The following is a 285,351-nucleotide window of genomic DNA, read 5'->3' as shown; positions in this document are numbered from 1 at the left end:
TAACTCGTGTTCAGAAGATTAATATTTTCCAAAGCTCACCTATAATTTGAGCACTCACACGTTTAATAACAGATCCCTGCAAATATTTTATTTCCTAGATTGCCAAATGCAGATAGATTCTATGGGGTGAGCTGCACATCATCTATGGCATGGCATTATTGTTCTCCGTATGAAAGATTCAAGGAACTTGGACTATGTGGGTGGTCTAACCCAGCAGTGCTTAGATTTTTTTTTATTTTTTTTTTTTACTTTTCTTGCTCCCCAAGCATTTCAGGCAGTCCTAAGAACTAAGAGCAGCAGCAGCTGCAGCAGCAATGTTTAAGAGCCCCCTCACTCATAAAGGTGGATCCTGACAGCCGATCAGCTGAGCTGAGCGGAGAAGGCAGAGTGCCCCAAAGCAGGGAGTGGGGAGATCTTCATTGAAATGCCACTGTGAAGCAACACCGGTTTTGGACAAAAAATAGATTATATGAAAAATATAGCCAGCCAGAGCTCCCAAAGACCTCCGCTGCCCCTTAGGCAATGAAGTGAAATGCCAGGACTTTTCAAAGCACGCCTTGTCTGCATCACTAATGGCTATATCAGGTAAACACTTGTAGGAGGCATCTCAACCTGATTTATTAGACATTGCTCTAAAAAGCAGGGGTCTGAGGCTGAGGCAGGAGCAGGGATGCTGATCTACATGAAGGAACCATCAGAGACTGCAGAGAAGAAAGGCTCTGCAAGCTGCCAGGCGGGACGAGACCCCAGGCCAGGCTGGGCGACAGGCAATGGTTAGGGGTGGATGGGCAAAATGCGTGAGCTTGGAGGTGGAGAGAATGAAAATGGGGTGGTAGCCGAGGGGGCAGCTTGCCTGCAAGCCTGCTAACACTCACTTGGAGCTGGGCACCACACGTGTCAGCAGCAGGGCAGCGAGGAACAGGAGGAGAGGAGCGGCCTGGAGCGAGGCTGGGCTCCCTGCAGGGCTCCTCCTGCAGCTCTGGCTCTGCAAAAGTCTCCAAATTTCTCTCTACCTAAATAATTCTGACAAAATGTCTGTCACTATGGCAACAAGGGAAAACAAATTGATTCGAGAGGTGTCTGATATTCGTAATGCATAGAAATTATGGTTACCATGGCAACGTGATTTATAACTGAATTAGAATATTTAGGAAACAATTAGCAACTGAAACTTCTCGGAAGAGATGTGAGTCTCAGCATGGCTCTGAGCATCACCAGCCCTGCAGAGCCCTCTCACCTGCCTCTGTTCAAAGTACTCCAGCATTGAACTCCAAGGGATTTAAACTCGGTGGCCTTCTCGGAATGGGTGATTCAGGAATTTATCACGAGATTTGGAGGAAAACGCGAAGTGATGCAGACCCACATGACACAACCAGAGGCTCCAGCTCTGCCACCCAGGTACAACCCCGTTTGGGGTTCCTACCCACTGGTACATTCAAGCCCCACTGGTTTGGGGCAAGGAAACTTGCTTCTTCAGCTTGAGCAGCAGAATGTCATGACCTGAGGGTTACGTCGTTAAATTCACTAAAGATGGACCTACCAAAAACATTAAAAGACAAAAATGTTGCCACACTCCAGAAGCCCCTGAGCTCCAGATTTTGCAGCATCTGCTGTGGGATGCTGCCAGGGCAGGGCTCGGCCAGCTGGGTCTGGCCGGGTCTGGTACAGCCTCCACTCCCAACAAACTGATGGAGACCTACCACAAAATCCCCAGTGTTGGAACCACGGATTCACAGCGGAGCAGTAGCTACACAAGGAATGAAACACCTTCCCTGACCACGGCTGTCATGAGCAGCTGGGGTGTGGAAGGCACAGCTATACGGATTCACGCTGCGGCTTGTTTCCTTTCATTTCACATTTACCTCCCATTCCTCTCAGCAAGGCAGGTCAGCTAGCAAATAACATCTTTTTCACAATATTCCCATAACAGCCTAATGAAAAGCTTCACCCGCTGAAAGCAGGGGCCTTTACCACAACCAAAACACAGCAAAATGACCAGTGCTGCTCTTGCTTTCACAGAAAGCAGCCAGCAGAGCACTTAACAGAACCGACGGCAATAAACGCATTTAAATGCACTCCTAAAAACTGGCACAGAAAGCACTTCTGGGATTCAGGAATCTAATAATTGGAGGGCATCCACACTGTGATTAGTCACTGCTGCTAACACAGTGACAGGCCAATGCCCCATCCGAGGGAGAGGCACTGATTTTGTAAAAAAAAAAAAAAAAACAACTCCAATTTCTGACCCTCCAAAGCCCAGTTCAAGCATCCCAATTCACTTAGCACTTTGCAGGTGTAACTACAAAGAGCAGAGCCTCCCCCAGCCCCAGGAGATGCTGCAGGTGCCCTGCATCCATCGGCTCCTTTCCCAGGGAGACTTGTCAGTCCTGCCCCATGCCAGAGTGGCTCAGATGCCTCTCTTTCACCAAGGCTGTTTTTGTAGATGTTACATGGTTGGAAACAAGGATTATAAACATGGGACTGCAAGTCCCCAGCTTGAGATTAACACCTGAGTCAGAGAAAACAGGAACTGTGAGATACATTTGCAAGAGGGACACTGATGTAACCCGGCGATCACCGTGACTCCTGATCTGTGCTACTGGTCTAACCCCCAGAAGATTTCCATGGATGTACGATCAGCAGTCTTACACCATCATATCAGGTTAGATTGCAAGCAGATAACTTGTTTTTTTAGATTATTTACTGATTTTTAGGCAGTGCTATTTGAGAATAAGGGACAGACTGCCATGCAGAAAACTCTTCTGAATGCAATTATTGTAGGAAAACATGATATAAAATAAAACTAAACTGGCATGACTAAGATATAAATCCTCAGTAAGAACTTTTTATGCATCAGTAAGCAGACAGGACTCTCTTTCAAGTAATTAAGATCTCTGTTTTTATAATCTTCTATACTATCTTTTGCTTTTGTATGAAATACAAAAGACAGCTTTGGGCTTTTGGAAGTGCAGAAAACATATAGATTTATATTCATAGGAACAGCAGTAGAGCTGATAATCTGACTTCTTTAATTTCCAGTTCCTCATATCCCTAAAACTCCCCTTCATGTTAAGTTTTTCTTCCCAGATCCTGAGCAGGCTTTCCACAGCCACACAGTTTTTCAAATGAAAGTTAAATTTCTTCCTTTTCAAGAAAAACTTAACTTCACTTTAACCTTCAGAAGTTACACTTATCACTGACCAGAAGTAACCATCTGGCAATATTTAAACAGGAAAAAAGTCATTCAGTCACGACACAAACGTTTCAGTCCTATTATCAAACTGTGCATATATACACACATAATCATACCTATACGAGCAACCAGTTTATACCAAGTAACCCAGTGACGCTAGTCTGTCTGCTCAGTGAATACCCATGATCATGGGAAAATGTGTTTTTAACAGCAGCTTACCAATTGTTATGCTCTAGATGAGTATTTGAAATATGTGCTTTGCTATCTAGCTGAAGATAAGCTATGTGGTACTTGCCGAAATGATTGGACAAACCGATAAACTCTTTTGATATAAGTAGTTGTGCATACGCGTTTAGAAACCTATTTTCACATTTTTTTCTCATAGTTGTATCATTTGTTTTCTGAGTGAAGCTTATTGTTGCATGCAAAACCTATTGCTGAAGCAGTTAGAGGAGGGCTGGGTTGAATTTAAATATCACAGTGAGCAGATAAGAAACTTCTGCATTCACGAAAATTGGCAAACCCAGAGTGATCACAGATTATATTTTCCAGGAGGTTGGATTAAAATATTCTGATGCAGTTACAGCCAGCAGTTCACTTAATAGAAATTAGTAACAGCTTCTGCTCATTGCCGGATGCAAGTAAGGACAATGCTTCTTTATCAAACAGATTAAGTGAAATGACAGATGACTTCACGTGCAGTGAGATTCACCCAAAATATGCGTGGATCCAGGAATTTCTGTAGCTGTCATGTCAGAGAGACAAATGGATGCAGAAGACACGTACCAGGAATTCAGACACATGCACTGAGAAGTGCCAGGCTGCAAGAAAATATCCCTAGTCCACTGTGAATATACAAATGGGCTCCAGGCTATATAACTATGAACATTTCCTTTGTATTTGGTGCACTGCAGTTAAGATTGCATTCCCCTTCAAAACACACATCCTCAGGATGTTTCGTGTGGGAGCACCTCAATTCCCAGAAAGATGTTGCAGAAGGCTAGAAGATTAAGGAATGAAAAAGAGTGTCTCTTGGTGGTAAATATCAGCCCACTCTAACCCCGAGAACAACACAAGCACCATGATGTGGTGAATGCTGAGCAGAAATTGAGTACCAAAACCGAGACACAGGATGCCTGATCTGAGACAAAGCTGGTCCTGAAGCCACCCTGTTCTTGATCCTTGCAGACAATTAAGGCTTTGATATTGGATGAACTCTGAGTTACCTTCTACAACACACTTGCAATGAAAGGGACAGGGCGAAAAGATTGATGGATCTTCTCAAACTCCCCTGAAAGGATTACCAGATCCTCCGGCCTGAAGTCAGCCTGACGTCAGCGTGACACCTTCTTGGTCCATTGGGCTGTAAAGAGATCGATACTAAATTAAAACCCAAATTGCAAGAATTGCCCTTCGATTGCCACCTCAGTTCTCCCACGTGCAGTTTAACTACCTAACATAGTTCAACTTGTCTGCCAAGCCATTTAAAGCTTTTGAAATGGAACCAGGCAGCAAGGCTCTCCTCTCGCCGCGCATTGTTCGTGTAAAGCACCATATTGGCAGTGTCAGCCTCCACCTGAACACGAAGCTGCTGATACAAAGCGTGCTTCCCAGCCAGCTCACGCTTCCAAGACGCCTGCATGTTAACAAGCCTTCTTAGCAGACGAACCGCCTCGAGGCACGAGAGGATCTGAGCTCATGCCCATCTCGCTGTGCCGGCACCTGCTATTGCTGCTGTCCTGATAAGAGGCATGACTTGGAAGGGAACTGTGCTGCAGCTGTTTGCTGGATCTGAAACACCACTGGGGAAAAACAAGACTGGGGTCGGCCCCAAAACCAGCATAAGGTTGCCTGTGCTTCTCAGGGAACAGCAGGGGCTTCACAGGCAGCGTTTTCTTGCCAGTCCACAGTGTGTTTTCCCACGAGTTCTTGAGCATTTTCCACTGCTGAAGGACAAATTCCCTGAGTGTACAGCACTGAGAGCTCTGGCAGATTATTCTGAGATTGGCCCTAGAAAAGGGTTGGAAAGGCAGGAGGCAGAGAAGCTGGGGGCAGCAGAGGTACTCGGCAAACAGGATTGTAAAGCACATATTGCATCTTGGCATGCCCACACAATTAAAAAATATGCTGAAATGGCTGCTGAGAGGGGAATTAAAGCACAGGAGAGCAGCCTGACATCTCCCAGAGCTGTTTGGAGCTCATCAAAATGATGGACTGGATTATAAGAAGCAATCTACACCATTGCAGTCAACAAGACATGCATCTGGAGACTGTGCATTGAAAAACGACATCATCAGGGTTCCCTAATGTCAAATTATCTAAGGGTGCTTTTGCAATTTTCCTGGTGAAACCAGAGATGCAAACATCAAACTAAAAGATATAAATATATACTGGAAGTGTGCAATTGTTTCTTGCTCTGAGCATCCTCCCTTGTGTATTCCTTGCTAATCTTATTAGTAGACAAATAAACCATCTGAAGATGGTTTAAGTATTAACTAATTCATGTGTGAAAGAAGAAAATCTGTGCCCGACACCCGGATCTGGCAGAGTGAGCCACTTGCTGAACAGGAGCCCCACGAAAGGCAGGGATGCACCAAGGAAACCCGTCTGGCTGCGGGTGGCTGGTTTGAAGAGAGGCAAGCTGGAGAGGCAGGCGCAGAGACCATCTGAGAGGAGGACGTGGTGCACACTGCAGGGGGCTGGGTGCCCACCTTCCCTGCAGGGGCTGGTAGAAACCCTAGGACTCTCTGACAAGGAGACTTCCCGGTCTTCATCCTTAGACTGAGAAGAAAATAGTCGCTGGGAGCTTCCCGAGGCAGGAAGATGGGATGGTGAACTAAAGGACTCTTGGCTCAGGTTTCAGGTACTCCTGTTGGGCTTGGATCTCTGCCTCCAGTGGGGCCAAGGACACTGAGAAAGAGGGACATGCTCCTGTCACAGGATGCGCTGATCCCACTGTGAAAAGGGCAAGGGCAAGGGGGGAGGAAAGGGGACATCCTTTGGCCATGCTATTGCACTGCAGAGGAGCTGCGACTTGTACCAGCACATGTCCCACCTGGTGGGGCAGGAAGGCTTGGAGGTGCGAGAATGATCTCAAGATGAGGCAGACTTTGATGAAGAAGCCAAACTCCCTTCAGTCTACAAGGTGTGGAGGAGTTGACACACGGATTTTGCTTTCATGCCCAGATCCTCTCATACCAGGATACGCCAGACTACTTCAGGCTGGAAGATCAGAAGTAAGGAGGAAACAGATGTAGAAACTACTTTCTTGTGCCACCCAAGAGAGGAAAAGTCCCCTTCTGGTATCACAGACATCACCAAAAGACTCTTATATCCAAAGATATTATATCTTATATCCTCCTATCCAGAAGGAGTCTGGATTGAACACAGAAATAGATCCCGAAAATTCAATATTTCTTAGATCTAAGGCAGAAAAATGGGACAGCTTCATAAATATTAGCAACCACAGCCTCTTCTTCTTGCTGCAGGCCTGAGGATTAAAGTCCCCGCAAAGTGTGCATTTCTGGGTATATGTTCCTCCCCAAAGCAATAAAGTCTTCTTGAACACTCTTCAGATGACAAAAATTCTCTTTAGATGAGAGAATATATCTCTTGAAGGAGAGAGAGTTTGAAGACCATCTGCTTTGAGGAAGTCATTAAAGGAGAAAAAGAACATGGGGGAAAAACATAAACAAAAATGGGAGCTGAAACACCTAAAAAGGTTTTTAGAGCAACTCAGGTCTAGAATTAAGGCTTGAGAAGGGATTCAAGCCCTTCAAGCTGCTGGTGAAAGCACCAATCCAGCCAGATGCAGAGGAACTGAAAAAGGGAGATTTGTTCCACCCCCTCCAACATAGACACACTGCTTAGAAAGGTGGGAGATGGGTGCTCCCTGATGGGCATCGCTGGGGTAAACGTGTCTGGGTTTGGCGCATGGCTCACACAGCCCACACAGTCGTGCTGGGCAGTCACCCACAGCGGACACCACAGTGCAGCCACCTCAGATGATGCTCATCCTTATAGACGAGCTTTGCTAAGGGCTCGGTGTAGTTCGGACATCCTAAACCGGGACTTCAGTGCACTTCTTTTTGTCCAGCGGGGCTGCTCTCCGCAGGGTGTGGTTGCACCAATGATAGTATGTTCCGGGAACATCTACCAGCCCTTGAGAACATCTGCTAGCCCTTTCTTAAGGTTTATCTGGCGAAGTACAAACAGCAGAACTTCCAGCCTGAACAACTGATCCCGCACGCTTTACAGAGGCTATACACCCTTTTATTAAAATCAAGTCTCTTCTAAACCACAGAAGCCTATGTAAAGCCTTTTCCATCTGCATGAGTTTCAGTCACAGCCTACTGTTTTGCTTTGTTTTGTTTTTTTTTGGTTTTTTTTTTTTCTGATCATGTTGAGAATTACCCTCCCAGCCTGGTTGCTGAAATGGTTCAACCATTCTAGCAGTGCTGGTCAATCCCATGATGAAACGCTGTGTAAGGGTCCTGATGACCAGGGCTCATTCTGTGTGATGTGCTGAGCTCACAGCAGTTATCTCACAGACAGGGCCGAGGCATGTTTTTCTGGAAGATCTGGAGGTTTGTTTTAATCTTTAATTAGAATGAATCATGAAAAGATTTAAATTCCCCTAAGAGTAATATTCTGAAAAAGTGTAAATTTGGGACTGGACGGAGACAAATCAGATCTTTGTTTCACAAAAAATGTGTATATTATAAAACCCACAACAAACATTTATCAAACAACGCTCCAAAGGTTTCAAAACAAAATTGATCGTGACTCAGTTTTCCTACCATTTTTCTTAGGTTTACAGCTACTTGACCATATAAAACTATTTCAAGAAGTCACAAAATTATGTGGCCAAAACTCAGAAGCCAGGTTTGGTTTTGCTTCCTACCAGTTTGTTCTCTCATTTTGATAAGCATTTGATCTCACAAAGCAGCAGGATGAGCCCTTGGTACAAGTGTCTCTTTGGAAGAAGTTCTGAGTTGCTCCTTTATATCTCTAATTGTTTCCCTTCTATATTCAGTTAAATCCATATGTGGTCACATATTCATGTAAGATACTTAATTCTATTTATCCACTTTTCATCTCTCCATTATTAAGGAGAAGTCATTATCATCAGGGTCTCAGGGATTTTACAAGTATCTTAGTGAAACAATGGGTGTTATTACAACTGTCATTCCCCTGACTAATGGCAAAAAATCTGCAACATTCAGGCTGCACACGTCCAACAATGAACACGTACTTACACTGCCTCTACCCAATTATCAGAAACAAATGCTCCATCCTTGTGAACAGCGCCTCATTCTAGTCAGTTCAGCTTCACAAAGCTAGCGAAGTCCCCAGCTGGCTTGTTCCTGCCCCAGCCTCTTCTCCTCACATTATTACAAAAAACTTGTGGGTGTGCAGCAGGCTGTGATACTTATGTGCTTTTCACAGCACTGTTTCCTCTACCTTTTGTAATAGCTTCATGAGACTACCAGCCATTCATTCATTCATTTCATTAACAAAAAGACCACAAGTCTATATTACTTCTCTTTTTTCTCCTGTACATAACAATATATTTTATGCTAGGAGCACTCTGATTTAACATTAGAAACTTATGAAATGTAGTCAAAAAGCAGCTTGAGAAGAACCCTTAATTCGCTGAGTTCCTTCTTCAGTCACCTTATAAAAGCTGTTTCTGTTTTTTGTTTTTTGATTTCGCTTTAAAGAGAAGGGTGCATAGATGTATGAAGGTACTGGCAGGTTTTACAAGGTGCCTTACTGACTGCATCACACCTTCCTTAGAGCCACCAGGAAACTTTGAGCTATGATGTGCAAGGGCTGTATGTTCTGAGGGCAGAACTGGTTTTATGGACCCTGGGACATGGCTTCTTCGCCCTTCCCAGGAGGGTCCCACCTGAGGACAACTGCCAGTAAATAGCCTGCAGCCAGCCATGCCAAGGACCTGTTTACAGAAACACAGCTGCTTACTTTTGTGACCAGTAAAACACCAAGACACAGCTGCCGTCCCCACGTGGCGATGGCAGATGCGCAGCCACGCAAAGCACATCGTGTTCCTCCCAGCAAAGGGCTGGCCCTCGCGTGACACCAGTGGGACCTCAGCACCCAGAGCAGCAGGAGGAAAACACGGAGTTTAACTGCGGCACTGCTCTCTGTCTCTGTAGCAATTAGATATAAACTAAAAATGAGTAGACTTCAGAGATTAGCCATAGCAGTGTTACACACTCGGCTTTACTTGCACAGAAGGCATGCCTCCTCCTTGCCTGACTTCATGGTTTGTACATAACGAGCTCGTGCCCAGGCCATGGGGAGCTGTGCAGCGGGTCCTGAGCCACTGCCCTGCAGCCACCGAGCCTCCCCCAGGGGCTGCCCGGGCTCCAGGCAGCCGCAGAGCAGAGCACGTCTGAACAGAAATGAAAGTGCAGGCTTATCTTCCAAGGAGCTATCAGCTTCTGGCTAAGACCAGAAGGCAGAATCAAATCCCTTCACGGACTTCAGAGAGATGCAAGGAATCTGGAAATCTTATTCTTGGAGACATTTTCTTGCCTTCATGTTTATGATGGGCCTTGTTACCAGATATTTGTGCTTGCTGCTGTCATTTCACGGCAAACTCTTTAAAAGACGGGCTGGAAAGGAAAGCGAGAGAAGCAGATAATGGGATACATCGTGGATGTTTTTCTAACCTCTAAAGGTTCAAAGCCACTCTGACTCAGAGGAGATATTTCTGCCTAACATTACCTGAACCAGTTTATTTCTTCCTACTTCATTTTAGGGTTCTCCTTCATTTCCCCACTGACCAGTTCAGTTCAAATTTATTTCTACTGGAATCATAAGGAAAAGCCAAAACACTCATGGAAGAACAAGTCCCTTCTTTTCTATTGCTGGGCACATGCACATTGTGAATCCAGAGCTAGATTATTACATCTAGCAGGGAAGTTTCTGTAGCAATCATGCATTTAATTTTGATTGTGTTCTATAATCCTGTTTCTAAACTAATTTATGCTGAAAATATTTATGGTAAATAACTACAAAATGCTACATATTATTGCTATTTCCAGATTATAACTGAACTATTTACACTCCCTCCTCCAAAAAAAAAATGATGAAAATTTTTTGAATACATCTCAGGGACCACTTTACAAGTAGCTGCACAAAATCTCCGTGACAGTGTCCAAATGTTTGATACACAGAACAGAATGAGAGGTCGGTAGCGCTAACACAGGCTACAGGAAAGTGAGGCCAGGGCTCCTCCCTGCTCTCCTGGCCCCTTCCCAGGCCAGACCCATGCCCAACTGCCCCACAGCAGGGGACATTTCCTGGCTGGGGGGACAGGAGCCACCGGCACGCTGCTGCCCAGGGAATCCTCTGCGGTGTCAAAAGCCTTCGAGCTCCCAGCCCATGGGAGAGGGCAGACGTGAACCTCTCCAAGTTCCTGCCCCAAAGGCTAGGCAAGAAACCTCTCAGACTAAAAAAAGCACCTCAGCCTTGTGAATATTTCTGTGTGCAACAAAATTCTATTTTTTTGATGTTGCTCATGTCCCCAGCAGTAGTCATTGTACTGAAGTGAAGGGATACTGAATACTAATAGCAAGCAACTGTTCAGGCTAGTAATGTCACCTTTTTTTTTTTGATACCATTTATACAACGTCTAGGCCCAGAAAAGAGGGAGCAAATTATAAAAAGTGAAAAAAAAAAACTCAGGGTTTCTTTAGACTGGTGATCAGCCAGCCAGCTGTACCAACCAGGCAGTGAAATTCTCCGTGACCGCCATGAGCACCAGGCACCAGCCCCAGCAGAGCGTGTCCTCACCAGCTGCGGAAAGCGAAGCGCTGTGCCAGCCGCTCTCCCCCTGTATCACACCACCAAACACACACTGCTGTTGCACGGAGCTGCAAACCCAGGCTGCAAGATCTCATCCTGTGCTGGGAACCTGGGCACTGCTCCCTGTGCCCAGCTCAGCCCACGCTTCTCTGCAGCAGCTCCGGGCCCGGCGTTGCTTCCCCCAGGGGCAGAAGAACCACAGCCGAGGCGTCTCTGCCGGCTGCTCCTCAGAGAGGAAAGCCAAATTGCACCTCAAAGATTCAGCTGTTGGAAGCCAGCCCTGGGAGCCCACCACCCACAGCGAAGCAGTAGGAATCTGCCCCATCATCTACCCAGAGCTGTCTTCCTGCCACAAGACACCCCTCATCATCCCATGAGGTTTTGGCTGCCTGACCTGCTCTTACTTTGCCAGAGTTTCTGCATTTTAAGTTAAAGGAAACAATTCCTGTTTCAGACATATGGTATTTTTGAATATTTTGGACTGATCTTAGGCTGTGGCATCAGGGAGCCAGCCTAATGTTTTATCTATGGAACGATTAGGGTATGAAAGCACACACTGCACAAAGGAGATGTGCTCTTGTCTCATCTCCTTTTTTTTTTTTTTTTTTTTTTTAATTTTCAATTCAGAAAAGGCTTTGAAAAAGAACTCCTGGTGAAGCAAAACACCCAAGGGGCATGCAAATCTGAACTGAGATACAGCTGCTGCTGGATTTCACTCCACAGCTATCCCAGTTCTAATTTATTACAAAACTAGATGTATAGAGATTATGACAGAGAAGGCACTGCAGATAAAGATTTAAAATTCACTTGCTAAATACATGTTTAGCTATAGTGAAAATGTGATTTAGTCCTGCCAGGATAGTTACGGTCTTGAACTAACATTGACTACTAATTAGAAAAGCACTGCAGGACATTATGATAATGAGTATTTTTCCAAATCTGAGGTATTCTGGATTGTTTCTATTAGGAAAAAAAAATCAAAATAAAAATGAGGGCATCAAATGAGTCTTTGAAAACATCCCTAAACAAACTGCATTCCACCAAAGAATAAAAATAATTAAATAAATAAAATAATGAATAAATAAGAGCATTTACCTTCAATTCCCCCTCACTCCTAGCTAGCCAGTTTCTAGATTTCCCTCCAAACGTTTTCACTCACTGCTGCTGTCCCTGGTGCTTGCTCCCAGCTCACCCCATGGTGCTGTCCCATACCCCCAAGCACCCCGGGGCCCAGCAGGGCACCCCTAGTCGCCCCCCATGCTCCAAGCCCTGCAGTGCCCCTAACTCTCATCTCTCCCACCCCTGGCTGCCATACAGCTCCTCGGGGAGCTGGTAGGGGAGCACGCAGCCCCTGCCCCGAGCAGCCGGCAGGCAGCTCCCAGCCACGTACAGCCCAAACAAGTGAGCGGGGCCAGGGGCTCTGCCTCGCCTCCTCCTGCTATCTCCACAGCTCCAATTTGCAAACACTTCCCACAGACTGCATTTAAAATGTATGAAATGCCACTGCTCACGCATTTAACAATCTCAGAGTGACTTGGTGACAGATGGGATGCGTAAGACTGAATTAGATGTGTTGACCAAAAGCATTAATCGCTTTTTCCTACTAATAAATAGGGCCTGTATTCACATGTGGAAGTTATTTAAAGCTCATAGATTTCCAGCAGCATTTGCTAAGCCTGGTCTAACAATTTTCTGTGAGCAAAATATTTACGCTCCAGACTCTGTTTTGATTAGAGGCGGCGCTGCTGTTACAAAGCAGGCAGCCACGCCACGAGGCCGAGGCTCCAACATGGCGGCCCCACGCCCCGCTGGCACCCGGTACCGGTCGGAGGGGAAGGCCCACGGCCCTCAGCGAGCACATGGCTGTAGAACAAATATTTGCGGTGCTACAGAGCTGCCTCCTTTGTCATGGAAACTGTCCTGTGAATGCAGCCTGGTTTGCCTGGGCAACGAAAATAGAAGTGGTTGGCAGACCTTCCCACGTGCGACAGAAAGCTGCCACAGGCGCGACAGACAATATGGTGCCGCCTCAGCTGCGTCTGGCACGAGCCAGGAAAACACGCTGCAGCCCACGGGCAGAACGGCACCTCTCCCTCGCCGAAATGTCTGCGCCCACTTCCTCGCCACAGCCCCAGGCCCTCGCAGCCAGGGGTTGCACTCACGCTTCTGGGAGGCTGGGCAGCAAAAGCTTGTGGATGGAGAGGACGTGCAGAGAGCACGACTGCCTCCTGTTCCCAGACTGTTCCTCGCTCTGTCTGAATAAAGGTACATGCAGAAGGCTGGCAATCAGTTTAGCAGGTGCCCTCGGCGCTCTGTGCACGTTTGGGCTAGCGGCTGTGCAGCACAGCAGGAGGGGGCTGCATGTGGGGGCACTGCCTGCTGCCAACATCACCCCTCCGGCCCCATCAGCTCCCAGAGCTGAGCTCTCTCACTCCCCTCGAGCAGTTATTAGCAGCACACAGAGTTCATTTGTCTTCTGTGGTAGTGTTTGATAAGTACTTAATTGCACACAACTTTGGCAGGGCAGCATTTAGCATCGCGCTGCACTGCACAGCTCTGTGCAATACATTGCCCGTGGTCATCCATTTTCAAGCTACGAAAAAATCATCTCATCTTGACTTATTTCATACTATTTCACTAACAATGAGAAGTTATTACTGAAATAAAGCATTAACATTAAACACTTGCTGGCAGCATCTCTCCCCATTGTGTCCGTTTTCCATTCTTAGTTGAGTGAAAACTATTCAAGTTACTGTTCTTCAGCTCAAAAATGGAATTACTTTAATAAAACCCATAAGCTGGTGGTTACGTCACTTGAAGGGGAAGGAGGCACATCCTTCCTGAAGATACAGGGAAGTTCGGTGTTCTCTTTTCCACACCAAATCATGGCCATATCTCTAACAGGGAAGCATGGGCAGCTCCCCATTCTGCTTAGCACACTTGTGTGCGATGGTCAGGAAGCGCTTCTGCCTGCAGGAGCATCCACCTCACCAGCACCAGTGCCACAGGAACACCAGTAGCACCAGCAGCGACAGGGGCTCATGTCCCCAGCCCAGCACAAGGAGAGAAGCAGCAGCGGGCAATGGCGCTCCCAAAAGGTTTCAGCATAGCCCCTCTGGATGCACAAATTTGTCTGCAGGCTTCAAGCAGCAACTGCTTCCAAGTGTGTCTGGGTGACAAGCTTGAACAGGAGCATGGTGCCTTTGCAGGGCCCTGCTTCTGCCTGAGTGCACATATTTCCCCTGCTGAGAGCAAGAAACAGGGGAAACAACAGCAGGCAGAAACACTGTCTACAAGACTCCAGAGGCAGATTTGTATTTGCATGCTTAATGCCTCCAGGGAGCAGAAAACTCCATTTTCCTGAAAGCCATCATTTCCTAGAACTACAGCGGATGCCACAGGGGCTGCCTGGTGGCCGGGCACAGCGGTGGCACGTCCTGCATGGGGCAGGGCTGTCACCGGCTGCCATCGCCACCGCAGCACCCAGCCCTGGGGCAGCCCGCAACCCCGTCAGGAGCTCACAGGGTCAGCATTTGGAAACTGTCCTCCTTGTCAATCAATCTCTTGATTTCAGATTTAAAACTGCAATTGTTTGCTTTGTAAGTCAGAGTCTCCTGACTGCTCTGACAGGTTTTATCCTCCCCTGGGAACTCGCTCTGTGATCAAGTGAGTCAAATCAGTCCCTGCATCACACCGGGAGCAGAAGCCTGGGAGGGACACATGCACCGTGCATGTCACATTGCCTCTTGTGTACACGAGTGGCCGGCAGCCTGAATGAGGCTGTGAGCACAGCTGTGCCCAGCAGGATGGGCCCCAGCAGCCATCTCTCACCTCTCAGAGCATCACGGTGTGCAGGGAGAGCACACAGACATGGTGTGAAACATCCTCGAGATTAAACAAAATCTCAGAAGAGTGCAGGCGCTTTCACTGGCTTCTTGATATTAAAACGGCCCTGCGCAGCACCCCACAGACATCAGCTGGTCCCAGTAGGATCTGCCACAGAGTCCTTGAAGATAAAACTGTTAGCACAAATCTTGCAGTCACAGCTTTGGGGATTTTTGTTGGGTTGCTTTTTTTTCAATCAAAACTAAGGCAACCACTTTGAAAACTGATTTCCAGAAATGATGCAGCTTTTTGTACAGATGTCCAAAGAACTAAACCTCAAAGCATATGGTCTGAGTGAAAAACTTCACAAATCAAAACTTCAAACCCCAAAACATGTCCTTTGTTTTTGCTTAGTGTCAGAAAGTCCAAAGACATCTTCAGTCTTTGGTGGCAGAACCATTCAGCCAGAGCAGCACTGCTGAGCTTCAACATGTTCTGTGTTAGACTCACCACTGAGAAAACACCCAATGGCTGGAAAAATGACCAGAGCACATCTAGACAAATGGGGAAATCATTTCAGTTGGATTTCAATTAAATATAAATTGCAGGCACATTCATTATTTTTGTCTCATTCTTACCCAGTTAAAGTATAATTTCTTCCTGGTCTGGGAGGCTGTAATCCTGAAGAGAGGTGGAAGATTTCCTACTGCTGGCCTGGTCACTAAGTGCAGCATCCTGGCTGCCAAAGCATGTCCAGTTAAGTAATGGGTTGTGCTGGAACAAGGTCAGGATTTCCCGCTTTAAACTTCAATTTCAAAAGAAATATAAATGGATTTTCAGCTTGGTGAGCTCCAGAAGAGATGTCAGCATGGGAAAAAAAAAATAAAAACAGTTATACTTGAAAACAAATAGAGGGGCTGGATTCCAAACCTGATGGACCCAGTAGAGGGGTCCATGGAAATTTCCACGTGCCATGCTCTGTCCCCCCAGCCCCAGTGACCGTGACCCCACATGCACGGCAGGAGCTGGGGCCCCAGCCGCATCCCACCAGTGAGTCTGACCCAGGTACATGCATGCCACACACCACCCACAGCGCAGCAAGGCTTGTGTTTCCTCCTGTAAGGTTAACATTTTGTGCTGGGACCTTCTCTCACCAAGTTCCTTGTGAAGCTGAAGAGATCAAACCCTGCACCTCATCACAAAGCGCTCCTCGGGCCGCAGTGCCTTGCTAACACAGCACTTCTGTGGGAACGGGGAGAGCGGTGAGAGAAGGTGAGACTTGCTTATGAAGTAGGTAAGGGTCACCTGGAAACAGTTTTTTGTTTAATATCACTGAAGACATCAAAATCCTACTTATGTTTTCCCATTGCTAAGCTGCTCGCGTACAAATCTGTAGTTCAACTGCCGAAGCGCAGTGCTGCGTGCATACCGCCACTGTGCAGGACAGTTGGGGTTTCCTTTCATAATGTTACTGTAAGACAGGTGACTTAGGTTTCTTGGAAAGCATTTTTTTGGGAAAAAAATATTTAATCTTTTATTTTATGCAACTCCTACAACAGTATTTGCTGTTGTCTTTTGCAAGCGTGGCCATAAGAATTTTCATCTAATGATAACAGGGAGGAGAAAGCAACATGCTTAAACCAAAGGTATATTGTAGTGCAGGTGGGAAGGGACCTCTGGAGGTCTGAGGTCCACCTAGGCCAACCCTGCCACAAACAGGGCTGACTCCAGCATGTCCTGACCCCAGCCAGGCTGCCAGGAGAGCAGATGCCCCTCTCAGAGGGGCAGGAGGAGTGCATCCCCCTCCCCTCCCATCTGATGAACGCGTTGGCCCTGTGCTGCAGGTAAGGAAACCTCACTCCAGCCTACCACCAGGCCAGAGCCACCCAAGCAAGTGCTGTGGGGTCAGAGCAGGGCCATCCTTCACAAGGAGGTGCAGAAACATGCAGAGGGTGCTGCAACAAGCAGCAGGGACCTGCCAGGACTGCTACCTCTTCAATGCAGAAGTCAGCCCGAGGCTCCCTGGACACGTGGGTACATCTTCAGAGGTGATGCCCCTCAGACAGCTCCATGGTGGCTTTGTGGTTTCATGTAAAAAATGTTTACAAGACACTGTAGTCAATAATTAAAGCTTTTGCACAACTCAGAGCTGTCTCTACAGCACTCCACACACACGCTCTGACATAAGGTGGGGATGTACAACCTGCTGCCCCGTCCTTTCCCCAGCCCAGCTGCTCCTTAGCCTCCATCCCCTGGATCTGCAGATGCCCAGAACTGATTAGAAGCAAGCTGACAGTAGCAAGAAGTTCCACACGCCAATCAAATTTCTGGTCTATCTGGAGAAGCACAGTCGTCTCAGGGCAGCAAATGGGAAATACTGCACCTTCGGGAAGCAGCAAAAGGTGTGTTCAGATGGACTCGTTACCAATGATACACGGAGAATTCTCTCTCTACGTGGAAGCACATGCATATCTGTCCACAATTATAAGGACTGAAATATAGCTGCAATCTATAGCCATAAGGTGAGATTTCCATCTTTATATGACATGAAAAATGTGCCAGACACAGGTTTGCCCATAAACAAAATTGCTTTTTTCAGCTCTCCCTTTAATGTGAAATATCAATCATTTTGTGGCTTTTATTACACAGAATTTAGCTTTTGTTTTTGACAGATGGCTCGCATTCAGTCTGAAGTACAACTGTATATCATCCCCATTATATACACATCTGAATTGCAGGACACATATCAAAAAGACAGTAATAAATGGCAGTGAACACCTGGTGGAGCACGACTGTCCAGAGAGAGCCCACCCGAGTGCGCGGCTGTAAGAGGGAGAAGTGCCATCCCGCAGCAACGCACTGTGCTGGGTGCCTGTGCGGCAGTGCTCGCTGCTCGGCTGCTGGCTGCTCTCCAAGCCCAGCACACCGCCACACAGGTCACAAATATTGGGCAGGTCACGCAGGCTTAAAGCATCACAGATCCTCTCCAGCCTTTGCCATTTGTGCCGCAGCTCCCCACACACCCCCGTGCCCCTGGGAGGCACCAGCCCCGTCCCGCAGCCCCTGTGCACCTTGCACCAGCCCTCCCGGTGGTTCTGCATTTAGTCATTTGAGACAATTTACTGCAGCAGCTGTCTGTAATCTGCCGTGCTTCTGAAACCAGGAAGAAGTTATTTCATGAAAAGATACACGTTAATCAGATTTTCCGTCCCATTTGATTTGTCAGTTGCTTTTCCCTTCTTTCACCGCCCACCATGGACATCGATGTTGAGCTGCCTGGGGTGTGTCTTCCTCTGCAGCAACCCCAGGTGGTGCTTCCAACACCTGCTGGTGCTCCTCTGTACCCTTTATCCCACCTCAGAGCTTGCCCAGGCCCTGCCAAGGCAGGCCATGTAGGTCCCACTTTGCCATCTGCAGATGTGCCCGGGTCAGTCCCTGCGGGCAACACAAGCCCACACACAGATCTGCCCTTGTCACTCAACTCTCAGGCCACAGAGATGTCACATCACTTCCAGGCATGCTGGAATAGCAACCAACCTCTGTTTGGAAGGTTTGCTATTGCCCTACCCCAACAGGGAGGGAATGCTGTCATGCAGCAGCCACCGGAGAAGCACCACAGGGAGTGGGCAGAGTCCTCGTGGGTACCCGCAGCCCTCGGCTCTGTGCATGGGGCCCACAGAAATCACAGGCCCAAGGTGCACTGTCACCACGACAGGCAAAATAAGGAATGTAAATTCACCAAGCTTAGTCAAAAAAATCACCGATTTAAGAGGAGAAACAGAAATCAGAGATGCAACTGCCAGACCTACTCCTCTCATGCGCGCTCAGTAACGTGCGCCCAGGATCCTTCCTCGTGCATTGCAATACTCCAAACCTTCCTGCCCCGTTCTGCTGCTGCAGTGAGACAATCAACTCTCATCGGGTCAGAGCAATCTGCATAATCAGCCACAGAATTTGCAATTTTCCATTCACCTGCACAGAATAGTAAAGACGTCTAGGGCTATTTTTAACATAAAACATGTAGCCGACAACAAACCGGCATTTAAAACCTTTACATTCCCCATGCATCCTGAGGCAGCCGTGGTGGGGAAGGTAAGCATTTGGAACATAAATGACTACGATGAATCCATCAAGAATGATTCATCCCCTTTTCTATTTAGAAAGTTTCGTTTCTCTACAATAAAATAAAACAGCACCCATGTCAGATGTTACAAGCTGCTTGTCTGTTTGTACTAGCACAGCCATACGTGCAGGCCCTTTTCACATTTTTAACTTGCCTGCATTTTGCTATTAGCAGGACAGAATGACACCACATACAGCTAGGTAGGTCTGTTAGATTTCAGCAAGCATTTCCCACAGCGAACAGACCACGGGTATCCTCCTGAACACGTGAAAGACGCTCCCAGCAGAGATGGCTATTCGGGATGCCCACAGGAGAGCAACCCCATGAAGGGTTTTGTAACCTGGCCAAAATGAGACAGAAGTCTCCGTAATTAACAACTTGGTAAGAAAAATGAAGGATTTCAACTCCATGTGAGGAAAAAAAAAAAAAAAAAAAAAAAAAGAAAGGAAAGGAAAAGGATAATTATGCTTACTGGCATGACCTGTGGGACGTGAGAAATTCTCTCTCCCATGAAGTAACCCAAGGGCCCGTATCAGAGCCAGTGCCTGAACCCAGTCCTGTGCGGCCTCACCCCCATCAAGTTCAACTGGAGATTTAGCATCTGGCTGAAGAGCTTTTTCCAGACCCTGTAATACTAACAGAAACACTGCTTTAAGCCACTTCCTTTAGCTGTTTCTTTGGCCTCTCTTTTTAAGCATTTTTTTCATCCTCAAGGATGAAGAATTCTCTGGAAAAAGAGTTGCAAAGGAAACGTCACACCTAGTGCACGTACGGGAACGCTGGAGGACAGCAGCTGACACTGACCACACAACCGCCTCAGAGGACAGGGCATGCAATTTAATGTATAAATGCATTAAAAAAGGTAACATCACAAACCCAAGGTTTCCTCCAGACAGGAAAGCTGCACTTTCTGGAGGAGCTCTGATGCACCTTCCCAGCCCACCAGCACCAGCCTTGGCCAGTGGGACCTTCAGCAGCCCGTGATTTGGGGTGAGCCAGGCCAGCCATCTGACAGACACACAATATATCACCCTGCCCGAAGCTCTCAGGGACACCAGATTTATCAAAATAACACCAGTGACTTCAACAGCTTTTCTCTAATTCACTTCATTAGAAGAAAGTCACTACAAATCCACTTAGTGCTGCTGCAGCTTTCTAGCACGGGCTTAGTGTGCATGCAAGGGATATTTATTTCCCCCCAAATAATTTACATTATCCTCTAAACTCTTTAATTTATTTAGCAATTGTCTGAAATGTAATGCAGACAGTAATTTCCAGACTGTTCCATTCTTCGTTGTCTGAATGCACACACTGGGGTTGCTCCATCTTTGCCCTTTGGCACATTCACAGGTTTTCATAAAAAGGGAAAAACTTAAAAATACCCTAAAAGTAATTTTATGGCACTATTGCTTCCTTTCCCATACCGTTACCACTTAAAATAATAACCTCAGATTTTAGCACATGCATCATAGATACTTGGTTAAACCATGGAAAAGTTCATTAATTCCTGGTAATCGACCCATGATGTGCTTTTTACTGCCTTTTTTGAGCTGGGCGAAAAGGTTTGGGTGCTTGGGTACCAGCTTGGCATTGCCCACCTGAAGCAAACTCAGATGGAGCAGGCAGTGCCACAGGGCCACCAGCACCAGGTCACAGCCAGGTCCCTCTGCAGGGAGCCACCTCCTGCCAGCAGCAGCCCAGGGCTGCTCCTGGATGAAGCCCCAGGGCAGCAGCAGGCACAGTTCTTCAGTCTGATTTAAGGTTAAATGGGATAAACCCAGGGAGCCCTGCAAAGGGAAGTGCAGATCCATGTTTCTGCCTCTAAGCCCCAATTTTGAGAAAGCCCTGCGTGCAGAAGTGGAATTTGTGCTGCACTTGTGATCTCTCAGCTCCTGCCACGCAGAGCTTTTATCCTACCAGAGGGCTCTGCCATCACCCAGGACAGCTCTTAAAGCATCCTCCAGCTGACAGCCGCCTCCAGCACCACCTCCCCCTGCGTCTGCCTCGAGTGGGAGCAGAATGGGTGCCCCTGCCACCCAGGTGGGCGCAGCAGGACCCCAGTACCACATCCCCACCTCCCTCCTGCCAGATCCCTTGGCACAAGCAGCGAGGAGCACACAGCATGCTGCTCGCTCCATGGGGTCCTGCCAGGTGTGAGGGGCCTCTGCTCCAGCACTCCTAATCAAAACTCTGCCAGAAAGAACAAAACCCTCCCCAGGTGCTTTGTCGTCTGTCTGTGGGGTTTGTTTTGTTAAAGAAGCCCCAGACTTCTGGTCTGATGGAGGATTCAGATTTCATGATTCAGAGCGGTTTTACAGACAAATGTGTTTCTGAATCCTTAAGGAGAAAAAAAAATAGAGAACCGTGGAATGGCTGCTGTTCCCCTTCACAGGGCAGTATTTAATGACTAATTAATTTAATGACATTAAAATTTCAGCAACTTCCACAGGTACCAATGCCTCCGTGCTGGGCAGGCAGCTGGAGCTCACCCCAAGCCCAGCTGCTCCCCAGCACTTTCGGTGACACCAGCACCTTAAAAATATCCAAAATAAAATAATAAAATAATAAAATAAAAATAATCAAAAATGTCCTCTTAAAGGAGAGCCCTGCTTGAGCTGCTTCATGTCCCAGGGGTGGCAGAAGTTTGAAGTGGGGAGGAGGGGGCCTGGCCCCACGCTTGAACTGCCCATGATAAATTATTCACTAGGTTGTGCAGACTTGTGTGTGTGTGTGTGCACATTATTTCACATGTACAAAGTAGGAGACACACTGAAGTGTCCCGCTAGTTCAGGCTAGCCAAGCAGCTGGCCCAGGTTAAAGCCTTACATCCCCAGCAGGTTCTACTGGGGGCTGTGCTCGGCGGAGGAGCTGCCCTGCCTCGCTGCCAGAAAGCCGAGGGATGCAAACCTGTCTGCTCCTCGACAGCTGACGAGACAGGCTTCAAAACACTTAAAGTTCTGCAGAGAGGAACAAGGCAACGACCGTGCACTTGTCTGCATTAATAAGGGCTTCCTTCCTGGTGGATTTGGAGTGCTGTGGGTTTATTATTACATAGCACGGGATTATTACAGAGAAACAGATGTCAGCACTGCTTGCCTGAACGTGTCTTTGTTCATCTGTGCGTGTAGGAGGGTGCAGGAGCAGGCCCCTCACAGGCCGAGCACTCCCAAAGCCCTGGGTCGTGTACCCCTGGGGGTCCCTGTGGCAAAGGCTTGAGCTTCAGTGCCAGCACTGGGAGCAGCACACACATCCCCAGCAGCAGTGACCATGCGCAGCCACTTCTCACCTTCCCTGTGCTTGCTCCATCGTCCACAAGCACCGCCTCGAATTCCTGAGTCCCTCCCTTAAAGCAGACACAGGTACCAGAAACAGAACTGCTCGGTCAGCACTGGTGGGTGAGATGTTTCAGGCCAAGAAAGAAAAAATTGAACCTATGCAACAACGGAGCTGAAAACCAGAAATGGAGGGCTCAGAGAAGGCAGAGCTTGGCCAAAAAGCAGCTCGGTGCTTTCCGTTTATTGACCTACCATTTATTGATACTGGGCTGAAAACAGCCTACATCAACTAAGATATAAGTCCTTTCATATGGAGATTGATTTAGTTCCACAATAAATTTGAACAAAATGCTTCCTCTCTCTCCAGCCCTCACCTCCCCAGCTGCCAGGGAGAGGTAATTGAATTTCAGATCTACATAGTGGACATTCAGCAGAGGCTTTAGCAGAGAGAGGAAATCATTTCTGGATACAATTTTAAATGATGTGGTGTGATTTTGGGCTTAATGAGTGGAGAGGCCAATGTACATTAAGCAGAAAAAAGAAATTCTCGATTATCATTAACTTCAATGGAACAATATAGAACTGAAAAATCTATATGCAGAAGTTATTTCTGGGGGTTAAGCTGCCTGGTGCCCTTGGGCTGCCTGCAGCACCCAGCCCTGACCACTCACTCAGATCTGCACTTTCGGGCAGGAAGCATTTTTCCACATATAATTTTACCCAAAGGTCTCCCGCTGTTTTGGCGGTGCTTCCTTTCAATTGTTATTTAAATGTATTACCCACCTTTGAATCATCTCTTTCCTTAATGAAGGAGATGCATCTGCTTCCCTCTCAAACGTTCAAAGTCAATTTTTCCTGCTGCACTTTCCAAATATGTAATTTCAGCAGCTGTGGCAGGGCTCCAGCCTAAAGCCAAAATCAAACAGAAATTAAGAAGTGTCTCCAGGGACTACTGAGACAGCAGGGCTGTGACTAGACATGGGCTTTGCAGGAGGACTTTGGGCAGAGCAGGGTAAGCCAGGTTCTCCCCTGTGCAGGCTCTCAGAAGGAGCCCAGAGCCTCCCAGCAGCTCCCTGAGCTTCCAAAGCCCCCGCAGCAACCCCACTGGGTCTCACAGTTCCTGCCCCATAGAAATGCGGGGCCTGAGCCCCCACCCACCCACAGAGCCACCAGCTGGGAGCTCACCCACAGACACCCCCTAAAAAATAAAGTCAAATTTAACAGTAAGCTGGAAGTTTGATCGGAAAAGCAGCGGCTGAGCTGTACTGCAATGGCGTGCAGTAAACAAAAATCATGAGACCAAAAACCCCTGCCAAAAGCTGAGATGTCAAAGATGTTAATTTAATTGGGAGAGGGAAAAAGCAGTAGGCTGCCCTGCTCCCTGCAAGCTCTCACGGTAGTTAGCAGGTAGTGACACTAGCTGAAGGACAGCTGGAGAGGATTAGTTTGAGCATCACAGTTGCATGTCCTGTTAGAGCCCGAAACCTCAGAACCTAACGTGGCATCAGTTGGGTCTTCCTCCAGCTGGGAGGAGAGGCTCCAGTGACGCTGCCTTTCCCACGGTGTCACTGCAGTGCTGCAGGTAATGTGTGCCTCAGCCTGCTTCCACACCCTGCTCGGTTTCTCTTCCCCTATCCTTTTCTTTTTTCTCTCTTTTTTTTTTTTGTATTTACAAAGAACAGGAAAATGCAAATTCATTGCCCTGAATCCGTGACGCAAATAACAGTGCCTCACTGCTTGTAGCACAAACCTGGAACACGTCTTCTGATTCTGAGAGCTCCATGTGGTTAGTTACGGCAATTGCCCTGCTCTGGGCAGAGGCCAAATAACTGGCTGTTGTTTGAAAAATAAAGATACAGATGATTTGGGTTGGAAGGGACCTCAGAGCCCACCTGGCTCCAGCCCCTGCCATGGGCAGGCCTTGGGCACTGCCAGGGGTGGGGCAGCCACAGCTCCTGGGGCAGCCTGGGCAGGGCCTCACCTCCCACAGAGGGAATTGCTTCCTTATCCCTATTCCTTAAACCTACTGTCTTATTTTAAAGCCATTGCTTTTCATCCTGTATTCTTCTCTGAAACCTTTTCTATCTGTAGAGAAAGAGAACATGATTTTAAAACCCTGTTCTTCTCTATAAATATTTTGTAAAAGGTTTTGTTAACCTTTCCCACAGAATTAATCACCCTGAGGCTCTGCTGTCAAAGCCTGAAGCCACAGGTACCTGTCTGTCCTTGCACACGGGGACCCTGGCCTCTGCTGTGAAGACCTTTCATTTCCTGAGCCCATTTCTTTCCCAAGGTTAAGACATCGTGCCTTACCAAGGGCTCTCAAAGACAACAAGAAGAGAGAAGCAACAAACATGAAAAAGGCAATTTTACTCTCTACAGGGTAGAGACAAGTAGCATTTAGCTCCTCAGTGCCCTCATTTCAACAGGATGAGGAGAACCCGTGGATGGTTCAGGAAGCAGCTGGAGAAGAGCTTGCTGGAGAAAGTGCCCTAAAAGCATGCAGACAGAGTGAGAGCAAGAGGCAGCCCTGGGGACAAACTGTTCTGTGCTCAGAGAGGCAGGAGAGGGGCACGGGGAGCGTCAGGAGGGACGCCAGGTACGACATGTACCGGTGGGGACCATAAGCACTGCAGCGAGGCGCTGCTGCCGATCCCAGTGCCAGCCTGGCCTGCAGCAAGCTGCCCCCGGCCGAGCAGGCTGGCACTGCCAGGCTGGTGCCTGCTGCTTGTGCCCAGCCCTGCTGGGATGTTCCTTGCCCCAGGTCCCCTGTGTGGAGCTGCCCTGTGTCCATCCCTGGCATCCCCTGCCCCAGGTACACACCAGCCCAGTGCCCAGGCCCCACACAGAGCTATGCCACCACCACCATCACCCACTGACCCTGTCCCCAGTGTGGGGACATGCCCCCAGTGGGCACCACGTCCAACCTCTCCTTGAACACCCCCAGGGATGGGGACTCCCCCACCTCCCCAGGCAACCCATCCCAATGTCTGACCACTCTTTATGAAGAAATGTCTCCTAATAAACACCCCGTGAACCTTCGTGGACACATGCAAGTACATGCAGACAGGATTTGGTGTTTAAGCCTTATTAGTAAGATAATATGTTTGCTTTGATATGCAGAAAGTTTGTTAATTCTCATCATATTCATGCTATTTGCACTGTTTGGTTATTCTAAACATTTCCCTAGCTCTGTTTGCCTGAAGCCGCAGTTTTTCAGTTGATGCTAATTTATCTTGAAACTCACGGTATATGTATGTACACATCTTAAGAAACACATACATGGGGACATCACAGTGTACTAACCCAAACAGCAAGGGCTAACGTGATAAGCTGGACTGAACTGAATGTTTCGGCCACCTACCCGTAGAGCAGCTTGTTTAGGCTCAACTCTGCTGAGCTCCCGGTCTATTTTATACTCCATTTTTCTACATCACAGAACTCCTCCTGTGGGAATCTCATGTGGGAATACACCAAGGTGTATGATGTACACACACAGACGTTGGCTATTCCCAGCACTGGCTCCTGAGTCAATAAAATACCTACATTGCAAAATGGAAAATGTAGTCTTCCTCCTTAAAAGGGGGAACAACAGGAAGAAAAAAAGTCCAGGTTGCAGCTGTGCATTCATTGACCACAGGACACTCCCAGAGCAGCAGCAGGCAGGTTCTCAGCACATCTTTGTGGCCAGCCGGGCAGGACAGCCTTGGCCACCACCAGCTGACAAATTATCAAACAGTCCCCAGTGTACTCCCAGCAGCTCATTCCTTGTCCCTGTGACCTGTCACCAGGAGCACAAAACCCTCCTGCAGCACCACTGACCCACGGTGCCACTCTCCAGAGCAGATGAGCACTGCGGAAGGGCTTCACACCAGATATGTTGCGTCAAGTGCTCTTAATCAAATTCTTGTCATACTCCTCAAAAATTCCATGCTCTAATGTTCCGAGTCCACCACTGATCCGAAGGTGGTTTTTCTTCTGCTTCTGACATTTGGGGTCAGTCAGCCTGCCCTTGCTTTAACAGGAACCCTCCCCCCAACTCCTTGAGGAGCACCAGCAAGCAGCTGGGCAGGAGGAGATGCTCACTGGTGCAGGTCTGCAGGTGGGGGCCAGCTGTGGGTGCTCACCAGGAAAGGAGCTCTACAGAGCAATCACCAGGAGACCAGAGAGGCTGTGCATTTGGAGCATAACCATGTCCTTAGCAGGGTTGTTTTAAAAGCCCCCATGAGGCAGCACAGCGAAGGCAGCAGCAGGGACCTCACCCCACTGGTGCAGGCAGAGCAGGGAGCAATGCACCCTGTGCCCCAGCACTGGAGCTGGCTGCTGGTTTGAGTGGTGCTGCTGCGGGCAGGAGGGCAGTGCCCGGTGTGTTTTCATGGCACATGGCTAAATCTGCCAAAAAAGAGATATGTAAACAGCTAAATCAAAAACACATGCACTTGAAAACAATTAGGCTGGAGTGACGATAACAAGGATGCTTTTAATATTAATTTTTCTTCAAAAAATACGTTATACATCATTGCCCTTTCTTCTTCCCCACCAGACTTCTCAGTTCTAACCGATACTTCAATTTTTTAATAATGACTCAATACTCTAGCTCTAGTGCTTTTTTTTTCCTAAGTCATGTAAGCCTCTCAGCTTAGTTGTTTTTTTTAATTAAAAAAATATGATTGCAAATATCTGAGCTCAAATAGGTTAGAGACTGCAGTGACTCTCTGCAGAAATGGTGTTACCTTTCAGCAACACAGGGAATTTTTCATACCACTTTGGCTGTGATTTGAAACATTTAACCTCCTGCCATGTATTCCCCTCCCTTTTTATTAATAGAAAAGAACTCTGGGTAAAACTTTCAGAATACCTGAAAGAAATCGGTGCAGCTGGCAGGTCTCAGGTGCCAGCTGCACAACACAGCCGGGCACGTGCCCGGCCGCCAGCCCCGGTGCTCCCTTGGCCCAGGTGAAGCTCGCTCACGTGCACACACGGTGCCACTGCACCTCTGCACTGCAGCTTGTCTGAACACATTTCTCACTAAAACACCACGAGCATTTTAGTGAAGAGCACATCAAACATAAGCTAATATGAGGAAATGTGATATCATTGCGCAGGGAGGGTGAACGTGCTCCTGGACTGCAGGCAGAGTGCTCGGCCCCTCGCTGCCTTCAGAACTTTGTAATAGCTAAAAATAAAACAATCTTCTCGGTTGTGGGTCTGCTTTGCTAGACCACTCTTATAAGTGCATCCAGCAATCAAACCATCTCACATCAGGACTGTTCTTCACCTCAGCCGTTCCCTCCCTACTCCAGACACTGGGGGAAGCACCAGGGCAGCGTGTGGCACTTGGCACCGACCAAGCCCAAGCAGGGCTGGGCACTCGCAGACCAGGGCTGGAGACCACTGACCTTACTGAAATCCCCTCATTCAGCATGCTGACCACTGCCTCTGTCCTGCACTGCATTCGGTAGCATTCTGGGGGGAGGAGGAAGGAGGGGAAAAGGAAAGACCCAGCCTCCTTCCTTCTGCCCCCACAAAGCAGAAACCCGATGGTAAATCTGTCAGGTCACACCTGGGTTCAAGAAATATAGATTGAAGGCCTCGTTTAACACCAAGGTCAATGACCATTTCTCCAGCCCACCTAAATGCCATGTGGCAGTTCTACTGTCTCCTTCATGAGAGATTATTACAGCTATTTGTTTCAAATGCTGTGAACAAAAAGCATTGAAGTCTAGAAAAGTTCAGAGACAGCACATCAAGCTTAAATCAGAGGCAGCTACAAACATTTTCTGGTGCTGTGCTTTGGATGCACTGTAAATCTTCAGCAGCAGGCAGCGTGTTCTTGTGCCATCTGCTGCAGGGTCACTCCTCTACTTGCTGTCTAAAATAAGATTTCAGCTCCCGGGAACGACTTTTTTAAAAGAGAAAGAATACCCTAAAGGTCTTCTGTGGAAATTCATGTACCAGCACTTCCTCAACAGTGTAGCTTCATCCAGGACCTTTGTTATAAAACATTTGCTATTAAAGAAAGTAATACTTAAAACCAAACACTTATTACTGTGAAGTTTGAAATATTCCTGTTAGAGGAATATAATATTAAGGCTATAAAGTACTTTTGGAATTTTATAACAGCTATTATCTACATAGACTTGAGGTCAGCAGTGACCACACAGCATATGGGTAATGTCATGATACAAGTTATTCCATCTAGTCTTTGGCAGTAATAAAAAACAAAATGCATAAAATTGGCAATTTATTTCCTCATTTCCATTACAGCTAAAGTCTCTTTGAAGACAGCTGGAATTACGTTACGTAGCAAGCTGAAAGGACATGAATTTTGTATGCCTAAAAATGAGGCTGAAGAAAGTATTTCCAGATCCAAGTCCCCCAACCTGGAAAGTAAAGATGCTCTAGTGGCCCTCAGGTCCTCCCTGGGTGACTTTTTGTACAACCCAGGGCGCAGAAGCAGCCCGTTGTGACCAAAGTGTCTCTCCTTTCCATTATCAGGTACTTGTTCTTTACTCACTGAGATAAGGAACCTAAAGCCAGTTATCTCTATCCAAACTGCACCAGCAATCAGGGCAGCACAGGGAGGAGCTGGGAGAAGGAAACCCAGAATCAAACCCAGAACCCCACAGAGATGTCTCCTGGCAGATATCCCCTGCCACCTGCAGCTCTGTCAAATTGCAAAGGGCCTACTTTTCCCTTTCAACCCTCCTCATTTGTGTTAAAAGCAGCAAGAAGGAAACTCCTGGCACAAGACACGGCAGAGCTGAGCTGCAGCATGCAGAGCAGAGGGCACACCGCTCACAGCAAGGAGAGGAGAACCGTCATGGGCAGGAGACACGGGGAGCCAGGTAAGTTACACACTGCAAGCCGAGCAGTGACACTATGTGAGCTATGTCAGCAATTACTTTCATCAGCCTATATGACAAAAGCTTCCTGCAGCAGCTCGGTGGTGAGCACACTCCAGGAGGCAGGCACCACGCTCCCCACACACTGAGGGGTTTCGCATGATTTCTGGTCCCCCCCCCCAGCAGGAGAGGAAGGGGTCTGTGCTGGGGAGGGGCAGATCCACGCTCCTGCAGCTGATGCTAGACAAGCTCTCCAGTTCAGGCAGCCAAAGCCTCTCCTGCCTGACAAACTCTTCCTCCACAACAACCTCTGTAGTCACAGCACAGGGCTGGAAATGGCTTTTACCTTAAACAGCTCAGCATCCTGACCAGCAGCCGCACCCAGCAGTCCCTTGGCAGGGCAGAGAAAAGCAGCCATAATCCCCACCTGAAAGCAACTTTAAAAGGCTTTGAACACATCATTTCTGCTCTCTGAACTCTGGAAAGAGCTGCTGAACCCATATAAATCCCGAACATGTTTGGTGGGCTCTGTGATGTATATTCAGAGCCCTTGGAAACAGCAGTGGCAGCCTCCTCCCACCAGCCCTGGCTGTGAGCTGCTGGCTGCTCACGTCTCCCAGAGGGGCTGCTGAAAAGCTGGAGCCTCTGGCCTCCACCTGGAGGCTGGAGAGTTCTGCATTGTGGCCTTGTAGGAACATCCATAATTAAACACTCATTTGAGTATTTGGTCTCCTGGGAAGAGCCAGCAGTAGAAGCAGCAGTCAGGAAGCACTGAGATGCCAGCTACACCACCAAGCTCACCCGCAGTTTTAAAGCACTTCTCGCTCCAGTGCCATCGCCCAGCCAGTGCACTGGCCTCATCACACGTGAGTCAGCAGAAGCCCTCTGAAGAGCAGTCCGAGTGCCAGAGTTCACTGCACAGCTCTGAAACCTGACAGCTACTTTCCCAACTGACTTCACAGCTCAAAGAGGTCAAGTGCCACCAGGAAACTCAGTGGGCTGCAGCAAACGCACCCACACCAGCTCCAGTACTCCTTTAGTCACACCAAGAGTACTTTTATTTCCAGCCAAGTATTTTTAAAGTGTGGTGAGTAAAAAATGCTGTAAATAATATAGCATAGTTAATTATTAATAGTTCTGAAAGAGTTCTATCTATAGTCCCAGAAGTCAGCTCATTTCCCTGAATGCTGGATGATGGACTGCCAAAGCTGAACATTTGGGGATTTGCAGCACTTTGCAATGCCCTTTTGCCCATCTCCATTTCTGTGCAGTGGCACCTGACCCCACAGGACCACCAACACTGGGCACAGATTTATCCCAGCTCCACACTCACACTTTCCAGAACAGCATTGGCCACCTGGCCACATCCTTGTGTGAGCACCAGCTCCATGGGGAAGCAAGACAGTGCCGTGCCAAGTGCATTACATAAAGAAAGTGCCAATTAAAACACCAGTGATGCTGGATGCTCAGGAGGGAAAAGCTTTTCACCTCCATGCACACAGGCGTATTTTTTCCCAGGCATTTTCTGAGTCTTGAAGTTCAGAAGAACCCCCGCAGCTCTCGGTGCTGCGTGCTGGCAGTGCTCATGTCGCAGTTTTCCCCTGCCCCAGGGCCCAGAGACGAGTGAGAGTGCGGATGAGCTAGTCACCAGCCCAGCCCTGCTATCAGAAGTCTTCTTTAAAGGCTGCTCCCTCACCAGGGAGCCTCGCCCCTTCTGGGCTTGCAGCTCCAATTTGCATCAAGGCACAGGTAATAGGAAAATTATCCCAGCTGTCAGCCTGCTGGAAACACCCACTGGCAGAGTCAGGAAAAGCTGCGTTCTGTCCTACTTCTGGACCTAAAAAGCAGCAGATGAAAAACAAGAGCGAGAAAACCACGTGTGCCTGTCCCAGCTGCAGGAAGCACGCCAGGAGCAGCGTGGCAGTGCCTGGGCAGCTCAGCGGCTGCTCTGCAACAACACCTGGGGACACCAGTGCCAGCACAGCACAGCCCGCAGTCCCTTTATTTTAAAGCTATTGCGAAAACAGGTCCTAATGAAATCCTTGCAACAAAAGCAGCTGCCACGGCTATTTGCAGCCCCAGGCAAAACCCTCACCACCAGGAGCAGGCTGAGCACCATGGCAAGGAGCAGTGCCCCCTCCAAGTAGAGGTGTTTGGTTGTGTCAAGCCCTGGAGGTCTCTTACACCTAGAAGACAGGTTTCAAGAGCTCCATTGGATTGAAGCAGTAAGAATTGTACCAGCACAGAAAGCCAGCTGGGTGTTGTGCTTATGCAAACCAGCACTGTACCCCCAAAGCCCAACCCCAGGCTCCTTGCCTTGTCTCTCACCAAAGTGTTTTTCTCCCCATCAGCAATGCTCCTGGGAGCATCAGCAGTGAAGCCAACGGGGCACAAGGACCAGAAGGAGACTTATATCACCCAAGGGATCACAGCTGCCATCAAGTTATTTGTGGCACTGCAGAAAGATGGCTTTTATCATAAAAGTTTAATTGGGCTATGCAGAAAGATGCCAAAATACAAGTATGCTTTTGCAGCAAAGAGTTCATGAGAGCTGACAGAAATTTCCCAAAAAGACCAAATGCTTTTTTCTTCACCATCTTTCATTACCATGTACAAGAGCATTCAGGCTATCAGTTGGACTAACAACAAACCAAAAAACTAGAGCTTCTTAGTGAAACACACCTCAGGCAGAACAGGGTCAGGAACATAGTGACCACAGCACAAGCAGGGCTCTCACCAACCTGTACACCCAGCAGCACCATGAGGGCTGGCAGCCCTAGGGCATCAGCAGCCAAGGCGAGGCGAGGAACCAGGTCTGGAGCCCAGAGCAGCAAAAAGACAAGGCCATGCAGCTCCAGCAGAGCACAGGCACCCTACAGCAGGTCTCCAAACAGGTGTGGGGACCAGGCTGCAGCTTAAATGGAGCCCACGGGCGAGGGGGTGGTACCCCAGGTGGGGCTGATGGTGGGGCCCAGGTGGGGCAGCTCAGGATGATTGGAAGCCAGGAGCACCACACACACTGAGCTGCCCCATGCTGGGGGCTTGGGGTTGCTGTTGCTGCCGCCAGCCCCACACGCTGTGCACCAAGGCAAGCAGAAGGCTAGTGTGGGGCCTTGGGGAGCAGGTGCTGCTTTTACCCTTCACACTTTTTTTTTGGGGTCTTCCTAGGATCAAGCCCTCAACTGTCAGATGCCCTTGCCAGGGGCTCCCAGCCCTCAGGGCTGTCCCTCAGCCCCAAGGACATTGCTGCTGCCTGTCCCCTGCTCTCAGGGGACACCGTGTGTGTTGCACGCAGCATCCCCAGCCTCCACGCAGCTATACTTGGAGACCTTTACAATTCCCTCCAATATCAGAACATGCCATCACCTCCCTTGCTTTTTTAAGAAAATGAAAAAAGAAATCAGCGGCTGTTTAATTCTCCCGAGTTAGGTTACCAAGCAAACATCTCCCTTGATCTGTACCGAGCTCGCACTGCAGCCTCCCCCAGCACCCTTTATTTCCAGCCATGAACAGTAACTGTGCAGGATTCAATCACATCGTGGTAAAAGTCAGAAGTAAAGAACTTCCCCGTGGTACTTAAAGGGACCTTTTGGTGCCTGTATCACACACTTGCTGCCATCAGCTGTCCTCAGCCTGTTGCTTTTTAGAGCCTTTTCAGGCCCTCACGGGGGACGTGCTCGAGCAGGGGATCGTGTCCCCCGTGGCAGGGAACCATCTGCCGAGCTGCTGAGCCCAAAGCTCCATGCAGTCGGGGTGGGCCGGAGAGGATGGGTGCAGAAAGGCACCCAGGGGTGGCAGCCTGGCAGATGGCGAGCCTGCGGGCCCTGCGGCCTTGCGTCTCTGGCGGTTCACTCGCTGCTGTTTGCTCGGTTAGGAACTCAACACCCTCATGCCCAGGTGGTCCCTGCCAGCACCATCTCCCCGCCTCGCTGCTGTGACCACGGGGAGGCCGAAGCTGCGTGCCCAGAGGTGTGCAATGGGGCTCAGCCCCCCCTCGTACCGCCTGCCTGCCAGCGGCCCACACGGGGCCACAGCACAGCAGTCCCACCTGGAAGCCCCCAGCAGATGATGCATGTGCAGGCTAGCCTCTGTCTCTGGTCCTTTTGTCACAAATTATCTGCCTTGTGCAGGCAAAAAGAAAAAAACAACTCATACAAATGCTTAAATTCCTTAAACTGTAACCCCATTGTACAATCAGATTGGTATTTCTGAGTCTGTATATCCACCTAAAGGCTAACCCATTTTCAGGATTAAAGAGGAAAACAAAAATAACTCAGTAGCTTCCAGCTAAAATAAAAATATGCTATTCACTTCATTAATCAAAATCTAGGTCACTTGCCAAATACACACACTCTTAAGGAAAACGAATTAGATTTTTCTCTTAACAAAAGCCACTATTTGAGAAGCACATATTTATGCTTGAACACTGGCCTGCAAAGGTTTCGGTGCCATCACCCAGCTCGCTGCGTGCCTGCAGAGTGACTTCCAGCAGCATGCAGGGCTTCAGGAGGTTTCTGAGAATCCCCCAGGTGTTTTCCCAACAACACGGCAAGATCTGCACGGCTGGAGAGCACCGGGGGAAGCGGTGCGGCAAGGCGGGCTGCTGCTAGCGCCCCTCCGGCCTGTGTGTGGGCACAGCACAACGTGCAGGAAGCACAAAAGGCGAAGAAAAGCCCAGCTCAGGCTCTCTGCTTTCATCCAACAGAGTTTTTCCCTGACTTCTTCAGAGAATTTGAAAGATCAGGCTAAAAATCCTAATTAAATTCGCATTTTTCAATATGCAAGCGTGCTGCCAGAAATTGCTCAGCTAGGTCCTTCCGCAGGAGCATGGAGAGGCTTTTGAAGTTTTCAGGACTTCTCTTCCTATTTGAATTCTTAAAAGGCACTTTCTGTTCTTCATTCTTTCAGATCTAGACTCCAGACACTCAGGTTTTGCAACTTGTAAAAGTTTTTCCGGCATAGCTGACTCAGTCTTTAAAAAATAGCTATAATTCAAAAGTTTTTGTTTTTCCCTCAGCCCTTGTTTTTCTTAGCTGTCTCCTGGGCTGGCTATACTTTTTATGCAAATGTTATGTGATTATGCAAAAAGATCTAATTAGATTGATTGATATTGTCATATCAACAAAACCCAGACCTACTTTCAAATCCCCACAAAGAATGTGTACCAGGCAGGATTATCGTTTCAGGCGTTTTCTTTGGGGACCCTGTTTTGCATTTGTTATTGTTCCAGAACCTGTGGCTGCTCCTCATACTGCCCTTGCTGGAGATCGTATTTCTTTAATCAGAGTTTTCACCTGTGGTTGTTAATAAACTTGAAGTTTTCCGGCCAGCTTTGCCACTGCCGTGGTGAGGGTGGCAGTGCTGTGCCTGCACAGAGCAGCTCCGGCCATGCCAGGCCCAGCACCACAGCTGAGCGCACCCCAATTTTCACTAAAAATATGAATCCTGAGGGTGCCGTGGTGGGATCCACCCCAGCTCCTGGACTCCCTGGTGGCTCTGCCTGCAGCCAGCAGCACCATGAGCATGCCAGGCTTGTGGCTGCTGGCACAGCACCTTGAAAGTGAGGTTGTGCAGTGTGAGGGGAGGCACCGTGTGCCTCTTGTCAGGCCCTGTGCACAAAGATCTGCTCCACAGCCACAGCACCCGCTGGGGACCCACTGCCATCTTCAGCAGGCAGCACCGGCTGCCCCAGCACAGACGGGTCAAGCTCAGCCTGTGTCAGGGGATATGGGACGTGGGCATCTTTATTTCTAGGGCCGGCAGTGCCACCCGTGGTGACAGACGTTGCCTCTTCCCAACCCACAACAGAAGCCAAAGGGGTGCTAATACTGCCATAACCTCTCAGACCGGGCTGGAACCCATGGGTAGAAGGTGATGAAGTCAGCAATTACTGTTCATAGATTTCCTTGCTAATTCACACAAGTGGAAAGATAACAGAGACACTGAGTGAGTGCAGTGCTTGGTAATTACCTCGCAAGTAGAGGCACACAGTAGCTGCAGAAAAGCTTCTTAACCAAACACCAAGCACGTGTTGTGAGCCTGCTCGCAGGAGAGTACCTGCAGCTGCAATAAAACCACCAGAAATCAACAGATTTCTGTTCACCAGATTCTGCTTCCATACTTAAATACACGAAAAATAAGTGCAGAGGTGAATTTTTGTGTTGGACAAAGAAAAGAAATGCCCAGACTAGACCGTGCAGAGTAAGTCCTTTCAGCTGTGCTGTACTCAGATGCATAAGGCTGAGGGAGATTTGGCAGCCACATCACTCACTCCTGAGAGCCTCTGCAAAGAGCAGGAATTTGCCCCGTTTCAGAGCTGTGTCTAGCATGAAACTCCAGCACCAGATTCAGTGCCCGATGCCCTCTGGATGCTCAGGACAGATGAGGGACGAGGACTGGCCGGTATAACAAATGACCACATGAGGGTAGGAGAGAAAGCTCTAATTTGTGGTGAGGATAAGAGACACGGAGGCTTGTGGAGATAAGGAGAATAAATGCTACCCAGTTTGGAAAGCTGCTAGTCACCCACCTGAGGAAACGCGGAGAATAAAGATCAATATTCTATGTAAGACAAACATCAAGCCATTAGGCGAGCTGATGTTTCCCAGCACGAAGCACGAGGAAAAGCTCCCGACAGAGGAGCTGGTAAGTGCCTGGGTTGGGGGCTGCCTGGCACCGACAGAGCTCTGTGCCTGGAGGGCACAGGGGCCATGTTGGGCTCGGGGGGGCTCCCCAGGCATGGGGCTGACATACCTCCCCAGCCCCAGCCCCTGCCTATTTTGTGGTCTACCAGTATGTCCATTTTATCCCCCAGTTGATGGATTTCTAGTTTAAGTCTGGGTTTCTTATTACTTCTTAAGATGCTAGTACATTTTGTCCCATTTCTGCTATTCCAGTGCTGAAGATCATCCATCTCTTCCTCTCTTACAAGAGCTGTACTGATGCTTCCCAGTTCAGCATTACCAACACATTCCCTTGGCGTATTTCTGGGTTTTGTTCTGACATTGCTAATGAAAATATTAAATAAAATTGGTCCCTACTCTTGTCTTTCAGAAAATCCACTGGCAACTCCCTCCAGCCTACAGCTCCCACTAACACTATGTTTTTCATCTCTCCTTTAGGCAATTATTCATCTCCTTGGTCATATTATGGCTTTTCATTATTATCCATCTTCTCCAATTTAAGTCATAATATCCCATCTGGTACAGTAGCAACTGTTTTATTGCCTTAGTCCCTATGTTTAACATAAATCATCCTTATTGAAAACGAAGATAATATATATACTTTGTTTGGGGCAATGTGCAAATTACCTTTAAATTCTGTCCACCCTCCACACACAGAATCTCCACTTCTTCCTTTATTCCTTTTTATGTTAATGACTTTTTTATTTATATCAGCACTTAGTGTTTTCTATCCCTTGTGAGATGCGGCTGAGCCTGTCTCGAGGAACTTGTCATTTTTCTCTGAGTTTCCTGACCTCAGAACTGCTGGGTTTGATCACTGGCTCTTCCCTTCATTCACTGAAGATGCTGCTTATCCCTAATCCCTTTCTTGGGTAGATTTGCATTTGTTACCTTGGGACCCAATTTCACATAATTTTGGCACTGTGGACTCAAACCTTTGTTTTTTGTCCGCATTCAGATGGGTTCTTCAAGCCACCTAACTTTACTAGCAAACCCACTGAATTCTTCAGTTTGTCCCTTTGAAATTCCAAGCTCAGTCTCTCCATTAACAACATAGCTCCAGCCAACCTTTTAATTCATTCAAATATGCAGTAATTTAAAGTGAAGTGACTTACAAGTGTTCTGTTCATGGTGTTGTTTTTTTTCAAAGACACCAATTTTTATAATGCTCTTCTCCTTGCTTACCCAAACACTCAAAATATCACTATCTCCCATTGATCAGCTTACTGCAAGGTAAATAAATCATTTGACTACTATGCTCTGAAGTATTATTGACTTGCCATTATTGCTGCAACTTTTTTTGTCTTACTTATCTCTGGGAAGATAAAGTCCCTTCTACTGATTTGATTCTCCCTTAGCCATCGGAGGGTGATAAATGTGAATTCTTTCACCCACCTCCAAACCCACCCTGAGGCACAGAGCAGGTTGCTGTGTTACTCCACAGAATCACTTTATCCACTCTCATTTGAAACAATTCTTACCAATAAATGAGCTCTTGAGCTCTTGTCTTTTTTTTTTTTTTTTCTCATTTTCCTCTCTTCTTGTTTTCTTAAAATGTTTCCTTCATTATTGCATGCACCTTCCCTCCAGCCCAAGCTTCATTTTAGCTTTCCTGAAAAGTCCCTACATCAGTAACTCTCTGCTGCTGAGGATTTCTGTTCCCCTTGATTTATATTACTGCTGTAATATTTAGTGTCATATCTTTGGTTAGTTTGATTTTTTTAGTGCATTTTAGATAATTTCTGTTGTGATTCCAGCTCATTAGGAAGGATTAGGATCTTTCCTTTATTTTTCAAGACTTAACTTTTTTTTTTTTTCTTCTTCTTTTTTTACCTTATCATCCAACCATCAACCTCTTTTATTTTAGCCATTGCTGTTTGTTACTATTGCGTGATTTCCTGTGTCTCAGGATCCTGGAATCAGAGTCATACAATACCAATAAATAATATCAGAAGAGGGAATGTGAAAAAATAAAATGCTTAATGCTCCTTAAATATTTTGAAAGGAATATTCTAAATGGAGGGAGCAGAAGCTGTTAGCAATGTTCCTTTGAATTAATGCTGCTTAAATATGCCAATTTTTGCTTTGATCTTATTAATTTCAATTGCAAATGAAGCAGAGCTTTCACTCATTTTCTTTTCTTGAAAGAGATCAAAATATATCCTGTGTCCAGCAATTAAACAGTTTGTTTCTGAACTCCATAAACTTTAATGTCCCACTTGAAATGCGAGGGTAGGAAACATTAATAGGAAGTGTGTTAACCACAAATTACGCTGGGCTTCAAAATTTTGCAGCAATTCATCAATGTGATTTTGACATATTTGAAGGCTTCTGAGGAGTGAAAAGGCAGAACAATGTTGGCCCTGGCACAGAGGGAAAGAGTGGTTCGGGGCTTCCATCAAAACAGTCTGTAGGGCATGTTTCTGAAATTTGGGAAAACAACAGCACAGCAAACAGCACATGGCAATGTTTCTCTCCTCGCACGCTATTTATCTGTGCTTTAGTTGTGTCACGAGTCCTTCGTGCAGCTACAGACATCGTTAGGGAAATCCTGACACTGTAATGCCACCTGGGGACGGTGCCTTGCCCCGAGAGCTCCCAGGGGAGAGCTGTGCCCCTGCGGCACAGGGCTCACACCTGTGGCCTGCGCGGGGCTCGCTCCTTAGAAGATGACACATTGAGCCCTTTGTAGGCAGTTAAAACACAGAACTGAATGATATTCGTTCACCTTACAGATTCAAGTCCAGAAGTGAACGCTGGCTAATTTATCCCTGCTCTCCTGACAGCCTCATTCAGGGGCTGTAATTTTTCTTTCCTACCAAGCCCTGTGAGAGGCCGAGTGAAAGCTGGCCTGCCAGCAGCGTGACCCCGTGGTGTGAGCACCGTGCAGCTCCCCGCCGAGCCCCTGCTCCCACCAGCAGCACGGCGGTGATGCTCCACGCCGGGCCACGTGCCCCGCATCCAACACGGCTGTGGTGAGCTTAGCAGCACGCAGCTGGTCCCCGGTAACGTTCAGCAAGGACCGGCATTCGCTTTCTGTGTCGGCGTTTCATCTCGCCGCTGACTTTTATGGCATTCTCATAAAAGCTTAAAAGCTCATCTTGTAGTGTAATCAAGCTAAAAAGTCACGCTATCACAACAATGTGATTGCTTATGCAATATGTTAGAGGCGTTTTAAAAAAAGCATATGTTCAGTCTGCTATGGAAGAGCAACAGGATGCTGTAAAGTTGAAGCCTGTTGTTAAATCTGTCATAAACTATAATATTTTATTTAACTCCGGGTAAAACTCAGCTGACAAAAATACTTTATGGTTGCCTATTAATGTGAATAGGAGCCATGCGTCATCACTAATGCAGGAAACAAATCATGCGGGCCAACTGCTTAATAAGAAATATCTTCTGCGCTGTGCTTATCTTTGTCATCTATTGCTACAGCTTTATCTTGTGTAAAGGTGCTTCCCTTGTCTTGCTGTACGGAATACTCGATGTCGCTGCTAAGCGCATTAATTTCTGCCAAAGAGAACAGAAATACCTCCCTAGGTTTCTCCTGGTGCCAGAGTGCAGGCAGAGGGCTGAAACACATGTGTAGAGCACGGTGCAGAGCAGAGCACCAGCCTCCCACCCACTCCTCCCGAGCTACTGGGCAGCTTGACTGCCCAGCCCTGCCCTTTGCCTCGTTGTCACACAAGTGGTTTTGCAGAGGCAAAGACCTCGCAACCAAAATCCTCCTCTCCTCTTGCCCAGCTCCACGTACCACGGGAGAGGACGCATGCACCCAGCGGCGGGCAGTGCAGTGTTGGGCTCAGAAATCCTGGTGTGAATTACAGCTGGAGAGGTGAAACCCAGACCCCAACCCTAGCTCTCCCTCGTGCCCAGGAAGCGTGGGTTTGGTTCATTCCGGCAGCCCACGGTAAGTCCTTCATCTGGAGCTTGGGTTTCAGCTCACCTCCGTGGGGTGTCGTTTCATTTGCCTTGCAGGATGATTCCTAATGATAGGAGAACTCCTTACCCGTATAGATTATTGCTACTGCTATAACAAATTATGCAAAAGATACACAACTGCTGAAGATACACACGAAAGGAATTGTCGGGAGACAATCTCAACAAGTAGATGTTTGACAGCAAAATATTCAGAGCAGGAGAAGCGGTGGTTTGTGTAGCTGCCATGCCAACCATGGTCAGCTTGATGTCCCAGGGGGATGTCCCCGGTGTCACCAAGGGGAGCGGCGGTGCCCCAATTCCCCCTCCAGGCCAGGAGTCATCAGACAGTAAAACCACAGCCTGCCCTCCTCGCCTCGGGTCATTTGTCTTGGCTGAGAGATTCTGCAAGTGAACAGAGATACGCAACTTATGGCTTGCAAGGGAGAAAAAACACTTTGTGTGAGAGATCATCAATTAAACCCAATGTATCAAATAATGGGCCCTGGCAGCAAGCTGCAAGGAATTAGGAAATGCTTACTTAGGGGCCATTAGAGTCAGTACTTACATACAGGCACACTCACGTGCTGTAAACAAACACAGAAATCCACCTCCAGCAAAGGAAGGCTACATTTTCTAACCATCACATTTTACAAGAACATAAATATAAATTCCTGCACCAGCAGACCATGCTGCTGCAGAGGAAAACACCAGATTTCCCAGTGTAAATGCAACCCATAGATGTTGCTAGCAAAAACATTCAGAAATCGATGAGATTCATGCACGTCTGAAGTCCAGACAAGCAGTGAGAGGACAACTGAGTGCCTCTCGCATCTCGCCTCACAGTGCCTGGTTGGCTCAATAGTCACAGCACACATAATTTCAGTATCAGAAACAATCACAGCTTTACTCTAACCCAGAAATAAGCCAGGAGCTAAAAGAATGAGTGGTCACCTCTCGACCTCACGGCCTGATCTTTCAGCTCAAGCTGTGTAATCTGAGCACAATGATGTTCATTTATTATTCCTCATGATATGATGCATCGTGTCATACCAAAGTGTCTTCAGCAGGCTGTAACAGAGAAAAGCAGATGGAAGCCAGAGATGTTCTAATTAAGCTCGATAATAGAAATGTTAATTAAAAAACCTTGAAGAGGAAAGGACATTCTGTAATCTCCTGGTGCTCTCAAGTGATGCAAAAATGTCCAGTTGGAAGAAGCAACGTCTCGCTGGAAGCAGTCGGGCAGGAGTGGTGGGGACAGGCTTTGCTCTGAGCCCCAGCCCCAAGGGAGGGCAGGACCCACACGTCCCAGGGATGCTGTGGGGGAGGACGGACACTTCAGCCATGATGTTCCACCCAGTCTTCCAGCTCCCTTTTTAAACAATTGCAGAAATATTTTAGGGGGGACAAAAAAATACACTTTAGAGCCGATGGTTTTGGAGTGGACGCTGCCCCGAGGTGCTGCAGCCCCAGCCCAGCAGAGCCTCGGCTGCGGTCCCGTCCCTGTGCCCATCGGCCGTGCTCCCCTCAGCATCTGCCGGGCAGGGTACCTGCCTTTGTTCGAGGGAGCTTGGTTGTAGCAGCTTGTTAGCTAAACTCAAGCACAGAGCCATCTGAGAGGCATATCAATTAGCAGGGACGAGAGATATTTCAAAGGCCTTCTATAATTTATCTGTGTGCTGGATTAAAGCAGAGAGCAGAAATTAGCTGAGTCAGCAAGCCCCTTCACTACCTCGGTGCCTCCTCAGGAGGAATATCAAAACCTTCCTGGGCTGCTTTAAAATGAGTTCATCTGAAACGCAGCCTAATGACACCAAATCAACAGCAATGTACTTACCAGGAGAAGCCTTTGATTCTGTGAAAAGCTGCCGTGATAATTGTAGGTAATGACATCTGGGTGCTGCTCAGGAGCCAGCTCTGAGCCCTGCCCCTCTCCCACGGTGCCTGCAGCGGGCACAGGAGCGAGGTGTGCTCTTTCCACCTGAACATCCAGCCCTGCTTCATTGCATCATTTCATGCTGCACTGATAATGAGAAAAAGCACACTTTTTCACTAGAAAAGTGATGGGGGAGATGCTGAGGATGCCACAGCCCCAGCTAGGTGCCCAGGCACCACGGGGTTTCATGCCTCCTAGCCTGCCTTTTCCATCCTTTCTTTCCTTTCTCCCGCATCTTTCTTTGAGCCATATCAGTGCATAAGAAACTGTTCTCCTTGACCCAGGACACAGCAGAGCAGTGGAGATGATTCCTGACACTCCTCACTGCCTCCTCTGCCCCATCTGCACCCCTCCTGGGGCTGCTCAGCACCACCACTGCCCCTCCACCTGCTCACATCACTGCCCTGGCCGCCCCCTGTCCCCCACCACATCTTGCTCACGCAGGAGCACTGAGGCACCCAGCAGAGCACGTCCAGCCCCCCAGTCCCTATCCCACTGTTTGCACCTCCTCCCTCACCCTGACCCAGCACCAGAGGCTCTCCGTGGATCTCTGGAGCTCGTGCAGGCTATTGTGTAGTGGGGTAAAAACGCCCAACTTACAGTGCCCAGAGGAACACAAATAACTCTAACCATACAGCTCCCCTCAATTAATTCTCATGTAGCTTTTGAGAAAGCATCCAATCTTGATTTTATTCATTTCCAGTGCTGGACAATCCATTTCAGCTCTTGTTAAGATGTCCCAGTACTTCATGACCTGCAGTGATTTCTTGTTTCTGAGCTCAGTTTGTCTCATTTCAGCTTCAGGCACCAGATCTCATTAGACACTTATCTGCTCGGTGGAAACACTCTGTGCTGTTAGCGCTCCCACATTCATGTAGGTACTTGGGACAAGGACGAGGTTATTTCTCGGCTCTATCGAACTGGACATCCTCTCCAGGATGCAGCTTTCCTGCCTGTTAGAACTGGGAATACGTCAGTAGAGACTCACAGGATGTTTCCCAGGTCAAAGCCAACACTTCTTGTTGGCTCTCAAAGCGAGAAGCTTAGCTCATCTTCCGTACCTAGAAACATTTCTATTTTATTATGCTGGAAGAAAACTTCTCCTGTGACCTGGCAGACATTTGCACTTGATGAAGACAGCTTGTTACTGAATCCCTGGCAGACCAACACCAGCAGCACCTCCTGCAGACCGCAGCCTCCCTCACACAAAATAAAGCCATCTCCTTCCTGTGAGCTCTCGGAGAAGCTTTCGGACTGCATCCCTGGGTGAGATAAGCCCACAGGCTCTGCCAGGGCTCAGCCAGCCTGCCCTCCACACTGCAAATTTACTGTTTGCTCTGCTGTCTCTTCCTCACTTCTTTCTATTTCTTTGCCTGTTACAAACAATATTCTAGATATTTCCGCCAGCAGAGCATGCTCTGCTGCTCAGAGGCTCTTCTTCATCCAGAAGGGATCGTTTCCGTGGTTTGTACTTTCATTAAGACAACAGATGCACTTACCTGTGGCTCCACGGGTGGAAATCGTGAGCTTTAGAAGAGACCACTGGGATGAGATTCACTAAATGGAGAAAATCTGGACTTATTGGGAGCGAGCCCCCGGGCTCCAGGTGTTTACTCAAGGAGCAATTAAAAGACGTGCAGCTGTAGGCTGTTGGGTTTCTGCCACGGAGCACGAGGCCTCTGCCAAGCAGCTGGGAGGCACGAAGCAGTGCCGGGGATGCTCTGCATCCATCCCCGCAGCCCCAGCTGGACCGGGGGCAGGAGGCACCCAGCCTCGGTTAGAGGGGCACGAACCCGGCCGCTGTGTGCGTGTGGCCGCGGGCTGGCAGCGGGCAGAGGAGCCCCGTGCCCCCCTGCTCTGTCCTCCCCCCGTCAGCGTCCCAGCCAGCATCGATCCTGCCGCCTGCTTCCACATCGCCATGGCAACCGCCCAGTCTGAAATTAGCTAATAGCAGAGATAAGGCAGAGAATACTTAGGAAATTCTTATCAAGCCGTTACTGCCATTGCAGTTTGCTGCGTTTCACACTGTACAAGCATCTCCCTGTTTGCGGGGAAATTACAGGAGAATGCATTGCAAAGTGTCTGGTGCGTGCTTCGGCTGATTTCCCCGTAACAAACCTGAATGAATTAGAAAGAATACAGAGTGCTTACAGGCATGAGAAATCGAGGTTTTATTTAGGTCATTACAAAAAGCCTCTATTAACTCACCTTCAGAAGAGTGCATATTAAAACGAAAATATGTCTCTCCCTTAACTGCCTGCATCTACCCAGCGCCCAGGCCATTGTTCATGCCACACGCTATGAGCAGTGCAGTGCGTTGTTTAAAACATTTCTTGTTGTGCTCAGTCTGCTGGGCAGGTCCTTAGGAAAGCAGTGCACAGCACAAGGTGCAGCACGGCGCTGGGGGTGGCAGCCTGCAAGGGACGGGCTCGCGCTTGGCTCTCGGCCCTGCGCCCATCCCCGTGCTGGGCAGACGTCGTGACCACGGGCACCGGAGGGGCTGTGCTCTGCCCCGTCACTCTGCAGGCACAACGCTGCTGGAACTGCTTTGGGGCTATTTGCTGTGAGAAATACTGCTACTCGAAGCATCAAGTCACCAAATTTCCCTTCATGTCGCTGTTTTGGGGGGTGGCTGCCCTCTCCCAGCAGCCTGGCTGGGAGGTGGCCGGGGTCCTGCCTCCCCCGCTGTCCCGTGCCATCCAGCCCTCAGGGGCTCCTGCTCCCACCTGTGGGAAGTGAAGCCCAGCAGCCCCAAAGCAGGCAAATCTGAAATCAATTTTCTATTTACTGCTGTCTTGATTACTTTGATTTGTACTTTGCTGAGGCAATTGAGAACCGGAGGGTTTCTGCACGTTGGGAAGGGTCGGTGGGAGTCACGGGGCAGCTCAGCAGCGGCGGCACACGGCAGCGCCACGCCACCGCTGGAGCCTGCAGCCAGGCGGCTGCGGTCCTCACCATGTCCCCCTCCTAAACCACCCCTCTGCAAACACCAGGAAAACACAAGTTATTTGATGAGAGAGGAACATAAATATCTGTTCAAGCATCTCCTGTACTGAGAAGAGGCACAAACTGGTGCTCTCAATCCACTTCTGTGGAAGGCCGACGAGGTTTCCTTAAGCTCTCATGTTGCCCAAAGCAGCATCTCACGTACAGAAGCAACATCAAAAGAGGAAAAGTGCATAAATGTCAGGCACAATAAGAATAACACCGCTGGGACACCACCAGAGCTTTGCTCAGCACTTGCCATCCTGCATGCCCGGCAGCAGTGATGTGGGGGTGCTCCCCCGGGCCCGGCTGCAGCTGCAGCACCCAGGGCGCAGCCGTGCAGTGGCAGCAGGCTCACGAGAGCCTGCACGAGCGGCTCAGCTGCGAGCCCTGGGGACAGGCAACTCCAGCTGTGCTCTGCAGATGTGCTCTGCAGATGTGCCTGCCGCCAGCACCTGGCGGGACACAGCAGGGAAACGTGGGGCGGAAAGCTGACAGCACGGGCTGGGGGCAACGGCTGACCGGCGGCGCGTGGCTTCCCCGCCTGGATACGTCCTTCCACGGGGCATGGGGAATGCATGAGGCTTGCCTGCTGCAGGGAGCTGCAGCACTGGAATATTAACTCCCAGAGAGAAAAAGTACCGACAAGGTGGGTTCTGCTGTCACAGCAAAAAAAGGAGGGGAAAAAAAAAAAACCTACAGAACTGTTCAGTGCCATAGCAAGCTGAATAGAAAACAAGTTTTTTAAAGCCTGAAAGCTGTCTTTTTCACACTCCCTTTTTTTATCACAGAGAGCCTTTTTAACTCTGAAACATACAGACTAGAAATAAGAGGGACTCCGGGGTGGCATGCAGCCTCCTAACAATACAGCAACCTAGGTGACAGTGGATTGCTTTGAACACATTTTGTAAGAATTTTAGAGGGGCTGAAAAGGGGTTTTCTCTTTTTAGACTTTCTCTCACTTCTTTCCTATTTGGACTTACGTTTTAGCTCAGAAGCTTCCCTGCATCTGGCGGGATAAGCAGTGCTTGCTAAGGAAAGAAAGCAGAGGGAGAGGCTGCGTGCCCAGGCTTAGCCGCCTATGGAAAAGAAATGTTATTAAATTGTTCTCTTTCTTTTCTCTTTGTAGTCCACTGATCCTGAAAACTAAGATGACTGCTGGTGTATTGAGGCTTGTGCATCCCAGGCTGTTGTAAAGGAAATTGCCTCCTTGATCTAGGACGTGTGAGCCTGAGCAGATAAAAGGAGCTGGTGAGCGGTGGGTCAGAAAAGCCAATCCACCACCATTTACTGGGCTTCTGCAGCATTTTAAAGCTTGGCTCTGACTTAAAAGGAGATCCGTATTTAACTTCTGCAGTTAACAGCAGTGGATCTCCGTTCCCTTCCTCTAAGCTGGAAAGCAAATATTTTACCACTGTGAAATTGCAAGCAGGAGGCATGAGCGTGGACAGGGCATGAGTGCAGAAGCCCCGGTGTTCCTCCTGCCTGTAGCTGCTGCTGCACAGAGGGGTTCCCAGAGAGGTGCTCTTGGGGTTTGTCTCTTGCTGTATAATTTTCTTTGCCTTCTAAGAAGGAATGAATATATTACTTATAACTAAAAGAAAAATAGCAAGCTGGAGAGGTAGGCATCATTTATCCATCACATCTCTTTAAAACCCATTCTTTTCTCATTCGCAGTAAATAACCTGCAAAATTATATGAACATAAAATCCCATCACAATAAAAATGGCTTTTTAGAGGGTAGGTAGAGACAATTTCAGACCAACAAAAATAGAACACTGGGAAATAACTCAATAGTCAGGACATCAGACCATCCTTATCAACTTGTCGATGGAAAATCTTGATTTAGTGTTTTTTGCAGAAGCACTGTGATTTAGTTATTGAAAATTTCCTACAAATAAAGCAGTACACACTGACAAATCAGCAACTTTTGAAATATTTGCTCAGGGATTTAATTTGGAATTTGAATAACTTATGACATTTTTTATCAAATCATTGAATGACAAGTTTAAACTTCAGTTAAATATTCAGTCTTTTTCATAGGGCACTTTCACAGTGTATGGATAGCAAAGTAGATTTATTAATCAAAGAATAAAGTACATGTAGATGAAAGTAAGCACAGATAGGAGAAAGAGTACTGAACATACTTTAGCTGTACTCCAAGATAATTTTGAAAACAATTTCATGCTAAAATAACATATTGGGAAAATGTTGTTAACCTAGAGTATATGGGGTAATTGTGATGTGTTATCTTTCCTTAGGACCCCCAGTCCTTGATAGCAAATACTTGGTCAATCTCCTGTGCAAAGACTTATCTAGAACATTTAATATTTCCATTGGATCATACCGCATGCTAATTTTCATAAAGAAATAAAATTTATCTTAAAGAAAACACTTTTTTTTTCCTCTTCTTCTATAGGGAACTATTCTATAATTTATTCTTCTGAATGGCAGAAACTTTCTTCTGCTTTCCAGCCTAAACTTATTCATGGAAATTTTAAATCCACTTGTCCTTGTGCCAGCACTGTCCTTTAGGTTAAATATTGCTTTTCTCTCCCCGGGGTTTAGCCCTCAGTGCATTTCTCTGAGGCAGTCACGTCCTCCTCCGGTTCCTACTTTGCTCATCTAATTAAGCCATACTTTTAGCCTCTTATCAGGGGAGAAGTTCTTCATTTGAACTGGTTTCAGATAGTTTAGCAGTGGTTTAGCTTCTGCACCTCCACTGCAAAGCAAGCCCAGTGCACACCGATATCCATCTGCCGTCGTGCAAACAAGCAAGTAAATAAATAACTGGGGAGAGAACAAGCTGTCCTCGCTCGCAGCAAGTTCATTACTTCTGAGTGCAGATTGTGCCTCTCCAAGGCTCCTTCCCTTCACTTTTAATGAAACGAGCTGAATTCCTCTGTGTTATCTGCGGAATACATGTGTGTATAAAACAAAATAAGTACAAGGAGCCAAGCTGAGAGTCTTTAAAATAGTAATCTGTAAACATATTACTGAAGCAAGCCTTGAATAAAACCCACACCAAATCACAGAGAGAAACAAAAAAAATACTATCATAGAAAAGAAGCTGCCCCAGGCTGAAAGCCCCCACTGCCAGCCCCAGGAAAAGGGACCCAGCACCAAGGCTGCCCCCGTGCCGGGAGGTCCAGGAGGGAGGCACCGGGGACTGGAGGTGCTGGTCCTTGTGCCTGCTGTACCGAGAGGGTGCAGAACAGGGCAGTAAATAAAACAGACATGGAGAGGGCTGAGGTACTCAACAAGTTCTTCACTGCCTGTCAGGCTTGCCACATCTCTCAGGTCCCCAAACCTCCAGGTAAGGGCTCGGGGAGCAGAGTCCTTCCCACTGTAAGCGAGGAGCAGGTTCGGGACCTCCTGATGAAACCAAACAGGTACAAGTCTGTGGGGCCCAATGACATGAATCCCACAGTCCTGAGGGGGCTGATGGAGCTGCCAAGCCTCTCTCCATCCTACCTGAAGAGTCCTGGCAGTCGGGTGAAGTCCCTGTGACTGGAAAAAGGGAAATGTCGCTCCCATCTTTAGAAAGTGTGGAAAGGAGGACCCAGGAGCTACAGACCAGTGAGCCTCACCTCTGTGCCTGGGAGGGTCATGGAAAGATCGTCCTGGAAGCAATGTCAAGGCACGTGCAGGACAAGGAGGTGATCCGAGACAGCCAGCACGGCTTCACCAAGGGCACCTCATGGGAGGGCCAGGAGCCAAGGCAGGAGCCCAGCTGCTGAGATCAGCCTCTGGTCACCAGACAGCTCAACAAAACTTGTGGTTTCTATAAAGTGGATAAAAATACAGCTTAGGACTGACATAGAAGAGGTGTTTCTGCCTATGATCAGGCACTCACCCATCTCCATGGGTTCCTGGCCCAAGGGCTTTTCTGGTCCTTGGGACAGAAAGCTTTCCAAACTACCAAAGAGCCACCAGGACAGGGACACTCATGTGTGATGGTCTCAGCCCTGGGAAATAAGACCCCTGCGTGCCACTGCCTTCCGAACATGCTGCACAACTAGGAAGAGAATGAAGTAGATTTTCTCTTCATACCACAGGGATTTAAAGCAGTTGGAAAAAGGCCAAAAATAAATAAATCAGCATCCTCTGATCCTCTGAGCACAGAGAAAGGAGAGCATATCTCAGCTCCCTTGTAGCGATGATGGATTAATGGTTTTTGAGCGTGTAGGAATCAACCCTATTGCAAAATGCATCTGTCACACAACTTGCAACACCTGCCACACATTAAACACGATGTGCTAGCGTAAGGCAACATCTACCTTAAAATGAGCAACGTGAGATAATAGGAGATGTTTTTCATCAACACCCGAGTGCCTCTCACACAGGAGCTGCTGTGCCCCTGTGCCGGGAGGACTCCTTCAGGCACGGGGGCTGCGGGTGGTGATTCTCCCCCTGTGTCCTGCTCGGTGCCCAGCCAAAGGGGCAATGGGGACTGGGGGTCTCAGCACCCCGCAGGTGCCCCATGCTGTGTGCTGCGCAGTCAGACAGGCATCCTGGCACAGGCAGACAGCACATCACATCATGTATTTGGCAGTATCGAGGGGAAAAGCAGCACATCTTTAGAGGCCAAGCACTGCTGCCCCTGTAGTCCTCATGGTTTGAGGTGAAACATTGCATCTGGCATTTCCGCGCACAACTGCTTCAGCAATATCTGCCTCCTTGGCCACACAAAGCAATCAGAAACTCACCCTAAAACCGAGTTTGTCACACTCCTGCCACCTGCAGTTAATTTAGAGACCAGGGCTGGTTTCCTAATGAGAAGGGGAGTGCAGCTGCCACCACCTCACCAGCACCCAGGGGTGCTCCGGACACTGCTCAGGACATGCCGTGAGGATGGATTTGTTCGTGTCCACCCGGGGTTTTGCAGATGGAAACTGCTAGCCATCATGATTTGTATTCCTAAACAGCAGCAGGACTGAGCACATCAGAACCAGGTTCACCACTCAGAGCAGTGATTAATGAGCTCGATGCGATTCCTCCCGGCCCTGAGCTTACCTGCCCGCCGCAGCAGGAGCCAGCAGCCCGGCTCCCCGCTGCTCACTGCCCCTGTGGCAGGGAGAGACGGCCCCAAACAGCAGCAGGTTTCAGCCCCGTTAAAGCTAACAGCTGCTTGAAGGCTCGCCAGAAAAGCAGGCTCTGCATTTCACCTACACAGCATCTGAGTGCCCCCAGGGGAGTCCTGGCAGGCACTCCCTGTGCACCCCCAGGGCCCCATCTCCTTCCCACACAATGAGGGAGAGCCGTGGCGAGGTGGCAGTCCATGCCTTAGGAGCTAGTTTGGAAACACTGCTTACAAATGGCAAAACCATGTTAGTGAGCTTAAATACAAGCAGTTTATGACCGTACACAGACTGGGGCAGGTCTGGTTGCAAGCGCAGCACCCACAAGCTGCCTGGGGGCAGGGGCCCTGCTTGTCGGCACCCTGGGAGCACCAGTAGGGACGAGTGGGTCGGGATGAGCCCAGTCCCAGCCACGTCCCCCAGGCACTGCACAAGCAGTGCGGGGCAAGCAGGCCTGCAGCACGGCAGGGGCAGGAGCACGGGGTGCCCCCTGAGCACCACTGCCCAGCCTGCCCCATCACAGGAGCAGCCAGCCTCATGGCTGAGCGAAGAGCGGCTTCAGCTCGGGGTGAAGATCAATATCATAACGCCCATCAGAAGGAAAATAATGTGGTCAAAGCAGGTTTTTAACAGTGCATAATTCTGCCAGAAATTATGTAACTAAAATATATACACATTGACTGCTGTGTGTCAAGGTAAGTCCTCGCTGAAGCTGCACTGCATTTGAGGTCCAAGTCCCATGGAAAGCACAGCACATAATTGTTATTATCATACAAGAGAGGCAGGCTGCAGAGGGAGGTCATCTATTTCACTGATGCTGAAAATGTTCTATTTCTTCCAGTTATGCCAATTGATCTAATAAAATATATATTAAAAAAAAAAAAAAAAAAAAAAAAACAAAGTGAAAAAGATCTAATTAAAACAACTGTTTCGAATTGAATTCTGCAGAATGAGTAGTGGAATGGGTGCTTCGCAGTGCCCCCAGCCACCCAGCGAGTGTGTTGAGCTGAAGTTGTTGCCATAGGGAGAAAAATTCCCGTACATGGGGAATGCATAGAGAAGGCAGAAATGCAGCTCTGTCTTCAACGATGAACACAGCTCTTAGCCTGTCATGCAGGGAATTTCAAGCTCTTACCCGCAAATGAAAGCCCATTAGAGGAAGGATCAACAGCAGTAGCAGAACTTTATTTTTGTACAAAACGCCCTGCTTGGTTGCCAGCCTCGTAGCTGGGGCTGTCAGCAGGGAGCAGGCAGCACCGAAAAGCTTGGGAAACAAATGGAGAAGCCAAAACTGCCAGACCTGCTGCAGACCACTTCTTATTTACTAGGGTTAGCCTTTCTTGAGGGCATATCCATCGTTAATGAAGATTTGTCCTTCAGCTATAAGCAGGAGTCCTCTAAAGCTTCAGGGGAAAAAAAATAAAAAATAAAAAATCAGAGGACAAGACTTCAAAAGGCTCACACAGATAGAGTTCTAAGTTCCATCCAAACACAACCAAACCACGTTTTTTCCTCTCGTTTGACTCTGCTCATATCCAAAAGAGCAACCCAAAGCCTGCCTTGGGAAGGAAGAGGGCTGCAGCTGATGTCCAAGCCAGCACCGTGTGGGGCTCCGTGGGGTCGGGGCGAGGAGCTGGGACCCGGGCCGGTGCCCCCGGCCGGGCTCTGCGCCATGCAGCTTCCCGAGGGACGGGCGGCTTGGTACGCTGCTCACGCGCCTGTACTGTAATTGCAATTCTACATTGCTTGTATTTTCTAAACAAAAAAATCAGGATGACTATTAAAGCTGAAATGAGGCATTATGAGAGCTTTTAGATTTATACAGCCAATGCCTCAAAAGAAATAGAAGGCTCCATTATAATGAGAAAGAAAGAAAAACCTTCTCCAGAGCCCATTACTAAAAAAAGGAAAAGAAAACCCTCAATGTCGTCTGTTCTACAAAAAGAAAAAAAAAATCTCATTTAAGCTTTATGACAAACATGACAAAACAAGTGCAGACTTCTCAGTATCATTCATGAAACACAGCAATATATTGAAGAAACAGCCATAAGTAATGCAGTAAAATTTTGTTAATTAAACATTTAATGTAACCAAGCTCGTGAGCTGGCATGGGGTTTCTCTGCAGCTCTATTTTTAGTGCTCACTGAGCTGAGCAGCAGTTCATCTACCCACACTTGGAAATTATGGACCTGGAGTTAATTATGAATTTAGAAGTGCTACCTGTGAAATTCATTTCTATGCCGAGCAAATGGTGAGATAGGTAGATGGGGGAGAAGTGTTGCTCATGCAAGCACACAGCTTCTCTGGAGCCCGATGAAGCCCTTGGTGCCTTTGCCTCCTCCTTCCTTGTGGTGAAATGCACCGCACACCATTGGCAATTGGTCTTATTTCAAGTGGCAACCCCAGGGAAGAACAAAATAAAGTATCCTTCTCCTTATGACAGCCTTATTAGTATGTATGTTCAAATGTATCAGTCTAATGAGGCCATGCCATTACAGCAAACTGCTGTTTTGAGTATTGTTGAAGCCTCAGAATACGAGGAGAAATTTGGGGGAAAAGAAAGGCTATTAGTTAAACACAAATAGTCACAAAGTAATAGCAAAGACTGCCAAAAAATACATTGGTTTCACTAATAACTGCTGTGCAAAATGTAAAGGGGAGAATTTAAACATCCTCATATTTTATTTCGAGGCATGAATAGCTACAAGCTACTCTCTGAGCAACGCAGACCGTATAGCACTTCCACACTACAGGCAAGATCCATCACAGCCCTCAGACAGGAACATCTGAACCACACATTAAATTAGGCAAGATGAAAAAAGGCACATTATTCTAAAATGCCAAAGACACTCAGCTTCCTTTTCCCTTCAGCATTGAGCCAGTTATTGCAGATGAGGCTGCAGCTGAATTTGCCACGATGATCACAAACGGGCACCCACAGCGCAGCGCGGGGGCAGCGGGTACAGCCCTGCTTGTCCACACCCCTAGGAATATGGGGTTGGAAACGTCTGATAAAGGTATTTACATATCTGTCCCTTGTAAGCTTTTGGGATTTTTGTTTGCTTTGCTATCTGGGAAGAAAGCCTGGGGGAAGGACAGTTCGTCAGAGCAGCACTGAAGCAGCGATCCCACCAGTTTGGGTCCCACCACCAGACTTCGGGGAGACCACTGCCTTTCAGCCTGCCCCTGCCTGCCAGCTGCATTTGTATCTTCCCGCGGAGGAGGTTAATGGGTATTTATTGTCTAATTCTTGTACACAGCCATAGTTACAGTCAGTTATAACCCAGCTAAGCAAAGCATTCCTCAAAGAACCTCCCAAGTGGAAGAGAGACGGGCTGTGTCTGCCAGTCCCCCTGCGGGAGCAGCCGCTGCTTTCCCACCATCCACACTCGCTTAGGGGAGCAGAGCCCCCTCATCAGGTGCCTGTGTTAGTAATAAAATTTATTACAAAAGAATACAGCCCTAATGAGGATGACCAGCATGAACTAGTAAGCACGACCCTGTCCAGCCTTTAAAAAGCAACAAGACCTTTCCTGAAACCATCACTTTTCTGCAAAAACTTCAGTGAGGTGACCCCCAGTCTGCATTTCATCCTGCCTCTTACTCGCTCACCCTCTGCTGTTAGCAAAATGCTGCGCAGCAGAGCCAGGGGACCTGCAGCTCCAAGGGGCTGATGGAAATAAAGCTTTGAAGGCAGCTGAAGCTATCTGTGAACCTTTATCTCAGTGACTGCATCACGGCAGCACCGTGACATGTAATTTATTACTTGCCAAACACTTTGATGCGCTCTTAATAAAACATTGTGTAATGGCCTTTTATTTTTAAGGAGCTCAGAGATTCTTACAGCAGAAACCACAACCAGTCATCTTTTCAAGACCAAAACATATTCAAAAGCATTCACGCTGTGTGCTGGGTAATGTGTTTGTGCCTGATACTCCAGAAAAGCCGCCGCAGCGCCTCGTCCCCACGCCACGACGTCCTTCCTGATGCTGGTGGCAGGCACAGCTGGGTTATCTGCACCCACACGGCAGCCAGGGCAAAGCAGCTTCCACCTCGTGCTTTCAGTTCCCCAGCTCCTTCTGGATCCAAAATGTGATTTCAAAAGGATGTTTTTTCCCTTTGAAAGCCATCCCCAGCCTCTCAGGGCAGGGGGCCGGGGCAGCCCAGCTTTCTGCCACGGAACAGCACGTGGCTGCATTTGTGTGCTGGCTGTCACACAGCGCAGGGTGAGGCACTGAATGCTGCAAAAAAAACCATCATTTGGGCAGCGGAAAGCAAGAGGCGGGTGCCTTTGGCGAGGCCCCCAGCCCAGGGGCAGCGCTTTGCCTACAAGCCCCCAGCTGCCACCAGCACCGGGAGCAGAGCAGAGCCCGTGCCCGGCCGCTTGCTGTGCACTCACACAGCAGTGCCACCTGTGAGAGCGGGGCTCCTGAGCAAGGCAGGACCATCTGCAGAGCAGCAAGCTGGAAACAGCAAGGTTTTCACTGGCACATCAGTAGGAAGGCTGTAAGCACTGCGTTGTTGAAGTTTGGCAGCAGGGTTCTGGGTCATGGGATTCAGGTGCAGCTTTTCTTCCCAGCCCCTGCTGCAAGTCCTCGAGCTCTGCCCCTTGCTCAGCACCTGAGCGGCTGTGCCCAGGGCACTCGGGGCTGTACAGCACCCCGGGAGGAGCAGCAGCAGGGGCAGAGCCCTGCTGGGATGGCCTGAGTGGCTGGGACAGAGGGGGGCACTCGCTGCAGGGCCCACACAGGCAGCACTGGGTCGGGCACTCCATCCATCCATCCTTCTGAAGCTCTGCAGCAGTTTGCTGAGCTGGGAATGCTGCTCATTATACAGCAGTGCTGAGCATATGGTTTGCAGTTGTGAGCATAAGGAAATGCTGAACTAATTACTGCACAAGGAGCGGGAGCGCTCCCGGCAGCCTGCAGCCATCAGCACGGAGCTCCAGACCTCTCCTGTCCCCTTTCCTCAATGTCTGCCGTGCAGAAGGCCCAACCTGGCCCAAAAGCAGAGGCTGTGCTGGAGGGCACAGGGGGAAGAGGGCGAGGGCAGGAAGGGGGCAGGCAGGCATCGAGCACATGCTGGTGGCAGGCAGCAATCTGCAGCTCATGGGGAACTGAAATCAGTGTATGAAAAATACAGGCTGGAAGAGCTACTGTAAACCAAGGAGAGGGCTCCCACCTCGGCTTCAGGATGTGCTTTTTATTAATGCAGGCTGACATCTTCTAGAGGTGGAGGATCAATAGCAGGGCTGGGAAGAGCCCAGAAGTAGCTGCCACTGCAGAAGGTCCTTGGAGTGCAGGTCTAGCTGCACTGCCAGCCCCTGGCCACGGGCACAGCTCCATGAACCTGACCATGGCACACATCCTTTCACCTCTCCGCAGAGCGTTTTGCATGCACACCCCAAAGCCAGGTCTTACAAGCAGCAAGTCATTGTGTTGCGGGGGACACGACAGGGACAGAGGGCTCCAGCCGGGGGACACACAGCTCCCGGGGCTTCGCATGCTGCTCCTCAGGGGGGTCATGCTGCAGGACCTCCTGTGCCCAGCACACAGCCCTTCTTGGCATGGTTGGACAGCTCCTTGGAGCTCACAGTCCTTCTTCTCACTGCATCAGAGCCTTGCCCAAGCGTCCCCAGGTGCTGAGGCCTTTCCCCAACCCCGTGCCAGTACAATTGGCTGTGCTGGTTTAGGGGCCGCAGTGCCTCTGGGATCCTGCCTTCAGCCTGTGTTCAGAAATAGGAGGGGAAAAAAGTAATTCCCACCCTCACTTCTGGGCTATCTCCTGAAATGTTATGAAAAGAAAACAAAACTCCTGGCTTGCCCTGCCCCCAGCACACACAGTGATTGCTTTCTCACTTCCATCCAGAAAAGTTCAAAGGTAGCTAATGAAAGCAACGCTGCACTTTGCTAGCAATCAGTTCACAGGAGAAATTGCTGGAGCCAGACAAATTGGCCAAAGTTGGATGCCTTTCTGTCACATCTTCACGTGCCAATTACCACAAACAACTACAAAACCTTGCTCTGCAAAACAAATTGTTTGTCATTTCCCTACAAATACGGGAAGCTTTGCCTAGCAGTGAAATGAGCCACATTGACCAAGGAAACATGAAGAGATTGCTCCCATCCCTTTGAATATCCGGCGAATGTATGATGGAGAAAAAGAAAAAAGAAAAGAAAAGAAAAAAGTTGCCTCACCAAAACAGTGCTAAATTCTTATTCATTAATTTAAGTAACTGCAGCAGACCAGTAAAATATCTATTTCACCTTCTTGGCATCCTGTGAGTTAGATCCCCAGGTGGATTTACACAGACAAATGTAAGAGCTACAGACTCAAACCACTCTCCTGTGGCTCTTCCCCTCCAAGGGCACACCTTTTCCATGAGCCACAGCACCCTGCCCACATGCAGGTGTTCCCACCTTTCCCTATGCCCCAGTCTTTATTCCTTTCCAAAACAGAAATTACAGCTTGAGACCTGAAGGGAGAGAGATTTCCCCCCCCCCCCGCTCTCTCTTACCCACATCCTCTTCCAGGCTGCATCCCCTTGCTGCAGGTTTTGCCCCTGCCCTCCCAGGTAGCCCCTTCACCTGCCGCAGGAGCGCTTTCTGCACTCATTTCCCTGCAGGGCACCGTGAAGCCGCGCTGCGCTCCCCGTTCAGCAGGGCAGGGCTCCGAGGCCCTCCCCGCAGCACGCGCTTCCAGAGGGCCGTCACGCCTGCTTTCACACACAGCTTGTTACCTCTCGTCAAGGAGCATTCTCCTGAGCACCAGCAAGGAGAAGAACAAGCGCAGAATTTCTCCTCTAATCACTAGCACGTAGGTTGCTTTTTTTGTTCGCGTTGTTTGGTACAAGACCATTGGCTATTACAGCAGTTGTACTTAATGAAATGAGCAGCCCTCCGGAAACATTTAACCATTGCAATTTCAGGAAATAAAAAGGGACCTTTCAAAAAGCTATTCCGCAGGGCTAACGTCATGCCCTTCTAACCATATAAACCATTTAAACACCACCCTTCACAGTAACCTGGGAGCTTACCAGCAGAATTACCAGGTGCACCGTTCTGAAGCCCGAGTGCACATGCACTCCACCCATGCCAATGTTAGGACTCAGTTTGGGGCTCATCGGGCACACAGCTCTCGCTCTCAGCAGGAGGAGCAGCTGAGAAACAGCCCAATACTGGAGAACTGGGAGCATGCTCCAGCAGGCACCTCTCCCCACCCGTGTTAGAAGCCTGGCTCAGGTGTGCAGAGGGAATGGCAGGAGTGCTCAGAAAAGGCAGGGTGTTTTCAAATGGTGCTTGCAGGCATAGAGAGGAGTGGGGTCTGCCATCCTGTGTGTTTTGTCCCTGTGATACCCAGCTGACACGATGCAGCCTTCTTACTTTTGTAAAAATCCCAGTAAAGAGCTCCGTGACTCCCAGTGCCATGTCAACAGAAGCTGGAGTGTGCCTAGATTTCAGCTGCAAGAGGGCCCTCCAAGCAAAGGCTGCCGCACTGCCAAATAACACATTTCAGCTGCCAGGCGCAAAGCAGTAATTCTGTGGATACTTTAATCCATCCCTCCGTACTTGGTTGAGCCGGAGCTCCTTGCTTTGGCTGCCAGCAGGAGACATCCCAGCCGGGGAGCAGGGGCTCTCTGCAGCGTGCGGCCGCTCAGCCACCACCGATCAGTCCCCTCCCAGCACAGGCTGTGTCCCCTCCTCGTCCCAGACAAATGTAGGACATTTTTCAGAGGCAGAGCCAGCTCATGGTTCTCTTTGCTGTTTAGAAGCAACTTTTTATTTCATGTATGTGGCCAACTGAGCAGGAGTTTGTCTGAGCGCTCGCAGCTCCCCTGCTCACGCAGCTGCCTGCAGGAGGGCGCGGGGCACGTGCAAGCTGTGCCATGCTGGCTGTCACCCTGCCGTGCCACTCGAGGACATCTGGTGCCTCTGTTTCACAGCAGCTTGAGAGCTGAAACCTATGAAATGGGGAGCTTACTTAAGAACGATGTTTTCAAAGAAGTTTAGTTTTAAATTTTTCCAGTTATTTATAAAACGAGAGATCTGTCAATAAACAGACGGCAGTCAGTGCTGCTCTTACCTAAAGCTGCAGCCCTCCTGATATATTCCGAGGCTATTACCTCTCATTGTCTAGGCTGTGGGGTTGTCACATTTGCACAAATGTGCTTGTGCAGAGCAGAACATCCCCATCCGAAGGCAACTTCATGCAGGGGCAGGAGGCGAAGGGGCTGAGCGTGCCAAAGCACGGAGATAGCGCTGCCATCAGGAGGGGCTGGGGGAGCAGAACCAGCAGCTGCCTCGTCACCATGCCCCTGGAAACCTTCCTCAATCTGCTTTGTGAGCCACGGCACAGAAATAAAGCTGGACATACATAATAAAGGTATGAATTCTGGGTAACACAGGCCTCAGCATGTGTACCGCATTGCTCCAGCAGCAGAAGAGGAGCAGAAGCTCTTCCCCAGCATCACCCACTTGAGCGTTTCAAAGCGCGTTGCAATGACAGCCACACCAACCACTTCACGTCCTCAGAAACATAAAGCTAAGGCACCTTTTGTTTGTCTCCTAGCTAGGAGTAGACTTCACACAATAACAAACAAACCTCTCATCCTTTCCGGCTCCCCATTTCAAGACACTTTGCAACTCAGCCCTGGTTTGAGGTCAGAGTTTAGCGGGGCCGGGGGTGACCCGGCGCTGGGGAGGCCACAGAGGGCAAGCTGCGCTGCCTCCAGCTCCCTTCCAGCGGGCAATGCCATGTGCTCATCGCTCTCAGTGACGGCTGGTCAGATTATTTCCTCTTATTCTGAGTCTAGAAAGAGCCTGCAGAGCTGTTTTCTCGCCCACAGAACACTGTGTGCCTCCCAGAGTCACTGTGTGCCAAACCTCTCCATAGCCCACCAAGAAGCCAATGCCACCAGCCCCCTTCCTGCTCCTCCGAGGGCATGAGGCGGGTGGGCAGCACAGCCCCTGGGCAGCAGAGCTCAGTGCCCCTGGCTCCCCGGCCCTTTCCTCACCTGCAGCTGCTGCAGGAGCTCCTCGTGCCTCAGGCATTTCAGCCTCCCCTGCCAGTAGCAAGCTGTTCCCCCAGATCCCATTTTCACAGCACAAAACATGACGGAAGTCCAAAGCAAATTGATCCACAGCAACCTTTGCAACACTTCATTGATAAAATCCCCGAGCTGCTTTGATATCAAATTGCCGTTAGCGTGCATTTTCCTAACTCTACCTGAAACCGTGTGGGAGACTGACCTAGAGTTCTGGCGACATATCTAGATAAAAGCCTTCCTAAAGACTGATCAAAGTCATTGTGCGTACGAGATAAGGCACAGAGCAGTAAGCTGGTAACAACTAAGTCGTCTTATTAAAATATGTTTTCCAGTGACCACAACGAGAACGAGCAGACGGTGTTTCCTTCCCAAAGAAATCTGTCTGCAGGGAGCTGTCCGGAGAGCCTAACGCTGGAGGTGATGAACTTGGAGAGCCCCAGCTGACGAAGGGCTGAGCACGAGCACAGCTCCCCTGCCATTACGGTCACATCAGCTTCAGTGGCATGAGACGGGTGTGACGGGACAGCCTGGATTTCTGCCTCAAACACTTGGCTGCACAGGCTGGCAGCCAGAAAGGGGCTTCATCCCTTTGCACCTTTGCAGCTAGGCTGGCAGAAATTTGTCCAGCTCCAGGTGGAGCTGCACCTCCTGCCCCTTCAGCCAGCTGCTTGCAGTGCTTCCCCCCTGTTTTAAGTTGAAACCATTCCCCCTTGTCCTGTCATGATCTGGCTGAGCAAAAAGCTGCTCTCCATCATTTTTATAAGCCCCCTTTAAGCACTGAAAAGCTGCAGTGAGGTCACCCCGGAGCCTTCTCTTCTCCAGGGTGAACAGCCCCAGTGTGGAGTTGCATTTTAAAGTAGGATTCAGATTTCCAACACAAACTATACTTTTATGCTCACTTCTCCCTGAATCCCCCACTTCAAAAAGTAATAGCTCAGTGTTGCTGTAAATTTCCTTTAAAATCCATAAAACATAAAAAATACAAGTTCAGTGAAGGAGCCAAAAGCTCTATGTCGCCCTTTAGAAATAAAGTCAGATGTAGTTCTGCCATACCTAAGTGTACGGAATGAAGTCAAAAGGCTGCCAATACTCACGAAATTGGCTTGAAGGCATGGGTCTGAAAAAGCAACAGCAACTCTTGGGACTTTCTGTTTTCTTCCTGGAATCCAAGTCTTTAGGATTTGTATTTTAAAGCTTGATGCTACAAGCCAAGGGATTACTCTACATTTAGAACAACCTTTTAAAATGAGTGTTTCAAGGTGAAAAGCTCACATCATCATAAGAATTTGGGGGCTGGTGCTTTGGGAAGATGCTTAATGCTGCAAGCCTGCAGATAAAGATGTAAAGATGTGCTGGGGAAACCGGAGCAAGCAGGAGGAAACCCGTCAGCGTCTCCCAGCCAGCATGAGCGGGGCACGCAGCGAGGGGGTGAGCAGCAGACAGGGACCTTTCACATTGCCTGCTCACTAATAGAGCTCACTCCTGCCCTTCTGCTCTGGTTTTGGCAGGAGATGTGGCCAGCAGGTCTTTGCTTCGGGGCACATTACCAATTGCGGGCTGTGCTGACCTTCCCTTCCCTCTAGGTCCTGCCCTGCAAACCCAGGAAGGGAAGCACTGTTGTCCCCATTTATAGGTGGAAAAATTAAAAAGGAGAAGTTGAGAAGTTCTCCCAAGTGGGGCCATTTCAGGAGCCAAGCAGCCTGCAGCTCGGGTGCTGGACATCGGCAGAGCCTTTTCTGCAGCATGAACCACGCGGGCACGGGGCTGCTCGCTGCAAACCTGGCTGCCACCGCAGGGCAAACGCGCACCGTGCCCTGAGGCCTTGGGCTCGCAGACAGAGGTAATGAGCAAAACTTCAGTGACTACACAGGACTGGTTTTCTTTTTCTTACTGCTTTTCTCTTTTATGTGTTTTGTATTCCTTTTGACACCTTTCAGCTCAATATTTCCTTTGCTGTTATTTTCTGCTTCCACCTCTCTCCCCTCGCTTTTCATGTTCCAGATGATGGCTTCAGTGCGTACAGATGTGCACAGCAATAGGCAGTGCTTGAAACCTCTCACGAGTGCTTTAAGCCAGAAGGTGCAAGTCTCCTCTCTTCCTAAAGCATACCAAGAGAAAGCTGTTAACCGGGAAAAAGCGCGCTGACATGCTGATACTCTTTGTACCAGCACGGCAGCCCGAGCTACGCTGCTGTATCGCTCTGTGGGCAGCACTGCTACAAAACCAGAGGCACACGCATGGGTCGGCTGCCCCGGCAGGGCATGGGAGAGGGAACAGCTGCATGCTGGAGGGAGTTATTCACGTTGTCCTTTCTTTTCAGGCTACAGATCGTTGTTCCAGCTCCTCGCTGGCCAAGCAGATGTCAGGTCTTTGGTGCTGGGTGCCCCAGTGCTGGGTCCCCGCAGTGCGGTGCAGAAGGTGCCGCTCTTCAGGCCCTGCCACCCTGCAGGAGTGGCCGACTCTGGGATTTCCTCCAGCACTGCCTGCAGTGGGAGGTGGCCCCTGGTGTTCCTGGGGTCCCAGCGGACAGGTCAGGCTGGTGTCAGTGCCCTCTCGCTCCGCTGCCATCAGGGTCCAGCTCCCACCCCACCGCAGGAGGACCCCGGTCCCCTTCACTCCTGCGCAGTGGCACTGCTTTCCTGAGGAGCAGCGACATTTGTCTGTTGGCTTTTGTTCTTCAGCAATTTGCCTGTCCTCCTCTTGATCCAGGAACCTTCGTCTAGAGAAATAACGCTGTATGTCTGCTGAGCCTCAGTGACCATTTCTGTGGGCAAGGCCGTGCTCTGCATGTCGCTGGGGATGTCACAGGCGACCACGAGCCCCGAGGCCATCTCTGCGTCTCTGCTCTCCTGGTCACCGTCCCAGGACTGGAATGCCACCACCTGCAGCATTTCTGCACCTGCTCCAGCACACATCTCGGCGACGTTGGCCAACACTTCCCTGCCTGCCTCATGGCTGTTCTGGGACTGCTGACTTCCAGGTGGCTGAGCTGTTCCATGAATTGCCTTAATTATGGTGTCGCCTGTTTGCTCATCAGAGATGACCAGGATTTTCCCCATTTTGCTCGTCCCCACGTCTCCCTCAACAGACATGTGGTTGTAAGTCACCTGAGCGTCCTCCAGAGCAGATGTGGAACACTGGAACAGCACTTTTTCTGCTGTTTCCAGATTTTTCATCCAGTTGTCACTTGTTTGCTCACCATGACTCCTTATTTTACTTGCTATGCTGCACAACAAATTCTCTCCGCTCGGTGAAAGAATATTGTATTTCTGCTGGGCTGTATCAGTCAAGCCTATAAGGAACACGTGGCTCTGTTCATTTTCCTCCACCATAAGCTCTATTCCCTGCAGATTGCCAGTCTGCAGCTCAAGCTCCAGGAACAGTCTGCCCTCCGAGACCAGCGCAGCCCCCTGTCTGTGTTCCTCAGCTTGCTGTGATCCCTTTGGTACTGGCAGCTGGGAGCCGGGCGGTGCCTGCTGCAGTGGCTGCTGCGTGGGCTGCCCCTGGGCTGCAGCCGTTTCGACACTTTTATCGCAACTTTCATTTTCAGCCTGCTTTAACGACTGCTTCTCTGTGCTGACGATGCTCTTGGATTTGCGGGTGGGGGCCTTCAGGATCTCAGCCAGAGACTTCCTGCTCCACACAGCGCTCGTCTGCTGGCTCTTGTTTGTCACTTGTCTTTTCGTTCGCTTGCTTATCCAGGTGGCTCCCTCCTCAGCCTGGTACGTCGCGTTCCGCACTTGCTCCAGCCGCTCGCTGGAGTCGGCGCTGAGCGGGGACGGGCACCGCTGCTGCCAGGAAGCTTGGTCCCCCTCCAGCCCCTCCTGGGCACTATGGCAGGAGGCTGCCCCCAGGGACTGCCAGCTGGGCTCTCTGGAGACCCTCTGGGTGCTGTGCTGGGACTCCTGCCCTCGTGGGCTGCTGGCCTCCAGGCCGGCTCCACACTGCTCCTCAGCCCCAGGTGCCTCCGGCTGGGCAGCATCCCCCAGGAGCTCCTTCTCCTTGGTGCCACTGGTGCTGCTGCTGGCAGGCTGAACCCCTTTTTGCTCGTCCGTGCTGCCCTGTGAGCTTCGCCTCCCCTGGGCTTCTGGTGGCTCTGGCTCCGGGCTGTCCCCCGCGGGCGCTGGGCCCTGTGTGTGCTGCTGCTCCTGGCCCTGTGCCTGCTCGCTGTCGCCCTGAGGTGCCTGCCCGTCTGCTGCAGCCGTTTCAGGATGGTTATCTGAGATTTCCTGTTCAGCCCCATTTACCGGCTGGTTCCCAGTATCGATGCCACTGTCCGATTTTTGACCGAGGGGCTCCAGGCTTTCTGATGGTGCTGTGGTGCTCGGCTCTAGCCCTGCCTGCGGGTTCTCGAGGGCCTCCTCCTCGTCCGCCCCAGGGCCGGCTGAGGCCAGGCCCTCCTGGGGGTCCCCTGCAGCTGCCGGTGGGGCCGGGGGGTCCTGGCTGCTCTCCGCCTCGCCCCCCGGCACCTCCTGCTCTTCCTCCGCCGCCAGCATCCCCTCGCAGCCCAACGCAGACCCGCCGAGCCCGACTGTCCTCTGGCCCCGCTGCCTTGGCGCGTCCTCGCTCGGCGGTGACGATGGCCCTCGGGGTCAGCAGCGCACCTCATCTACCCCAGCACCGCCGGTGTCCCCCCTCTCCGGGGCTGGGGCCCGGGGTGACGGCGTGGGGCAGCCCCTCCCGGGGTCCCCCCGGGGCCGGGGGTCCCTCAGGCGCGGTGGGGGGCACGGGGCGGCCCCATGGCACCGGTGGTGGCCGCTGGTGGTGTGGGGCGGGAGGGTTCCGGGGGCACCCGCTGTGAGGTCACCAAGCGGCCCCGCCGCAGCAGGGACAGACCCCCAGGACAGTGCTGGGGGCGGCGGGGGATGGAAGGTTTTCTCCTTTATGTTTAGTTGCAAAATTAATTCAGGTGTTAAAACCCGTCAGCTCATCGCTTGGCTTGTTTGCTTTGCTCGTCTCGTTGCAGAGAAAGCCTGCTCGCAGTGTTTGGGCAGGGCAGGGATGGCTTCTCACCCGGCACCGCTCCTTAGCAGCTGTAAGCCTGTAACCAGGCTGGGGCCGGGGTTAGGGTTAAGCCTGTAAGCTGGTACAGCTGCTTAACAGCTGGCACTCTTACACACACAAAATGAAACGACAAAAAAAAGCACGCTGTGGCTGCCCGCAGAGATGTAGGTGAACCGGGTGCCTCATTTGCGCTGCACATATTGCCAAAATTCCCTCTGAACTTGCTCCGTAGCTGTTAAACGTTACTGCTCATGCAGCATATAATGTCTTCTATGGCAGCGAGACAAGAAATAAAGTAATGTGGATAAAAGAAGTACAGAAACAGATTTCCACCCAAATCTCAGCACAAACAAACCCACACTCCTGGTCTGCAGCGCACAACCAAGCTTTTATTGGTTCCAAGTCAGCACGTACACATAGAGGTGCAACAGTCACTGGTTAAAAAAAGATTTTTAGTGAATAAACAAAGCAAAACTGAATCACTGAAAAGAAAAACGCCCAAGGAAGCAAATGAAAACTTGTTTTAAGGTGCAGAAGCAAAAACTCTGGGCTGTAGCTGCTGTGCTGTGTGCCCGGCAGGAACCTGGAAAACCCACAGCTCTGCCCACGGTGACCGGCCCTGGCCTGGGGAAAGAGCACCCGTGGCAGTGCTCCCAGACACACCAAGCACCACGGTGCAAGCAGCACCACATCCTTGCTCTTTCCTGTGGATCTATAAAAAGCCCAAAGCACCACGCAGAAAAAAAAAAAAGAAAAAAAAAAAAAAAAAAAAAAAGCCCAAAGCACCACAGTTTCCCATCTGACAGTTTGCTGTAAGCCACCAAGGCTGTGGACCACCCCTATACCCAAGAAGGTCAGGAAGAACCTGTCATTAGGAGAGGAAAAGGGTCATAGTCAATATTTCTCTTCTTAATCTCACAAAATTATTTCTTTCACTCTTTGAATTTTCTTGCAACAAATTGTTTTTCTTTCCGATGCTTTAGAATCAAGATTTAGTTATGTGTGCTCATGCAGGCGTCATCTGAGAAACACCACAGGGGCACCTCGCCTCTTCTGGTAAATCAGTACCTACACCATGGGTTTACAGCTTGAATGGGAGCATATGGAAGATTAAATGCTTCCAAAAAGGCTTTTGGAGAAAAATGTGCAGTTTTCTCTTTCTTTTGCAAGCCTCTAGTACTCCATGAGGGGCTCAAACTGCTGTGGAGGATTGGTCATAGCCAATTTTTTTCCTGCTTTCAGAAAAGCCTGGGAGAACAGGAACGCTGAGTTGTTATCCAGGTGATGCAGTGAAGGAATCAGGGTAAGACAAAAAGATTGGGTGATAACACAACTAAAGACCTTATACATATGCAGATGGCAAAGCCAGAGCCTATGCAAGGCTGCCCTTCCCTCCTGCTGTGCCCAGCTCTGCAGCTCTCGGTGTGCCGTGCTGAACTGTGGGTTTGCGCTGTCTTCTCATGTATTTATCCTTTGTCTCTTGTTTCAGATTTCAGAAGCAGTCCTTTGGGGACAGAGATCATCTCCTTGTTTGACATTTTGTGGGAATGAGTTTGTGTTTGCAGAGCACTAAATCTCTGCTCCTCGGTGAGGGAGTTCTGGGAAGCGCTTTTGCTGGGGACTGCAGTCCTGGGCTTGTGTTTGCTCCCTACAGGTAATGGATTAAACCTGGAATTGGTCCATCCTCTTCTCTCTTTCTGTTTGAGTTACTACTATTGGCTGTCTCAGATTAGAGCTAGATATGTGTATATATACATATATATGGGTACAAATGCATAAAAAATAAATAATCACTTTGAGATTTTGTTCTACAAAAGCAGGCTGACCACAATATCATTTTTTCTGAACTACTTACAAAATAACTCCAAGGTAAAAGTTCTCAAAATTAATTTCCTGCTTTCAAGTTATGCCAAGAAAATAAAATTTAATGCTTGAAGTAGCCACTTGGGTTCTCTCTCCAATAAGCACAGGAGAAACACACACCTGCAAGGATTAGGCAGGGCCTTTTTGAGGGTATTGGGATGTTTTGGTTTGGTTACGTTTGGGATTTTTACCTAACACTCTATAAAGCATCTGAAAACAGTCTTAGATTTGCATGTGGAGTATCTTCATTATATTACATATTCATTATAGTACATCATATCACATCATATCATATCACATATCGTATCATATCATATCATGCCAAGATTTTGATCATTATTTTAATTTCAATTAAACAATATGAAAACCTGCAAGAGAACTTGTAAATCAGTCCTTCAAATCTTTACAATAAGCTGTACCAGCCCCAATGAGCAAAACAGATTCCTCAATATGATTGGAACTTAATTCTTGGCATAACACCGCGGTGTTAACTCTGCTCGAGGAGCCGCTGAGCCCCAGACACAGGCTCAGCACAAACGTCAGCGCAGCCCAGGGCCACAGCAGGCACCCCCGTAACACTCTGCAGCAGGAAAAGGAAGACACCGATATTTGTACTGAAACAAAAATGTAGCCAAACATCTGCTTACTGCCCGAGGCCAGTGATTGCCATAGGGGTTAGGCACCGGGTTTGTTCCAACCCGTCCATTGCTCAGAGCACACAAAAAATGGATTTTAGCAGGAGGTTTCACGTTTCCATCATTCACAGGCATGCTGTTTCCAGCAGTTTGTAACAAAAACACCAAGGAATTTCAGTCTTACTGCAATGGAATGGGCTCATGAAGTTGAAAGATATCCAAGGGTGGGTGCCCCCACCCATCTCGGGGCCGTGTTTCTGACATTTCTGGACTTTGGCCACAGAGAACATCTCCAGTGGAGCTGATGGAGCCATCACCTTGGAGCGAGAAAAATCTGCAGCCCCTGTTTCTGTGGGTAGCCCAGGATGGAAGTGACCCCTGAAGACAGGTTTCTGTGCTGCAGGATCTGCTTACGGGCACAGAGGCAGTCAGCTGCATGCCACGTTGTGTTCATGGCAGTGCTCCCTTGAGCAGGGTGCTGCAGGCACACCCAGTTCTTTGGGTGTCTGTGTGCAGACAGGTGGGTGCCTGCAAAGTGTCACCACCTGCCTTTGTGGGAAGAAGCCCGATACACGCTTTGCTACCCCACTTCCAGTTTGCTCTGGCTTCAGTGTTGTGGCTGCCTGCTGAAGCCTGCGTGCAGCAACCTCCCCGCTCCTGCACGAGTTAACATCCCGCTGCAGCGCGGTGCCACACACCCACTCCTTCTGCTTGTATCTGTCATCCAGCCGGCTCGGGCTCTGGGATGTGGGGGATGAAAAGTGGAAAAATGATGAAAAAGAGAAATCTGCACTCAAGTTGTGCTTCCCATAAACCACTGTAATTGGATTTGCAAATCCAATTACAACTGGAGTGTAGAAGGCCACGTTGGAGCTGCGCATTACGCTCGTGAAGCTGTGCACTTGCGTATGAAAAAAGTGGGCAGAAATAAGCTGACTGCTTTTACCTTGGAACAGTTTGAGAAAATACCTTCTGACCCAATTCTAACCTCAGTGAGGGCCTGAGGCTCTTCAATTAGAAATCCCCAACAGGTATCGAGCTGGGCTTTAAATAAGAGCGAGTTCTCTGTTAGAGCAATTGCACGTCTCACGTTGCAAAGGAACCAGCCCAATGCTCAAAAGGCGTTTATAATTAGAGAAGGGAATTCAGCTGAGTTACAAAATTTCACTGCTGCAATAGGTGACGTAAGACAAATTATACGGGGACACTGGATGAACCTCTGGCCAAAGAAGGAAGATAGGAAAAGTGAACAAACACAGTGAAATACATGGTTAAAAAGGGACTAAAATGAGTATGTTCGTGTTGCTATGGTAAAGCAGTCAGCACAGCTTTTCTAGAGCCAGGTCATGCCCTGAGGGCCTGTTGGGGTCCTTTCAAGGAGCCGATGTCCCTGTGCAGGAGGGTGGGCGGTGCAGCATGGTGCAGGGGGCACACCAACATTTTCCTCGGAGGGCTCTGGGCCTGTGTTAGGGCAAGAGGAAGGGCTCTGTGGGGTGGGCACCTACTGGGGGACTGCAGGCAGGGGGCAGAGAGGTGGGTGCTACACGGGAACAGCCTGAGGGGGTCTCCTGCAGGGGGGCGAGCCCTTCAGTGCCACCTGCAGTGCTCCAGGAAAGAAGCGCAGAGGTGCAGAGTGCTCCCCTCGCTGTGCTCCCCTGCGAGGCTCTGGGCAGTCCTGCTTTGCAGCCTGGAAAAGCAATGCTGTGGGGTTTGGATATGGCAGAGCAGAGGGACAGCTCTGGGCCTGGGGAGGCACAGAGCAGGAGCAGTTCTTCGTTAGATGGGGTATAGGTTATCTTGTGCAGTTATTAGGCATTAAGCCTAAAATAAAGCGTCAGGAGGAGTTAATCACATAGTACGTAATTAAGTTGTGGAATCCACTCCCCCACAGAACACTGCAGAAAGCAAATTATAGGTAATTTCAAAAGGCCTAGACAAATCCATGAAGAATAGATCCACCGACGGATATTAAACATGATATAACCACTCTTAAACTCCAAGCAGCTGCGAAGAAATGCTGGAGGAAAGATCTCCTAATTCCATTGTTGCTGTTGTAGTCTTTTCCTACACTTTTCTTGCTAGAAAATATCCCACAAAGGATATTATCTGCAGAATGGTTGTTCTCATACATGTTTCCTACAGAAACCACTGCTGCTGTCCATATGGTTATCCTTCTTTCTGAAATTCAGGCTGTGTCAACTGCACTTACCCATTAGAAATGAAAATAACTTATTTGCCTGAACTTTGATGATTTTTAGTGTATTCAACACATTTGCTTTCAAGTCTATAGAGAATCCTAGTTTTCCAACATGAGCAATTACCAGGTTTTTGAGTGAAAAATGTGACATGCAAAAAATATGAGATTTAATGACTTGTTTCCATATGAAAAAATAGATTCTGCCTGAGCCGGGCTTGGAGTTCTAGCCTTCCTCCCAGAAACCCGGTGCTTCCACAACTGGCCATGTCATGGCAGACACAATGGGAGCTTCCTCTAAACTTAAACCACCTGAGACCCAGGAGATAAGCAAAAGTGTTACAGCGGGACAAGGCTCCCTGCAGGACCTGCAGGAAACTCCACCGTGTTTGTAAGCAGAGCCTGGAGTCAGTCTGCTCCCCCAAAGGTTGCTGCGCAGGGGGAGGCTCCTGTGTGCAAAGACAATTGTTCCCGTGCAGGGGAGGTACCCGCTTAAATGCCTGGTAGAAAAAGCACTTCAGAGAGAAAACTGTAAAATGCAGAGGTTTTTATGGTACCTGATATAGAGCGTGTAGTTTATATATTCCTCGATGTATTGTAATTAGAAGGAAACATTTGGCTATATAACCTAGAGCAAAGAAAGTCACTTTCTGCAGGCGTATTTGTATTGCCAATACACGTAGGGGATTATGCGGGGCCCAAGGAAAATTGCAATGTGTTTGAAGAGATACACAGCAGAAGACAGACACTTCATTCCCTCCAGCTGCAAACCTGTAGCTGATGGCTACAGCAGAAAAAAGGACCTTGTTGTGGTCATGCTGGGGACATACGCTTGGTCCCACCAAAACAAAGAAGTGTGTTAGAGCCATGTGAGAGAGCTGCCCAGAGCAAAAGAGCTGGTGGTCGAGGGGGGTTGTGTTTATCCAGACATTCCTTGGCAGAGGTGTTAGAAGGACACATCAACAGACCTCTTCCAAGGCACTGACAGACTTTAACCTGTACGAAGGATGGCAAGGCAGAGCTACTCCGAACCAGCCGTGTCTTGAGCCGAGTGCACGTACACAGCTCCGCTGCTTCCCATGGGGTTTGCACAGCACCAGGGGTGCTCCTGTGGGTGCACTGCATGAAACCAGGAGGTTTGGGTGCCTGTCGCTGACAAATGGCTTTTGCCTGATGCATGTTGTAAGTGAGAGCAGCTCAGATACTCAGCTGTAAAGAAGGCAGGGACAGCGCGTGGCTGCCAGCTCCGGCACCCGCAGGCAGGGTGGGCAGAAGGACACATCACCTTTTAGGTGTGAATCTCTGACACGGAGCAGAAACTTGCTGCAGCGAGGAATCTGTCTGTGGCTCTGCCCCTCCTGATGCTCACCACTGAGCCAGCAGAAGCAAGCGGCCCCCAGCACGGAGCCACCAGGGCCCCATGGGGTCAGCACCACAGCGTGCCCGGAGCCACGTCCCCGCTCCCACCCTGGGGGTCACTGCCCTGGGCCACATGGGGGGAAGCCGTGCCTAGCCCTAAACTGGGACTTACATACACCCCCAGGGGAGGTTGTTCAGATCTCCGTGTTCCTGATGTATGATCTTTAAAGTGCATTCAGTACTCTCTGTTTCAGAAGCTGACAGACAAGGGTCAGGAATTCACAGCCGCAATTCAAATGTAGGCAGAAATTTGGAGAAGCGGCCCCTCGGCTGATGCCTCTCCTCGTGGTGCTGACCTGCATCGTCCTCCTGTGTCCACCTGGGGACACCAACGTTGTTTTAGGCAGCCCAGGTCCACCACCTTCTGACCATGCGCCCTGCCTGGGCTTCAATCCTCCCACAGCAGTACAATACCCGAATTTTAGGAGCAGACGGAATACAAGTAACATGCAAAGATCAGGATTATTTTTTTTTCTAATCCAAAATAATTGCTCAGTACAAAAGGAAATTCTTTCTCAACACAGTCACAACTCAAAGGAGTGGAAATCAGGTAGAGACACAGAACTTTGATTTGCACCTATATATCTGAATCTGCTAATTGTGCCCTCTGGGAGCTGAGTCTTTTGAAAATAGCATTTCTTTATACATACATGAAATAATTCCTAAATATTTCAAACATAGTCTTTATGTATAAAGTAAGCATATGTCGATCAATTATTTCTAGAATAATATACCATCTGCCATTTGACAACACGTTCCTCTGAGTGTGATGATTACTGATGGGTAGAAGTAGAAAACCATTTTCAATGAAATTTTGTTCGCTTTCAGACATTTTGTGCAATTAAGAGTCTAGAAATATAAATCTTTAAAAAAAAAAAAAAATCAAGAGATTATTTAATCCAACCCATGGCACTGAGGAAAGATCACCACTGCCAGACATTTTCTAACTTGTTCTTGCAAGCAGCCACAGGTGGACACCTGGTAGACCCCTTGCCAGCCTCTTGGCTCTGGCATTTAGGAGGCTGTATCCATTCTGAGCCATTTCTGTGGAAAATGAAATTTGCATTATTTTCCAGATTACTGTATTGAAATAATATTACAATGATAATTGTCTGGGAGATGAATGTGCATTTCATTGCATCTCTTCAAGCCCCGTCTGGGCTTTGGCATGCAACGCCTGGCTTTGCAATCTCTAGGCAAGATTTCTTTGTAGGGGGCTTTTTAGCCTGGCATAATTGCATCCATCAGTTTTCATCCTGTTCCTGTGAGGCACAGGGTGGCTGTGTAAGCCCTCTCGCCAGGCAGCACCCCCAGGCGATGGACAAGCCTCAGCGTCTGCTTGGGGAGAAACAGAGTTGTCAGTGCTGGGCAAGTGAACAACTTGAATTTTGTTCCTGAGTAATCTGATTCCCCTTTTAGGCAAAATCTAATCATTTTGTGACAGGAGAGGATTATTAAAATACAAGTGCAAGAAATGTTGAAACAAAAATTAAATTCAGAGTGAAAAGATCTGGCATTTTGATACTAGGATGAAAATAACAAAAATCACAAAATTTTGCCTCAAAACTTGAGTTATAATGCAGAAAAAACTGCCACCGTCGCTGGTGTAGAACCTGTTGGCTTTCTGGGTGGTCTTGCAATAAATCTGTTACAGCGAACACAAGCAATTTGGCAGGTACACATCTACAGCATCAATATTTAGAGTCTGCAACATGGCCACAAATCATACAGGAACATATCAACCTTTGAAAGGTGCGACATGACAAAATGAGGGCTAAATTGCATTAAGAATTTCAAGAGCAGGTAGAACATCCATTAATTATAGGCCCAAAAGATTGCTGCAAATTACTAAGATGTCAGCATAAAGTATTAGTAATTTTAGATATTTTTTAGCTCAGTTTACTTGTTTTCACAGCATGTAAATGTTCTGATTTAACACGTAATGATCTGCATACAAAAATACACGAGCAACACTTTTCTCCTGATAATGATACTTTTCACGTTTCTTACGGCCATAAGAGTGCAGCTGAAGAAAGGCTGGAATAATCACATTATATATTACAGCCATTTAGTTGTGGAAATGGAGCATGAAATAAACACTTTAGTTCATTAGCCCTAGTAAAGCAGCGCAGTGTGAGCGCGCTCTCTGTAATCACTGGTGATCCATGCCCAACCTGGTGACACACTTTGTCACCAAACCCATGAAGCAGCTCAGGAGCTCACCCTAGAAATGCAATGGGCTCTGCACACCCCTGGAAAACGGCTTTTTGGAGGAAAATTGTAGCTGAGATGCTGCATTTCATGCTGCTGTGTGCTCATGCTGCAGTGGTGTGGCAGCCATCCGTCAGCAGCGGCTGCTTGTCTCCTGCAGCCCCGGGGGGACAGGGATGGGGACAGGGTGAGGAAGGTGGTGGCTTCATGCTCTGCCTGGCTGTACCCTGGGGAGTGCTGGGGAAGGAGATGTGGCTTCCCAGGCAGCTTGAGCACCACAATACATGAACGGTTATGTCCACAAGAGAGCATTTAATGTTTTTCTGGGATTGGGAAAATGCCCTTCTTGGGTTTGAAAAACACAGCTCCCTGTTTTTAACATGGGTAGGGCAAATCTCTGTTTTGAGGTTTGCCATTTGGAAAACTGAGGCAATCCGCCTTTTCAGTCTGATTCAAAGGGCCGCTGGAGTCACCATAAAGGCCTCCGGCAGCACTGGAGCAGGTTCAGCAGCCCCAAGATGCTCAGGGAGAAGGGGTGCAAAAGCTGGTGGTGTTCAGAAGAAATCAGCTCCATATCAGGTGTAAGTTCCTCTGCCCTGAGCTTCTGAGGTCTGAAAGCGGAGCCTCACAGCGTGGTCACTCCCTGCCAGAAGGGGATGCCAGCAATTTCAGTCAAAGTCGAATTTAATGACGAGATGGGCACAAAGCAGTCTCACTTCATTAAAAGCTAATGGAGTAAAATCGGCATGTAAAAAAGCATCCAGTTTACCCCAGCTGTCTAACCCCCCACCTCCAGAAGTTTCCCCACTGCCCCCCTGGTGTCAGCAGCTGTGGGAGCTGCAGGCCGGCAGCACGGTGCCGCATTAGGAACGGGGCCGTGTAGGGTCCGACAGCCCCACAGCTCTCTCCTGATCGCTTAGGGCCATGGTGAGGAGAAGCCCGGCCCTGGCCAGCTGCTGCCACCTCTGCAGCAGCAGCAGCAGCAGCAGCAGCAGCGCCTTCCCACCCCTTGGTACTGCTCAGCAGCTCCCGGTGCCAGATGGAGGGGTGGGAGCAGTGTGCCAGCACTGATGCTTTATTTTCTTTCCACAGACCAAAGCCTTTTGTTTCATATCCACCTCTATTTGTTTTCCTTTTTTTGCCATCTCTGCCTTTCCCTCTGCCCGTGCTGCCGCAGGGGCTTTCAGAGGACCCTGTGCTCCCCCCAGCCCCAACAGGACAGTGAGCAGCAAAATGCCCAAAACAGACTTGACCAAAGAGGTAGTTTAACCCAAAAGCCTTGAAATTTTTTTTAATGTCTCATTTTAACAATAATCTGGCAACAATAAGGAAATTAAATTTTCCAAAGAGGAGCAGAAGGCTGTTGTAGGCTCTCCAGAACAAGAGAATATTTCAAAATGTGTTCAGTAAAATGTATGTGCACTGGCTGCAGCTTTCCTCTATGGCCCCATTTGCTCTTTCTTCTTTGAGGGAAAAAAAAAAAAAAAAAAAAAAAAAAAAAAAAAAAGTTTCAGTTGAAGAAAAGGAAATGCATCTCCTGTAATAATTTCATGCCATACTATGTAAAATGTAACTCCTGTTCCTGCGTTCTTTCAAAGCCTGCACCCAGTAGAGTAGCAAATGACAAAAAAAAAGTGTTTAGAGGAACTCATTTTCATGCTCTGCAGATTCTAACCTTGTCTCCAAAAGCCAAGGTTGATGCGTCCCATGCCAAATTAAATCTAAGATGTATGCAGTAATGAAAAGGGTAGCATTCCATGAAAATCTCCACTTTTCACTTAAAGAAGCCATGGTTTATTAGATATGCAAGCATTACAATGTCAGTGTAACTTTGCAAGTTAAGCTTTTTTCACAAATGCTCGAGTATCATGCTGGAAGACAGGAGCTAGCTCAAGTTTCTCAGAACTTGTTACCTGGATACTCCACTTTAAAAACAACATCACTCCAGTGAAAACAAACTATTCATCTCTTGAAAGGGATGTGTCTGCCTGCAATAAATTCTGGCAATTTTCTGAACACAACCTCTCCCTTCCTGCAGCTACAACGCTGCAGCTACTCCCGTCTGCAGCTCCTGGGGATCCCGTGGTGCTCAGCGAGCCCCTGCTTGTGAAATCCCAGAGGGGTCTCGGGCGCTGCTGCTCGGGGAGCTCTGCAAACATGCCAGCTGTGAACTGAGCCCACAGACGTGGAGTGTCGGAGACAACAGCACCCGGCGTGTCCGCAGACACCTCTTCTGCAGGCTCACACGAGGTGGGTACCTGGTGTGCCGGTGCTGCAGGAGCCCAGCCATGGATCTGTCACACCCAGCACCGGGTGCTCTGCCCCAGAGGCACAGGGAGCGAGGCCGGGGATGCTCCACGGCTGCGGACAGACAGGGATGGTGTGTGCAGGCTCGGGGCAGGACCGGTGTGACCGTGCGGTGTGTGGGACACCCACAGTGACAGCCCCAGAGCAGCAAAGTTCCCAAAACCCAGACACACAAAGCTGCTGGTGGACAACCGGCCCGGTGATTTCCCTGGACCTCAGCGGTCCTGCTCACCTCCCTCTCCTGCTGCAGCGCAAAGAAAACCACCACGCACAATAACATGGAGAGGCATCAGCAAAAATTTCCATAACCTTAAAAGCTTCTGCTTCCCAGCACAGATCTATTTGTGATATATGACCTATTTACACAAATCCCCTTGCTATTGGCAAGCTACAAATGAGAACAAGAGCTCACTGCAAATCTGCATAGGTGGAGCAGCATCCTAGTGAAAGCGGAGGAAGGTAGATCCCTAGGTCACAGGGGAGTGGGAATTAAAGATTTATTAGCAGTGAGCCCCACCTGGCCCGGACTGCTGCGAAGCAGAGGGCAGAGAAAGGAAAAGGCAAATGGCATTGGATTGTGGCTGTGAGGTGAATCTGTGCACCAAGAAACAGAGGAGAAAGGAGCGGATTCAGACTCCTTGCAAACCACAGTGAACAAGAGAGGAAGCTTAACCACAATTTCCGTTCAGAAAGAAAAACAATATTGGAAATCTTCAAGGCTTGATATTTGCGTCTGGGTCCAATACACGTTCCCTTTCTCCGTTTTCCTTAAACCTTTTATAGGAGCTTTACAAAATGTTGAGCACTGTCACATAAGGCACAAACATGCCCATAAAGCAGCCTGCAGCCCAGCAGGAGGTCGTACAGACACGTCAGGGCCATGCAAAACAAACTGCTCCCAGCCGCAGCGGGGCCTGCTCCTCAGCCGGCCCCAGGGAGCACACACAATAGAGATGTGGATCAGTTCAAGAAGTGTTTTGAGAAGAGGCTATGAGCTGCAGTGGGTCAGTGTAAATCCTCTTTGCTCCATGCCAGGCCTGCTGGCGTTTGGTTCTCTCGCTGGGCTTGTGGGAATCACATTCATCTCCTTACTTCCAGTGCAGCCAGGAGCTGCTTCTCTGCTCTGGGCCAGGCAAATTGCAAATGATACAGTATTGGATACAAAATAGTGGGCAGCATTCCAAGCTCACTTTCAATTTTAGTGTGCTTGGGGTTTGGCCGGCTCTTTGTGGGAAGGAAACACCCCAGAAGCACGGTGAGGCACCTGGGCAGACCCAGGGCTGAAGGACTGGGAGCTGCCACGAAGGCGGGCAGAGCTCAGCCCAGCCCCGTGCCCCATGCTGGTAAGCTTTCTGGTGTTATAAGTGATATATTGCTCCTGCCTGGTCAAACACCTCTTCAAGAGTACTGATATCTATCTAACCTATTGAAAAATTATTTTAATTTTCAGGAAATCTTTTTTTTTTCTTCCTCTGTGGCAACCTGGCATAGATAACAAAACAATGAACAATTCTCATTCATTTCATGCACTTCTGAACATCATGGCAACCACTGTCAGAAAATTTAATCATGTTCCTTTCATAGCGTTTATTTTGCATATTTCCTCAGACCCTCCGCGGAGCATGGCCATGGTGAGCATTACTTGCCTAAAGACATATGCAGAAGATGGCCCAGTACTTCATCAAAATTTGATACTGAAAGGACCTGCAGAAATAAAAGCTTAGAATATGAAAGGGAAACATTCATCGAACCCTTCTTGTGCTCTTCCCTGCACTTAATTTAAAGCTGGCTTGTGGTAAATAGGTCGCAGTTTGCTTTTCTCAGTTGCATAGGGAGAGGGTTTGTGCATCTCAAAAGCTGCACTTCATGTGAAACACTTAATTATCTTTAAACTAATCCCACAGATATCAGATGAGAAGGTTCCTCCTGGTTCATCCATCTCCGTTTCACTTGTCCTGATTCAGCAGATGATAACAAAGGAGCTACTACGTGCCAGTAGCACTGTCTGGTACCTGCACGGCTCGGCACCACTAATCAATTCAGCCTTGAGCAGCCTTTGGGACCAGCCCCAGGGACACACAAGTACTGGTCACAAGTCCCAGGCCACTCTTCATTCCAGTCAATTCATTTGCGTTTGACATTTCACAGCTCTCCAGCTTCATAAAATTTATTTCTGACTTGTTTCTTGTAAATCAAATTGTATGAGACTTCTGCCTTCAGATTATAAATGATCACATTAAACCAGAAGATGCTCTTGGCAAGAGCAAGTCTGAAAATGTGAATTTGTACAGTTGCTATTCTTTTCTTCCTTTTTTTTTTTTTTTTTTTTTTTTTTTTTTAACAGACATCTTTGTATATTCCTAAATAAAGCCGTTTGCACACTTCTCTAAGTACAGATTGCTAGCTCAGAGCGGGTCCGATTTCTGCAGTAAGCTCCCTGCCCAGCGGCTCCAACCTGCATTTTGCAGGCAGTGCCACCCCCTGCCCGCCCAGGCTGCCTGCGTGCGGCTCCAGGCCCATGCACGCTGGGCACACTCACTCTTTCAAGGGCTTGGCTTTTAGGCTCATTTTTACAGTGGATACAAGGATGTGGGCTGGCTCTGCCAGCACTGAGCCTGCACGATGGGCACAGCCCCATGCATTGGGACAGGTTCCTCCGGCATGTGTGACCTGAGCCCCTTTGGAAAACAGGCTTTGGGCAGGTCACTGGTTCACCGTGATAAATGCCGCGAGCAATTCATGCGAGCAGGCCCCCACATGGCTGGCTGGAGGCAGAAGAGAAGGAAACCAACAGAAACATAATTCTGATAGTAAAAATAAGTCATAGCAACTCAATGAACAGTGACAATAAGGTTTTGCTTCCTCTCTGTTTCCCTTTATTATTTTTCTCCCAGCTGGCTGTTGCACAAAGCTAAGCACTGCAAAATGAAGCAGAAATCAAATGTGCTAACTTATCTCAAATGGCCTAGGGACTCGGCAGGGGCCTCCATGTAGAGGCCAATCCACTTAGTTATGCCAGAAGGTAATTTTTCTAATGATATGAAGATGCAATATGGGAAGAGATTAGTGGCATTCAGAAGGGCTGGCTAGCGATGTCCTCCCGTGGTTAGAACAGAAAATGCTAAAATAAAACCCAGCAACTGGGGAGCTCCAGCCAAGGGCACAAGCTGGTTTTTAGGTCACGCTCAAGGAGGGAAACTCCTTCGGTCCCACAGCCAGACAAACTGCCCAGCCCTTCCCAGGAGCACCTCCAGACCCGGGGCCAGTGCTACGTGCTGCAAGCACCACCTGCCCCATCCGCTGCCCACACTGGGCCACAGCGCTGCTCTTCCCGTTAGTCAGCCTGGAAAAGCTCTGGGCGAGGTTCCCCAGCTCTGTGTGTGTACGAGCAGTTCCCAAGGTGAGGTGCCAGCGGTGCTGCCTCAATCTGCATCGTGTGGGCACAGCCACGGTGCGACCTGGCGGCCAGGGCATGGAGCTGCTGCGTCTCCTGCCAAGCTGTGACGTGTCTCTGCAGCTACACGTGTACATGAACATGTGTGTGCATTGCTTACATGATAGCACAGCAATAGAGAAACAATATTTTGGTCTTCTCTTACTTGTAGCTCACAAAACAAGACGAGTTGCCCAGACTGTGGGGCGGCTGCTGAGGGACCACCCCTGGCAACCCCGGCACGCAGCAGGGCACCCACAGACAGGGCACAGCGCACCGGGGCTGAGCTGCTGGGGTCTGGTTTCACCATTTAATTCTTCTTTCAACAAGTTTGAAGCAGAAGGGTCACTATCGAGCCTCTTGGTCAAGGACCACAACAGGGCCTCTTCTCCAGAAACACTATTTAATTATTTTCTGTGGTTGGTTCCCCCGGTAAGTGTCACCATCACCCATTTCTCATCTCAGCCCTTGGGACTCAGCAGCTGCTGTTTTCACCTTCCCTTCCCACAGAAACCAGACATTCCCCATGAAACCTTCAAAAACCTGTAATCGGCTTCAAATCCTGTGCCAATCAAACCGGTTACCTGAGGAGCCTCCAGAGAGAGGGCCTGACATCGCAAACAAGAGCTCCTTAAATATTTCAGAAACAGGAGCGGAGCAGGAGATGGATGGAGGAGAGCAGTGCGAACAGGAAAGCAGGACCCTGAGACACGCCGGGGTCACTCCGCACCCACGGTCCTGCACAGCCTCCTGCCTGCAGGCATTTGTTTGAAATTAAGCTTCGCGTGCAAGTTTATTAAAAAGTGTGCTTTATGGATTTAATTAAAGTGCTGCATATGAGACCTTGCTAATCCTGTTTGTGCTGCAACTGTATTAAAGTGCTAAAATCAATATATTTGAGTTTAAATATTTTATTATGGCAAGCTGTTAAATATTAATGATGTAACAAGTAATCAGTGTCACTGTTTCTGTCTTTTCTGTAGAAAATATGCAGAAATTAGAAAAAAAAAAAAAATCGCTCTTCAGTTTGATCCCCTGTGAGCTATTTGTTTCTCAGTTGAGGAAACAAATATCTCTGATGATTTAGGTAAGTCATGAGAGCATCTTCATGTGAGCAATGCTCCTCTTTGCACAACCACGGCAAAGCCTGGGGCTGGGCGGGAGCTTTTGGGGAGAAAGTGCCAGTTTTCTGGCACAGTCTCGGGACATTTTACTGAGCCATTTCAACAGGCTGGAGGGATGGAGGAAAGTCTGGATGCCCAGAAATAAATGTGCCTTGGAGCTGGTCGAGCCTTGCCTGCATCGTGACTTGAAATACGATCGTGCACCTTGCTGGGGCAGAAGGCTGCCCTCACCACCCTCAATTTGGGTGGCACCGGTGTGTGGCCTGCTGGAGAAGCTGTCAGCTGTCAGAGGACACTGGAAGTTTTTCACCCAAATCTTCTTCCTGAAATGCGCTATTCTTAACGATGCTTCTGCTCTGAGAATGTCAAATTACATTGCACAAAATGAATCGCAAGCGAGGTTTCGTAATTACATTTTAGAGAGATCTGAGTGTATTAATATACATGATCTTGTAAACCTGGCTCCCATGGAAAAGCAATGAAGGAACCGATTTGTTTGTGATCAAATCCTAATTCCAGACTGAGTCAGAGCTACCCGTGCCCTGCCAGCCCGTGGCTCGGGGGCTTTTGGCTAGGCCGGTGCCCCAGCCCGGGTGCACAGTGCCTGCAGCGACTGATGCCCTTGGAGAGGGAAAGCAGGAAGGAACCCTCCCCAGCGAGGAGGCAGACAGTCGGAAGGGCTGGCACAGCTTGTGGGCCCTGTGCAGCAGCTGCTTTTGAAGCACTTGTCCTGGCTGATCATCATTAGCCCCGTTTTTAAGAAGTCCATCCTGAGTCCATCCCTTCTGGCACAGACGCATTGGGCTGCACCGTGCGCCTCGTTTCTAATCTGGCTAATAGGGCTGAGATGTCATACCGACAGCAATGCCTCTGCCTCGTGGCTTTCTGCTATCAACCAGTCCTTCATTAGCAGGCACCTGGAAATATTGAGCTCCTCACACACTACGTGCTTTCCCTTGAACCAAACCTCAGCTTCCCAGGGATAAACAACGAGATTTCCCCTGCGCGCAGGATGCTCCCGGTGTCAGGGCCCATCACTTCCCAGCTCTGGGCATCTCCGGGCATCTCTGTGCTCAGTTCCCTCCTCCTGCCCCTCAGACCTCCTCACGCACCCTGCAGCCACCGCAGCCCCCAGCCCCAGCTCCCCGGGCACCCCACAGATGGGGAGTGATAGGGGAGCCCAGTGTGTCCCCACACCTTCCCACTTCACGCCTGGGCTGCCCAGCGGGGCACAGCCTTCCTGCTGGGGGGTGGTTCCTGAGAGCAGGGATATGGAAAACATTCCTGATTAATCATCTGCTTTTAAATTGCTAACGACCGAGCGCTGCGGAGGACCGTGAGTCATGCTTTCAGCGCTTCTGGGAGGATGCGTGGCCTCGTTTTTCTTGACTTGCAAACATGATAAAATTTGGTCCAATGCACCATAGCTCCCCAGTGCCCATCGCTGCACTGCAGCCCGGGGCGTCAGGGCAGTGGGAGAGCACAGCCAGCCTCGGATGGGCAGGGACAGGGTTTAACTCAGGAGGAACCTGGCCAAAGCCCTCCCCAGCACGACGTTTGGTGCTGTACTTTGGCACCCAGCAGCACTGCATGCCACAGCTCTGCCCAGCGGTGGGCACGTCCCCTGACAGCTCTGTTCACGTCCCATGCCCAAAGAGGTGAGGTTATCCATGCAGTGCTGGTCCCTGAAACACAGGCACGGCAACACAGAGCCACCCGTCCTGGGCACACGCAGCTGGGTCCCCAGGCACGGTGGGTCCCCCACAAACATCCCACTTTATGTCCTACAGGTTTTTTATAAGGAAAAAGAAGACTAGGGAAAAAGACCTTTCCAGGCTTCAGATTTCTGGGGCAAAAAAAAAATCAATTGTGTTTTAAAAGTCATTAAAATCTTCAGATGGAGAAAACTCCAGCATCTGTAATTATTACTGCTGGAAATGGTTATTTTTCCTGCTCTTGCTACAACCTTCTTTGAAATTAATAGCATCCTTCCTGCCAAATGAGGTCCTCCTCCATTACGCTAGCTTTTTAGCTACACAAACAAGCGTGCCTTGGTAATGCTTCTGGTTTTCAGCCCCGAACCGGTGCCCTCGCTCCTGGCGCCAGCAGCAGCGAGCCCTGGGGCTGGGGCCGCAGCCCGGTTCCTGCAGCACCCAGTGGGGTGAGGGAAGGGCAGGAGGCTCCCAGCCTTCCCCCGGTGCTGTCTACACAGACACGGAGCTACAAATGTTGAAAATCTCATCCACGGTGCTTGCTGTGGAAGCCCCTGGGGTGCTCAGACACGGGACGGGCACTGCAGCCTGCCCGCTGGGCGCAGGGCCCGGGGGTTGAGGTGCGACCTCCGGGGACCCCCGGGGACCCCCGGCCCCGCTCCCCCGGCCCAGGGCCGCCCCCCCCCGGTGTGTGGCAGCCCCTCCTGCCCGGCCCCAGCGCGGCCCTGGCGCTGCTGTGGAGCTCTGCTGCCACCCGCCGGCCTCACACACCGCCTCCAGCGGCCTGCGGGATCCGGGCCGGGGCGACCTGGGCACGAAGCCCCCCTGGGGACCCTGTCCCAGCCCAAAGCCGCCCTGGGGGCCGTGTCCCAACACAAAGCCCCCCTGGGGGCCGTGTCCCAGCATGAAGCACACCTCGGGGCCCTGCTGGGGCTGTGGGTGGCCGTGGGGAGCCCCCCCCTGCTCGCCCCTCGTGGCCAGCCGGCAGTGTGGGGGTTCAGGAACCGTCCCCTTCCAGCCCTGTGCCCTGAGCACTGTAGGGGCTGGGAGTGTTTCATAGCCACATTTCCCGAGGGACCATCAGCCCTTCTCAGCCTGCATAGCACCACATGGCCGTCGAGGCCTCGCGATGTGGCAGCTCTCGGCCACGGCGTTTTGGTAACGTGCAGCCGGCAGCCCCTGCACACCGGGCACCGGGGGGATGCTGAGGCCGCCCAAAAGTGCCCAGGCTGGGTCCCACTCCCCGTGCTGCTGCATCGTTTGCTGGGCAAGCCCCCCCCACGGGCTGGCTGCTGCTTCCCTGCTGCTAGGAATTGTTCAACACGCTGGGGCCTGGGACAGCTGCTGCTCCCCCCAAAGCCTGCCCCATCCCTCCGGCACGACCTGTAAGTCGCTGCTTGATCGCGCAGAGGAATCCTGCGGCTTGCATTATTATTCTGCACAATCTCAGCAGCTTTTATCCTCTAGCAATGACCTTATGATAGCAAGTTAAGCCTACAGAAATAGCATTTGTAATTAATCTATTTCCATAAGATTAGCATGTCAAATGTCACAGGGATACATGTAAGATCCCTTCAGAGCTTAAAATCCTTTTGTCCGAATTGCATTAAATTGTGACAGCCCCACCAGTGAGAGAACAGCCCTGTGGGGCCTAACAGCGGGACAGCTCCTGCAGGAGCCATCGGTGCCACCACCCCATCCGCACCGCTGCACCCTTTGAAAACAGCAGAGAAGTAACGGCAGAAGAGCTGGAGGGATCTGTCTGGGCTTTCTCCCACATGGACACACCGCGTTCAGACCAGAAGGAAAAATCCCAGTGTGATTCCAGCACAGGACACTTTCCTCATGTAATGCCCTGTGTTCTCCCGGGGGGGGTCAGAAAGCACCCCAAAGCCCCCCAGCTCTCTTCGGGTGCTCCTCACACAGCTGGGGGCTGCTGCAGGGGCTTCCACCACCACCGCAGCAGGACCTGAATGTCACGGCTCACGGGGTTTGGGGGCTGGCAGCAGCACGGGGCCGCCCCACACGGACAGCTTTCTTCTGAGTTTATGGGCTCCTGCAGGAGGGGAAGGCTCCTGTTTGCTGTGTGACCTTCTTCTCTGTCTAATGTTTTCACCTTTAGTTCAGTTCTCTGCTGAGTGAGGCTCGTTCTCTTTAAGCAAATAAGAAAACACACTCTCCAAGTTAGATTTTTTTTTTTTTACCTTTTTTGCTGCAGAATAACATGTTTTCTATCATCAGATTCACATCAAAAGTAAGCACAGAAGCAATTTGCTTGGGGAAATGTTCCCCTGTGCTGACGGAGTTGGGATTGTCAATAAAACTATTTTCTGGCATCTCGCCTCTTCAGAGTCGATATCCCTGGGCACCCGCGGGACAGTGGGGCTGCCGGAGGAGACTGACACACGCTGCGGCTGTCCTCTGAGCAGAAAGCTGGGTTCAAATCCCAAACTTGCTCACCGAGGTGACTTTGCAAAAGTCATTGAATTGTCTTACCTCTACAGAAACACCTTCAAAATACGTGTGCACTGAGATGTAAGCACAGGCACGGACACCCCCATCTCTGCTCCTGCTCACTGCTGCTGGGGCTGGATTGCTGCTCACACCCTCAGCCCTGCTCCCACACTTGTTCCTCCCCACCTTGCCACCCCTTTCCCTACCCCGCAACAAATCCTGCACAATCCCAAAGTCCTCTCTCCTGCATCCCATACCACATGCATGGCCTGGGGCAGTGACCCAGAAGCTGCTGCAGTGCCGTGCTGAGCCCCGCTGCTGGGTCCAGAAGGGCAGCAGGCTCAGAGCAGGGGGACACCGGCCTTGTTCCCCCACGGCATCCCTGGGGACCAGCACAGGGGAGAGGAGTTCTGCTCTTCCCCCTCCCCAGCATCATCAGACCCCTCCTGGGCTCTTCTGGTCTGAACTGAGCACGGGGCCAGAAGCCGGCACTGAGCCCGGTGCCTGCTGCACATCCCACACATCTCCCCACATCCCACACATCACCCTGTGTCTCACACATTGCCCTACATCCCACACATCGCCCCACAGCCCACACATCACCCCACGTCTCACACATTGCCCCACATCCCACACATCGCCCCACGTCCCAGCTCTGGCTGCTGCATCTCCGGGGAGCACAAAAGTATGTATATAATTCTTTTTTCATTTTCTCACTCTATTTCTCTTTTTCCTCTCGGAAATGCAGGGTGACACCATGGGATAAGGTCTGTCACTTGAAATTAAGCCAACGAGATCTTTTTTTATCCCGCAGTAATCTGAATGCAGATAACATGGGGCGTCCCTAGGAGGAAAGAAGCCATCAGGAGCAAGAAAGAGACAGAAAACCAGACACCCTGGCACCTCTCGGGGGAACTGTGGGCTTTTTGACTCCACAGCCTCCTGACAGCTTTTCATTAGCACAGCACTAACCAGACTTCATCATCCCCAGGTATTCGTGGTGACTGCAGCTTTGTGTTCCGTGGGGTGCCCAGGGCACCAGGCCCCATGGAAATGGTGTGACCTGTAGAGTGCATCTGCAGCCAGCCCTGCTCGCTGCACATCCAGAGTGCTTGTGTGGCCATGAAAAGCAGCTTTTGGTCAGTAAAAATCCCAGCGATGAAATCAGCGGCTGCAGTTTGGGGGGGAAACCTGCTGCTGAGTGGTTTAACCCCTGCAGCCCTGTGCTGGACTGCAGAGGATCCAGAGGCACTGGGACAAACACCACCACGGGCCAGCACAGCCAGACAGGGCAGGGACGTCGGGAACAGGGCCCTGGGACTGCAGTGCAGGCCTTGGGATCCGGCACCTGCCTGCGGTGGGAGTCCCATTCCTGAGGCTGGGGATCTGTTGGGGGGGACAGCAGCAAGCAGATGGAATCTTACAAAAACTCTGTTAAGAGAGCAAAAAAAATCAAAAGAACACAAAGTCAGCAGCCCATTTAAGCCTGTCCCAGGAACTGCTTCCCATTAATCCCAGTCTCTGCCTCCAGAAGCGCTGCCTCTGGCTGCCCCAGCCATCCTCTCTGATCCATCACCCAGGACGCCAGCTTGGCAAGCACACAGTGCCACGAGCAACCCAAAGTCCTCCGGGGCTGAAGTGATTGCAGCAAGCAACAAAACCGGGTCTGAAGCCTCTGGGCATGTTGCATTTCCAGGCGCAGGGCCTGGTGCCCCTCGCACACGCTGTGCTCCGCCAGGAACCCACCAGGCCTTCAGGAAACCAGGGTGTGCAACTGAGTTCAGTGGTGGACTTGTCACTGCTGGGTTAAAGGCTGGACGGAGTGGTCTCAGAGGCCTTTTCCAACCCGAATACTGCCATGATTCTGTGGTCTCCCCTTTGGGGCTGTCCTGCCGCCACCACAGGCCCTGTCACAGCCCCACATCCCTCACACGGGGCCTGTGGAGCCGCCTTGCTGCTCGGTGCCCAGTGGCACAGCACGACCCAGGCACGGCTTTCTCCATGCTCACCCCCACCCCCACCAAAAATAAGACACGTCTTGGCCCCCTGACCCCATTTTCAGTCGCTTCAGTCCTGCAGGAGCTGCGGGCCCGTCCCAGCACCGAGCTCCTGGTGGATGCACTGCGCCTGGCCGTGCCCACACGCTGCCCTGCGTGGGACACGGGATGGAGGGCACGGGGATAAATGCATTTTCAGCTGGCTCTGTTCTTTCTCCCACTTTGCCATGGGCCTCCTCTCACTGGGGAGAGGTCCCTGTCCTACTCTGCTGTACCTGGGAGCAGAGACAAACAGCAGCGATGGCATCAACTTCAGGCCTCACATCGCGTTACAGCCATAGCTCCCCAGCTGGGCTGGGAGAAGGAATCCAGAGGAATGGAAACTTTGGAGACAAATTTGTTGGGGACAAATCCAGCCCTTCATTCCCTGCTTCATTCCCGCTGCCGGAGCCCTGCCATCCCGCTACCCAGCTAATACCTGACCATGGCACAGTATTCGTCTTATCAAAGGCAGGACAAGTGTTTTAAATGCTGCAGTGGCAGGCCTCTTGCAAATACTCATTCTCTTCTCCTCTTCCTCTGTCCTCCCCACACTCACGTGGCGGTGCACACTGATGGGAGCAGCGCTGCCAGCAGCCCGGCACTCGCCCAGGTGTGCCCTACAGAGCCTCGTGAGCAGAAGGCGCACCCTAAAGGCCCAGCACTGGCACAGACACTGCTGCTGCTGCCCCTGGCGAGGCATCGAGGCCGGTGTTTGCTCCAGTGCCTGTGTGACCTCCACATAAATCTGGCAAACCCCAACCCTGCCTGTGCACGGCGTGCTCCCAGCGGCGCAGCACCAGCCCTGCTTTGCCCTCCCTGCTGCCACTGGGGTGCAAAAACCAAAGCAGCGGAGTTCACAGCAAACCTGGGGCCTTGCTTCTGGGTACATTCTGCTCAGCTTTCTGGAAGAGCTGAAATAAGGGGGTTTCCTTCAGCACAAACCTGGCAGGGTTTGAAAAGCAGAGACAGACACATCCCAACCCTTGCCCCCTTCCCATGGGGCTGGGGAGCAGGACCCCAGCTTCTCCCCGCAGGCTGGGTGCCATCAGTGCATGAAGCCTCCCCCTCCACTGGGATCTCACCATTTCCTTCCCTTCATCGTGTTACCTCTTTTGTGCGGAGCTCGGCCGACACTTTGATGGAAGAAAAAAAAAATGTGTTTCCTATTTGGGTACTATTCCTGAATGGAATTAGTTTAATTTGAATAACTGCAAGCCCTTTGGGAAATTCACACTAAATTTATAAAATATTATCATCTCCAGCTCTCTAAATTAATCTGCACGAGTAAGTAAAGTGCTTTTTCATTTAGGACAATTCGAGATTTAAAATAAACAGTACAGCAGAGAGAGCTTGACACATACATTGTGTGCGCGCCTGCATATCTCCAGGTATTAGCTTGGATTTACAGTATCCCCTGGGAATGAATTAACAGCAGGGATGACATATTTAGGAGATCCTTGTTCGCAGCCTCCGTGCCTTGGACCAGCAGAGATGAGATGATGCTGAAGGGCGCACTGCTGGTGCCAATAGGCCCTGGAGGGTAGCTGGACTCCGGGTTTAGCTGGGGACAGCGCCTTCAGAGACGTCTCGCCATGCACTCTGCCTGCGGGCTGGCTGTGTTTGAGGTTTCTTAAAACACTTATGTCAAAGGGGTCACAGATAGCAGGTGGGGTTTGGAAAGCACAGAGAAGTGGAAGCTATACCTCTGCCTTGCCCCATGGCCACGCAGCAGCAAACAGCTCATGATTAAAAACAAACAAACCAAAAAGATGTTTGCTTTTTTTTTTTTTTCCTCCCTGAAAGCAGCATCTGTATTTCCAATGTTCTCTGAATCCTTTTCCTCAACTGCAAATTGCTTTTTGGTTTTCTTTTGTGTACCACAGTGACACTTGCCCGTGGTGATGCCAGCAGCCGGCCCGGCCTGGCGCCTCAGCGCACCCCTCGCTCATGGGCTGACTGCAGGGCCAGCACCACGCAGCCCTCCAGAGACAGGGAGGGAAATTAAACGAGGCTTCCAGACCTCTGCCCGGCCCCTTGCTTCCTGCAGTGCAGTCGATAGGCACAGGCCAGTGGCTTCAGTTTGCATGCCCAGGAATTTTCATGTACACGTTAATGGTGCAGAACTGGGGCTTTTTGCTCTGCGCTGTTCAACAAGTGTGGGGGAAGTCGGCAACGCAAACCCAGGTCCACATCAGAATTAAATACCTGGTGCATCCCGACGTTCATAATGGGCTCAACAACTGCTCTGGAGCCTGGAGGTTTTAGGACTCAAATATGTATCCAAATTTGCAGCTCAAAGCTATTGGTATTTGAATTTCATCTCCAATTAAATAGAGCACTCAAGCATGCACTTAACTCCAACTCTCAAGTAACATCACCGTCCTTCAGCAGAGCAATATCATTTTTCTACTTCAGAATGCACAGGACTTGAATTTCTATGAGCACAGCCTTCAAACACAGCCTGCTGTGTGCCTGGGTGAGGAGGAAAAAAAAAGAAAAAGCACCACATCTTTTCCTTCCCGGGCAGAACCAGCGGGCACTGTCTGTTTCCACCCTGGTCAAATCCTGTTCCACCTCTTCTGAAGACCTAAGTCCTGGAGCAGGACTTTCTGCTCTCCTTGTCCTCCCTTGTTGACCCCACTGGGTCACCAGCTGCCGTGCACCTTCGCCCCGCCGCGAGACCCCTGCTGTATTTAGGTACAGCCAGCCAGGATGTGATTTAGCTTCAGCCACCCCGTGTTATGTTTCTAACGGAGAGGGGTGCTCGGTGGTACTCCACGTAAGCCACCTCCTGCCGTGAGATGCCCACTACAGCACGCACGAGGAGCTGTCCAGGGCACACCGAAGTTACCGACCTGCAGCCCTGAGCCCACGCAGACATCCCTGCACAGTCTCTCTGATGCTGGGTCCTGGGGTTGGCACAGGAGCTTTCTGGAGCACACCCCCCTGCCAAAGGAGGCAGAACAGGCAGGTTGTGTTCTTCTGGTGGTTACTGATCCAGCAGGGGCACTGTGCCTCCGGCTGCAGGGACAGATGGGAAACAGCAAGGCCCACCCTAAAATCCTCTTCCCAGAATTTCTGCCAGCCAGGGGCCGGGCCCCAGCAGCCCAGCCCAGGCCGCAGGGTGCCAGCCCCTCAGGAGCTGCTGCCCCTCGTGCCCAGGTGTCCTCGCTGCCCAAGGACACCACATTAGAAAGGATAAAAGCTACAATGCATCCGTAATCCCCCCAACAAAAAGTGTAAAAGCAAGCTTTTCTCCAGGTTTATTTACTAAATCGTTTCACATTCAATGAAGTAGTTACAACAGTTACAGAGCATTGTCACGATAGCAACACCAGTGAAGAACAAGGATGCAAGTCACACACTTTCCTGTAGAACTCAAATACCACCTGTGTAAACAGTAACAAACCCAGAACATCGCTGCTAAAAAAGGTGTGCACATAAAAACACTCCACATACACGAGACTACGTACATCAGGGTGTACTCCCGACCAAAGCACTCCGGTAAGTCCGAGTACGATTTGGTATTCTCTGTACAATTATTAAATCCTGCTAAAAATTACACTTATCCTTGGGTTTAAAATACAGCACAGCGCGTAAGGCAAAAAAATAGGAATTATCATCCAGTTCTTTGCGTTTCAGTTAAATATCAAGAATTTAAGGCAAGCTTGGACATTTTGCATTGTTTCATACAATGAATGGGGACTTACAGATGGTGACTTCACAAAAGTAACACGCTGCCTCCCAGTAAGAGTTAACCGTCTGCAATGCGTTTGGACAAAGTTGCCCCTTCAGAAGATTCCAGCCAGGCTTCCTGAAAGAACAGCGTTCCTGGGAGGGGAGCCTACTGGGCCAAGCAGTCAGGAAGCTTCGGATGGCTGTCTGGATTAAAAAAGCAGAAATTCAGGAACTATGTGTACACACAAACTCATGCCTGTTTTAAAGTGCTTTACAGATCGTTTTGAGTGATTAAGAAATAGAACTGGATGATAATTTGTAGTTGTGTGACATCTTATTTGAAGGTCCTTAGTTTTTAAACTGCAAGACAGACATTGCAATAAGAGTACTGTACTGGAGATGCAGATTTGAACAAGTTGTGTCTGATCTTCCCATAACCAAGCACTTCAGTGAACAGGACAACAAGCACCCAGAACAGAAAAGGAAGATGGCATGGCTTGAACTGATGCTACCCCTACTTTCATACACTGTTCGATCCATTTCTAGCTGAACAGCTCGCCTAGTAACAGCAGTATATTTCACCGGGTATTCTTCCCATGCTTAATCCCAAGGCTGCGTAAGAACAAAAACTGTTTCTGCCTGCTGTGTTAGAATTTAGCAGAAGCCCATTGCACAACTCGGGGCCAATCGCTGTGACCTAACTTCATATTGCTACTGCCTGGGTAAACCTAACAAACCGTTTTGTCATGAAGCATTCCGATTTCCCAAAATGAAAGATGGGCACGTAAACAGTGAATACCCAGTAACATCACCCTGCTTCTTTTGTTCCGATGATGTCAAAACAACTTCTCCATCTTGCACCACTTTCTGCTGACTGGAAACCTCCCTGACCAACACCGCCGCAGATGCATGGACATCTTCGTTCATGGCATCATGCTGCAGTCCGACTCTACTGGCACAGCGCGTACCGAGCGGCGTGGGAAGCCTCACACCACTTCAGGGCTTACGCCTGACTTTTAATGTTAAAAGAGAATTTCCTTACTTAATTTATCTTTTGGTGTATATTGGAAAATATGATAAGCAATGGCATCTGTGACACTGGCAGTGAGGAGTAAAACAGCACACGTAAACATTCAGCTCGTGCATTTACCTGACAGAAAGGAAGAAGCAATCTCTGCAGGCAGAAACATTTCCATCAACCACCAACCCCCAAACCGCTCCCCTGCCTCCTCACCCCCCCGACACGCAACAGGCAGTGCAGTTCCTTGTGTCCTACGAGGAGATTCACTGCAATAATTACCTCGCGCTATTATTGCTATACGGCTAGAATCCTCAGTGGGTCAGGCAAACTGCATTGAAAACTCTGAAGCTGTTCATTTTATTTGCTTTTGAAGTCCTGCTTAACGCCACCAAACTTGAAGACCACGTGCAGGATTTCCTAATTTGTGCAAACACCTGTTATCCGTGAGAAATGTGCTATGGGGAAACGCCCTCGTCTCCTCGGCTGTGTAACGTCTGAGCGTCAGCTTATGGAAGAACAAAGAACACTGCTATCTGACCGGCTACAATTAGCTTCGCAGGAACTTAAAAATAAATTAGGTATACTCAGAAAACGTCCACTTAGCATACTTATAAAGAAATGGCTTTTAAAGCAACTATTTCAAATATTATTGCACCTTCAAAAATAATACTATACGGGCTTGGAAAACAAGGGGAAACAAACATTAATTTAACACGTTAAAACAAGGGCAAAAAAGGAACTCAAGGCAAACAATTTCTTAAGTACCAGGCCTGGCATACACACGAAGACATCAAAACAAGAACTCAAGATAATTATGATTCCTAGTTAAAATCAGAAGACAAACTAAAACATGCTAAATTAGCCAAAAATTAATCGTTACTCATTCCTTTAAATAATGGTAATAACCCACAGCATCACTTCCTATTGACCCACCCACGCTTTCCCAAAGGGTAGGGCTATCACAAAGTTATCACTTCTGGAGGCTCTGGGTAACCTCAGGAACCCCCCTGGGCAGCCCCGCCACACGGACACGCGCTCAGGGCGAGTAACCGTGCCCTGTGCCACTGCAACCTGCGGGAAAGGCAAGGCCGAAGAACCCGAGGGGGGATCTCACTGTTCCTTCCATAGCTGTGCATTTGGGAGAACAGGAACAATACACAGAGATCTTCTGAAAAAAAATAACAAATGTAGAGCTCGTTCAGTACACTGTGTTATTCTTGACAGATTTCATAGGCACAAATGGATCAAGCAAATAAACAAAAACACTAGGAGAATCGAAACGAGCATGCTTTATGCATACTGCACTACGGTGAATAACAGCCTTACCGTTAAGTCCTACATTTAGCACCATTTTTATATCTGAACACGCTGAGAAAGCAATCATACATTCTGTTAGAAAAGGAAGTTACACGGAGCATGGACACGGGTGCAGGTGCACTTTGGAGAAGGATGGGACAGATCCGTTTCTGAGCAGTTACTTTACATCATGCTGTCAATGCTGCTGTGACATTTTCCGATGCATTACTGCTGCAATTTTTCCTTGCATAACAATTGAAAACACACAGCAGATCAGCAAGATTAAGTTGCTGAATCTAGTACTCATTTATCCACAAAAAAGGGAAAGTTTGAAAACAGAAGATTTCTTTATCAGATCCCAACATTTTGGGAAGAGGCAATATAAATTTGCCTTCTAAATTTAAGTAGTTTCTAATTTATCATCCCTGCCCTCCTATCAGTAAATGGGTAACAAAGGAGAGTGTACAGGCAACATACTATGGCATTTATTATTTATAAACCTTGAGATACAGAAACAAGGCAGCCCTTTAGTTACTGTTCATTAAAAAATTATGAAGCACTGGCATTTTCTTAATATGAAGACACAACCAGACAGCTATCAGCAAACATCCAGTCACACACCACACTCACACGCCTCTCACTCCAAGCACAGTAAACTTCATGTTTCTCAGTAGGCAGGAGGAAGAGAGAAAAGCTCTAGAAAGTGAAAGGGTTAGATATACAGTAAGTTTTCTAACCATATCCTAGGCATGTACAGTACACTCTCTAAAATTCACTGCCATCAACCAGATGCTATCTAAACCCAGCTGGCTGTAAGCTTTCAGTTCCTTCTGCCCGCGTCACTGGAGTAACAGAGGCCAAAAACCGGAATAAAACAAATCATTCCTCGTTTCAGTCGCAACTTCACCACATTCCTCCCATTTTCCAGCTTCTGAAAACGCAGCGTACGGTCTCCAGCAGCAGGGTTTATTTTCAAGCAGATCAAGTTCCACCTTTGCCTCAGGTCCGTGTGAAGTCCTGCTTCCCATCAAAGTGCAGTCAACCCGAAATTGCACCGACAATACATCATGCCCGCGGAGTCCAGCCAGGTGTCCGAGATGGGGTCGTACTTCTGCACAGTGTTCAGGTAGGACGACCCCGAATGACCTCCCACTACGTACAGGTAGTTGTCGATCACGGCGGCGCCAACTCCTATTGGAAAAAAAAAAAAAAAAAAAAAAAAAAGAGTAAGGTGACCATTGGGTGCATGAGGGAACGGCATTTTTGTTCCTGACTGAACCCCCCACCACCTCTTCTCAAGGCACAGCAGCCGAGTTCTCCCAGCCTCTCATTCTTTGGGCTGTCTCTAAAGAAAACGAAGAGCCCCTCTGTGCTCAGATGTTAACCTCCCTTCCGACTCTTCTCGCAGCCTTTCCAGAAGGCAAAGCAGTACTCCTCAGGCAGGCAGCGGCGAAGATGCTCTATTGAGTCTCAACATCAAAGCAGAGACAATAAAACAGCAGCCACAGGACTGCTGAAATTCACTCAATGGAAAAAAAGAGGACAGAGCAGAAACATTTCACGATGCTTCTGGTACGGCTCAGCGTTGACAAAAGGAGACTGGACTTCATGCTTACATTATGTTTTACTACTAAATACTTATTCTTTCACACAACTGATGGCGTGACCTTTGGCCCAATGCAAAGATGAAGAACAACGCTCTGCAGACAAGTCCCTGCAACCCTAACTTCCTGCAGCTTCTCCCAGGTCACCCAGAAGCTCACCCCCAGGGGCACCCCGCTACCTGCTGAGCACCGCGTGCCCCTACCTGTCCTGGGCTCCTTCATGGGCCGGCACACCGTCCACTGGTTCTGGTGCGGATCGTATCGCTCGATGCTCGAGAGGTGAGACACCCCGTTGTGCCCGCCCACCACGAAGATGAAGCCCAGCATGACGCCAACACCAAAGTTTATTCTCTTATCAGCCATCGAGGCGACCGTTTCCCAGGAGTTCTTACTTGGGTCGTAGCGCTCCATGCTGCAGATACAAAAACAACTCGTGAGGCTTGGATCCCAGTGACATCAGTTTTACTGCACGAGAAATGTACATCTGTCAGATTCACCCAGTACTGTTACAGACCAGAACAACGTAACACACAGAAAAAGTGCTTGAGCTGACGGAAAAACCTGCAGCTCTGTCGCCTTGTACTGCCCGAGGCTAGCAGGTAAAACACTGAACCCGGCAGTAACACCTCGAGTGCCTCCACAACGGAGCTCGTGCAAACTCCCCAGAAAGTGGTGCCAAAAATCACTTCAACATCCTGACCCAGCAACTGCAGCTCAGCCACTCCTCCCATGTTGTCACACCCCTGCCATGCACCTTCAGGTTACAAATTGAAAGAAAGAAAGATTTTTCAACACTGGGCTCAGAACAGAAAGCTCTTTCAGCAGACGACTGCTGCCGCGTATAAGGAAACTCATGGAAACCGAACAGATCGCAGATCTGAAGCGTACGTTTGGCTATCACAACACATCAAACCCTTCCTTGAGGCACGCCTGGAAAGTAACAGGAAAAAAAAACGTGGAGAGCAAATCCCTCAGCAAAAGCAGTAAAGGGGCTGCTGCTCAAACACTAAGGACAGAAGGGACCTTCGGGATAAAATGGAAGCTATCGGCATCGCTTTGTTCATCGCTGCAGCTGTACGGGTCAGCCACTGAGCGCTCCCTGCCCATGGCGCAGCTTCAGTGGGACAACAGAGGTGGGAAAGGGGAGAACAGACAGTCAGAAGTGCTAAAGAGAAGGAGAAAAGGTGCTCAGTTATACAGCAACCAGCTTTCTATCAATGCTAGAGCTTGTGTGAGCCTTGAGACTGTGCAGCACGCCACATTACTTGCATCACTGAACAGTCGATAAAAACAAAATTATTGAACAAACAGTAAATTACATGTAAAGAGGCAATTAATGAAATATCCATTAATTTAATAACTCTGCAGGAGCTCTCGGCAGTTCCTTTTTGACTGAGGGAGAGAAGATGCAGCACAGAGCAAGGCTACTGCAGAACCCTAGTGCTGGAAGGAGCCTTCCCCTCTGAAGGCACCAACCCAACCCAGACCTTTCCCATTGCCCCACTGCTCAGTTCTGCATTTCCCGAAGGAGGCTGCTGCATACACACGGGGCATTCATCTTTTGGGAAGCCCTGTCCTGAGCAAGGGCTCGGTTACCTTCCTTGGAGCATCACACCCCGGAGGTCCCCCGGGAACTCCTGGCGCACCTGCTCCTTGCTGCTGCTGACTCTGCTTTGTTTACCCTTGCTAGCACGTCGATAGCTCTGCACAGCACCAGGAGGGCACACGCCTAAGGGGGCAGCTTGCTCCAGGTCACCTTCCACGTGAAGAAATCCCAAGTCAACAGAAAATGTTTTTGAGACAGATTCTGTGCAGGCTGTGGCTGGGATGGGGCTCACCCTCCCCGCAGCAGCCCCCACGTGCCCCCAGTGTCCCGGCTCTCCCCAGGCGGTGCTGGCACGGCAGCAAGGCTCTGCGAGCCCCCGGGGCCGGGCTGGGCAGGGGACACAGCCAGGGGGACCTGAACCGCCCCGAGGGATGAAACGCACCCTGTGGCGTGGTGCCCAGCAGTGAGAGCTGGGGCAGGGGGCTCTCACTAACGCCTGGCCTCCTGAACAACCACTGCGCGTACCCTGCTTCCCAACACGAGGCTGAGCAGCGTTTGTTGATGGGAAGAAGAAAATAATCAGTTTTTCTCTTCTCTGCTTCTGCACAGCCTTTGCTTGTTCCCCCTGCCTTCTCTTCCTTCTTTTCCCTTTAATCGAACTAGCCGTATCTCAGCCCATGAGCCTTTCTCTTTCCAGCATACTTTCTTCTCCCTCTCTTCTGGGGGGGGGGAGGGTGTGGGGAACTGAGAGTGTGCTTGTGGTGGAGTTTAGCTGCCCAGCAGGGTAAAACCATCAGTTTCCTTCTCTACTGAGTATTTAAACTGCTATTACAGCCTGTAATTTAAAATATGAGCTGTATCCAAGTGCCGGAGCCCTGGCACAGGCTGCCCGGAGGGGCTGGGGGCTCCTCGGGGACATCTCCAGCAGCCACCTGGCCGTGGGGCTGGGCACCCTGCTGGGGGGCTGCTGGGGCTGGGCCAGAGGCACCTGGAGCTGCCTCGAGCCCCAGCCAGTCAGTGATACAAGAAACCAGACCCAAGACATACCAAGCTTCTTAAGATCTTGCCACAATCGTACCAAACAATTTAACCTGTTGACACTGTGCCTTTCAGTAATTTACAACACTTTTCATTTTCCAAGTGAAAACTGCTTGGCTAGACTTTCCCATTTTGGAAGCACTTCTTTGATTCCCAAACTGTTTACATAAAGGATATAAAATATGAAGAATGAGTGCAATTAACGATTGGTGCAATGTTGTTATCCTGTCCTATTGAATAATCCAGCCTTACACCAAGATTTTCATTTTCTCTCTTTGTTCAGCTCTCCATGCCCACAGTGTGCCCATTTGCTTCCCGGAGGAGCATATGGCCGATCTGTTCCCGTTTGTAACGAAGAGTACCAGTACCAGTACCAGTCACTTTGCATAACCGAATACCTCGGCCTACCCATACAAAGCAATGTGGAACAGGCTGATTAAAGAACACGCCGGTACCAGGAAGCGTCCCTGTGAATACCGGGGACACCAAGCATGCAGAAAATCCCACCCATTTCTACGCAGAGCTTCCGACATGAGGGGCAACAGCCCGCATCCTGCGGTGCTGTAGACGGAGGCCGAGGCACTGGCGCAGCAGCAGCAGGGTGCTGTCACACAGCTGCCCCCGAGGGCACGCAGGCACAAGTACGGCACCCCCAGGTCTGCTGCGCCGCCCAGCTGGGGCACCCACACGGTCAGGAGCTGGCTCTGCCTGCCCAGCAGCACGCACCTACACCTCCTGCCTCGTCATTCGCCCTTCTCAGGGATTCCTGAGTAGCTACAGCGCTGAGCTGGGGCACACGGATACACTTCAGCAGAGATTTCCCAGCTGAGTTACCAGGCTGGTGCTACAGAAGGCTTAATGAGGCCCGCTGTGGACTCACGCTGATTTCTCTCAGAACGGTTCTAGCCGGCTGCTGAACACGTGCTTAAAGAGTGGCTGCTGCTGCTTACCAGCTTACGGCACCAGGCTACACGTGAGAGGCACGTACCTGTTCATGTGGGCAGGCCCATAGCCCCCGATGGCGTATATCATCCCGTCCAGGACAGCCGCAGCGAAGCAGCTCCGCGTCTTGTTCATGGGGGCCACGAGCTGCCACTCCTTCACCTTGGGAATGTATTTCTCCACAGTCCGCAGGTAGGACTGCCCGTCGTAGCCCCCGAGGGCATAGAGCTCTCCCGCCAGGACGACCACTCCCAGAGTGCTGCGGCTCTCAAACATCCTCTCCAGGGACGTCCAAGTGTTCGTGTCGGGGTCCCAGCACTCCACCGAGTTCTCGTGCTTCCGATAGCTGATGCCTTGACACACGTGGGTGGCGATCCCTCCTACAACGTAGATCTTCTGGTCTAGGACACAAATTCCAAACTCGTAGCGGGGAATGCTGAGAGGTGCCAGGCCTATCCAGGAGTCATTCTGGGGAAAGTACATTTCAACACTGAAACAGAAGAGAAGAAAGATTGCATGAGCAAACTTAACTCCATGAAGCTCTGTTATGTGTAAAAAAGCAACAAGGAAGGCAGTCTGAAGTGTGTGCTCCGTATTTCTCATCCAAAGTTTGCCGTTTCTTCCAACAGCCTGAATGTAAGCTGAATCGAATGCTGCTCACTGCTCTAGAGAGCAAAAACCAAGGGCCTCGCTGAGTGAATGCTGTGTAGCCAAGTGGTGGGTAGCCACGGCACCAAGCCCAAGACCTGAGAAGATGAATTTTGAAAGTAGAGAATGAGCGGACTGAGCCAGCAGCACGAACAACGTGAAGGAAGACAACGGAGTGCTGATGCCTCAGCAGCTTTTGGAGACAGGCTGTGGGGAGGGCAAGCTAAAAATACAAACCAAAGGGTTATGGGGGTAAACTGGAAACAAGAAACACCCAACAACTCCAAACAGCCACAGAGAAGGGAGACAGAAAAGGAGAACAAGAGAGGGATAATCACGTCTGACCACAAACATGTTTAGAAAGTTTTAAGATTGGTAAATACACTTCTTACACGTGCAGAAATATCTCTTTTCAAAATCCCGTGTGTTTCCACTTTCCGATGATTAGACTCAGTTCTAAAATACGGTGGCTCCGGGCTAGCACAGGCAGAATCTAGCCCATCTACCAAAATCTTTAACAACACACAGGAAAATAAAGCCACTGGAGAGGTGAAAACCACTGACTAAGAACCCAGAAGCAGGGACCGAACAAAACCAGGCTGGCTCTTGAAAGCAGTGGCCCCGTTAAAAAAGAACAGAACTACTTAGAATGCATTTAGTACCCTTATCATGAAGCAGTGGCCAACTGTGAGCAAAAAAAAAAAAAAAACAGCCTTCTTGCAAGTACAAATGAAAATCAAAATCAGAGTAGTGGAATTACACTTTCCCACTCCCGATTTTAGCTGTGGGAAGCTCAGGGACCTAAATTATTAGGAACTATTTTTAGCCAGTCTGTGATTTTTTTTCTGTACGGCAAGAACTGCAACCTGAAGCATGAGCTGAAGCATCAGTCGGAGAGACCAATACAAGTAATACATAAATTAAAGAGAATTTTTTGTATGCATTAACACGTGGTTAACAACAGGAAGGTGCACTTTTGCTAAAATCAGACCAACAAAGTATTCCAGTCCACATCAGTATGTAATATTGACACCACCATTTAACAACCTGTGCAAGAAACAGCTGAGGAATAGCAGAGGACCCACTTTATTCATTCACTCAATTCGTTATTAAACAGTCACCCCACCCCTTAGTTCTTAAAAATATACACCTAACAATTCCCAGTCCCAACGGCCAGTTCGCTATGGACCCCCACTGACCAGAGAAATGAACTTTACGTAACTTTGACAGCGTTTCTAAATTATTAGAACGCAGGAGGAAAACCCCAGAGACGCTTCCCCATATTTTTAAGCGTGCACATACAGATGTCCAGGCACAAAACCGCCCCAGAGAAGAGCACCTCAAGTACAGTGCCAGCCCAGCATTCGGCCCCAGCCCAGCCCCGGGAGGCTGCCTTACTGCAGCGAGCGTTCTGTGCCTTCAGCATTGGAGCACTGTACGTGTGAGCACGCGCACAGCTGCAGGACCCCTCGCAGTTCACCATTTCTGAACGTGTTCCAGGAATACAACACTACAAGAAAGCCCAAGCAAGAAAGCTGTTTTCGTCTGTTACCTTCCTTCTGCCCATGTGATCAGCTTCGGCAGTGCAACAAAGCGGTGAACTGAAGGGGATGCTCATTTTGAGAAGCAGATGAAGAGCAAAGATGAGCACTTACCTTCTCTGCTAGCACAAACACGGATATTCACTCAGGAGCAGAGACTAAAAACATATTACATTATGACCAAGACCTTAATGTTGCTAAGAGTTACTTCTTAGCTTTTTTATGATTGAGTCTGTTTTAATTCCAAGGGCTTTTGAGTTAGAAGTAGCATACAGACTGAAAACAGCCACGCTTACTATGAAATTCTCAACCACCAGAATGAAAAAGGTGAGATTTTCTACCTGTGTTGGCACCGACCACAGCCCCTACCTCTGCAGACTACTCACAAAATCAAGAAGCGTGTTAAATTCATCGCTTGTCCTTGTTCAAAAAAAACCTCCTTGAGTTCTTGTAAGGCAAGCAGTGACCACAGCCCTACAAACTACAGCCCTCCAGTGCGCCTTAGTCCTGACCAGGGAGATGACAAACATGTGCGTGAGCAGCACAACGCTCAGGCTCTGCGGCAGCTTTACCCTTCCTTACCTCTCCAGGCAGGCAAAGAGCCCGGCCTTCCCTCCCACGGCACAGAGGACTTTGGGAGCACAGCGGGGCCGCGTCATCAGCATGGTCTGGTGGGAGAGCCGGTGCTCGGGCATGAAGTGGTACTTGAGGGCCTCGTTCAGCAGGTGCTTGCAGGTGTGGTCGTCGCGGATGAGGTGGTTGGCTTCGTACAGCCGCGTCAGGAACTTGACGCTGAGCAGCGGCAGGCGCACGCAGTGCAGCAGCTGCGCCAGGTACTTCTGCCGCTCCTGAACGTCGTACTTGATCCAGGACTCCAGCGCATAAAAAACCGTCTCCTCCGTCACAACATTCAAGCAGTCATTGGAAACGATTTCGTCCAGTTCAGAGTGCGAAAGCTCAAGGAATTCTTCAGTCTGACAAACTTCTTCGAAGTTCTGACAGATGTACTTGTTGGCAGCCAGGTAGAGGTCGTGGCAGCCGTAGGTCTCTGCGAACCGGGAAATCCCGATGCAGTTGCCGGGGTCGAGCTGGCTCTCGAGGAAGGCGCAGCACTCCTTCACCACCAGCTTGATTTGGAGGAGGTTTGCGGCTGGAAGGAGCGACTCCACCGTGTCCTGGGAGATGAACACGGTTCCCGTGTAGGCGTACTCCACGATGGCCTGCAGGGCTGCCTCGTCGATGCACTGGAACTCTACCTCTGAATTCTCCTTCTCGGAGAGGTTCCCCGTGAACATGGCCTTGAAATACGGGCTGATGCTGGCGAGCACCACTTTGTGGGCATGGATCTTGACATCGCCGACTCGAAGGATAATGTCACACAGCTCGTGATGCTGGCGAAGGAGGTTCAAGCCTTGCAGAAGCTGCTCAGAATGCAAGTGGGTTAAGTTGGCAAGCATGTAGGTTGGAGACGACTGGTCCATCTGTGACAAACAGGATTTTTACAGCATTACTCAGGGTTTCGCTTTCAGCACTTTCATTACTCATGGTACTTACACATGCTGCACATAACATTTAAATAATATTTTTCCTTTTATGCTTTATCTAAATTAGTATATTGCTCTCCAGTTTACTTCTCAAGTCCTTATGCTCTACGCTTTTTCATAGGTTTTAAATCCAAGGCAATCACATGTTTATTCATGGCGGATTCTATATTCATCTCTTACTAAAAAATACACAAACTTTTTTCCCCCATCTGGAACAAAATGTGTACTACCTGGCGCACAGAGTGCCTGCCAGAGTTCTACATCGGCTACTCAAGAGAACTGTGCAGAGACCGCAAGAAAAGCGGAGACAAATAAAGAATTGGCTTATCTGAGGCAAAGTTACCCAACTTCTGAACCTAGCCGTGCTCCTCGAGCCCCACACAGTGCTGCTATGGCACAGCCAGGCCCTGCCTCCCTCCCAGCTGCTGTGGCAGGTGGGGGGGGGTCGTGTTCCTCATCACCCCCTTCCCTGCCCCTTCCCCTACCAGTGCCTTGCTCTGAACCCCCAGGCTGCAGGAGGGGTGGGAGAGGTTACTGCACTCTGGAGAGGAGCGCAGAGAAGGGGGATCCTTGCCTCCCCCCACGGGTGGCTTCTGTCAAGACAAGAGCTGCCCAGCGGCGCCCGCAGAGGGCAGGGTGGGTGCCCTGGTACCACCACCTCCCCTCCTGGCCGTGTGGTGTTTGTAGGGGCAGGAGAGGGGCAGGCGTTGCCACCCTCAGCCCAGCACTTCTCCCAGAAATGAGTTCACCCCCAGCACCTGCCAGTGCTGCGGTACCCGCGGTAACTTCAGCTTGGGGACAGCACCAGCGGTGCCGCCACCCCCAGCAGCTGCAGCAGCGCCTCAGGTCCTGCTCAGCGCCTCCTGCCAGCGCACTGCCCCACGGCGGGGGGGTGTGGGGTGCCGGCACCTCGGGGGGCAGAGCTGCTGTGTGGTGCCACCACCCCGCTCCTGAGCTCAGCAGCTGGTTTCACTCTGACTGCACAGCCAGATCTCACTTCCTTTATCTCACTGGTAAGAAGTTTACTGTTTTTACAGCTCCTTAACCGGCACCTCGTTTGTACCGAGCCCCCTTGCAAAGGCCTTCACCTGGAGGCACAGAACCGGCTGCCACCGCTCAGAGCAGTGAGGGCTCCTCTGGGAGGGGAGAGCCTGGCCCCAGAGAGCTCGGCCTCCTGCAGCCCCAGCCCTGCGCTGCAGGAACCAAGCGCACACCGAGGGGGACCCCTGGGCTGTATTTCGGGAGGCACCGTCCCGGTGCCGGCGTTTCCCGACGCCGCCTCAGGCCGTGCCCAGAGCCGCCCAGCAGCCGGGGCCGCGCTGTGCGCTCAGGCTCAGCTCGCGGCTCCCTCACACTGAGGCGGCAGCACCACGGCGCCAGGCGCTGCCCCGGCCCCACCGCACGGACCCGGGGCAGCGCCGGGGCTGAGCCGAGACCCCGGGACCCCCCCGGGCCCCCCCCGGTGCCGCCCCCCCCCCCCCCCGTTACCTGCGGGCGCTGCGGGTGCCCGCGGCCTCTGGCGCCCCGTCGCGGCTCGGCCCCGCTACGTCACTTCCGCGCGCCGCCAGCCGCGGCCGGAGGGGAGGGGAGGGGAGGGGAGCTCCCACAGCGCCCCGCGCCCGGGCGGCACCACCCGTGGCATGGCGGGGGGGAGACCAGTTCCTGATCCCGATCCCGGTCCCGGTTGCCACCGCGACGTGTCCGTTATTTCGAATTGAGGCCCATCTCCCCTCCGTACGCGCGGCGGTGAGGGCGAAGAAGCGCTCCCTGCGTGTGTATGTGTGTGTGTGTGTCTGTGTGTGTACTCGTCCCCCCCCGCAGCACCATGGTCGGCTCCGCGCATGCGCGGCCCCTCAGGCAGCCCCTTGGCGACGGCGGCGTGCGGGCGGGCGGGGCGTTGCCGGGGGCGCCCCCCCCCTCCTCCCCCTTCCCCGCCGCTCCCCCATGGCCGCCGCCGCCCGCCCGCGCCATGCAGCGGCCGCCGGGCCCCGCGGGTGACGGCGCCGGGCCCGGGAACGGGCAGGGGCAGGGGCAGGGGCGGGCTCGGGCCCTGCAGGAGCTGCAGCGGCTGCTGGCGGCGGCCGAGCCGGCGGCGCTGGGCCGGGCGCTGAGGCGGGAGCGGCGCCGCCTCCTGCTGGGGCTGCTGCGGGCCGCCGGGCCCCGGCCCCTGCCCCTGCCCCTGGCCCTGCCCCCGGCCGGGCACAGCGCGGGGGCCGACACGGGCCGGCTGCTGGCGGGCAGCAGGGCTCGGAGCGCGCACGGCTGCTGCGGGCACCGCAACACCGACAGCCTGCGGGCCGCCCGCCCGGCCGCCGAGCGGGGAGGGAGCCCGAGGAGAGTGCTGAGCGCCAGCAGAGGGAGGAGCAGGCTGCCGTGGGACAGCGGCTCGGGAGGCACCATGCCCTCCGCCAAGGGCGTGCAGCAGGTGCGTACCGACAGCCCCGGGCAGCTCCGCTCGCAGGGGTGTCCGCGGGAGGGTTTGGCAGCTCTCAAAGGTGCGCTGGCTGACAGGCATCTCTGAGCTAGGGCTAACTTCTAATGTAGCCGGACTGTGACCGAAGCTGGCGCAGTTTGGCAGTGTACCTCTGGTACAGCTCGTGGTCTGCCAGGTGTGCGTGCAGCTCGCAGGCTGATTCAGCTAGGAAAAACCTCGGTGAGACAGAAACAGTGATTCTGACTGGCCCAGGTTCTGGTTTTAACACTGACCCTGTTGGCATCCACACCTGGAAGGAACCGTTGATAAATTAATTCCCTTCCAGTTGGGCAGTGGCTCTGCTCTGTGACATCTGGTTTCAATATCCCCACACATAAGAGCTGGGGTGTGTGCTGTTTCCTTTAGCTGCACGGGTTTAATTCAGCATCACTTGGTCTGCAGTGAAGGAGTTACTCTAGAATTACTCAAACTCTGTCACTGAGCAAGAGGCTCTTTAAAGAAAATTGGAAGTTGGCTCGAGTAGATTTCCTCGCTGCCATGTTTACATATTCAGAATTTAATTCTCAGTTGCTTAGTAACTTGCTGCTGTCATGGCTGAGATCACGAGCAGTGACAAACGGTGTTCCTGCGTGAAGGGCAGGCTTTCCTGAAGCCTCACAGCGCAGGGATGTGAGCTGTCATCATTGCACTGTGACAACCTGGAAGGAGTCTGTGCATTTCCTGGAGTACACCGGTACCAAAGGCAAGGCCTCCCCTGGCAGCAGCTCGCAGGGCCAGGAGGCTCCTGGGGAACAGGTCTGACCTTTTTTTAAATCTTTTGGCACACGTGCTTGTGTTTATCCATGTGAACTGGGTGGACTGCCCAATGTTTCACCCCTGGAGGGAGGAAGGGAGGGAGAGAAGGCGATTAATGTTTGGTTTGAGTTTCATTGCATACGTGAAGTCGTTAGGAACGGTGTGGGCTCGAGTTTGAGCGGGGAAGTAGCCACGTGTTTGAAGCTTCAGGCCAGGGACAGCGAGGTGGGCTGTCTGTGGGGTGACAGCCTCGATGCTGCTGCAGAGACACTTCTTAGACCCTGTGAATGTTTGTAGCTGTAGTGGGGTCTTCATGGACCTAAACCCCACCTCGTACTACTGGGGTGGAAACCAGTCCCGCTGCCAGGGAGCCGACATTTCTTTACTTTCCTCCTGGGAAAACTTTATTTGGTTGTGTAACGTCATGCAAATACCTCAGCGTAAAATTTACGCCTTCCTGTTGGGATCATCTTTAATCTTCTATCCTTGTGTGCAGTACCGAATGTCTCGCCTTGTCCATCCTTATGAACAGATGTAGAACTTGTGATGGTGCCAGCTTGTTTTGCAGAATTAGACCTGAATCGGTTTCAGCCTTTCTTTGGTGACCGCATCATTCTAAACTCAAACCAAGGAACTGCTGGGGAACTGTGCAGGTTGCTGGCCCCAGCCTGTTTTCCTCTGCGGCGTGTGGGGGCCTTAAGCCATGAGATTACCGACTCTCACTTTGCTTTCACTGCTGCCACGTAGTAGGAGGACACAAAAGTTCTTCTGCAGGGAGCAAATACAGTTTGTCATGTGCTGTATGTATTCCTTTTTAGTGAGGTGGGGTTTTTGCATCTAATGACTTTTTCGAAGACATCCTGCGCCTCTTACAGATGCTGTTTGTTCTTGTCTCTTCCCTCTGCTTTCTGCCTTGTTCTGTTTGCCTCTCACTTCCATTTTATGTTGTTTTCTTACATATTTAAGTTGGTAGAAGGCAGATCGATAGCTGTGAGGTGTCAGAATTTGAAGACTTCATCTGTTGCCCTCTGCCAGAGGAAACACGTTAGTGCTGCTTTGGCACTTACTTGAAAGACGCCTGAATACCCAGAACCCTCCAGTTATCCAGAATTCCTTTTCTGACGTGTAACTCCTCTGCACGTAGCTTTGTGCTTGCCTGCAGGTAAGTACTGACGAGAATAACGTTTGATGTCATGTCTGATAGCATTTGGAAGCTGCCACTTTTGACTTGGGCATAAAGGAAGGTGCTGCCGAAATGCCGGTAGCCTTACCAGCGTGCTCTCGAGGTGATGGTTCACCTGGTGCCAAAACGTCAGGAGTGTTGTGCCTGTAGATCTGGAAAGCAATGCAGTGCCGCAGCTGCATTTTCATTCAGTGGAAAAATTGAAAGATTTGGTTCAGTCCATACGAAAATGCGAACTGCTTCTTCCCCAGCAGGCAGTTAGAGGAGCGCCGTGCTGGCAGGCTTATGGTTTGGCAGTTACCCTTCAACAGGCTTGTGCGAGCTGTGATGTTAAAAACTTCGCAACGGATTAACAGCTGCCCACTTGCAAAGCTCTTTCAAGACATACTGGGACAAATGTGAGTGGAGCGTGGCTCAAGGAGTGGCTTTGCCTCTCTGTCCAGTCCCGTACCAGGACTGCGGGGGCTGCCGTAACCATCGTGCAGCTCCTGGATGTAAATCCCTTCACCCGTCGTGCAGCTCTCTCTCCAGCACCAGGTGTTTAGCTGGTGCTGGCAGCACCCACTGCCTCTCAGAAGTGCTGGCGGTGCTCAGATTGTCAGCTTCCAGGATTGCCTCGTACCAGGACAGCTGTGCAGGGAAGCTCTGGCTGTAGGGATGTGCTGGTCAAAGGGACAGGCGTCATTTGATGTAGCTGCTGCATCTTCCCCTCTGTGTGGAGGAAGCGAGCAGCCTTGTTTGCAGAAGAGTTCTGTGAGGGAGGCTTGATGAGGAGGTTAACCAGATGCTGTTCTTCATCGTGTGTAAGGGAGAGAAACAGAGTGGGGATTCATTGTAGTTACCTACACAGTAATTGCTTAAGCAGCCCCATTGTCAATGGGGAAAGTGCAATCTGGAGAATCTGGAGGGCCGTCTTGGTGGCCAAGGATGTAATTTAAGATGACATGAACTGTTTTCAAAACTTTATCAAGACCTAAATCTTACTGAGCGGCTCAATCTGCATTTCCTCTAATGGGAGCTTAAAGAACACCGTGGTGTCAGCACTGCGATACTTCTCTGATCGCTGCAGGTTCACGGCTTTGTTTCCCCGTCTTCACATCCCGATCATTTACCAATCTGACCCTGCTGTTAACCTGTCTGAATGGATTGTGAAACTCTCCAGGGCAGGGGACCATCACCTTATCTGGCTTTCTGATACTTTCCTGCAGTATTTGCTGGCTTCTTGACGGTGCTTGTTTATGTACGCCCGTGCCACAAAATGACGTTTGTCCCATGGCATGTGTCTCTGTGTACAAATAGGTGAGCTGTGCTTTCCCCTAAGCCACACTGGGACCGGAGAACTTGGGCAGTGTTTCCTGTACTTGAAGATTTTCCTCTTTAACTGAGAGAGATTGCAAAAGCTGTATAAATAAAGTCCTTTACCCCAGGGCATTTAATGAGCAAAGAGATAGAAAGGCAGCCCCGTGTCTCTTCGTTACTGCCTGCTTTTAGTATGGTATGTCATGCATAAAATGTGCGTACTTGTTCAAGTAAATGTAAAAAAAAAAAAATTAATTATTAATTTGGACATTCCTTTGAGATGAATTTGTTTAAAAATTAACTTTTGGAGTCATTCTGTGGCTGAAAGAATGCATGAAATTAGCTTAATCTTTAAAGCTCTTTTTCTACTTGTATTTTTAAAGTCAGGTGACGCTGCGATTGTCCAAGGCCACGTCTAGACTTTGCTGATCAGATAAGATAGGGAGTTAAAGGTGTAGGTTAATGTGTACTGGGCATGTGAGGTAGATAAAGCACACTGCCTCTGCCACTGTGTCTACACGCGGCTTCCGTGGGCGATGTTAACTGGCTCGATGGGTGAAACGCTGCCCTGCAACCTCGGAAGTGCTCTGACAGTGCATTTGTTTCATGCCCGCTGCGAGCCTGGGGGGTCAGTGATGCTAGCAGGATTCACACAGCCAGTCTGACCGCGGTGTGCTGCACACACAGCCCCTCAGGGCTTGCAGCTCTCCTGCACGGCTCCGTGCTGTGCGGGGCTGAGGTGTGAGCGCAGTGACACGGCCTGTTGGGATCGCCAGCTGAGGCACCACGAGCTGGCAGGGGTTATTTAACACCAGAGGTGCAAGAGCAGGGCTTCTCGCTGCTGAATTTGCACAAGGCTGCAGCTCTGTGCAGCATTACAAGCTGGCAGCAAGCAGCTCGGGAGCCTCAGACGCTTCAGCTGCCGGCACCTCAGCCTCGGGGAATGCCCTGGTTCTGTGCTGAGAGGGGAGGAGAGGGGAGGGGAGCCTGCTCCTGGCCTGCGGCAGAACAGCACAGCAAAATGGGATAGCTCAGGGCCACAGGGCCTTCCTGGGAGCCCTGCTGGGAGCTGTGCCGCACGGTGCCTGGCCGTGGGACGCACTTACAGAAGGTGGTGCTGCCGGGGGACACGCCAGCCCGCTGGTAAAAAGGGCACTGAGTAAAGCATTTGTGGCGGTCTGTTCAGTCTGTGAGCCTCGTGCCGTGACAGCTGCTGCCCTGTGGCTGCACAGCCTGACTGCGCGCCTTGGTGCTTCGTGTGTTGGGCGTAAGGCTGACAGCCAAATCGCTGCTCCTGCAACCCCAGCTTTTCGTTTTCCTTTCTCTCCGAGAGCAAAACCCAAGTTCATCAACTGAAGCATAATTACCTGTGTTTCTGTTTCTCAGTCCTGGCAGCTGCACACATCTGTCACAGCTGTGGCCCAGCCTGGGCCCTTCAACTCTACCCGCTTCTCAGCCCAGATTTTGGGCGGCCCCTGAGCTCCTGGTGCTCACGTTGGGCAGAGCTCATTGCTGGCACCACGCAGCTCACGTCAGCAGGCTGAAGCCTCTCTGGTTCCAGCTAAATCAATAAAGCTGTATCTGGTTTGTTTTTGTTTTTAGCACCTCTGATTTTAGCTTCTGCAGCATACACCTCCAGGAGCCCTGTGACAGCAGCAGTGGAGCACTTTGTTAGAGATGGGAAATGTTTGGCAAAACAGGGCGGTAACAAAGAGCTTAGCCCCATGGATTGTTTCCTTTGTACTTCAGAAGCGTCCTGTTCATTTCGAATTGTGAGCAGGCAGAGCCAGGCTTGGGAGGATGGATGTGATCTGTAAATCCCGTGGGTAACAGTCTCTGGGTCTGTCCAGGTGAATGTTCTCTCTCTGGAGGTGCCGGTGCGTTACGTCTGCTGCAATTCCGTGGTCTCCGGGAGCTGTAAACAATTCCAGGCTGCGGCAAGCCAGAGCCTACCCTGAGGGAAACGTTCAGGTTGTTTTCTGTGGGACTCAGCACTATCTGCTAACTGGGCTTCTGGGTGCTGGCTTTAAGAAATGGAAATTAACCCGCTGTAACAACACATGATACATTCACAAATCGTTTCCCAGCTCCTCATGCCATTCCTGGGAGGTCACACACGTGAGGTCTGGGTGGCGTTGGCAGGCCCTCTATTCCCTTTTAAACTCGAATCTTTTATAATTCCAGTTTAAGCAAATTATCAGAACAGAAACACTCTTTAGGTTTTAGGTACAAAGTGCTATTTATAAACTAAAAGCGACAGCCCTGCTGACAGCAGGAATGAAACTTGCTGCCCCAAGGGAGCGAACGCTGCGCTGGGGGGTCCTCGGCAGTGTCTGGTCGCTGCCTGCTCCTGCCTGCCCTGCAGACTGTGCTGTGTGTAATGCGGAATTACCACAGGAGAAAAGCTCCCTTGCAGTTTTTCCCTGTAAAACCTACCTGCTATCTCAATAATATATCTAAATAATATCTAAGATTCCTAAAAAATATCTGCTGCGGGTCACCGTGCCCGCAGCTGACAGCAGTGCCCTCGGGTGGGGCACCAACAGCATCCGAACGCTTTGCTGAGGTTTTACGCCGTGGTGTGAACCACCCCTGAGCTGTTCTCGTGTAGCTGCAGGTTTGGCTGTCCGCGGGGGGTTTTGCCGGAGGTGTCAGCCTCTGGGAGGTGAGCCGCGGTTTTTCTGGGGGCTGGGGGAGCATTTTGGAGAAGCACTGCTGTACACTCGTGCTCCTGTTAGTGCATCCTCTTGCTGTGATTGCCCTTGGTGTGCGTCCAGCCGTCAGGACTTGGTTCCTGTTTGCATTTCTGGCCGTGGTCTGACCGAGGCTCGTCCCTCCGGCTGGGACCCGGCTGCACTCTCCCATTGCAGGCAGGATCCAGGCCAACCCCTTCAGTGCCTCGGCTGCTGGAGCCTTCCCTCACTGCGAGCTTCCAGCTGAGCTTTTATTTCCCTCAGCATTTCACGTGCGAGTCCAACCTCAGAAACCCAACTGGAATGCTCAGGCCTGCGTGAGCACCGTGTGAGGGCGGACGGTGAGATCAAAAGTTTTCAGCTTCTGAGCGCTTCGGTGGGGCTGCCTGGCAAGGGACCAGAGACACGGAGTCGCTGTGCCAATGGCCCTGCAGTGCATTACAATAGGTCAGGGCATGCCGTTCTGTCACCAACACCGGATTTTTGCCTATTTTTTAACCACAAAGACCTCCCAGGATCAGCGCCGCTGCTGGAGCTGGGGAGCGGTGTCCCCGCGGCCGTGCACCTTGGCAGCCAGCACGGAGACAAACAGCTGGGCTTTGTGAGCTGCTCGGGGATTTAAAGAGCAGGCTGGAAATACAGCCAAATTGCTGCTTTGCTTATTTATTCACTGCTAACAGGTACCGTGTGTGAGTTATTTTTTCTGGTTGTAAGGGAGGAGGCACTATGAGAGGGAGCAGAATTAGGAATAAGTAACCTTAAAGTTTGGGTTGTGGAGTCCTGCTTTCAAGAGGAATCTCATCGGTAGGGGGTGGAGAATTGATTTCTTTGGGCTTTTATGTGAGTTTGTTGAAATTCAGAGATTTTTGTCTATGTTCCATCACCATAAAAAATCTATTTTTAGGATATTGTATGACAGAGCAAATGCTGTCATTATGTACAAACAGTTAGAGCATGCTCACAGCCACGCTGCTCGTGTCATCACCCTGACTCCTCAAGTGCTGTGCCTGGCCCTGTTTTACTTTGCCATGCTTTTATGAAACCCCATGGCAATATTAAACACATTATGAAATTAATTTTTAAGCTGAAATTGGAACAGCTGCTGCGGAGCTGACGGAGCCATTTCACTCAGGACGCGGTGACCTGGGCAGCTCCTCGGGGTCCCCCAGTGTGCCTGTAGTGCTCACAGCTGCCTGCTGCTCCTGGCAGGGCTCTGTGGGGTGCTGGGGGCCCTGCGGGGTGTGGGTGGCCCCGTGAGGTGCTGGTGGCCCTGCTGGCCCTGTCGGGAGCCCGGCTGAGCCCCTCAGGGATGGGTTCGTGGGACGCTGCAGCGCTGGCAGCTGGCGGGGCCAGGCTGCGAGCCGAGCGCTCAGGGGCTGGTCGGCAGTCACAGCTTCCTAGGGAGAGATCTTGTGCTGAGTCCCCGGTCTCAGAAACCATCTTTAGGGTGAACTGAGACCTTCAGTAAAATCTAAAAAGAGCACTTTTTTTTTTTTTTTTAAGTGAATGCAGCACGTCCATGTTAGACTGCAGCGTCCCCGTTCGCACAGAGGGAATATTGAGCGGGGCGTCAGGCTTTCCGTGACGCTGTGCTGGCTGATCCTGGATAAATATTTCCTTTTGGTTCAGATTTCTGGTCTGACCTCTGGAGCCTTGGCTGCGAAAGGGGAGAACGGAGTTAATATAGCCCAGAGATGATTTTAATTACCGATTTTAATAATTAAAGCAGAGAACAAGAAGCCTTCAAAGCTTGATCTTTTCTTTCCTAAGTACATTACTCAGTTTTCCTTTAACTATAACTGGTTCTGATTGCAGGGTGCTGATACCACTCAGTGCAGCCTTCAGACTGAACCTGAAGCGTGCTTCTTGCACAGCTCAGACAGCCCTTGCCTACTTAAAAAGTTACATAGCTTAATGGAAACCAAAAACTTTATATTTGTTAACTCTTTTTTTTCCATTTTTTTCTTGAGTGTGAGGTGTCAGCCAGTATTGGAGTGAGAGCTGGAAGCTGACCAAAGGCTTTCAAACACTTCAAGTACTGGATGGCTGGGGAAAGAAAATGTTCATCCGAATGCTTTGCATTTAAAAATGAGCTGCCTTGTGTTAGCAGAGCAGCCCTGGTGGTTCGTATGGCTGGGCCCTGGGCTCAAGGCCAACTTCGGAGTTTTATAAACAATTCTGCCAGCCTTTCTGTGCGAGTGGCCTGAATTTTTGAGCTGTTGGCTTGGCCGTGCTGCTTCGTGTTTGGTTCCATGACAGGGAGAGGCTTCACATCTTGCTTTTCTATCTTTATTAAAGGGCTAGGTGGGGCTGTTTAATGAGTGCAGACGGAATTGGACACTCTTTTTTTAAACTTAGGTAACATTTTGGGTCTAGGTGATTATTTCTCACTCTTTTTTTTTCTTCCCCATTTTATTTTGCTGTCATTGTTTCTGTGTGCTTAGTGTACATTTTTTGGTATAGACTTATGTTTGTAAATCCAGCAGGTCTGGGTGGATGTACACGGCTGTAGCTCAGACAGCCTTTGCCATCTGGGCTACGTCTGTCACTGACCTGCTTTGGCTCTGAAACGGGGCCTCAGGCCACATTTAGCCAGCAACTGAGGCTCTGGAGCTGTGTGTTTGGCCTCGGGGTGCCCGGCCTGAGCACTGGGGCTGCACGAGGTGGGCACAGGGCATCGGGGTGACCTTCGGCACATGTGTGCAGGGCAGCGGGGCTGGGCAGGCACCCGAGGCCCCTTCTGCCCGGTGGCTCTCAGTTCAGCCCCTGGTGGGGCCACAGCCCCCAGCACAGGCAGAGCGAGCGGGGGGCTCGGCTGGGGGGCGGTGGGAGCAGTTCTGTCTGTGGAGGGCAGAGCCGGACGCCTGTTCACACAGCTTTGTTTCTTTATTTTCCTTTCTCCCGCAGTTCCCTCCATCCAGTGACTTCCTTCATTCTCCAAAGCTGAGGCCCTCTCAAGGAACGCCGGGCGGTGAGGAGTTATTTTTTAGTAGAAAAAGGCCGCCGAGGAATTTGTTTCAGAACAGCGTAGATTTTAACTCTGAGCATTCTGCTGTTTGTGCCGGTAAGTACTGACAGAGATGCATGCTTGGTCTGCCACTTACAAAACGGATCTGTAAGAACCTGAGCACAAATTTATAGCTTCATGATATGGTTAACCATCTGCCGATTAGTGGGTTCGTTATTTATTTTCATTTACTCTGAAGAATTGAGTAGCAGGCACAGGGCTCTGCCTCCAGCTGCAGCAAGCTGCAGAAGCCCCGCTCGTGCTGATGAAGAAGCGCGCTGCCCCTGACAGCAGGCCTGCTGTGCACAGAGCTGTGCTAGGTTACGTGCCTCCGGCAGAGTTCATGGGCCAGCCTCTTCCGCAGGTGGCACTGCGTTATTGCACAGTGAGACCAGACAGCAGTGGTGTGGTTTTGTGACCAGACGTGCTGAGCAAGAGGGCTTGGGAGATCCCTGGAACAGAGAGCTTCCCACTCCTCTTGCAAAATGAGGAAAAAGTGTCATTTACATCAGCAACACAGTAATTCAGTCTGTTTTTTTTTCACACTGTAAAATACAATTTGAATCACAGATAAAGAAGAAATCACAAAGAGACAGAATTTTACCAACTTTTCATCAAGAATGCACTGTTGGCTAGAGTAGCACTGATCAAGAATCAGTTGACAGTGAGTGTAGGATATTAAACACCAAACCACAAACCAGACAACATGTTCAGAAGGTCATACTTACGTGTGTGGTAGGCTCTTCAGAAGACCTGAGCAGTTCATATCTAACATAGATTTACTTTTCTGTTGTTATTGTTTTGTTTTGTTTTTGATTGTGTAAACAGCTAAGGTAGAGAGCTGTCTGAGGAGTGAGCTTTGAAGGTGGTTTTAAAGGATATAAAGTGTCATGGTATTGAAACACAGCTCTGTAGAAGGCTGTAGGTGTAGTGCTACACTTAATTCATGCTTAGCAGTGATTTGTATTTTGATAGCCGAAGGCATATGAAGAGGCTGGGCAAGACCAGACCTGATTTATTCCCTTCCCTTGGCATTAGGTTATATGCCCAGCGTTGTTTGAGGAGCGCTGACGTGTGTGGAATGCAAAGTTCACTCACGTGTTCTGCAAGGGGTGGTATCACACTAAAGAAATTCTCTGTATTTTGGGGGTTTAAGGTATTGTCCTCCCTCTGTTGTCACATATTTAAAGAGGTGATTGTTCTGTGTTTGTTTGTCTGTTTGTTTGTTTGTTTGTTTGTTTGTGAGCCCCTCCAGCTCTCCGAGTTGGAGGAGCGCCCTGAAGGACAGCCAGCCATTCTTCTCATTTGTGCCTCCGAGCAGCATTATGGGGTTGCTTAGGAACTTCTCAGTTCAGAACTCAGTGACTAGTTAGGTTTTACACTGCAAGTTAGACAGTGTCTTCCTTCCCTGTTACATATTGCTGTACGTGTTTTGTTAAACACTGCATGTAAATTATTTATCTATTTTTTTGTGTCTTTCTTTTGAAAGGTGCTATGGGCTCTCACCAGCCGCATATTTCAGGGAAATGTGGAACACTTGGATGCACGCAGACACGTGGGAAGAGTGGTAGTGTGGACTCTGATTTACAGTTTTTAGGATTAAATAACGGTCAGCAGGACAAAGGTATATGGATTTTAACTGTCATAAGTCAGTGCATGTCACTTGGGAAATGTCTCTTCCGTGCTGCCTTAAGAAATAAAAACAATTATCAAAATGTTGTTCTGTCCCTACGCAAACACATTTGTGCCTTGCTCCTGTGAGGTGGTTTTCATTTGTGGTCATTTGCAACCCTTTGATACCTGACAGTGTCACTGTGCTAGATAAAACGTGGTACTGTAACAGAAACTGAACTTTTTGGGAAAATTTATATATATATAAATTCTCACTGTCATTGCTCTGATTGCCCCCGAAGCCCTCAGTTAGCTGGCACCTGCCTGGTGGGCTCTGGGCAGTTTTACTGGGCAGGTTTGCAGGGCAGTGCCACATCAGGCCATTCTTGCTGCTAGTTTCAGGAGTGTGCCGTAACCCTGCAGGTGTAGGCTGGGGTGAGTCAGGACCTGCAACATGCAGAAAAACGGCTGTTCGTAAGTAGTAATAACAGTAAAAAGACCAGGTGAGTGCTTCGTGAAGGAATAGCCTCACTGTCCGGAGGAATGGGTGGCAGAGGTACCAAACTGTGGACAAAGCTGCTCGGAGGGGTCGGGCTGTCTGGCTGCTTGGCGAGCGACAGGCTGGCAGCCTTCCTGCAGGATGTGCAGGAGCTTCATTCGCTGAGGTTACTGCTCACCGCTTACGGGCTCTGCATGCTGTGTTCTTCCAATGCCTATGGAAAGACAGGAGAAAATTTCTGTGTGCTGCTTGCCTCTAACTACAGGGCCGATCTTCTGTTCTCTTCCCCTCAGTCCTCACAAGGCTGTCAAGTACTTCGACGTACTTGCTGATTTACTCTCTGCAAACAGATTCTGTGCCAGCAGTTATTGTCACCTGAGCCTTTCTCCACCCACACCAGGCTTGGTTTTCTCGGTGTCACTGCCCTGGGACAGCCAGGGAGTGCCGGGATGCCGCAGCCTGGGGAAGCAGCAGGCACAGAAGACAGAGACCTTGGAGCTGTCTGATTTGTAAATGACATCTTTGAGCTGTAACAGTAACTAAAGGCATAATTGAATGGTCTGCGGAGTGGCGCAGATCATTAACAGGTTCCCCAAACCAAACTCACCATCACTTGCTCTCGCTCTTGGGCTGTGCTTTCCCATTCTTGTTTGTGGGGCCGTGCTCTTGGTAAGGTTGCTGGAATTGTCCAGCTTAAAATGAGCCTTTCAGAAGCTGTCAGGAGCATTGTTAAAACTTGTTCTCTTACTCATCTGCCATGGGTAAAAGCATGAGTGTATGTGGGAACAGTTCTGTTCCTGGTATTTTTGAGGTATTTGCATTTCATGGAAAAGAATTAAAACAGCCTAGTTCTAAATCTACCTTCATCTTTCCATTTTGATCTACTGATTTCCAGGAAATGTAATTTGGGGGTTTTATTTTAAAGGAAGTAACATTTATAACATCTGTGTTTATTTGTGCTCCTGTATCACTGGATTTTGAAAGCTGTGTTTGTAAATTTTATGCAATGCAGACTTGCGATACAGAGCAGCAAGCAGCAGGGCTGCGTTCTGTCATCTTGAATGATTCTTTTTTAAAAATATAATTAGTAAAACATGCCTGCAAAGCAGCTTAGGCTCAAACTTGGTTGATCAAATGCAGAAAGAAGGAAATTGATATTTTGAGGGAGGATGCAAATTGCAGCATTAAGTTAGCTGATTTGTGCATGACTGCTTGGGTAAAATGCTGACGTTCAATTCTGATTGTGCAGAGTGTATTATTGCATTATAAATTACTATTGTAACATCTGTCAAAGAGGGCAATTACCTCAAATACCACTCTCTTTTTCTTTGCTCAGTCTGTGCCAGCCTAAATTTTTCCAGCAAGACCCAGAGAAGTTTTTGCAATCAAGCAGAACACACGTTGTCCTTCCAAGGTCCTAATGCGAGCCAGGGGGCCTTCCTTCTGCCGTCCTACCCTCTGTCATCACCCAGGACCAGCCCCAAGCACGTCTCCTCGCCAGCTGACTCTCCAAAGAAGTCAGAAGATAATACCATGAACTTCTCAAACTCCTGGCCTCTCAAAAGCTTTGAAGGACTGCCGAAGCCTAGTTCTCAGAAGCACCTTCGTAGTCAAAAGTCCGGAGACAATACAGGTAGGAATGCTGCCAATATGTTGAGAATGGATTGCAGGTTTGCATGTTGAGTGACTTCCAGCAGTAGTCAGAAAGCTTACAGGTAAATTGGGACTCATGCAACACCCCGAATGTAATTAGAAACGTTTTCTACCTGCTCTAGTCTAGTCATATCACTGGAGGCTTCTTTTTAAAAGCAGCATCTTTGCATATTGGTAGTTTGAAGTACTGAAATGTTTCATTCCTTTTGTCTTTTAAGTCTGTGGGATAAAAAATATGCAACAGCTCTGCTTTTCCTATTAGGAAAACAGGAATATTCCTATTCACTGACATCATCAGTGAAAAGCTTACCATCAAACTAAAAGAAAAACAGATCCCAAAATCTAGCACTTTTAAGGAAAACCCATGCAGGAAGGCCTGCTACTTTTAATGCTCAGAATAATACGTGTCCAAGAAAATACTGCTCATTGCATTTTGCCGATTTACCTTTTTTTATGCATTTGGGAACTGATGTCTCAAATTTCTAGTACTTGGAATAGCTCTTTAAATTCTGGCTACAAGCAGCTACATCTCCAGCTAGTGGAGTCTGTGCTGATTTCATCCCAATTTACACTGACAGCTAATGGCAGAGGCTGCTGTTTGTGGTCTGATTTCTTCCGTCTTTGAAGACCTCACGTACACATCAGTTACTGAAATAGTTTTAAGCTCATTTAGTTACAAGTACTTAAATAATTTAGCTGATTAGAGCAATGTTGACAGTTTTTCAAATTATGAATGTTATAAAAATAAAGTTGGGCAGGGAATCAATATTTAGTTTGTGTGAGAAATATATTTTTGTGTGTGTGTGTGTATTTATTCATACACGTGAATACAGGTATAGATGCATACGTAAAGGGGGTTCAGTGACATCAAGTTTTAAATACAAGAAAGTACTTTTTTAATGCTCATTGTGGAACTGATGACTGCAGGCTGCAGTAGAAGCCAAAACTAAGAATTTATTGGTAAAGGAAGTGGATGTATGAACCAGGACAGCATGTCAGCTCGTGTCCAGCCTCTGCATGTCCCCAGATGTCTGTTTCCTAGGTGTCTGTTCCTCACCTCGTTAGGGGACAAGTTTGTTGTCTGACTCATATGGCTGGTTTTGTGTTCTTGTTGTTGTAAAAATTCACACACGCTCAGCTAAACTGAATATTCTTGAAATGTATTTATAGTACTAAATTCAATTAAGTGCATTAGTATGTTTTTTAACATAGCTCACCTCGTTTTCAAAGGTGTTTCCCTGTCCCACAAAGAAATGAGGCACGAAGTGTATTGTGGTCAGTGCTGTGCTCCTGCCGTCTCTCCAGAGGACTGACGCCTGCTTCTGTCTTATTCAGGGGACGATTCGCAGGAGAAACACTCCCCTCTGCAGCTGAAGCCCGCCTTGGTGAGGCACCCAGCTTCCCGCAGAGGCCTGAACGGGACCAGACCCGTGCCCCCCATACCGCGGCTCGCCAGCCCGCTGCCCGATAAGATCGAGTTAAGTGTGACAAAGTGGAAAAACGAGGAGTGTGAGGACACGTGGGTGAACGGAGTGGGCAGGAAGCTTGCAGCTGATCTTTCAGAGCTAACTCTTGATGGCGAGGAAGTGGACCAAGAAGAGGTTTGTTTAAATGTGTTTTGACACACTTTTCCAACTGATAGATTATAAACTCTTTTTTTTTTTTTTTTTTTTTTAAACAAGTGCCAGAAAATACTAAACATTTCTGAATTAAATTTTTGACACTGTGATCAGTGCAGCAGGTCTTTAGAGAGATACTGTTGAGTTCTCAGCAGACACTAACTAAAGCCCAACACCTATAGCCCACTGAAGCCCAAGTCCTGTCTTGGTTCCAGGCATCTTAATTTCACTTGTTTTCCTCCGAGCCAGATCATAACGCTTTCAGTTATTGCAGTACTGAGACAGAACTGCAGGCTTTTGCACGGCTTTTATTCTCATTACCTTGAGTTAATTTTAAATTTCACTTCAGCTTTAAATAATAATCCTTTCACCTGTTAGAACTAATAACTTCATTGCTGAAGGGTTCTTTGGACTCGCAGTTTCGTCAGCCTCCCGAGCTGGTTAAGGGGGCTGTCTTTGATACGCAGCATGTCTCAGCTCTCTTAGAATTCAGTTAATTTTTCCTGGTGTAAAATGAGAAAAACTGATGTGAAGCCGGATGAACGTGATGCCACCTGCCTCTGTGTTGCACAGCACAGACACATCTGGCATTAGGCTCAAAAGGTCCTCCTGTCAGAGGAAACCTGCTGGTAATAATTTGTGCCTGACGCATATTCAGTGGCAGTTTTCCGAGTGTGCCAGTCAAGCGGTGACTTAGTAAATACCTGAGATATTTAATACCTTCAAAACCCTTTTCCTTACATGACCCCTGAGGCTTGTTAAAGAGGCTCACCCCCGCATTTCCCTGTACTGGTCTGTTAAATAGTCTGCAGTGAGCAGAGCTGCGTGTCCCACACCGCCGTTCCCAGCCCCCTGGGCTGTCCAGTGACCCCAGTGACCCCCTCGTGTATGCAGGGAGCTGGTGCTGATCCCTGCCGCTGTGCCCAGTACTGCTAAGGCATCCTGTAGCTCCCTCTGCTGCTCGGGTGTCTGATGGTTGAAAAATACCAAATCTTGGGAAGTAAAACAATGAAAGGGATCTTTACAATGCCGCATAACATATCTGAATCTTCAGTCACCTTGCCCACTAGGGCTCATGTGCAATGAACTACTGTAGACTTGAATTGACATTCAGAACCATGCTTCTTTTTTGCTTAAAAAAGCTCTTTCCCTATGCAGTGATTAAAAACTCTTTTTTTTTAATCCCATTTAGATGCAAAGTTCACTTAGATCTCTACGAAATAGTGCAGCTAAGAAGAGGGCAAAGCTAACCAGCAGCATTTCAGATCTTGAAAGTCCCGATTCTGCTCTTAAACTCGACCTGTCTGGGGATTCCCCTTCCCATGCTTCCTCGCCAAGTGTGGGCTCCTGTAGCGAAAGCGGAGTCTACAGCCAGGAGTCTCTGACGTCTCCTATATCCACGGTTCCTCAGAGAAAGAGAATAATGTGAGTGGTACTTGTATGTTAGCTCTGCTTTGAAATTCTCACACAGTCTCTGCTGGTGTTAGTTAAATATTAACAGAGGTGAAATCTGTAATTCATTTTTTATATGAGACTGCTTTGCTTAATAGCTTGATTTTTATCTGCGAATTACTTTTCTACCTAAAAATACATTGCCTTGTCCAATAACTGGTTAATTATACTATTCTGGTTCATACTGGGTTTAATTTTAAAGAGTTCCATGGTGCAGTCACAGTAACACAGTGCAGTTGGTGAAGTCCTGGCAGTGGTAGTAAATATTTTATTAAGACTTCAGCCTGTCATAGAAGTTATGTGAACTGTAGCCTAAACAAATGAGTAAGAAGGAGAATGAGTTAAGAGGACGGATAAAGTTTGCTTGTTGCAGCCTGAACATTGAAGCAGGAACATTTTTGTTGTTGTTTTTTTTGGTTTTGTTTTTCAGTAAAAGGAAAACAGTATAGGTTTTTGTTGCTATTTCAAATCACGAACTGTTTCCATTTTATAAACTATTTTACAATGAAATGGGAAGTTTCTCAGACTTTTTTAAAGTCTGCAGTACAGATCCCCCTTTTCTGCTCTAGGATCCCATGATAAAGCTACTTGTAGCTCTGATCTTAAGATACGTTTTATTTTTGTGAATAGGATAGGAAAAGGAGGATATATAAAACAGAATTAAAAATAAATAAATAAATAAATAAACCAGAAAGATTATTGAGATGGAGGCAGACTGGAATGATTCAGAATCAGAGGGTTTTTACAGCTGTGAAGTCTCAGAACTAAACTATATATACTTAACTTCCCTATACGCATTACTGCCAAAACACAGTTTTAATTTAAAATAGCACATGATAATGCTAGAATACATAAAAAGTCAAGACTATAAAATGCTGTATGTGATGTTCTTCCAGGCAGGGTTTTAGCTAGAACACCTCTAAGTACCCGTTCTGTACAACATCCCATTCTCATTTTTCAGTCATAAGCTTAATGTTTTACAGGATTCACAGAAATGGGAGTTCTGAAGTAGTAACAAAGGTGATGTCTGGCAGGAAGAATGATTTTGTAGATGTGACAAAATATATCCCAGAAGACTTTAAAAGCCTTGGAATGTTCAGAAAATGTTCAGACAGTTTGTTTCAGCTGCTAGTTTTCCAGCACTGCAAATTGTCATTGTCTGTCCACAAAGTCGGGGTAGCTGGGCAACACAAATATAAGCTGCTTCTATGTATTTGCTTTTAAAAGTATCAGTTTAGCCACTGGTAAACTACTGTGAGCAGTGGGAGCATGATACTTGTATTAGTGGTATTTCAGAAGTATGCCAGGCTTCTGGTTGTGTGCGTTTCGGTACGGTACTAGCAGGAAGTGGAGGAGCTGCTGTTTGCCTGTGACTATTGTGTAGGTAAGCACAGTACTTAGCAGTTCAGAGTACTCGGATGAATCACTTTTAATATTCAAATGCATCATTTGAAGAAAAATGTGTGAAGATAATGCTGTAGGTAACAGCATTTTCCTGGTGAATATCTGTCTGCTGGAAACTGAGCTGAAAACTGCTCATTTCTGATAGCCAAAGGCCAGTGGCTTTGGTCACTGTTTGTCATTCTTTGCCAGATTGGATCCAGCAGTATCAGTCCCCTAGGCCAAATGATTCCTTAGCTTTTTGAATTTATGCTCACTGTAGTCCTAGTGTAAAGTTTACTTTTAAGGGTTGTCTTTATGCTGTTCTTCATAACGGACCTGCTCATCAAATTATTTCTACTGATTTCATTTTCTTTTTCTACTTAGTGTGAGCACTTGTAGAGGTATTCTGGAAATATTTTGTCTTCCAGGTACACTGGGGAGGAAAAACTGAAATCTATTGATGTTTTTGCTACAAAGTATTGCTTAGTTGGGCTCTGACTAGTGTGTAGAATTGTATTTACAAAATGTGTTTTTTTATTGTAACAGGTCAGACACCTTTCCACTGCTTGGCAGTAAATCACAGCCTGCAAGAGTATCTTCAGCAAGAAATAGAGATGCAAACATGGCAGAACATAACTCAAGCACAGGTATTTCACTGTGCTTATGAATGTGTATATCCTGCTTCAGTGATGTGACTGAATAGTCAGTTGATTTGATTTTGAGTGTTCTTATTTGTTCAATGAGCTCGCGTCCCTTAAGCACTTAAGAAAAGGTAATTACTAGACACTGTCTGGTCAAAATGAGATTATATTGTGGTACAGAAGGAAAGGAGGAGCTCAAGGTTTATTCTTTACTACGTCAAGATAAAATGTGTTAATGCAAATGCTACCTGTGAGTACATGCACTTCAAAATTCAAAATTGTATTGCCTGAAAATTCCTTGGACACCAACAGATAAGAGTGGGGAGGGTCAAAAGGTAAAAGGCAAGCAGTTAATTTTCTGGCAGGAAACTGAAGTTAAGTGATGCTGTTCCATTGCATGCTTATAGTGAACAACAGGTGACTGCAGATTCCTGTCATGGGCAGAAATCAATTGTTTACGATTATGTATGTTTAATCAATTTGGGTTCAACTAGGAGGAGATATTTCCTTAGAGAAAAGGAATGGTGGGAGCCAGCTCCACAAAGTTCTTTTCTGACATTTCTTCCCAGTGACTACCTGCAGGGCAATCTGCTCTAGGGAACCTGCTTTGGCAGGAGGGTTGGACCTGATGATCTCTTGAGGTTCTTTCCAACCCCTACAATTCTGTGATTCCGTGACTACTCTGATGCACCCTCCTTCAGCCTCAGCAGCTGTGATTTTTTCCAGGAAGCTTACAAAGCTTTGTGTGATTGAGACAGGAGGGCATCTGAATTCACAAAACATCATAATCAATGAATAATAGTCATGACTGATATTGATGATCCTTTTTCATTAATTTAAGTAATTGCTCCTCATTTTAAATAAAGTCACTCCTTTTTCTCGGGATAAATTAGAAAATAGGTTTGTCAGGTAACAGCTTACACCAGAAAGCAAACACTGCACGTACACAGTAATACATATTGTGGTTAATGATATTCATCATACGAAAGGGCTTCTGTGAGAAACTGACATTTGGTGTAAAATAATGAGCAACACAGTTATTTTGCATACTGAACCAGTTAATCAGCTGGAATAGACAGCACTGGACCACTTGTGAAGAGCTGACAGCATGCTTTACTGATAAGGTCAACATCATAATGCATGTACAGCTAACTAGTGAAGAGTCCTCTGCTTCCACTACTGGAAGATAGATGGGCTTGGTCCATCTCACAGGACAAATCTCAAAAAGCTCAATTTTTTACACTGGAACTTGGAAAATTTCTAAAAATCAGGTTGGCATTTAACTGTTCTCATCAGATGAAAGATTATTTTTTTTCCTAATACTAAACCTAAACGTACCTTGCTGTAATTTAATCTCTTAACTTCTTGATTTTATTTCAAGAATTGGATTATTTTCTTAATTCAAGCAACTACCTTTTATGTGTCAGAAGATTATTCCTTTTTTATTCCTCCCTTTTGTTTTCTGTCCTCTAGACTAACTCTTTTTTTTTTTTCTAGCTTTCCTTCTTAGTTCAAATTTAGGTCTTAGGGCACAGTCCGTAGTTCTCCTTGCTGGAAGAGCCGTACTGCCAAGGATCCCACAACATAACATTCCCTTTGGTTTCCATCCCCTAGCAGAACACAGCACTCTGTTCCAAGCCAAGTTCTTAGCTGAAGAAGGGAACAGAGGAAAGCTTTCTAAGGATTTCAGTAGGGCTCTTGGTCTCACGTGGGCACGGTCAGGTTGACACTGACAGCCACCAGGGTAAGACTTCAGGACAGATGGGCATAAGCAGGAAAATGCATCAATGCCTCCATGCCAGCCACAGCAACTCTGGCCATAGAGAGCAGGACCACACACTGGCTGTTCCTTGTGAAGGAAGGGGCCTGGAGCACTCCAGATGCTGGGATTACCGAGCTGCATCACTCATGCACTGAATGCTCAGTTTCAACTGATAATGATTGCAACATTAAAATGTGTTTCATGACTTCTAGCATATGTAAATGGAAGGATTTCTTGTGGTTTTAGTTAGTATTTTAGTATTTTCACTTAGTTCACTTATGACTTAGTTTTGCTTTCAGTAATGAATTAACTAATATTTATTGTTCATATTTAAAGACTTAAAAACAATTTTTCAGTCTTTGAGTTCGGTTTGGAACTTGGGTTTAGCTGCAATTGAAAAACTTTGCATGTAAAAGATGAACAGAGCCTGAGTATCTTTGTCAAAATGTTCATTCTGTATGCATGAAGTCTGAGAGTTTCTGAAAATGTAACTTCTTCGGAATCCTGTAATATACCAGAAGTATACTTCAAGTTTGTTTTTTAATACTTCGAGTATTAAATTTTTAATACTTCAAGTTTGTTTTTTTTTTTTAATACTTGATTTTTTTCTTTTTGCATGGCTAGTATTTGATGATAAAGGGAATTCTAATGTTAGCATAGTTGGCCAACGTCTGAACTGTGGCAATGGATGTGGAGATTATGAGGACAAGAAGCAAAAAGAAGGGTCACGAAGTATTTTTAAAAGTCAAAATATGGAACAACAAAGAAATTTTAAGCATTCAAAAGGTTTGTGAGTTTGCTGTATTACTGTTCATCAGAGCTCTTGTTTATGGCAAAAAACTGAGGTCGTGTGTAGCTTTTTTACAAAACAGCTTTTATAGAAAATGCATTTCAAGACGTTTAATGTGTTTTTCTGTACTCTAGCTTTTATACTTACTCTAATGATTTTGGTAGGTTATTTTTGGTCATCAATTAAAATCAGAATGCAAGTTAAATTAAAACTAAAAATTGAGAGAGAGTACAAACCATGAAAAAAGGGCCAAGGTATTATTTCAATATTAATACATGAAGATCTCTAAAAGTTTGTGTTTTTAAGTTGCTCTGTTGTTCATTGGTAAAATTAAGGAACTTAAGTCAATATATTTCACATTTAACTGTGTCATTTCAATAGGCAGAACATACCAGAGCTACTAGATGTATTTTGCAAATATGAGCTTGTTAGAATAGAGCAGCAGTGGTTTTGTGTTTTTTTTTTTTTTTTTGACCATCAAAACTAAAATTTGGAAGCATTAGGAGCACAATTGTTTTGCTCCCTTTTGTTCAGATCTCGCAGTGGCTAAAATAGACATCAGGTAACTATGTTTCTGTGGCAATTAAAAAATTAATTGCCAATTTTCTACTTATCAGTAGACACTGAATAATGAAGTATTTGTCTCTATAAGATCTTCTGTTTTCTCCATCACTTTTCAACATTAAATGTAGATAGATTTGTCTGTTCTCAAGGTTTTATAGAAAGGGCAGAGTGCTACTTTATGTGAAACATTTAAAGCTGAGCAGTCCAAAGTATATAATCAGATTTGTTAAACCACCCCCCTTCGTTTTTTCTTGTCATTACCTGCTTAACCAGTGACAATTGTGAAAAGAAAATTCATGCATTTTTTAAGCTGGAATCCGAATTTAGGACAGAAGGTCCTGATATGTGGTTAGGTTCCAAAGAGGATCCAGCATTTGATGCACTTTTAGTTATGGTCTAAGAGAAAATAGCTTATGAAGTCTCAAGATTGTATTCAAGAAAACACCCAAAAGACCAATTTTGACAGTCTTCAAAACTTGGAACATTCAGATGCCAATGCCAGTCTTTGTGTGAGGACAAAATAACACATTCGAGAGAAACCTTTTCACTTGATGTTATTTCTCATAAAGCATGAAGAGGAGAGCTCCAAAACCACTGAATCAGATCATTTGTAAGGTAAAGAGGCACCTGTCACAATCTTGCCTGAAATTACTTCTGGCAAATTAAAGATTGAGATGAGGGCAGAAACTGGGACTCTTGAAAGGTCTGTTATCAATGCCTGAGCTGCACACCTGCCTGGCAGAGGGCTGTCCCAGCTTCTGTGTGCCTGGTGCTTCCATGGGCTAGAGATGTAACAGCAGCTGTGGCTGTAACGTAGGGCTGTCACTAACAGAACGTTCCTCAACTGAGGTTTTTCAGTGGCCCAGTCATTTTATTTATGCACTTTCTAGAATGCAGTCAAGCTTTCCTAAACCATCTTTTCTGTTTAGAAATTTCAGATTATTCAGGTTAAATAGCAAAAGCAAATGGAGATCTTTGTTTGTCACAAATGATCACGTTTTATTTGCAATTAGTGTAGCCAATAAATATGTATATATAATATCCCATCCACTTCAGTGAAGAATCTGAGGAACCGATAGTTATATGGGAAACAACACTAAGTGCTGCTTGGAAAAAAAATATTTTAGCAAATTCTGTTTTGATTAAGTTGTGCTGAATTAATTAAGAAACAGTTCTATACTTCCAATAAGCAATAAGTGAGTTCAAACTTTTTGTTTGTTTGTTTTCCCCAGTGGAACCAGCTGATTTAAAGGATTTAACCTCCTTTTAGAAACTTTGGTTTTGTTTTTGTCATTGCAGAAATCTTTTTTACTGTATGCTTTTCAAGATTTTGTGGTTACTGATGTTTAGTGAATCCTGTTAACTTCAGTAACTTGAGAACAACCTGATTCTTAAAAATGATAAATTCAGGTATCAGTGAATGATGACATTTTAGAAGAATGAAACATGTACCAAAGGGTGAACTGCTGGATGTACAGTGGGTGATTTTTTTTCCTTTTTTTTTTTTTTTTTTTATTTTTTGCAGGGTCAACATCTGGTTTTCAACAGATGAATACCCTAGATTTCATTTCGCCAAGTGTCTTGTCTGAAGATGCGGTTGTAGTCGTTGGTAAAGGTTGGTAAAATCCTTGGTAAAAAAAAAATAATTAAAAAAAAAAATCTCCCATATCTCATATTATTAAAATGAGGGAAAATATACTTTCTGAAGAGGAAAAAAGAGAAATAGGTTCCCTAAAACATTTGAGATTGTGAACTGTCTTCAGTTTAAATGGAAGTAAAAGGGTAATGCTTGAAAGGTTTGCCTTTACTGGGTTCTGCAATTCCATTCCAACAAGAGAGAATGGAAGCAGATTATGAGGGTTAATTTTCGCTTCTAGCCTAGTGTGCACTCATGTACATGCATCCATCCTACATGGCAGAATAAGGTAAGATTACCTTTGGGGAGAAATTGGCACTAATAGGACAACAGCAATGTTTTTATTTAATGGAATTAATTTTGTTTTGCTTTAGTTTTTGCTCAGTTAGGATGAAAAAATAATTACTTTGGTAAGGGCACAACACAGTATGCTTTTCAGGTGTTTTTGGAAGTCCTTCTTCTGCTCAAACACATAGCCAGTCCATAGCATGTGCAGAGAACGGAGACGACCAGTCTGTCAAACAGGAGACCGAGCCACCCTCAGGGATCTGTAGGAGAAGCATCCAGCAGAGCAGTGCTTCTCATTTCCACGCTGAAAATGAAAAAGAGGTAAGATTTCAGGACTATTTACTGTCTCACTTCCTCTTTTAATATGTATGAATCCAGGTGAATATAATTTTGCATTCTCTATGGTATGGTAAATGAGTTCAGTTAAAATGCATTAATTCATAGCTCAGGTGACGTGCAGCAGAATACAAATCATAGAATCTATCGGGTTGGAAAAGACATCTAAACGTTTCTTGTCATTCAGAGTTATTTTTTTATTGAATTTTAAATAAAAACTGTAACGTGACTTCTTGCAGCATGTCCGTGCAGTGTGATGCCATCTGTTGATTGGTAACGCCATCGGAAATAAATCTGAGCTTGTTGGCTGGCACAGTCACTAGGGAACTTGTGTTCACATCTCAAACGGGCTATTACAAATGACACCAACTACCAATACTGTTGATACCAAGTCAAGTGAACTGCATAAAGCGTTTCTGTAATTCAGTGATATTTTAGACTATTTTTTTTTAAAAAGGATCTCTTTAAACACTGTACAGTTCCACTAATATTTTCTAGTAGCTCAGTAATTGCTCAAGGCCCATTTTCAAGGGATTAGAGGAGGGCACTTAACTGTGTTTTGGTATTCTGGATGAATGATTAGCAATTAGACATTAAAATGTTTTATCTCACTTATGGAAGCTGTTCTTCTTTGTGTAGGTACCTCTGTATCCACTGGGGATGCAATGACTGAAAAAAAAATCACTTCCTGCCTAATTCTGTAGGCTAACGATCTGAGCTAAATCTATTTTAGTGCACAGTGGTAGGCAGTAAGGCTCCCCACGTGTATGAAATGAGGCTGTAGCCACCAATGTGCTTCTCCCTGCTTTTTCTTTTGGTTCAACCTGGAAATTCTCTAGTGGCAAACTGCTGTGCCAGAAGCTTCCCACCTAACTTGAAGTCTCTGGGAGAAGGGCTGCAGGATGGAGTGGAGATGGAAAATGTCCTGTGCTCTCACTCCCAAACCTCACAGAAATGTAGGAGGAGGACCTGGCTGAGTTTTATCGTGTCTTGTTTTCTGGATGAACATTTGTAGTGTTAATCTAGCTCCATTAATAGGACTTGTAAAACGCAGTGTCTGGGATATCTGTCCCATAGAACGGTTTCATTTGTTATAACATGGAACAAGATTTGTCTAATGAAGTAGTGACATAAATTTAAAAAATGAAATGACAATCACAAGTCTGTCTGAAAGCATTTAAAATAACATTTTAACATGACTAAAGCTTTAAGTCAATGAGAAAATATTTACATTTTCTATTTGCCACTTAATATAGGAATACTTGGAGAGATCGAATTCAAAAGTATTAAATGTTGTAAAGATTTAATGGGAAACTATGGGCATCTTAAACATACAAGAGAAAAGGATCAGGTAGCACTGCTAAAGACTGTTGCTTTAAAAAGTCTGTATGCTTAAATGTGAGCTAGCCCAGACTGTATATTTGTTACTTAATTTTTTATAAAACTACACCAGGCTGCCAGAGAAATGGAAGACCTGTTCTTGTAGACCTTAATTCTCCAATTATTCAGATATTTTAGAGAAAAAAAGATTATTTCCCTTAAATCTTTAAACATGGAATGTTGCTTGTCTTTGCCAATAGGGCTACTTATCATGCAGAAAGCACATTCAGCTCTTTTCAGGATTGCTTTTAGTATTCATGTGAACAATTTTCTTTGACTCTGTAAAATGATGGCAAAAATAGAAGTTGTCCATGCCTACCTTAGAGAATACCAAGAACTGGGTAATAAGCTATTGGGTAGTTTATGCATTACATTGTATTGCATATCATAATGGGTGCATTGTTTTCTGCAGATAAAAGTGGCCTTGTCAAAATCTGTCCAGGATAAGATGCGGCAGAAGAAAAAAGAAGGAAAAGAACAAAATCACAAAGAACATCAGGAAGTCAAAGACCTTGAAGAAAAGGAAGAAAATTCTTGGGAAAGACTTAAACTAAATGAACCAGAGAAAACAACAACAGAAAGTGAGCATTAGTTTAATAAATAAACTTAAATAAAATGCTATTAAATGCTGCTGAAGTTGAAAGTGAAATTCTATGATAGTTACTAAAAAATATGACTGTTTACTGTGACATAAGGTATTGCTAGAATTAATTTTACACAAGTTTATTTTTGGTCATTTGCGTTGTAATAAATGGTGGAGAGTAAAGTACTTGTAGGAAACATTTGAAACCCTGTAATTAATAAAAATTTCAAAAAACAAACTCGGATTGAAAACACTAGGGTTATTTTCCTATTTTCTGATTTGTTGTTGTGATTTGGCCATTTCCTTTTATTTTTTAGAGTTAGATCTCTATGGGGATATACTGGCGTCATCAAGAAATGTATCGTTGTCATTAGAAAATGTTGCCTTGAATCCTTCATTAAAAAGAACATCCAGTTTGAAGAAAACTAAATGTTCACCCTTGCTAGATTCTGGTAAGCTGTTACATTAAATTAAATGTAAAGACTGTTAAAATATTTGGATACACAGAGTAGGACAGTTCCAAAATACAATCAGGTTTAATATGACTAATTTGTATGATTGATTCTTCTGAGATGATCTGGAAAATTACTACTGTGGGGGTGGATGTGAAGAGGATTTGAAATCATCACTGCCCCCTTGAAACATTTTTCATCTAAAATCTGTTAGGAAGATGTTTGCAACACAAGGGGCTTTTTTTTTTTCTTTGCTTAGACATTTAAATGATGTAATGTATTAATGACAAATTGATTCTCTTCCAACATCTTCTCTCTCCAAGAAAAACATTTCTGGGTACATTTTGTCACTCATCTGCCTTTAAAATAACGCCATAGAAATCTTTTCAAAATAGACATTTGTACTGATGATGGTCAGAAAATTCTTCAGAATTTCTCAAGTGGCTCTTTAAGTTTTACTATACTATGTCTTACTGTGCTGTACTTCAGCAAGTTGTACATCTGTTTTTACATTTAAAAAAATCACTACTAATTTGTGTTTATGACTTTGTGAAGTGGTAGTTGTATAAAAAAATATTCATATGTACCGAATGATTGAGGATGTAACTGGGAAAACAGCCTTTTTGAAAACCTGGTCACTGATAACAGCAATCGAAATACACCTCAAACTTTTTTTTTTTTATTTCTTTCCTTTGAATGAATCGCTTTCTTGAGATCATACAATTATTTGATACGTTTTGTGACTTTGCAGATGAAATTTCTCTAGGGCCACGAGGGCGCTATAAAGAGCGGACCCCATCAGTCACTCATAGTCCAGAAATAATGGATCCGTCAGAACTGCAGCCCTTTTCAAAACCAGAAACGGCACTGACAGAAGCCCTGGTACTTTTAGCTGATGATGACTGGTAAGTACAAACATCTATCTACAACCTGAACGTAATGAGTAAGGCATTTATTTTCATATCTTCCTTTTAAAAATACAGCAAAATGAAGATAACATCAAAAATGAAGAAGGGTTGCAAGTGATATATGAGAAAAGAAAATAAAGTGTTTTTTTTTAGTCTAAATCTAAATTAAGCTGTCAATGCTATAAATTGAGGCCTAATATCTAAGCTTTCAGAAACTTTTGGAATACCTGCTTGTCATTTCTTGTGAAATATACTTCACTACTTCTCTAACAGACAGAATGGGGTAACAGTGCCATTGCCTTTTGTACTTTGGGAAGGAAAGTAATCCTTTAACTGCCATACTGCAAGCTGTGGACAGAATTAATGGGAATAATTTAGAGAATATTATCTTAAAATAGTCCTACAAATACATTAGAAGGTAGACTGACTTTGAAAGAATTTCCCATGTTATGTTATTGCTTTATTTTACAACCTCACTTACTATTTGGTTCCTTAGAATTCTGTTTGTTGTTTTTCTTTGTTTGTTTTAATGAGAAATTTGAAAGTGTTTTGATTTTAAATGTTTTCTTTACATAGGGAGAAGAAGATTGAAGGTCTGAACTTTGTTAGATGTTTGTCTGCCTACCATGCAGCTATTCTGACTGTAAAACTTCATGAAACAAGTCTGGCTGTGGCTCAAGAGGTTAAATTTTACTAGCAGAACATTTACTGGCTATATGTGTTTATATGTATTTTATAGCTCTGAGATACACTAAAGTGAAATGGTATGTTCATCTGTGATCAGTTTTCCTCTGTTGGACAGTCTCAAAGGGATGACTTTGTAGTTCAGCAAAGCAGCTCTCATACTTCAGATTCCAACAGTTTATTTGATTTGCTAAGAGACTGGAAAAATTTACATCATAATTTTCAAATATTTTTGTACGTATTTTTATGCTTGCACATTGTAAATCACATTAGAAATGTATTGCTCAGTTGCTTGTAAAGTTATTTAATACTTAGAAAGGGAAACATTAAGCTTTACTTATTTCTAAATATATTTTATAAACATTATTCATTGTTTGTTTGGGTTTTTCCTGTGTGCAGGTCAAGAATTTACGCTCAGGTGTTTCTCGAGCTGCTGTGGTCTGTTTAGGGGATTTGTTCACCCACCTGAAAAAGAGCATGGATCAAGAACTAGATAATACAGTAAAAGTCCTTTTGCACAAAGCTGGTGAATCCAACACATTTATAAGGGAAGAGGTAGACAAAGCACTGAAGGCTATGGTTAATAATGTGACTCCAGCACGTGCACTTTGTTCTCTTATAAATGGAGGGCAAAGGTAATAATTACAAAGACTTTATAAAGAAATAACTTGTGAATAGATTAAATATATCAATTATAGTCATTAAAAAATCCAAATATAACAGAAAATGTAGTAAGTCAGCTGTGCAAAGCTTCTGCCCAGGACAATGTTTGTTATCATAAAAGTAAAATGTAATCCCCATGTTTGTTTCTCTACATTAACTAAGAAGTTGGCTGTCAGTTTTGGAACTTGGTATGTTTTCCAGTGGTTTTGCAAGTCTTTAGTAATTTTATTCAATGTTAATATAATATTCTTAAGAAATAGAATTAAGAAATGCTGTTTGTCTTTCTAATAAAGCTCACCTAGCATTCTCATTTGCCATTTGTTCTGCGATCAAATGCCTGTCTTCAGTCCTTCAGCACTAATTTTTCTTTAGAAACCTGATCTACAGCTTAAAATTCTCGAGCTGCAACCATCCTGGCTGATTTCATGTTCTTCTCTAGACTTGGCTGGTTAATAAGTCTTTTTTTTGTCTGCACCTCGGTTTCCTTTGCAGTGGCGGTGACCGTTTATTTTCTTGTCTGCTTCAAACACGACAAGCTTCCATTTCTGGTTCCATGGTTTGATTCTAACCTCTAGCTGACTTCATGCTATGTTAGAAGTTAAATTCTTGTCTTACACTTTACCTGTTAAGTGTGTTGCTTTGTTCTTTTTATATCCTCATTGCTTGTAACAGAAATACTTAATCAAGCCACTAGGCATTTCAGTGTACTAGCTGTATACCTACTTGTATCTGATCTCTTTTGTATCTGTCATCGCTTAGATAGGTAAGAATTTCTTGTAACCTATCCTTTCCATTAAATATTTTAGATTTTGCATTATAAATCAATCCTTAGATTTACTGTATAGCTAGAAATCCTGAGAGTGAGTCTGAATTCAGAACTGCTATCCAAAACACAGTTTGTTTCCTGTTTTGTTTCCTGGGAAGCTGGTTGTTCTGGAATGTATTGGTTCTGTCTCCTGAAAGCCAATGAAAACCATACTTCAGTTATGTGAACTTTAAACTGAAAGGCAAATACTACCAGCCTTGAGATTTAAATTATTTAAGAAACGTGCCTGCATGTAGTTACTTCTGGGAATTTAAGAGCAGCAGACAGTAATTGTGCGTTGCTTTATCTCAGAAGCCATACAAAATAGTCCAGCCATTACTTGTTTAGGCACTCCCATCACTTTTTCATAAATCCTTGGCTAAGCAATACTCATGATCATAATTGGTGAAATCTGATCTCCGTATTTTCAGTGGCAGATCCAAACACACTGACTATCCTTATGAGACCTATACAAATTTGAACCCTCCACTTTGTGTACTCAGATACGTTTTCAGATACATAAGGCATCAGAACGATCTGAACTCTGAGTCTGAATATAGCATTTGAAGCAGGGATTAATTTCTTCACAGCTAAGAAGCCTTCGGTGAAAACAGTGACTGAATCATGGAGTACAGTATGTTTTTAATGCATGACATCAGTGGATGGCCTAAATAGCACTGTGAGTTACAAATTCTCTAATACTGGCTTCAGGAAACTCTGGCCATATTAGCAGCAAAGCCCACGTGGCATGTATGGAGCTACCATCTCTAGAGGCTGTAGCAATGAATATGACAATTATCTTGCAAAGTGGAAATTTGGGAGAAAAGTGATACGTGTCCTCAGGACAGAATGGACAGGTTGTGATTGATACAGCTGCATAACTACAGAAAAGATATATGTTCTAAATTTGTCTTACACTTTTCTTCTATTCACTACAACTATTCACTTCAAGTTAGCGGGTATGCATTACCTGTTTTTTATGGTTCAGAAGACCTTTTAAAATTTACATGTTTTCTCCTAAATACATTTCAAACCTACTGTGATCATAAGTATTATGCTTGCAACCCTGAGTGGGTCTATATACTGAGTCTTCATCACCTACAAGTTGTTTTTGTCATTACCAACAAGAATAATTAAAAACGTTGTTTGCTTTTATGAGATACTGTTCCAAAGATACTGGACAACTGCTGTAAACTCACCTCAAGGAATAGATTCTTGACTCATGATCATGATTCCAGGACAAGAATTTTTAACATCATGTTTCTATGTATAAATTATGTTTAATTCAGGGTCTGACATGCGTACAACACAATTTCCTATTTTGCATGAGCAGCAGGCAGTTGTGGGGAATGGGGACTTGCATGGTTTTGTTCAGTCAAGTCTTTAGACCTCATAGTTGTTGTTTTCCTGCCCGTACACATAGTAAGAGGTAGTCTGGTACTGTTTCCCTTCTCCCAAGCTCATGAGACCTGTGGCTGCCACACAGACAGAACAGCAGGTACTGAACTCCAGCCAAAGCTAGTCTGAAACTAGGCAGCTCCGCAGCAGCTCCGAGCGTAGCACAGAGCTTAGCGTGCTAGCTGCCAAGCGACTGGGGAGCTTTTGCAGCCTCAACTGTATTCTGAGTTGTCATATTTTGCAGTTTTAATAGACCCAGATAGTCTTTGTGCAAATTGAAGCTACTTTGTGCAACCTAATCTAGTGATATCTTTATGTCTAATGAGGCCATGATAATCTATGGAACCACAGAAAAATAAAATCTTGCCAAAACGGAACACAGCCAGTCAGGAGGAATCCTGGGTGTTCGTGTCAATCCGAAAAGCTGGGGAGGCACTAGTGTGGCTTACCGAGTCAGTTCTTTTCCTTAGCTCCCTTCTTTAAACTTGTTTTTCCTTGTGAATGATGAGCCATACAGATGCCTCATTTACTGTGCAGTAAAACTGCCCCTAAATTCCAAACATGAAAATAAAATTGGAAAACTCTGGATCTGCAGAACTGCATGCTCTGAAAACATGTGGGATCAGCAGGTACTGCAGAGTTATATACACCATTAGTTTGCTGAATGAGTTTGAAAATTAATTCCAGGCCTTCTCTGATTTTCATCAATATAGGTATTTAATGACTTAATTTGACAGACTTCTGCAAGGTTTTTTGAAGTCAGTAGAATGCTGCTTTATTTAATTCTAAATTGATATAGTAGATATGGGGTTTGCTTCTGAGCACAGGGATTTGTTTTTTGTAAAGTTGGTGGAAAGGACTTGTGGTGAGCTTTCTAGAGTATTTCACAATTATTTTTAAGAAAATTAGAAAAAAAGTTCTAAAAGCAGAAAATGACCAGTTTATTAGTTCAAAGGCTGCAGTATTCTGCAGTATATCACTAGTCATGGGTTATGCTAAAGAATAAAAAAGAATACTTGTAGACAGTATTTGGTAGAGCACATAAATACTGTTACTGACCTACTGTGAGGAGCTTTTACTAAGCAGTTGTGTTCTCTTCAGCCACCTGCACGCGGCGGTGAGGAGATGCACAGCCCAGCACATGTCGGATATTGTAGAACATATGGGACCGGAGTGGATGCTGGCTGGAACCAAAGTTGTCACTGATAGGATTTTCCCTGCAATAGCCAGGTTTACACTGGATAGTTCCCAGCAAACAAGGTTAGTACAGTTGATAATTAAGATAAGCACGCTTGAGGTGGCTGAAACTTCTGCATAGCCCAGTGGGGGCCATTCAGCAGGGGCAGAGAATGGCTGTTAGGATAATGTGTGACGGGAACCACCTGAATGCCTCCTGCAGCCCTGCCCATCTTGGCAGTAGGAAGAAGGGATCAAAGGACATTCTCGTTCTGGCACCACGCACTACGTAGGCCATGCAGGGAATTCCAGCACTAGGATCCGCGCTGTCTGACTGGCAGGGCTTAAAGACAGCCGATACCTCAGCACTGGAATAGGAGGCTGTTTTCAGTCTTTAATTTGCTCAGTCGTTGATCAAGTAATGATTGTTGACCATAGTTTCTTTGTGGGAGGATGGAAGGGGTGTCTGGTTACAAACCCAGCAATCCTCCTGTGCTTCTGTATTTTGAAACTGCATGTGTCTAATTGTCCAAGAGGCTTACAGAACAAATCAGTGTTCACAGATATATACGTCACGGTCTGTTGCCCTGCAGGTATTATGGTCGAAAGATGCTTTTCAGTATGATGAATCATCCTGATTTTGATAAAACACTTGAAAAATATGTGCCAGCCAAGGATTTGCCTTACATTAAGGAATTTGTTAGCAATCTACGTCAAAAGGTATGTGGAAAGCTCTCGTTTAACAGGTGAGAAACGTAAACTTGTGCTAGTGATTGTTAAGCATGGACATTGAACCTACAGGGAATGGGAGGAGTGTGTTCAGAGGGAGACACGTAACACGTGAATACAGCACAGCAAGGTGGTGCTTGTTACCTGACCTATGCGTGCCTTTAATCGCAGAATTATAGAATCATAGAATCATTAACCCTTACAGATACACTGCGTCAGCTGCACTTTGCTGCTATACTTTGCATGCCTCTGACTTGCCTCTAAAGAGCCTCCAGCGCTGCAGAATATGCCAGCCATATTAATGAACGGTTTCATCTTTGTGCAGGGTTTGGGGGAGATGCCATTAGACACCCCCTCAGCGAAAGGAAGACGTTCTCATACTAGTATTGTTGGGCATTCAAGGTCATCATCTACTTCCAGAGATGCTCTCAGCATCACTGACAGGTAATGATCTCCCTGAGTGTTGTATCCTGTTAGTAACTGACCGCCAGGAGAACAGTCCCACAACAAGAAGAGAGTATACAAACAGGGTTAAACATTCCCGAAGAAAATGGAAAAAATAACATGTCCCAATAAACCCTATTAAATAGGATAATTGCTAATATTAAAATGGCTTTGCACATTTGGAAGTTAATTTGTTTACTGACTGCCTCTGAAACTGCACACAATACAGAAAACACTTGGGATTCATGGTAGATCCGTGTCACCATCAGCTCAGGGTGTTGCCATCCAAACTCCGTACAAACAACATGCCAAGTACTAGCTGCAGTAAAAATGGTCTGTTTGTGCACTTGCCTGGAAAGTAAGGATTTAGTTAAATCCTAACTGTGGATGATGAAGACTTTAGAGCATACTCTCTCCATCTTTTGTTTTCTGTTTTGCCTTCTGATAGGTTTTCTATTGAAGTGAACAAAGAAACAGGAAAAAAAATGAAACCAGGCCAGAAAGTCTGTACTCGAGAATCTAGAGTTCATAGGGTCTGTAACTGCCTCCAGGTTTAAGAAGGTGTACCTGTCACAAACAGAGTTCTTTCACACACCATCTGCTATTCAAAATATTAATCAGTTCCAGGCTTGATAGTGTATTTATGCTTTGGCATGTAAAACTACACACCCATTTTCTTAGATGTCCTACTTGCTGCGTTCTGCCATAGACTCTTTAATTTGGGTGCGTTTAGTGCCCTGTGATACACTGGCAGGACAAGAATTGATGCCATCTGGCCTGCTCACAGAGCTAATCGGTTTGAACTTGGAAATGCAAGAAGGATGCTTATTGCCTTTTCCATCAAAGACTTCTCCTAGTGAATTAAGAATGAGGTAGTGAATCTACCCAGACTGGTCTGTGAATACAGATGGACACGTGTGAATACTTGTGGTTACTTCTCTGAAATTCACATAGATTGGATTCATCAAGCTCTCCTTAGTCAGAAAAGCTCATTTAACAGAGTGGGAGAATTTTTCTGTCCGTTTGGTCAAGCTGCAACACTTTAAATTCTTCATCATTTAACTTCTGAAACATTTGAACTCCTGCTTAATTTATTCAGTGACACACAACAGTACCTCTCTTCCACATTACAGTCTTTCTGAAGAACTTCCAGCAACGATGAAATTCCTCCAGCATCAATTACTGGTTAAGTAATTTGTTCCTGCTTAGATCTGAAACCTCATCATTGCACTTCCATTGAATTTCAGCCTTCTACTGAAGATACTTTCTTTATGGGTGCTTACTTAGGCAGGAAAGCGATTCCACAGATTTCATAATCCTTTTCATGACTGTCTAATAAGATCAGGTGCTACAGAAAGTTTGTCTCAGAATCCTCTGTGAAGAGTTCTTAAATTTCCACCACAGCACAGCACACTGCTTAGCTGTGTGCTAAGCACTTCAAACACTGGGGTCAGTGTTTGAAGTACTTGAGAAAGAAGAATCGAACTATATTAACTTTTTTTTTCTTTTTTTTTTTGACGGGTTGATGTGTAAGGGAAGGTCAAACCTTGCTGCTGTGGTACAGAGCCATGAGGAAGCACAGGGCTGCTGCATTTCCTGGATGATACACTTCCATGCATTTGGGTGGCACTTATACTAAGACTTCAGGAACAACAATTGCTAGCAGATGATTTTTTGAAACAACAGCAACAAAAAACAAATTATGTGTAAAGTAAACCATGATCATCTGAAGATTTTCTGTTTCCTTTTGATATTTGCACTTATGTGGAAAGAGAATGTCTGAGATTAAAGACTCCTCTTTCAGCTTGGTTATGTGTTCACTGAGCAACCTGTTCCTTTTCTTTAGAGAGACTACGGAAGCCCGTGAAGTTACAAGAAAAGCAGCTCCTCGTAATTCAATAGAAAGTGAAGAGTATGTTAAAGACATTATAGGTTTATTGAATGCAAAAGACTTCCGTGATCGAATAAATGGAATTAATCAGCTGTTATCAGATACAGAGAACAATCAAGACTTCGTTGTTGCAAACATTGTGAAGGTAACTGTACAAAAACCTTTCATTTCAAAGGTTTTTAAAGTTCTGTCACAGTTTTCTGCTAAAAATCATGGTTTCCTCTTTCGATCAGAATATCTGATGAACAGGAAAACCTCGAGGAAAGGGTCAGGCGTGCTTAAAGAGGAGATATGCAGTAAGCATATCTCAGAGCTACAAAGGTAGTAAAGGAAGAAAATAGGAAGAAGGTGAAAGAGGTTCATTAGAGATAGCGCACACGGAGGTATTTTCTGCATATTGTGTGCAGTTTTTCATGCCTCTGTGGAGGAAATATCAAAATACTGGAACAGGTTACAAAGAGAGCAGGATCCCAAGATCTGAGAAACTGTAACCGAATCACAGACAGTTGCAAGTTCTGTCTGCTTCATGTATCCAGAAGGTGGGGAAGGGTCTTTAATGAGATACAACAGTTTAAACTGAGTATCTGTAAAAAGAGCCTGTCTTTAAAGAGGTTCTTTCAGAGAAAAGTACTAGGGTGAGGTCCAACAGTTGTAAATTGAGGATAGGCAGAATGAAAGCGAAAACAAGATCGTCTCTTAACAATGCAGTTTTCTATGAATACGAAATACTGCTGTGAAACTTTGCAGTATTTTAACTGCGAATGTTACTGAAATCTTGCAGATCAGATTCCTTTTGATAAGAAGTGAAGTTTAAAACTGTGAGCGTGATCTAGCAATTAACAGGAGATAGACACAGAATGAACAAATTTTAGGAGGTTCAGACTAGATCTTCTGTGTGAAGGATATCTATTTCTAATGCCTCTGAAAGGGAAAAAACAAACACACTTTAGCATGTTATTGCATATGTTGCGGTAACACTTAGGGTTAATAATATAGAGCTTATATAATAATTATGATAACTGTCACTGTGTGCTATAGAAGACAGAAATTAAACATATTTCAAAGATACTACTGGGCATTCTTTTTGCTAAATAGAACTATGTCTTGTTAAACATATTTGCCTGCACAAAATATCAGTCACACTGAAAGTTACAGATAGTGAGTATGCCTCTTACATTGCACAGAAACGACTGAAGTACAGGGAACATTGGATACACTTCAGTCGTACACAATATAAAAATAGTGAGTGCTGGCTTACTTGCTCAAAAAATAATCCCAAGTATTTGCATATCAGAGCCATCTTTTGCTAAGATGGACAACTGAATTGTAACAAAAAAGCAAGAAACATAATATCTACCTCAAGTATTAATTAATTCAGACAAATGTTGTTTGGATGCTTTTTCAGATCTTTGATGCTTTCAAGCCTCGCTTACATGACTCAAACAGTAAAGTAAATCAGGTTGCTTTGGAGACAATGTACAAGATGATTCCACTGCTGAAAGACAATTTATCTCCGGTGATCAACATGTTGGTTCCTGCAATGGTAGACAACAACCTAAACTCCAAAAATCCAGGGATTTATGCAGCTGCCACAAATGTTATTCAGGCTCTATGTCAACACTTAGGTAATTTTCTCCCTCTTAATTTTGAAGAGTTTTAATTGCATTAATTACATTTTTAATTTAAAGAGTTGTTCTTTCCAATAATTTTCATCAAATTGTTACATTGTGTAATGCATCATTGGTTTTATTCTCACACATTTTAAAGCACACAAGTCATCTTCATATTTCAATAGGGAAATGCAGCTAGCTGGACTTGTCTCAAGCACATAGGTGGGTTTGTTATATTTGCATAGCAGGTGTCTCATCATCCAGAAGCGTGTCAGACTGATGAATCTCTTGAGCAGGTCAAAGGACTAGACTCTCAGAGATGTGTGTATACCACAGCTATTTTCCATCTTCATCTCTTTTGTTAGTACTTTCAGTAAATGAAAATGCTATGTTTTACCAGACTAGGAGGAGCTAGGGCTTGTTAAGAGTATCTTTTAGGCTTTTATCCCCTTAAATAATATGTTGTGATTTTTGTAGTAAATACATCACAAGTAAGGTTCTTATTTACATTTTTCTATATTGTATTAATTTCCTGTGTGTTTAATTTTCTGTTTCCAATTCTTAATGTGTTTTGTTCTTTGAATTTAGACAACTATTTGCTTCTCCAGCCATTCTGCACAAAAGCCCAGTTTCTGCATGGAAAAGCAAAACAAGACATCACAGAAAAGCTTGCTGGTAAGGTGAAGTTTTGCTCTGCATGTTTGCTTGTTTTTCTACCATCCTAATTATGCAAATCCATTATAGGATGGTGGTGGCTGCATATCTGCCACAGTAGATTGTGAGTGTTAACAATGCAATAATTTTCAAATTTCACCCCCCTTCTAATGCAAATTGAAGCTATTACTGACAAAATAAAAGATTATATTTAGATACTCCCCCAGAAGAGGTGTAAACAGCTTAAGCTTATCAAACCAAAGAGAAAAAGGGTTGTTTTGTGGTGAATTTCATTCTCTTGGAAACTGAGCAGCTTTATATTAAATTGTGCTGTGAGTTGGGTCCCCTCGTATCTCCCTCTGCCCTGTGAGTGACCATTTGTGTCCAGGTAGAGCCAGGGGCCCAGGGCCTCCTTCGCTTACTTGCTGCAAGTCCTGTTGCCTCTCAGCACCCACTCCCCTGTACTCCTGCCAGGAAGAGTGACTGCTTTTTTCTCTTCCCTAAGGCTGTCTCCTTCCAGCTCCACAACTTTACTGCCATACCTTTTTACTTTTCATAGTTGGTTTTGTTCTCATTGCCCCAGGGGCTTGGTAACACTTCTTGGTGTTCAGTCGTAAAGGAGACAAGGTGCAAGCTGAGCTAGAGGCACCACACAGATGGCAGACTTCATGATGGTCTGCTTCCTAAGCAGGTGTCAGAAGTTTAAAGACAAATGTTTTAGAACGTGCATACATATTTTAATATTGGGGATTATTACTAGCAGTAGTGTTGGATTTCCCTTTGATGTTTTAAGGGAACAAGAGATGTCTTCATGGGCAGTAAGCTTGAACTTGGCTTACTTTGAGAGTAGTTCGCTGTGTAATAGCCATAACATTGAACTAAACATTACAGTGGAAGGTCTATTCTTGAAATGATCCTAAATGCATACTTTCAGAAAGTATTAATCACCAAACCTTTAAATTCTCTTGGTGGGATTTTTCTGAGTAGCTTGCATTACGTATTGGAACATTGGAGCATTGGAACAGGCTGCCCAGGGAAGTGGTGGAGTCACCATCCCTGGAAGTCTTCAAAAGACGTTTAGATGTAGAGCTTAGGGATATGGTTTAGTGGGGACTGTTAGCGTTAGGTTGGAGGTTGGACTCGATGACCTTGAGGTCTCTTCCAACCTAGAAATTCTGTGATTCTGTATATCAGAAAAGTCCACACGCATCCTAGCACAAAGGCAAGTACTTGCCAATTAGATAGCGAATTCATGATGTAATTGTCCAAGTAGAGAAAACGCTTCATTGAATACACATACATTTCTAGTGTGAGGTTACATTGTTCCTTAAATTCAAACACCTACTGGGTATTTCTGAGATGGAGGAGAATCGTAAAATATCAAATGCTGTGCGAGTGCATGGCGTGTTTATTTTTAGTAGAGAGTTAAACTCATCAACAGTTGTGTGAATTTTTGAGATGACTAAAGAGGTGTTTGTAGGGAAAGCCGGCCCAGTGAGGGCCATTCATTCTGCTGGCAAACGGCCAGGTTTTTGTGCCAGTGGCTCTGAGGAGACTCTGCTGTGTGACTCGGTGCTTTTAAACCTCCCTCAGAGCAGGGGGGTCGCTTCTGAACTGTGTTTTACAACAATTTCCAGCGGCTGCTGACGCGCTGTTCCTGTCACGCAGATCTGGTGGCGGAGCTGTACCCGCGGAAGCCGCAGGCCGTGGAGCAGAAGGTCCTGGCCGTGCTCTGGCACCTGCTGGGCACGGCGAGCAGCGGCGGCCCCGCACCGGGGACCGGGGGCAGCATCCGGGCGGCCACGGCCAAGCTGTCCCGGGCCCTGTTCGCGCAGATGGGCCCCGTGCTGCTGGCACGCGCCGCCGCGCAGCCCCCGCACGTCAGGAGGAGCCTGGAGGAGGTCCTGGAGCTGCCGGCCTGACGGGACGGGGCACGGACCGGGCACCGCAAGGGACACAGGCGGAGCTGCCCGCGCGGGGCCGGCGGCTTTGGCTCGGCGCGGGGCGGGCGCTGTGGCAATAAAGGGCTCGTGGCGGACACAGCGCTGAGCGTGGCGCCCCTCAGGGATGGGAAGGGAAGGGGAGGGGAGGGGGGAGGGAGCCGCCATTTGGCGGGCGGCAGGCGGCGCGCAGCGCGCAGGCGCGGTGCCGGAGGGAGCGGGGGCTCCGCGCGCAGGCGCCAGGCTCCGAAGCGCCGGCGCAGCGGCGGGCGCGGGCTCTAATGCGCAGGCGCGGGCCGCGCGCTCGTCCAGTGGCCGGCGGAGCGCGAGGAGGCCGCAGCGCGGGGACACCGCGGGAGGTGCGGGACGGGAACGGGGCCGGGACGGGACCGGGACGGGACCGGGGGTGTGGGGCCGGGGCCGGGAGCGTGGGGAGGGGGCGGGCAGCGCGGGCCTTGCACCGCGGGGCCGGGCTGGGGCCGTACGGAGCGAGGCGGGCGGCACGGCCCGGTCTGGCCCGGCCCCGGCCCAGCGCCGTGAGGGCCGCGCGGTGCGGGGGGAGGGGGGGGGGCGGGGCCGTGCCCTGCGGGGCGCTGCCGCGTGCGGGGCCCGGCCCGGCCTGCGGGGGGCAGCGGGGCCCGCGGGTACCGCCAGGCGCGGCGCAGGCGGCGGCGGTTCGGGGCCTGGCGCACGGGGCCGCCCCTGCGCTGCGTGCCCCGGCCGTTCCCGGGACAGGCCCGCCGTTAGGGGGGGGCCCCGCGCTGCTGCCCTGCCCTCGGGGCGTTCCCGAAGGCGCTCGGTTGGAGGCAAACTGCCGAAGAGACCTGGAGGTTGTGCTTGAAACGCGGAGAGTGTGTGTGTGTGTGTGTGTCCCTTTTTTTTTTTTTTTCCTCTTCCCGTTTTCCTTCCCCTAATCCGAGGACGTAGCTGGAGCTGGGGGAGGTGTTTTTTGAGCTGGAACACATCGCCCGAATCAGCCAGAAGTGGAGAATATCCATCACGTCTCAGAATAAATTTAGGTCTTAAAGCTCTTGTTTGTGTAAGGACAGTTTTGCTAGCCCTTCTCAGTTTTAGAACTACGAACAGAATCACCCAGGAAAACTGTATTGGCTTGCTTTTATACCTTGTTAGTTATTTGTTGTATTTTTTTGGGAAAACCCACAAAGATTTATGTGTGTATGTCAAAATATACGATGGGTACAAACTTCTGTTTTAGCTGTGGATGAGACTCATGAGTGAAGCAGATGTGATGAAACACAGAAGCGCATGAGGCACGTGGGAGACTCTTGAATGGTTGAGAATCAGGAAACTGGTTGAGTGTTACCTTCTGCAGTCTAATGTAGGAGTAATCCATTCACGCTCATGTTCCTATTTTAACTAGAAACTTGCCTCTGGTTGTTTAGGTAAAATCCCAATTTTTTGAATATTTTATTTTTTTCTGAATCTTCCACACTCTTATATTAGAGCAAGAGAAAGATCAATATCAATGAGCTGTTTTTAAAGTAACACAATGGCTGTTTTGTAACACAATGTGTTACAAAAGTAACACAATGGATGTTTTTAAAGTAACACATCTTAATACCCTCAGCTCTTTATTTGCAGCTTAACCAATCTACTCTCTGCCGCCATTAGAGAGGGTGGGCAGCTTTCTGATTTAAGTAACAGCTATTAGGAATAAAAGCTTCCCTCATCCCCTCCCTATAAGTAGGAACAGCTACAGCTCTCAAAGCCTTTTTCTGCTAGTGTTGCAGCTGAATTAGTGACTGCATGGGCTGATATTTCACAGCCCAGTTCTACTTGGATCTTCACTGCTGGAACGTTGAATGTTTTTATTTCTGTAGGATAGTACTGCAGGACACCTTTAACCTCAGCCATGGAGAACTCGGATAATACAGAGGAGGAGAAGACGACAACGACGACTGTAAGCAATGACAGCACAGGCAATGGCACCGAAACAGCAACAGAAGAACAGCATATGGACTTCAGTACAGAAATTATGAGTGTAACTGAGATGGAACAATCACCTGATAGTTCCCCTGATTTGAATGAAGAGAACGCACAAGAAGAGGGTGAAATTCCAAATATTGAAAGCTTACAGACAACAGATATTGAGGCTGGCTTCCCTCCAGATTTTGACAAGTTCTGGAAAGTAGTAGAGGACAATCACCAGGATTTCACAGGATGGGTATATCTCCTGCAGTACGTAGAGCAAGAGGTTAGTATGTGCCCCCTTTTTCCTTAGTCTTCCAGAAATAACCAAACAAAACCAAATTAGCTAACATATTCCAGTAACAAACCTAGAACAGTCCATCAGGCGTTGATATGTGCTGTTTTAAGACAGCAGTTATTCCAGTAAGGAATCTAGACCTGTATGTCAGGCTTTCATACATACAGTTTCAAGACAGTCACTGTTACCAGTGTTGTCAGCAGAGATCACAAAACAAGAGCAACAATTTTGAAGGCAGTGTTAAAACAGTAATTGTTTTGAAAATGTTAATAATGTGGTTTTTTTTTTTCACTTAAAAGAACTTTGTTCCAGATTCTAAAGGTGAACCTGCCTGCTAGAACTTGTTCTTTACCAGAGATAACTCTCTGCAATTAGATTTTGGTAGTAAATAATCACCTATAATGCAAACAGAAAATTCTTGCTAGCTTTTTGAAAGCTAGGCACTTGGGCACATTCACTATTACTAAAAACATGTTGATCCCACTTGAGTTTTGTATCACCCTTCTCAGCTTTTGGTGAGAATAAGCTCAATGTGACCTCCCATCTGTTGCTTTCATTTGATTCTTAACCACGTGTCCAAAAGCACGAATGGATTGTCACACAACATAGGACTGACTTGTGGGACTTAACTGCAGGATACTTGAATACAGAAGTTTTGTTGCTTCTTGAGCCCATGTAAATTCATGAAAAACAAAAATTGCACAGGGCTGTAACAGGAAAATGACTCTGTCTAAGGAAGTCTCCAAGCTGTTAACTTTGTGGCTAGGAAAAAGCTACTGAAGACACTTCATCGTTTTTGTCCTGTTTTTATGCTTCTCCTGATCTGTCTGTGAGATGGTGGAGATGTTGTACTGCGCTGCATGGCTGCGTGCTCTGCCTGCAGCTGTCGTTCCCGGACAAGATGCCAGCTAGGTGCTTGTTCTGTTCCTCGGGCTGTATGTTGGAGATAACATATTACCTTTCGCTGTGTGTTTCTTGCAGAACCACATACCGGCTGCCAGGAAAGCGTTTGACAAGTTTTTCACACATTATCCATATTGTTATGGATATTGGAAAAAGTATGCAGACCTCGAAAAGCGACACGACAACATTAAACAGTCCGATGAGGTACGTAGGTAGCTGGGCGAAGCAGTTGCCGTTGGTCCCGTTGGCCAAATAATGACTAACGCGCTGCAAGTCATTTGGCTGCCAGTACCTGCCACACGTGGTCAGGTCTGTAGGGATTTTGTTTGCACTTGTCACTTCTGTGGCATTTGTAGCTAATGTTTTCTCTCTTTGTTGGCAGGTGCGTTAAACCTCTACAGTTTGTCAAGCTTTGCAGTGCAAGCCTCTGTATTACACTGCAGCTTAACAAGTAGGGCAGGGCTTTTCTGTCACTTACATTTATTACTCATTTTCAAAGCAATATAGTTGGTTTGCTGGTCACAATTGCTACATCTTATTGCATTTTTGGTCAGACGCTGTCAATGATGCTCTAATGGGTCTGTGCCCTATGGTCTGTACCCCAAAGCCTGCCCACACAACCTGGTCAGAATGCAGGGACCGCTGCGCTTTGAAGATCAAGACTCTGCACGTGGAGATCAGAACATTGCCATGTTCTATCCAACCTCCACCCGAATGGTAATGGTAGATTATTTAAACAAAATTCCAGTAATTAGTATTTCTAAGGTTCACCGGATAACACAGTGTTGCCTCTCTCTTAGGACACCAGTGAGTATTTGAAGTACAGTTCATGTTCTCTTCATAGGTTTATCGCAGAGGGCTTCAGGCAATTCCTCTTAGTGTTGACCTTTGGATACATTATATAAACTTCTTAAAAGACACCTTGGACCCCGATGATCCTGAAACTAACAATACGATTCGAGGGTAAGTTGAAAGCAGCCTAAGTGGTCCAAGAAGCACGTGCGGATAGTTACATAACTTAAACACCTTAATCCAGCTACACTAAGGGGCTACCTAATAACGACCTATTTTAGGGAGTTCTAGGAGTTTATGGAGCTAAATGGAGTAGTGGTAGACATTACAACGTGGTACAAGTTGTGAACTTCAGACTGCACCTTAGAAATACTTTGTGAAGCTCTAGAGTGGTATGCAGTGCTGGAACAGGTTCTCCACAGAAGATTTTTAATTTAATTTCTTGGTGATTCTAGAATATCTCAGCTCATCTGCTGGTAATGGCCCTGGTTGAGTAAGAGGTTGCACTACAGTTTGAACCGAAATTAAATTTAGAAGCTTCTTTGCAGGATCTAAGTGCTAAAGACTATGTATTTTCTTCGTGTTTTGTATTTTGGCTTTTTTTCTGTTAACTTTTTTTGCTCTGTTGTAATAGTACTGGAGAAAACAAGGTAAGTGTGAACTCTGAATCTCTAGAGGTCTTGTGACAGATATCTAGAAGATACTTTGAAGAATTTAAATCATGAATTTGTGGGTTTGCAAGTAAATGAGGACATCTAGAATCTCTAAGCAAAATACCTAAATAAATAAAAACCAGAACTATTCCTTGCTCTGTCACCGCATTCAGAATCAACTGTAAATTACTTTTCAGAGCCTACGAACACGCAGTTTTAGCCGCTGGGACAGATTTCCGTTCTGACAGACTATGGGAGATGTATATAAACTGGGAAAATGAGCAGGGAAACCTGAGGGAAGTTACATCCATATATGATCGTATCCTTGGAATTCCAACACAGCTCTACAGTCATCACTTCCAAAGGTAAAGAGAAAACAAAGGAGTAGCTAATGCCATGAATTTCTCAAGCACATGCATACCTATTTCTGTAAATGCGAAAATATTTATTAAGAGCAGTTTAAAATAGTTGCTTAGCTTTATATATTCGTTTATTTACTCATGCTTTGACTAACTTTTAAGTACTGATACACATTTTCAGAATATGGCTTTTCATTAAAACACAAATTCTGCTGTGGAATAAAGGAAGGCATTGGAAGCGTCAGTGAGAAGTGGGGATGTCTTTGGAAAAAAAAGCAGAAGAGCGATTTTTAAAACTTACTTCCTCATGCAGTGCTTGTTTGTGGTTAAACATTAATTTTGTTGAAACCCAAATAGAAGTACTTGGATAAGTGTTAGATAGTAGAATTCTGTGTTAGTACAGAGAGGTTAAGAGGGATCCGGAAGCTCTAGTTAAATTATACAGCGGTCTTCCTTGTAATTTTCGCAGACCTAAGTGCTCTGTTTTCACCACTGAATTTCCTTGTCCTTTAATTTTGCTTTCAAATGTAAAGCTTCTGAATATCTGAAAAATAGTGCGAGGTTTGTTTTGTGCACGTGTTGTCACAAGTTGCATGCTCATTTTTGCTCTAGGTTGATAAAGTAATAAAGAATCCCAGTAGGGTTTATTGTGTGTTCTGGTTATGCAGAGTATTAAAACAGAAAACGTCAAATGTGTGTTGACTTGTTTCTAACTCTCTTAGGTTTAAAGACCATGTACAAAACAATTTGCCACGAGAACTTCTAACTACGGAGCAGTTTATTCAGCTGCGCAGAGAACTGGCATCTGCGAATGGCCACAGTGGGGAGGATGTGTCACCTGGAGATGATCTGCCCTCTGGTACTGAAGATATAACTGACCCTGCCAAGGTACACTTGCAGAGAGAGTTTGTTGGATTCCTTGCCCTAATCTGTGGCTAAGAGAAGTATATATTTGCAGACAATCTAGTATGTTTGTAGCAGATCTGTTCACCTAGTTTTTTGCATATCACTGCTCTTTGTCTGTAGAGCATACGCTTCCAGCATTTTCATAGGTATGAAAGAAATGGAGTTCATCATCGTTAAGATGAGACCAAAACTTCACACAGAAAACAAATTCAATTGGGTTGCGCTAAGAGCCAAGGTATCATCGGGGCAACGCCCCCCTCCCTTCCCAAGCTGTTTCGTATAGCATTTAGTGCATCTGTGCTACTTTGCCTATATTTCTGTTATCTTAAAATGCACTGTGGTATCTACCTGTTACATTTTTTTTAACAATTGTGTTTTAGCTAATCACTGAAATAGAAAACATGAGGCACAGGATCATTGAGATTCATCAAGAAATGTTCAATCACAATGAACATGAAGTCAGTAAGAGGTGGACATTTGAGGAAGGGGTAAGTTCACTTCTTTTTTCTATGTGAGGCAGCATGTGTCAGTTTTGAACAAACTGGGAATTAAGAATTTTGATTAACAGTTAGGCAGGCCTTACAGTTTAAACTGTGGTGTTTTGAACAAAGATCTAGCTTTACTTCTGTGCCATTCTTCCTATCAAAAAGCAGCTTGTGAGGTCAACTCTGTCATCTGAGGATGTAACAGTCTTCAAACAGTATTTGAAGAGAGGCAAGATGGTGTAATGTTATTTTACTGAGTAGTCTTTAAATGTACATGTATGAAACGCTATGCCAATCAGTATGCACCTGGAGTATTACAAAATCACTGGAGTTGCTACCTTCCTCCCTTCTTTAATTGAAAAGGTAGGCGTGTCCTAAAAGCAGAGTGATGTTCGTGTTTGCATGTGTATTTTTTGGTTGCACTCAAGTCTGAAATCAGTTAGTTTTGTTTTCCAGAAGTAGCCATCATAACCTGCAGCTCCCATATATAACATGTTAGAAGTAATTAAGCCAATCGTTTATTTATCAAAATACTTCCTATATAGAATTAAGCTTAATTACTTTTTAAAAGCAGCCTGAGTTTTTAATTCTCAATTTGGCAAACATGGTATTGTATAACATTTTGTTCTTGTCTTAAATTTACATCACACTCTTTGAAAAGATGATATTGAACAGCTGGGACAGATCTCAGAGGTTCTTCAATAGTCTGCGCGATCTCAGACCTGTTCTTACATTACTCACCATGCTCTGTTAGAGTAGGCAAGATACCTTATAAGCCAAAGGAACTCAAAAATACAGCACTGTAATCATTCCTAGCACAAAGTCAGACCAAAGCGATCTCCCCTTTCTTGTTACACAACAGCCTGAAGTGCTGTTGTTACCAGTTCTGCGTGTTGCAGGAACACTTTTGTACAAGATACCTGTCCTAGAAGGAAGCAAAGGATACCAAACTTGTCCCTAGAGGAGATGAGGGTCAGATATGCTGATGTGTTGTGTGAGTGTAGCTGTTATACTCACAGGATCAGTAAGCTACAGATTATTGAAGATTTGAAGAATGCTACAACTGCAGACATGCCGTAGAATAACCTGTTTTCTGATGGGTTTTCTATATTGCTCTTGGCCAGAATCTATACCTGCTCTACTAAAAGTATTTCTTCTCTATAGATACTAACATGTTGGGTCTATAAAGAGTGGAAAACAAAACTATATAAGTCTTTACAATGGACAGAAGTGAGGTCGATACACAGTTGATGTCAGGTAGCAGTGATGGAGGCCACTTAGACCTTCTTTACTATTACTTCAGTGGCACCAATGCATCTGTGAATTTATCAAGACAAGGACCTTACTGGATTCCATAGTAGAGCTCAGTAAGGAGCGTGGAGGGGATGGTGGGCTTTAGGTTTTGTGTGGCCTTGAAGGATTGAATGTTTCTGCTTAATTATAAAATTTCTCTGGAGACTTGGATGGATGTCGCTGGGGTAGAAATGTACAGGAGAGAAATTATGAGGTGAAATTAAAACTGAAGAGAAGAAAAGCAAAAGATCCCTGGAAGGATGTTTTGCTATGTTGAGTTCAAAGCAGTGTTTAAATTTTCCCTTTTGAACTCTGTCCATCAGAACTCCTCTTGTCAAGAGTAAAAATGCAATCTTGCTAGCTACTAAATAATCAGCTTAATGTAAATATTTCATCTGAAGTTCAATCCGATGCTTTGTCTTTCCTTGCCATGTTTCTCAACTAAATTTGGAACTTAATTTGTAGGATGTGCACTAGTACAATGGTAAGTACTTCGTATATTTGTATGTGGACAATAATTGTTATTTATAATGTCCTTGTTATGTTGTAACAGTAGGTTTGCAAGGGAATAATTGTCTTGTTCTTCAAGTTCTTTGAACACTTGCATTCAAAAAGCTTTATAGGCAAACAAAGCATTGGTGTAATGTAACTGTCAGCAGTTTCCCAATCAAGTGGGATTATCCCACTTGACTGACTCGAATAGGTGATGAAGAAACACTCTGAAGTCCTGCTTATTTCAGTGGCATTACTTGAATGGCTTGGGGTTGTTTTCTAACCCATCTGGTTGTATGCTTATTAGTCATACGTTGCCAACCTATCACTCTTGCAGATAAAGAGGCCTTACTTTCACGTAAAACCTCTGGAGAAAGCTCAGCTGAAAAACTGGAAAGAGTACTTAGAATTTGAGATAGAAAATGGAACTCATGAGCGAGTTGTGGTCCTCTTTGAAAGATGTGTTATTTCATGTGCCCTCTATGAGGACTTCTGGATTAAGGTAAGGGAAGTGGTTTACCACTGATCTCCTACCGACTGCATACATTGATCTAGTGACTAACCTTTTGTACTCTTGTTGAATGTTGTTCATATATAACTATATCTGTTGCATTAGGAGATGGTCTGCTTGCAACCAGATTTGACTGCTGCATATGCCAACTTCGTTGCCTCTCTACGTCCTTCCTTACAGAAACTAGTCTAGTGGTTCAATAAAGGTGCTGAATGGGTTTAAACAAAAGAATTTTATCGTTCTGTCAGGTATTTAAAGACAAATATAAGCTGTAATATTGTTCAATCTCTGCTCTGTTTTCAACTATAGTATGCCAAATACATGGAGAATCATAGTATTGAAGGAGTGAGGCATGTCTACAGCAGGGCTTGCACAATACATCTTCCCAAGAAACCAATGGTTCACATGCTGTGGGCTGCCTTTGAGGAACAGCAGGGTAAGAACAAGGTTTTTACTGGGAGGGATTCTGTTTTGAAGATGCTGTTGAATGTATCATTTTAAGGCATTTTCACTGGTGTTTTAGGCAACATCGACGAAGCAAGAAGAATCTTGAAAACATTTGAAGAATGTATTCTAGGTCTAGCTATGGTTCGCTTGCGAAGAGTAAGCTTAGAGCGCAGACATGGAAACATGGAAGAAGCTGAACACCTGCTTGAAGAAGCCATTAGGAACGCCAAGTCAGTTAGTGAATCGTCATTTTATTCCATCAAATTAGCTCGGCACCTCTTCAAAGTACAGAAGAATCTTCCAAAGGCAAGAAAAGTGCTGTCAGAAGCCATAGAAATTGACAAAGTATGTGTTTCCTCTTTGTTTTTGTTTTTAATACAGCAAACTGTTTTTTTTCTTTCTGAACCCCTTTTATAAATATGGCAACAATGATGACAGGTATTTTGACTGTATGTAATGTTCCATTGCTGCATGGAGACACCAGTCCCTCTAAACTGATGTTGCCATATTTACAGCTTTCAACTCTGGAAATTTGCAAGCTGTAAGTCTCTTTAATCAGATGCATAACTTGCTTCGTACCTTCATGTTCCCTCTTTAGAACCATAAACACTTACGGGAGTGTTTGTATCTCAAGGCAAACAAAAGTGACCATGCAGGCAGTATTCTTGAAGCATTTTGTGTAACACTCCAGCCCTAACTGTTAGCTCAACATCAGATCTGTTTTTGTAGTGTTAGCTAATTTCTGTTCTATTTGTGAAATATGTTGGTCATCTCTGACCTCATTTAAGAACAAGATGTTTATATTGGCTGTCTTAGCATATGCTTATGTTTCAGAACACATTGTAGACATGCATTCAGTGTTAAATATATGACAGATCTGCAGCTTCCGATACTTTATTTTTTCCCACAGGAAAATACAAAACTGTATCTCAACTTACTTGAAATGGAGTACAGCGGTGATCTCAAGCAAAACGAAGAAAACATTTTGAGCTGTTTTGATAAAGCTGTTAATGGTGAATTGTCTATAAAAATGAGGATTACATTTTCTCAGAGAAAAGTGGAATTTCTTGAAGACTTTGGTTCTGATGTAAACAAGTAAGATATAATCTGTGCAGTGGCCAAACTAAGGTCACCAAAAGAGGGGTTGTAAAAGTAGTAGGAAAGGGGTAGCATTAGCTGCGTCCATAAGGTGTTTTTTTTTTTTTGTCATCAGCTCTCTGAGGTGTAGGTGTTTTTCTAAACCAAAGTCCTATTTTGACTATCTTGAAGTAGAAATTTCTTTTCAGAAAGTTATCCTTTTTTTTTTCCTGAAATACCTAATGCCTTATAGGGCAAAATCCTGTTGCCTGTCACTTCTTACTTTAAAGGGGGATGCCTCTCAAAGAGAAAGTGAAGTGTTCTGCGACACAGGTGTAAAATATTTCTGTACCCTGGGTCACTGCTTCATGTTCCAAAACTATTTCTCTATGTTTAGAATTGTTAACAGTGCTGTACGCTTACATGGGAGGATCAGATATCTAAGTGAAATTTGCACTTCTATTGCTAATAGCCTTTTTTCATCTTAATATTCTCTAATGTAAAATAAGTTTTTGTTTTTGTTTACATTTTTCAGCTAATTAACTTGGAAAGTTTAACCATGAGTTAGTTTTTCTGCTTTGTATGTTTTTTGAAAAATAGTTTCAACTTACGTTGACTCTGAACACTCAAACTTGCATGGCAGCTGGGCATTGCAACTTCGGAGTCCTAAACAGTCCAAACAAAATTAAATTTTAAGCTCTCAAATAATATGAGAGGGCAGAATCTGTACAAGAAACTTTTCACTAAGAGCAATATTGATAGAAGAAGCATTTTTCAACTGATATCTTGTAAACTGTTTTATGCTGCGAATGAACTTTATATTTAGCTATTCATGTGAATTTCAGTTAGGAAATATAAGTCTTAAGCTTTCATTCGTCAATAGGTGGTTATACTTAGTACATGAATACTGTAACTCTTGTTCTGTGTTAGATACATTTGTTCTTTCCATACCCTTTGGGAAAAGGCAGTGGGTACAACTTCAGAATTGTTTTAATTCTGTCTAATACTCATTTCCAGTAGTCAAAGAAGTGCAGCTTCCTAAATATCAATACTCCTATGGATAGCATCAACACTTAGGTGAAGTAATTTAATTACTGGAAGGAGTAGTTGTATCACAGACAAGTTGTCTAAAATCTCTCTATAATGTTTGTTTATAAAGAACTGTGTGAAGCATGCTAAAAGTTGAGCAAAATGTTGGGAATTTTTAAGGTAACACTTCTGAAAAAATTTTTTACTCTGCATTGTGGAATCCCCCTTTCAAATTACTTTGTTTGTTTTCCTATCTCCATTGTGAATCACTGGAAAAAAATACAGATTAGGATTGAATTTGTTTTAGAATGTTTTAGTATTTTTACATTTTGAACTAGACTTCTTAAAATGGTTGCTTATATTTAAAACATGGAAGTGGTGAACAAAGTGCTGTTTTTTTCTTTTGTCTTCTTCAGGCTTTTGGATGCTTATGATGAACATCAAGCACTTCTAAAGGAGCAGGATTCTTTGAAAAGAAGAGCAGAGAACGGGTAGGGAGTGTGTTCACCTGAGGTTATACACCGACTTGATTGGTTCTGCAATACTGGTAGCTGCAACATGTACTCCACTGAAATGTCTGATACAAAGCATGTAAATGCTTTGGAAATATTTTGGAGAACAATCTCAGAGGCTTTTTGTTTTGTTTAGTCTATACTAGCTTAAAACCTACTGTTAGAACAAAACTTTTTAATCGCTTAAAAGTATATGCCAGGGCTATGCTATTGGCTTACATTTGGAAACATTTATTGGAAGTTAACTTTTAATTATGTATCACAGGAATAACTAAATACTGTTAAAAATAACTAAATCTCTAAGGAGATGCATGCTGTAGGTGTCTCAGTTTGAGCACCAGTATAATTTCAAAAGCAGCCTGTTGTGCTGAGCACCACATACTACCATCTTTTTCCGACTCGTATTCCATTGCTCTGTTTGGACAGGATGCCAGCTTGGAAAATATTACTTACCCTTATCCATTCTAGTATTTCTTACACAGACATTTTTCAAAGTCTAAGATACCATTTACAAGTGTATAATAACTTTGCAGGTCAGAAGAGCCAGATGAAAAAAAGATGCTCACAGATGACCCAACTATGGCATCGGCACAGATGATGGATGGGGACATGCAGGTCAATCAGGCAGCATACAACTATAACGCCTGGTATCAGGTAGGTGTATGCTTTGATTACTTCTTTTAACACATGTTCTGAATATACGCAAATTGTTGTTTTCCCAGTCACTGTTCTTTGTGGCCAAGTGCCAGCTGGCAGGGAAAGGTTGGAATACAACCCTAGCTCATTTTAGTTGCTTGCTTTTCTTTCTGTTATAGAAGTGTAAAATATTTCTCTCTTAGCATGGAGCAGTGCTAGCAGCTTGGTGGCTAGCTCTTCATGTGAAGGGAGGTGTAGGTGAAGGATATTGCTTCCAGAGGGCAATAGACATGTTCTGTGCTGCAACCTTTTGCCCAGGAAGATGACCTTGGGTTACCAACTTTTTCTAACTAGTTGTTATATCTCAGTATGGGTTGTGCTGCTAAATACCTAAACTCAGCTGAGATGGGTGCAGCTGGTTGCAGTGAGACCATGGCAACTACCTCAGTGATGGCTTCTGCTAGCTGCAGACTGATAGACTTATAGGGAATAGTGACAGGACACTTGGCTCTCCTTGCTTGTGGGGTTTGCTGTAAGAGTGGACACTTCCGTTATCTTCTGCTACTTCCCTTCTGTTGAAATGGAAATCAGGAAGAGCTGTAGGGCAGTTACCAAAGAGGGGATTTGAGGCACAGGAGGTTCACTTTGACCTGTTCTGTATTTGAAGACTTTCTAAGTGCATGCTGCTTAATGCATGCTTCTTAAGCAATTAAAAACACTGCAGGCAACAGTATCTGCTTCAGCACTGGCCTTTGCTAAAAATCTGATCATTGACTTTGCGCCTAAACCACACTTCAGTTTTACCTCAGTAACAAAACTGATTTCCAGTAGATTTTGTAAGGTGGTGCAGAGCTTGTGGGCCTTATATTGAAGAGGAACACCCTGAGTTGTTCCACACTTTGCATGCATCCTGCATCTCAATCTGATGTAAAGCCTCAAACAAAAGGCATTGAGACAGGATTGTTCTGGATGTGACACGGAGCATGTTGACACTTGTATCACCCATGTTGACACTTGTATCACCACAGCAGCTGGTCTGTTCAGAGCAATTAAAATTACAAAGGGGTGAACTTAGATGTGTCTTTCAGGAATGATAGATAGCTTAATCAGATCCCCTTCCAGGAACATGGCTGTTCTGACTTGCGTTGTTGTGTATCTTTCTCTAGTACAATTACCAGAACGCGTGGAATTATGGACAGTATTATTCTCCTTCAACTTGATCAGAAGAGTGAATGAAGCTCACTGTGCAGTTTCGGCGAAGAAAGAGTAAAATATATTTTTCTAAATTAGGGATGTTAAAGAACTGTTGTAATACTTGCTTTTTGTTCTTTTGCATGTAAAATGAGCTGATGTTCACAGGGTATGTGTGAAGCAAGATTTGTGTGCTGATAACTGATAAATGGTATCTCTGTACAATTCTAGTTTACTATAAATGCATTTTTTTTTTTTAATTCCCTGCACTAACTTATGGAGCTCTCTGGAGAATGTTTTTCAGTCTCATACTGATTCCTGGGGTGGGTTGACCTGCGCTGACTGCTAGGTGCCCACCCAGCTGTGCTTTCATTCTCCTTCCTCAGTGGGCCAGGGGGAGAAGATATGATTTAATAAGGTGTGGGTTGAGGTAAGGACAGGGAGCTTGCTCGCCAAAAAATAATTAATGAATTGCTAATTCATAACAGAGTAGGGCAATGAGAACTAAAACCAAACTAAAAACACTGTCCTGATCCCCCCTCTTCCCAGGTTCAGCTTCAATCTCCATTCTTCTGCCTTCTCCTGTGCTAAGTGGCACAGGGGGATGGTGAATAGGGCTTGCAGTCATAATGCTGCTTCTCTGCTGTGCTGCTTCTCTGCTGCTCCTTCCTCCTTGCAACCTTCCCCTGCTCAAGTGGGGGTCCCTCCCATGGGGCATGGTCCTTCACCAAGTGCTGCACCGTGATCCCTCGGGGTTGCAGCTCACCAAGAGCTTCTCCAGCACGCGCCTGTACCATGGGGTGCAGCCCTTCAGGAACAGGCTGCTCCAGCGTGGGTCCCCCAGGGGCTGCAGGTTCTGAGGCACATCCAGCTGCTCTGCCATGGGGTCCTCTGCAGGCTGCAGCAGCGTCTGCTTTGTCAGGGCACCCCCTGGGCTGCTGGGGCACCTGGAGCACCTCCTGCCCTCTCCGTCAGTAACCGTGGGGCTGCAGAGATGTTGCACATATTTTTCTCTTGTTGCTCCTGCAGCTGCTGTGTGGTGTGTTTTAGCCTTCCTTAAATGTGTTGTCACAGCAGTGCAGCTGGCACTCCTTGACGCAATTTTGGCTGGAACTGGCTTTCATCTGACTTGGAGCAACCCCTGCAGCTGCCTGCTAGCAAAATCCTGCCACCTAAGCCCAATACAATGCTACAGATTCAATCAATAAATCCAACCTTTTTCTTTTCTAAAAGCAGTTGTGATTTCTGTTAGCCCCAGTGGCTGCTATAGGAAACAAGCCGGTCTCGGCTGGCTGCCAGTTCAGGGCCAAGGCTCTCCTTTGACCTGTTCTGCTCCCCTTCCCAGGCAAATCATAACCTGCTTTCACCGTGAGATCTTTTTCTATGCCCCAGTGAGCGAATCTGAGACTACTTTGTTTGTAGTGTTGTAACAAACTCTTCAGCTTAATATGGCAGCCTTTGAAAGCTGTGATATGTATTTTCTATTCTGTGTGGGGGGTCAAAAATTAAAATGCAGTGCAAAATGATGTTGCATTCTTTTTTAAGAAGCACAAACTGTGTTTGGGATGATTTTTGTATCTAGAGTTTTTCATGTACACAATGTGAGCAAACTTTTTTTCATTTGATCAAAGTGATCATTCTCATTTTCGTAATAAAAGCAAGGAATTCAGTAGTTCTTGGAGCTTTCTTGGGTTTCCTCATTCACACTAAGAATTCCAGCCTCTGCAGGTTCTACTGCTGTCTTGTTTAAAAAAAAATCTGTACCTTTAGTATAGAATCACCTCAGGAACTTTGAGGCAGACATAGTTCTCTTTCAGGAATGGGTTAGTATCATGCCTGACACTTCAAAATATATTTAAAGGTGAAATCTAATATATATGTGTGTTTAAGAATTACGTATGGCATTACAAAGCATCACCTTCCTCTTCCCCTCTAATGTTTTAGATGAACTAATACCGTTGGTGAGTGCTGTTGTAAAACCTAACAGCTGCACAAAAGATAAAGCTGAGAGAGAAACACATTGCTTTGACTTGAGCGTGGTGTTGAGGTAAATACACTCCAGTAAAACATGACCCAGTACGAGAAGGATCGATAAAAGCAGTCACGGCAGGTCAGGATGGCGCTACTTCTCCTTCAGCAGTTTTAATGTAGTCTCATGCATCCCCATTCCCCCCAGCTAAATAGTTTTAAGGTAAGCGTACACGAAAGTAAAATCAGTTGCAAGTATAAACAATGTTTTCTTTAGTGGTATGTTACTGTACAGCAGTTGGGGGGAACAAACTTGGTTTCGATACAAGGCCACAGTTGTAGTTATACCCTGAAGTTACAAGAGCAAAACTGCAGCTGTCAGAAGCTTTCTTGCTCAGATGGATTCCCAGCAGCAAAGAAAATCTTCATTCAATATCCACCAATTCCACTTCAAAGAAAAGTTTTGCATTTGGTGGAATCCTGTTGACACAAGTTAAGGAAGCTTTAAAAAAGACAAGCACTACACAGTTATGTTTACAAAGCTTTGCTAAGTGATTTACCACCTGCTCCTTGCCAGTTTTACATTTCCCTGGCCTATGTTACCGTACTGGATTTAGTATGTAGCCACTGCTGCTGTTTAATATGAGTGCTCACAAGATGTTCAGAACCAGCTCTGCAGATACACCTGTATTAAAACGTACTGCTCATTATTCCAATTCCTCTTACGATAAACAGCTGAGTTTCACCTTAACTGCCTGAGCACTGGCTCTGTTTTTGGGACACTCACGTGTCTCCCTCTGAGAGGTTAGATTGTCTGAAGGCGTACTGCAGTGGGGAGAAAGGTGGGGGTTGTTTTAGCTGTTTAGACAACACTTCAAATTATCAGGACATAAGGTTAGGGGAAGAGAGAATAATCCTTTTCCTTATTCCTAATAAATGCCAGGAAGGGTTGGTAAAAAAGTGTTCTGTAGGACCCCTCCTTCAGTTGTTTCCCAGAACTGCTGCTTCCAGACAAGCTTTGACTGCTTTTTATTCAGTAGCAGCAGATGCTCTGCCTCTCACCCCACAACTACACTTGCCAGCATCTCCTTTTGTGCTGCAGGGGTAAGCATTCAGAAGCAGCTAGAATAAAACCAAGGCAGGAGACACTAGCAAGTTATCAACTGGTACACAGTCCCCTGCACAGGAGGTTTGCTTCCAAAGAAAGGGGCAGTTGGCTCCATCAGCTCACTGGACTTACTGTATTCCTTAACACAGCCTGCTATAAGCAGCAAGTGACTGCTTCCCCATTTTATGCCTGCCTGCAAAGCACATCATTCTGCGAGGGGTTTCCAGGTTACTTAAGACAGCAGCCAGTAGTGGATTGTGAAAGGATACTTTGCATCAGGCTGCCCTTTCTTGCCGTACGCCCACTCAGGTTCAATTTCCAGTTGAGCCTTCTCTCCTTTACTCATCGTCAAGAGAGCTTCATCCCACTGAAAACAAAACAAAGACAAACATAAAAACAAAGTCCTAAAGCACTTAAAAAAAAAAAAAAAGTATATTTTAGATGCATTTTTCACCTTGTTCCTATGAAGACCCGTGCAATATCGCATAATTTGTTTGGGCGCATTCGTCCACCCCAAGGTGTACACTGGGGCAGTTCCATTCTTTCCACGTGAGAAAACATTTACCCTGGACACCACAGCTCGGGTTCACGCTTTTATGTTGTACAGCTCCGACTGAGCCGATGAAATCAACGTGCTTGCTTCAACGTAAGCATCCAGTTACAGAGCGCATTTACCACAAAGTGGATTGGTGCTTATTTAAGGCTGACTCTTAACGCCTACTTGTATTTTCAGTGCTTGTGCCTCTCCAAGACTCACCCACGCTGCCCCAAGCTGCTGATCAGTTCAGCATCGTATCGACACTTCACAACGAACAGCTGCTACGCATTTCTTGTGACTGCCTGAGCAGTGTCTGGCACCCACACAAAACACAGGAGTGTTAAGCCACGATACTAAAGCAGAACCCAGGCAACTCCTGCAGTACTGGCCATGTGCCCAAGGCCATTCTCCCCTTCCCGGTGGTGCCCACAAGGCTGCCTTTCTATGTAGCGGCAGCACGGAGGGGCATGTGCATGACTGCATAGAAAAAAGTCGTGTAGGCACAGGATCCTTCTTGTATTCTTATCTTGTGCAGGCAGCCACCAATAAATATCACCACGAGCTCAGCAGCAGCAACGCGGTGGAGTCGAGCACCACATTTGCTTTGTGCATACGCTGGTACCTCCCTGACACAGCAGGTTTACACCAGTTTCTGTGACTTAAGATTTACACGAGCAGGCGGATACACAGAACACTGAACTCTCGGTGCTTTTAGTCTGTCTGGGTATTCCCCTCACGCAGATTCTGCCTTTGCTACCCCAACAGCCAGTGCTGGATACAGCAGAGGAATGACAACACCAAAACTGCAGCTCGGTTCGGCACACGATGGAACTACAATTTGGGGTTTCAGCATACAGTTCACTTAATGGATGAGCTGAGCTATACATGAGGAAGCATTGAGACAAATAAAAAGAGATGCTGACAAAACCCCATCTCCTGACTGACTGAAGCACACAATGCACCCAGCACAGAGCCCCGGGAACCCGATAATCTTGCCTATTGTGCAGAGCACGACACAGACAGCAAGAGGCTGTACGTGTCCTGGGAACATGCAGCTGTCAGACCACACGCCACTTAACGAGAGCAGTGACACTGCAGACGGATGGATGCATCCATAATGAATAAATATTACATCCTGCTGATGTAAAAGCTTCCAAGGTGCCTTTTTACCTCACATCAAGAGCCAACAGCTCGAAACCCGCATCGCAACCATAAACCCTGCAGTGTGAAAACTCTTTTTGGATTCTGAGGGAGTCAGTAACGATTTACTTACGCCTCTGATAACTTTTCCTACGCCAACTTTGAAACTTAAAGGCTTGGCAGCTTTTTTCTTCTTTGAACCTGAAAGAAAGTAGTATTTTCATTTGCTTTAACACCGCTCCAACACATACAACACTTCCATTGAAACTTGCTGTTATGATCACGCTTTACGTAGCTACCTATTCTGATGATATTACTTCTAGCACACTGACAGATTTTTAGGGGAAAAATTTAGTGCTGTGCACTAAAAACTTTATCAAATGATCAAGGTGCACCAGCAGCTAAAGCTGACAAGCACCTTTCAGATATGGATCCACCGAACCTATAAGAGCAATTTCTGAATGACGAGATTTCAGATGTCACAAATGGATTACTGAATCAAACAAACAAATGAAAGTCATTAGGGAACCAATTTTGCTTTCAGTGCTGTAGAAAGATTTTAAAACAGGTAGGCTGAATGACAGATGGTATGTGAATGACAGCCCTGCTGTTCCTCTCGGTGTTGAACACCGCTGCTGGAAGACAGTTTCTGGCAGTTCAGACTTCATACGCATGAATCCTCTGATCAAAAGGTCAGATAATTACTAACATCTCTGCAGTAAATATTGTGGAAGAGACTACTTCAAACCACTGTCGCTCCAGGGCCTCCACACTTGGGGGCTTATTACAGAAATACACCAATTAGCGGATATTTAGGGAAGCTAACTCATTGCTGAGTTCCGTAGATAAGGACATCCCCCTGAGCAGGACCCATCCTTCCTCAGGATTAATTTTTGGGCTTATTGAGTCCTCGCATTTCACATTATTTGTGGCCTGGAGAATGCGAAACTCGAGGCCTGGCGAGATGCAGCAGTGTCACGTTACAGCCACCAGCCCTAAAATACCGCCCGACCTCCCCTCATGGAAAATCTGAGCGCAGCGGGTGCAGGGCCGGCCTGGCAGCGAGGCGACAGCACAAGCCGTGCCTCTGGAGCCGGGCCAGGCCCACCACGGCCGCTGGACGAGCCCAGCTGCTTTCCCCTCAGTGTCTGGAGCAAAACCCCAGCGCTCCGCACGGCCTCACCCGTCTGCACGTTGGTGTCGAAGACCGTCCCGTCCTGCAGCTTCCCGGTGTACCAGCAGTGCACGGTGTCTCCCTTCTTCGGGAAGTTGGTTTTGTCGCCCTTCTTCAGCACGGACTTGGTGTACTTCGGCGGCCCCTGGGATCACGGGCACAGGGTCAGGGCTGCAGCGGGGCCCCGGCGCGGCCCCCGCCTCCCCCCGGCACCCACCTCGTCCCGGGCCTCCTCGGGCTTGGCCGCTCGCTCCTTGGCCTCCTCCGCCTTGCCCGGCCTCGACGGCTCCACCGCCGGCTCCGCGCCCTCCGTGCCCCGAAAGCGCTGCGGGGGGCGGCGGCGTCAGGGCCCCAAACGGCCCCACACGGCCCCACACGGCCCGGTACAGCCCCACATGGCCCGGTACGGTACCATATGGCCCGGTACAGCCCCAGCCCCGCTCCCGGCCCCACCTGCGTGTGGAAGAGCTGCGTGTAGGCCGCGATCAGCTGCTCCTTGTTCGCCGTCTTGGCCACGTTCTTCACCTGCCCCAGCAGCCGGTGCTCGGCCAGGAACTGCAAAGACACGGCCGTGAGCGGCGGGGCCGGGAGAACGGGAGAGGAAAGAAGGGGAGAAGGAGAAGGAAGGGGAAGGGGGGAGCCGCGTGCTGCCGGCCGCACCGCCTGCGCCGCGTGCTGCTGCAGGAACTTGATGATGTCCTTCTTGGGCAGCGCCTCGCTCCGCAGCTCCTCCGCGCTCCAGGGCTGCGCCGGCGCCGCCGCCGCCGCCATCTTCCCGCAGCGCCCGCCCCGCGCCGCCCCCGGCTCTGACTCCGGCTCCGGCTCCGGCTCCTCCGGCTGCGGCTGCGGCACCGCCCCGGGGCCGGGCCGGGGAGCGGCGGGGAGGCGGCGGCGATGAGCGGCGGGCGGCAGGGCGGGAGGCAGGCCCAGCTGCCCCGGGCATGGCGCCTGCCCCGCGGCAAGGCGGCCGAGCCCGAGCCCGAGCCCGAGCCCGGTGTGGCGGCAGCGGCGGCGGCCGGGGAGGCTGAGGCGGAGGCTGAGGAGGATGGGGAGGAAGCCGACGACCTGCTGCTGGCGGCGGCCGCGGCGGCGGCGGACCCGTCCCCAGCCCCTTTTCCAGCCCCGTTTCCATCCCCAGCCCCATTTCCAGCCCCGGCCCCGTCTCCATCCCCGCCGGCCGCTGGGTTCTGCCTGGCAGCGGGCTCGCTGTGGATCTACCCCACGAACCTGCCGGTGCGCGGCTACCAGCTCCGCATGGCCCGCGCCGCGCTGCTGGCCAACACGCTGCTCTGCCTGCCCACCGGGCTGGGCAAGACCTTCGTGGCCGCCGTCGTCATGTACAACTTCTACCGCTGGTTCCCCTCGGGCAAGGTGCTGTTCCTCGCCCCCACCAAGCCGCTGGTGGCCCAGCAGATGGAGGCCTGCGCCCGCCTGATGGGCATCCCGGCCCGCCACATGGCCGAGATGACGGGTGGGTGCTGCTGGGCTGGGGGCGGCCGGGCCGGGGGCTGGCAGGGCCCTGTAACGCCACCGCCTTCCCTTGCAGGGGGCACCCAGGCCCTGAGCCGGCGGGACCTGTGGGCCACCAAGAGGGTCTTCTTCCTCACGCCGCAGGTGATGGTGAACGACCTCTCCCGCGGGAGCTGCCCGTCCGGCGACATCAAGTGCTTGGTCATCGACGAAGCCCACAAAGCGCTCGGGAATCACGCCTACTGCCAGGTAACGCCGCAGGCCCCAGCCCTGCTCCTGATCGAAAAACCCCCAAAGTCACCAAAGTGCTCCGTAAAGTGTGGCTGGTGCTGCTGGGAGGCTTTCCTCTAGCTCCTTCGCTTTGAAAGATGAGCAGAAATCAAGCAGTGCTCTGTGCAACCAGCACATTGCTTTTAACTCAACCTGTATTAGAACTTGACAGGGTGAGATGGGAGCATTAGTACTGCCTGAACAACACTGCAACTTTTTTGTTTCCATATATTTTCTGAACTGAAGCCATAAAAACATCAGCGTGCTTTCCAGGAGTGTTCCTGTTCGCAGGTGCCCTCTGGTGCCTCCGTGCTGGGTTTGAATAGATGTGAAGTGGAGGGATGTGCTGTGTGCTGTGTCAGAGAAACGTGGGGCAGCTCACTTGGGTTACTCCACTGTTAATCTTTTTGTGAAATCAACTGAAAAATCATTCAATAATTTACCGAGGTTACTCCGCTGAGTGGGATTAGTGTAATACACTTAATGGAGATTACATGTTCATGGATGAAATCTTTATAAACTGAACACTTCCTGGCTCCTATGTGAGTTTAGACATATTCTTTTTAGGATGCTTTGTTGAGCTTTTTCTATCTCATAGGTATTTTTGTCAGCATAGTTTGTACAAGCAAATAATCTCCTTTAAGAATGTTAACATGAAACTTTCCAATTCCTAGGTTGTAAAGGAACTAAGCAAGTACACGAATCAGTTTCGGATCTTGGCCCTCAGTGCTACGCCAGGCAGTGACACAAAGGCAAGTGAAATTACTTTCGTGGCTTGGATAATACAGTTTTGGTAGAAGCTGTGGTTGATAACAGTTGGAATAGTGCAGGGTATTGAAGTCGAGGAGAATTCCAGGTAAAAACTGAATCACTTCACAGTCTGTTTTTTCAATATTCACCTTCATGTCGCTATAGACTCTATACTATTTATTTCCTGTCCTTTCTCAAAGGATTTTCTTCAAGAATACAGACCTACTTGAACCAAAAAGAGCATACTTTTAACGCAAAATGGCTTTTCTATTCTATTCAGGGTGGTTTATTGGGTAGGCATAAGTACAGCTAAGGTTTTCAGTCTAAGGCAGGAGGACATCCAAGTTCGTTTTAAGGAAAAGCTATGTTTAATTATTTTGTGGAGCTTTTCAAGATGTTATGCCTTTTGTCAAGAGAGTTGTGTAGTGCTCGTAAAGCTTATTATTAAAGAGGAGGTAAATGGAGAAAACTTTGTTAAACTCAAGTTTTCTAAGCCTCTCTTTGTGCTAATCAGCGTGGCCTAAAGTGCGTGTTACTCGTGTGGTGGTGTGTGGCAGGGGCTGTGGCTCTGTCACGGTGCCCGTGGTGTAGATTTGGTGCCGGTGCCACCCTGCTGTGTCCCGTAGCTGCTGGAGGTCCCCGCTGCTGCAGCATTGTGTGCTGGCTGCCTGGCTGTGCCCAGGTCTGCAGGGAGACTTCTGTCGCTGCAGCCCTCCTGCAGTTTTGCATCCATGAGCTCACTGCGTTGGCTCTTTATGTGCTACTTAAGATCTTTAAGTGGAGAGTCTTCAGTTTTTCATTTATAGATACCAAGTACGTTTGCCTTTGTATTATATTCAAGGGCTGTTAAAATATGTTACGTAAAACGTGTTAAAATGGTTACTTTCCTGTGACCTTCATTCCATCATTGGTGTGTTAACAAGCCTTCTTTGTGGGTTTCCAAACAGGCTGTGCAGCAGGTTATCTCCAACTTGCTCATTGCTCAGATAGAGCTATGTACTGAAGATTCTCCGGAAATTCAGCCTTATTCTCATGAGCGACAAGTGGAAAAAATTGTTGTTCCACTCGGCGAAGAACTGACCGAAGTTCAGAATGCCTACATCCAGGTGAGTTGTTTCATTTCTTTATCACAACATATACATTTAGTGACCCTGTCCGTTTATGTGTGTATGTATATACACACCCACCTTCCGATCTGAACCTCGCTGCCTAGACCAGCAGTAGCTTGTGACAGTAACACCTTCCTATGGAGTTAATTTTGCCAGTGGTGTCAACTACAGTAGCTGCTGCTTCGCTTTGCACCACGGACACCTGTTAGCTTGCAGTAGCCTGAGCAGCTCTGATGCAAAGCTTACCATTGAGTTTTCTCACCCTCCTTCAGGAGTCCTTGCAAATTGGCATGAGGCATGAACTGAGGGCTTCTCACTTTGGCTGGAATTTAGTGTTTATTGGGAGGATAAGAAGAGCCATGCTTGTGTTGTCTAGGTTATTGCCAGCCTTGTGAAAATTGTATATTGACTCAAATATTTCATCTGGTTAACAATGGCCTTTAGAGCTTTTACCCATCTGTGAGTGTGCTTCCTTCCCCTTGTGTGGGCTTGGTTGTGGTTTTTTGTTTGTTTGTTTTGGTGGGGGAGTTTGGGGGGACAGAAGCTGGCAGTGGGAAATGTAGAACATTTGCTTGTCTGTTCTTAACCAGTAGGTAACATCCAAATACAGGGCAGTAGTAGGCAAATAGTAGTATATAAGGAACCATTTTGATAAGTTCAAAATGTATGCTTGTTTTTTAGTAAGAGACATAAAAATAAATGGAGTTAGTTGCTATCTAGCTGTTGGCTGTTGAGTATGCTTTTGGTTAAAGTTTAATGATGTAGGTGAAGACCATGAAAGGCAAATTTGCATGTTTGTTTCCTAAATTAAGTTGGCTTTTTTAGATCTGCTGTTTTCAAACAAATGACACGGGATTGTGTTTAACTGAAGTTCCAGTGACAGGCTGGAAGGAACTTTAAGATAGATTTGGGAATGAATATGGATGCTCATGTTGGTCTTGGTGATTTAATTTGAGGTGTTTGGCTTCAGATGTAAGCTGCAATAAACGTGGGTTTGGCTGATCTGGGGTAACTGAGGAATACTGACAGACCTTCGCTAACTTCAATCAGTCGATGGCTGTCAGTGTGGCTTCGGTGGTTTCCATTTCCTTTCTTCGATCTGCTGTTTGCCTTTGCACTGGTGCCCTAACGAGAAGGGACCTCTGGCACGCACAGCGCTGGCCCAGGCGGCAGCAGGGTGGTGGTGGCTTTTCTGCAGCCTCCTTCCAGAGCAGCACGGGGGGCCAGTAGGCTGTGGGAGGCCAAGGGTATTTCCCAAAGGCAGCTGCAGATGGCTTCTGCCATGGGGAATGAGCTCGCCAGCAGACTGCTGACTACAGCATATAGATGCGTAGCTCCCAGCACATGGGTTTTTTGTTTAGTTGGTTCAAAGACTTATGTTTTGTGAGAGCTGTTTAAGTATTTTGGGTCTTACAGCAACCACGTCAAATTCAGGGCTTAAATGTCTTCTGTAAAATCAGAACAGCACCTTCCGACTTCTGTTGTTTCCATTCAGAGGAAAAATAGAAATGAAGAGATCACGAAACACAGAATTCTGAAGGAAACGTTAACAAATAAAAATAATTCTTTATATGATACAAAAAGTGAAACCCAAGTATACTCTTTGCACAATAAAATCATTATCTTTAATTTTGACAAACAGTAACAGTAAACAAGACAACATTTAAGTGAAAATAAAGGGCAGTGTAAAGCTGCACAACTCAGCAATGCCAGAGAAATTATATTTATGCTTATATTTGCATACATACAATAAGCAAGGTCCTGAGTATCACAACAGCTGGAATAAACTTTTTAGGCACTAATGCTTGTCTGAAAAATACACAGTATGCAGGACAATGTTTATCTGTTAAGGCTACAGCATTTAATCTTCAAAAATACGTTTGAGTTCTGTTTTATTACCTCTTTTGAATAGTAGAAATCAAATAATTCAAATTAAAAATGGAAATCCTTTAATGGCTTACAAAGCAGAGCCACAGGTGGGTAATAAAATACCTATGCCAATAGCAGGAGTTAGGTAATTACGTTTGACATAAGGTTTTCAAACTTTCCAAAATGATCTATTTCAGTAACTAACATCTCCTTGGTGTTCATGGGCGTAACTATCAGGCAAACTTTATTGTGTGAATGGAAACCTGCTGTACTTTGTGAGGGCTGGTTGCAGAAGCTGGTCGTGTTCCATGGCCATAAAGTGTATCTTCAAACTTCAGATTCATTGTTTTTTTCTCAGCAGCAGAAGCAGCCTAACACAAGTCAGAATAGGTGCTATCTGGAATTCACAGTTTTACATAAAACACTGAGCGCTTGCTGTTCAGATATCAGCACGTTCCGAGAAGTACCTTGGGTTTGTGCTTTAGTAACACGCGGGTTTCTATTACATACTCACAGGTAACTGAGCTGCAGAAGTATTTAGGTGAAGGTTCTCTATGGAAATAGACATAGCATGTAGCAAACACTTTTTCAATAGACTTTGTACATAATTTTACATTTAAAAACTGGTATTTCTGGTGAGAGAATTGAACTGCTTCCAGCAGACGTTTTATGTTTGTACTAAAATAATTTCTATAATCAGCAAAAGCAATCAAATTGCAGAAGCCTCTTTCCTTTCATGTAAAATCTTGTAAGAGTAGAAAAACTGTTTTTACTTGCCCCTATATAAAAATTGTTGGTGGGGTGAGGGCATAGGGAGAAGTGGGCAAAACAAAACCTGTCATTAACGCTGCTCTGGACCTTCTACGCAAGTCAGCTTTAGAAAAGTTTTTCTTATTTTCCATTTGTTAACTTCCACTTTAAATAGTGGCTGGCAGTTCCAGCAATGCGAGATGTTGACAATAAAAAAAAAGTCAGAGATAAAATGCCTTCTCTAGCTAGTCCCTAACGTTAGGGGTACTCAAACAGGGCACGATTCCACATATTGAAAAGCAAGTCTGATTTTTTTCCCGTGGTTGTGACCCTGTGCCTTGAACAAGCTGAGAGCAGTAAGAGATACGAGAGGCACTTTCAGCACCTCATCCTGCTGGGTAAGAGGTGCTTGGGCGTGCATTAACCTGGCGCATCAAACTGCTCCCAGCTGGGCCACCGCTGGTGCAAGCACTCATGCTGTCACCTGGCAGCTTGGGGTGCCTGCTGGGCAAACCAGGCTTGGTAGGTCTCTGGCTGGAAGGAGGACCCCAAACCCACATTCTTTTCTGAGGTTTTGCCCTGCCAGCTACCCCCAGCCTCCCAATCACTGTAATCACAGTCTGTCTGTAATCACACCTGTCTGTGCTGGGCTAGGGCAGGCTGAACACCTGGGGAAATAGGAGACTGAGGAGAAGGGGGTGAAGATGGGGCCCCCAGCACTGTCGGTTCAAAGTAAGGCTTTTCTCTCGTTATTTATTTCTCCCACTTGCATCTCCCTGGTCTCTGCAGGCAGCAGCCACCCGAGGGCACCGTGCTCACGCTGAAGTGCCATCAGCAGCTCCCAGCCGTCCCCCCAGGACCCGCTGCATGTTTCAGGTTAACATAAAGTCAGTGTTGTGCAGCACAGAGCCCTGCAGAAACAGCAGGTTTAAAGGTCTTGGGACCTGTTCGTTTATTCAGAAGTACCACATCAATCCCCTCTGCCAATTAACAACCACTGCCATAAGTGCTCAGGCAGAGGCTCTGGTTGGGTTGTGTGTTGCAACTGGAGAACACAAAAGCTCAAGTAGTTGATAAGTGACCCTGGGGATATACTCCATTAAATTTTATATAAAAAGTCATTTACTTAGATTAAGATTAAGCTCTATTATCATATCTCTAAGGGGAGACACGGAAGGGATTTCTGAGAGCAAACCTGTTTGCTAACTCGATTCTAAAGTGCGTTGGGTGCTCCCTAACTGGTGCGTAGCAAAGCCTGCGTGCTGCTCAGACCCGGGGCACTGGAGCTGTGCGGGCTGGGCTTCGAGTCCCAGTGCGCTGGGCGCTGCTTTGAGACTCGCCACATGGGTGAAGGCAAAGGAAATGAGCTGCAGCACAGAAAACTAGGAATTAGGAAGAGAAATGCTCACAGTGAGGGTGGTCAAATACTGGAACAGGGTCCAGAGGGGCTGGGGGAGCCTCGTCCCGGGAGGTGCTGAACGCCGGGCTGCACGAGGCCCTGAGCAGCCCCGTGGGCACTGGCCCCTCCAGCAGAGGGCTGGGCCAGGTGAGCATCGGGGCTGTGTAGTTCGTTTACGTGGTTCTGTGCTAAGAGAAATACTGGCAGCATTTCTAACTTGGGCAGTGTAACACTGCCATAAGAACATAAAAAGTAGTGAACAGATTGCTGAATGTTACGAACACTGCTGCCAGAGTAAAGATTTAAGATAAAGTGTTCAGAAAGCTGGAGCTGAAATGAACCGCTTTCTGTTTGGGAATGACACATTTAGTCATGGGGTTACTGCAAGTGGGTGGTTAAGGTGAGCTGTAACTTTCCTACCAAAACATCAGTGAGCCTAAGCACTGTTCTGCTGCCTTGGTCTCTTCTCAGGGTCTAAAGTACTTTGGTTGAATGCGTGGTGAGGTAATGCATTAAGCATTGAGAATCTCTGCTCCACCAGAGGTAAGAACAAAGCTAGTCAGCATTGGCCTAGTCTTGTTCCTTGGTTTAATCCTGGTGGTCTAACTCTGGTAATTATCTTCAGAAATAAAGACCCAGAAATTCTTTTTTCTCAAGCATAGTCTGCATGTGTGAATTGGTTTTAATGCATGTCCCATCGAAAGCCCCAGCAGTGCCTTTCTGTAGCTGGTGCAGCACTAAGTGCCCAGAGCAAGCCAGGACAGGGGCTCCAGGAGCTCCGTTAGGACAGTGCCAAGCCCCAACAGATCAGAGATGCTAATAAGTGGGTGAGGGGAGAGGGCTCTGCCTCCCTTATCTTAGGGGGAAGTGGGGAAGAAAAGGTGAACTAATTTTTCTCATTTTTACAGTGCTAAAATTTCCATAAGAATTATTTAGAACTGGTTTCATATGTTAGCTCTGTTTGCTTAGTAAGTTGGAGTGATTGCCTTGCTAAGCTGGCTAAAGCCACGTTTTTAGATTTCCTCAAGGGTTTGACATCTAGTCTCACACAATTCACTTGTAAAATTCTGCCAGTAAATCAGAGCTGATTCTTGTAACAGACAGGCATCAGAAACGGGCAGCTACGGTCTTTGGAGGAACCAGATCTCGTTGTGTCGATTAGCAGCAGCTGGGTTTGTGTATCCTGCAATGATGAATGTATCCTGCAAACATAACTCTGGGCTCTCCAGAATTTCCGCCAGCAGGTTTATTTCTCTCATTATAGAGTCTTCATTGGTGATTCCTCTGAAGCTCCTGTAACAATCAACTTCATATCAAGTTCTTTTTAAAATCCAGTTTTTCCCGAGCCTAGATGTGCCCTCTGTTCTAAGCTCAGCCATGATTCACAAATGGCACTACCTGACTCTGGTTGGTCTCAAGCAGGTAACAGTTTGTTCTTAACCCAGCATTTTCAGTGATGTGTTAGATAGTTTGTTGCCAGCAATAGAGAATACTGTGTGTTTTGAGATGCTTCATATCTTACATTTACATATGTATTATTTTCTGAATATCCGAGTTTCATAAAGCAGGCAGCTTTCAACAGGTACTGAAAGTCATGTCTTAAGTTTGCTAGGTTTTAGAGGTTGGTTTAACACATGCAGCATGCCTACATGTACGTTGAGAACTGCGTCTTTTTGCATTTTTCTAGAACAAAATGAAAATGTTTCTTACCTACTATAAACGATAGTAGAAGGCCATTCTTCAATGATTATGTCAGAGTCAAAGGGATGAGGTGGCTGGTCCTGCAGCACTTCGGGCAGGTAGTACGCTACCGTCACCGACTGCGTCATCTCCGACTGAGACTCATTCGTGTGTACTATGGTGACGATGGGGATTGTTATCCCCAGGTACAGCCCTGAGGAGACAAACATGACTTTTAGAAAATACAAAAGGAGGTCTTCATACCCTACTTGATTTCTGAACTCCTACTGAATTATATAGAGTACCACTGAGAAGAAAGGTTTGTTGTTATTAGAAGGAATTCAGCATACCTCAGAAATTGGATTTCTGTATTCCAAGTAGGAAGTAACATTTGATTGTGCCTTGTAATTCGTATGTATGTGTCTGCATGTCTGTTTGTGTATATATACATATATAAAACCTCTGTGTGCAAATATGTTTGCACGTGTGTCTAAAACGTGGTAGTTGGCAAGCTCTCCTGTCTCCACGTATGGCAGATGGTTTGACATAACTTCTTACCTCCACCTTCAGAGGGATGTCTTTTTGTGAACTGCCCTTGTCTCGTGTTTCACATATTTGGGAGCAAAGAATGTAGGCAGGACAAGGGGGCTGCATTGTGAATTCATTTAGGATTTACTGTTAACAAACATGTTGCTTTATTTGTGCAGTAAATAAAGCTTGTGGTTTTGACTGTGCAGATAGCAGTGATTATTAAGGGTGAGAAATCTGCTTCTGTACATGGCTTGAAAACAAAACTGCTGTTCTGCAGCCAAAATAACTTTTAAACAATATTTAAAATGTTAACAGAATTCGGGGGGTGGAGGGGGAGTGGGAAAATTAAGAAATTAAGACTTGGCTTGATCACAGCATGTGGTATTACAGAACAAAACACTGGCTATTGTAGTACTTCTTAGTCATCTGGAGAATGGTAAAAATGAAAAGCTATCAAGGACATGGTGGATTTGCTATCCTTTTAGTGTTCTTGAGTTAAAATGGGATTATGTTTGTGGAAAATACTCTCTGACCACACCAATTTTTGGTGTCCATTCAGACATGCACAAGTTGAGTATCATGAGCTAACACAAGGCAAGTGTAATGCTACGGGCTCTCGGCGTTACACTGTGAGTAGGGGATTGCAGTAGTTGTGTGACAACGAACCCACTGAATGCTGTAGCAAAAGCCTCGTTCATAGCCGACAGTCTACAAAAATAGCCAGAGCCAGTTCCCAAGCAGTTGTAGTGGTCAGGATGCCCTTAAAAGTCAGTTCAGTGATCATGTACCTTCAGAGGTTCCCTTCTAGCATGTACGTAGAGGGACCAGCATCCAGTTTAGATTATACTGGAAAGGCCGTATTACAGGAGGATGGTGATACAGACAGAAACATAATAAAAATATCCTCCTAATTAGGAGGGACTAGTCCATAAATATGTTTTCACTGTAATGAAGAATTGTGGTACTAATTACCTGAGGAATTCTGCTCACAAATGTACCTCATAAGCTTCATGAATCCAAGACAAATGCTCTGTTCATACTGTTTTTCTTTCATTTTTATACAAGCCCACTTGGCTTTTCCATACTGACGTTTTTCATAAAGCAGGTCTCCAAGCTGCAAACACAGACAGATCATAATTTTGTGTTTTAAGTTAAATAAAAATAAAATAACAAAAAAATACCACAAGCAAACAAGAGTCATACAATATTCAGTACTTTGATTATAACATGTGCCTACAGAAGTTGATTTCTTTATGAACAGGAGAATAGCAAGCACGAGAAGTTATTTGAACTCTCAGCGTCAGCTATACCTTAAGTGTTTTGTTTGCTACTCAGTTCATGTGCAGTTTGTTTCAAGGTCCAAGTTGGCATATAATAAGTAGATAAACAAAACCAGTGCAATGAATTACACGAATAAAAGAAAAATTGCATCTTTTTTTCGACTGTCAGTGAAATGATTTTGAAAGGAACATGTAAGTGTCAATCCTTTCTCATATAAATCCAGGAGGGATATTCTAATGATCTTGGACCAAAATCTATTCAGCAGACCTACAGGCAGTTCTTCAAAATAAGGAACTGATAACTTTTGACCTTGCAATATTAAATATTTAGTTACTACACTACTACAGAGAAACTGCTTTTGAGCGTTTAATTACAACATGAATAGTTAGGAGTCCCAAACTGTTCAGATGAAATGCACTCAAATATTGAGATTTATAAACTCGAATTATATGGATCTGTTTAAAATAAATGGGAAATCTTCCTACGCGGTTAGTAAAGATTTCTTTATTTGTCATTTATTTGAGGTTAGACACCTGTTTGCACACTTCCTGAACTGTAAAAAAAAATGCTGGACGTTGAGGGTTTTAGTAGAGGATAAGATGGTTTCTATGAGATGGATTTGCAAATTGATGTTCTCTTTGTAATGGCCCATGATACAAAGCTACAACTTTGGTTTTAAATTCAGATAATCTCCTCCAAGTACTGTTTCCTAAGGTTTAATGAACATGATTGTAAAGAAGCAATGATTTAGATGAAGAAAATGGGATTTTATTTTAAATGTCAAAATATGGTTTTGTTAAATTAATTCAAAAATGTCACCAAGACTGCCATTCTTGACTGCCTTCTGACATTCCTGCTAGTTTCTTGCTTACAAAAACAGAAAACGCCACACATGCATGAAAAAACAGTGAGATGTTAAAAAGAAATGCAGTTATCCAGCTATAAGGGGTATGTCCACTTAGGATTTTTAGTGCTTTATATAAGTGGATGAGTTACTTGTATAAAGGAACGCAGCTTTGAAATCTAGGTATGAATACTGAAAAGACTGTTAAAAGCTCAAACGGAAAGGAAGCAGGTACCTTTTCTTTGCGCTGGATCAGAGTAAAAGGGATGGTCTGCCTCTCCTGGGGGCTGTTATTTCTGGTCAGCTGCTGAATCGGCTCCGCCATGTCTACAATAAAATAACACATTTCCAAGTTAGCTGTGAAGCTGCAGAAACAGGAAGGAAATGTTTCATTCTGCTTTCTCTGAGTTAAACTTCTGTGGACTGTGTGCCTTTAACAAGTTTCGTTTGCTTTTCAGTGCTAGCAGGAAAGGCTGGCTGGCTTTGGTCTCTGTACCATTCAGAACAGGTCTTGCCCTCCCACCCCCTCTATATTCCAATTACGCGTGTGTCTCTTAAAGGGCTTTTGTCAGTGCCCACAGGTGTGCTGCCAGTTCTGGCATCTCTTCCATCACTGATTCACGTGTATCCACATGAAGAAGCAAATTGCTTTGGCTGCTCTTGCTCACAGTTCAAGGAAGTACTGCTGTGGGAGCTGTCACTCCCAAAGGACATTCTGTCTGATAGCTAGCCCCAGCCTTTGGCGCTACGCACGTTGCCGTGCTGCTCGTGGATGCTCCAGCCTCTGTGTGCACACTGAAGCTCTGTGTCTTCAGTGATTCACCCAGTGATACCTTTTCTTTTTAAATGCAAGCCCTTCTACTAAGGCCTCACAGGGCAGGACAACTTTAAAAACAGAAGCCAAACAACCAATTTTGTTAAGAAGAGTGCTCCCCACCACCTCACAGAGGGGTAAAGAGAAGACCAAATTGCCATGGAAAATGGACCGAGTCGCAACCTAAGTTGCCGTGGAAAATTCTGATGAGGTATATCCAGAAAAACACAGTGCCAGTGATCAAACAACAGGACAGGGGCCTGAAATACTGAGGGGCCTCTGTCCTTGGGAAAACATCAGCTTGATGAGGCCCCGAGCAACTTCAAAGCTGACAGGTAGAAGCCTAACTTGGAAACCAGCTCTGCTTTTAACAAGGAGCTAGACTGCAGAGCTCCAGAAGCTGCTTACACCCTAAATTATTGTGTAGTTGTGTAGTAGTGTAAGTAGATTTTATACTTCCATTAAAAATGCTGAAACTATAGATGAGGGAGAAGAAAAGTGTTCTGTTAAGGTAAAGAAGTATAAGGTGAGTAAACAATTCCTCAATGCATACTTCAGTGAAGAAACGTGTCTTGAGAGGATGTGATTTTAACAAAGCAAATAGAAAAGATCTTTCTTGTGCGCTATCTTGACACTATTTCTGTTTGGTGCAGAATTTTTATCAGTATGGGCTGTCTGATTACATGCTGGGCACATTAGATGAAAGTTTCTGTTCAAGGCTGGAAGGGGCAGAAGGCTGTTGGCTTGCAGTGAGCATGAACATTCCTGCAAAAATGCAACAACTTCACAAGGTGGGAGTAGAGCAAAGCTAGCCTCATGGTTTGTGTTCTGTTCATCAGAGGATTACACCTAACTGAAAGAAACACTGGGGTTCAGTGTTCTCAAATTAGTCCTTACCATAAAGCACTTTAAAAGTTAAACAGAACACACCAAGTATATTTGACTAACAGGGACACCGTGTTTTGCGTGCTCTTCATATCTGCCCTTTTCTTTCTTCTTGCCCTTTGGACCAAGAAGGACCCAAAGTATGGTCTAGTGCCATCGCTTCTGGCCTGAGCTCTGGCGTTCTGGCAGTAGGTGATGTGAAAGGGAGCATTAATAGAAAATATTGTTGAAGAGCTCTAAGCATGCTTAGCACAGATGCAACTGAAACATGCCACAGCTCTTTGAGTGATTCTTACATTTTGTAAGGGATTCTGTAGTGAACCTGTTCTTGAGTTCCAGCTGCAGACATAAATAAAGGTCCAGTCTGCAGCAATCATCACGCTTCCCAGCCGAGCTCAGGGGGATAGAAGGAGCAAGTGCTTGCCTATTTAATACTAGCATATTCCTGTACTCCTGCTCTCCCATGCTTTTGTAGTTTAAATACGGTTGGATTAGGTGTAGATGCAACTATGGTTGCCTCAACAACAGCTCTAACTGTAGTTCCTAAAAAACTGCCTAAAAGTTAGCTCCTAGCAGAAGGGCTTAGAAGCTCTGGTTATAAGGCTAGTCCTAGCAATGGAGAACCAGCTTTCCAAAACAGCTGGTCCCTTGCACGTCAAACTCAAAGTAATGCAAGCATTTGTGCACTGTGATAGAGGCTTAGGAACTTGATTTTTCTGTACAGTGTTTGAAAATGTTTGTGAATTTCTGCCATGCTACTTCATGCTGTGTATCAGACATGTTCCAAAGGACTGTATGTTCCAGCTGAAATAAGATCCCCTCTTCTGTGTTTTGAGTGCCTCAGAGTCTTAAAGACAGAAAAGACAGGATGATGGGGGGAGGGAGGAAGAGTATTATTCATTTCTGAGAGAAGAGAATTAAGATGCAGAAGAATTAACTTAGCCTAGGTCACTCGTAAATCTGTAGCTGAGCTGGGAATCAAACCTACATCTCCTGGCATCCAGTGCAGGGGGTTTAGTCTTAAGGCCATTTGGAATAGTAAAGATCCTTTTAATAAAGGGTAGAAAGATGCACTTCAGTTAATTTTAAACTTTTTTTTTTAAAAATGTCACTGGGAACTAAATTTAAAATATAAGTAGTGACATTTAAAATTGATTTCTTCAGATGCTGAGAGAAGAACAGTAGATGAGACTTCCAGAGTACCAAGGAGTTAGGAAACATTTCAAGGCTCTAGAAATGTTAGCTCTATTTTCATTCCTTTGCTGATAAATGTGATCAGATTTTTTTTTTCCCCCGTGTTAATGCACAGGATAGGATTTACAACTAGTAAGTCCATTTAGGGGTTTTATTCTTCACTTCATGAATCTCTGCCTGTCAGGCACAGCAGTATAGCATGGGTAATAAATGTTTTAGCCTGCACAACATCTAGATTATACAGCACAAAGCAAGGGAGTTGCTTGATGTACATACCCTCTGCCAGACCAAACTTGCAAACTTACATACCGGTGTGAAAAAATGAGGCAAGATGATAATGAGTTGTAGCAGTATATCTAGGTAAAGGCTAGCTTTAGTTAAGTTTTAAAAACTACTAATTGTAAATTTCAGTCTTGAAATAATTGTATACCTGCCTATGGGTAGGTATTATGAAAGAGGCAAGTCTTTACAGAGAAACGTATATAGATAATGCACACTTGACAAGACTTGTACACAGTGACAAGATGGAACAGTATTTGAAGTGTTGCACAACTTAACTGGTGTCTGATCAGACCTGCTGTGTCACTGGTCTGGGATGTACTTGTCAGCTGTGCCCTCAAACAGTGGGCATGCACACCAGGCTGCTGAGTTTAGGAGGCAGCTTTGAAGCACAAGGAAGCAGTCTTCATGCTGAGGAGAACCACGAGACCCATGCCACGCACCTTGGAGCTGCTCGCAAGCAGACTCATGAGGCTATGCATGAGGTGGGGGAGGCTGCGTGGCCGGGACAGCCCAGCCACAGCGTAGTCCTGTCCTGGCTCTAACTGTGCTGCAGCCTCTGTACCAACAGAGCTGTGCTACCCCTTACGTGCTGCAACCTCAGCAAGGGAAGCATATTGGAACCGATGGCAAAATTGGGTGCAATTCAAGATCTAGATTTTGATCTGGGGCCAAGGTACTTGACCTCAGAGCATGCTGCTTTGTACACTGGGCACCTTTAGAACACTGTGCTTTAGCAAGTGGATGATTTTGATGAGTAGCAACCTTCCCAAGCTTGCTTGTTAATCTTGTATTGAGATTATTAATGAGAAATTTAAAGTAGCTGCTGAAGCATGCCTTCTGCTTCTACTGAGCATAGGTAGATAACATGGAGTTCTCAAGCCAAGGTTAGATTTTACCATCCTATGCTTTTTCTTTTACCTTTTGGTTGCAGGGCTTGCTGTTGGCCAGACAGTCATCTTACAGGATTACAGTCTGGTTAATCGTGATAAATCAATATGCCAGTCATACAGATGTTCAAATCTCACAGAATCTGTTGTTTTTAGAAGACTTGTTCCTGTTACCCAGGAAAGGTACTAACAAAGCCTACTAGCAAGGTATCTTTTTGAGAGGCATATTGTCCCCATAGAGCAAGACAGCTGTCAAAGCTTGTGGCAGCCCAGAGCTATTGTCATAGGGTGGCATTGCCTTGATTTCACAGACTTTTCCACTAGACTACAGGAAATACATGAGCTGTTGTTGGGATCTCAGATGCTGTGTGCACAGCTAGCACTGTGGCAGCAAACAGCCAAGGACAGCTCTTGTGCTTTCCTGCACCAGGGCTCCAGTGCCAGCAGCTGCTTGGATGGGGCACACTGGTCACGAGAGCCTGCATGCTCCCTAGTGAAATGAAGGGATTCTCCTCCCAGGATGTCATCTGCATTTCCTCTGTGGATGTCTGAGGCTGACTGAATACCAAACATGGATATTACGTTAACTTGCACTGTAAATAGATTGATGAGCTCTTCTAGCTGAGGTATAATCCTGTCTTGACGTATCTTGACTTCACTGAAGGAAGTCTTGCATTTCAATTTCTGTAATGCCTGCCCTAACACTACAAAGGAAGTGTTTTATTATATTGCAAACACAACATGGTAAAATACTACTTCTGATATATTTACCAAACCCGATCTCCTGCATAATAAATCTAAGTGAAAGAAGGCATTGACACTTCCACATCATTTTGTGGGAAGGAGTCTTGTTCCTTCTATGCAGAGCTCCTCAGAAGGGGCCATTTCACATCCGTGTGTCCAGGCTTTGCTTAATGCCTGAGACAGGGACCCTCTCTCGTCGCTCTCTCCCTTTGTGCCCCCAGGCAGGAGGCTGCCGGTCAGATCGGTGTGACCAGGACTGAGTGCTGGAGCAGCAGGACCTGTCAGACACCCCCATGGGGGCAATACAGTGAATGCTGTTCAGACTGAGCTTGCTGGGCCTCCTTTTAGCACCCAAAGGGTCATTGGTTTTCCTTGCTAAGACACTAAAAAGCTGAGATGGGACTTCCAGATGGGGCTTGAAAAGGAGGCAGAAAATGAGGCTGTTCCCTCTGCTGTGTTGGAATCTAGGAGGAGTTTAAAGATCAGGGGACTCATTTAGAGTGCCCGAGGCAGTCTGTGCAAGGCTTCTGTGCTCCCCATCCTCTGTGAGGAGGATTTGGGAGGGGCAGAGCCCCTCAGCCCCACTGGAGCTCAGGACAGGGCAGTACCGAGGTGTCGTGGTTCTGGCTGCAGTGAGCCTGCCCTCACCCCGGGGACTCTCCCATCTCTCTCAAAATTTAAAACAAGCCACTTCTTAATACGATAAGCCGCGGAGGCTTACCATCAAAAAGCAAGGTCAGTCCTGTATTCGCCTACTCCCCGCAACCTGCCACCGCCAAGCCCCAACCGCCCCCATCTGTGGGACGGCACCGGGGGGCTTCCGAGCCGCCCCCGTGCCCCCGGCCGGCTCTTACCGCGGGGCACGTCCACCTGGTGCCCCCTGCCCACGCTCTGCCAGTAGCTGAGCAGCCGCTCCTGCTCCTCGTCCTCCATCCGCTCGGCCGCCTCCTCCTCCAGGCTGCTGCCGTGGCTGTGGTACGCCGAGTCGGGGCTCTCCTCCGCCATGCCGTCCAGCTCCTCCAGCGTGATCACGGCCGGGCCGCCCGGCTCCGCGCCGCTCATCCGGCACCCGCCCGTCTCCATCGTGCCGAACCGGGCCAAACTGGGCTGTGCTGGGCCGAACCGGGCTGAGGAGCCGAGCCGAGCCGGGCTGCGGGTGCTGCCGGCGGCGAGGCGCTTTATGAGGGCTGAGCTGTGCGGGGCGGGGCGGGGGCGGGCCCCAGGTGTGTGTGGGGACACACTCGGTCCCTGAGCGGTGGCTTTCTTCTAATTCTTCTTCTTTTTTTTACTCCCTGCCGCTCTTCATCTCCTGTCAGTCCTTCCTTGTGACTGTATCTCGTAAGCCATGCCCCAAGGCAGAGCTTTCACGTTGCTCGGGACCGGCTGCAAGGTGTCTCGGAGCAGACTCCAGCTGGGCGTGCAGACCCCCTGGGTCGTTTCGTTCTGGAGGGTGGCAGCTGTGTAATTCTGGCATTGCTGAGGAAAGCCTGTGGGAGAAGGGTTTGTGAGCAGCCCTGTTTGGGGAAGGCTGTTGTGGGGCAGGATCTGACTGAATCTGGGGTGTCCCCGGAGCATGCAGCTCTGTTTCTAGCTGTCTTTATAAGAAATAAGTGTGCTGGTCCATTTTTCACAAGGCAGCAGAGGAAAGCCTGCAGGATTCAGAATTTTCAGTAGGAAAATAGATTGCACCTATACACCGCTGAGATGCCTGCAGGAGGAGGAGAACAAGGATTAGGGATGTAAGTGCTGACTCTGTGATGCGGCACCTAATTCCCCCCACACAAACCACTGTGTCTGATCGGTGTCTCCCAGGCTCACTTTTCTAATCCCAAGGGCTCATCGTGGTGTGCCAACAAAGTATTAATTGCCTTAGGTTAAGTAAAGTGGAATGCATTGGTTGCAGTAAATGAGGCAGATGGTTCCTCCGTGAGGTTGTTTGGCCTCTTGTTTGTAGGCAGCACGTTGGCATCACATGCTGCTTGCTGGTCTGAAATTCACCTACGTCCTTGACAAATGCTTGGAGATGATGCCTGCTTAAGTATTTTGATTGTGTGCTTGATGATTTGATTTCATGGTCAACTACCTAGTACACAGAAGTGCAAGCCTCATCGAGAGCATGCTGAAGTGGTCTGCCTTTTATGGCAGCTATCAGAAATTCCCTCACAAAGGTGCTGCTGAACTTCCTTCATGGGGCAGCGACATGGCTGTGGGTAGGCACCGTGAAAAAAGCCACGGTATGAAATGGTCACATCACAGGTGATGTTTCAGATGAGGCTTAAGTACAGTGCAAACACTAACTGCAGTTGTTTGGGCAAAGAACTTTCCACATAATTTGGGAAGTTGGATTGCTACTGCTAAGTGACGGCATCCTGGCTGTTGGTGATTTCTTCTGGGTAACGTTATTCTTAAGAACTGACTTTTGGAGTCAGTGCATAGAGACCTCCTCTGCCTATCCTGCAGTGCTGAAATGATTCTGACACTTTTTAACAGAATTAACGATTGCAACGATTTAACAATTCCAACTCTTTTGGTCAAGTATTATTTAGAGAATAAATAACTGCTGTAAGAAAGAGGCTGGTAGGAGTTTAAGATCCTGTTTTAAAGATCACCCATCACATGTAACTGCTTGTGGTTTTTATTTTGAGATATGCGTAGTAATTATGTAAAAAGTGCTGCCTTTGACAGAGCACTGAAAATGTATGATGCTCTGTGTCTAGACGCTGCTAGAGCACTTGACTATTCCTGGAGTTGAACAAGGCTGATTTTTTTGTATTTGTTTTTTTCTCTCAACTTGTTAAGTTTCTGTGTAACTGCTGGCTAATAAGCAGTCACTCGTGGCAGAATATGATTTAGTTAGTGCTGTGTTCTTGGTGCTTTCCTGGCAGGTTGTATCTCTGAATAGAAAAAAGAAACAAATATTCAGCCTTGCAAACTGAGGATACAAAGCATCTGTAGTCAGATGCTTCATTCTGTCATGTGGCGCAGTGACGACATTGACTCTTACTGAACTGCAGATTTGTATCGAAATGCCATTTCTTTTTATAAATTCTCAAGTAACAGAGGAAAAATGTTCTCAGTGAAATGAATTGACAAGTAAAGTCTGTAGGCCTTTTTTGTAACTTTTAAGAAGTGAGAAATGCTGTCATAGAATAACAAGACATTAAAAGACAACAAGATATTGTATCTTTTTTGTGAATAATACCAGCTTCCAAGGAAAAATAGTATATGTTAGATGTGTAGCCTAGTCCTGGAGAACGGCAAGACCACAAAGTGTTTGAATGAATCAATATTAAATTGACAAGGAAATTTCCAGAGGAGCCAAGATGATTACTGTGTTGATCAGTATTATTTTTAGAGACTTAAATGATTCTCTTAAAAACACTGTACCCCTCTGTGTCATCACTGTTGTATTTTCATTATTGGGAAGATAAGAATATGTCAGTGCAAAGCTTACACAAAATAGTGCTTTTCTCCCTTGCATTTAGAGCTCATTTGTCTGTAATTGCAACTCTGAAGCTGTACAGAGATAATAACCCAAATTGAGCACTCGTAGTAGCTCCTGATGCCTTTCTCACCCGTGTTCTCTGTCATAAATCCACTTGTTTTTTTGTGTGTGTGCTAGTCATTGTCCTCTATCTTCTTTCCTTGCATGCTCTGTACTGTTTTGAGAGGTTTCATCGAATGTTACAATGACCTGTTCTCACTCTGTGCATAGAGCTTATGTACTCTGTGTACCTAAAGTTTCTTTACAGTCAGCAGAAAGGGTCCATGTGAGCTGCCCTGGTGCTTCAGGAGACGCTGCTGCAGCTGCAGGACTGCACCTGGCCTCTGCGGGGCTCCGGGGCCTTTCTGCTCTGGTGGAGCCTCAGGACTCTTTCACTCAAACGTGAGGTACAGCAGGGAGATTGAATACAGCTCATTCCTGGGCCTTCCTCCTGGAAGGTATTTTGGGGGAATGTTAGGGTACCATGCTTACACTTCTTGAGGTAACACACAATGTTGAACCACAGCCCTTTTTAGTTTCATTCCTAAACTGAAGCAATGAATGTTCTAGATCTTCAGCTAACGTTCACTGAGGCTGCTCTTTCCTAAAGTTGCAGGAGGCCCTTTTTGCCTTCATGCCTTCCTGCCAAGTCATTTTGTTCTCCTCCAAGACAGTACAATCACTACACTTTTCTGAAGCACTTCTTGAAGTTGGTTTCCAGCTACAGACTGTAAGGTCTGAGCCAGCAACAAGTCTCGTCTTTTCCTTCTTCCTTTCTTCACTCTCTGTGTTGAAAAATTGTTAATCCGGAGCAGAGAGTGGGAGCAATATGACGTCCATGTGGTGCACAGCAACAACAAAAGCCTGGATTTGTGTTCTGGAGCTGCTCCTGGTTTCAGTGGTTGTGTGTTAAATGAAACCAGCGTGTTGGTGTGGGCCATGCTAATGGCCCCGCACAGCCGTAGGCGTGATGTTAACTCCGTCACACAATGCAGTCTCGTGTCCTTGTACATCAATTCAGTGTTTGCCACAGCATGTCTGGAAGTGGTGTGTGGCATATTGGGTATGGAACGTGCTGGAGCTGGGCAAGGTGGGAAAGCAGGGGAAGGAGAGGAAGCAAAAAGGCATCTCAGGTACAACGCGACTGTATAAAACTGGTGAGGTCTCTCTTTTGAGACCTGGAGAGCTGTGGAGAACTTCGTGGCACTCGGAGATGCCTGCAGATGTGAAGGAAAAAGTACAAGTAGACCTTTTCTGTCTGTTCTGTGAAGATGCAGATTGCTTAGTCTGGTTTCTCTCAAATCACCCATTCTCTTCTTTGTAAGAAATGCAATACAAATGTTATTTATGCACAGGCGATGAAATTCATTTTTTCCTGTGTGGCAAAGAATGTTTGCAAATCTGCAGTGAAATAATGAGGCAGGATTGTTTGCTAAGAGTCTTCGTTTTTTATTGTGCAAGGAGAAAAGAAATTAATAGCAGTTTTTAGCGAGATGTAACTGAAACAGTGAACAGCTCTTTGCCTTCTCCATTCAATTTACAGTGCACGGTGTGGTCCCCAGTGCATGCTGTAGCCCCAAACTGGAGGTCTTATGCCAACTTCAGGTATAAGATTCGGAAAGCAGTGTGATTTGCTGGGGTAGGTAACCTGTTCAGCAAAAACCTTTATCTTCTTGGCAAGTTTAGTGGGACAGCTTTACCAGCTGTCTTTAATAGATTGGTAGTAAATCTGCCAGCTCTTTAAACTGCATTTAGCAAGCTAGAAGAAGTCATTAGTCCTAGTAAAAAATCATTTAAATGATTTTTTATGATTTACAGTTCTGTTTTTAAACAGGTAATATAACGTGAATGTTTTGGAAAGATTGAGGAGACCTTCCAGGAGTATTTTCTTTTTAATTAAAAGTATTTTCTTTTTAATTAAAATAAAGGTATGGAGACAAGATAAATGTAATCACCCTGAGTAGTGCTTGTTTCTGTATCCCTTCTAAGTAGGTTATGTTTACTGTTCCCTATTAGTTTTCAAGCTCCAGGTGACTGGATCCTGCTGTCTTTCATAATAGTCTTCCTTGGTTTGTTTTGCAGAAGATGATTAAATCAGACAGGGGTGTACACCGAGCAAACAGTGACAATATAATTTTCTTACATGTTATAAACTAGGTCAAGAGATGAAACATAAAAATACAAGTTATGGAAATTAAAAAAAAAAAAAGAAAAAAGTTATGCAACAAAAGTAGGGAATAATGAACCAGTGCTGCGATACTACACTTACGTGGGCTTTACTTTTTAATGAAAGCATTAATTTTGTTTTATAAAGAAACATTTTTTGTTCAGAGACTGACCCCATTTCCACCATTTGAGACATAGTTTAGGCTTGATCTTAAGCTCCTCAAGTGTCCTCATCACTGAACTGTGTAGGATTTGATGGGAGGGAAAAGTTCTGTTTCAGTGGTATCCCGTTAAAATAAAAAACACGGTTATCCCTTGCTGGGTAACCATTTTTTGGTTTAAGTACATTTTCTTATGAGCTGGCACAGACATTTCTGCCTTTCTCCTTGTAAAGTGGCTCATCAAATACAGGCCAGATTTAAAAACAGTAACAACAATCTGATAAAAGAAAACGTTTTGAATTTTAAACTCTTAAGACTAAATCAAGTCAGAGAAGATAGTTTCTTGTGTGTTTGGATTTGGGTTGATGTATGGTTTTGACCATATTTAAAGAAAAAATAGTTGATTTTTTTCCTTTCCTCCAGAAATTCTTGACAACATTGTAGTTTTACAGTTGGTCTTAGCTTGTCAGTTCAATACAGAAATCCTTTAGAGATGGATACAGTGGGTGTAACCCACGAACCAGCCCAGAAAGGATGAGCAGAATCTCTCATCTGGGCGTCATATGGAAATTAAGAAACCCTGGGGAAAGATAAGCAGTAAGATGTCTCCTTTCCCCATACTGTATCTTTTTCACACTATGGGTCCCTGCAGACGTGTCTGCAGTAGTGGTTTAGTTGGTCAAATTATCCTCTGATGTTAATTAGAAGGCACGCTCTGGGGCAGAATCTCCTGACTGCGCTTCTCGGAGACACCGTGAGCAGGCAGCGCGCAGCCGAAGCCGGCCTGGAGGTGAAGTCGGCCCAGAGGCAGGCTCTGGCAGTGCCACAGGAGGCCACATCAAGCCTCCAGAAGCACTCCTTGGCACCCCTCAGCACTCCTTGGCACCCCTCGGCACCCCTCAGCACCCCTTGTGCCCCCTCGGCACCCTTCGGCCGTGGGGCCCTCACTGCACGCTCGCGGCATCTCCTGCTGCCTCCCGCCTGGGCCGCGTTCTCCTCGGCAGCACGTGGCACGCTGCGTGAGACTTGGTACCCCGTCCAAAGGCACAGGGCAACCCAGGGTGCACCAGAGTATGCAGAATTTAGACTTCATTTCTATTATTTCTCAGCAGCCTTTATCTGTTATAATCTGCTTAGCAGGCCGACTCCAGCGGGTTGTTTTTGAAAGGTCTGCAGGCGTGGAGCCCGCAGTGTGGAAATTCCCCACTGCATTGGTTTCTCAATGTAGCTGGTGCTTTCATGGTTTTTCCTTCACCCTTTCAAAGTTCTCCGTGCATTTTTTGATTCTCTTGGGGATTAATACAACTGTAGCTGATGGTGGCAATCGTTCCCACCCCCTTTGCTCAGGATTTACTGCTTCGTGCCTTGTAGGCACCGTACACAGAGTAAGAAGCTGAAGTGGTACAAAAATATAAAAACAATCAAAGCAAGCAGAGAGAAGGAGTTAAACTAAGCTGCCACGGCACCAATGGGATATGAACAGACTATGGGCTTTAGTAATATTTGTGCATCTAAACGGGCTCTAAAACCCAGCCTGAGTGCCTGCACGCTGACTGCATGAGGAGGTTGTCACAGTATTGTTGCTTAGTGTTTAAACATGCATTGCATTTTAAAAAATTACCTTTCTTTTCCAGCTAGGGCATTTTGTCTTCAGCAGCTGAAGATAGATCATATTGTGTGAAGTCTGAACCTTAGACCTGTTTTTATGGGCTCACGTGGAGCTGATTTTCAGTAGGCTGAATCACAGCAGTGCGGGGTAAGGGGCTTGTTACACCACAGCTCAGCTGGGCTGGGGACAATGCCTGGAGACCTTGGGAAGCACTGTATGCATGCGAGCAGCTATCGGGAGCTCTCTGCTGTCAGGACTGCCTTTGGAGAGGCTTGTTATTGTGCTGTGGTGGTGGGTTTGGTACTGTTCGCCAAGTGGGCCAACAGATTGTAAGTCGTTTCTGTAGAACAAATCTGATTACTCCAATTATTCCAGAGTTAGCGCTCAAGCAAAACTAAGTCTGTGAAAAAAAAATCCCGACCACCTGAGGCTGAGAAACAAAGAGGAAAAACAGGATTAAGATGAATTAGTGCAGGTCAGTTCCCTTGTTTCACTGCTGTGGAAAGCAGGTACATGTGATGTATGAAAACAAATTATCTCCTGGCATGGTGGCTGAGCCAGATGGGGCCTGGCTGCATGGTGCTCATCCCTCGCTGCTCACTTCTCCCACTCCCACCCCTTCCATACGCATGCCTCTAAGCCTGGCTGGTCATTCACTGTGCTGATTTGGACATCAGGAGATGCATGTATGCCTACAAGGGTGCTGGAGACTGAGGAGGCACAGAAGTCAGTTACCAGTACGCAAGGGAGCTGCAGCATGGACACGAGAGCTCATTACCTGTCCTGTTTGGTTTCCCTTCGACCACATCAGTACATGTGCCATTCCACAAGCACCGTGTGTGTTTCCACTTCTCAGTCATTTGATGAATGTAGGGTTACCTTGGTGTTTGTCTATATATAGCATGGGGGGCACAAATCCATAGGGAACCAAGTTGAAATGGCTCTGCTCTGAGAAAAAAAAAAATCTGTAAATTAGCTGGTGCTCTGTGCTGGCAGCAGAGAACCCGATGGTGAGGCAGAGCACTAGCTCATCATCTGGTACAGTAACCAATTAGTCACAAATCATTACTGCCCGTTTTGAAAAAATCTATATTTCAAGTAAAATAAATGAGCAACTTGTGTTCCATTGTGCAAGACATGTAAAAACAAAGTTATTTTAAGGGGCTAAATGTTCTGACCTTGACATCTCTTACATATTCTGTGTTCTGTTCACAGGTGCTAGAAACATTTGCTGGACGCCTGATCAGAATGGGAGTTTTGGCAAGGCGGGATATTCCCAGCCTCACAAAGTACCAGATAATTCTAGCAAGAGATCAGTATAGAAAAAACCCTTCCTCACAAAACAAGGTAAATGTCATATTTCATGTTATTAAAGGAGTGAATAAATAGTAATACTTCATAATTTACAATTTTTTATATATATATGTTAAGTTAGGTTTTCATTATAACATTCTGTGTTTAAGCCTTGGAATAAAATAAGCCTACTTGTTCTACACTTCTTGATGCTGATATAGGAGAGGTAACAAAAAAGTGAAGAACTTCTTTTCCAAACTGAAAATGTTTTGAGAATTTATAGTGTACTTAACAATGGCCAGAATTACACTTTCCCCTCAAAATTATATTAGTGGACCTATTTCTCTTGGAGAGTCTTGGAGTTTTATTTGTCGTGGAACGTTCAAACTTTTAAACTTAAAAATGAATATTGCCTTAAAAAAAACACATCAGTGTACCTTAAAGAAGACACTGGAGAATGGACTTCATGGCAGGCAAGCCAATTTTCCTGACTTAAATTCTGTCACCTGTGGAGATGTGGCAGAAATCTCTCTCTTTGCCAAATACTGAGGGATGGGCCAGCTGGCAAATTCTGAATGCTGCTGTATCGGACAGTGGCAAGCTAGTCTTAGAAGATAAAACAAGTATTTTTGAGGTAGCTTGAAGGGTGGAAAAAGATTGCCTTCACTGATGATTAAGAAGTCTGTAACCTGATTTGATAGGCAGACTACGTGATGCACATCAGTTTGTTCTTTGGCTCTGTGTCTCAGATGTTAACCTTGATTTAGTTATGAGAATTGCAGCGTGGTTCCTGCTGCTTATCATCTCCCTAATTTACTGATGAGTCTGTTTTGTTTCCACAGGGGATACAGCAAGGCGTAATTGAAGGAGATTTTGCACTTTGTATCAGTTTATATCATGGTTATGAGCTGCTGCAGCAAATGGGATTGCGGTCATTATTTATCTACCTTTGTGGAATTATGGATGGAACTAAAGGTGAAATGTCTTCAGAAACATCCTTCCTTTTGTCCCCACTCCTCCTCATTCAATTTACTTTATCAATCTGGCTAGTTTTGCACAAAACAGCTAATATGGATTGCAAATATATTTGATACTTGGTTTCCCTGCATTCCTATTGGAAATAACGTTAACTCAGTGTTACAGATAGAGTGTATTTGGGAAAGCAAATGTGTGTGTATTGCAGCAGTTTTGACAAAATAAGGAATGAACAGAACACAGAGTAAGTGGCAGTAATATCTTAGAAGAGACAGGAAAAACAATTAAGCCAATTAATCCAAGAAATTGTTTGGTCTTCTGAAGCAATTGTTAGGTCTTGCAAAACAATTCTTCTGTTATTTAGCTCCCCCCTATAGCAAAAATAGTGTAAATGTGTGCATGAGATTTAAGCATTTTTGCCAGATTATTACAAATTTAGATACATCACACTAGAATTTCTATCCCAGCTGTGTGACTTCTCACTAAGGAAGCTGTTATTGTCTCTTTCTGTACTTTTTTTCATTTTCGTGAATGAGATGATGGGAACTTCGTGCACTGTTCCAGATGTGGGTACATAATGACCTCAAACAGTGATGCAGTAATATTTTCTTTTCTGGCCTCACTTTATTTTTCTTAATTCTGCCACTGAATATTGTAATTCTCCAGTCATTTTCAGACCTGTTGGATTGTCACTGCTGTCTTGTAGAGCTGGTTTGGTACTGACAGCTTTCTGAGGGGGGAAATTTCCACTCAGCAATGTCAGTCGAACTGCAGGTTTCTTCTGAACACTGGATGTGGGAGGGGAACGTTTCAGCTGTTCAGAATATGCTGTGGTGTGGCTCTGAGGTTTCTTGCTTCATTTTGGTTTGCATGTATGTCACTTGGCTGTGTGACTGAGGGTGGCTTCAAAAACAACGTTGCCTAAAGCACTGATTAATTTAAATGTCACTGTTTTGTCCAATGTCAGAACCAAAAGTGTACCATACATGCTGCATATTCTAGAATATCTATAGAATATATATTTACAGTTTGCATGTCCTAATAGTTTCTTGTGAATTTTATGCATCTGGCATTGCTACAGTTTATTACTTCTGCTTGCACAGATTTTTACATTTCTGATGGTACAGAGCTCTCGTTAGACCTGAGCACCTTCCTGTATTCCCTAGTTTCTCAGATTCTTTAAATTCACATTTGCTGTTGTAAGGTGACAGATGAATAAATAGTTTTTCTGTACTGTCATAAAATCGTTCAGGAACCTTGTTAATTTTAGCTTTTTGATTAGGTTCCCTTTTCTTTGAGTAATTGGCAGAATTCCTGCATTGGATGGCTTTTCTATTGCTTAAATGGTTGATGTAGAACATTTCAGTTTACCTATGGGACCCAGGCTTATGTTTATACAACTAGTTTTCATCTTTAAAATCTGTAAAAGAATCTTCTTTGAGAAAATATTGATCTAAACAATGTTTGTTACATTTTCTAAAGCTACCATGTACCTTTTAGCTCTTTAAACAAGCTTACTAATTTTGAGAAGCTGATCTTTTGGGTAGCAAAAATGAGATTCACTATGGAGACTGAATGCTAAAGTATTTAAACTTTTTACAAAGGGTTTACTCGTACGAAGAATGAACTTGGTCGCAATGAGGACTTCATGAAGCTGTACCAGCAGCTTAGAGAGATGTTTGCAGACACACATCAGACTTCAGCAAATGGAAATCTTTGCGAGAGTAGAACAGGTCAGTATTTCCCCTTTAGGGACAGAATATTCACTTTCTATTTAAATGAAACAGCAAATAGCTCTGCATAACTTGTAGATGGAGAAGCCATGCATTTTGATGCACCTGGCTAATATTCTTTATACAAGATTGTTTTCCTCAGACTCTCTATTTTTTGTATTTATCACTTTTCAGTAATTTTAGCTACCTTCAAATGAGTTTTGTATCTTTGAAGTTTTTAATTTGATTTAAAATGAAAGGTTAAAATAGTATTATTTGACTGCATACTTTTAACAATGTGACTCACAAAAGTAACAGCACGTTTTCACAAACTGGCTTCAACAAACATGCTTCTGTAAGTATGTCACTGAGGTTTTTGTTTAGGTGAATGTAATTAGATCTACTGTCAGGAGTTTGTATGCATAACTTGGAGAATTATGATGGGAGAAAACTAAATTCAGTGAATCTTTATACTTGTTGCAACATGACTTGTATCTTTAATTGCTTTATGTCTTTTTCAGTGTTTGAAAATAAAAAGGAATTTATTTACAGTCATCCAAAATTAAGGAAATTGGAGGAAATAGTAGTAGAACACTTCAAATCCTGGAAGATGAAATGTTCTGGTAAGTAGCGACAATTCAAAGAAAAAGTAGTGACCAGTTGGAAGTGTTACTGAAAATGAGTAAAAGAGCCTACTGATTTATGTCCTAGTTTGTTCAAGTGCTTCTTTTCTGTCTTGAATGTTTGTATATCTTCTGTGTGCAAAAGTCCTTTTTAGAGAAACTATACAATAACAATTTCTTTAAGACAAACAGTTTGTAAGTTGCTATTATTGATATAAACCTGTGCCAGGGGTCCAGCACCTGCACAGTAACGAAAGTGCTTCTACTGGTGCTGTGTCCCCTGATTTTCCTAGCCACAGAATTTGTTCTGGAGGTCAGCTCTTAGTGCAGTGCTACCATGAACCGTTCTCTCTTGCAGAGTTAGATGCCAAGTGTTTACGGAACTTAAGGATAAAACACTTAAGAGTTTGTGAAAGGACATAAGTTAGCTAACATTAAAGTATCATTTCTCAAGGAACAAAAATAAAATATTTGTTAAAGGAAAATATGCTTTTTGATCATTTTAAATTACAAAATTGTATTTAGTGAAATTAAGTTCTAAAACAACTGTAGATGAACAAAAGGTTACTCTTTTCTATCCTAATTTGAAATATCCTCTTAAATATCTTTTGGACACTAATTATTCTTACAGTGTTGAAAAATTATAATAGAAAAGCGGTCCCTCTTCTCTTTCAGTCTTGTCCTGAAACTTTAAAGAAAAAAAAAAAAAAAAAAAAAAGAATTGAATATTTAAAAAAGAAAACAAGAACAAAACAAAAAAACCCTCAGTTCTTATTATTTCTGGCTCTCTTACAACTTGTCTTTGGAGAAGTCTTGAAATTGACATTTATAAGGAATTTCATACAGATTGGTTTATAGCTATAATTTGCAGTGAGAGTGTTTAATTCGTGTAGTCATATGGACTTTGCATACAAGTGTTGCTTCTACAAACGGAATGTATTGTACATGGTATATAAATACAAGGATACTGCCAGTAATTCAGTAACTGTGCTTAAGATGCATTTTTTACCTAAGGGAGAAATACTGAAACGTCCCTAATCTTTAAGTTTTTCTGGGAATGGTGCAGCTGATTGCATGCCGCTGACTTGGATGTGAGCATGGCTGTTGCAGGTAGAGCACACCGATTAATAGTGTGCCTAAGTAAATGAACTGGCTATGGCATAGTACGCGAGAAAGGGAGGCAGCTTCAACTGTGTCACAGTAGGCTGTGTCACACAAAGACATCATTTTTGTCTTGTTGTTTCTCTCTTGAAACACCTGAAACAACTGAGACTTTCACCACTACAAAAAATATGTATTAGTACTGCTAGTATTTATGCTTATCTGAAATCAGAATGTATTATTTGGGGGCAAAAAGACCTTTAAAAGAAATTTCTCTCAAGTGTTTCAGTTTTTCCCTAAGCTTAATATTGTTTCACTGTTTCATACATGGTGGTCTTTGCAGCTCTTTTTGCCAGAGTTTCTGTCAACAAAGCATCAATTTTCCTTTTATTCTTTATATAAAAAATAATGCAGTTCATCCAGGATTTTGTCTAACAGGATAGCAAAACAACTGCAGGGAGAAGTATAGAATCAATTCTTCTATCAGGCTTTGAGAATGGAGAAAATTAGTAAGTTTGCTGCCACTAATGATTATTTTATTCCGTCTTTTTATCATTTTTGTATATGCGTATAGGCATGGGGGGAAAATATTACCATTTTCTGTGAGCTACAAGTTTTGTTTTTTTTTTTCACATAAATGTGGAATTTTTTTCAATGATGTTCAAAACAAATGTTTTCACTACTCCCTATGTCCCATCTCTTCTATATGATGAGCAGTTTTATTGTTAAATTCACTTCCTTCTCTCTTTTAAAATACATGAAGACGGTGTAGACAAGTCAAGTATCCACCCTGTTGCTAAGAATGACAAACACAGAGGCATCAATATGAAATGGAAAACCTTCTACTACATTGATCTCTTTCTCATTCTTTTTTGTCTTGACTGAAAGGGGAAACAAAAATATGCCATACTGTAGCAAGAGATTGTGAAGCAAAATACTCTGAATCATTCGAACCTCTCTGGTTTTAGGAAATTTCAGTTTCTTGATTCAATTGTTGTTTGGGGAATAATGACATCAATAATGATAATTTGTTTTGCTGCTTCTTTTCTTTTTCCATGTTTGTTTGTGTCTTTTTCCTCTGGGAAGCCCCAATAATTTCTGACCAGCTTTTAATTTTGTTTGTTTGTTTGTTTGTTTGTTTGTTTTAATTTTCTGTCTTAGATAGCTGGTTCTCAGAATACACTGGAAATTACATTTACTTTATAGTAGGCAACATTAAGTTTCCTTATTTGTCTTTCTGTTTTTTTGTAATACGTCCAAATTAATTTTATCAAATTGCTTTATTTTTATGTGATTTTGTTGTTGTCCTTTCCACACTTCTGTCCGTTCTCCCTGCTTCCCTCAGTGCCTCTATATGGCTTCTTGTAACATCTTTTGCTATTTGCTATTGCCTTTTCTTTTCAGGTTCTGTATTCTGCACTGGAGTTACTTTCACAAAGTTTTGTGTTTAATACTCTTACATCTTCTTTTGATAGCTTGGATTTTACTGTCATATGAATCCCATCATATATATTTTTTCTTGCAGTGTTGGTCAGATGTATGTCTTAATATTGCTAACAGGTAATTATTGCTAACAGGTAATTAGTATTCAGCTGCTTTGATTCTGTGGTTTGTGTGTATGTGCCTGAACCTCAGAATTTAGTAGGCATGTTTCTAATGCAAGGCCAGAAAGCCCTTTACAGTTCACAGTCTGATCACAACCTTATACATCTCCAACCCAAATCCGCTGGGCAGCTGACACTGTGATTTTATTTGCCATGTTGTTCACTGTGTCATAGCATCTTTGATCATACATTCTGAGCAGTAACTCCAAACCTGTATTTCTACCCTTACTTTTCTTGGAAATAAACTCTAAATCCACATGTACACAAGTAGCTACACCCTAAATTCTGGACTCGAATTGAATAGGGTACACACCCGTGTCCCTCCTCCAGACAAGAATTTGTCATGAGTCTGTCAATAAAACAGATAAATTTGCGTATTTATCATGATTCCAATCATAATTGCATGTATCTTTGCTCCATCAGAAGGCTCTGAAATGTAAGCCTAAATCATTATGTGAGCAGTGGAAGATACATTCAGCATTTGTTTCAGGAAGCTTGTTCAAGTGCATAATATCTCTAGGGAAACAATAGGAGCAAGCAAAACTTCTGAACCCAACTGCTTCATTCCAATTAAGCATTATTGAACTACTCAGTTTCATAAATCGCTGTGATCATGCCTGTTTAATTTTTAAAACCAGTCACTGCTTCAGCAAAACATTTCCATTGAGATGTCTTGCATTTGGGAAGGAAAGGATTGGAAAGGAAAGGAACAACACTAGCTCTTATTCCTCCCTTTGAAATGAAGTCTCTCCTATGAGGACTCAGAGGAGTAGTGCCAAGTTGCCTGTGCAAATTCTCTGATCTGTTTCTGAGTAATGAAGCAACCAGGCTTAGTCTGAGCTTCTCATTCATGTTGCTGTTATACCCCTGCCTTGTGAGATGCACGTACCACAGTTCAGGTAAGTTCAAGAAGACATTCTGGCCAGCTCTAAAGAAGTGTTGGCTCAGCATAATGAGCTTCTCCCAGCTAATCTTCCATACCTAGATTACCTATTAGGTTGATTATGGGCTGCTAGTATCTTGAATTTTCTCTGTCTGGTTTTGGATAAGTCAAGGAGGCAGTGGCAGCACATAAATTGTATTGCAATACAAGGACAGATACTATTGAGTGTTGTCACTGTTCGAGTCATGGGATTGTGCTAAAAACAGTTACAGAACAATGGTGTTGGTAATAAAGCTAGTGGAAGAGAAGAATAGGGACTCATGTAAGTAGGGTATATCCAACCTGCACTTACTCTAGAATGTATAGCCTGTCATTTGCTCAGGATGGCAAACCATACAGAACACATTCCTTCAGTGTTGCAGTGGTCTGGTTTCTAGTTAAAAGTACTGCATCATGTGCACCATGCCATTTCTAGGCCTTCACTGGGACAGGTTGCTGTACCTGACAGATGGCCCCCATATCACCTGCAATATCACCGCCTTTGTCTTACTCTGGCCACTTCAGTAACATTCAAAATTCACCTCAAACCCTCTTTGAAAGAAGTCGTCTTACACATTATTTCAAGACACATGCCATCAAACCTGAGCTTTTCAAAGTAACATGAATAATAGTACCTCAGATATAAGACATTCTCACTGCAGCTGGTGTCAATTCTCCAAAATTTGAATGCTGCTTTGATTCCAGAGAGGAATTGTTTGAGCAGGTATATCTAGGAGCATTTTCTGGGGGTGAAAAGGTTTGCCTAAATAGGTTGAGGGGCTCATAATTACCAGTTTTCTCTACTACTTATACATATATATGTTTAGATTTTTTTTAATACATTTTAAAGAAAAATTCTTAAAAAAAAAGCCATATACTTGGGTAAAATCTAATTGTTAAGTCAGGTGAGAGCTGTGAATGTGTAACGTGTGGGATGACTGGTCCTCACATTTCTGTGGCAACTGTTTTAAAATCATGTATTTTCTGACTTTTTTTAACCTAAACAGATCAAACCACGACTGACAGTACATCTGTGAACACCGTGGATACCAGAGTGATGATCTTCTCATCATTTCGGGATAGTGTGCAAGAAATTGCAGAAATGCTTTCCCGCTTCAACCCAATGGTTAGAGTAATGATGTTTGTTGGCCACTCCACAGGAAAGAGCACAAAAGGCTTCACACAAAAGGAACAGCTTGAGGTAAAGAGAAGATAAAACTTGTATTAAGAATAGTTACAAGGAATATGAATAGTATAAATAATTATATGGGTATTAATATAGGTTGTATGGCAGTGACTGAAATTTCAAGTGTAGTTAGTAAATACTTAGTTCAGTTGCTTTCAGAGTATCCAAAGTTATACTCACTAAACAGAATGTATAAATAGGAATAGTTTATCCATTTACGTTATATTAAGACATGCTAACTTTTATATATTTGAAAATCTATGGAAATATTTAAATACTTACTTGCTTTGGGGATTTTTTTTTCTTGTACGTAGAAAAGATAAGATATATCCTTAAATTATGATTTAGCAATATAAAAAAATATTGTAAAGTTGGGAAGATGACTTTTAGAAATATGATATAGTTAGAGTCAGAATGAGACGTGCTTTTTCCACTTTCTTTTAGAATTGAAGAGTCATATTGATAACATTAGTGCATGCTAGTTGATCATGATGAAGTAGTTGACAAATTTAGAAAGACTGGCTGTGTTTTGTAGGTTTAAAATACAAATTTATCTATTTTTCAACTTCTGGATACACCTAGAAAAAAATGCAAAGTGTGTATGTGAGGCTTTCTAGCTAACTTGTTGAATCTATTCTTAATCAGGTGGTAAAACGCTTTCGTGAAGGTGGGTATAACACCCTCGTCTCTACGTGTGTTGGAGAAGAAGGCTTAGACATTGGTGAAGTTGACCTCATCATCTGCTTCGATGCTCAGAAAAGCCCAATTCGCCTCGTGCAGAGAATGGGCAGAACGGGGCGCAGGCGGCAAGGCAGGATTGTTGTTATCCTCGCCGAGGGGCGGGAGGAGCGGGTGAGTATGAAGCTTTCTTCTTGCTGGGAAACCAGAGGGACTTGTTTACTGTGTTCCAGAAAACTGTGTAGTGTGCATTAAAAGTCATGGCAATCGTGAGTGCTCTTAGCAACGTCTTAACTGTCCACAGGAAAATATAATAGCCCACTATGACCAAAAGAAAATGTCTTTTTCTTCCATGTTGAGAACTCCAAGCTTTGCTGTTGATAGTGCTTATTTTGTAAACAATAAACTGAGATGCAGAAAAAAACATTTTTTGCCAAGGTTATGGAACAATCTGTGGCAGAGATGAGAATGAAGCTCTGCGAGCTGGAGGGCTGTAAGTGTCTCTCTCTGAACTGCTGACGACACTGCGCTTTCAGACAAGTACTTAGTGGTAGCAGGCTTGCGTGTGAGGTCTGAAGAGATCAGCTTAAGTGGAAATCTACTTTTGCTAAATTCCTGAACCTCAGCACTCAACTCAGAGTATAATTAATCTTCTCTGAGCGCAGGCTGCCCCTTGGGAAACAAATGTACCAGGGGAAAGCTAAGCTGTGAGTCGTGAGGTGGGGGAACTGATCTTCAGCTGTACCAGCACACTGACCAGCTCCTCTGGATGAGATCCAAAGAAGATGACAGGGTAGTGCTAGGTGGGAGGAGGCACGGCAATCCCTTTGACATCCTTCTTTGGTTAGATGCCTTGCAGTATAGTATGGTACTGCATCTTTACATTTTCATCATGATTTTCATCAAGAAGTTTTGTTGAGAGAAATTGGAAAACATAGGTCTGGAAATGTTGAGTTTGACAAGAATTTTTGTCACAGAAGCTGTCGTGACTTGCTCCTGCCCCCATCTCCCCACACGTTGCCCCCCAGGTTGGGTTCCCTGTGGAAGCTCGCTGCCATCCAGCAGGCTGGCTCGTGCCACCTGACTGCTTGTGCTGTGTCAGTCCCCTGGGTTCCCCCCTCGAACTTTCTGCCTTCTCCCTTGTGTTCCCAGGCATGTCGTGTTTTGCTTGTTTGTTTTTAACGTCTTGTGACAGCTCAGCTCAACGTGCATTAGCCTGGAAGGGAGCTCCTAGCTGCAGATTTAAACCGATACAAAGGTGAGGGCTCAGGAGTTCCTGAGGAGCTCAAGGCCTCTCAGACTCCTGCCAGGCCAAGCTGACACTGCCTGTGAAACACAGCAAAAAGGAACCAGACTGATTAGCAACAGTAAAGTAACAATTCTGTAAGGCAATTAAATTGTTAATAGAAATATTGTTAATAGAAATATTGTTAATAGAAAATTTGTTCTATAAAAAGACTTTTTACCTGTGTCAGGATTAAGAAAAAACAAAACTTTATTGGAATGTCTGTAAGGCAGTTTAATAAAGTTCTCCCTTAACCTCTTCCAGTTTTATTCCGAGTGTCTTCTTGTGTCTGCCTCTTCAAGTCCTTGCTTCCAAAGATCATCTGTCACAAGAATTTAGCTGCCACGCTGGGCATACTCAGAGCACTCAGTCTGCTCAACTTGGCGTGCTGTCTCCATCAATGACCTGTGACAGAGACTCAGGGAAATGTATTAAGACAAGAAGTGTGCAGAGCAGGGACCAGTTTCTTTCTGTAGTTTCTCTATCATCTTGGTTTCTCTGTTGCACAATAAAAATGAGATGTAATTAAAAGGACTTGAGGCACGCGTGATATTAACAAATAACCTTATACCTTAATTTGTTTGACCTCCTTTCTTCCTGATGTAATGTGATTTACATCATCCCTATATCTATTGCAGACTGTGAAGTCCTCCAGGCAAGGGCTGTATTTCTTTTTCTCTCAAGTGTCATGCCTCCTTCTGATTTACTTATGGAATAGAAAAATCTGTATATTAAGTTTATATTTTGTGTTATTTATTTTAAGGATTTTTAAGGCATGTTTGCAACTTAAAGGACAATCACTGTTCTTTAGTACCTCTTTGCTTTTTATTACATTTGCTTTGAATGTTTTACAGAGGCACAAAATGAGCATTCAAATTTCAATTGACTTAGATATGTTAGTTTGGAAGCTTCGTAAAATGGGAAAAAAAGAACTTAGAAGCTATTTTTAATGTAATCACGATCAGATTTTCAGTGCAACTTTAGTACTTTATTGTTTTCCTCTATATCCTTTTGCTCCTTTCTTCTCTGTAATTGGTTACCGTGATGTGGGGGCATACTGCAAGTCTTGGACTTGCAGTTCAGGAACTTGAACATGTTGTTGTGTTGATCTTACTGACCATGTCCACAGAATAGGGCATGTACGTAGTTCTCTGGCCCTTGCATCATATTTTGTTTTATTTGTGTTTGGGAAGAAAAAAAAAGTGCATGACAGAACAAAACATAATGAAAACCCCACAGACACTCAGGCGTTCTTTTGCTTATCATTAAGTCATGTGGAAAAAGCAGTTCAGCAACATATGACTTTTTCTTTCTTTTACAGACTTACAATCAAAGCCAGTGTAACAAAAGGAGCATCCAGAAAGCTATTTCAGGAAACAAAGTGCTTCATTTTTACCAGCATAGCCCGCGTATGATTCCAGAAGGCATAAATCCAGAGTTGCATAAAATGTTTATTACTGCTGAAAAATACGAACCAAACAATTCAGGAATGGTTTCCAGAGGGAGAAGATCTACTTCCCTCCAAAATAAATCTGCTCTCTTTTCCTGTGTCACTGGTAAGAGGATTATGGTGTTTCTGTAAGCGCTCTGTAAGCTGCTATCTCATGTCGTTGTATTACAGCATATCAAAACTGCGCTCCCACATGAGTTTGGGTCTCTAGCAAAAGTGTCCTTCCAACAGCTCTAACTTTTAAACTGTGATATGGAGCTGGCTGCTGCTTTGATTCTGCGTTCTTTTCCTTTAACATCCTGAAATCACAGTTCTGTCCTTCAGTATCTGTACTTTGTATCAGACGTTTGTTTCGTCCTTCCCCATAGAGCTTCCCATAGAGTCAATGACTGAGGGCCAGAAACTCCAGCAACAAACAGAAGAGGCCAATGTTAATGCCTTCTGAAGACTTCTGATATGCCTGTCAGCTGGCATACTTGTCACTAAATCTTTAGTGTTAATTCTATACTAGATCTGTTTTTTAGCTAAAACACCTAGGCTTGATTCTTGTATTAATGCAAGAAATGTGTCTTTCATACTGTTGGAAGTTAAAATAAAACAGAAATGCTTGAAAACTGAAGGATTTTGAGGGGAAAAATGGAGAAAGCAAAAGTAGGATATTGGGACCAGATGACCTCCAGAGGTCCCTTCCAGCCTCAAATATTCTGTGATTCTTTGATTTATTGCACACGCTTTTGGAGAAAAATAAATCTTAAGAAAGAGAAATGGCTCCTCAGCTTGTTCACTTAGATAGACCTGGAATGAGCTTATAAAAGAGGAAGAAAAGGCTACATTTTACAAATACTAGGAAATCAATCACAATCTCTTGTTAAGTGCTTTCAGTACTTTAAAAAACAATAGCAACTGCTTGGAAGGAAGAAAACTCCAAAAAAAAAAAATTCAGAAGCTTCATATTCCAGTGTCTGAGTAGTTAGACTTAAAGGTTAGTGTTTTTAAACTCTTCTGACCACAGAAGTTCTTACTGTCACAGTCTGCCTCTGATCCCCTTCTGAACACCATCCAGGGCAAACTAAAGCCTGAACAGAGAAGAGGGGAAGCAAGCCACAAAATCATGCAGAAAAGATTCCTTTCCTTAAGCTGCAATTCAGTTCATGCTGTTTCCCATTTTGCAGGGTAGAAATGTACTGGAGAAGGACTAGTATCAGTAGATCAGTCTGTACCTGCCACCCTCAGCCTAACTTCTGGCCAAGCAGCATGTGCTGCAGCCATAACCATGGTACGGTTGTGATGGTGCCCCTGATCACAATGCTTTTCCAGCACACCTCTCCAAGGCTTGCTTATCTGGGTTCTGCATATGACCCAGGAGGTGCCGAATAGGGAGAAGCAAGGGTGGTGTAAGAAGACACAACTTGCGAGAAAAATAAAAGTGGGGCAAAACATGGAATTAAAAAAATCATTTTAGAATGTTTGTAACTCTGTCCTGGAAAATAGAAATGAGAGGCTTGAAGTGCACAAAGCAGATAATACACTTGAACGCATTTCCTGCTGAGGGAATAGCACTTCAGAGGCTGTAATTACCAGGTTCCTTTTGTGTGAAATAGGTTAGCAGCTGCCACACTGAAGTACACGGCGTATGTGGTGATCTATCAGTTGCTGAGGCTGAATGTGATTGACTGCCCGTCTTGGAAGCCGGTGTTACATCAGTGCAAATTGCTGACGCTTTTTTCATACTGAGCACCAGGCTTATGTGCTAAGGTCCCCTTCATTACTGTATGAAGCAAGTGCCTGATATTCAAGATAAGACCCAAACAGAAGAAAAAGTTCTTTAATTTTTGCATTTTCATGTACTAATTTCAGTGCTCCCTTCCATGTTATAAAATGGAAAAAGGTAGCCGTAATGAATCAGCTTTGTGTGTTCTTATTTATCCTTTCTTGCTTTTCATTTGTTCTTGAGGTTCGGTTGATCTTCAGATTTGTCCATGGAAGGATGTGTGAACAGAAACTGAATTATCCCAGGCAGAAGTATCATAGTAATTCCAAGCAATCTCCTCCTTTCCTAGCTAAATTTAAATATTTCCTTTTCTTAATCTTAATCATTGGGGGTAGCATTTCTGAACAGGTATCTTTGGAGATAGCTCAAGGTTTTTGTTTTGCTCATCTTTTGTTTTCAAATTACTGTGCTGAAAGATCCAGATAATCATCTTTAATATGATATTTCCAGGTTCTCTGCCAATATCCCCGTTCTGCGAGAGATACAAAGCCACAATAGTCATGGCACGTAATAGCTAACATGCCTTAAAATGTGCTCTTGCCATACCTTGTTTTTCCTAGTAGCTGAATGTAATTTTAAGGTATCAATAATTTCTTTTGCTTTTCTTTTTATGTTGTATTTGTCCAGGTAAAATCTCATTTTGTGATGACTTCTTCCCCTGATTCTTCTCAATTAGTCTGCCTTTCCCTGCTTCCGGATGGTATCAGTCACTGAGTTGTATCTTATTGTGCTTTTTGTTTGATTTTAGAATATCACATTATTTCCTTAATTGCCATTTTTATCATAACTGTGCAATCTTTTACTGTCTTTCTAAAATATACCTAAAATATGCCTTCTTTAGTCTCTCTGTGGATTTTTCACAGAATCACAGAATTGAAGGGGTTGGAAGGGACCTCGAAAGATCATTGGGTTTTTGGTGCCATTCCAGTTGCCCATGCTTTTCAATACAGTAGTGGAAGGGCCTTTTGGATGCCTGATAAATTTTCTCAGCTCATCTCCTGTTTGAATTAAACATGCATAATTATTTACACTGCTTTCAGTGGAAATACTGCAGAAAAACTGCTGTTTTCAATGTTTGTTGTCTCTGAAAAAAGCAGTGAGTCAAGGAGGTGTTTATGCATGGGTGCTCCAGTTCCCTAAGTTCAGATTTCTCACCCTGACAGTACTGGGTTAGCAGAAAGTCACCGTTTTGTGTGCTGCACCAAGAATGTAACACTTGGCATGTGTCTTACATCAGCTATGTCTTGCTCTGCTTTTCTCAGTAGAGAGCTGTCTCCATCTGATTCAGACAACGGCTGGTATTTTGCTTCTGAAAATTCGATTGCTTTCTACGATGCATATACTATTTTTAAAGTGTTTTGACTTTGCCTAATAAGGTTACCTACACCTAATAAGCTGTCTGTTTATTTGTTTGTTTAAACATCTTTCAGTTACACCTAAGCTGCATTATTTTTTCAGCCAGTGACACGGCCTCTCCAAAATACTGGTTGCATCCTTGAATGCATGCCCAGAACAGCTGCTCGTGCTGTTGGGGGGAGCGTGAGTATCAGCTATAACCTGCCCAAGAGGGACCTCAGCAGCAGCACTATTATTAAATTCGCTTTTAGTTTTGGGAATTCTTCTTCATCCACACAGAGAGTTCTGGTAATCTCTGAATTGCGGCTCCAACAAATTGGAGCTGTTCTGTTCAGCCGTGAGGGTTCCCCATTAGTGCAAATAGATGCCCATTTCCTGGGGCAGCTTGCCCTTGGCTGCAGCAAGCTATTATTTCAGAGTGCTCTGCAGAACTCATAGTGACAAGCTTTTGCCTTTTGTGAAGAATGGGTTAATGAATTTAGAATTTGTGAACATTAAAAACAAGGTTTTTGTTTGTCCTTTTGTTTTTTTTGCCAGCCCTTAAGTCTGAAATGGTATTTTACATACATGCTGTCAGATTCCTGTTTGTCTGCATCCCTCTTTCTCTCCATTTTAGTCAGGCTTCATTGCATGTCAGTCTGTCACAGCTTAGAAATGTGTGCTTGTCTAAGATGAGTAGAACAAGCATGGATAGGGTTCCAATAGTAAAAAGTAGAAGTGATAACTTGTGCAATAGTTTGCTTTAAGACAATTGCCTTTGGTCTGCTTCACTTTCCCTCCGTTTAACAGCAAACAGGCTTTAGAGAAGAAAAATAGTTTGAAAGTAGGCTTCAGCTCGTGCTTTCCTCCTTTACCCTGATGCATCAAAGTATTCGGGGCAGATGGTCCGGCCTTTCCCCATATTGCATGGAATTGATTCTGGAGAAGGGAAGAATTGAGCAACCTCTAAGTTAGGCATTAACCTGTCACCTGCTGGACCACATCGCTCTTCTTTACAAGCCAAGGGACTCCCTTCCATTCCCTCTTGAGGAGATCTGTTGTGTCTTGTCAGGTACAGAGGCCATTGTCTTGACAGCCCACAATATTTGTTATACTCAGGAACAGAAACTTCATAGCTCAGTTATTGAGCCCAGAGCTTCGGGAAGTGTCTGTTACTGCATTTTGCAAGCTGTTGGATGCCTTCACGCCTGTGTAATGTTGGGCAGTACAACCACCTGATGGTATCAGAGGATCCTCTTGCCTTTGTTAGGAGGAGCTGTGTGGTGGTTTTACCCTGCTGGGGAGCTGAGCTCCGCCACAGCCACTCCTCTCACTTCCCTCCTCAAAGGAAAAGGGGAGAAAATAGGACGGGAAGGGCAGAGATAAGGACAGGGAGATCACTCACCAGTTACTGTCACTGGCAAAACGGACTCAGAGTAGGGAGAGTAATGTAACTTGCTGTCTGATCCCACTGGGCAGGAGTTGGACTAGGTGATATCAGAGGTCCCTTCCCACCCTGGCTATTCTATGAGGCTGCTGATATCAAAGCAGAGCAATGAGAACTACCACCCACCTTGGGGGCTGCAGGGCTGCTTCTCACTCCTCACTTTCTCGGCTCCTGTTGCCCAGCATTTTTTCTTCCCCCTTTCTTAAATCTGCTCTCCCAGAGGCCCAACCAACTTCACTCAGGACTCGGCATCAGGTCCCTTTGGAGCTGGCTGGAGCTGGCCCTGCTGTGACATGGGGCAGCTGCTGGGCTCTGCTCACAGAGGCCACCCCTGCAGCCCCTGCTACAAAACCTTGCCACAGAAACCAAATACAAGTTTTCCTCTGGATCTGTAACATGGAGAACTGAAGTCGTCTGTTGTTCTCAGTTTCCCTTGGCGTGTCTGGATGGCATGTTCATCACCTGGACTGTCAGGGAGAGTTCTGGTACGCTGCCTTGATAACCATCTTCAAGAGCAAGAAAGATCTCAAAATGGATCTGTTTGCCTCTGAAGTTTTTTGCTGGTGTCTGCTTTTTCCTGTCTAGCAACTTGCTCTTTGAAAATGCCATCTTGGTTCCTTGGCAGACTGTCTTTCTTTCTTGTTGGGTATGAAGGTATGTCTTAAGTGAGGCAGTAGAAGTCTCTTCGGACTGGCCAAGGCCATTAGGTTTTGACTACAACGGAGTGCCCTTCCTGGCCTTTCCTTTATGCCCTGTGCAGGTAGCAATCTTGAGAGCTCCACGCTAATTCAAGACTGAAATATTCTGTCTTGGTGTATGGGTGCAGGTAGTTCCTGCTAGAGCCAACTTAACACTAAGCTCTTATAAACAACAAGAAAGGCCATGAGATACACTTTTCTTATAGATGTTTTTAATTTTCATTTTTCTTCAAGTCTCTCTTCCTCTTCTACTGAGTCCCTGACCTGTGTGTTAGCTGTAAATAAGTGGAACGCCTCCTAGACTCAGTTCAAACGTATTTAAACACTTCAGTGTTGGTTAGACTTTTCCAGTTGTGAAAGAGTTAGCAGGAATTGAACCTTGTACTCAGGACTTTCAGCGATCTGGGTTTGAGTCTCCTGCAGACATTGTCACATCGTCCCTGGAGATGCAGCATTTGGAAACTGCAATGTGAGAGGACTGAGAGATACAGGCTGATTCCTCTAACACGTCATTAAATCAGAATAGGGTGTTGGCTGCATATTCACCCCAAATCCTGTCTCAGAGCGATTTTCAAATTAACTTAATTATTTTTCTCCAAGCTTCACACATCCAGGCTGAAGGCAATCACACGTTAACTGCTCCTAACAGTGATGCTTTGGATGTCCCTTTGCTATTTGCACTGACGGCAGTTTTGGGGGATCTGGCATTGTTGCACACAGCTGGCACAGTATGTGGTGGTTGTGCCAGGGCTTGCTGTCAGACTGACAAAGTTACTCAATCTCTCAGTGTCACTGGAGCTTGCTCACACAGGGCCGTGCAGCACCAGGGCCTTCTCTTCAGTGAACTGCCATATGAGCACATATTTTGTTTCTATCTATCTGTTGATGCTCACGGATTCCCCATACTCACCATTTGGTGTTACAAGTCTAAATAAAACTAATGGGCTCTCCTTTTCTTTTCCCTGCTCCTTCAAAATTTTCATAATGCTTTTGTTTCTGTCCTCCTATTCATCTACATGTCCTGAGCAGTTTAAAATGGAAAAGAGATTGATTCAAGAAATGAATAAGAAATATTTTTGATATAGCAAAATTATGTTACTTTCCAGTACTTAAAGAGTAACTTAAAAATAAAAACAAACAAGCAAACAAACAACAAACTGCCAACCAACCAAAAAAACATGCAATTTATTTGTAGTTTGTTCTCCCTGGTGTCCCCCTGAGGATTACATTTACAAGTCCAAGCCCTGTGCTTTCCCTGTTTGCTGAGCTGTCTTCAGGGCCTGTTGGTGTCTGATAGGTTGAATCAAAATCTCTATTAATATCTGTCAGTGCTTCTTTATGTGAGGCCTTCCCCAAAGCAATCACTTAATAAATAGGTGTGTCCAAAGTCTAGCACGTGCAACTTTGTTTTGATATTTTGTTTCTGACAGCAGATTCTCTATATCTGGTTCTGGTTGTGGCAGAAAGAAAATACGTTTCTTCTGACTGATACTACACGAAGTTGTTTTTTTTTCTTCTTCTGTGTGTCTTTTTTCTTGAAGTAGATAATATTTTCCCCTTCTTTCCTCTCCAACAGGCCCAAAGGAAATACACAGTCATGAGAATTGGTCTTTGTCAGCTGAGGAATTTGAAATATGGGACAGACTTTACAGGCTTAAAGAAAGCGATGGAGTAAAGGAACCGATACTGCCTCAAATTCATTTTGAAACCTTAGAAAACCTGGAAGAAACATCAGTGAGTTTAACCTAAATGTAATGTTTTCTTTGACATGTCGTTTAACGGGAACACTGGGTAAGAAAGTTAACTATGAATTTGAAGGATGTCTATCTTAAAAATGCAATTTGGAGAATGACATGCAGGCTTTTGAAGTTAGGAATTTAGGAATTAGATGTTTGAAGTGAGTTTCTGAGGTTAGATCTGTCTATTAAAAATAGAAGGAAAAAATCTCCCAGTATCTGATAAGTTCTGCTCCTGCTTCTAAGAATTTCAGGCAGGACACTGTATTCATGATGGTATTGTATCACAGCTTTTTGTTACCTTGTTTGTATAACTATAGAAGTGTTACTGATAGAAAATTCAAGTTTTACAAGCTTTTTTCTGACCCTGAGGGGAAAAAAATGGAGTTTTGATGCCATTTTACTACTTAAAACAACCTGTATCTGATGAACAGCTCTGACAATGCAAAGCCTGTATTTTTAATTGTTTGTTTTAGACTGGACTTAAACGTTTGCGATGATGTTCAGATACTGTAATGTTCAGATACTGTTCAGATACATTCAGAGTGTTTATTGTCCCTGACAGAGAGGCAGGAATTGGTTTTGCTGAACAATTTCTTAACTAAAATCTCCTTGCCAATCTTAATTTTAAACTGCAGAAGCCTGAAGAGGAGGGAACTCATAAACTTTCCTTGTCTGAGTGGAGTATTTGGCAGAATCGTCCTTTTCCTACAAGTATGGTTGACCACTCGGATCGCTGTTACCATTTTATTAGTGTTATGGAAATGATAGAACTGATGAGACATGAACAGGTGAGGTATTTGTATTTGTCTGTCTGTAAGCGTGTACGTGTATTTAATGCACAGTTAGAATACTTAAAAAATAATGAGTGCTCTACTTCTGTCTGGTTAGTTGAAATAAAAAAAAGGGAAATGTTTGTGTGGGGCTATGTTATTCATTAAGAAATGGATAATGTGCATTTAATTTTGTTTAAAAAATGTCTCCCACTGGTGTTCTGTAATTCTTACTCTTCTCCACAGAAGTTGTTTATAAACACTCAGTGTTCTCCCTCCAGTTCTATACGTACTGCTTTTTCTTGTGTTGAAGTTTTCTAGGTCATCAGAATCTGTTGCTAAGCTGCCAGAGTTTCCTGAATAACTCTACTAACCAAGGAAGAGAATAGAGACGTTGTAGTTGCACTCCTTGCTCAGAAAGTGTATTAATAGAAGGTTGTAAATAGACTTTTAGAGCCAAGATAAGCTTCTCCATCACAGGACAGTGGCATTCTTGACTTCTTTGAGAGTCTGTGTTCTCTGGCTTGGGTCAATAACATATTGCCAGAGAGAGAGGATTTCAGAGGGGTGTTCAGGTGTAGAGGGCTGAAGGAATTCAATAGACAAAGGAACAGTTAAAAATTTTAGAATTCTTTTTCTGATGGAGGACTTCACTCCCCACCACCAAATCAGACATTTGAAGCATTTGTGACTTAAGTTCCCTTACTGAAAGTGTCCTGCTACCAGAAGGCTGCTCAGGTTCCCAAGTGTCTTCAGAGTTGTGGTAGATGCTAACACCTGGCACCTATAAAATAATCTACAGAGCAAATTGGTTAGTTGCAAGTGAGTCGTCAGTATTCCGTCAAAATAGATGCAGAAAATTGTAAGCAAAGCAAAGTATCTAACACTTGCTTTTAAAAAACTTTTACTAGAGACATGTCTGCCTGTTGTCCCTCACTGGAGCGAGGCACAACCGCCTCTGCTGTGTACTGAACAGTCAACAGAGAGGATGCTCCCTCATCAAGCAGGGCCCAACACGATAGCTTCATGGCCATCACCTTAGATTTTGCTTAGTGTGACGATGCCATAGCATAGGCATAGGCACAGCATAGGCACGGGGCACGGTGCTACCTGCTCAGAAGTCACACTGCCCTGTGCCATCATGGCACACAAGCTCTCTCCCAAGTATTTCAGATCAGTCCCGTGTACAAGACATGGCAGTGCAGCAGAGAATTTGCGAATAGAGCCTTTTCACATTCCTGGAAAATGCTGGAAGATCTGTGTCAGAAAGGAAGGGGTATTGCTGTTCATTGATAACCAGGGAGAAACAGTTGGCTTTCACTGTTTCTAATTTAACAGCTAAATGTTAGCCTAATCATGGTGTCTTGTAAATAATGTTCTTGCTTCCAAAAGAGTGGGACTGCCTGTTATCTCATTCACCTTCTTCCTAGCTCAGCATTTCAGGCATGATCTGGATTGATTTTCAGCCAGCTTTCTCTGATCTGTCTTAACTAGTCGTAGGTGGAGATGCTGAACTTTCTCACCAGTTAGAGGAGAAGTGCATAACTGGATGCCATCGGCAGGCTGAAAACACCTTCTAGTGACTGCTGAATATGAGAGGTTACAACATGAGGCATTGCTCCACCCTGTTGAATTCTTATACAGAAAAACAAAGCACTTGCAGTAACTCTGACTATATCTGGCAAGGTTCACAAGGCAGAAGCTGTAATCAGCACTGGCACCCAGTTTTCAAACATAAGTGGTTCTTGGTCTGTTTGTTATACCTACACCAAATTGTCAAGGTTCAAGGACTTCAAAGCTTCATCATATTTTTCTTCATAAAAACAAAGATGGAATGTTTTAATTTATTTTTTCATTATTGACAGTGATTTCGTGCATTAAAGTTTTATTAATATTTTCTTGATTTTCTTAAGTCAGCTTTGACTTCTCTGAGGAGCAGTAATAGTCTTCCCAAGACAGGCTGTGTTCCCACTGGCCTTCGCCAAAGAGAAGGGAAGTGCATGCTGTATGCTCTGTTTACAGTGGAATCGCCTTGGACCAGTCGCTGAGTTGTGGCAGTCCTTACTCGTCAGGATTACATCAGAACAAACTTGCTGCCCTGCAATTTGAAAGAGAACAATCTTCCGTACTGCTAACATGAGAGGATGTGTGAGTTTGCAGGAGGTTGTTTTGTTTTCCTCAGTACCAGTCTTGTCCTAGTTCAGTCTTCCTACAGCTTCAGTTCTGGTGCCTCAGAAAATGCACACAGAGGAAAGAGGGTACAGCTCCACGGCAAATCAGACCAAGGCGCCTTGCTGTATACTTCTTGCATTAGATAATTGAAGGCAGTGTTAGGATTCTTCTCTTCTCAAGGTTGAGTTCCTTTGGCACAAGGAACTTGTTGCCTTGTACCTAATGTGGTCCAGCCTCTGACAGTCTTGGTGGCATGGCTGGACTTGCTGCAATCTGATGAGCCATTTCTTGTACTGGGGGACTAAAACTGGATCAGATGCTCCAGATCAGGTTCCCCAGGTGCTCAGCACAGGAGAATAATCACTTCCCTTGCCCTGCTGGCAGCAGTCTTATCGAAGGAGCCAGGATGTGTTTGTCTTTGTTGCCACAAGGGCACACTGCTGTCTCATTTTTCTGTCTTGAGGTTTCTGTCATCCTGCTGGCCCTGTCCTAAAGTGTGTCACCTGCTTCCCCTCTCCTGGCATCATCTGCAGACCTACTGAAGGTGCACTTGGCACCTGCAGTCGAGGTCAGTAATAGAAATGTTAAATAGCAAAGACCTCTGAGAAGGACTCCCAGCAACTAGCCACTGGCTGGACTCCATACCAGTCCTCGTCCTTTGATCAAACTGTATCTCAAACAGTTCACTGTGAGATTGTGTCAAAAGCCTCACTAAAGTCAAGGTAAACAAGGACTGCTGCACTTTTCCTGCCCATGTAGCCTGGTAACATCTTCATAAAGGGCAGCCTTGAATTCTTCATCCCTATGTTTTGTGTGCTTGTTGGGATATCCCTTTAAAAACTTGTATTTGCTACTTTGATTTGAAGTTTGTACTCTAAATTTAAAATTGGACTAAATATAACATTAGGATGGCATTCTAACTTCACACGTTTAGATTTTCCTTATGATAGGGTGTTTTGCATCATTCCTGACACGGCTGCATATAAAATTGTTCACGTCAGGATCTTTCAAAAATTAAGCAAGCTTTGCCAAAACCTGATTGTGCCATGTTGCCTGTAGCCAGACGTGCAGGGAGGCAGGGTTAATTTACTTTGACAGTAGAAACTGCTACACTGTTTTTATTCTTATTGTAGAGTCCTTGTTTGGAGAAGAAAATACTAATTAAAAATGTATAAGTAGAGCACAATAGAAGAAATTCAGATTGGTAGGCAATGTTTTGAATTTGTGCATTGCTATTAAGGCATGGTTTTGTAGGTGGGTACGTGTCTTGGCCGTGTTCCTGATTCTGGTACTGCGGAGGCTGTGCTGGGCAGCATTGCACCTGCCAGAAGAGCTGCTTGTGTTGGCAAGTGCAGGGCTGTCAGACGCTGGCCCCGTGCACTTTTCTGCCACTGTACTTCCAGGAGCACTTCAGTTAAGCATAAGACTGGGAAAATTGTGAGGTTCAAAATAATGCTTTTCTGCCAGATTTGATTTCAGCCCTCTTTAGTGCCCTGCTCCCCTTCACAGTGAGACCCCTGGGATGCACTGTGCTTGCTGAAGGCACAGGCAGTGCAGGGACAAGCGTGCTGCTCTCAGCACCAGTGCCTCCTGCCCCAGCACAACGTGCTCGTGCAGTGCCCGGGTTAACGTGCCCGCAGACACACTGCATATGCTCAGTGTGAGCACACCAGTCTGGATAGTCTTAATTCCAGCTTGCTGATTTCTACACCACTTGGCCCTAGGCATTCTTGGTGAAGATTTTTGCTGTAGCAAATAGAAAATTTCCTAAGTTTCACCTTACTTTAGTATTTGGGTGTGTTTTGAAATTGTAGCAGATGCTATTAATAAGCATGAGGAGAGGATAAAGGGATATTACATCAGCCTCCGGGAAATTGACCTGTAGCAGAAGTTAAGCTTGTAAAAAAACCTACCTAAAATGTTTGTCTGGTATGAAAATGAGGATAGAAACAATGATGTTTTAGCAGTGATTCACAGGTTTTTGCAGGCTCTGTGTGTAATGTGCATCCAAGTTCCTACTATAAATATTCTGTAGCCAAATTTATCACTGCTAATCTCTCTGACGTTCATTTACGGTTCTTAATAGCAGAGGGATAAAGACAGATACAAATCAAAGCTATTTCCTTAAATAACCAGGATATTGAACTTCAAACCACCGTTTTATTGATTATTTTCTTACTTAGGTATAAAGCATAAAACCAGCCAGTTATTTTAATATGAATAACCCAATGATCTGGAAATTTCTGATGCACTAATTATTTCTTGGGAAGGATCTCATTCAGAGATTAGTAATAACACCAGCCAGCTCAGGAGGGGTGTGTGTGCTCTTTGTGGGTATCTGCTGTTGTGGAAGACTGCTCAGGAATTCAGCACTGTACTTTTCTTTTCCATTTATTCATTCAGTTAACGTTTCCAAGAAATCTCCTATGCAGTTGTGTTTTGTGTAAGATTTAAAAATTTGATTAAAAGGCTTAGATATTTTTAAATAGAAGTGAAAATGTTTGGAATAATTCTATTTGTATTGTATTTATATGCTTTTAATAACTTGGAGAAAAGAATGGCATATTGGAAAGCAAATAAAAAAAGAAATCCCAGAGAGGAGCCCTGCAAAGGCACCCCCCTGCAGAAAAGCCCTTAATGCCTGCGTGGCTTTATCGCTACAGCAACGAGGACCGGGCAGATGGGATTGGATTTTCTCCTGACTACAAGCATGGATTTTTGTGTAACACGGTAACAAATCAAGTTGTCCTTATGCAAAATAATTCAATAGCTTTTAAGCATTTTTGAAAATTAAACTGTACTCTTTGGAAACAAGGTCAGGGCAAAGTAATCGCTTTTATTGAAGTTGTGTCTGACCAAGATCCTGAGGATTTGTAACAGGAAATACTGAGGTGCAAGTGCGCTTTTTTCTGGGAGGTAGGCAATTGATAATGACTTTTAAAAGTCACAATGTCATCATGTGTGGAACTATTACATGAGCATCCATTTCCTGCTGCAAACCTGGCAATCAGAAGTCCAGTCAGAGCAATTGAACACCTGGTAACGCTGATTATCAGCGCTGTCAGTGACAGGAACAGGGGACTGAGAGGGAGTCTTTAAGCTAAGGTCCCTTCCAGCCCACACGTGCCTGAGATTCATGAGGTGAAGTGCTGGACCAAGGGAAAATTCTCCTGGAATACCCTGGATTTCCAGAGAACCTGAAGATACTTTCCTGATTGTGAGGTTAAATCAAACATGTTTGGGGGAATACAGTGGTTCCACTGACTTTTTACCAGGAGATACTGAATCAAAGTTAAAAATACTCAAATAAGGGCAATGAAAGGGATAGCTTTGTAGGCCCTTGTTGGCAATCCTATGTCTGGTTAAGAACCTGGTCTGAGATGTGCAGCACTTCTTGCCAGCCAGCAACAAAACCAGACCACATGTGACGTTTGGTTACGGGGTTCACAGTGCACCCTCAGGCCTTTCTGGAGCTCTTGGTTTAACCTGTGGGTGTCTCTTCACTATTGGGGTGCCAAATCTGTTTTACACCCCAGAGAACAGGTGAAGCAAGCACCTTGTCCCGGGATTCCCAACAAGGAGTTCTGCAGAGGGGTCCCCGCATGTCCTGCACCACAGAGACCCCAGGGGAAGGCGCCCAGGGGTGGGTGCGTGCTGTGCTGTGCTGTGCTGTGCTGTGCTGTGCCGTGCTGTGCTGGCAGGCAGCAGGGCTGCCCCGGGGAGCCCGCAGACATCTCCACTCCCTAATTAAATGAGTTTTCCTTGTGCCATATTGATTCCTCTGATCTTGTTGCCAAATGGTTTGAGCCTGAACTGTAATTAAGCCCTTGTTTAGATGGTTCAAACCTTTAATTGCAGGTGTGCTGTTGTTAATGGTCCTGTAGGGTTTTGTGTGCGCAGCGAGAACCCAACAGAGCGATTTGGCAAAGGATGCGGGGCTGTCACCCGTGTGAAAGGGACAAGGGGACCGAGCAGGTTGTGTGGCACCTGGAGGGGCTTAGCTGGGTTAATCTGAGGTAACGCTCCCGCTGTGTTTGGGGGTGGCTCGCTGGTGCTCTCACTGCTGCCTGAAAGTCTCCTCAGGACCGGGCACACCAGCCAGAAACACTCCTTCCTCATAACGTACATGGTCTCAGTTTTCTGTTAGACATGGCATAACGCTGCAGCTCAGGGAAAGCAACTAAATGTAAAGCCTGTGAGAGATACATGGCTGTCAGCTTAAAGCTGCAGGCAGGAGCAGCTTGAACAGCAGCAGCACTGCTAGATGCATCGGTAACGTTATGGTCAGGAGGAGAAACATCACAGCTTTTGTAGTCGTGGTTTCTATGTCCATTGGGCTCCTCTGATGAATCAACTGAGGATGTTTTTAAGGTCCGTTTGGTGTATATAATAAATTTGAACTTCAAAAAATAGTTTTTGACAGCATTTCTCCCTGCAGTCTCTGTCAGAGACTACGCACTCATGGAATAGGAGGGATTGATTAACCAGTTCCTAAAAGGTCTGCCCAGCACTCAGATGGCAGACGTTATCAGTGAAATCACATAAGCATCAAAATTGTTTAACCTATCTGAAAATGGCCTAAAAAGGGAGAGGAGCACAGTATTTTATTATGTACAGCCCAGTTTGCCAAGCGTCTGTGCAGGATTCCCGAAAGGCAGAAGCTCTTTTTGTGGGAATGGAAGGAGATGGAGGAGAACTGCACATTGATTCCTCCGCCCTTCAGGAGTCTGCCATTACAACTGACTGCATGTCTTGGAGGTGTGCTTTATCTTCCTCAGTGAGAGTGTTAAAATTCAAAGCAATAATTATATCCTAATAAATTCTTGTAAACCTTGCAAAGAAGTGAGGGGAGAACAGTCGTGGTTGAGAGCGTTTGAGGCATGGTTTTGTGTTTCAGGATACATGAAAGGGTCTTCCACATGAGGAGGAAGGGGTTTTCCCTTGAGTATTAAGGGATCAAATGATCACCTGTGAGGATAAATGTGTAACCTCTTGTCATTCAAGTAGATTGCAATCTGCTGCTTTGACATCTGCTCTACCTGCTTGTGAAAAACGCTGTGGGAAAACCACCAGCCTTCTTGTTGTAATTGTTACTGGTATTCATGCTAAACCATGAGCTAACCAGAGAAGACACCCATGTGAATACATTGGCAGTGTTTACTCATCAGGATTTAACACTCGGTGTAAAAGTTAAAAATCCCAAAGCCTTTCTTCCCTAGGTCTAACTAAGAGCAGTTCAGAAAATAGTTTTTTCTCTCTGGTGTCAGAGCAGACTTCAGTGCTGCTTTGGTTCAGTTCTAATACAGGGTTCAGTTAGAGAAGTTGTAATTGTTAACATCTGTATCATGTCTGCTTATTGACTTGTCTTTTCATTTTAAAATATCAAAGTAAATATCACTATGGTTTGGGCAGACATCAGCCTTACTAGAAAACACACATCCGAAGTAGTTTATTAGGAGGGAGAGGTTAATTTTAATGTTGACATTAGCAATACATTTAAATTTAAGTGCTGGAGAACATACAGATATATAATAAGAATGAAGATTTTAATATCTTGTTTCCTTTTTTCCTTTTTATGTTCTGTATTAAGAAACCTATTGCTTTTTGTACTGAATCAGTCCTCTGAGCAGGGCTATTGGTTTAGTATGACAAGATCAGTGAGGTGCCTGTTTCTGCTCGCCCGTGACCTACTTGCTGACTCGCTGCTACACACTGGAGCTCACCAGTCTGTGAAAGAGCTGAACAGCAAATTTAAGATTCTGCAAGTTGTACATATCCCAGCTGCAATGTGGTAATTACAGCTTTGTCCCCTCACTCCATCAGTATTACCTAGACTTGCTGGGAGAAAGTATTTTGGATGACTAAGTTGAACTAGGTTGAAGCAGACCAGTTATATAACTCCGTGTAAGCCTGGAATTAGGTTACCAGCATTTGTCCTAGATGCGAAATTCATCTCCTGGGCTGCTGTCCTGACACACAGCAGTTCTGCTAGATGTTTGTTTTCTCTCTCTTTGTTTTTTTCCTTTAATTGCTGTGCTTACATACATTTGCAAGCCAGGAAATTTTTGGAGAATAAATCTGCAGAAATGTGAATGCAGCTAGATACAATTTTTAGATATGGCTGGTTGTTTTCTTGTTGGTGTAGTTCATATACAGAACATACATCGGGCTTCTAGTAAAGGATAGAACTCTTGTAACATACAAATTTAAGTACAAAAATGATTTTTTCTGTATCTTGAGTATTTTTTAAGCCTATCAAGAATAGATGAGGTGGGGTCTGAGTCCTGAAGACAGAGGCCTTTCTAGCAGCTTATATGGATATGACTGTTTATTCTTGCTTCTGTTCTCTGAACTTTGCCAGTTCTATGAAATCATTTTGAGGAGTGGGACTAGACTTCTGTGTAGTGTTCACGTTATAGTGGAAGCATGAAGATAAGCAGTGGACTAATAAAGTTCTTCACTGCAACAGCTCCTCACTCCAGCTCTCTGTCTTGTACACAATTACTTATCCATGCAAGAAAATTTCCTGTTTTGGTCTCTGCTGGTGGTTTTAAAGATTTCAGCAGGGACTTTTTTGGAAACCTTTTGGAAAACAGGAAGACTGTATGCATGACAGCTTCCCAACTCTTGTGTTTGTTGGTCACTTCAGAGAAATCTAATGGTCTGTATGGGTTTATAAGGTTGGTTGTTTTGTTGGTTTGATTTTGTTTTCAAAAGTAGTATTGACTCCTCTGAAGAGACTCATCCAGAAATTATATGTTAGCGCTTCTACTAATTTATTCAGTATACAGTTAGCAGCCTATAGCTTCCCAAATCTATCCTTGACCATTATAAAAATGGCATCACATTTGCCACCTTCTAGATCCCCATATATGTAAGCAAGAGATTGCATACCAACCATTATCAATCAGGAATTTTGTTTATGAATTTCTTTAGGTCCTTTGCATGATGTGATACTGTCCTTTTACTTGTTGCTACTCCTAAACATGTAACTCTTTGTTTCATTGTGTTAACAGTTAAATGATTTGCTCTTAACTGGTTTACCTCTGGTCCAGTTGTGATCTGAATTACCATTTTGCCTACTTAGAACCCTCACCTTTTCCTGCAGGTTTAATTACTGTTTAGGTTGTTTTACTTTGGGTTACTTAAAAAAATGTGAAACAAAGTAGGGCCTACAGAGCTGCATCGCTTAGAAGTGTGTTGGGCGGAAAAGAGCATCACCTACTTCTGTTTCAATATAGCTTAGTGGTTTGGCAGCTTATCAATCTTCAATCCATTTAATGTATGTTGTGGTTTTACAGTGCTTGGATACTTTAATCAAAATATTGTGCAGCATTCAGTCATGACTTACATAAATCTAAAACATATCACTATCAGCACCGTTACCCTGTCAACCAAATACGCAAACTCCTCAGAGGATGTATGGAAAGTTAATTGGACCAGGTCTTGTTGCTTGTTGTTTGTTGCTGCTCTTCTTTGATTTTATCTGGAGACCTCCATATCTTGATTCTTTGTTTTGGCTGAACTTGAGGGAAAATAATCATTTTGGACCTACAATATCAAAATCATCCTCAAACCCTTTCATATTAATTGTTTCTTCACTGTTTTGACAGTAAGACTTCTTATAAGTCAGCATGTGTAGCCTGGGGATCTCCTCTTCTGCTCTGTGTGAGAAATCCTAACGTTTAGTTCCTTCGGATATCCTCGTTTATGAACCGATGGCCTAAGCACAGGCAGCAGGTGTGCAGCAGCTGAGTAACATCTTCTGTAGTGACAAATGGGCTGCCTGTTCTGTGGCTCTTTACAAATGAAACTCCAGCAATTGACTTCTTCCCCCTGCTCCACTCATTCTCCTGTGCTGACCTTACAGAAATTGCGCACTATGTCACTGAGACACAGCTGTCATTGCTGTTAACAGGATTTGTAACCAGCTGTGCCCCGACCCCAAAACAGCTGTACACTGATTTGTCCTTATTTATTCTGCATACGATCCCTTCTGTGGCCTCTTGGTGAAGTTAGTGTTAAAATTTAAAATAATAAATACTGATTTATTATTAAATACTCAAGAGTAAAAAAAATACTCTTACTCCCAGACAGTATGCTTTATCTTCTGCGTCCAGAGAGCATCCAAAGCTTGTTAGGGTGGGATCAGTTTTCAAATGCAGGGAAGGCAGCTTGGAACCTCAGTCAGGGCTATTTTCGGGAGTACTGCTGGGTAAACCAACCGGCAGTACGTGTAGGTGTTGATCTTTCTACCTCGTGCAGTGGGATAGGCAGAGTGCCTACAGAGTACTTCTCAAACCTTGCTTTCCACGATTGCCTGACTCCTTACAGCAGCCAGAGAAGTCAGTAGAAGTCAGTTTAACAGCAGCTCCAGGTGTGCCGTCCGTGCTGCTCTGACGGTGTGATTTTGTAGAATCATCAAATCAGTTGGGTTGGAAAAGGCCTTCGAGATCAGCAAGTCCAATTTCTTCACAGTCTGTTTTGGAAGAGCTGCCCGAGTGGTCCCAGGGGTCCCAGCTTTAGCAAGAAGTTGGTGTGTCAGCGTCATCTCTTAAACAGCCCTGGACACTTCCCTAACTGCTCAAGTGGGCAGAGCCTGGCTGTTGGAGAAAGGGAAAGTCAGGATCTCTGCGAATGAAGACCAGGGTTTGTGTCCACGGGAGAAGAGCAATTAGTATTGCTTTAATGGCTAATACACGCAGCTGGAAGACAGAGATGTGGGAGTGAACATCACGACCTGCACAAGCTGAAGTAGACCTTCTCTAATAATATTCTCTCAGGACAATGAGGAGGGTATAGGAGCTTGGATTGCAAGGACCTTGCTCATTTACAGCTGATATCTGGGAAGACTTTGGAGAATGTTACTTGTTACCTCTTATTGTAATTGTCAGCTTTGTCATCCAGTGTGAAGGTACCTTGTTTTATTGCAGGGATTAAGGCATCTGGAGATTCATCTGACTGAACAGTCAGAAAATAATTGTACTTTCTGTTTTGATCTTATTTCTCCATTTGTAGTTGTTTTGGTTTTGTTTTGTTTTGTTTTTAATTTGTGAAGCAGATTGGAACTTTGAAAGAGCGTTTCAAACCACTGCTATCAGAGCTTCATTTGGCCTTTACTGTTCCTTTTAGAGATTGCAAGCCTTAATTTTGCAAACTTAATTTAAAAGAGAGAGTGGGAAGGACTCTCTTAGCTCCCTTAGCTGTGAATGATGTCAGAGCCTACTGCTCCTTTTACAGCCAGGTTTTTTAAAGAGTTGGTTGCCTAGGTCAGTGAATTTTAATAAAGAAGATCAGTAAGCATCCATGGAAAAAATGAAGTTCAGAGTATGTAAGTGAGAAGTTCTTCATGTGCAATGGCATCAGTGGCAATAGCCAAATTGTGAACAGTAGTACGAAGAGAACAGAGAACTCCAGGCTCACATGTGCCTTGAATAAGGTTTTCTTCTGCTCCCACCACCGTTCTGAATTTCCTAGTCCTCCCAGAACTAGAGCCTGTTAGTATTAGGCTGAGGAGACAATACCTTGCACAGTTAGTTAGCAAAGAATTGTTTGTTAATGTTTTGAGAAAGGCACAGACGCACAGTGGCGAGTGCTGTGCATTGCAGCTCTGTTAAATGCAATTGATAGTTATGCATGAAACATTGAGGTGTGACTACCCAAGCATGGATTTGCAGCTAAGCTGCCAGGAAACACTTTGTTTGAAAGCTGTGACCTTAAATGCAAAGCACTTCCTTTTTTTTTTCTTTTTTTTTTTTTTTTCTTTCTGATAATGCTGGGGAGTAAAAAAACCTTTGCCACTTGTTTTAAATATCCTCATGGCAAGTCCTTGAAAATGTTTCTGTATTTATAATCATTATTACGCTGTGTTTTTCACCAGGGACATTGCAGCTATGAGCTGGAGCTTCAGCCTCACTTACGTATTGAAGATGTTAATGTTCAAAGGAATAAAAGTCTTCTTCCCATGACCAAGTCCACATTTGATCAGAAAGCACATTCATCCAGAAAAGACACGGCACACAGATCAAAAGTAAAACCATTTCTACCTGATGTAAAGGATAATGAGAGTGAATTATTTTCCATATTTAAAATAACCACAAAGATTCCCAAAAGAACTTCGGGGCTGAATTCAGAAGTGCCTGTGATGTCTACAGATTTAAATGCTTCAGAGTCTTCCTCAGCAAGGAGGCTCACTCAGGCTGAATACACTGACCAGGACAATCAAAAGGATGAGGAAATAGAGAAGGTGACGTTTGACTTAAATGAATTTATTGACTTACGTGACAACAGTGAAAGTACAGTTCAGAAGAAAGTTCATGAAAGTGCAGCAATAAAGGAATACGAAACTGTAGGTAAAGCCTGTTCTTCACCAGGGAGGAACCATGCGGATTTGGGCTGTAGCAGCTTCACAGCTGAGAAATCACCTGTGTCCTCTGACTTATTTTATCTTCCTGAATCATACTTGGATTTGTTTGTGCCTGTGAGGTCATCTGAAGAGTCTTCTTGGTTGGAAGGCGTATTTTCCTCTGTGGAAAGGCTTTTATCACACTCTCCTCCCCCTTTGAATAAACTTTGTGATTTTGAAAAAATGGAGAGAAGTGAAGAAACAATAAGCCCTTCTCAAAAAGCTATTTCCAATAGTCATTCAGAGAGACTGCAGGACAAAGACTTTCCTGCTTCGTCAGAAGTTGATCATTCACTCCTGCCCTCTGAAAATCCTGAAGTGAAAGCCACCAGTGACTTGTGTGCTTCTGTAAATACCTGTTTTTCAAAACCTGTATCATCTTTGCAGACTGCTGATGACAAAGTCGAGGGGCTTCACTGGAGTGACAGCTTTGATAGCCTGTTTGACAATGAAGAATTGACAGAAATTGAAAAGAAAACTCTGACAATAAATTACACTCCAGCAAATAACTCTTCAAGTAAATGTTTGGTTCAAGAAGATAAAGAATGCCTTGAAACAAACAAGAGAAGTGCTATTATTGATGAAGAGAAGAGTATACATTTATTTGAAGATGAACACATTTATGAAACAAATACTGAAATTCCATCTGTGAATAATGAGCCTTCTGTCATGTCAGCTTCAGGTGGGAATGTTAGCATGTCGGCTGCAGTGCAAGGCTCTGAGTGGCTTCCCTCACGAGATGACAAAACCTGCAAGGAACAGCAGGTAAGCAGTAAAATCACAACCGTGGAAACAGTGGATGATATTAGTGTGACCGAGCAGAGTCTGGATAATAACGATCTTTATGACGCTTCTCAAGAACTGTTTTCTGTTAACTTTGATCTGGGATTTTCCATTGAAGAATGTGAGGATGAAATCTTGGAAGATGAAGTGAATACGAACAATACGCCAGAATTAAATGGTGCCTTACGGAGTCACACAGGTGTCACTGAAGATAGAGAAAAAATACTAAACGATAGCTGCAGATTTCAAACATTGCCAAAATGGGATTGCAAAAGCCTTGAGAGAAGAAACATTTCCACACCACTGCCACTCAGGAGTAGTAATGTGAGTCCTGCAGAAGTGGCTGGGGATGCAACCCCTGCAGGGCCTGTCTCAAAGTCAGGGAACAGAAGGAGAAGTGGATCACATGAAGCCTTGGCTTCTCCCCTTTCTACCCCGTGTAGAAGGGTTAGGAATATCGAAGCTATCAGAAGAAATCCTGTGAATGTTTTCTCACGTGTCGTGGAGGAAATTGCAGGTGTTCGTCCTACAGATAAAGTAGATACAAGCTCACATGGACAGAACTTTGAGAGTTCAGCCTTGGATGCACTTGATTCCCCTTTAGGAAGATCTGCAAACCTGGAAGATACCAATATTCGTGCTTCCCGTGTGTGTCCTGCTGAAGGTAGGGGATGCAGTGGTACTGTTAGTTAATACCTTCATGTTTATGTAAATAATCTTGAATTCAGTATCTTTTGCATATTCAGCTAGGTATTTTGACTTAGGTGGCTATGATATGAGGAAAAGAAAACAGTGGTTTTAATACTAGAAGGTAGCTCAACGAGGAGGCTTCCCAGAATCTCAGCTTCCTGCAGTGTACCGTGCATTCTAGCTTAGCCATCTGAGGCTGAGCCTCATGCATACCTACTGGAGAAAGCAGTCTGAATTAACCCCCTGATATCTCTCCACAAGCGATAACATCCTCAGGGACGGTGACTCCACCACCTTGCTGGGCAACCTGTCCCAACGCCTGCCTGCTCTTGCTGAGCAGAAATGTCTCCTCATTCCCAACCTGAACCTCCCCTGGCACAACTCGAGGCTGTTCCCTCTAGTCCTATCACTAGTTACCTGTGGGCAGAGGCCGAACCCCAGCTCCCCACCTCTTCCTTCCAGGCAGTTGCAGAGAGCAATGAGGTCTCCTCTGAGCCTCCGCTTCTCCAGCCCAACCCCCCCCAGCTCCCTCAGCCGCTCCTCACAGGACTTGTGTCCCAGGCCCCTCACCAGCTTCGTAGCCCTGCTCTGGACATGCTCCAGGGCCTCGATGTCCTTCTGGTACTGAGGGGCCCAAAGCTGAACCCAGCACTCGAGGTTTGGCCTCACCACAGCAGAGCACAGGGGGACAATCACCTCCCTGACCCTGCTGGCTGCACTGCTCCTGACACAATCAGGATGCCATTGGCGCCCTTGGCCACCTGGGCACACTGCTGGCTCATGTTCAGGCGAGCATCAGTCAGCACCCCCAGATCCTTTTCCTCTGCACAGCTTTCCAGCCACTCTGCCCCAAGCCTGTAGCACTACATGGGGTTGTTGTGGCCAAAGTGCAGGACCCAGCCCTTAGCCATGTTGAACCTCATCCCCTTGGCCTCTGCCCATCGCCCCGTCCTGTCCAGGTCCCTCTGCAGGGCCTCCCTACCCTCCGGCAGATCGACACTTCCCCCCAACTTGGTGTCACCTGCAAACTTACTGAGGGTGTGCTCAATCCCCTTGTCCAAGTCATCAATAAAGATATCAAAGAGGATCACATTACCTCCTGTTGTCGTATTCATATGTTATACTTCAGCAAAGGCAGTCCTTTGAAAAAACAGAAAAGGCTGCAGTTGTTTGAAAAATTGAATCAAGAAGAGGACTTTTTGATGAGTTCTGGTTTTGTTTTGGGCATCCAAAGGCATATGTGCTACAAAATGTTTCCAGAAGTGTAATACTTACTCAAATTTTAAGGGCTTCTTCTCTAGGTTTCATTCTTCGTTTTTTACCTCCCTTTTTCTGTGTCTGTACTGCCTGGGGTAATCATTTCCGCTCAGAGAACCTCCAGGAAAGTAGGATTTATTGTACATCTCAACTGGAGATTATTTATTTTGATTAACAAGGCTAAAGAGAGCAGTATTTGCCACAAAGATCAATAAGTAATCTCCTTTGTAGGTACTTTTATCAGAGAAAGAGGTTTTGATTGTTCAGTTATAGCAATATTGTACTGTGAACAACACACATCCTTGTGAATGTTGCTTATTATTTTTCTGTAGGAAGCAGCAGTGAAAGTGAAGAAGAGATTGTTTTCCAGAGGAAAAACAGAAAAATAAATGTTTTGAAGTCTCCTGAGGTGAGTCTTAATAGAGAAAATAAAAGACAAGAGAAGCAAAAAGCAACAAAGTCAAACATCAAAGCAAAAATCCTCTTTGCATTTATTCTTATTTCTGTTCACATAGGTTATGAATGATAGTGATTTTGAATCACCGATTCACGCCATCAGAAAACGCCGACACCCGCTTAACATGGTTAGTAAGAGCTTTGGTAACGAAGAAGGAAAATAAAATAAACTTGGTTATGGAGGATATTTGTAAACATTCACTATTTTCTCAGTTCGTAGGCAAGTGTTCTTATTAAAAATACTTTATGGCATCTGACCAAAGATGTATTAGAATGTAATTTTTTTTCCTTCCTTCAGTTCATCCCCAAGTTCTCCTAAGATGTGTCTGTAGGTGTTGTTTGGGAGTGAATTATTGTCATAGGGAAGAGAGCAGAGCCTCTCTCTCTGTGAAAGGCAGTAAAATAACCTTTCTTCCTCAAAACTTTGAATCAAAAAATGTTCATGCCACATTTAGCCAATTTTTCTTCCCAATAATGTGTTTTTCTGTTCTTTTCTGAAGAGGTGCAACTTTTGACTTAGCATTATTCCATCATTTTGCCATATCAAATCAATCAAAATTGTGTGTTGCTTAAGAAAAAAACAGATGTTGAAAGATGACTGTGTAATTATAATGCTGCTTGCTTTAGCTGTATTTATTGAAGAGTTTGTGAAATGTTCCTCTAGTCAGACGTGTCCAGTGATGACAGCTTGGATTTTCACAAGAACTCAAGTAGGACCACAGACAGCAGCTCAGCAGCACATAACAAGAAACAGCGAAGAAGTGCAAAACGTCAAAAGGTCAAGAGTGATTTTACATGCAAGGTATGGAATTTCACATCTCTTAATGCTTTGAAGCTTACACATACAGCAGTTTGAACTGAAGTTGTATCGTTTTATGTATGTACCTATATAAGTGTTCATGTTTGCAACACAACAAAATCAAGTTCAGAATAGGCATAGAATCACAGAATGGTTTGGGTTGGCAGGGACCTTAAAGACCACATGGTCTTTACCACGTCCCACGCCCCCTGCCATGGGCAGGGATGCTACCCACTAGATCAGGTTGCCCAGGGACTTGTCCAGCCTGGCCTTGAACACCTCCAAAAATGCTTCTTTGAACATGAGCAGCACCAAACTGAACTAAAAGAGATACAGAATTAGTAAGAGTCTATTTTGTGTCCAAACTGCAAGAGTGAACAAAATATTTCATAACTTGTCTGTATTTAAATTATTAAAGAAACATATGAAAACTACAGAAATTAACATGAAAAATTATAGCAATGATTTCACAACCAAAAGACAAAAGTAGGCTGTGTCAGAGACATTCGTTCTAGAGCTTGTGTGTTCATGTATTTTACAGGCTTACATAGGATCTCATGGTACAACTATTTTGTGGTAGGTATGCAGTGGAGCAGTTGTTTATTTTTAAGTCATTGTTTAGGAGTATTGAGGGTCATAGCTATTTCATGCAGGTTTGTAGCAAAGTTAAGGGAATAACTCTTGAAACACTGGCTAATGATTTAATTCTCACATGCATTACATGACCTTCAGAGTAGTCTGCAGGTCCCTGCGCAATCATGTTCTGAAGCGAAACAAGAATTTACATTACAAGTAAGGAGATATTCAGAAATTAGGCAGCCTGGCTCTGGCACTTTTCCAGAATTTACACTGTTAGGACTTTATATCATATGCATATATCACCTGCTCTAATGCTTTCAGTTTTGAATGACCAACGACAGCAGTACTCGCCCTACCCCAAAGCTTAAGTATTAAGGTAGTGTTTTACTCTTAATCTGTCGCTGCATTGGGAACTTGTGGAGAAGATGCCGGGCCAGAATCATACACTCATATTAAGTAGAAAAGCTCTTAAATATGCATAGATGTGTTTCCACAACTACAGTAATCCAGACTCCAGGGCACATTATGTTGCATATTTTTAATACTAGAATTAGAATTAAAATTAGAGTAGTTCGGTTGGAAGGGACCTACAAAGATCAAGTCCACCTGCCTGACCTCTTCAGTGCTGATTAGAAGTTACAGCATGTTAATGAGGGCATTGTCCAGATGTCTCCTGAACACTGACAGCCCTGGGGCATCAGCCACCTCTCCAGAAAGCCTCTTCCAGGGTTTGACCAATCTCATGGTAAAGAAATTTTTCATAATACCTAGTCTGAAATTCCCCTGGTGCAGCTTTGTTTTAAAGATAACCCTCATTATGGAGACTTTCCTACAGTATCAATACTTTATATTTTGGAATGAAAAAGAATTAGGGAGATTAAAAATCTATTTCTCTATTTTATTTAAATGTTTTATTGATGTGGGATAGGTTCATGAAAAGAGAGTACATTACCTGTATACTTAAGAAATTCTACCCTGCCTTCACGTATTATCTTAGATAAACATTTGTGGTGATGAACATGTCAAATTTCTAGATTCACAGAAGATCCAGGACATCACAGTCCCTGTGATCAATCCACCCCCAGTTAGGTGTCGTGTCGCAGCTGCAGATAATGGAGCTGTAAGTGCAGCAGTGATCTGCAATTAACTGAGATCCTAGGAAGTCCAGGGTGACCCAAATAGCCAGCAGGCACTGAACAAGGGTCAATAGGCAATCTAAAAACCTGATAACTATTCGTTTCCGAAGTGTGACAAGACTCCTGGCTGTTGGTTTCTGGTGTCATAGTGCTATTTGTGCTGCAGGGTTTGTCCTCTGCGTAGTCTTCCCCCAGTAAGAAGGATTAAGCCTAATTGGCAGTAGCACTGAGAGGTCTTTCCTGTAAGCGGGTGACCTCCGATGCATTTTATAATAATCAAAACTCTTCTAGAAAAGGAACTGCTAATAATGCCTGTCAGTCAGGCTTATTACTTGGTGTAAAGAAGTAAGTTAACAGCAAGGAATTGAAAAAAAAAACCTGAGAGATCTCTTATTGTAGCACATCTGTGTGCTAAAACAAAATGTACAGTATTCATTCGAAATATTCTGAAGGCAAACTATCATTCTTCTGGGGAAAATGAGATAAATGCTGATTTTTTCCAGGTTTTATGATAGCAGCTTTAGCTGAAATTTTAAGAGAAAAAGTTAGCTTAAAAAAAGCATCTCTGACAAAACATTGCCCTGGCTAGTTTCCTTTTGTTCTCTACATTTTTTTTAATGTTTTGTTGCCTGTTACTATGAAACACAGCATCTACGTTTATAGCACACCTCTATGCTGAAGTTCAAGTGTGAAGTGCCTCATCATCCATGAATGAGCATTTTTTAAGGATGAGTTTCATTGTCTAACAAATTTACCAAACAATCTTAAATCAGAGAAGTTCAAACCAGCATGAAGTCTGCACCTGAAGTTTCCAAAAGACTTTAGTTCAGAGAAATCCGGCACTTCTAAATCAAAAGAGCTTTTTGTGAAGAACTCCTAGCTGACAGGAGTGAAACAAGATTTATAAGTCACAAATAACCTGATGGTTTGGGGTAGGTCAGTCGGTAAGCCCTGCCTGCAGCCCTAGTTGGTGCTAACGGCGTCACGCAGCGTGCAGACCTCCGGCACCACTGCGGGATGGAGCCAGCCTCACTGGCGGTGTTGGTGGGACAGATCTTCGTGTGCTGTGCAGTTCCCTACACATCATGCTCTCTACATCACCTTCCTGTGTGATGGATTCTTACTCCAGACAGAAGCCTAGTGTCAGTGGTCACAGAACCACAGGCTGGGTTGGGTTGGCAGGGACCTCACAGCCCATCTAATTCCAGCCCCTGCCATGGGCAGGGCCCCCTGCCCCCAGCCCTGGCTGCCTCCAGCCCCATCCAGCCTGGCCTTGGGCACTGCCAGGGATGGGGCAGCCACAGCTCCTGGGGCAGCCTGGGCAGGGCCTTGCCACCCTCTGGGGGAAGGATTTCTTCCTAATACCTATTCTAAATCAACAGTTTTTTAGTTTAAAGCCATTGTCCTGTCACCACATCCCCTGACAAAGCCTCTCCCCATGTTTCCTGCAGCCCCTCAGGCACTGAAAGGCCACTGGGAGGTCTCCCCGGAGCCTTCCCCCCTCCAGGCTGAACACCCCCGGCTCCCTCAGCCTGTCCCTGCAGCAGAGGGGCTCCAGCCTCTGAGCATCCTCGTGGCCTCGTCTGGACTCGATCTAACATGTCCCTGTCCTCCTTGTGCTGGGAGCCCCACAGCTGATCTGAGCAGCTGGGTGAACTGATTTAATCAGAGTTTTCATATGTAACAATAGTTAATCATGACATTAATGAGTCTAGCTAAAATTCATTTGGATGCGTTTTTTCCCTTTTTAGAATGCAGCAAGGCAGTTTTTAGATGACGAAGCTGAGCTGTCCCAGCAAGATGCAGATTGTGTTTCGTCTGATGAAGGTGAAGATACAGAGAATGAGCTGAACTCTTCACTTCGTCAGTTCCTGAATGATGATGCAGAGGTCACACAGGTGTTAAATGGTGAGTGATGGAGGTTTTTTGATTTTAAGATAAGGTGCTGCTTAGCAAGCAGTGTGTGAGAGGCACAGCCATTCGGTCAGTTGCTCTGGGTCAGCCAATTAGTAGCAATCTCAGCTCTAGTAAATCAGGTGCTTTCCACCTGTTTTACCTTTTCTATTTGTATTCCCCTGGTTTTCTTATGTAGCAAATCTTCACTGGAGTCTCTGCCATGCCATAGCTTTGTGCAAGCTGGAATGAGTCCTTTGGGGACCATGGAGGCCAGAGTTCCCCTCAGCCAACCCCGCATACACCAGTGTGACTGAAGGCAAACAGAATTTTCCATTTCACTTAGAAATTTCTGAAGCTTTCAGGTCTTTTCATACAAAGAGACCTAAAATTAGATGTGAAGTATCAATATGAATTTTAAAGGTAGATTACAGTGTTGACACTGACAGAGCTGAGAAGGTAAAGCTCTTTTTTGGCCAAGATTTTCTTATTCCTGTGCTTATAGACCTTGATTTTCCTGGGATATTTGCATGATGGAATCATCTTAATACCATTTAAGAGCTTCCCAGGTGTTGCTGAGGATTTTCCTTCTCTGCTGAAAGTCTGAAATCCCCACACCTGTCTCATACAGACTCTGACATCAGTTGTGTCTGTTTTGGGAAAGCCTTGCCATGTGGATAACAGATTGATTTGAGTTTGCTGTGGCTCCCATAGCCCTTCTCCCTGCTATGAGCAGCCAGAGCTCTGCCTGCTGAGAAGCCCTTTGTGTCAGCTCTTCCTAATTGCAACCTGGGTAGAGTTACTCCTTTGCTTTGAGATAATCAGAGGTGTATAGAGAACTTCAAATTTGGAAGACTGTAAAGGAATTGTTTATGGAAAACATGATTTAATAATAAAGATAAATGTATCCTTAACAGTACTGTACTCTCTTATTCTATTTTCTGTTTTTAATTCAGACTCTGAGATGAGAGGAATTTACCTGAAATCTGTGCGCAGTCCAGCTCTTGGGAATAGATTCAAAATGGTTCATCGTGCCTTCAACAGCACGGCCATCTTCTCACAGGTATGAGGCGAAACGACGGCTGTCCTTGGGAAGTTCTGCTTGTGTGTGACAGTAAAGCGTGCTGCTTCTTTCTCTCACAGCTGGTTCCAAACTGGTATTTTGGGAGTGTATGAGGTGTCTGGCAATGCACACACACTGAGGTTTCAGTCAGGCCAAGTACCTGGCTCTGTTCTCACAGCTGTGCTTCTTGCTGCTCCTGAGCTCTGCCAGGGTGCCTCTTGCTGTCCGATGCCCTCACTGGGTCTGAGCCTTCACGTGGTCCCCGGGCACCAAGTTGTGCCGCTGCCCCGTGGGGTAACCACTGAGCACAAATGACTCCAGAGCAGGCTTTACCTAAGCTCTTGCCCCCTGGCATACGCTAACATTTATGCACAAATTCTCCATATTCATAGAAGTGCCAGTGAAACGTTGCTGGGTTATCATAACGACTTCTTTCAAACTGTGAACTCATTCTGGCTGCTCCCAGCTTAGTTTAGTTTCTTTCACAGTTGGCTGTGCTCACCCTCCATACGAACACTGCACAGCACTCAGATGAGATGTTCCCTACAAGATCTGTCTTTTTGGTTGTGTTTTACTCTGCGCTCTTCATGCATCGTGCAACACAAATAATTTGTACAGTATTTTTTAATTATTTAGTCTTTAATTTTCCCTCTATTTTATAGAGACCAAATAAATCAATGAACTGGAAAAACAGAATCTCAGGATGGTTCCTTATCACCATCACCCCGCTGCCTCGAGTTTTCTTTCTGTATCCTATATTCCTGTTTTTATAGTGCATTTGATGAAAAGGATAAATTACTTTTTCTTTGTTGTTAATACACAACTGTGCACACTGATTATTTACAAACAGATAAGAACACATGCAGTCCAATTTCCAAGCAGCGTGGCCTTACTATGTCAGTTCTACTGTTTCTTCTGAGACAGGGGGTTGCTGAAAACACAAAATTTGAACTTACATTTCCTTTTAAAAATCATAAAGGCACCACCATAAAGAGCTTCTGTCAGCAAGCCTTGTGTGTATGCTGCAGAGTTCATGTTACATAGATGGTACTATAATTGGTTTGCCGAATCTGCCTTATTTTGTGCACAACTGCAACATGTCCTGAGTGTCCAAGCGTGGGGTTTCGGAGTCCTTCAGCCCTGTGCAGAGACACCCAAAGGAGATCTGCCTGTCTTTGGTAGGATTATTAGCTAGTGAATCTTGCTTCTATTCTGCTATTACAATTAGTATTCCTTTTACAAGCTTTCTGGTGATAAAACGTTGGCCTGATTGAAATCTCAGTGTATGTGCATTGCCAGACACATCTTATGAGTACGGAGGGCCCCAGAGCCAGGCCCTCCAAGGAAGTAGCTCAGAACTACAGAGCATCTTCAGCTGGGCAGGGCTGGGGAGGTGTCAGAAGCCCGGGGCCCTGCAGTGCCTCTGCATGGGGTGGGCTGGATAAATAAGAAACATCTATTGAGAGGAAGAGCAAAGTCATTACATTGTTTCTGAACCTATGGATTTGTTTTACCCCTCCCCCCCCCCCAGATTCCTGAGCAAGATGAGACTTACGCAGAAGATAGTTTCTGTGTTGGAGAAGAGGAAGAGGAGCCGTGCAGGAAAAGTGAATCCAGTGAGGAGGAAATATGCGTTAATTTTGATCTCTTAAACAATGAGAGTTTTACTAGTGGGAGACAGCAATACCTCACTCGCTGCCGGAAAAAATTAAACCTGGCCAAGAAGGAACAGAACTGCTCTGTCCCAGGGCAAAAGAGGAAGCCGTCCCGGATTATTGTTCTCAGTGATTCCAGCGGGGAAGAAACAAGTGTCAGTAATGAAAAGCCCGTGAAAACAGATTGTATCAGGACAGAACAGGAAAATGCTAAGCTGCCCAAGTCATTGCCTTCAGTCTCTTCTGTGCAGCATAAAAATGTCACCAGGGAAAACAGTGTTCCTCAGCCTGTGGAGACAAAGAGTGAGATACTGCTGGGCTTGAAGGCTTCAGTATCTGAAATGCTGGATTTTCAGCCAGGATGTGAAGCCAGGACCAGGCGCCCCTCACCAGCTGCTGCCAGTTCTGACTCGGGGAAGGAGGATCTGCAGGCTCCTGCTGAGGTGGGTGGTGATTCAAAGCAAGGCCTTCCTCTCACCTCACCTTTTGCTCAAGAGTCTGACGTGGGGGGAACCTGTCCTGTTGTAGTGATATTTTGAGGGCTGTCAGCAAGAGTGAGCGTGCTCCTGGTATGAAGGGGCAGGTCCGTCCCACTGGTCCTGCTTTACATTACCTCCCTCTGGTATCGGGAGCTTTTGTACCCGCAGGTAACTTGGAGGAGGTCTTAGCACTCCATAAATAAAAATGGGGGATTAGATGCTGTCTTGAGTCTGACAGTCATGAAGGAACATGAATCTATTTCAAATAGCAGTTACAGAACAGTGTTCACTGTCTGAAATTAAGACAGTCTGAGGTTGGATTCCCAGTCTCTTGTGCTTTTCTGCCTGACTTCTGTCATCTGCGTTATCTGTCTTTTGTTGAACTTGTGCTAGTGAAGGCTGCATGCTTTTGTCATACAAACTCCTAAATATTTCGATGCTGAACTAATTGGGGAGATTTTGTGGTAGGGGATTAAAGTCTTAGTCTGAATTAATTTATGTTTTGCAACATCAAAAATATTTTTTTACAGATTTTATTCATTGGATATTTCAAAAATCCATGGTACAAAGTGTATCCGTTAAGCATCAGTGTTGGGAAGTGTATCTTTTAGTGGCATGTCATTCTCTGGCGCTATGCTTCTGCACAATCTCAGAATTACTGTGTGATTTTCAGCATTTACAGGCGGAGAATTCTTTGAAGAATCCCTGCAGGAACACTCCAGTTGCAACCTCTGCTGCTTCCACAAAACCCTCCTCAGCCACGGCTCTGTTTCCTCATGACACTGTGGAGAAAAAAGCTGCGCTGTGCGTTCTGGTAGACAGCCGGGAGATCTCCTCCGGAGCAGATGTCATTTCTTCCCTGAAGGCAGTTCACGGGGTGAAGGTGCAGGTTTGCCCCCTGAGCAGCAGCGATTACATCGTGAGCAACCGCATGGCGGTGGAAAGGAAATTCCAGTCAGAACTGCTCAACTCTGTCAACAGGAGTAAAGTTACCCAGCGGATCCAGCGCCTGCAGGGCATGTTTGAGAGGATATGTGTGATTGTGGAGAAGGACAGGGTTAAGGCAGGTAGGTGTTCCCGGGGCAGTGGCAGGGGGCACGCTGCTCTCTGTTCAAGGTGTGTATGGCCACTCTGGCTTTGTGTAACACAGGACCAAAATTAGATCAAAAACCTTTTTTTCAGCCTCTGTAGGAGTATTGTATTGTATTAATGAGGGCACAAGCTGAACGTTACAATTTGTTTTGCATTTGAGCACTTAATATAGGCAGAGATGCAGAACTGAATCCATAGGGATACATTACTAATTACTGAAACAGGGAAAAGCTTATTAACTCAAATGTTAATAACTGACCTTAATAACGTGCAAAAAAAACCAACAACTCCAAGACAGATTTCTATGAAGTAGGTGAGAAGAGCAGAATGAAGGAAGCAGCGTAATCTTGTGTACGCTTGGCAATAAAATAGTGGAGGAGTCAAGAAAAATACTTTTTGTAGCAGTGACTTAGTGAGTGGGGTCTGTAAGTGGTAGAGAAGTTCTCCCATTGTAGAGCCAGCAAGAACAGCGCCTGGCCTGAACACACCACGCTCCGTGTTAAATCTGCCTCCAAATGTAAGGACTGAAAGCTGCCATGGCTGCTGCTGGACTAAGCAGAAGATAAGCAGCTGAACAAAATCAGTTTTTAGAAAAAGACAAGAGAGCACCTCTACAAAGAGTTCAGACTTCAGGAAGTCTGAGCTGTTCCCTCTGTCACAGAGCACAGGGTCGAGTCTCAAAGACACCTTTGTAATCCTTCCTGACCTGACTGAATGCTCATGGAGAATTCAAGACTCACTTCTTTAATTAGTCTCTATAGTTTGATCAGCAGTTTGTTTTACACATCCAAATTAGGCAGCCGAAGGATTTTACTAATGCTGTCTGTTCTTGGTGCCATTTGAAAAAAATGCGAGCTCCTGCACCTGCTCCACAGATGATGAATCTGCTGCTCGCAGCTTCGATTAAATTGCAGGTGTGCCAGGAGGTAACACGTCAGGACAAATGGAACTGCTGCAGGTGGAGCTTTGGTTTTGTGGCAGAAATTAAATTATTGGTAGTTCAGATATGAAAGCAGGGATAGAACTGGACCTGAAATTGTTGGTCCTCAGGGAGGGTGTTTGTGTGCGGTGGCTGTAGATAAGCTGTTTGGTTTGGGTTGCCTTTTTACACCACCGCTGTCATTTATTTTCATAATTTTTCTCCAGTTTTTCTCATTACACTGTTTCTAGAATGCTGCTCATTTCTCAGCTGACAGACCTCAAGTTTTTCTTTTTTTTTTGTAGCTTTACAAAGCCCATTCTGCTTTCTTTGGCCTGTCCTGTTGCTCATCACATGCCATGTACATGTTCCTCTCAGTCCTTCGGCCTAAGGATCTCCGTATCTAACTTACATTTTCACTGTTAATTCCTAAACTCCGCCTCTCAGATAACCAGGGAAACCCTGCTCCTGCAGCTCCTCCGACCTCCTTTCCTTGACAAGTTTTCCATCACTTTGTTTTTTGTGAATTCTCCTAGCAGGGTTCTTTGAGCTGATTTCCTTTGTAAATGATTCACGTTGCATTTCCTCACGGTAATTCAGGACTTAGAGACAATTCAGTGAGATTTATCTTTGTTGTGACTGCAGGAGAAACGTCGAGGTTTTTCCAGAGGACGCAGTACTATGATGGCGTGCTCTCAGCCTTGGTCCAGGCTGGGGTCCGAATTCTTTTTAGTTCTTGCCAGGAGGAAACTGCCAGTCTGCTGAAAGACCTGGCTCTGCTGGAGCAACGCAAAAACGCGGCTATCAGCGTGCCAGTGGAGGTGGAGGGGCGCAGACAGGAGCAGCTCAACTTCTACTTGAGCATTCCCAACATCAGCTATTTGGCTGCTCTCAACATGTGCCACCGCTTTGGCTCTGTGAAGAAGATGATCAACAGGTAACAGCAGAAATGCGGGGCAAGTTCATGGCCTGCCTTTCCCTTCCCTTCTCTGTGCCTCATACTGGGCTGGGCGAGCCTCATTCCTGCTGCAGCCCTCACACCTGACGTGGGGCGAGCTGCCGCTGAGGTGCCCTCGCTGTGCTGCCTTACAGCTCCCCGCTGGACATCGCCACGGGCGCCCAGGTCAGCCGGCAGAAGGCAGAGGAGATTTTCCGCTACCTGCACCACGGCTGCGACGTGCAGCTGCTGCCCGACAGCCTCTGCGCCAGGGGGAAAAGCCACGCGCCCGCCAGGAGCTGAGGAGTGAGACACGGGGGTGTCTGGGAGCCTCAGGCTGTTTTATTTCACTTGCACTTTACTGAGTTTTGAGTCACTGTAAATTTGTAAATAAATCCTCACAGACACATCGGGCTTTTGGCCTGCCAGGACCACTCCTGTTGCTGTGTGCCTTAGCACAAGGCGCCGTCCTTGCTGGGCCACTCATGGTGGCTGGGGGGCAGAACGGGGCCAGGGGCTCTGGGGGCAGGGCTGGTTTCTGTTTGCTGCTCAGCTGCATAACAAAACGCCTTCTAAAATAATTGCTGCAGTGTTTCAGCAAAGTAGAACGCTTTGGCTTAGGCAGACAGGCGGCGAGGAGGGGAAGGAGCCCACCTGCGGGCAGGTCCCATGCGCTGCTGTGCCCAATGAATCAGCACGTCAGGTGTTCCTCAGGCTGCTGCCGGGTTCTGCTTTCCCAAAGGTTTGACACTGAGCCGCAGTAAGTACACCAGCTTCCAGGTGGCCTTGCAGCTGCCACCTCTTCAGCTCTCCAGGCCCTGCCATGCAACCGCTGCTGCCTCCTCACCTCCTGCCCTGGGGCAGCCGCGTTGCGATGGGCACAGGGAGCCCCCCACACACGGCACTGATCCGTGTTCAGCCTCCTGCAAAGGCAGTGCAGCACATGCAGCCTGCTGCTGCCACGCCGTGGCTACTTGGAAATAACCAGTTTTTAATCCTTCCTGTTCCCTCCTGGAGCCATCCTCCTTTGCATTCATGAAGACGCCTGCAGAGAACCAAGGAGCTTCTTTAACAGCAGTAAATCCCCTTGCTTGATGCATGCCGGGCTGTGTGGGGCTGGGATAGAAGGCAGCGTCTGTGCAGAGGAATGGGCCGGCTGCCAGCCAGCAGTGCTGAGCTGAAAAAAATAAAACCCAACCCCACAGCCTTGCGGCCCAGCTGGGCAAAGCACGGCAGCCTAGAGGTGAGCCAGCTGTACGCAGCGCTGCTTTGGAGGGCCAAAGAGGAGCTGGGACAAGGCCAAACGCCGCAGCACACGGAGCTGCCATCAGCCTCCTGTGCCTTGGGGGCCAGGACACCTGGCCACACATACGAGAAGGGGCTGCAACTCCTCCAGGCTGAGAAGGGGTAAGGTAAGCTGCAGCCCCTTAGCCTCCCGCCTTGCTTCCCTTTACAGAGCTTCCTTCCTCTCCAGGTTGTTTTTTTTTTCCTCCCCCAGAGCAGTTTCCCAGTGCCCCTCCTCGCTGTAACGCAGCCCCATGCCTGCCAAGGCCTGAAGTGGGCAAGGGCGAGGCCCAGAGGCCGACGCGACGCGTTCACTGCTTGGACTAAGGCTGTGCGCCTAATCAGGGTAGAGATTCAGGCAAAGTTCTCTTACCTGCAGTTACCTGTGCAGAAATTACCGTGCTCACCAGTCAGCTTCCCAGCAGAGGCCAAGCCCCCCCAGCCCCAGCTTGGCCGTGTCCCTGTGCCCAGCTCAGCCCCCCGAGTGTCCCCCACTTGCCTGGGCGAGGCTCAGCCTCTACTGAAGGGAAGAGGAAAGAGCCTGACAGAGCTCAGCGTGAGTTTTCAGAGTGGCTCAACCCAACCAGAAGTCTTTCGAGCTTATTTCATACTGTTTGAGGGTTTTCTCTGCCTATGTTGTCAGGGTTTTCCCAATAAGAAGCAGGAGGAAAGTAACACCCAGCATCAGCACTCCAGGCGTGGAGCCTGAGGATGGCGCCTGCAGGTCCCCTGCACTTCAGTGCTCAGAAACTCTCCGGTGACAGCCTGGAGGGGAAGTTCCTGTGCAGGAGGACAACAAATGATTTTTCCCCCACCTACTGTTCAGAGGAAACATATGCTCAAAGATTTTTTTTTCTGTACTACCACTCAAAATATTTAGAATCTCTTGTAGGGGACAGGAATTGTAATTTTAAAAGAAAAGGGAAATGCTTACAGGACCGTGCCTAAAAATTTCAGGCAGTTGCTTTTCTACGTATTCATAGCACTGCTGTCAGACACTTGGTATCTTCTTTATTACGTTAAGGTAAAAAATTCAAATTCTCAAGAGAGCAGAGTAAAAGGTGATTCCCATTATTTATAAAGAATGCTGTTTTAAAGTTACTGTACAGTCATATTTCTAAAAGAGTTTTTTTTCTTAAAATGAACCCATAAAAACTTGTAAAGAATTAGTATCAGACTACATTCTCCCTTTCCCCTTCGCAAGGAAAAACAGGACAAAGGCAGGAAGGAGCCTAGGCAAGAAAGTTCCACTTTGTACACATGAAAAATTGCCACCCTCACTGCTGACCGGGCAGCGAGAACGTGTTTTCCCCAGAGACACTGCAGGTCGAGTTTTCCAAAGCGAGCTCTAACATAGGGCCACAAGAACACCATGCCAGAGGGGTGGCTGAAGCCCTTCCTTTTGACTTTCTGTACAAGAAGTTCACAAATGTTGAACTAATAAAACCTCCAAAGTTCATTAAAGAGAAAAATAGGAATCTTCCTCCTCTTCATCTGATGAATCTGCTGCCTCAGGCATGAAGAGCTTCCCTGCAACAGACACCTCTCTCACCTCTGCAATAAGAAAAACAGGGAGGACATCATTAACGTGTGTTCCTGAGCTGAAACTGCAGTTACAGAAGGTCCAAAGCTAAGATGCCCCCAGCCATGAGCCAGTGGCAATGTGGAAGTGAGTGAGCGAAGGAGGAGAAACAAAACTACTTACTTTTATCGAAAGTAAACTTGGTTCTGCTTGAAGCTGGTGTACCAAATGCAGCTCCAGCCTGGCAAAAAGGAAAAAGTCTCCACTTAAACAGCAGTTACGGCATCAGCATGAGGAGAATGTGCAATATTATGGCGGGGGGGGGGGGGGGGAAGGAACAGGCAAACGCAGTATGCCATTAGAGTAAAGTTGCCCTACTGCTGTGCTACATTTTCACTCAAGGTTTAAGCTACTAAGCTACCATAAAATGTTTCACTGAACTAGTGACATGTTTCTGCTGCTGGGATCTCAGTTGTTCATGGAAAAACCAGGAGAATTACCAAACCAAGGACACCAAAGGAATAAATACAGAAATTCAGGGTGCACGGTAAGGAGCCTTGTTTCCACTCCCACTCTACAGGAGAAAGTAACGGGAACTTAACCAATCTGAAAATTCAAAAGCAGTGACAAGCCCTGAAAAAAGACATTTTGAATAATAAAGTAACTTTTCTCCAAAATCTATGTAGATTCAAACCAGAATTTGGGCATGAATCAGGGCAGGGCTCCTGTTTTCTGTCAGTATAAGGACTCCTCTGTGATCCAGGGATTCCTTTGCCTGCTGCTCAGCAGAGCTTGGCACTGCTCGAGGGGAACAGGGGAGCAGCGTTACCGGCTTCTTCTTCACTTTGTCCCAGGTGCCTCTCCTGCCCTGCGCGTTCTGCATCCTGAACACGTGCCTGTCGTAATCGTTCCTGTGAAGGCCACCAAGCAGGTTAGTGTCACTGGTGCGCTCTGCTCAGGGCATCAGCAGGACACAGCCACAGCTGTGTTACACACACAGGTCTAATTCAGACAGAAATTAGCACGGTCATTAAAAACAGTTGTTGGTCAATTCATTGTAACGAGCTCTGGGAGTATGGCTCAGTGCAGAAGCGTTTAAGTAGAGCACATGCGATAAACTCGTAATGCAAATATCAGACAACAAACCTTGATCATCCTCACAGATGTTCGTTTCTCATCCATTAGATAAAAATGCCACCTGTTTCAAATTTGTTTCAGTAAAGCCTGAAGCAATTGGGTTAACAGATTTAAGACTCAGAATGAGCAGGGAGACCTCTACCGAGGCTGAAGCCCCAAACCATCGCCTTCTCCAAGAGTAAAGGCCAGGCGATGGGCAACGTTTTACTTGTCCACACTCAGCTGAGTAGCCCAAAGTGCACGCACTGCCACATGAAAGAGCTTTCTCCAAACAAACACCTAAGGGACGGCAGCATTTAATCCACACGCTCTAAGACTGGAAGTGAAGCGATCTTTCTCAGAAGACACAAAACTATCCCTGGGAAGATGAGAAAGGAAAGTACTAGCAGAGGAGCAGCAGTAAGAGCTCCTACCTGTTGATAGGTCCCAGCATGCCAGGGCTGATGTGCTCACACTCAGGGGTTTTCGCCAGAGGGAAGAGCACTGAGGAAGGCGTGATTGGGTTGTCCGTAAGCGCGAAGTCGTCATCATCATCCTCGTGGCTTCCCGGGAACATTGGCAACTACAAAGCCACAACAGAGCAGTCAGTGACCTGCCCTTTTCTGCAGTCCTCTAAGAGGCATCTCAGGGTTCTTTCTGCGTGGCCATCGCAGACAGCCCGTTGGTGATGTGAGCCTCGGCTGCGTGCCTCTTCCCCACAGGGAGCAGTCCCAGACTCATTCTCTCCACAGGCAGCCACCCCAGCCCCTTGCTCCTTGGGCTGCTTTTCCCGAATCCACATGTCCCTCCCTGAACACAGCATACAGAGCACAGGCATGCAAGGACCCCACATAGCAGCCAAGTGCTGGCCTGGTCTTACTTTTAATACTCCTGTGGACGCCCAGCATTTTGCTGGCCTTCTTTTGGCTGCTACTACACATCAAAAAAAGATCTGATTACTATTAGTTCAGAGTTGAACGTCTCTACTCAGGAGGAAGATTTCAGGATTACTCGGTGAACCTGTGGTCCTTCCGTTTTGAAGAGAGAGAGAGAGGAGCAATGGAAAGGTTCAGAGAGGAACAACACAAACGTTCAAAAGCACAGACTAACTTCCACACAAGAAGCAGCAGTGGGTGCTAGGAAAGGGGACGGGCATGAGCACAGCTGTGTGCCGTGTCCTCCCCATGAGGAGAGGGGACGAAGTCAGCAGGTGCAGAACAAACGATGACAATTTGTCACACAGCAAATTCAGCTCCCAAGCTTGCCCCATGGAACTGGAGGTGTGGGAAGTCTGATGGCTTCAGGGAGGGGTTGATCAGTTCACGGAAGAGAATGCCACTCGTGGCTCCTAAATAAGGATTTCCCTCTGCAGGGACACCTCTCACCACAAACCACAACAGGAGGCTCGTTTCGTTTGCACAGCTCACGCTAAGTAAAATTATTTGAATCCAGAAGAAGAAAAAAATGATGGAAAGTGCTTTTCATGACTGGCTGAAACTGTATCCTACCACATGGCAGTCTCCCGGGGAATCCCTTTGCAAATGAGGATGGCTTGGCCATGGATGCACTGATTATTCCACACCAACCTGCATGTGTTAGTCATGGGGACATCACCACACACCGCACTCTACAGAAAGCAATGAAGTTACAATGCTTAAATAAGGACTTTCCTGTGAATCACGGTGCTGCTGTACTTTTGGTTATGTGCCAGACTAAGAAATGAAGTGTTGCTACAAAAAAACACACCAGAAAAGAACAAATGTATCAAAAGACATTCACGTGCTGTTTGGAGTCCCTGCTGGAGCCAAGGACCCAGTGTTAATAGTTGGAGCTAGTCTGGTCAGACAGCAAAACACATCATGAAATGTACTTGAAAAATTCTCTAGAGGTGTGTATAAATAAATTAATAAAATTATCTTGATAAATGAGTGATTTCTCTTTAGAAAATAGAAGAATGAAATGAAGAAATGAAGTTAGTCTTAACATGTAGGATTCATTGTTGTGCTTTGGTTACTGAAAAGGAGCCTAACCGAGGAAACAAGAGGGAGAGAGAAAACAACAGCAAAAAGCAAGGGGCAGGGTGAGAGGGTGACAGAGCTCCCACGGACAGACAACATCGAGAGGAAACTGCTTTGAAATCTGAGATGTGCTGAGGGGAGGGAAAGCAAAACTTCCTGTCAGGTATCCCTCTGACTTCATGCAGGGCCCATTTCTACAGTGTAAGGATCCAAGAAGCATCCCCCAGACAAGCAGCATCGCTCTGCAGCACTGCGGGCGAGGCCCCACGCTGCAGGCTGGCAGCACCCGTTGCCTTCAGCAGCACCGCTCAGCAGCACGAGCCCCACGCATCCCCACAGTCCTCCAGTACGGAGTCCAGTAAAGGAACCTCCTCTCCCAAAAACACAGGGATGTTGCTGGCACGGAGCCGGCAGAGTTGGAGCACAACCTTGAAACACGAGCCAGAAACCATCAGTATATGTGGAGTTCTCCCAGATTTACCTTCACTCTTCTGTTTTGAAAGGGTGTTGCAGTGAAGATATCATCATGGTTGTCCTTTGGCAAATGGTCCAGGAAATCTCTCATCTGCTGTTTTCTTTTGAAGGTTCCCACTTTGGCAGTTATCATAACTGGTTCTTTCTTACCTACATGAATCAAAGCAGTAATTTTTCTAAGCCATTTGTTATGCAGCATGGTTTTAAAATTAGCTAACTGTAATCAATGCTAGAGATAAAGCCCTCTAGAGGAAATTTCTTAAAGCCTCTTTGTGATCCTTTGGATTTCTATACAACTTTCAAACAGGATTTCTCTGCTACATCTGAATCAGAAACGTACTCTAGAGCCTTACACGGCCATTGCAAGGGTCGTTATCATGATTTAACAGAATTAGCCATGCACCTGCGTTGGGAAGACAAAAGACACTACAAATTAACACCACATCGAGGAGCATCAAGTACTCAGACACAAAGGCTGTGCTGCGCAGGCAGGTGGGAACCAGCTGGCATCCTCAACAGAGGCTTTGTGGAGTGCTCGTCTGAGACGCCGGTGCTCACGGTTCTGCCTCCACAAATCTTAACCACTCAGAACTCCTCGCTGATGTGTTCTCTGATACAGCTCTTTTGTCACTGCTGCTTCTAATTCCAGTCCCCTACTTTCCGTTCCTGGCTACTCTCTGGGCAAGTTTAGAAGAGCACCTTCCCTATCCCCTAATCTTCAAGCACTCAAAGACTAAAATGGCTGCTTATGCAGATGGTCAAGTAAAAAAAATAAAAATAGATCTCTAGTTGAGATTTTCAGAAGAACGAAATAATATTTTGTCATCTGTGCTGAGATGCATCTTTACCAGGATATGCTCCCCTTCTGAGAGAAAGCCAGGGACCAGCTCCTAGCTGCCAGGCAGAATCCTTGGCTAAGTATTACGCAGAACAGAGCCAGTGTCAGTCAACGTGAGGTGGTTTCCACCTGTGCTCCAACATGCTTGAGAAAAATAATATCACCATCAAAGCTGAATACAATGTACCACTAAGCTGATGTCCAGTTGATTCTCACAAGAATTCTGCAACTGCCCCAAATGCTTCAAAGAAATGGTCAAGAAAAAAAAAGTGGATTGTTCTGCACTTGAACTCGGCCTGCTTTTTTCAAGCCTTCAGAGTCACGATCCCCTGACTTTAAGGGCAGGGAAACCTGCCGTGACCACCCGGTCTGGACTCCACAACGGAGGCTGCACAAGTGGCCTCAAGCACTCCTGTGTGAACTTCAGACCGGGTGACCTGGATCACCCCATTCGAGCAGAGAAAAACTGTCGGTGTGTTGGTGTGTTCCCTACACAGAGCAATGCACGAGTTTAAGCACCGAGAAGCAGCACTGGGGTCACCTCACCCACTGCGGGGCAAAACCTAAAGCTTCAGCTTCCAGCAGCTGAGCAACGAATGCTCGTTGGCTACAGGAGCTATTACTGAGCATGCCTCAGCTCAGCACTGCATCATTATAACCTCGTTGGTGAAAGGACTGAATTCCAGGGGAGGGTCAGGCTGGGTGCTGGGGGAAGGTTCAGCACCCAGAGCTGGTCGGGCTTTGGCACAGGCTGCCCAGGGACGTGGGCACCGCGCCGAGCTGCTGGAGGTCAAGAAGCGTTTGGACACCGCTCTCAAACACGGTCTGATTTTTTTTGTTGTTTTTGGTTGGTCCTTTGGGGACCCAGGAGTTGGACTCCATGACCCTCGTGGGGCCCTTCCCACCCGGATATTCTCTGATTTTATGAGTTTCTTGTGCCTTTCACCCCAGGGCGCACTTGCTATCCTTAACCACAAATTACTGATTCTGAACTGGACAGGAAACAGTGCGAGGCAGGCAGCTGCCAAACACAAGAGAACTGTTTGGTTGTTCTTGCTGCGCTCTGTCCCAGGTGCACTCAAGCACCCCGTTATCCTGTCTGGGCAGGGTTGTCCGAGCAGTTTACCACCCACCAGGCCTCCAGCAGCCTGTTGAGATGTGAAGAGCTGTTTGCTCTTAGGTGGCAAAGTTTAAGCCTTCCTGTCACAGCAGGAACTCAAAAACTCTCAAATGCCCTTTTTTTCTTGTCACTGCCGCAGTCATTTACAACATCCTTCAAGCTCTACAACAAACCTTTGTACAGGAGAAGTTCGCCTCCTTCACTACATGGCTCTGGTCCAAACATTAAAAGGCAGAATCTCCTTACTGCTCGTATATTAGGTGTGTTCTGTGGCTGCCTCTCCTACCGCACAACGAACACTGACTTGAAAATTAGGTAAAGACAAAATTATACTCAGAACCAAGAGGTCGGTACCTTTCTGTTCTGCTTTTCCTGAAGTGGTGGCCTTTGTGGCACGTCTTTTGGAAGCTTTTGACTGTTGTTCCTCCGTGTATTTCTGATGGCATTCTTCGGCAGAACGAGACCCCACGGCCATTGCTACCTCCACCCAGAAACCGTTCCTGTGCTTTGGAAGTGAAGCGACCGCCCTGCCGAGGGAACAAAACCACAACCTCCTGCATGCCCAACACTCTGCGCCAAACTGCCGAGGGAGCTGCCCCGAGCCTGCCCTTCCCTTCCTAGGAGGGGCACCGTGCACTGGATGTAAAGAATCTCGTCTCTGACGGCATCCAGACACTTTGAAACATGCACAACTTTATTGCAGTAATTTATGCTAATGGAGCAGTTACAAGATATATTTCATCCTTATTTCCAGCAGGTTTCCCCCCTGCCCCAGGTCACTAACTCATACCTTTTTTCAGGTTTTTAATCTAAGAAAAACAAAATGAAACACGGTTATTTTATAACCCAATTATATATTAAACGCTGCCCAGTAGCCAGTAACCAGTTTAAGTCATTGGATTGTGCATTAATTTAACATTCTTGTGGTTATTCTCCCCTCCACAAAACTTAAATACATAAGCACATCTCTAATATTTTATTCCATTGGGCCAGAGAATCTCTCTCCTTACTGGCCAAATCATAAATACAAATACTTTTACAGTATTATTTACCAAGTCATGCTTTTCAGTTTTATTCAAAGAAATACCTATCACACTAAAAGTAAGTAGGTGGATTTGAGAAGCGGGCAGAGGAGCAGTGAATCACAAAATCCTAGCTGCTAACTGTGTTCCTCTCGCTTAATGCTGCGGTAGGGGCAGCTCTAGGCTCACACATTACAGTTATTTTAGAAAACTTATGGGGTCTCCTTTATTTTACTATTTTTCAATTTGTGAACAAAATGTATTGTGTAAAAGGAAATTAAAGCATAAAGGAAACCCTTAAAATAAACTGAAAGAAACCGACTCTCAAAACCAAAAATCTGAAAAATGCAAATTCACAGACCATCCAAAGCACCCCGGTGTGTTATGCCTCCGGATGCCAGAGGGAAACTTTGCCCTTTGAGGACAAGGGAACCACTTGCCTGTGCAGCTTTTGTAATTCCTTTTCAGACCAGACATCGGTTGTCCTTGGAAGAAATCCGAGAGGCTTCTGCACCTTTTCCTTCTCGGGTTCTCTCGATTTTGCTGCTGAAGACCTGGCAGTATGAGCAGCAGCACGGCTTGGCTGCTTATCGGATGCTTTTGATTTCTTCTCCATTATGTGAAATTCCCCATCTTTGTTGTCAAACTTAGTGTCAAGTCCAAACAAATGCTTTGGGGCATTGGTTCTGCTTCTTGTCCTTATTGCCTCAGACAGATGGGAAGAACTGGACTCGCTGGATGTTTTTTCTTCAAGCAATTCAGAAGAGCTGTCAGTGTCAGGCACCCTTTGCCTCAGCTGCACACCGTGGGAGGCAGCAGCAGCAGAGCGTTTAACGTCCCTTTGTTCACGTGGCACCGCATTGGCACCGTCCTCTAAGTTTTTACAGTGAGAGGAAGATTTGGAGTTCTGAGTCTCTTTTTGCACTAAAGGTCTAGTTTTCCTTTTGACAGACAATGGGACATCTTCACTGGATTCTTCCTCATCTTGGCTTGAGGATCCTTCTGTTAAAGGCTTGTCTTGATGAAGTTGTTTGGCTGACCTTAAAGAGTACTCGTAAGCCTGCCGACTTGTCGTCTCTTCCTTTCTCGTGGTTCTGCTGCTACTGTTGTACTTGTTCCTGTTTTCAGTATTTAAGCAAGTTGCCTCAACAGAAAGCTGTCTTTTAATTTTATTAGTCTTCGTTGCACGATCACATTCATCATCATCTGAAACAAAGCGCCTGGCTTCCTTGCTTCCAGTGGACTTTGCTTCTTTTTTGGAACTTACTCCTTTTTGACTGTATTTCCCTGAAAGAGATGACATCAGTATAGCACCCACTGCAATGCAGATCATTGCCATACTCTCAGACAAGCAAGACCAGCTTGCTGCGGGACGCAATGCTTCCTGCATTCGTTAAGATCTGCAAACTCCTTTCTGGTACACTGAGCGTAGTCTGCAGGAAGGCACAAGCAGCACGTCTCCAGCCTGAGCTCCCCACGCTCTGCAGAAGCCTTTCCCCCAGCTACCAGCACAGTGCAGTTCTTCAGGACAAGGGGACATTTCGTCAAATGGTCATGTTGGAACATGAAAATAATTTAAATACTGCTTCCCTCTGGAACACACCAAATGCTCTCTTATTAATTTTACTGCTCTTAAGGAGCATGAAATTAATGATGCTAAGAAACATCAGCCCACACTGTACTGTCCCTCCACCATTAAAGAGAGGTGTAAGCACAGGTACTCTGCAACCTACTTCCAAAGACCTGCCCGATGGTAGCTGCAAAATCACTTCTGCTTTTTAGGGGGGTCCATAACTTCACCAAACCTGACCGAGTAAAACCAGCACCTTAGCAAAGCTTCCTGGGTTCACTACCTCCTTTCCTGTAAACATCTCTCAGGCAGATTAAGTAAAGACCTTCTGCCCTGATGCATGCATTCCTATGTCTTCATGATGAAAGTTTGCAGGAAGACGAGGCTACGCAATAAAAAGGCAGGACGCTGCCTCCCAGCAGCAGGCCACTCCCGGGCACTGCAGTCAAGAAGCTGTGAAAATACCTTTACACACAGCTTGTACATAGAGCATGCAGCATGAAACCAGCTCTAAGCAGTGAATTCATTTGGAGCAAATGCTCCTTCCTCTGCTCAGAGGGAGTATGGCTGGCAGCAGGTAGGATTCCTCATGCAAAGGAGACTTCCAGTTCCTGCCCAGTTTGCTCCCATGACAGAATGCCTCCAGACTACTGGAAGAATTAGGATTATCAAGGCTACAAAAGAGAATGTTAAAGTCTTGAGCAGATAGAGAATCAAATAGTAAACAGAAAACATAACTGAAATGCTACAACTGAGATCAAGCAAACATTCACATCTCAAAAGCTTTATCTGCACGACAAATAGTTTCTGTAAAAAACATTACTGCTGCTTTTAAGATTGATTTCAGGGTGCTACCGCTTCTCAAATTTTATAAAAAAAATAAAGGCTTTAAAACTGTCAGTACTTTTTTTGTGTGTGTACCTATGTAGGCATTTCATTTCATCAAATTCATCCAGCTTCAGAAGCAAAGCCAGACCGATAGCTGGACTGGTCGGCTACCTTAAGTTGCATGTAATAGCCATGCTGAGAGATCAGGAACTTCAAAAAAAATCATCATAATCCTTTCATTTCAACTTCTGGAAAGAAATCTGCACGTTCCCTTCATGTAGTTAAAGAAAAAGTTTAAAAACATTTTGTGCTGTAAAACTAGGCATTAATGCTACTCTGATAATTCTTCATAGAAGAAACAAATGATCATTAGAAGATTTAAATAAATTTATTGCATTAACCAGACATCACCACATTGCCCCAGCACCCACCACATAATGCCATTACTTCCAGTCAATAACTTAAACAAAAAAAACAAAACCCATCTTTTTTTTTTTACCTTTATCTTTGCTTTTTGATTCTTCTTCCACTGCCTTCGTTGCGTCCTTCTTCTCCATCTTAGAGGTGTTCTTTTTGGATTTTTCAGTACTATACAACTTTAAAATAAAACAATTTAATCTAAACTTCTGCTAGAATTTACTTATCAAGCCTACTGACGTCAGCTCTGAACAAGCCAAATGTTGACACGGTGGGGAGATTTAAGACACCTACACTGTCCCTTCTGTCTAGTAAGTACTGTTTGATGAGCACAAGTGCATGTGACCAAGGCAACTTAGCCAGACTCCCTCTAAATACTCTAAAAATTGGGTTAAAATCTCAAGATCTACAGCTGTTTGAGTTTGTGGTAAATTACACTGCTGGTGCTGATGACAAGTTTTAGTTCACTCCCCCTTCCATATGGCCACTTGATCTTAAAAAAAAGACAGCTACTGCAAAGAACGCCGCCTTCCCTCACACAAACTTCACTCCCATTATCAATGTGTTATCAGAGTTGGTGAAGTGTCACGATAAATAAAAACAGCCCACCCCAATCAAGAGAGGGGTCATCTGGACAGGTGATGATACAAGAAATGAGGAAATACCTAGTCCTAACGCACGTGAAACACAGGAATGGGAAAGCTGACAGCAGCAGTGAGAACACAAGAACTTGCCTGCAGCAGTCACCCCTTGGGTGATTAAACGTGGCAGAGGGACTCCGTGAGTGTTTGCCTAGGAAACTCCGTCACCCACCTGTGCCAATTTCCTGATCTTTCGAGACAGGTCGTTTTTCAGAATTCCCCATTATCCCCACTTCATAGATGACAACTATCTGACAATTCAGACTGTTGTTTTTTGTTTTTTTAACATTTTTATAATGTTTTCAAAATGTCCTGCTTCTTCAGGTACTTACTGGAGCTGGACTGTTCCCGTGGGTTAACTACATATGCAAGGTTATTCAATAATAATTCAATTTAAAGCAATGTGTAAGTAACAACACGCAAAAGACACTTACTATGCTCAGATAATCTACTCCTCCTTGTTCTATAGTAACGTTTAAATTCTGATCGACAAACTCACGCTGCCCACACCAGAAACTTAACGGTGGTTTGACAAGGCGGCCGCTACGAGTGTAAACTCCATTTCTGTCGTTCAATATGGAACTGTGTCTTGGCACTATATCTACGAGAAAAACAAGGAATTTCATTTTTTTTCCATAAATATTTTGTACTGAAAACTCACCATTGCACACTTCACAGGCACAGGAGCAATAACGTAGTTAAACCTGTTCATTTGCATCAACTACACAGAAAATAGGAAACTTACCATAAAGTAAGGATGTTCTGTTAAAGGGTTCAGGTTAGAAGTAAGGACACTTTAACAAGACTGAAGCAATAATTTTCGTGATTTATAGTCTGCGCTGCTGTGAACTTTTTAGTTTTAATTTGTTTACAAGGCTATGAATAATCTAAAAGTCATACAGGGGATTAGAACAACAAAGAAAAGGTGTCACACAAAAAATCCCGATTGTAATTAGAGAAAAAAAAAACAGGTGTAATAGTATTAGCAAGAAAATCTGATTACAGTATTAACAAATAGTCCAATGAGATTTGGCCAAAGCCCTGCTGAAGCCTATGACAAGATAATAAAAAGAAGGCAAGGTTAAAAACCCAAAGCTCTCAGTGTCCTTAATGAAGCTAGGTGTGCAAGATTGGCAAGGAAAAAACATGTTGATCATCGGGTTATGGCTTCACAAACATTTCCTTTGGAAACAAAGAAAAAGTAAGGAATTTTTCTACAATCCATTCTGTCCAAGTGAGGCAAAAACATTAAAGATGCCATAAAATAATCACGCTCTAGGAAAAGATTCAAAGGAGGAGTTAAAACTAAGGCAGCCAAAAAAGAAGGGGAATGGCACTGCAGGGGAGGAATCCCAAGGACAGAGCCTCGATGGAGAGATTATATCCCAAAGACATCCCAGGGGACTGAAAAGAGAGTACGATCTGCAATATAGCAGCTGGAAAAAAATTAACTCAAGTTTGCTGTCAGAATAAACAGTTCTGGAGCCATTCCTTTCAGCTACTACAGACCAAAGTAGACTCCTGCTCCTTTTCCCAGGGTTCTTCCTCAGAACAGCACCTGAACAGCACCTCTTTTTTGTGCATCAGCAAACCAAACAGTGTTGGTCAGTGCTCTTGATTACCGAAGTTCAAGTGAACGTAAACAAAAGAACCCTTCACCCAATTAGTTACCTCTTACCTACAGACAAATTAACAAGGAAGAGAACAAGCAGGTATCTTTTGCTGGGGAAACAGCTTTCAATTTATTTATTTTTTCTAGAGAATAGCGTTGTAAATACCCACAAGTGTTTTCATCATTCTTTGGTGTTACTTCATAAGTAGCGTTTCTCGCTTCAGATTTCTTTACATGTCTTGCTGGGCCTTTTGCGTTTTCCAACACATCCAAACCCACCACCGAGTCACTCTCTTCACTTTCACTCTCACCAATACTTTGTTTGCGTTCTTTCCTAATGATTTAGAGTTTAAGAAAAAAGAATCATAAACACCCGAAGCAGTTGACCTTTAACAACGCATTAACTTAGGTAGGCTTGAAGCTTCTCCCCACCCCAGCAAAAGCCCAACAGCATGGTGCAGCTCTATCCATACTGACACCATTCAAGCCACTAAATTAGTGAAGCCCTGCGCCTGTGTTGATCCTAAGACTACGTAACTGGGTGGAACAAAACCAAACCAGTATAATGCAGATTACTAAAAGGGTGTTTTTCCAACCTGCTGACCAGAATTTGCCAGGATCGCAGTCTTCATACCTGCATCTGCAATCTTTTATCCTCCGCTAGTGCAATGTTCTTAAAAATCAAGTAATGCTTAAGAGCACTGCAGTGAAACAATCTCCAAAGGACTTACCTTCTTCTTTCCTCAAGTAACTCCTCAACGTATTCCTTCCATCTGCTGGAAAACCCATACGTAAATCTTTTGATGAAGCGATAAGGAAATCCTGTTTGAAAGAAAAGTAGCATTAATAACAGCCAGGCAATGCTTTTAATCAGAAAAGGAACAAATAACACCCTGTACAAGCAGTTTTGTAAGCACCTCAGAAGCTCACTGCAGCTTTAAACACTAGAGACAGATTTCCCTGGTTTAAGAGAACTGCGTGCTCCATGGCAAAGTGACCCAAGGGGCCATTAAATACAGATATCGGTACCTGGGGACATCGCTCTGGCTTCCTGGCAACCAGGAACGTTAACTTTCCCCTGCTCATCTACACCAGACTGGCACGTGGCTTCCCTGTGGCTGCTACAAGTGCCTCAGAGAACACGAGGCTTTAGGGCCCTAGGAGAATCTTAGGTTAGTAACAGCAACTGGGGTTCTGCAGGGCTCCATTTTAGGGCCAGTTCTCTTTAATGCTTTCATAAATGACTTGAACACAGGAGTAGAGAGGCCTTGCAGAGAGAGCTTGACAAATCAGAGGGCTGGGCAACCACCAACACCGTGAGGGTTAATGAGCAAGTGCTGGATTCTGCCCTGCAGAAAGGGATCTGGGGGTTTTGGTCAACAGCAAGCTGAACGTGAGCCAGAGGTGAGCCTTGGCAGCCGGGAGGAGCGACCGTACCCTGGGGTGCGTCAGGCACAGCGCTGCCAGCGGGGTGGGGAAGGGATTGTCCTGCGCTGCTGCAGCCTCGCCTTGAGCACTGTGCTCAGTTTTGGGCGCCACAGTATAAGAAAGACATAAAGCTGCTAGAGAGTGTCCAAAAGGAGGGCGACAAAGATGGTGAAGGGTCTGGAGGACAAGATGTGTGAGGAGCGGCTGAGGTCCCCGGGTTTGCTCAGCCCCGAGCAGAGCAGGCCGAGGGGAGGCCTCATGGCGGCCTGCAGCTCCCTCACAGGGAGCGGAGGGGCAGGCGCTGAGCTCTGCTCTCTGGGGACAGCGACAGGGCCCGAGGGAACGGCATGGAGCTGGGACAGGGGAGGGTCAGGCTGGGGGTTAGGGAAAGGGTCTGCACCCAGAGGTGGTCGGGCACTGGGACAGGCTGCCCAGGGCAGTGGGCACTGCACCGAGCCTGCCAGAGGTCAAGAAGTGTTTGGACACTGCTCTCAGACACATGGGCTGATTTTTTTTGGTTGGTCCTTGGGGGACCCAGGAGTTGGACTCAATGACCCTTGAGGGTTCCTTCCAGCTCAGGCTCTCTATGACCCTGTGACTATCACGCAGCCTTCTCACTGAAAGGCCACCCCCTGTGCAGGAGCACAGCACTGAGCTGGTACTTCTCTAAAAACAGCAGCGCTCATCCTCTGGCACTGACACGGCCAGAGTCTGCAACATGTGATTAAAAACATGGTTAAATAGGAGCCTATTTATGTGAAGTTCTTGGAAGCAGTATCTGTCCTAAAAAGCATTCAAGAGGCCCAGGGTAAAAAAGATAAAGTATCCCAACCATTGACTACTAATCTTGGGAGCTGAAAGACCACTGACGTTTGTTGGCTTTTGCCAACAGAGTTACAATTGAGCTCCTTTAGGATGGGAAAGGATACAGGCAGCCTTTTGTGAGTTTATTTAGTGCCCAACAAAAGGCCTATCTAGCCCCCATCAGGGAAAGGATCCCAACGGTAGTGGCCAAAGATCATAGGAGCCAGGCAACTAGACAGGAGTACCTCCCCATGCAGTCCCCCATCCTCCAACTCAGAAACCAACACTGATATCTGGGTGCTGAAAAACCTCCAGGGAATTTGGCTTCCAGGAAATAGCTCAGTCTCCAGCTGAACCCATGTAAAACTTCAACATCCACAAGATCCTGTGCAGGGATTCCCACCTGAGAAGCACATGGTATGAAATTTTTTTTTTTTTTTTTTTGTAATTTCCCCTCTACTAGGTTTCTTTAATTTCCTTTACTCTGTTACAACAGGAAACTTCACACAAGTGATCTTTATTTCTCATCTCCAATCCCTTTATTCTTTCATTAACCTCTTACACACCCCTCCAAAACTGTTCTGTTTTGCAGGCTGAAATCCCTTAACGTGTTTTGGCCTTTGCCCTATGAAAACTTGAATAATTTTCCCATTTTTCCTCATGTTCTGCTGTAGTCTGTATTGTTTTTGAAAGGAGGTTGTTAAGATTTTGGGGGGTAGGGGGATTGGGCTGGTGGAAGAGAGGAAATGAGATGGAATTGGATTAAGTATTTAAGATGTTCATGGGCAAAAGCTATGGCGTTTACAGACAGAAACAGTTTTTTTTGTTCTGTTCACTCCCAGCATTCAAGTTAACTGCTTCTGAGCACTAAGGTAGGTGCTTAGGCAGTAAATAAGTGACCTCGTCAATAGGTGAGTGCTTAGGCAGTGCTCTTACTGAAAGACAGAGCACTGACACCGTTAATGAAGGAGTTCACCCAGCCGGGTGTGTTCCCTGGGCAAGTAGCTGTGTCCTGGTGCAGCTCTGTCCCTGACTGCCAGTGCCACTGCAGGCAGCCCAGCATTCCCAGCTGCCATGGCCCCAGCTTGAAGGAAATCCTCAGGTCAGACTTCAGCTGCAGCCTTTCTTCTCCTTGCTACTTACATGTGCTTGTCTTTAAGTTCTCTTCTGACTCATGTATCAATATCGAATCTGTTCAAAGTACTTCCAGGGTATTTTCCATACCAAGCCTACATTAGCTTTTCTTCCCCCCACGTGTGTTGGGAGGGGAGGAGGAAACAGAAAGAAGGATGCTCTGCCATAAGTGCTAAGCCCATAGGATCAGAGGAATCAACCCAGCACATTCCATTAACGCTTGGGCTGAGGAAACCTCTGTATTACTTGAGGCACCCTGCTCAGAAGAGAGGCCTCCTGCTGTCACTTCTATTTCTCAGAACTTTTTCTAAAGAAGAATTTATTTAGCAGTGTAACTAGACAAAAATCCAAGTCAGAACAGCCAAGTCAGGTATTTATCAAAATGCATCCCAGTACTGCGAACAAGAAGAAAAAGATTAAACAAAGCCACAGACATATCTTTGGATGTCTTGTGCTGGGCCTGGGAAAGCAAAGCGTGCCAATCAGCCCTATTAAAAAGGGCACAATTGTGCACACGGGGCACATCTGTGCTAAGGCAGGTGTGCATTCCATCCATGCCAGACATGTTTTATCTTCCTAGAGGTGCCCTTGCCTGCTTAACACAGCAGCTCATTTCCTGGTTTCATGTACTAGTAGCCACATGGGAGGATGTGTGTGAAGCCTAGAAAGCCCAGCCCAACTTCACTTAGTGTGCAACTTTATATTCCTTTTAAAATTCCATGTGCTTCAAAACAATATGAAGCAAGAAGTTCTGCTGGATGCGGTATAACCTACCACTTAGACCCTAAAAATGGTTCAATTTTGTAGATTTTAAAGCACTGACTCCATAATTAGTCTGTCTTCAAACTGAAATTCCATGCAGCTTTGTGGAGCTACTGCTTCATCACAGAGCAGTAAGCCACAAATAGAATGTGAACACCACAATAATTTCAGCAGCATATAAAAAAAAAAATCCTTACTTCAATGTCTTAGCATTATTTAAATGCCAAAACATAGACCAAAATCACAAAAAGGCAATCTTGGCAAGAAATGGTTTCTCTAAAGGAATGTACCCATTAGTCAAGCTCGTACTCCAAAAGCCCTCTCCATACCTGCAGCAACCTAAAGATGCCAGCTACGATTATCAGCCGATAATATTTGCAAATCCGAAGCTAGAGTCACTTTCCAGTATGTGCTGAGTACAGCTGAGCCCAGTGGGCAGGGTAATGCAAAATGTTCACTTCAGCAGCTGCTTCTCAGGAAGTCTCAGGACCTTCTCAGATAGTAACCATGCGTTAAAAATCATCTTCTTACCTTCTTTTCTCATCGAAGCAGAATCTATGTGCCCCTGGAGGAGGTAGATGTTGCCAGATGATGTCTTAACTTGGTTGTTTGCTACACGTTCTATAATTGCATTACTATGCCAACAGAGGTCTTTCATATCCCTACGAAAAGACAGATAACAGGAAGAACAGATATAAAACTGTTTTCTAAAAGGGAGGAATTTCAAGCAAGAATATTGATATTCCATATCAGACTAAGAGTGGTACATTATGAGTGATAGAGAAAACCTAGCACATCCTACCAGCGTCTTGCTTAGCTTGGAAGACTTTCTGGGCTAATGTAAGCATCGGACAGGAGACAAAAGGAGCACGTCAGCTACTGCAATGTGGGTCACAGAACGTGAGTCTGACATTAGACTGCAGAAACAAAACGGCCTGAAGGGCTCCATCAAGCTCACTGCTGCAGCAACACTGTCACGCAAGTTCACAAAGTACTACCATACAGGTCAAATGCACATGCTCTCCAGGAATATTGTTCTGATTTCTGACCAATTTAAAGACCCTAAATAAACCCTATTTAACGACTAGAACAACTGAAGAAGGAACCTCAATATGTGCAAAAATTAGAGTTGTTAAATATTTAAGGGACTTCTCCACCAGATAAAAAAAAACAGATGCAAGCATTAACATTAAAAAAAAATCTACATTTTTTAAAATACTCTTTTGTAGCAGTAAGCAACGGGGTAAGCTATTAGACGGGATTAAGGACAAACCCAAGAAGACAGCGCAAATGTTTAGCTGTATAACCTGCCACAAAATAGAACAGGCAGGAGTCCGTTCAGAGGGGCTATAGAGCAGATCAAGTACCCTGTGGGCAAGCAACAGATACTGGATCTGCACCAACACAACACCTGAACATGCTGCTAGTAAGGAAGGACAGGAAGCATGAGTGCCAGCTCTCACTGCACAGGTTAGGGTTCGGGCTGAGGGCCATGCTGCCATGCTCCCAGGGACTGGGGAAGACAGCCACACAAGGGTGTGGAACTGACTTTAACAGGTACCAAGGTACTTTGAGAGCACAAGTGTCAGAGCTACAGCTACCCAGTTAAGCAAAGGATGCTATAAGCCTTTTCAGCTCACGTGCTGAAAGCCCACCGACACGTTTCACATTGCATTTAAGTCACAAAATCTTTTCTTACTTCCGTTTTCCTTCCACGCATATTGCAGTGTTACCATTGATCACTCTAATGCTCCAACTGGTTAGGCAGATTTTTTTCTGTCACAAAAAAAATTAGGTATGTCATTATTTTTAAATTAGACTAAGACATGTAACATTACCAAGACATTAGCAAAACAGAATTTCACTCCTGTATATCTTGAGAATCTATTTCAGCACCGTCTTCCAGACAAGAAAAAAATGAAAGCAATCATTAAAGACATGAACGTAGAAGTATGACTGAGCTGGAAACCAATGCACTCCTAGGCCAGTCCCTGGGGAATCTGGCACCCACCACAAGACGCTGCGTTACTAGAGGTAGAATCAGAAAGCTGTAAGTACTACACCAAGCACTTACTGAAGTGAAAATGGTATCTGCAGGCTAGCCTGCTAGGAAAAGATCCCTGCTTCACATAACGTTACTTTGGATGTTCTGGCAAGAAAGCAGAGATTTTCACCAGGCACCTACAGAGCTTTGGTTAACTTTAGGACCTCCTCTCGCCCACAGATAGCAAACAGCTCTCCTCCTCCTCCTGTTTTTGCCTAGACAGCCAGGAGCTGGACCAGCCAGGGATTTGTGACATGTCCATCACTACAGCGCATAGCAATGAACAAATTTAAGTGATGACACAGAAGTCTCCTTCAAGCAGGGTATCTTGCAAATACTAAAAGAAAAGGTTGCCTTTTATACAAAAAAAAAAAAAAAAGAACATTTTCACCTTGAAGTCTGGGAAAAAAAAACAATGTCTTTTTGAGGGAAGAATGTTTACCAACACAATCTGTGGTGGTTTCACGCTGACAGACAGCTAACCTCCTCCATGCCACTCTCTCACTCCCTCTCCTCAAAAGAAGGGGGAAAAATACAGGGAAAGAAGGCTTACGGATTGAGAAGAGGAGCGGTTTAATTAAAGGAATAGAAAAAAGCAGGCAAAGGCCATGCAGAACCAAAAGGTGAGAACAGTTATTCTCTATTTCCCATCAGTGAGCGATGTTCAGCCACATCCTGGGAGGCAGGCTAAGTGTAGGGGCTGTTTGGGAACACAGACATCTTCACCAGAGCCCCCTGCCCCAGCTCTCTGCTGGGCACCACGCCACAGGGTACGTTTCATCCCTCGGGGCGGTTCAGGTCCCCCAGCTGTGTCCCCTGCCCAGCCCGGCCCCGGGGGCTGACAGAGTCTTGCTGCCGTGCCAGCACTGCCCAGGGAGAGCTGGGACACCGGGGGCACGTGGGGGCTGCTGTGGGGAGGGTGAGCCCCATCACAGCCACAGCCCGCACAGAATCTAATCAAACCATTGCTTCATCTGAGTGCTCATTGCTTAGACGAGAAAGAGTGGAAGCACAACAATAAACCACAAGCAGCCCACGGGAGGTTTTAGCCCGTCAGGAGCTCTAAAGCAGTAAGTTCTCCCACCTCATTGCCTGCCTTGGCAGCAAGTTGACCCGAATGAGGCTTATCCTGAGGGCCCTTAGAGTTTTCTTTCAAATTCTTATTCTTTGTTACGTGGACTTTGGGACTACAGAACATAATACTGCATAAGCACTGCAAGGGCTTTTGAGAATTAGTCGCTGGTGTCTTTGCTCTGTGAGCAGCTTGCTGATCATTTGGCTGCAGCTGCCCTTTTTCTTGCCGAAGTTCACAACAGTTTGCTTCTCTGCCTCCACAGCGTTCTTCTAACTGGTCCCCAGGCTTCGAAGGGGCAGAACAGACATTCACAGAACTGGTTATTGTATTCTGAGACATTTCATCATCAGCATCCAGTGATTCCACGAGGAAATTATCCCGATCATCCTTATCAGGGACCACACTCTCCGTAGGAGCACTCGTGACCGGCTCACCAAAAGTGGGTTTTAGCAATGGCTTTTCTGCAGTTGTGGAAGGAGGAATGCTTTGCTTGATTGGGTTTGAAGATGCTGTATCTGCCCATTTAAAAAAAAAAAAAAAAAAAAAAGCAATCAGTGATATTTGAGGATTAATTAATAAAGCTTTGTATCACTAGTTCTACTTTTAGTGAGTAGGTTCTCATGATTTGTACTACAGTTCCAGAGCTAGGCTTGTACTTGCTAACACAACAGCAAACCTTGCTTTGAATTGACTCGGACTAGCTTTCCCTCACCATGAGATCAACTTATAACCACCCCACTTTCCCCCCAAACCAAGTTAGCATATAGCACACACCTATTAGCAGTTCATATTTACCATTCTTCCTGTCTTTGCTTTACAAGGAGGATTCCTTGAAGTAAAAGCCCCTGTTATTCACAAAAACCTCATATATTTCCTTCTTTCCAAACTTCAGGACCTTGACTTCTAGCCATGCTGCTGTTATACTGGGAGCTACCAGCACTGGTTTTTGAGCTTTCAGAAAAATTGAGTGCTGCTTTGAAGTCGAACAACATTAAGTCTTTGCCATGCATTATTTTCTTCATCTGTTTTTAAGGAACAGAACTATAGGACGGAAGTATATTCAGGAGCACTAATAAGAACCAACATGGGAAAAAATACAAGGGAATTTAAACTTAAGTGCCAAAGTGGCACACCTAGCCTGTAATGGACTCTTAGCCACAACACCAGGAGCTCAAAATGAAGCAGTATGCACACACACACGCAACTAACGATGCTGAGCTTCAGGATCAGAAGCCAGTGCCCTAATCCAGAGTTTACACATGGAATGCCATCTCCAGGCCTGAAAAGACCAATTTGTAGGTTTCTTGTGTCACTTTCCTCCATGCACAGGCTACAGAGAGCGATACCTTATGACACTCTGCCAAAGCATGAGAGGGATTACAACCAAAACCAGAGACCCTGGTCCAGGGAGTTTTTGAAGTGTTTTAAGAGCAATGCCAAGTACCTTTCTGCTGCTGCAATTTCTGCTTCATTCGCAAGAAGAACTTGTGAGGAGATTCCAACACATAAGGGTCTACAGCCAGCATCTGCACGGTTCGGTTCTGAGGAATCCAAGCACAAGGTGGTTCTAGAAGTAATGCAAAAAAAAATCTTTGACTTTGGGGTAGAAAAGCGTTTTCACGTGGAGGGGAAGCAAAATACAGCAGCCCCCAGCAGATGACAATTGGCTGTTCACCAAGCGGGATGGGCAGCACGAGCCTTCTGCCCTGGGGTTAGGCATTGCCTCAGCTGCATCCGAGAAGAATCCCTGAGGCAAATGTACGCATGTCATGGACATGTCCCAGCTTTTTCTGTGACATTTTAATGTCTAACCATAAAGTTGGGTATCCTCACCCCGTGACAGCATGTTGTCTGGGCACAGACCCGATAACCTGCTGGTGCCAACACTGGCCTGTGGCTGCCCGTGCTGCTGACGAGATAAGGCTGAGTGAGCGCTCAGCCCAGCCTCCTGCAGCCAGGCCTTAAACAAGGCAAAGCAGGGGGGGGGTCTGAACCCCTGGGCTAAATAACGGGGCAGGAGTTTGGGCCCCCCCCCCCCCCATCCCCCCCCATCCCGGTCCCGTCCCGTTACCTGCCCGCGGCGCCGCCTCCTGCAGCCGGTTCGGGCCCCGCCACCCCCCTCGCAGCGCCGCGGGGGTGAGGATGGGGTCGGCGGCGGGGCCTGGGCCGTGGCCGTGTGTGGGGGGCCGCGGGGCCCCGTCCTGCAGGCGCTGGAACACCTTGGCCGGGGACTCGCGGCCCGGCGGCCCCCCCGCCCGCCGCTTCAGCGAGGTGGGGAGGTGGGGGGGGGGGGTGAGGGAGGGGGGCGGGGGGCGGCTCGCGGGCTCGGCCCCGCGCCAGGAGCTCCTTCAGCGGCGTCAGCGAGCCCGCGGGGAGGCTGCTCAGCGGCACGGCCCGTAGCGGCACCGCGCCCAACGGCGCCGGCTCCGCGCCGCGGCCCCCGAGGGCGGCCGCCGCCAGCATGGCGGCCCCTCACGGCCCCCTCAGCACCCTCACGGCCCCCTCAGCGCCTCGCTAAGCGGCGCCCCCCCCCGCCCACTGCCGCCGCCCCGCCCGCCGCCGCCGCACTGAGGCCGCCCGCGCGCGCCCGGCAGGTTTGAGCTGCGAGCGCCGCGCGCCGATTGGCGGCGGGGCGCGCGGCGTCACCGGGCGGCGGGAAGTGAGCGCGGGGGAGGGGGGGGGGGCGGTGGTTGGCGGAGGGGCTCCCCCCCCCGAGCCGAGGCAGTGGTTGGGGCGGGGGCTGAGGCGGGCGCTCGGGGCGGGCTCCCGTGAGGGGAGCGGCGGGAGGCGGGGGCTCGGTTACGATAAAATGGCTGCGGCTGAGCTGATGGGCTGTCCTAATGCCCTCAGGGCTCCCTGGTGCTGTCCCCACAGCGCTGTGAAGCCCCGTCAGGCGGCTGTTGGGAGAACTGACCAACCCCACCTCGCTACAGCCTCCTTCAATGTATTTATAAAGAGCGATAAGGTCGCCCCTGAGCCTCCTCTTCTCCAGGCTGAACAAGCCCAGCTCCCTCAGCCGCTCCTCGTAGGACTTGTTCTCCAGGCCCCTCACCAGCTTCGTCGCCCTTCTCTGGGCTCCCTCGAGCACCTCGATGTCCTTCTTGTAGCGAGGGGCCCAAAACTCAGAGCTCACGGCAGCCTGGCCCTGTCAGCACCACCCCAAACTAACGCCCAGCCCCATAAAAATCTGTCCGGTTGGCTTCATAACCGTGACAGGTCGGCTTCTCAGCCACCGGCAGCGCTAGGCTGGAGGAGGGAGGCTTCCCCACAGTGAGCAGCAGCGCCCTGATCCCTCTTGGGGTGCTGCCATCATGAAGAGGCACACACAGGCCTGTTCCTGAATCGGTTCTGTAACACCCAAATTGGTTCCATAACACCAAAATAGGTTCTGTAACACCTAAATTGGCCCTGGAACATCCAATTTGGTTCTGTAACACCCGAATTGGTCCCGTGTGGCTGTGGGTGAATGCTCCCTGCCGGTGAATCCCTCCCTGCGGTACCTGTAGGGCATGAGTGTCAAAACCTGGTTTCTTTTAGCGGCATGGCGCTGCTTTTCCATGCTGTTTTGCTACTCTACACAGTCCCTACAATCTGGAGCACTCTAAGCACAACGTCTGTGCGACTTTGCACACAGTGGGATTGGCAGGATGAGGCCCTGCTCTGCCCAGCCTTGGTACCAAAGCAGAGCAACGTGAAGCTCCTCTACCCCACGCAGAACCACAGAGCCGCTGGGGTTGGAAGGGACCTCACAGCCCACCCAGTGCCACCCCCTGCCATGGCAGGGACACCACCTGCTGGATCAGGTTGCCCAGGGCCTCATCCAACCTGGCTGTGAACCCCTCCAGGGATGGGGCAGCCACAACGTATTTTGCACAGCCAAAAGAATTGCGGACCAAGATTTGCCACAGCACCAGATGATTTTCACTTGTTCCTGTCCTTGGGCATCAGAACACGAGAGCCATTGCTGGCCTGAATTTTCGGGAAGACGCGGATCTCTTCTGCTGGGAGTGGAGCACGTGTGAAGTGTCTCAGGTGGGATGCCATTGAAAGTCTGCAGCTGGAGGGGGCTCTCTGGGGATGCTCTTTGATCATTTATTTATTTATTTATTGTTATTTCAAGCTCTCAAAAATAATTTTACGAACATTTTTGGTTCTTGAGCCCTTAAAGATAACTGGACCTCTTTATGTCTTGTACTAACAGTCATTTAATTTGCATATTGGTCAGACTTCCTAGATGAAGGCCTTGTTATAAATTGAGTAAATCACATCAGATTTGAAGTTTCAGATGAAATCTGGCATCGATTAAGTGAAGTGCACCAGTGGGCTTCTTTACTTGCCCTTGCTCTATGCAATATACTGGTGTAAACCCCAAGAAATTGGTGGCCCTCATGCTGTTGGCCAGCAGGCTCCTTTTGGTAAATGAGGTCAATAAATAACCTTGTTTTCTTCTCCCCCACCCTTCAGTGCAGGAGCAATGTCGCTTGCTGTCCCAGTGCTTCTACTCTGTATGCCAGTCGAAGCAGTGAGGTTATAGCTGGCTGACAGAGCATTTCCTCTCCCTTTTTTTCCCCACCAGTGCCACTGCTGACAGCCTGACGGAGTTCCTAGCAGCCTCGGAGGATGTCTTTAGACGAGATCTGAAGAGCGTGCGTGTGAGTAGGCTTTTAAAAGCTGTTGTGAGGACTCTGTCGTACAAGTTTGTGATCTCCTGAATGCTTCCCAGCACAGTGAATATATTTGTCTGGGTCTGCATAACATTACTGTTTCTTTGCGGGAAAACAAGAAAGTAGAACAGTTTCCACTAGCTGGCTTGTCAGCAGATAAACAAACTGCTTGCTCCTAGAGCTCTGAACGCTGCACTTTGCAGCGGTGTAACTTTTGACACGATCACATTTAGCCTGGTTAAAATGGGGCTTCTGCGAGGGCCTGCTTGTCATTTTGGGAAGTGCGACCCAGATTTAAGAAGCCATTCCAAGCTTTGTTACCAGATCAATCCGATCTGTTTTTTTAAGTGCAACTGCTTATCAAATGTCTAATACAGTTACTTTTTCAATTTTTTTTTTTCAAAAGTTCAATACGGTGCGGAATTGCCCAGTTTTCCAAAACGTATGTTGATTTTTTAGAAAAGTTCTGATGTTCCACCAGGACAAGAGCGTGGGAATAATTGATAAGTGAATAGCTCTTGCAGGAACACGTGGCTTATGAACCTAAAAAGCTGAAACATCTTTTGCGAGTCTGTCTGCCTGCCAGCTCGAGCAGTAAGCAAATATTGACTTTCTGCACAAACTCTTGTGAGTGACAGCACCGGTTGTTGCTGACAAAATACAACCACGCTCTTCTTTAGGTAACAGTGGGTGGCTGACTGCAGACCATATTTTTTTATTCTTTTTCCTCTCCTCTTCAGAATGGTTTGGTACTATTTCTGCTCTCAGCCAACAGCTCGGAGGGAGGGAAGAGGGAGTGGAAAAAGGAGGCTGTGATTTGGGGATATCAACATAATTGCATGAAAGACAAACTAGGCAGAATTGTAATTCTCAGCAAAATGCAAATGAAAAGGCAGCGGCTGGTTGTGGAGTACAGAACCAACTAGAAGGTCGGAGGCTGCAACAAGTCCTGGTATGTACACGTGCGTCCACTCCTCAGTCATCTGACATTGTGGAAAATAACTAACGTGTTTTGAACCTGGACCTACCTTTCAGTACCAGAGAGTGATTACAGTGTTTAATAACTAAGGCCCCTTAATTGCTTTTTGTAAAGAGTTTTTCAGAAGTCTTTAGGGATTTACACTAAAACATTTGGACCAGTTCTGTCTCTCCCATCTCTTATTCATGCTGAAGGTTGGTAATGTTTGCAGGGGCTGTAATGCACCTTTTTTAGTGAAATAAGCTGGGTTATTCTCACAAAGGAGAAATAATCTATGGGTAACTGAGGTTTGTTGGTCTGTGGTTTCCAGTGTACCTTTGAGATTTTCCATCGGTGTGGGATATAATACCTGTGGTGTTTGAGGTGCTTGGATATGGTTTGTTTGGAAAAGCAGTGGCTTTATAAGCAGGCACAAACAATTCCTAAAAACTGGTACATCAAATCCCTGTGAATAATTTGCTTCCTAAAACCATGCTTGGAGCCTGTGGAGCAATTGTTGCTACTCTTATGTTAAAGGGTGGGGTGAGGGTAGGTGCAGGCAGTTCTGTGGTTCAGACACTGCGTGTGAACTCAGTTGTGCTTGCCCCAGAGCAACCCGTGCCTGCTCCTCTGTGCTGCCCGTGAGTCTCTAAGGCTGCATGTGCAGGATTTCTTGGCTTAGGCTCCATGTGCTGTGCAGGGCCTGTTCTTATTTGGAAGAGTTTTCCAAAGCCCCTCTGTGCCCTTCCCACCAGCAGGCTTTGGCTGTACCATGTCATCTTTTAGTATTTGCACCAAGTGTTCCCTACGGTTTTGTCTGAAACAAAGCTTGATGTGTCAAAGCTGCTCCAGCTGGCCAGAATCCAGCGTGATGACCTGAGCACCTTCCTGTCAGAAAACACCTCCGAGCACCTCTCCATGCCAGGTTTGTCCTCATAGCATCTTCCTCTACAGTCCTGGTCTGCAGCTCCACTGCTCTTCTGGTGTTTTTCCCACTCTTAAAAATAATCTGTTGTTAAAATGCTGAGTTTTCATAATTCTCATGGTAGCCCCATAATTCTTACGGTTTCTCTCTTGTCATGTTTTCACAATGGTTCCTTCTTCTCGTGGTGTTTTTGGATAGTAAGTGAGATTGACATCCTCAGCAGTTCCACTCCACGCTGTGCTGGCTCCTGAAAACAGCTTCTAAGAAAAAGACTCAAGAAATGCGGTCTCATATTCATAGTATCACAGCTTCCGTGATGAATACTAATTGGACGGCACTTAATCAGTATTCTTCCTAAGTGTAATTACTTGAGATTTCAATTAAAAGTAGTGTGCATAGTCATGTTGAATGGGGCCTAGCTCTGGAATTAAAAGCAGCAGGAAGAGGATGTGAAGAAAATCTTTTGGAGGAACTGTCTTTGGACCTGCTATTTCTTTGGTGAAATGTCATCCTGGTTTACAGGCTTACCTTTAGGTAAGGTTTGAGCGTTGTCAGCATGTATCTGTGCAAGGTTTTCCTCCGTTTCACATAAACTAGCAAGTGAGGTTACTGCATGAACACCGGTTTAATAAAGCAATCGCAGGCATTGCAGAGCAGTTTGTCCACTTATGGTAAGTGAGACTCACTGTGAGATTCTGACTGTGGTAAATTACCAGGCAGACACCATAAGGGGACTTTGCAGACTACTGTTCAGCAGTGGGTGGATGGAATGTATTATTTGGTGCATGAGTTTTGCTCTTTTTTATTAACAGTGAATGCATTTGCACTTGTCATGTTCATGATTATTTAGTAATTCTGGTTGGAATGCAAATATATTAGTGAAACTAAATTGTTTCGCTGTGAAAGATTTACTCTTTATTCCAGCTTTATTCATGACTGAAGAGATATTCGGGCATATAATGGACTGAAAACTTGAATGACATAGAGCTAACCAGTGTCCTAGCATGTTCTTTAGAACATTCTCCAGTGGGTGCACATAAACTATAAAAAAAAAGAAGAAAAGAAGTGAGTCTGGTTTTGCATTGCATTCTCAGAAGGCTCTCTAGACGGAGTGTTGGCAGTGTTTGTCATCATTTGGCCATACCACCAGACCTTTGGGGTTTACCATTTTTAATAAATAAGATTTTCAGAAAATTGCTTTTATTCTGAACCCTTCCGGGAAGACAGATGGAGCTGTTGGAGCACTGATTGAAGTGGCACCTTGCTCATTTTTCAAAATCGAGAGTCGGGATTAAAGCTACTGGTTCTGGAGCTGCCGGAGGGATTGTCAGCAAGAGCTGCAAAGGTGCTACCAGTTTGTGCCACTGGGAGCCTGTCTGTGCTGTGGGCAGAGGTCTGTGCCTCCCTGCTGTGTAGGGTCGGGCTGCCCTGGTGGCTGTGCCCAGCCTGGGAGGTGCAGGCACGTCGCAGCCCGGCCGGTCTGTGGTGAGGAGGATTAGCTTCTGGAGGAAGGCTGTGTGGGAGCACCAAAAGGAATTGGTAACACAGGAAAAAATCCAGGGGTACTGGTGCATGTCAGAGCAGCCCTTGGGACAGGGAGGCTGGCATAGGGATATCTGTTACCTTCATGGGGAGCTTGAGGAGAGGCCTGGGCTGCTGCAAGGCCCGGGGGCCCAGCTCCTTCAGGCACGGGGATGTGAAGGGCTCAGAGGAGAGCTGTGAGACTGCACGGGAGTTGCCTGTTAAAGTCACCCTAAGATCATAAAATCATAGAATTACTTAGGTTAGAAAAGATGTCTAAGATCATCAGGTCCAACCGCTCACACTGCCAACTCTACCACCACACCATGCCTAAGTACCCCGGCTGCACGTCTCTAATAGCTCCGGGATGGTGACAGCCACCTCCCTGCGCAGCCTGTCCAGTGCCTCACAGCCCTCTCAGGCAAGAAATTATTTCCTAATATCCAACCTAAACCTCCCCTGGTGCAACCTGAGGCCATTTCCTCTTGTCCTGTTGCTTGTTGCCTAGGAGAAGAGACTGAAAAGGTCTTTCTGGTCCAGGCTGGGCATGGGGTGAAGGAGCTGCCCGAGGCGTGTGAGGCAGTGCTGCAGGCTCACCACTACAGCTGCACACAGAACCAGGCAGGCTGCCGTGTGTGCAAGTCCCATGTGCCTTCTGTGGCTTATGCCCTGTGCTCCTGCTACTGCATTCCTTGTTTAAGCATTGCAGAGCATTTTTTTTCCTCTGTGCTTGTAACCAGCACTATGAATATGTGACCTTACCACACACATGCTTTTCTTTTGCTTGCTGGTGTTCCACTTTGGGGCTGGACGTGTTTAATACATTCCATCGTCATGCCGGCTGTTTCAGATATTGATTGGCATTCTGGCCAGCTATTCTGCTTTTGTCCTTGCTAATTGGATTTCTGTGAACTCTTCTTCAGCTGATTTAGCAAGAGTGCTCAGAGCCATGTGCTTTTCTCTAGGGCTTTTTTTTTTGTAGTCTTGTTTATTCTTGGCTTATCCATATCACCCGTTGCAGTGCCAGGTCTGTTTCTCTCAGTAACTACCCATTCACGTACTTCCCATTGTTATTTCACTGAACAATCTGTTTTTTAATGAGATTCTCCTAATAGCCCCTGTTCTTTTGTTGTAGCTTGCTTCACTTTCAGGAAGCTCAAAAGAAAACTTGAAACTGAACCATGTTTTCCTGGAAGCCTTGGATTTAGTCATGGAGGACAGGCTGGGATTGGCTTACTGGTTTCATAAAGGCACTGAGATATCCCGCATCTCTGCAGGAAACAGGGGCCTGATGAGGAATCCCAGCCGAGCTGTGTGCAGTGGGAATCAAAGATTAGGGACCAAGCAGGAAGGGGTTTGAAGACACAGGCCAAAGATAGCCAAGGGCAAAATTAAGACCTGGGGTCTGAGCAAGACGAAGCTGGAGGACCTGACGGCATGGTGGATCAAAGGCAGCATGATCAGGACCCCGGGCTGAATGTCAGGGGACTGAAGAACCTGTGATTTAAGGTAAGCATCGAGGCAAGGAACCAGAAGGACTGCTGCAGGGTCGGTGGGCTGGCCAGGAACAGAAGTACTGAGCAGAAAGGAAAGAGGCAAACCACAGGCTGAGGACACCCTGAGCCGAGTGGCACATGGAGCACTTTGACTGTCTCGTACATTGGCAGGCTGTGCGTCTGAGTGACAGGCTCAGGATTTTCAGGTGTTGCCCTTTGTCATAACAGGAAAGACCTGGAAAAGTGGAGAAGAGCTAGGATGCAACTGAGTGAGATACAGAAAAGAGGGGACTGGCCAACTACCTCAGAAATGGACTGGAACAGAAACGCAGTCAACTTTCAAATACACCAAATTGCTCATTCCTCTGAGCAAGGTTATTTGCAGAAAGCATTTCATCTATTAAGTAATTCCTAGCAGGGAAGAAGGGAGTTGGTTCTGGTTAATTCTGTTTCCAGTGATAATTACCTCTCAGGACTGACAAAACAACTGTGAGCAAAGGGATAAAAAGATGTAAGACTGACAGCTCTGTGGTACTCGGAGGAAGCAGGGCGACTCCTCAGCCATAGCTGAGCGCTGTGAGCCTGCAGATCAGCCATGACAGCTGGGGACTGAGATTCTTACCTCCCTGATGTGGGGCACTCCTGGCTACAGGGCTGGGCTTCCTCCCTAAGGCAAGAAATCCCAGGCTGACTATTTTTTAGGAGTCACAGGGCACCTGTGCTGCATGGCATGACTTTTCCCGTTCTGTCCACCAGTGGGGTGTAACTCCCAAGGCAGCTGTTTTCCCTTCAGGATCAGGGCTGTGTTGCTGTGTTTGCTACAATCCCAGCACGTTCCTTCCTCCATTGGGAGGACAATTTGTTTTCATTGCTTCACTATTTCAGTCTTTCACAGCTTTCCCCACCAACACTTGCTTTTACAAAACCTTGGTCCCTTGCCACGGCACGTGCAGACCTTCCACCTTTGTTCACCCCTAGCTTTTCTCTCCTAAGGCACGAGCTTCGTCAGGCTGTGCCTGTCCCTGCAGGCAGAAGCCAGCGAGACACCCACTGAGCTTCTTGCCCTAGGTTTCCTTTACAGCTGCAGGAGAGGCAATCAAAGTGATCCATGAAGCCATGTGAAAGCAGGGATCTGAATACCTGCTTCTTTCCACTGGGCAAGGAGAGGTGAGCAGGAGTCCGTGCTGCCGGCAGCTGAAGTGAGCTGAGGTGAATTTTCCCCTGCACGTGCCCAGCAGGGAGCCTGGCCCTACCGCAGCATTATAGCCCCATCCTGGCCTTGTCTTGCTCCAGGAGGAATACCCATTTCATGAGTCTCAGAGCCGAGTGATAGCGTGGACTGATTTCATAGCAGGGTCACACTGAGATCAGAAACGTGTTTGTGCCATAGCCCTGGAATTGCCTTCACCAGGTGGCTGTACCTTGGCGTTACCTGCGGGTGTGCATCACCTCACTGAGCCTCTGGGGCATCATCACGGGAATACTGATGGAGGAACAAATGTGACCCCTAGAGGAGTACTAAGGATAGCTGTGATTACACGACACAGGTCACTAAAGAGCTCTAAAACCCATAAATACTCGTTTGAAGGTGTCTGCTCAGCAAACCAGGGACAGGAGAGAACGCTTCCTGAGAAACGTGAGAGCACACCTGCTTTAATTCTGTAATTCTGTTGGTACACCACATATAAGCACAGTTTGGATCAGCACTGGTTAAGCCAGGCGTTCCTGCCACATGGAAGTGCTTTAAGGGCACGGCACCCTGCAGAGGGCAAGGCAGGAGGTAAATGGGATGGATTTGAGGAAAGCAATGAGGAAGCAGCGTTGGTCCCATCTTGGTCCAGAAAAACAAAACAAAACAACAACAACAACAACAACAACAAATAATAATAATAATAATAATACCCACAACAATATGGACTCTGATCCAGTTTTGCCTGGTGCATTGAAACCCCACAAATGATTTAAGTGTCTTCAGCTACAGTATTAAGCCATTAATGTGCTAATTTCACTAAACACATAAAAATAACAAAACGAATGCCATTTTTAACAAAACTTGTTTTATACTCAAAAGGGGCTCCTTCATAACTTGTTTGGCAAAGATACATTTGAGTAATGTATAGAAAATAGCTGTTGCTTTGGCTGATGTTACATTTTGCATAAGTAAGGCATTAAAAAAAAAAAAGCCCTTGAAGTATTTTGTTGCTTAGAGATGATCCGCTTCACAAAACCTTTTGCAACTGGATTTTGTCGCATGGTCCTGCAGTCTGAGGCAAAGAGGCGAAACCATTTAGGCTGTGAGGATCAGCCCCTACGTGCCCAGCACTTCTTCCAGGCCTCCCAGGGCTGCACCAAGCCTCCTGGGATCTCCAGGCGCCCCGAGCCTTGCTCCCCCCTGCGTGCGGCACGCAGCCCTGCGCACTGCGGGCAGCCTGCTGCTCCTAACCGTGCCCCCTCTGTGCTTGCAGAGACACGGGCATGAGCCAGGGTTCAGGAAGATGTGCTGTGTGCGGGACAGCTAAAGCTTGCCTCGGGGTTTGGAAGCTGTGCCATCGCGCCACACTGCTCTGCTGCTGCCTACACCCACTGCCACTGATCCCAGGACGAGAGAGAAGCGCTATGGCCACGTTATGGCCACGTTATGGCCACTGAGTCTGAAGCTTGCAGGCCAAGAAATTCCCATTTCTGTGTATTCCTGTCAGTTCCAGCCTGGCCCATCAGCTCCCAGGACAGCTCAGCACCTTCTGGAGCCTGGTTAAGAAACCGACCGCATTCCTTGGTCGGTTGTTCCAGTTCTTGGTACCCTCGGTGTTAGACCTGTGCTGTACTTCTTGGCTGAAATCGCTCGGCTTTAGTTTCCAGCCCCTGCATTAGGTCAGGCATTTCTCTGCTGGAATGCAGAGCAGCCTGAAACTTACACCAGAATACCAAAATACCAGAATACCAGAAGCTTTCACCCCATGCAGGAGGTGAATGGGTCATCTCCTTTCCCTCTGTAAAATAAACCAAGAAGAGCTTCTCTCATCTCCCCACGCAAGGCAGGCTTTCCAGGTGCCCCATCTCCCTGTGCTTTTTCAGTCACCACGCAGTGTGACCCCTTGCTCTGCAGTGCTGCATGCGGCAGGAGCAGTGCCCCTAACCCCGGTTCTGCTGCCTGTGGATCCCACGTCCAGCCCTCAGCCACTCCAGCTGCCCCGTTGTTATCTCCATGTGGGATGAGCCACGACCTTTCTGTAGGAACGTGGGCTGCAAGGACTGCTGGAGAGGTGCTTTCAGCCCAGTCCCATTAATTCCATACGCTGAGCTCATTTGGTAACGAGCTGCTCGTTACTCCTGGTGCTATGGAGTGCAGCCCCAGTGCTCCCTCTGCAGTGGTTAGCTGCTGCCTTCTTGTGTCCGGTGTGAATTTATTCATAGCTGATTTATAACTCTTGGTTCTTGCACTGGCCCTGCCCTTTAGCTTACCAAATTCCCTTTCACTGTTATTCTCTTGCTTGTGCATCTCTAGGGAGCAGCTGCAGTTTGCCCCAGCTGGAAGCACTACCCGTGTCACTTGCTGCTGCTTCTGGACAGCTTTGTCTGCTGTTCTGGAGCTGATGAGCAGAGCTGCTCTCGGCTCTCCTGGAGCGAGGTCAGCCCCCAGCCTGTGCCGACACAGCAGGAACTCGTGTCCTTGCTGGGTCCTTCTCTGCGTGTCCTCAGGTGCTTGATCGGAGTTTCCAGGTTGGTGAATAATCGCAGTTCATGCGGAAGATGCTTCTATAAGGCATTTAGCTTATTCAGGGCTAACTTTTATAGAAGTCAGTGACCTTCCCAGCATTCTGTTAATGAACCCTACCTCCATCACTCTCAGCCTGTCCCACCCGGCCTGCCGGGGCTACCAGATTCACTATTCTGGAGCTTCCCAGGCCATGCTGCTGGCCCCTTCCAGCCCCACACAGCCCTCTACATCTCCAGGCTCCCCCTCCTCTGTGATTTTCTGAGGGTGCTGAGGCTTGCTGAACACATAAGCAGTTAGTCAAAGAATTGCTTTTTAAACCTCTCACAAAAATTGCTTTAAGTTTCTAGAAAATTGTCTGCAATTAACTTAACTTTGCTTGTGGTTGTTTAATAATCTGCTTAGTTAAACAGGCGTTGAGTAGAAAGCCTTTCCCTGTTACTGTAAGGAGTGAATACCCCATTCGGTGTCCTTACAAGCACCGAAGATAAATATTTGTTGAACGCTTTCTCTAACACTCACAGTTACAGAATCCATTCTCAATAATGCTTGTAAGCTATTACAATAATTTCCCCCATTATTGTTCTGTTAAAACCTCCGTGTTGTCCTTTCCCTTATTGGTTTCTTTATTTTCACTGTCTGCTATTTCCTTATCTTTCTTGTGTATTTCATAAGTGATCACTTAGAGTAATTCCCATTGATTTTCCTGTTTGCCATTTATTTTTATTTTATTCTGTAGGACTTTTTGCATTTGGATAGTTTCCCTTTTATCTAATGGCACTCTCTTTTCAGAGGACTGGAGTCATGCAGGTTTGTGACTCTACTAAAATATGTTGCAATAACCTGATGTCATTTTGTTTTCAAGCCCTCTCATGTAGAATACCGTGAGCCCTGCCCAAAGCCCTAACACTGCTTCACTGAAGCTTATTTCCACACCCGTGACAGAGCTGTGCTCTCCACACCGTGTCTTTGCACTGGGCAAACATCCCCCCACTGCTCTTTTTTGGGGGTTCACAGCCGTCCTCGCCTTTGTCACCACGCTGTCCCCAGCGGATCTGCTCTGCTCTCGGCATTACATGCCAAAGCTCCCTCTCCCTGGACAGATGCCACATACTTGTTTTTTTTTTTTTTTCTCTAGTAGCAGCCAGATACACGGGAAGAGAGAACTGGCAGGTGTATTCTCCTAGCTTCTGGTTATTTTCAGCCCTTGGGGTCTCCCGAGTTCAGAGGGATTTGGCTGTCGTGTGTGCTGTTGTGGGGTCTGGCAGCCCACAAGGCAGCGGCTGGCACAGTCTCACTGTGCTCCTCGGGCAGCAGCTCCTCCTGCCTTGAATGCAGAGGGACGAGGTCTTCCTCAGTCTGCTTCCCTTGGGTGTTGCAGTTTCCAACCTGCTTTAGCCCTGTGTGTTTGCTTTCCTCTGAATCCTGTCCCCATGAGGCACGGCACTGCGTGTGCACAGGGTGAGAGCGAAACGACACGGTGCAGAGCTCAGCTCTGTCACTCGCTCCCTTTCTAAACGTTGGCTTTTAAGGGATTAGGAAAAACCCGAGTTTAAGGAGTGAGCCAAATCTCTGGTGCTGTTCCTCGAGGTGCAGTTGCTTTGCAGCAGCTGGAAGTCACCCCAGAAGCACCAAATATGTCGAAACTTATGCCCTGACCCAAAAGGATGCAAACTAGGACGGTGCTGTGGGCAGGCTCCTCAGTGTTTGTCCTGCTTTCCTCTTTTTTTGCAGGATATCTGCAGGGTGCTGAGCTACACAGAGCTGTGGCTCTCACCTGAGAAATATCTACCCTAAAAGCTTGCAGGTGTGAGGTGTTTGGGGAAGGACCAGCTGCACTGAGCTATTTGGCCATGCATGCAGTCGACTTCAGACTGACCTGGGGCCAGGGCTCGTGTTCTTGGCTCCATCACAGCTGGGGGCCTGCTGCTCCAGCAGCTGCCTGGCCCCCAGAGGAGAATTTCCTTATTAATGATGTCCTGAAATGCTCTCATCTCAGGTTTTAAAAAACGTTCTGTATTTTCATGTCTATTGTGAGGGCGGAAAGAGGCAGTTCCCGTCAGTGTCACTGCCTGTGCAGTGCAGGTGATTCTCCTCCCAGCCCTGCTACGTGGCAGAGTTTGCTGGGCAGTTTTGTTCGTGTGCTGATTGGTACAGACTGTGACCAGGTTTCTCCTTAATCCTATTTGATAAGATCAAGCCCTGAAATGTCTCACTCTAAGGCAAACTTCTATTCCCCAATGGTTCTCCTGGCTCTGTGATGGACTCTGTCATCGATCTGACTCTTCCTGGAGCTGTGGCAGCCCGGGGGACTTGCCCACTCAGCGTGGCACCAGGCACCTCTTTCTCTCTGTACCTGCACACACACCTGGTGGGGATATCTGGGGAGTCAGCAAGGGCTAGGAAATGGGCTGAAAGTGAACGTGGCAGGGAGCAGGCAAGGCTAGGGTGTAGGCAGGGGAAGTTCTGTTGTTTGGGAGGTGTGGGCCAGCACAGCCCCTTGGAGCCAGGGGACAAGGTGGCCTCGAGAGATACATCTGGGGAAAGAAAGAAAGAAAAAGAGAAATTAAGCAGCATGTTGGTGTGATTGCAGCTCACAGCGTGTCGCACATAGAGCTGATGGCCAGGGGAACGGGCTGGGTGTTGCTGCTGGGGGGCAGTGGGCACAGGCTGCACCGTGGGAGCTCTGGGCACGGGGAAAGCTTTTTTCTTTGGCATGGAAAAAAGGTGCAGAGCAGGCCTGCCTAGCTGCAGCACGTCATGGGGCAGGCTTCATCCCGTCACTGGAGAGGCTGACGTGTGTGTCCCCTTCCTGTGCACACAGCAACTGGATCCCTCTCAGCTGAGGGATGCTAACAGCTTCTCAGCAGGGTCCCCAGCGTGGCTGCTGTGGGTAAATTCCCCTCTTGTGCTGTGCTCTGTGGCTGGGTGCAGACGTTCCCCTTCCTTGGTACTGCTCAGGCTGTCCAGGGACATCTGCCGAAGGCGTGCACTGAACGGACTGACTAACTAAAGGCAAAGTGCTTGGGCGACCTACAGGCTGCAAAGCGTGTGCATCTGCTCTTCAATCATGGCAAAGAGCAACGGCTTCGATAGGCACGGACGTTAACTGCAAATGTTCAACCACGGCCGCGTGGTGAGCTGGAAGGGAAAGCAGTGTCTGGTCAGAGGGATGAGCTCCTCGGTGCTGCTTTCTGGTTTTGTCACTTGAGGGAGGAGGTGTTTTAAGCCAGCACTATGCAGGAATCCTTATACACGCTAATGCTCGTTCTTAGCACCACAAATTACAAAGCCATTAGCAGAGTGGATGTTGCCGACCTCCACATTATTCACTGGTGAGCACTTAAAGCAACGTGAGCTCAGTGTTACCATTTTTTAGCACATCATTTTACAAGTCCTTTGGATGTTTGCCAAATGAGTTGCCTTGCGCTTGAGTTTGCTTGGGAAAGAACATTTTTCAGGTGGGAGGGCACATACAGCCCATTCCAGGTCCAAATCACATCTGAGGTTTCCACATCTCTCACTTCTTCAGCAAGCTCCTGCTGCCCCGGGGCTGGTGGCCGCTGCTCCCAGGGCACGCTGCTGGTGCTGGGCAGCTCTCAGAGCCTCCCACCTCACAGGTTCCTTGTGGGCTGGACAAACTGCGTATTAAAAACAAGGCAGAGAGGGTTTTTATCTCATCCACTGCTGCTGGGAGGCTGTCTCAGAATTTCCCTGCTACTGGGATTGTAAATCCTCAGGTTCCCAGCCTGGATTCGTGACTGTTTCATACCATTTACTCTCATGCAAGTTTTCTTTCCCTCTTAGTTTTAACAATGCTTCCCCCTCCCTGACGTTGGCATCCCTCCGTACACGGAGCAAAAATGCCCTCGTACAGGATTAAAAATAAATAAATCTGACTGAAATAAGGAAACCCATTTGGGGACGTTGTTGGGTGGTGCTGTGAGCGTGGCGCAGGACTGTCACCCAGCAGGGCCCTTGCTGGCCTGGTGACATGCAGAGTGTCACTGCTCCCCAGGCTAACAAATCCTGGAAGTGTTGGGTGTGAAGCACCGGGCCTGGCGCTGGTGCCTTGGTGTGCTTCGAGGCCAGCAGGCTGCTCCTTCCTGCTGCCTGTGCAAATTGCCCCACCTCAGGCCAGCCCCAGGTTTCTGACGTGTTCGTTGTTGCTTTTCTGACATTTGCAAGCTCTAAAGCAACTTGGTTTTTGGCAATTCTGACGTTTCCTTGTATTTCTCCGTATGCCTTCTAAGATGTCAGGGGTCTATATTTTTCCACCTGTTTTTGAAGTGGTAATTCCAGATGCTGTGTTCCCACTGCCCTTTCCTGAAGAGGCTCATTCTTATAAACAGCCCCACTCGGTTTTCAGCTTGCTGTGTTAGGAGTTCAGGCATCTGCAGACCTTCATCTCGCCTCTGGCTATGAACTCCTCAGTCCAGTTTTCTCAAATTTCCTCCTTTGACTAAAATCCGTGAAATTGAGAGCCATACTTAGGGACCTTTTCATTAGGATGAGACCAGTGGTTTGTCGTTGTCTCGAGCTTTCCTTTGACCTGCTCTTATTTTTTCCAGTACCAATGCTGAAATATTGCCCGTTTTTGTTTCGTTGTCTCTCTGGTGAAGATACACATTGAGCGTGTTATTTGAGCCCTACTGTTACTAACAAGATCTGTTTATTATTACTATTATTATTTTTTTTTCTAAAAAAGGTATTTTACATTATCTGCAATATCTCTCACTTCTGATTGTATTCCACTGCCTTGCAACCTGGCAGAAACTCCTCCCAGTCCAGTTTCATGAGCCTCTTCTTTGACAGTGAGTCCTTGGCTCGCCTAAAGAAACTTCCCAGGCAAAATCCTGGGCTTTTGTGAGAAAAGCAAGGATCACACCGAGGGAGAGTGGGGCAGGGACAGGGGAGGAGGTGGGTAAATCTCCCTCTGCATTACCCACGCTGGCATCCAGGAGCGGATTCAGCTGACTCCTGCATAATTCTCTGACATCTCTGCTCTGCTAATTGGAAACTGAAAAAGATGTTTCTCCCAGTTTTTCAAATCAAGAGCTAGTAATTTCACTCTCTCTTGGAGTATTACTCTAGTGCTTCTGAAATTTAGCTTAATCTGCATTAATAGTGCCTTTTAACATTGGTGTAGGAAAGAGACCAAAAACCCACATCAAGCTCCAAAGAGCAATTATGGAGCAGTTGCAGGCAGAGTGCTGGAAATCCTTCCTTCCTGAAGAATAGTAAGTGTTAGTGCAATCCTAAGTATTTCAATATCATGATTAAATATTCCAGCCTTATTAATTGAATATTTTATATTTGTGCAAATGGCCTTGATCTGCACGAAGGCACACTCATTCCGATGTGCTGTTGAAAGGAAAGGGAGGAAGAACAAACTCCAAGGAACCAGCAGAAAGAAGCCGACTTGAAACGAGGGCATTGATGTGCTCCCTGGCAGGCTGCTTTGCATGAAGCAGCTATGTGGAGCAAATGTAAATATTTTTTATTATTATTATGATTTGCTTTGGTCCCAGAGTCATATAGATAGCTTGCCCCTGATAAGGCACAGAGAAACGATCAGTAACGGGGTGTCTGAGGGGATTCAAATTCAATGGCAGCAGTGGTGAGCCCTGGCAGTGCCGCCAGCAGTGCGGTTCTGTAGCAGTGGGTATTAACCTGGCCCCGTGTAACCCCTGGTACGATGTAAAGAAGTTTCAGGCTTCTACTTCCCTAAAGCAGTAAAGAGTTAGAAGAACTTACAAGCTCTCAAACCTCCCGTCGCAGGGATACGATACTCTCTTTGCCAAGACCTAAGTAGCCCCATCTGCTCTGGAGCAGGAAGGTTTCATTTCCAGCAAAAAATTGCTGGGTAGAAAAAGAAGGATGATTGTCACGGCTCTAGTGACAATGAGGTAAGTCCCTGTGCACAGAGCTGGGCTCAGGACTGCCAGCCGGTGCTGTCAGAGCAATAGCAGCACTCTGCTCGTGTTAGGTGTGTGTGCTGCTGGCAGACCATTTGCCAGGGAAAGCATTCCTGCGTGTTAGGTGCAAATGTAAAAAATCTTCCTGTTTCTGATAGAAAACGACACATTTCTTCCCTCGAATTTAATTAACTCTGATTGTACAACATCACAGTTTTTTGCTTGCCTGGCAGAACATTAATGCGGCATGACAGGGAGGAGGCATTATTGCAAACTTCAAATGAATTCCTCTTGCTCTCCCCTCTGCCCCCCTTCTCCTCATATCCTAACAATAATGGCAATTAAATAAGTCATTAAGATACCGCAGGAGGCAGCTGGTTCTGACAAGAACAGCCTGCCTCTTCGTTTGTGAAGGTGAGGTTCATCAGGCCATTTGGGATGAAATTTACTTGCAGTTACCGCTTTGTCTTGCCCTCATTTTGCTCTAAATTAATCTGTTGGACCGTGGATCACGGCTGGCTTTTGCACAACGAGCCCTGGCACGTGGCGAGGTGCCACTTTCCCACCGCTGTCCCTGGGGACTGTTAGCTGTCAGGGAGCAGAGGAGAGCTGGTGTTAGCCCTCTTTTGGGGTTAATTTGCTCTGTTGAGAAGTTTGCTCAGAACTAGGCTGGGTTTTTCTGAATACCTTAGTATTATTTTTAAACCCTCTGGACAAGTTCCACATCACCCAAATGCTAATGGCAATAAAGTAATTTGGTAATAAAGCTGGTGATAAATAAGGACTCGTGAATTTGTCGTGGCACTCAGTTCACTGGTCATGGGTTTGGTGTTCCACCTCAGCTAAGGGTGCTGATCTAACATCTGCCTAATGACAGGAGTGATGGCTGGGCAGTGTACCTGCACGCTTTGCTCTGCTTTCATTGCTCACTGAAATAAAGTGCAGGATGTTGGCAAATGGGGCACAGCTGCAAGCTGTTTGGAACAGGAGAACCTTTGTGTCCTGGTTTGGGTTCCACATGAGCAGCATTAACACCAAACAAGACTCCTGTTGCTGCATCCACTCTGTGATGATGATGATGATTTACTAAGGAAATACTCTGCAGGAATTATGTTTTTTAACATTTGGCTCCTTCTCTGCAAATGCAAACAGGACACCTTCTGAGCAAGTGGTTAGCCGTGAGCACCTTGCAGGGCCGGGTGCGTTACGGGGGGCTGTCAGGCTGTCTCGTGCTGAGCAGAACGACGCAGTGCTGGGCAGTGGCTTGATGTGGGGTTATTCTGGGCACTAGGTGGAACAAAGCAGCACGTGTCTAAGCCGAGCTTTAGGCTGAGGCTGTGCAGGCTGGGACGGGGAAAGTGAGATGTAGGCGTGGGTGGCCACGGCACGGGGCCCTTCTACAGCACAGGAGTGCGTGAGTGGACAAGGGACACACTTCTGGTCACGGTTAAGTTCCTTGCTGAGCAGCCTGCAGTGCCATCCCAGGCCTCTCCATCCCATCACCTGCTGCTTTTGGTTGTTTGTTTTTTGAGTGTTCTCGGTTCTCACCCTCTTACTGGACACAGCCAGCTCTGTCTGTAGGAAAACCATCAAAACAAGACAAGGAGCAAATTCAAACATTAGACTAACTGTAGAAAGGTATTGAAGTATTCTCTGGTTTCTTTTTAAGAATTAACAAAAATATAAAAACCATTTTGAAATGTTAGTCTTTGAGATGCTGTAGACGGAAGGTTTCTATTTTGGGAAGCGATGAGTGATAATGTCTCGAATTTGCTTTGTTAAAACTTGCCTGCTGCTGCCCTTTCAGTTACTCAGAGTCATCTCTTCTGGCAAAATGAAGGCATGAACTATCAGCTGATTGATACAGATGCTGGCAGATCAAAATCCGTGTGTCTTCCTACTGAGAGGAGAACATCTCTCGCAAGATCTCTTTCCTCTGGGTTTATGAGTTAAATTGGGCAAACAGCATCCTTCAGGACATTGCAGCTCCATGGTGCATGGCTTTCCCTGAAATCACTGCTTTGAGAAGCCCTGAAATCTCAATTTCACCTCCTTTTCCCATGTCCTCACTCAGCTTGGCATTTGCAACCTTCCTTTAACACAGAAAACCCAGCAGAAGCAGAGCTGAGGAGGCAGAAATGAGGCCCCTGTCCCCCTGCCAGCCCCAGGCTGCAGGCAGAAACGCCCTGCACGGGCAGTGCTGGCTGCCACCAGATTTGGTCTATTTTTATCCTCTTTCACGGCGCTCTGCCAGCAGGATTTAACGCTGGTGAATGTTACCAATCCTCCGAAGAATCTCCCCGTGGCTGCCTCACATTAATTATGCTCTAAGCTGAAGTTTGCTTTGCTAAACGCTGTTGCTATTTTAGAGCCATCGGAGGAAGGCAGCTGCCAGAGACGGCTCTCTTACAGCAATGTACTGCTGGGATCTGGGGGCTGGGAGGTCAGGGGGCAGCCCCGGCTGTGTTCCAGTGCCCAGTGGCTGTTTGGGACCCGTGTCCTCGCTGTCCTTGGGCTCTGCTGCCCCGGGTGTCATCACACAAGGGCCTTTGGAGGAACAATTCCCTGTCCACCAGGATTCCTGGGCCTGGAGGGAGTGTTTTCTGACTTGTTTAGATAGAAAAGTCAAAGCAGCCCATTTATGCTTCCTTTAAAGGGGTTCTGTGTCCCCAGGAGCATTGCAGATAGGCAGAGGGGGAGGCAGGGGCTGCAGTGAGTGCAGTGTGGGGACGTCTGAACCTCGGGCTCGGTTCCCTGCACTGGCAGGACTTCATCTGAGAGCGGCCAGGGAGTTTGGTGCTTGCTCTACGCATGTCTGCAGTCTTCTAAGGCAGAAGCAGGAACCCAATGCGTGAAAGCCAGTGTCCTTTGGATGAATCCTCACTTTCTGCATGAGTCCTCTGTGAAGAGAATGCACGAACAGGTCAGGGTGTGCCCTCAGTGCCACAGCGCGGCGCTGAACCGGGGCTGCGATGACAGTGAACATGCTCTGGGATGGAGTAATGATGATGGGACGAGTTCCTTCCTCTTTGTTTATCCTTTTTGTTTATTCTGTTATTCCCTTTTGGTTATGTATTTTGTTAGGCTGCCAGAGTTCAGACTCATTTGGACTGCACACCTAAGCCATTGCGCCCTGTGCACCTCTCCTGAGGGCACAGCACACGGAGGGCCTGACTGGAATTTCCCCAGGATCTCCTGTCGGCTTTTCCTGTTGTTTCCTCAGCAAAGTGAACCAACCTTCATCGCAGTGCCTTCGCCTGATGCTGGCACACTACTGAAAGCAGCGCCACCTGAGCTGCACAGCTGACACCTTTCCTTCCAAGGGCTTTATTCTCAGTGTCACATGCCATGATAAGGAGGTTGCTTCTTCTCATCTCAGTGTGTCCTCTCTTCCCAGACCGTTTGGGATATCTGTAGGAAATCATCAGAATATCAGAAGGATGTTCAAACCTTAGGACTGGGAACCAGCTGTAAAAACAGTAGAAAATAGAGGCTTGGCTGTACTTACAGGGAGGAGAGTGAAGAACAAAGAGAGGGCAATGTGGAGACTCTTTATGGTTGGCAGCAGTGTTTGTGCTCTTCTGGACAGAAGGACTGAGTTCCTGGACGTGCATTCGGCAGTATTTTTATGGTTTGGGTTACAAGAAAGATTAAAGGAAGAGTCCGTCACACCGTGTTAGTGATAAGGAACATTACTGAGGATTGTTTCATGAACCCATGCTGTAGGTCATGAAATCCCAATGAGATAAGCAGTGTCCTCTTTGCTAACTACAGGGAAGGCAAGGTAAACACCACCTGATACTCAGTTCCTACCATCCCGCTCCCCCAGGTGTAAGGACTTCTGACTGGAATTAACAGACAGCAGTGTGACAAAGTGACAGCTTGGAAGTGCTCAGCTGCTGGATAGTTTTGTGAGCAATCAGCGTGTCAAAAAATGCATTCCTCTGCAGGCTGCGGTGCTGCCCTGGCCCACTGCTCTCCCTGGGAAAAGAAAGGCAAAGAACTTGTTATGATGCCATAAAGAAAAAACAGCATTATTGTTCTACACATCCAGTAGGTTTCCAGTTTGTTATATTAAAAGGCAGGAAGATAAATACACACTGTAAAAGTAATTTAATTTGAACTGGCAATAAAACTCACAGTAGTGCAAGGATCAGAAAGAAGCGAAATGAGCACAGAAAGCTGTGCTAACTGCGAGCTGTGAACGGGCAGTCATGTCCTCTCAGGAAGATACACGTTGCCTGGGAAAAGAAGGATTTTGGCAATGCCAGGACACAGTACCTCATTTGTTGCTGGAAGAGCCCTGTGATACAGATACAGAGTGTGTGCAGGACTTGCTGTCAGTAATTCACACAGCGTGCTGCAACTGAATCCGGTGCCGCTGCCCCTCGTTTGCTGTGTGTTTTAGAAGTAGAGGCTCAGATGGAGGTACAAGGGTGACCATCCCAGAGCCAACTACCAAAGCAGTGGCAGCACGTATTGCTGCCTGTCTCCAGCGAGTCACACCGGCTGTCTGCCTCTTGTCATGCATTATTTGGGCACGGCTCTGTCTTCCACTTGTTGAGGAAGCTTCAGTTTGTACCTGAAAACGTTGAAATGCTTCTTTTCCTGGCTATTGCAAAGCGTGTCGGGCAGTCCAGTTTCACTTCAGCAGAAATGGAATGAGCCTCAGCAAGCCCAAGGGTTAGCATTTGTCCTGCTAGCTTTAGGAGATGGATGTTGCACTGGAGCTGACACTCCAAAATCAGACGGTGCTCTGTAGCAGCGGGGCATTACCGCATCTCCTTGCAGGAGCCAGGCTTATTGCTGGGACTAATGCAGAGAGTCTGCAGGCACTGCTGCACTCAGCAACAGCCTTCGGGGGAAGGCAGCTTTATTTTTCTGGATGTCCACAGAGTGCCATTTCCCTGCTGATGAGTAACGTTGCCCTTGCAGGAACAACAGAAGGAGCTCATGGTTACTGGTTTCTAATACACGGTTGGGCAGGAGGCAGATGGAAATAATGTTTCTGGAGCAGGCAGTGGGGAATAGGTGTTGGGTCAGCTTCCACTGCGGTCTCCAAAGGCTACTGAGAACCTGCTGGTGAAGCAGAGCAGATTTTGACTTGCAGTCAGCATTTCCTGCAGATACCTGAGTCAAGAAGGGCCTAGTCTGATCTGCAAACCCCAGGCATTTGGAGAGCCAGCAGAGAGCACGGGCTTTTTAGCTTTATGTCTGGGCATTGCCAAGGCAATGGTGTTTCCCAGAGTCCACACTCTTAACTCTGGTTTGTGTTCCTATGATTTTCTGGGTTGCACTTTAGCAAAACTGCATCCCCAGGTCCTGAGATGGGCACAGTGGAACAACACAGACTCCTAGGTGGTACCAATCCATCAACCATTACACACGCAGCAGGGGGCCGGGTGAGTTAGCCCAGAGCATTGTGTACCCTCACATCTCAACACCTGGTTTGTGACCTTAGTGAAGTTTCTTTAGTAGTTGTTGTGTTTGTGGGACAATGAATTCAGTTGTCCCCTCGGCAGGCACAGCCCTGTGACCTTTGCAGCCCCTGCACAGATCTCTGCAACTTCTTCAAACAGCTTTAATTACATCTGCTCTCTGCACGTGGCAGTCACCGAAATGCTGCTCTCTGAACGAGCCAGGGAACGCCATGTCTGTGGAGGTACAGCCTTTACTTGAGTCATGCAACAGAGCCGAGACACTGAGATCCACGTACAGCTCTGTCACGGGCAGAGCTAGGGGAGCAGAAGGAGCAGAAGGAGCAGAAGGGTGATTAGCTCGTGTGCATGGGCTGGGGGGGAAACCTAGTGAGTGCCCAAAGCAGTGAGCTGCAGAGAGGAGCTGCTGCGTGTGTGTTAAACAGAACTATTTGCCCCTTGCCATAGTCAGCCACGATTCACTTAATAGCAAAAGCTCTGAGGCATTTAATGGGAAATGGTACAAATAACTAAATGGAAGAGTGGGTGCCCAGTAAAGGTCAATAGTTGTTTCCACAGAGCCAGGTTGTGTGTTTCACTCTGTTGATCCACGCAGCACTTCTGCTTCCTGTATAAATACAAATAAGTAAAAATAATAATCCAACCCATGTATAATTCAGTCCAATTCGTGTGAGCTACATTCTGGCTTTCCATAACACAAATGAGAAAATTGCAGCCCTGCTGTACGTTTGATGCCATAGCCTTGCTCAGAAGCCCACCCCAGGAGAGTGCAATCGCCCCGTATGCATTCTCTTCACATGAACTTCTCAAGGTCACTGACTGCCCGAGCAACTCCTTTATGCAATTTCCTACCATTAAGTGCAGTAGAAGCAAGTCAGCCTTGGTGCTTTATTTATAGATGCTGTAGATGCACAGTTCTTGCATTCGATTAACGAGGGCAGAAATGGGATGAATTTTTTATCCATTACGGACCTTGTGCTGCATAAAATACTGTGCATTTCTGCTGGAGGCTCTCCTGCTTTAACCTTTGACTTATAATTAATGATTCAGCTACCAGTGTTTTACTGACGTCTTGCATAAGGCTTGTGTGGTTCATGTGTACTTACCCACTCCGTACTCATTCCATCTATTAATTTGACTTTGTTTGGAGCAATAAGCCACAGTGTGCAGCATCGCCACGTGTACCATGAGCTGGGAAACGAGCACTGTGCACTGCGAGAACACATGCTGATGTGGCAAGCAACATGAGGTGATGAGGCAGCGCTTCTTTCCTTCTTTCTTTTCATGTTCTTCTCTTTCTGTTTGCATTTTGGTCACCACTTTCATTTGCAAGACTGAAAGATCTTCCCTGGGCCTCCATCCCTGCTGACCCCGTGGGATCATCTGCTAGTGATCACAGGAGAGAACGAAATGGGCTTTGGCTGGCCTTATTATTGCACACGTGAACTGCAACCTTAATCAGCAGTGTTCTGCTAACTCGTCAGTAGGATTTTGATCATTTTCTTAAGGTTTCTTTCCACCCTCTGCTCCGTGTCACAAGTCTCTTGAACAAGCGTTGAGGGTGAGACCCAAGGCATCGTTTGTGGTGCTAAGGTGCAACGCCAGCAGGATGGGAGGGCCAGCACTGCCCTGACCAAGGCCACCTGGTAACGCTCAGAGGGACCCGGAGATACAGACACGCTCCGAGCACTTTTCGTGCACTCTGGAGTTGTTCCCACTGCAGAACAGAAGAGAAGGAGGTGTCCCTAATTTTTTTCCAGCGGTCGTATTTCCCTTTGGGATTTCGGCAGGTGCAACAGCCCCTGTCCAGCCCTCGTAGGGAAGCAGCTCCTCCCACTGATGTGATCTCCCTGTGTCCCCTTCGTGTGGGAATTGGGTGGGATGGGAGGACAAAAAACCTTCTGCAGGCACACCAGGTGAGCACGAGGAGGGCACCGTGTTGCCAGGGCTGTTGGGGAGCCGGGGGCTGAGGCTCTCAAGCAGCTCAGAGGATTGCTGGAGCAGGGCTTTTAGAGACACTCCAGTACCAAGACGTGTGCAGGGACTTGGGTCTCCTGGGATGTGAAAGCCATTAATCATGTGGAATTAAGGCAGTTAATCAAGTCTCAGAAACTGACAAAAGATTGTTCCTGAGGCTTTTTACCTTGAATATCTTTGGAAAATGATAGTTTCGGCTTTCCACTCCACTCCCTCTGCAAGCTAATTCGTGTTCTTCAGAGGCGGCCCAAGGTCAGCTCGGGACGGCGCTGCCCCCGCGGTGCGCTGCGGCTCTGCCGGGGCTGGTGCAGGTGGTCGGGGTGCTGAGGGGCTGCTGTCGGGTACCCTGGCAGGAGCTTAACTTAGGGCAAGAGCTGGTGCTGCAGGCCTCAGTTTGTCCTTGTTAAAAACTCGAAGTATTTCGGTCACCAAGTGCACCACGTGGGATCTGCGTGCCGTGACAGAGGCGCAGACAGGAGCGTGGGCAAGGCACAGGCTGCGTCGTGCTGTCTGCGTCCCGACTTCACACAGAAACCTAATTTAGCTAATCTTTACATGATTTATGAAATTAATTTCGAATGGACTTGCTCCAGAAACTGATTGTGCCCTCGTGGTTGCCGTTTGGATCCTGGCAGCCTCAGGGAACGAAGGCCCCTCTGAGGGCTGCTCCCAGCACTGCTTTTTGGCCCCCGGCCGGGTTCTGTGAGCCCTGTGTGTGTTTCACGGCCAGGTGCGGGCAGCTTGTGGAAGGAGCAGCGGCTGCCTCCTGCCTGCTCTGGAGGCCGCCCATGGCACTGCTGCCCTGCCGTTGTTGCTGCCCGGCGCTGAGCAGGACCCCGGGGCTTTTTGCCGTCTCGTACTGATGGCAATGAAGCAGCCCGGCTCCGGCTGCACCTCCCAGGGGCAGGGCAGCAGCGGGGGTCCCGTCCCCGATCTCCTGCCGTTCCCAGCGGCAGCAGCAGGTGGCGAGCACAGGCTGCGCCATGGGCACCGCCAGCACAGCGATGCCAGCAGCAGCAGCGATAACGCAGCCGGCCACAGGACTGACAGCAGTTGCTTCTGCCACCCGCATCACCATCACACAGAAGGCAGGGGACGTCTCAGCTCCTCCTGTGGATGCTGGTGCCGCTCCTTTCCCCAGGCAGGGTGTACCATGGCCTTGTCCTGCAGCCTTTGCCATCTGGCGGAGAAACACTGCTCTGTGGTCATCACACCAAGGACGAGGCTAGAGATGCTCTCAGGGGTGTCGTGTCGTGCTGACGAGCAGGGTTTGGGACAGACTGATCTCTGCTGATGCTCCGTGCACCCTCTGGGTGGGATTTCACAGCACCCCTTCCTGTGGGACACTGCAGTGCACACAGACTGCCCTGGGGCTTGGTGTGTGGAGGGTGGCATTAGTGCCTTTGGACAGCTGTGCCAGGGTACGAGATGTGTGATCACAGTATTGTGCATGACGTGTTCAGCTGGAGTGATGAGGCTTTTGAATAAGCAGTTTCAACTTCAATCACTTTCCTGAAAGCTGTTTTTGAACAGAGTCTTCCATTAGGAAAAAGCAGTCAGGAGCTTGTCTCGGTTTCCCTGCCCGTGTCACCAGTGCCCGTCCTTGTTGCAGCCAGTGTGGCAGCAGCAGCCCTGGGCAGAGGTGGGGGAGTTGCAAGCAGTCTCTGACCCCTCTGCTGCAGCTGCACGGCCGTGTGGTCTGAGCCCACCTGCAGGTCCAGCTCCTCAAAAGCACGTTGTTTTTTAACTCGATGTTTTGGTTCTGCACACGTGGCTCCCTGAAGCAGAGAGGTGCAGCAGGGAGCAGACACTGCCCGTGTGCTGCTCCTCAGCTCCCTTGCGAGTGCCTGCCTGCCTGCTGCTGTGCCCAGCCCGGGTAGCACAGTGACACAGCACAAGACAAAATGTTCTGGGAAGCCTTTTGGAGGGATTTTAAACCCTCATTGCACATCAGTCTGCAATGTCCTCACTCCATTAATATTCTGCAGGGAGTAATGTAACCCAGCCCTAGCATGATTGCTCTGCTGATTAAGGGCCATCATTAGGCATCGCTTTCAGCTGGCTGCATGCTTTGAAGCTGAAGGCAAATAATGAAGGTGCGGGGCAGACAGCACCTTCTCTCTCCTGCTTTCCAGGTAAAATACCTTCTTTGATTTACTTGGTTTGTTATGACCACCCCTAAAAAAGCAGGACACCGATTAAACATTGCCAAACCTTTCTGCTCTCACAGGCGAGGCTATTTGCTAAATAGTCTGTCTGAGGCTCTTTTTGATGCTGCTGAACAACCTAGTAGCAATTTACTCGGCAGCCTGAGTTCTGGAGGAGTTGCACTGTTAAAATATACAGGAGTTTCTTTTCTCACCCAGAACGTGTGTTTGAAATGGAAAACACAGGGCAGGGTTTTCATCTGCAACCACATCGTACTCGGTGGGTACAGTTTGAAAAGGATTTATTAAAGGCATCGGAACCTCTCAGCTGCCTTCACTTACAGCGATGTGGCTGTTCCACGGGCGGGCTCAGAGCATCCCTCGGCAGGACGGGCACTGGAGAAGTGAGCTAAGTGCTGACAAGCGTGGTGAGGCTGTTGCCAGGCAGCGATCTGTGCTCTGCACGTTGCGTTCACTTAATGAGCCCCACAGAATTAGCAGCCCCCTTACTCTTCTAAATTAGCGTGTAACTTTGGGATCCGCTGGAGAAGCAGAGCCGGGAGCCTTCCAGGGCCAGCATCCTGCTGCAGCTTGAAGGGCACCTCCCGGGGTCGCCCGGCCCAGCCTCCCAGAACATTTCTGATCGCCACAGCCTGCACAGGGCTGGGTCCAGGGGAGCCTTGAACACGGACAGAAATTCAGCAGCCTCCCTGGGCAGCCTGTTCAGCGTTGCCCTCCAGCACCTTCCAGGCAGCAGGGCACCTTTCGGGTGCTGAGTGCGAGCACTGCTCATGCCTCATGCACTGCTGTTCATGGGACGGTCTGAAACAAGCGACGAAGCAAAGCTGGTTGTGACGGAGGGCAGAGACAAGTCACACTCCCCTGGTGGCTAGAGGAGTCGTGAGATGCCGTGCCGTGCTGTAACCTGGCCGCTGTGCTGCCCTGGGCATGCAGAGCCACACGGCTGAGTGAGGGGCATGGAGTGGTGCTGGGTGGGGAGGAGTCTCAGTTCTTCATCCTGCCTCTGCTCTTCATGGTCTCGCGTGATGTTTTTAAGCCTATTTGCATCAGTTTTTGCCTCGGCCTACTTAGTTCGAACCAGGGGTGACAGGCACTGGTGTCATTCTGAGCTGCTGCTGGAAAGGAGGAGAAGTTTGGTGTTCGGGAGGGTTAAAGCAGCCGTTGGCATTCTGCAGACACGGTCCCTGTGCGTGTTATCTGCAGCCTGATCGAGTCACAACTCATGCAAATGGTCTGATAATATATACGTAGGCTCAAAGCCTGGAGTCGGACTAGCCCTTTGTATTGAGGGGATATTTTGAGTGATTGAAGAGGAATCCATGTATTACCTGCATATTTTTCAGTAACAGCTGAAGGAACTGTGTTGGAAGTAACCTATCTGACAGCAGAGCACCGTGAGGAGAAAAATGCAGAGAGCATTTCACATGCATCGTGCTAAGACAATGTTTTACCCCTGCAAGGAGCGGTAACGATTTCATTTCTAAGTGACAAAAAATATGTATTTTGGATCAAAGCGCTGCAGTACATTAACACTAAAAAATAATGCCTTTGTTATCAGTACACGGCTCTCATCGCTGGAGACTGAATTATAAAACAGCATTTGTGTGGATCGTGGGCAAATTGTGTCCCTTGGACCACAGCATTAAATGCAGTGTGTGCGTTTAAGGTGTTTCAAGTGGTTGCTCATCTCCCAGCAGCGCACACCGGGTGCTGCTCTCTGTAGCCTGCCAGCAGCAGGACAGACAGGACAGACAGCAGGACAGCAGGACAGCAGGACAGACAGGACAGACAGCAGGACAGCAGGACAGCAGTGAGAATTTTGCCCTGCCTTCTCTTCCCCTCCAGCCAGCTGTGGCTTCAGGACCTTCTGAATCAGCCACGGCAGCTTTGTGCTTAACAATCTTTAAGGGATTTTTCTCCCGTGGATTTATCTAATTTGCGGTACAGGCAGTGAGCAGTGCCAGGAGTGGGCTCCTGGGGGGATTTGGGGTGCCGGGTGGGGCAGCTTGCAGCCTGCAGAGCGGTCCAGCTCTGACCCACCCGGCATGGGCACTGCCTCGCCCCGACCCACACCCGAGCTGCCCTGGGGTCAGTTATTCCGAAGTTATTGCCAGGAAACTTGTGCAGCTCTGCTTCCACGTGCAGCTATCCCCATTCAGATTGCACCCTCCCTGAGATGCGTTTGCAAACGGCCTCCTGATCAATTATTTTCTTCTCTGTAGAGAAATTACTGTCGAAATTGGAAATGCGTTTGATTTGCTAAGGGCAAAGGAAGGGGAAGACAAAACCTAAGAACTCAAGATCTGAATCTGAAAAAAAAAAAAAAGACAAGGAGCAGCCCTTTAATGTCCCAGGCAGCATTTTGCTGTAAGGAAATTTATGCAAAGCCCATAAAATGCAAGAACAACCCAAATTACCACAGAGGCAATCAGAGTCCATCACCAACAGATGTTGGGAATGTGAAGACTTGGCTGCTGTGAAAACAGAACCAAGCACAAACCCACAGCACACACAGTGACCACAGCTGGACCGTGTCTGCTTCTGGAAGAGTTTGGGACAAGGCGGTCAAAATTTCTGGTGGAAAATCAGGTGTTGTTACTCACAGGTGACAGGGCAGTGCCAAAGGACAGGCAAGTACCCCGCTGTTCTACTGCTGTCGAAGCAGAGGCAGGCAGCTGAAGGCAGGGGATGTTTTACAGGTGCAGTGATGTGTTTGGGATCCTCCTTGGGGTGGCCCCGGTCCCTGAGGCAGCCAGCCTGCAGCCTGCACCCTCACGGCAGGGTGCGGACTTTTTCTTCTCCAAAACTCTCCTCCAGCTGTGATTCCTTTGAGTTCTCAGCCCCAGGTAGCTTCAGGCTGCCCCAGATCGTCTCGGCTGTGTGCCACACATCCAGGCCGATAAGGGAAAGATCACATAGGATCCAGGGGGATCTCTGCAGATCTCGGTGTGCCCCCGGGGATCAGGGATCACCGCTCTCAGTATGATTTTCCGACTTTCTCCCTCTTCTCTGCTCCATCCCGGCCGTGTTTCCCCAGCTTGCTCTGAGATGCCATGTAGAAGAGCCCCCAAGGCATGACTGACCTCACAACGAAGGCCGTCTGCTGCCTCTTGTCCAGAAGCCCGTTAGCCAGTCACAGCAGAAAATCAGTCCTGCAGAGCCCGGCGGCCTCTTCCTTCCCTCTTGTGCCCCATTTCTCCCCAGAAGGAATTCCCCCGGCGTTTTGCTGGAATGAACAATCGCTGGGTGAATCCAGGGCTTGCTGCAGGGCTGACCAGGCTGTGGGTTGGTGGCAGCCACACCCCGTGGCACCCCATGGGGACATCCAGAGCTCCTGCAGCCCATGGGGCTGGCGGTGCTGTGCGAGGTCCTGTGCT

General features: G+C 46.4%; 7 protein-coding genes across 10 annotated transcripts; 3 read left to right on the top strand and 4 right to left on the bottom strand.

The window, feature by feature from the left end:
- Positions 1 to 88,460: 88,460 nt before the first annotated feature.
- KLHL28 (kelch like family member 28) lies at positions 88,461 to 101,535 on the bottom strand. Its single transcript, XM_084287419.1, has 5 exons — positions 101,488 to 101,535; positions 99,038 to 99,936; positions 96,313 to 96,756; positions 92,944 to 93,152; positions 88,461 to 92,327 (listed from the first exon to the last, which is right to left on the bottom strand). The coding sequence occupies exons 2-5, from the start codon at positions 99,934 to 99,936 to the stop codon at positions 92,164 to 92,166; spliced, it is 1,716 nt and encodes a 571-aa protein (XP_084143545.1). The 5' UTR covers positions 101,488 to 101,535; the 3' UTR covers positions 88,461 to 92,163.
- A 394-nt stretch (positions 101,536 to 101,929) lies between these two features.
- Positions 101,930 to 141,052, top strand: TOGARAM1 (TOG array regulator of axonemal microtubules 1). Its single transcript, XM_084287397.1, has 22 exons — positions 101,930 to 102,424; positions 111,311 to 111,467; positions 112,900 to 113,034; positions 114,857 to 115,153; positions 116,509 to 116,774; positions 117,985 to 118,217; positions 120,174 to 120,274; positions 122,655 to 122,816; positions 124,910 to 124,999; positions 125,460 to 125,629; positions 127,437 to 127,605; positions 127,925 to 128,059; positions 128,811 to 128,964; positions 129,544 to 129,649; positions 130,051 to 130,286; positions 133,619 to 133,777; positions 134,287 to 134,413; positions 134,748 to 134,866; positions 136,713 to 136,902; positions 138,163 to 138,382; positions 138,956 to 139,042; positions 140,690 to 141,052. The coding sequence occupies exons 1-22, from the start codon at positions 101,969 to 101,971 to the stop codon at positions 140,941 to 140,943; spliced, it is 4,023 nt and encodes a 1,340-aa protein (XP_084143523.1). The 5' UTR covers positions 101,930 to 101,968; the 3' UTR covers positions 140,944 to 141,052.
- Positions 141,053 to 141,249: 197 nt separating this feature from the next.
- Positions 141,250 to 154,644, top strand: PRPF39 (pre-mRNA processing factor 39). 4 transcript variants are annotated; one of them, XM_084287865.1, is made up of 14 exons: positions 141,250 to 141,320; positions 142,803 to 143,176; positions 144,170 to 144,295; positions 144,936 to 145,054; positions 145,734 to 145,901; positions 146,618 to 146,783; positions 147,182 to 147,289; positions 149,409 to 149,573; positions 149,892 to 150,018; positions 150,106 to 150,374; positions 150,940 to 151,124; positions 152,552 to 152,626; positions 153,181 to 153,301; positions 154,450 to 154,644. In XM_084287865.1, exons 2-14 carry the CDS (start codon positions 142,835 to 142,837, stop codon positions 154,501 to 154,503), a joined length of 2,025 nt encoding a protein of 674 aa, XP_084143991.1. In that variant the 5' UTR covers positions 141,250 to 141,320; positions 142,803 to 142,834; the 3' UTR covers positions 154,504 to 154,644. The 4 variants fall into 4 exon arrangements, with proteins under 4 accessions (XP_084143991.1, XP_084143994.1, XP_084143993.1 ...); XM_084287868.1 differs by lacking the exons at positions 141,250 to 141,320; positions 142,803 to 143,176 and adding an exon at positions 144,646 to 144,808 and having other exon boundaries at positions 144,189 to 144,295; XM_084287867.1 differs by lacking the exons at positions 141,250 to 141,320; positions 142,803 to 143,176; positions 144,170 to 144,295 and adding exons at positions 144,309 to 144,542; positions 144,646 to 144,808.
- Positions 154,645 to 156,591: 1,947 nt separating this feature from the next.
- On the bottom strand, positions 156,592 to 161,246 carry FKBP3 (FKBP prolyl isomerase 3). The gene is made up of 7 exons (XM_084287155.1): positions 161,063 to 161,246; positions 160,856 to 160,957; positions 160,620 to 160,727; positions 160,412 to 160,547; positions 159,362 to 159,429; positions 157,820 to 157,917; positions 156,592 to 156,922 (listed from the first exon to the last, which is right to left on the bottom strand). The coding sequence occupies exons 1-7, from the start codon at positions 161,171 to 161,173 to the stop codon at positions 156,868 to 156,870; spliced, it is 678 nt and encodes a 225-aa protein (XP_084143281.1). The 5' UTR covers positions 161,174 to 161,246; the 3' UTR covers positions 156,592 to 156,867.
- Positions 161,247 to 161,296: 50 nt separating this feature from the next.
- On the top strand, positions 161,297 to 231,880 carry FANCM (FA complementation group M; the record flags this gene model as incomplete). Its single annotated transcript, XM_084288025.1, has 24 exons — positions 161,297 to 161,396; positions 161,541 to 161,873; positions 161,949 to 162,121; positions 162,817 to 162,894; positions 163,840 to 163,998; positions 185,797 to 185,928; positions 186,717 to 186,849; positions 188,454 to 188,582; positions 189,083 to 189,184; positions 193,819 to 194,012; positions 194,643 to 194,849; positions 197,282 to 197,516; positions 204,238 to 204,395; positions 205,036 to 205,188; positions 217,223 to 219,194; positions 220,810 to 220,886; positions 220,993 to 221,061; positions 221,598 to 221,735; positions 225,199 to 225,355; positions 226,297 to 226,403; positions 227,935 to 228,501; positions 229,211 to 229,604; positions 231,194 to 231,485; positions 231,641 to 231,880. 24 exons carry the CDS (start codon positions 161,297 to 161,299, stop codon positions 231,786 to 231,788), a joined length of 6,207 nt encoding a protein of 2,068 aa, XP_084144151.1. The 3' UTR covers positions 231,789 to 231,880.
- Positions 169,141 to 178,244, bottom strand: LOC311210277 (heme-binding protein 2-like; the record flags this gene model as incomplete). Its single annotated transcript, XM_084288104.1, has 5 exons — positions 169,141 to 169,312; positions 169,730 to 169,913; positions 171,203 to 171,344; positions 172,591 to 172,682; positions 178,016 to 178,244. The coding sequence occupies 5 exons, from the start codon at positions 178,242 to 178,244 to the stop codon at positions 169,141 to 169,143; spliced, it is 819 nt and encodes a 272-aa protein (XP_084144230.1).
- A 2,348-nt stretch (positions 231,881 to 234,228) lies between the features above and the next one.
- On the bottom strand, positions 234,229 to 255,657 carry MIS18BP1 (MIS18 binding protein 1; the record flags this gene model as incomplete). Its single annotated transcript, XM_084288024.1, has 17 exons — positions 234,229 to 234,323; positions 234,475 to 234,532; positions 235,121 to 235,202; positions 235,842 to 235,990; positions 237,907 to 238,049; positions 240,212 to 240,384; positions 241,320 to 242,166; positions 243,777 to 243,873; positions 244,770 to 244,936; positions 246,118 to 246,281; positions 246,679 to 246,769; positions 250,607 to 250,737; positions 251,775 to 251,851; positions 253,204 to 253,655; positions 254,639 to 254,761; positions 255,266 to 255,455; positions 255,532 to 255,657. The coding sequence occupies 17 exons, from the start codon at positions 255,655 to 255,657 to the stop codon at positions 234,229 to 234,231; spliced, it is 3,165 nt and encodes a 1,054-aa protein (XP_084144150.1).
- Positions 255,658 to 285,351: the final 29,694 nt, after the last annotated feature.

Source organism: Netta rufina, assembly GCF_964035555.1.
Source record: "Netta rufina genome assembly, chromosome: 5".
Taxonomy (NCBI): Eukaryota; Metazoa; Chordata; class Aves; order Anseriformes; family Anatidae; genus Netta; species Netta rufina.
The sequence above is the reverse complement of the archived record's forward strand: the minus strand, read 5'-3'. Positions and strand labels throughout refer to the sequence as shown.

What these genes read in the sequence shown, in the direction of transcription:
- KLHL28 (XM_084287419.1), bottom strand. Translation starts at nt 99,936, where the DNA reads ATGGACCAGTCGTCTCCAACCTACATGCTTGCCAACTTAACCCACTTG. An exon ending in CTCTTTGCCTGCCTGGAGAG is followed by an intron (nt 96,757 to 99,037) that starts GTAAGGAAGGGT and finishes CTTCTGTTTCAG; the next exon opens with TGTTGAAATGTACTTTCCCC. An exon ending in CATGAAGGAGCCCAGGACAG is followed by an intron (nt 92,328 to 92,943) that starts GTAGGGGCACGC and finishes TTTTTCCAATAG; the next exon opens with GAGTTGGCGCCGCCGTGATC.
- FKBP3 (XM_084287155.1), bottom strand. Translation starts at nt 161,173, where the DNA reads ATGGCGGCGGCGGCGGCGCCGGCGCAGCCCTGGAGCGCGGAGGAGCTG. An exon ending in CGCAGCTCTTCCACACGCAG is followed by an intron (nt 160,728 to 160,855) that starts GTGGGGCCGGGA and finishes CGCCCCCCGCAG; the next exon opens with CGCTTTCGGGGCACGGAGGG. An exon ending in TAGGAAAAGTTATCAGAGGC is followed by an intron (nt 157,918 to 159,361) that starts GTAAGTAAATCG and finishes TTTTGTTTTCAG; the next exon opens with TGGGATGAAGCTCTCTTGAC.
- PRPF39 (XM_084287865.1), top strand. Translation starts at nt 142,835, where the DNA reads ATGGAGAACTCGGATAATACAGAGGAGGAGAAGACGACAACGACGACT. An exon ending in GGTGGACATTTGAGGAAGGG is followed by an intron (nt 147,290 to 149,408) that starts GTAAGTTCACTT and finishes TCACTCTTGCAG; the next exon opens with ATAAAGAGGCCTTACTTTCA. An exon ending in AAAAGAAGAGCAGAGAACGG is followed by an intron (nt 152,627 to 153,180) that starts GTAGGGAGTGTG and finishes ATAACTTTGCAG; the next exon opens with GTCAGAAGAGCCAGATGAAA.
- TOGARAM1 (XM_084287397.1), top strand. Translation starts at nt 101,969, where the DNA reads ATGCAGCGGCCGCCGGGCCCCGCGGGTGACGGCGCCGGGCCCGGGAAC. An exon ending in GCATTCTGCTGTTTGTGCCG is followed by an intron (nt 111,468 to 112,899) that starts GTAAGTACTGAC and finishes TTCTTTTGAAAG; the next exon opens with GTGCTATGGGCTCTCACCAG. An exon ending in GTCTGGCTGTGGCTCAAGAG is followed by an intron (nt 129,650 to 130,050) that starts GTTAAATTTTAC and finishes TCCTGTGTGCAG; the next exon opens with GTCAAGAATTTACGCTCAGG.